At 42.7% G+C, this 272217-nt stretch overlaps 7 protein-coding genes and 1 non-coding gene across 21 annotated transcripts; 5 read left to right on the top strand and 3 right to left on the bottom strand.

Moving 5' to 3' along the window:
• Positions 1-9639: 9639 nt before the first annotated feature.
• DGCR8 (DGCR8 microprocessor complex subunit) lies at positions 9640-30505 on the top strand. Of its 2 annotated transcripts, XM_075718724.1 has the most exons (14): positions 9640-9662; positions 15261-16260; positions 16709-16871; positions 18308-18450; positions 19114-19396; positions 21044-21241; positions 22553-22654; positions 24591-24689; positions 25917-25999; positions 27163-27263; positions 27708-27814; positions 28031-28158; positions 28601-28714; positions 29028-30505. In XM_075718724.1, exons 2-14 carry the CDS (start codon positions 15538-15540, stop codon positions 29109-29111), a joined length of 2328 nt encoding a protein of 775 aa, XP_075574839.1. In that variant the 5' UTR covers positions 9640-9662; positions 15261-15537; the 3' UTR covers positions 29112-30505. The 2 variants fall into 2 exon arrangements, with proteins under 2 accessions (XP_075574839.1, XP_075574840.1); XM_075718725.1 differs by lacking the exon at positions 21044-21241.
• A 3808-nt stretch (positions 30506-34313) lies between these two features.
• TRMT2A (tRNA methyltransferase 2A) lies at positions 34314-42310 on the bottom strand. 2 transcript variants are annotated; one of them, XM_075718327.1, is made up of 12 exons: positions 41700-42310; positions 40883-40991; positions 40200-40381; positions 39184-39298; positions 38808-38923; positions 38071-38182; positions 36876-36998; positions 36183-36258; positions 35551-35667; positions 35240-35336; positions 34650-34902; positions 34314-34543 (listed from the first exon to the last, which is right to left on the bottom strand). In XM_075718327.1, exons 1-12 carry the CDS (start codon positions 42308-42310, stop codon positions 34484-34486), a joined length of 1971 nt encoding a protein of 656 aa, XP_075574442.1. In that variant the 3' UTR covers positions 34314-34483. The 2 variants fall into 2 exon arrangements, with proteins under 2 accessions (XP_075574442.1, XP_009484296.2); XM_009486021.2 differs by having other exon boundaries at positions 34505-34902.
• Positions 42311-42902: 592 nt separating this feature from the next.
• On the top strand, positions 42903-52421 carry RANBP1 (RAN binding protein 1). Of its 2 annotated transcripts, none has more exons than XM_075718329.1 (6): positions 42903-42964; positions 44771-44907; positions 46680-46837; positions 48840-48968; positions 50965-51030; positions 52015-52421. In XM_075718329.1, exons 1-6 carry the CDS (start codon positions 42950-42952, stop codon positions 52134-52136), a joined length of 627 nt encoding a protein of 208 aa, XP_075574444.1. In that variant the 5' UTR covers positions 42903-42949; the 3' UTR covers positions 52137-52421. The 2 variants fall into 2 exon arrangements, with proteins under 2 accessions (XP_075574444.1, XP_075574443.1); XM_075718328.1 differs by having other exon boundaries at positions 52012-52421.
• LOC142594632 (small nucleolar RNA SNORA77) lies at positions 51118-51250 on the top strand. The gene has a single exon (XR_012831521.1). It is a non-coding gene; the product is annotated as a small nucleolar RNA SNORA77 (small nucleolar RNA).
• An 11184-nt stretch (positions 52422-63605) lies between the features above and the next one.
• Positions 63606-175026, top strand: ZDHHC8 (zDHHC palmitoyltransferase 8). Of its 3 annotated transcripts, XM_075718841.1 has the most exons (12): positions 63606-63709; positions 152562-152683; positions 156867-157024; positions 159644-159816; positions 160491-160593; positions 164190-164281; positions 165610-165651; positions 165965-166097; positions 166978-167095; positions 167815-167924; positions 170902-171938; positions 174855-175026. In XM_075718841.1, the coding sequence occupies exons 1-12, from the start codon at positions 63606-63608 to the stop codon at positions 175024-175026; spliced, it is 2364 nt and encodes a 787-aa protein (XP_075574956.1). The 3 variants fall into 3 exon arrangements, with proteins under 3 accessions (XP_075574956.1, XP_075574958.1, XP_075574957.1); XM_075718843.1 differs by lacking the exon at positions 165610-165651; XM_075718842.1 differs by lacking the exon at positions 165610-165651 and having other exon boundaries at positions 167815-167967; positions 170942-171938.
• Positions 175027-196242: 21216 nt separating this feature from the next.
• PGAM5 (PGAM family member 5, mitochondrial serine/threonine protein phosphatase) lies at positions 196243-206537 on the top strand. Of its 2 annotated transcripts, none has more exons than XM_075718829.1 (7): positions 196243-196403; positions 196473-196514; positions 201457-201635; positions 202636-202761; positions 203969-204057; positions 204352-204482; positions 206341-206537. In XM_075718829.1, exons 1-7 carry the CDS (start codon positions 196243-196245, stop codon positions 206489-206491), a joined length of 879 nt encoding a protein of 292 aa, XP_075574944.1. In that variant the 3' UTR covers positions 206492-206537. The 2 variants fall into 2 exon arrangements, with proteins under 2 accessions (XP_075574944.1, XP_075574943.1); XM_075718828.1 differs by having other exon boundaries at positions 204349-204482.
• A 3929-nt stretch (positions 206538-210466) lies between these two features.
• On the bottom strand, positions 210467-230384 carry ANKLE2 (ankyrin repeat and LEM domain containing 2). The gene is made up of 13 exons (XM_075718297.1): positions 230114-230384; positions 225441-225929; positions 224185-224376; positions 222538-222731; positions 221363-221551; positions 220942-221064; positions 220490-220556; positions 219634-219815; positions 218070-218176; positions 216994-217187; positions 215321-216044; positions 214611-214742; positions 210467-212070 (listed from the first exon to the last, which is right to left on the bottom strand). The coding sequence occupies exons 1-13, from the start codon at positions 230367-230369 to the stop codon at positions 211833-211835; spliced, it is 3087 nt and encodes a 1028-aa protein (XP_075574412.1). The 5' UTR covers positions 230370-230384; the 3' UTR covers positions 210467-211832.
• A 1502-nt stretch (positions 230385-231886) lies between these two features.
• On the bottom strand, positions 231887-263017 carry GOLGA3 (golgin A3). 8 transcript variants are annotated; one of them, XR_012831487.1, is made up of 24 exons: positions 260700-261090; positions 256989-257270; positions 256004-256116; positions 254803-255494; positions 253415-253526; positions 251329-251635; positions 250493-250695; positions 249973-250110; positions 248823-248984; positions 247632-248000; positions 246372-246449; positions 245144-245407; positions 244540-244634; positions 243622-243838; positions 242762-242905; positions 241903-242100; positions 241235-241351; positions 240596-240735; positions 239632-239764; positions 239290-239412; positions 238722-238886; positions 237552-237715; positions 235496-236562; positions 231887-231998 (listed from the first exon to the last, which is right to left on the bottom strand). XR_012831487.1 is itself a non-coding variant. In XM_075718386.1 (24 exons), the coding sequence occupies exons 2-24, from the start codon at positions 260830-260832 to the stop codon at positions 236355-236357; spliced, it is 4557 nt and encodes a 1518-aa protein (XP_075574501.1). In that variant the 5' UTR covers positions 260833-261055; positions 262999-263017; the 3' UTR covers positions 233118-236354. The 8 variants fall into 8 exon arrangements, 5 of the variants coding, with proteins under 5 accessions (XP_075574501.1, XP_075574502.1, XP_075574500.1 ...); XR_012831485.1 differs by lacking the exon at positions 231887-231998 and adding an exon at positions 232220-233036; XR_012831486.1 differs by lacking the exon at positions 231887-231998 and adding an exon at positions 233118-233725.
• Between the last annotated feature and the right edge of the window lie 9200 nt (positions 263018-272217).

Here is a 272217-nt window from a genome sequence, read left to right as displayed (position 1 = left end):
AGCTTTACAAGCAGTGACCTTTTCAAACTGACAGTCGCTTTGAGAAGACAAGCAACTGGCATTGTCATTGTTAAGGTGGGAACCCAAGTGAAATCTAGGGGAATTCCCAAAATCTGCAAAAAGAAAAGCTTTATTAACTGACGAGCCTCTGAAGTTGTCACTGCCAGTTCTTGTCTGTGCAACAAGATAAATTTGGTCTGGATTGCTGGCCTTGAAATTAGGTGACTGCATCAAATGTTTGTGGCAAGAGAAGTTATTCATTGTCAGGGACCTTGAAAATTCACAGAATGATAAATATATGTTAAAAGTACTTCGAGGGGCTCAGGTCCCCCCCCAAAAAATGGAAATAATCACAGCAGAGATACAATAGGGATAATGCAAAGGAAAGAGCAAAACCAGCACTTCCTTAAGTGAAAAGTCAGAGCGCCACAAAATGCTACTGAACAGTAAGAATCCAGGTTCACTGTGGAAAAAGTCTGGGTCTTGGGCAGACCTGAGACTTGTTACACGAAGCTGAGACTCGTGTTCTGCCATACCTGGACATCGCGGTGGAGATGTAACTGTCTCATCTCCCTGTTATCAGTAGCTTTAATTAAATACACTCTTAACAGAACAGAGAATAAATTAGGCCTTTGGAGATCCTCAGTATGTTCAAAGCTTAACTGATGTTTATTGTTACAAATGAAATATACCAAACTAAATATTAAGACAAAATATTGATAAGACTTGGAATACTGTTTTCATATTATCATAAGGAAATAAATAATTTCAAACTGAACTGATGAAATACTAGACAGTAATAAGGCAATAATTAAAGCATCTTACATTTCAAATGTAGCTTGAAGAACTTAAATAATGCACATTTATGGCTTGGCAAGCATCCCTGTTTATATGGAATATTAGCTACCAGGAATTAGTTTTATATTGTTCAGATTCATGTAATAGACCATTGCTAATGTTCTTAATCCGATTCGTTTTCTGCAGAGAAGTCTTGTTGACAGCTACTGAGGACTTAGGAAATGGTCTTGACTTGGTGAAAATAGAATCCGTATTGTAATCAACTGGGAAGGCAATAGGATAAACTGAGAGTTACATAACCCATCACTACGGCTCATGCTGTGAAGTGTAAGCTAAGGTGAACAGCGTGAAGAAAGTGTTGAATATATAAAATTAATATATAAAGTAACTGTCTCTGGAACATCCTGTATCAAGAACTTAGAAACTGAATGAAAAAGCAGTATCAGATTAAAGTACTCTATGCTACCCTATCTTTTAAAACAGAAGTCATAAGGACTGAACTTTGGATCATAGATGAGGGAGAAAAATAATAATTAATGTAAACTTTTATTACTAAGTAGGATAGACAAGAATTACAATCTATTTAGGTCGTATGCAATATGAATGAAAAAGCAATTTCTCTGTTGAGTCACATTGAATTTTTGTGTCTTTGTATTAGAAAGATAAATGGAGAAAAACAAATACAACCTAAAACTAGATCAGAAGTTGGAGAAATGGAGGAGAAGGCCATACTTAATTTAGCAGAGAACAAATATAATGAAGAAAATGCGTTACGTTGAAAGATGTTCTGAAGATTATCTGCAAAAGCTTGAATGAAAAAGGGGTGGCTATTTCACAAGTAGATGGAGGTGGACAGTGTAGCTTTAAGATGTTCAGGCTACATCGGGAACATTTACTGGCACTCCGAGACCTTTATTCTAAACATGAAGTTTTGTGTGGGCTGATTAAGCTACTGTTTTATAGAGAGAGATATATAATAGACTTATAAATTGTATATAAAATGTAATATATATTTACATATATAAAAATACATTTACAAAGAATTTGGTGGAGAACTCAGACTCATCATCAGAATGGAATATCTGTTCTAATTTAACTTGCATTCAACTTGCCAAAAAGGTCACTCCACACAAAGAATTCTGTAATGTATTGCTAGAGAGTGTATGTTTTTAAAAGTGGTTATAACACAAAGGTAAAATAAACAGGAAGTAGGACTGCAAAGTTGAAGAATACTTGATAGTGACTTCAACGGAGGCATTAGGTTTAACAGGCGAGTAAAATAACCTCCATGTTCTGAATATCTTTGCTAAAATGCACCTTTTTCAGCACACTTTTCATTTCCATCTCATTCTGAGATTTATCGTATTTTCTTTCTTTGTGTCTTTACTAAATACCAGCTTGAACGATCACGTTACTTATTTACAGTGTAGTATTTGCATTATTAAATATTTGTCTCAACAGGCAAAACCTTGGTTTTTCCTAAAACATTATAAAAATGCATGTGAAGTCCTGATCTCTCCCCTGAAGAGTTTGAACTGGAAACAGCGTTCAGTCATGTATTCTTGTGGTCCAAAAAACCCACCCAAAGCCAAGCAAGCAAAAAATCCAACAAACCCTAAACCAGAACAACCACCCTGCGCATAGATTATAAAACTTCCACTGAAGCTATGATTGTTACACAGGTATGGGATTTGAACTTCTTTGGATTATTTTGACTATATATATAGTATAGAAATAATTGTTAGGAAAATAATTTATGCAGAATACATTTTTATCTATGAAAATTAATATGAAATTTAATGATGCTACTGCATGCTTGGTCTCCACAATTATGATTATTTAATAGTGAATACAGAAAGAATTTAAACAAATGTGTAAGCTGGCCTTTCCGTGAGCACTTAGAAGCATATTTAGTCCTCATTTAAGTTGCTCTGAATTAGTGGGATTTCAGAACATTCTTGATGACCATCATATGCTTAAATATTCTCAGGAAAATATTCTGCAACTGAGCTGGCTCATAAAACCTTATTTTCTGAGCTTGTTCTTGTGGCCTCTCAGAAACGGCCGTGCGCCCTGATGCCGTACGGCGCGTGGCGAGCTCGCCTCTGGTGCCGGCGGGAGCGTGTTCCCGGCTGTCTCGCCCGACGCCACCCGCACGGGCACAGAGCCAGCCTTGGTCCGTAACGCACCAGATTGTGCAAACACATGGATTGCTTCTGTTCAGTGGAGGAAACCACATCACTTTTCAGACATTAATTAAGATAGATTAAATAATAAACTGGAGAATATGTGGAGCCAGTAGTGTCTCTTCTTGCGGTACAACATTATAATTAGTATTCAATAATTGAGGCTTTTGCCTCTCGTTGAAAGAATGTGCTCTTCCAAGAAAAAGGTGAATAAGCAAGCTAGGGTTTCTTCTCTGCCTGTACTAGCTCTGCTGTGAATAGCTACTGGAAATAACCACAGAGCCAAGGTCTCAGGCAAATGCATTTATCCATCTCGTGTTTGTCACGTCTCGCTTGAGTGGCTGGCATTTAGAGAGGAATTAACTGTCCTTTCAGTTGCAGATGGGTCTATATTAGGACCTTAGTTTGATTAGTAGTGCCCTTAACGTGATTTTTCTGATAGTCCCTATTTACTGTGTTCTGTTCACGTTTCAGGGCAACCTCAGATCGCAGGGACTAGACTGTTTTCAGATGGAACGGAACTGGTAGATGCGCTTCAGGAATGCGCTAAGTGTACTCCAACAGGTTACAGGTTTAGCCTGAAGCAAAACTGTCTGAAATGCACATAGCATGGAGATTAAGTGCTCAGCACCAATTGTTTTGCTGCGTAAATCTGCTTATGTCGGTCTGCTTTGCTTATAGATGTCGCGTGTGATAGATGTGTGTTGTATTGGTATCCTTGCAATATGCCAGTTACAAATTTTTCTCTTTCGCGATATATTGTGCCAGTCAAGTGAGAGTACTCTCTTGGTATAATATGCGTGTGTTTAGACTGGCAAAGCAATCCCAGAATGGCAGTTACATAAAAAACAGCCATACCAGCACAAGGGTGCTTTCAGAAGCATAACTTATTTTGCCTCTGCGGAAAACAAAGGTACTGACATTTATGGTTTTGCTCATATAAGTGCAACTACACCTGGATTCTTGGCAGCCAAAGACTAAGCTCCTGATTCATGTCTGCGTGCCACCAGCAGTATATATAGCAGACCAAGCTGAGGAGCTGGAGCAATGGTTTCTTGGCTCTAGTTCACAGCAGTCCTATGGAACAGCAAAGTGCGCTTTCTTATCACGGGTTTGAATTGAAACCATCATGGTGTATAAGGACTCACAAGAAAAATTGCCACTCAACAGAAGTCACTGGCTGGAGATGTTTAGGAGAAGCCAGAATGTCTAAAGTAGTAGTTGTCAACGGAGTGCTACTATAGCTCTTGAAAAGTAACTAAGATTGACTTGCAGGGTCAGTTTAACAACTGAACAGTAGCTTACGGTAGAGATGCGTGATGTGAAAGCAGCCACAAGGCTGGCTCAGAGGATTTTGTTTTCTTTTATAATTAAGTTTATCTTTTCAAATAGCAGATAAACATTATCTATTCTAGAAAAGTGCTCTGAACTTCTTGGATGAAAGAGCCTATAGAAAGCAAAGTATGAAGACTGGTATTCTGTCCCACATGGATGTTTGTTTATTTTTTCTCTAATATTCTTATAGATAAATTGAGTGTATTTAAGAATGCAGGATTTTCAGCCCGAGGAACAAGTTTGTTCTGTGTATCAAGAACAAGCAAGGGCAGCCTCGGTCACTGTACAATAGCACCAACCCAGGTCCAATTGGTAACTGCAGAAAATGTTACTTATGAGCGACATGTGCAGTCCAGTTTCTAATGTGAAGGTCACCTAGGTACTTAAAAATAGGCATCTTTTTTTCAGCCAAACTTGGAATATCTTTAAAAAAAAAAAATTGGTCAAAATTAAACCAAATTGGTCAAGAGCAGATTATTGAATGTGGAGCTAAGTGCTCTCCTCCTGCCGCTCAGAATTGCATGGAACAGAATGCATATTCCAGGACAATGAGAGAGAAGGAGCCTTGCCATTGCACATGTCCCATATTTAAACTGCAGCTGCATCCACCTTGTAAATTTTCCACCAGAGTGGTAGTGGGTTTGATTATTAGAGTGACTTGGCAAGGTCACTCAAAGTATGTAGTGGGCAGGAATTCAGATCTCCAGTGTTGTGCCCAGATGCTTTTACCGCAAGATCGTCCCATACATAAAATGTTTGAATATAATGATAGAGTAATTTAGGTGGGAAGAAAACCTGAAACAGAAAATCACTTGTGGGCTACAACAGGGAGGAGTTGTTACTTTTTACTTGACCTCTTAGTCATCATATCCCACTTTAAGTAATAACTGTCTTTAGAAAAATGCCTTATTGGACAAAATGCTGGCAGTCTGAAACTTTAGGGTAGCAACCAGTTGGCTGACGGTTCTCCAACAGAAAAATCAGAAGTTAGATGTGCTTCTGTAGGCAACGCAGTTTAGTTTGCCTTAAATCTGTGTGGATGCTGAAGTGCAAGATTAGCAATTCCCGGGTACCATTGAGCCAAAAGATATGTCTACTTTGATTATCTTCCGTAGCAATCAACCCCCTCTTTTGACACTAGATCTGAGCTTCCTTGTGGGGTCCCTTGGACATCTTTCCATGGCTGTCAGGTGATGACTGGCAGAGCTTAGGTTGAGGAGAGCAGATTTCAGCAAAAAGTGAGACACAAAAGTATACAATGCAAGCAGATGATAGCAGTTTGCTTTTTTCCTTCCCCTCCAGTTCTGCCTTACTCAGTGTGCAATGGCAGTGCCCGCTTGGCTGTATGACACCTGCTGCCTCCACTTGAAGTTTTAATGGATTTATTGTTCTCTGGCAAATGAGACGCTGTATCTCAAAACTTGGAGAGAATCCCAACCCTACTGATGTCATGTTCTTTAAGTGTGTAACTTGGGTATCTACGTGAGGAATCTGGATTCTCTTCACGTAACCAATGGGGAGGCTTTACTGCTGCACTGAACACTTCAGAACCTGCTTCTCATTTTATGGGCAAGCTACATTAGATGCCCAAAGTTCGATGTTGTGAACCACCTGAGGATTTTTTAATAAAGGCTGCAGTATGTTTCCTTAGGGGGCTGGACACTTGATTTGATATGGACTGTATTCGGACCAGGCCCAAACTAGAAGTAAGTCATCTTTGTTAGTTTAGATGCCTCCATGTGACAAATTATTCTCAGATTCACCCTTGGGTTGTGAGAGAAATCTCACTGAGCTCAATGGAAGGAATCCTGTTGGGGGCTGATGTAATATAAATTGTGTCTGTAATACAACTAAATTTAGTAAATCTCAAATTACACTGCTTCTTGCTCCTACAAAAATAATTCTCCCATTAATTAATTCATTTGGTTTGTCAATTATATTTTTTAATTGTATTTTACTTGATTTTTTCCATGGTTGAGAGCTTCCTCAGACTTCCAATTTGCACAGCTGTATTTGGAGCGCCTCTTGGAAGCGCGGAAGGCTTGGCCATTCCCGCTCTGGTGCAGCATGGTCAGGTACCGGGGAAGCGGTCTGCACAGAAGCATTTCTCTGCTGAAGTTCAAGGGTTGGGCTTTGCAGAGCTGCAGGGATCTGTGTGGAAGTCTGGCAGCAGCCTGCCTCCCCTCGCTGTCCGAGGTGGCTGAAAGGTGGGTACTGGATACAAACTGTCCTCTGAATAGCACCTGCCTTAAAAATTTGGCTGTTTTAATAACATTACTAAGGAAGACTCTTTGTGGGTTTTTTTAATATAGTTCCAGATCTTTGAGTGCGAACAGGCACACTGTAGGCTGTAGCTAGAGCGACTCAGCTTCATTAATCTGGTCGTTGTTGTTTCTATCGGGTTAATAATACAGACTGTAAACTACACACAAATCTGTTTCATATCTGAAATCTATGCTGTGATGATGAGTGTTTAAAGTGTCTTTGGAAAGGTAACTCATACTAACTTTTTTATATTTCACATCTTCAGAAAGTAAAATACCTTTTTTTGCAAAACAACTTATTTTACTGAAATAAAAGCAATGTGTGCTGGGCAAATTTGTCTTCCAGTAGATCTCGCTGTTGGAACAGCACAGTACGTGCTGCAGTTACTGACGTTGTAACTAAGAATATGAAAAAGACACTGGCTCCACCTAATTTTCATTCCAATGAATGCAGCCTCTTAACTTTATTGGGAAGCTTGTAGCTGTTTTCCTTACAGGCTTGTTTTCTGTATTTTGTGTTGACAGCAATTGTTTCTGTCCAGCCTTCCTATATCTTGCTTATGAAAATCTCCTTGTCACTAGGAACTGATTTTTTTGCCGAGGATAGTGATAGTTCATGATACTGTTGTAAATCCTGATTGCACTATGCAGGTGGACCTGCACACTTCTAATTTAAAAGTCTGGATGGAAGATAAGGTTTTTGTGCACGTTTGGAAAGTCTGTAGTCAGAAGTCCAGGTGATCAAAGTTTTCAGGTGAATTTGCAACTTGTCAGACATAGCAGATCAGATTTAATTCTCCGAGGTCACATAGGCCTTCCAAGTTAAAAAGTTAACCATGATTTTAATGCTGTTTTGGTGAAACCATTGTTTTGCTACTGGAGTGTTATTCTTTTATGAAAAGTTAGAAGTATATTTCCCTGTAGTGTCAGTGTCTCAAAGAATCGACTGTTGCATTGTTGCTTTAAGTCGTAGTAGTATGAGTCTCCGAAAGCAGATGCACAATGGAAAAAACTTAACATACTGGGGTTTGGGTTTTTTTTTTTTTTTTTTTCACTTTTAAAGCACTGCAGGCATTTTAATTCTTCCAACTCGACACAAAAATCTGTGGTTGTGCCTTTTCTGATCCTAACTGAAATGTTGCTCTTTATGTACATGTAAAAATTTAACCTATTTTCTGCAGTGTGCATTACTCTCAGTGCAATACTTGAGTTAGGCAGTCACATAAATTGGCTGCAAATGAGTCATGTACTTGTATTTTCATATATGCTTTGAAAGGGACAATCTTCTCCTGTCACAACGCTAGCAATTTATGAGGTGACGTGACACAGCTAGTTTACAGCAAATGCCAACATCAACTCAAATTCCGTACTTAATAATTGAGATTTTTTTTTTTCCCCCACCCTCAGCTTTGAAGGTTGAAGTGTGATGTAAATGGCTGCTTTGCAAACCATGGATATTTATTAAATATGCAGTCTGAAGTGGTTTGTTTTTAAATTATGACTGCTTTTATTAATTTTAAAACCACTCTAAAATAATGGCTTGAGTGCAGAAGCCTGTTATGAGGAATTAAAAATTAAAAAATGCTTTCTGTTTTTGAGGGCAGTTTGCGAAGGTTTAAACCAATTTCAGTAACCTTATCATTATGTGTTGATACAGTACCATGACATTATGTCCATATACATTACTACCGTGTCATTAGATATGTTGTTCCAGACAAAGATGAAAGGCCTAGCAGAGGTCTTCAAAACAGTCTTTTAAAATGTTATTAAAATATTACTGTTGTCTTTCATAACTGTATTTGGGGACCTCAGAGACACGAGATTAGTGAAATACCAGAAAAAGATTCTCATGTCCTGAAACTGCATATGGAAGCAAACAAAAAAATATATCACAGTTAACTGCTATTATACTGTAGCTGATTAAACCACTGATGCATTGTGGTAATATTTCGTGTCTGATGTCGATTTCAAATCAGTATGATGGGGAAGAACGAAGGAGGCAACCCTATAATTTAAGTGCATCAATAAAAGCTACTGTAGTTCTCTATTTTGGGGGGAAGCAAATTATAAAGTATCAGAGTGAATTAGAACAGCACATGTTCATTAACCCTTTAGAAGTAACTTTACATAAACTGTGTTCTGTCGTTATTTAGGCATTGTGTCTGAGTGCCACGATCGATCTGGGCCTTGTTCTGTGAGCTGCTTGGTGCATGTGGCATGAACTATCGATCTGCTTTGGTTTGTCCCTTAAGAAAATGGGTTGTGAGGGGGTAATGCTGTAGCCGTGCCGCTCCAGGAGGTAAAGCGGCGTCTGTAGGAAAGGCCGGCATCTTTAGTTAGACATGGGGGGCAGCCGGGGGAGTCCTGCAGGCCCGAGAAAAGGCATTAACTTCCTACAACGCTTGCTTCTGCTACGGTTTTCCTCATCTTAAAACAGGCAGCTGACGTGAAAGGGCAAAGCGCACGAAGCCTCGGCCGGACCCACCGGTTCTCCAGCCTGACGCGACGGAAACGGCGCGAGTGCGGCTCGCCTCAGCCTGGCTGCCCGCCCGCCTCCCCTCGGCGGCGCCGGTACCGGCCATCCGCGGCGCCGCTGCTCGCTGCCGAGCGCTCCTCCCTCGGCCGGGCCGCCCCGGCGGCGGCAGCGGGACGGCGGTGACCGGCTCGGGGCCCCCCGGCCCGGCCTCCCCCGGCCCCAGACAAAGGCGCCCGCCCTGCGCCGGGAGCGGCTCCCGTCATGGCGGGCCGCGCCCTCCCACCGCCTCGGCCCCGCCCCCGCCGCCCTCTCATTGGCCCGCTGCTGTGAGGGCGTATGTCTTTCGCGTCTCTATTGGCAGAGCGGGTTAACATGCCGGGGAGCTCACCAATGGCGCCCGAGAGTTCAAGTTGGTGACAGAAGAGCCTGAGAAGACGATTGGCTTGGCGAGCGCGGAGTCCCGCCTGCGGAGAGCGGAGCGGCTCGGAGCAGGCGTTTAAAGATGGCGGCAGCGGCGCGGAGCGGCGGGCGGCGTTGGTGAAGCGGGCGAGCTGGCCCTCGCCCCGCCGCGGAGGTGCGGCAGGGACGCCGGGCATGGCTCAGGTGGGTGCCGGCGCCGCGGGGCGGCGGGGAGGGCGTGTGCGAGTGGGCCCCTGCGGCCCGGTCGCGGCGGCGCGGGCAGTCACCGCTCCGTCCCCACAGGCCGCGGCGCCTGCGGGGGCCGCCGGGCCCGCCGCGCTCCTGGCTGCTGCGTGGGGCCGGCGGGCGCCGCGGCGGGGGAGCCGCGAGGAGCCGTTCCCCGAGCGGCGGGGGCGAATGCACCCACGTCCTGCCGCCGGAGCGGGCGAGGGGCTGCCCTGCCGGCGGCTGCTGCCGTGAGGCGCTTCCCGCCGCCCCGGCTGGGCCGTCCTTCCCTCACAGCCAGCGCTTTGGTTTGCTTAGGGTGGGTTTTCTTGTTGTGGGGCGGTTTGGTTGTTTGTTTGTTTTGGGGGGGGGGGGGGTCCTGCCCGCCCCCAGCCCCCTCCCTGCCCGCTCCCGCCGTGCGACTGCGTTCAGGGTAGCAGGAGGGGAAGCGCCATGCCTTGTCAGCGGGGCGGCGGGGGGCATCGCTGCGGCCCGAGGCTGTGCAGCGCCCCGCGGCTCGCCGCGCCCCTGCCTGTCGTGGGGCGAGGGGCGGCTTCCACCAGACACATCCGCTGACTGGGGGGGAGAACGGGCCTCTCCTCCCCTGCAAAGTTAGGAAGGAGAGGCAGCCCTGCACCAGCGTGTGCGGGCGCCCGTCTGCTTCAGTTCTGGTACGGTGAAGATAATGCGGTGTAGCCGTCCCTAACTCTCAGGATTCTTTTTCTTGTGTTCCTTTTATTAACAGGGAAGTACAGTTATACCTTTCTCTCCGTTATCTCGTTCAGTCTCTAAAAGGTTTGTTCTCCTAACTTTCTTCACCTTTTTTGGCTGGAAAAGTAAAAGTCTCTCTTTTGCACCTCTCCCTCAGGCCCCTCTGTAAAGTCTGTTTGCCCTCCGAGAGGCTGGGCCCCCTGACATCCAGGCATCGCGCCCTCCTGAACCGGGACTGAGGGCTGGCTGAGTGAACCCGTTCGATTTCATTGCTCCCTTAGCTTGTGAGTTACAGACGTTGGAGTTAGATCTGTAATTTTTCTTTTGTAAGCGTACCTCTTCTCCCTTCTGTTTAGGTATCTAAACTTAAGGGTTCCTGTTTTTAATTCTGGATGAGGCGTTAGGTCACTGGTAGTTTTGTGCAGCTCCTTTTGATTACCAGGATTATTTTGCTTTTTTGGAGAATGAGAGGAGAATTTAGTTCCTTATGGCTGTTGCTTTTCTTTACAAGTAAGAAGCTAATTGCGATGTGAAAGGAAGAATACTTTTTTCTTCTTCCTCGGTTCTGATTTGCAGATCTTTTAAAAAACGGTTTCTTGTTTTACGTAATTGGTTGAAACCATCTAAACCCTGCTAGAAAACTGGTCAAGCTATAAAAGCAGTAATTGTTTTGCCATTTCTGAGGATGCTTTTCCAAAATAAGGTCCTCTGCTCGTTCTGAAATGGGATGAAGTCTTATGAATTGGCGAAGTTCTTCAGCCATGTCTGTGTTTGCCACTGATAATGTTATGGTTGGGCCCTGGCTGCCTTTTCTCAGACTGCCTTGGTGACTTACACAAAGTGGTTCTTTCCTTCAGAATCTTTCTATTCTAAAGCTGGTAACAGGGAGGGAAATGAGTTCCTGTGTGTAGTAGTTAATTTACAGAATATTTTTCTTTTGAGACTTCCTGTTCTGGTTTAAACAAAATAAATTCAGTCTCCTTGATTCTTGGGGTTTTTTAGCAGTTGATAATAAGTAGGATTAACTTATTTTTAGGACTGAACATATCAAAAAGATAAAATAGGTATAGGTATAATAAAAAGGTGGTAGATGATCGTGAGTGAGTAATTACTGTGATAAGGGTTAAAGCTGAGTCGATCTTCAAGCATGGTCAATGCCTCATAAATTCTGCTCTGCAGAGTTGCCATTTGGAGCCGGAGGGTGAGGAAGACTTTGTATTTGAATAGCAAATAAGGGGAGTTTGGTCAGAGCCACTCTTCCTTTTGAGGTCCACTGAATGCGAAGTAAGGAGTTTCTGACAGTTGCTTTTTAATCCAGTTGCTTTTTAAAAGTGATTTTTGGAGAGAGAATCTGTGGTACTCTGCTCCTTGTTCCCGATTGCAGCTACAGGTATTCATGAAGAAAATATGTTCTTTATTGAACTTGCTTCTAAGACTGCTGACGTGCTCTACAGTGAGTAGAGTTTGGGCAGTGCTGGTTACAAATTTTAAGCGTCTGTTTTTCTCTTGTCTGAAAAAGAGATACCCTTTTCTCTGTGTGCTTTTGATCTATCTGTTCTAATTGCAGGAACAGGCAGTGGTACTTATTAAACAAAGAAGTGGTTAGGTGTTTTTTTTGTTCTGCCTTCAAAGAGCATCTGTAAGACAACCAAGCCAAGATACTGCTTTTGTTGGGACCTGTGCAGTTTGCTACGTTATGTTTTGATGTCCACCATGTATGTTTCTTTGAGTTTACTTTGTGACATGAAATTTTCTCAAAATAAGAGCAAGCAATTAAAAATGTGAAATATCTGTGTATTGGTGATCTGTAGAACATGAGCTGTGCATTCATATTTCCAGCAGTTCACCCCGAGTCCCTTCAGTGTGTTGTACTGGCTGTCACAGCTGTCAGTGGTGTTCTGTATCTTTTTAAAGAGTCCTTATGGAAACTGTCGATGGAACTTGGTGGAGCCCTGGAGAATAAATTCTGTTCTTTCAGGGCAAGTTAATTAAGGATGACAGTAGGCAGACCAGCTTATGCTGTATTCTGATATTACATGACCTAGCGTGCTAAGTCTGTTTTTATACATGGTTGTTGGCTTCCCCTGATCTAAGGTCTGTTTGGCTGTTTTTAACCTACAGGCTCATCTAAGTCATCCTTTTAGGTTTCATCCCTTCTTTCTTTCTTTTAAAATACCTGATACCTAAGGGAAATTCCTTATTGGTTTTGATGTGTTGGTGGTTTTTTTTTCCCAGCCCCTGGTATAAAGGGCATATTGTAACATCAGTTGGCAAAAAAGTAGATGGGAATTGGACCTGTGTTACTCTACTTCTCCCTGGCTTTTTGTAGCTTATAGGAAGGTATTGTGGGCCACTGTAACTGTAGAGCTGCCAGACTCTGTTATCTTACCCTCGGGATGTGGCAGGTTTATGGCTAGAAATGCAAAAGTTAGTTTAAACTCATCTTGGTCTAGTACTTTTTTCTGGCCACAGTATGTGTACTGATTAGTAGACAATTGCTGGCAGTGATTTGGTATGTGATTCATTATTTCAAGGCCAACAAGAATTTCATTGTTAATAGTGCTTGAATATGTTAACAAGACATCTTTTCTGCAAAGAGCGGAGGTGTATTATCAGCGAACTGCCAAAGCTAGGCAGGTAAACATTCATTTATTGTGTTTTGACATTGGTGGTGTTAAAACACTCTTTAGCATAGGAACAGGACATGTATCAGGCGTGTGGAAACTGCATTGTCGATCACATCTTACAACTTGTCAAAAATAGTCCTTCTAGTTGGACCAGGTAGCTCCTTGATCATATGGGAAGGTAGCGCTCTTTCAAATTCTAGAATACCAATTTCATTATTTTGTTTTTGTGTAAATTAGTTCTGTTTGCTCTTTTAAAGAGTCTTCTACAGGCTCTAAGGGGGTAAAATTAGCTTGCTTAGGCATTTAGTTTTCAGGAGTTGCTGAACTTGTACTGTGTCTTTTGATTCTTTTGTTCAGAATTAACAATGAAGACACTAATGATTTATTGTGAAGAATGTAATAATCTGTCATTCACCATTTTTTTTTCTTTTTTAATCTGAGGATGAGGAGGGTTATTAGACAAATACATTTCTAGAGGTGTTCTGTATAACATTAGGTGTTTCAGAACCTATTGAAAGAAGAAGGAATTGATCACTGCTCAGGTGATTGTATGATCATCTTGTGGGATGGAATGGATTTAAATATGTAGAACTGCTTGTCTTACTGGTGAATGAGCTGGTTTTCATTCTGGAAGGTAATATGTTTGTATCGGAGAAGATGGGATTATTTTAGAGCTTTATCAAAATGGAGTATTTTTTCTTAGTAATTCTACAACGCATGTCAAGCTCAGCGTCTTGAATGTGTCGGTTTTGAGTAAATTTGAAAAAAAAAAAAACCCAAAAAACCACCACAAAATGCAAACTATTCTGCTACCCCAGAAAAACTTTCTTTATTGCCAAATCACTAAAATAAGAGTCTGCTCTGTTGTATATTTTGCTTTCTTCCAGCTTCCAGGTAGGTAGTTTCTGTATGCTGTTGAATTTTAATTGATCCCATTATAACTCCTGATTCCCAGCTTCCTGCCTTGCCCCAGTTGGTGTTTGGATATTGCTTTTGCTTTGTTCTGTCTGGGCTGGCGTAGAGATACATTAGAGAATTATATTTGGCTTCTCTAAGTCCCTCATGACAACCCAGACGTTCTGCCCCATTGCCTTCAAATGTGACACAGCAGTGCTAAGGACTCGGAGTTGATCTTTCTAGAATGCTTGGGTAGGCTTTCTCTGCTACCTGGAAATACTCGGAACAGAGAAGATTCAGCCAGCTGGCTGTCTTGGGCAGAGTAACACTGCTTTATTTCTAGCTGGTAGGAGGATTTAAGCCCAGTTTGGGGTGGTACGGAGGGACTTGGAGAAACCAAAATAGCAGGTAAGAAATTACGCTTCCTTTCCCCAGATGCTTGTAGTCCTGCAGAGATGACAAAAGTATAATTGAAGAAGCCATCATAGACATGGTAGAAAGAACCCACTTAATGTAAAAACCAAACAAATAACCCCAAAACACACACCTCCCCTACCTCCAGTAAAATTTCCTAGAGCAATTAAATATTTTTGCCAGGTTAGATTACCTAAAACATTGGCTTCTAAATGCCTTCCAGAATTCATTTGATGCTATGATTAATTTGATTAATGCTATTAATCTAGTCCTGAATTCCTCCCACATAACAAATATATAGTCCATAATAGTATGGAAAATAAGATCAAATGTCTAATATCTGATTATCATTTTGTGTGAGTTTTCAGTAAATTATGAGACTTCCTGTTAAAACTTCCAGTGAGATTTCAAAAATATCTAATAACTTAAACTTTCAAAAAGCTATATGTCTTAGAAGACCATAGTTGTTAAAATCTAGTTGGTTTTGCAAATTATCTTTAACTGTAAGCTAATTATCCTTTTTGCTGTGTGGGTAAGTATGGCTCGAATATCAGGTTATTTTAAATAATGTGAGAATCCCCCCAAATGCACGGTTTTTTGTATGGTCCCTACAAATGCCATGCTTAATGCCCTGCCTGCTAACCAAGCAGAGATAGTCAACAAATTATCCAGGCAACTATGCATAGGCAAATTCTTGTGCTGGTGTACAGTTCAAGCAGTAAAACCAATCTGATTTCAGCCTCATTCAAAAAGGTATCAAGGTACCCTGCTTTTTTCACTGTAAAAATGTCACTCTTACTTATACTTGAAGTTTATGCTGGAAGGAGTGACATTTTTTCTTTTTGCCTGGGATACTATTTCTGTTTGTTTGGGGTTTTTTTTCCTGTGACAAAGATTTCTTTTTTTTTTTTTCTTCTTCTTCTTGTAGGTTGAAAGAAGAAAGGGAGACCTGCTTGTCCAATGAAGATGCAGTCTTAGTCTTCAGCTATTTAAGCTGAATGCATTGTGATTTCCAATAATTGAGACAGTGATTCTGAAAGCTGTCTACATTAATGAAAAGAACAATGTAGTCAGCTTAACTGAATCATCAGTGTTGCATGTTGAATAGAACATGATAAACCAATCTTGATGGACTTACGCATGTTAGGAGTATAGATATAAACATTTATTAAAGCATTGTTTTTTTAAAAAAAGGTAGTTTAAAAATGGAGACGTATGAAAATGTACCACCCCTCCCTAAAGAACCTGCAAGAGAAATGAATGCGGAGAATCATACTTGTCCCCCACCTCTGCCGCCTAATGAACAGCCTCCACCACCTCCCCTGCAAACGTCCAGTGACGCAGAGGTAATGGACGTTGGCTCTGGTGGTGATGGACAGTCAGATACCCCTGCTGGGGACACGCACAGTATCTGCAGAACACAGCTTCTCACAAAGGGATCTGCCTGCTACAAAAGTCGTCTTATAATAGACCCTAACAGTAGTGACCAAAGCCCAAGAACTGCTCGTCATGCACCTTCAGTTCGAAAGTTCACCCCAGATCTTAAGTTACTTAAAGATGTAAAGATTAGCGTTAGCTTTACAGAAAGCTGCAAAAGCAAAGATAGGAAAGTTCTGTACACTGGAGTTGAGCAGGATTACAAGGCAGATGCAGATTTTGGTGTTAGTAATGTCAATGGGGATTTGCATGTTTGTCCTTTTGGTGGTAGTAATGGTAAAGCTGTAGGAATAGGGGGTGAAAACGATGACAAGAAGGATGATGAGAATGATATTGATCAGGAAAAGAGAGTGGAATATGCAGTTCTGGATGAGCTAGAAGATTTTACCGACAATTTGATGGAAATAGATGAAGAAGGAGGAGGGTTCACATCTAAAGCAATCGTTCAAAGAGATAAAGTGGATGAAGAAACCTTGAATTACTCGTATGAGGTAAGTAAATCCACAGGTTTTTGGTGGGTAAGAGGTTTCCAAGTGGCTAGGAAAAAAGTATGTAAAGATGTTCGCTGAAATAGTTTCTTCTACAAATGTGCAGTACTTGAGTCAAAAATGCAGAATTTTCAGAGGCAGAACTTCGGCTGAAAACTTTTGTGAAATACGTTGGTCAGACTTCCGAGTTGTGTGGCAGCTTCTATAGTCTTGTTTAGAAATAACATTCAAAAGGCTTCTTAGTGACTGCAGCTCATTTTGTCATGAAAAATAACAGTTCTCACTTACAAAAACTTATTTTCTTATTTTTCAGTCTTTTTACTAGGATCATTGGAAATTTCTAGTTTCTCTCTGTATGGAAGTACATAGAGAAAATGCATACTTTTTCTTTGCGAGGGGAAGGGGAGGTTAGTAGACCCAGAAGGGTGGTGTCTGATGAAGTCTCTTTCAGGATGACTTTGATAATGATGTGGATGCTCTGCTGGAGGAGGGTCTTCGAGCACCCAAGACAAGGAGACTAGAAAATGAGAAATATGGTGGTGAAAGTGATCACCAGTCTGATGGAGAAACAAGCGTGCAGCCAATGATGACCAAAATTAAAACTGTACTTAAAAGTAAGTTAATGTTCATTAAATATCTGTAACTTTTTTGTGTGGCTTATGTCTGTAGAACAAAAGTATATCAGCAAGCAAAGTTCAGGATAGCAGTTCTTGTGAAATGGTTAATGTGTTACAGAACTGTATTGTTTGAAGGATTCTTACTATAGGATATGATTTTTCACGTTCCTGAACAGTGAAGTTGATTTTTAGGAGTGCTTTTGATCTTCATCTGTTGTATGTAATGAGAATGTATTTTAGTGTGTGGATTTGTCAAAAGTTATGAAGAATGTTACCTCAGTGGTGAGGAGGTGAACAAGGATGATCCGTTCTTTTGTCTCCAATACTGTGAAACTGGTGACAACTGTTTGTGGTCGTTGTGAACTTCTTCCTACTTCAGTTACAGAACTTCTGTTGTTGAAATTGCTCTATGTGAAGTCTTTATGCATGTGATACTAGCTAAAAAAAATCATTAGGAAAGTCAGTGGCTTACATGTACCAAGTTTCATCGTGTAAATGTTACAAACTACCGATAAAGAAGAGCTAAGAATGTGAACCAATCCAGAAGAATGTAACTGAAAATAGTCTGAATTAGAATTAAAATTTGAACCTGCTCTAGAGGAGTATTTTACAGCTTCGCTATATTCTGAAATAAGAAACCAAATGGTTTTTCCCTCCAAAATTTTATACTAATACAGGATTACCAAGAGGCTCCTAGCTAAGATGAGTCTGGTCTCTGATTTCTGGAATAGAAAGGAGTGAGGCCATTAACTTTAGTGTGAGCATAAACATTTTACTGCAATATTGGTTTTTTTGCTATGCAATTCTTCATATTGGCATATTGTACTCTAATTTCAGTCTTGTTTTCTGGAAGAAGTAGTATTCTTGATGGCTAAGATATTTAAGTATAAAGGCTTGTAGACTTGATCCTGGTTTGTGCTTACGCTGAAAAATATAATAGGAAAGCCTTAGCTTACAGTCTAACCCGCTGCTGGCTGTTTGGGTCTGCGGGTCTAGTGGTATCTCAATGCAAATTTGTCCCTGAGTGTCAAGTGCAAAAATTTTTAATAGAAAACGCAGTTGTTTCAAAAGCAGGTATGACTTTTCAAGTAAATATAGTGGTGCTTGTGATGATACAAGTACCTAAAGAAGACTAAAGAGAAGAGAAAGTTCACTGGTGAAACAAACAAATCATTCCGTATAAAAATTAGTGCTGCTACTGCTTTTCAGTTGAAAACATAATGGAATCTGTAATTTTGCAGGATTTAATGTGCTTTGGAAGCATATGCCTTTTTATTAAAGCGAAACAGAATCTTTCTACAAAACTCTTTTAGTCTTGTTTCAGTGTCATTTTATCCTTTGAGACAGAAAAAGCAACAAAAATAAAAACCTTAATTCTTTTTCTGTTCTTCTAAGCAGTCTGTCCAAGTTTAAAGTGATTCTTTGCTTTAAAGGTCGTGGCCGCCCTCCTACAGAGCCTTTGCCAGATGGATGGATCATGACATTCCATAACTCGGGCATTCCTGTATATCTGCACAGAGAATCTAGAGTTGTTACCTGGTCTAGACCTTACTTCTTGGGAACAGGAAGCATAAGGGTGAGAGCTGTCAATTACTTAAATACTTACTGAGATTTGAAAATGAGATGTGTTCCTGCAAACAAACTCCTCTGTCTCTGAAAATATGATACGATTTTTCTTAGTGTTTTGTTTCTCCATTTTTGCAATGAGTTTGGGCAATTAAAGTGAATGAGATGGTCTTATTTGGTGCCTTCGTTGTTCTAGCATATGGCTGCAAAATGTTGGTTTTATTCCACCATTAAATATATTGAGATCATTTATTTGTAGCTATAAACTAGCCTGAGCCGTGGCTTACGGTCCACATTTACAGAAGTAAGGATGTGACGTTCGAGAACCCAAGGAATCTGCAGAAATTGGATTTAATGTTGTGGGCTTAAACCCCAAGAGAGCTCAATGGATTTTATGAAAGCATGTAGCACTTGCATGTAATTGAACAGAATATAATTTGGATCTAAAACAGCAAACACGCTTTGAAGGTTAGTATCAGTGTTACACAGTGCCAAGATACCGTAGGAGCGGATGTACTCGGATCTTGAATAGAATAAGACTGCTGACCAAAGAGAAGCTTGAGCCTAGACTAAATAAAAGTAACTTCCATCTTGATTATATCTTCTAGTTTTTGAATTTTGCTTTTGGTGACCTTGAGGTACTGAAACCTTCTGTACTGTTTTATATTTGCAGAAACATGATCCTCCCCTTAGTAGCATTCCCTGCTTGCATTACAAAAAAATGAAGGAAAATGAGGAAAGGGAACAAAACAATGACATAACCCCAAATGGGGAAGTATCACCTGTAAAGCACCTAGATAAATCTTCGGAACTGGACTGCCAAACAGAAGAACCAGATTCTACTGCTGCTGATTCTGGGCCTTTAGATGACAAAGACGCCTCAGGGGGAGATGCAGCACAAGGAGCCTTAGGACAAGTTAAGGCCAAAGTTGAAGTATGTAAAGATGAATCTGTAGGTATGTATGGAAAGTGGAGTCCTTTCTTGGCCAGAGTTGGGGTAGTGGCATTTGGGATACGTATGCTTTATTCCAGACTCGGCAACTGAATAATACCTTGCCTGAGATCAAGTGGTCAGTTGTCTTTCTGCATGGTTTTTCATACGCAGAGATCTGGAGAAATAGATCCAGTTATTAGAAATCAATTTGGATTTAAACAGGAAGAGGCGCGTACAGTGGAGATTTTTGCTGAAGACTTGATAGGTCACATGCAGAGGTTTTACACACAAAAATGTGAAAATTTTGGAAGTTTAGTCCTGTAGTCTTTATCTCAGTTTCAGAATAAATTAAGTCAATATGTACGTATGAATTGCTGTTGTCAGGTGTGTTTGTGCAACTTCTTTAAATAGACTTTTCTATACAGTCTCTATATTGGCTGAATTATATCTATTTTCAGTACGACCTCTTAAGATGAATGGTGCAGTTAAACTAGATTTGCTTATTTGCACAAGCCTAGCAGAGCAAGTTCTGCGAATATAATTGCACTCGTGCAAAGGGGTGTGATGCTTCATTATTTTATTTGTGCAAGTCTGATAGCTTTTATACAAAAAGCTGCCTAAAGAAGTCATGCCAAAAGCACTGCCAAACTTAGAGGAACTTAGAGAGAAAGCTCACGTGCCACTTACCATGACTGCGTACCCAAGAGTATTATCATCCATGTAAATTACTGCTGCTCAGAATACTGATAGGGATAAAACTTGTCCTTGTCATTACACGTCCTGTTCAGTCCAACAACCATGCCAAAAGATGTCAGAAAAAAACCATCATCAATATTTAGCAGCAAAACTGAAACCAGTAAGCACTTATTTTCTACGTGAAGTTCACCTGTCTATCTCTCTCTTTAAATAGGATCTGTTCTGTATTACTGAAAAAAATACTGAGTGATCAAGTATAAGCGTGACTTGCATTTGGAATTCCTTGTGGAAGGAAACAATGCCAGCAGCTTGCTGTTGTTTGTTTACATCTTGGGATGCTGCTCCTTATTTTTGCTGATTATATCTGCAGAAATATCCTATAAAGGAGAAGCAGCTGTACTTCAAGGGGGGTGGTCTTTTAGTACTCTGTATGTGAAAATGAATGTGTTAAGTTCTGCTTAGAGGCCAGCAGATATTCATGGAGTTCGTGGAGCATCATTATGTAGTGTTTCATGGTACACTGTTTAATAAATAGGCAGCAATAGTCAGTTTTGGCTTCAGGAAACTGAGGCCAATAGCATAACTACTGTTACTCACTGTATACCTTGTTTCAGGTAATGAGAAGGTGAATAGGTGATTAAGTAGAGCAATTACTAGTGTTTTGTTACAATTTGTGTTGGGTATTATGCTGGTTAGGGCTTAGTAGAATCTTCAAGCGACAGAACAAAATGTTTGGGGTTTGGTTTGTTTTCCAATTTGCACAAATGTTTTGCATTTGACCCAGTAACAGGAAAACTTCTAATTAGTTGTGTTAGTGTAAAATAGCATCTTAACCTTGAGTATGTGAACTAAAGCCACTACTTTTGCTCCTAGTCTAAGAAAATAATTATAACATGTTTAAAACAGTGGAAGTAGTGAACTTAATGCTTGCTCAGTGGTAAAGCAGAGAGAGTAACTTGCTTGTGTTTCTTAGATCTGGAAGATTTTAGACGCTATCTTGAAAAGCGTTTTGACTTTGAACAAGTTACTGTAAAAAAATTCAGAACCTGGGCTGAGAGACGGCAATTCAATCGTGAAATGAAGCGGAAGCAGGCAGAATCCGAGCGGCCTATTCTGCCTGCCAATCAGAAACTCATTACCTTGTCTGTGCAAGATGCACCTACAAAGAAAGGTTGGTTTGTCTACCTGGAGTTCAAATATTCTGTATCAAAGACAAATTACAGTTCTAAGCCTGACTGAAGAAGAGTTCTTCTTGTTCTAGAATACTGTGTTCTTGGATCCATCATATTACGTAGTAAAGGAAAAATACTGTCAAAATATACTTCCTATTAAAAAGAATAATTCCTAAATTAAAGGATTTTTATATAAGGTTTCAGTCCTGGTAGCTGGTTACTACCTTCAGCTGCTTGTTACTGAAAACCCTCCTGCCTAGTCACTCAGTGCTACTGCCTCTCAGTTCTGTACCAGTTCCAGTTGGTCCCAAGTTAGGGACTGGTTACAAATGCCTGACTGATCCAGATTAAAACCTACAATTAAAAGTACAAATTTAAAGCAGTTTGATGGAAACGGTTAAGAAAGAACTGTGTGTGCAGTTGTATTCTGTGGTGTGAGGAGTGGATAGCATGCCTGATGAGAAGCTGGGTGAATTAGCTGTGTTGGCTGTGTAGCCATAGTAGCATGTTTAACTGCAGTCTGGTATTTAAAATGTCCATAGACCTGTGATTTGGGTTTTGTTCTTGTTTTGTACATTGTCATGTTTCTGGGTTTCTTCTCTTTAGCAGAATTAAAGCTTATGAGCTGCATATTGACCATTCCCTGTTACAGGGAGGTGCAGTTGAATTTTTACTTAATACACTTTATCTTAAATTATAGGTTTAGAGCTACATTGAAACCATCTAAATTACGGACTTACTTGCACTTTATCTATCTAAATCGTAACATTCTGTTCCATACTGCCATAGTGCCCACTGAGGCAGGGTTTGTGCTTTTGACTAAAGATACTGTTGCAGGGTTGTATCTGTGGCTTGCTAAACAGGATTTCCTGGGAAAACAACTGAGTGACTCTGGTTTGTGCATTTGAAGTCTATGTGCCTGTTGTTAGAAGAGAGAGATATGTGTGTTTAGGAGCAAATCAGAGGATTTCTAATTGATGGTAGCTGCCAAAAATGCTGTGCTTAGAGGTCCAGAGGCCATGGGACTGCAAACATTGAACACAGAATATTTTACTTAGCTCATAATCGGTGCACTTCCAGTTGTTGACAGAAATTTCTCAGACTTATTTCTCAATACTTTTTTCAGAGAAAATGGGCTTTGAGGTCATAATTATCCATGTCTGATTCAACAGCATTGCTTTTAATTTGAGTGGGCACTTATCCCTTATAGCTTGTAATTTATTTATATATTTATTTGTAGTAGAAATTGTCTTTTAAAGACTGGAACTACTTAGCTGTCTTCCCCCTCCCCTCCCTTTCTTTTTTTGTAGAATTCGTCATTAATCCCAATGGGAAGTCTGAAGTTTGCATACTGCATGAATATATGCAACGAGTCCTAAAGGTTCGCCCTGTTTACAATTTCTTTGAATGTGGTAAGTCTGTTAAATTTTTTAATCGACCACATGCTGTTTTGAAGGGCTTATTTCACGCTTGGATAGCTTAAAAAAAAAAAAAAAATCAAATTATGGATGTTTTTCCTAGGGTATGTCTTGAAAATCTGTTGTGAGTCAAATTCTAGCTAGGAAACTTTTTCTGTATCTTAAACATGGCTTTTGAGGATAAGAGCAATCTTATATTTAAAATAACAGTATGGCTTTTCACTTGGAAAACTGTGCCTAAGTGAAAATGGATTTGAGTAACTAATTTGTGTCTAAAAGGATGCGTCAGTGAAATATGGGCAATTACAGTTTTGCTGACTGCACAGTTAATATTTGCTTAATTTTCTTGTCATTGATGTCCAGAAAATCTGATTGTAAGGCATGTGTTGTTTTAGTGAATAATCAGAATTCTAAAAAAAAAAAAGTTAAATACTAAACCCAAATAGTTTCTGAACAGAAATACATAGGCCTTCAATTATGAAGCTGTTACGAATTTGAAAGATTTCTGCAGACATCTATGTACCCTCTCTAAAGCTGCAATAATTTGAGATATTTTTGTGGTTTTGTTCTGTTCTGGTTTTCTTCCAACTAATAAAAAATACAGTAGTTTTTTTATGTATGTAGAGTTTTAAAATCCTTTAACTGTTCAAGTTATTGTGTGTTATGATTGCTGTTATGTCATGGGGGTTCGTATTTAAATCTGGTCATCCTAAGAGATTTGTGTATGTATAAATTGATGTTAAAAATTTAAATGGAAACCAGAAATGGCAATGTAGGCAGTTTGTCTTGTGTGACTATTCTCTAAGGTCCTTGATAAATTATAACTAATATTAATGGAGAAATTACTAGTTAGGTGCAGATTGCGAAAAGTTCATGTGCTGTCGGTAGGAATTGATTTGCTATAAATGTTGACTAACTTCGCTCATAGTATTAGAAGAATGGAAATAGAAGTGTCATTCTGCTGGACTAAAAGTAACTTAAAGAATTACTTGAGACTATGTTGTTCTACGATTACGGTGGGATTTATGTGAAATGCTGGATGGATATCTGTCTTTAAAGAGCTTTTAATTTTATCCTGTTTCAGTGGTGAGAAAGGTAGTTTGGTAGTTCCTGACTTAGGCTGTACTGAGACTGTGTAAGTGATGCTAGCACTCGGAAAAACAAGAACTCGAGGAGAATTTTATTTTAGATAAACATTGTGGGGGAATGTATTTGATGCCTAACCAAGAATCTAAATGTGTTGCATATGTGGCAAATACAACTGGAATCAAATTAATGTTGGATTTTTTTTCTGTAAATTCCAGCCAGATTGCCCTGTCTAGCTGTATTTGAGATTGCTTTACAAAGTGGTGTAGTGTACGTTCCTTGCATTTTTGCTTTTGCCGGGGTTTTTTTGGGGTGCCTTATGGAGAAGGAAGAAATTACACTGTTTTCAGCAGCAGGCTTGAAAGCATTAAGTCCTGCAGTCAGCATCCAAGGAATTACAAGTCAGGCGTCTTAGTTTAGTGTGGAATCTATAATTACTCAGAATTATGTTATTCCTATATATGCATTACATAATGTAACCGAATTTTCAATATCGGAATGTGTAGCTCTTGTATTTACCCTGTGTTAGTGATGCAAAAACTTTGGAATTAACATTTGAATTCTGGCAGATTACAAATGATCTCTTAAAGCTTGAAAGTTCTTCATTTGGAAGAAGGAAGTACATGGTGGTAAGTCTCTGTTAATGGAAAACTCTTACTAGTTTTTCATACACTGTAGTAAGCAATTCTTCAGTCTTTCTGAAGAGTAAACAATTTCCATCCCTCTTGAAGCTGAAACGAAGAAGGAAACAAATCTTGATAGTGGTGTTATTTCATGTTCGGGATGAGTATTTTACATCGGGAGTTTTGCAAAACTCTCCCTCTCTTTCCTCCTCCATTTCCAGAGAACCCAAGTGAACCTTTTGGAGCCTCAGTGATTATTGATGGAGTAACTTATGGGGCAGGAACTGCCAGCAGCAAAAAACTTGCCAAGAATAAAGCTGGTAACATTTTTTCTTTCCTAATACCAACTGCCAAATTGTTTATCTGTTTTCATTTCTGCTTTGAAGATGGCCTATTTGCAGTAGTAAGTAGGAATAATTTTGTTAATAGAGAAGGTACACTTGTGTCTTTTTGGTAAAAGTGATAAATACTGTTGCAGAGACTCTTCTGACAACCCTAGGTTCAACAGTGTACTGGGATAGAAAACCACGAAGAAACTTCAGATGTTAACTTAGATGTAAACTATTGCTGTGTACCGAGTAGCGGTAAGAGGGTGTTTCTCCAATGGTTGGACCAGTAAGAACGTGTTGGGGGTTTTATATTTATACAGTCACCTGCTATATAAACACCTGGTGTGTGGATTTTAGCAAAATGTAAATCTTTGCCCTTCTTTAAAAACAAACAAAAAACCCTCAAGCTTTTGGTTGTTTTGGTTCTCTTTCTGGTAATAAAACAATTGCACTGAACTATGTATGTGATTATTAATTTGCAAGTACTTGTCTTCATTAATTAGTTCTAATTGTGTCAGTCTGTAATAAATATGTAAATAATTAAGATCTAGATGAGAATGTATCTGACACATTAGAACTTCTTACTGATCTCCAAATTTAAATGTCTTTAGCATAAGGATCAAGAAAAAAATAATTTCTCAAAATGTAAAGATGCATAATGTACCGGTAGTACTTTATGCACCTGTGAAATATGTCGGTGTGCTAAATCACCAAAAGCCAGCCCAGAAGTGTTTGTGCCTGAAAAAAAAGATATTTTTCTGTGAAAATTTAGGCAAATTCCGGGTGTGCCTTTTGTACAATACTAGGGTTCTGAGAGCCCCAGTGCTAGGGCTCGGCTGTAACAGCTAAGGGGGAAGGACAGCTCTCTGATTTCAGGCCCTAAGGGCTCTACGTCACTTTTCAAATGAGACTCCATTGTAATTTTCTTTCCTTTCATAGGCATTTGCAAAAAGCGGTTTCTTCTTGGTTTAATTAGTTGTGAGACTTTCATTATCAACTTGAACAAGTAGAATTCCCTTTTTTCCTTTAAAAAGTGCAAGTGAATATACTACTTACAAAAAGAAGATGCCCGTCGTATCTGTAAAGCTGTTCTATAATATGAGTGGATATTTCTAGGGGAGATGGGGGCTTGCTTAAAGAGTGCTTCATTCTGCTGTTTTTTCTTTACAGTCATTGTTTAAAATAAATGTAATCAAGGTGTTTGATCGTTTTCTGCAGCTCGAGCTACACTGGAAATCCTTATTCCTGACTTTGTTAAACAGACCTCTGAGGAGAAGCCCAAAGACAGTGAAGAACTTGAGGTACTGAACTCTTGCTTGCTGGCTGTCATGGAGTCTATTTTTAAAAACATTACACCTTCAATGTGAGAAATTCATAAAGTTTTCTCAGTCAGATGGAAATGTGAAATTCTTCATTTATAGCAAGATCTATGGCAATGAAAGTACTTTTTTTTTTTCTATTGGAGCTGATCAGAAAATTTACGGTGATGCAGAGAACTCATCTCTTGTTGCAACATCAGGTCACTTACTGAAGGCCTGAAATGTTCCAAGACACTGGGCTGCCGGCGCTGCCCTGGCTTCCAGAGTCCTCTGGCTGATGCCTTGAAAAGTTCAGAACTAGATGCTGTCTGGTTTTGTGCAGTCGTCTTAGAAGACCAAGAAAGAACTAAAAGTGCCCGGGTGTCCGAGACATTTTCACTTAGCTGTGAAAGCTCCTTATTGCCAGATCAGACAGCTAAAACTTCAGACTTTAAGCAGTAACATTTGAGAAAATCAAAGGAAAACTTTAAGTGGAGAGCCTGTGCTATGTTTCCAGGTATTGGAAATATTAAACAGGTAGTTGTCAGTGATGTGTTCACTTCCCATTCAGCATGTATAGACCATCAGTAGGGACTAAAGGAAAAATTGGTGATCAGCCTGAAAGGAATATTTTTGTTTCAAAAGTGTAATATGCAGAATGAGTTGTTTGTACACTTGCTTCAACTTAAAACTGTACCATATGCTCTACACGATTGAAATGGTCTTTAAGAAAACACAGAGATTATTTTTTTTCACATTGTTTTAAAATAAAATACAAAATGTTCCAATAGCTATTATGTTTTCTTTTATTAAACGACAGCATTTTGGCAAGTAGAATTTCATAATTAGTTAAATAAAATAACCTTGTCCTGAGGGAGAAAGGATGATGAAGAATTTATAAGATTGTCATTTTTATGTCCATCTTGTATAATGCAAAATTGGAGTTAAAAGAGTTACTTAAATTTCTGTCTGCAAATATATGATTGGGTGTGGCAGTCTTAACGATGTTGGTAAATACCTCCATTATGGATTTAAAAATATTTTTTTAAGTATTAAGCACAGAGGAACAGAATTTGTTTAATGTTGCGAAGGAGAGCGAGGGTTAAGAACGGTATTAAGGTCATCTCTGTGCAAAAGCTCAACAACCCTTTTCCATTCCGTTGTAGTATTTTAACCATATCAGTATTGAGGACTCACGGGTATATGAACTCACCAGTAAAGCCGGACTCTTGTCTCCGTATCAGATTCTCCACGAGTGCCTTAAAAGGTAAGGCCGCAGAGCACGGAGCCCGTTCTGCCGCTCACGGGCGCTTGGGTCGGGCGCGTTGGTTGCCGGTCCCCACAGCGGTTGTCAGGCACCTGGGCGTTTCTGGGCCGAGCTTCCCCCGCTCGCCGCGGCCGCAAGGGACGTGGTTGGATTGAGCTGGGTAACGCCGTGCCCTCCTCTAATCCCTGTGCGCTGTCTGTGCCTCTTCTGAGATTAGGATTTAGTTGTGGGACATAGAAATATATTTGGTTTTCCTTTGCACAGGCTTGCCTTTGCATTCAAGTCAAGTTACTGATCTAAAAAAGAACTCTTTATTAATGAATGCCTTACAGTTTAGTATTAATGTATCCAACTCCTTTGCAATGACTGTCAAAGGTAACTACAACCACGTCAGTTGTCTGTAATTGTACTTAGTATGTGATACTGGTTTTGTTTGTGCTTAAGAAACCATGGAATGGGTGATACATCCATAAAGTTTGAAGTGATTCCTGGTAAAAATCAGAAGAGCGAGTATGTCATGACTTGTGGCAAGCACACGGTGCGAGGCTGGTGTAAGTACAGTACTTGGCGTCACCTCTGATAATAGCTGCCTCTTTTCCTGTTCTCGGTTTGTGCGTTGCGTAGGTGCTTGTTCGGCTGTCTAGCTTGTTACGTGCTTGCTCTGCTCTTCTCTGGCGTCTCGACTTTGAATAACACAAGTAAATATTGGTGTTCATCTGATTACGTCATGTGCCAGTGCTGACACATCTTCATGATTATTTTTACAGGCAAAAATAAGAGAGTGGGGAAACAATTAGCTTCTCAGAAAATCCTACAGCTACTGCATCCACATGTGAAAAACTGGGGCTCTCTGTTGCGTATGTATGGTAGAGAGAGTAGCAAGATGGTGAAACAGGTGAACATGATTTTGTTGGATTGTAACCTACCTTGTGATTGTGCTTTTGCTTTTGTATTTTTCTGATGGTTTTTCTTTTTTAATTTAGTTACAACAAAGCTTTAATGGTATCTATTTTGGCATGATAGTGGCGCTCCCCGTCATGGTAAAGGCCCTGTGCGATTGACGAGCAATTCTCAGTTCTTCTGAATTGATTCTCGTACCTTGCTATTGCCAGAGCATGAGATGAGCGCTTTCATTGACCGTAACAATTGTGTTAATCTTGCATCGTCCAGGTCGAAATTATATAATCTAGTTAATATTTAACCGACTCGCGTAAATAGGTGTTACTACTTAAGGAAGCACAAGTATCGCAGATCAAACTTCTGCTACGGGTATGTTAATTTTTCTTTTTTTAGTCAAAAAAAGCTCATCTGTTGCTGCTTGTGGTTCTGTTGAACAGGAAACCTCTGATAAAAGCGTGATAGAGCTTCAGCAGTATGCCAAAAAGAACAAGCCAAATCTGCACATCCTGAACAAGTTACAGGAAGAAATGAAAAAATTGGCCCAAGAAAGAGTGAGTATACGCTCCCTTGCATTTATAAACAGGAGGAATGCCATGGGTCAGCTTCCTAATTATTAGAGTTTTTGCAAACTCGATTTCGGGGCAGGGGGGCTACTTTTAGAGCAGTTTTCATCTTCTCTTTTAAATGGGCTTATAACTCAATTTTACCTACTCCAGTGAATTTATTTTTAACATTAGAACAAGTTAGCTTTTCACAAAGCTTGACACACAAACTTGGCTGAAATTGTTGAAAATTGTTAAATGGTGTTGTATTATTATATTCGCTTGCTGACTGTGCAGTGGGGTTTGTTTCGTATCCTTTTAGGAGGAAACACGAAAGAAACCCAAGATGACGATAGTGGAATCGGCTCAGCCTGGTAGCGAACCTCTGTGTACCGTTGACGTGTGATGAGAAAATCTACGAGTGGGGAGCAATAACACAAATGGAGGAACTAGATTTTCAACAATTATTTAAAAATTGTTTGCTGCAGAATGCAAGATAACTTTTAAAATCCAAGCTGCTTCAGTTATGCATTGTTCTTTTTGCATCATCAGGGCAATATTACTTTTTCCTACTTTCTTTTTCTTGGTTTTTTTTTGGTTTTTTTTTGTTAATACCTCTGAGATACGTACGTTTAAAGGATTGATCATAACTATCTCTACTTGGGCAAATGCACAGGGGGCAGGCATGTTCACACAGGATAAACTCAATCAAGCACTTTTTCCTGGAAAGCCATCCATGTTGTTTGAAATGGATGTGTTTCAAGGATGAAATTCAGAGTATCTATGTACAGGTTGAAGCTGATATTATATATATACACATTCATATATATGTATAGATAAAAGAATTATATGTACATCTTCTTGTATGAACATGCCTAAAACTATTTTTGTGAAAAGTTTTGTTGCATTTCAGCACATAATAATATGCACTGATAGGACACTTTGGTGACAAATACACGACAGTGATGAGCAATGTTCCTAACGCCATAGGATTAGGCCAGTAATGCTGTTCCTTTTGTTCCGTTTTGGTTTTTGTCTCCTGCCAGGCTTAGTTATTCAAGATCACAGTATGAAGATTTTTTAACTACTTGAAAAGAACAAGTATACCTGGTAGTGTTAAGAGCAACAGGCTGGATATCCAAAATTGTTGGGGTTTATCTTAATTGAAAAGAGCCTGTGTTAGTTTACAGGTCTGTTGAAAGGGGAAAATGTGGCCCTATTGATCTGATTAAAGTAAAAACTGCAATTGGAGAGGCTGTTCTCAAAGCTTGGAGCCAAGCGCAGCTGATGATGGTTGACAGTCTGAAAATGTTTTGCCAATGAGGTGTTTAAAGACCTTCCACTCCCTTCTCCCGGCGATAAAACGCTTTCTCATTTGTTTGGAGTCAGGGTACCTCTGACTTCATCAATGAAGTCTTAATTAAACTTGCACCAGAGAAGCAAAGCATTAAAAAAAAAAAGAAAAACAAACAAACAAAAACCAAAACAACACAACCCTGAGAAATCTGAAATAACTGCAGCAATTTAGGTTTTTTAAGAAGTTTTGGGTGTTACTTTTTTAATTACATTTTTAGTTTTTAAAGAAAAAGTGTAACTTCTGCAAAGAAAATTAGAATGTAGATTTGGAATATGACATAATGAGTAGAATGAGACCATAACAGGTTATACTGATAAATAAGGAAATCACAAATATGCAATTATTATAAAATACAATCTTAGATGCTGGGCAGTACTGGGATGTCACCCGAGGCTTTGTTCGTTCAGCACAGAAGCAGCGTCCGGCGGCGGGGGGTCCGTGGCGGGTGGCTGGGGCGAGCCGGCGCTCGGAGCCGTTCCTGTGCTCTTGCTTTGCTCCTGGGGAGAGCGAGAGCCAAGCTGGGGGCCCGGCTCCGGCGTTCCCGGCTGCGCCGTGCCCCGCGCCCGCAGGAGCAGGGGTGGGCGCGCGCCCGGCGTGGCTGCGCCCGCTGCCTGGGCAGCCGGCTGGGGCGGGGGGGTTGGCTGAGGCTTTTTACCGCGTTAGAGAGCGCTGCGGGATAATGAATTTAGTGCCTACTGGATTTTAACAATATTGGCATCAGTATTGTAAGACCTCCTTTTTAGTATCACCCCTTATTTTGGAAATACGTGGATTTGAATTTATATCTCAAACCAACATGTCACGTTTGAGGTTCAACAGGAGGAGTCGTGGAGTCTTACCTGTTTGTGTTTGAGTGATATGCTCAGAGGTCTCTGCAGATATGAATTCACCCTTTTTTTTTTTAATTTTTTTATTATTATTATTATATTTAGCTCTTCAGTTCCATGAGTTGTAATCCTGTTACAACAGGATACGGGTAGTTGGAAGACTAGACATAAACTATTATTTAAAGAAGTGGCCTATCTAAACAACAAAAAAACAAAAAAAACACTGCCTCTGCTTTTTTTGTATAGCTTTAATAAATCTCCATCGTTTGAAGGGTGTGTAATGTTGGTGCGGTAGCGACAAGCAGCGGTTACTGCTTGTCTCCCTTCTTGCTGGTTTGGGGGGTTTTTGTTTGGTGTTTTTCATGAAGACAGGGCTGGAATCTTCTATGCCTAAATGCATTACTCTTTTAGGTAGGTGTTCCTTCAGCTTATGTGTGTTCAGCAGAAGAGCCTGTACTTGGATGGCACTGTAAAAGACAAATCACCCGTGCAGATCTTTTCATTCCTCTGAAATCAGAATGTCGATGCATTTGCGGGTCACCTGCAGAATGGCCGCAGATGCCTCGCCTACCAGTTTGTTTCCATTATTTAAGAGGATTGCTGTATTACCTCAGTCCGCCACTATCAGAATCACGAGGTGACCGTTGCCCTTAATTAAAACACCCAGAGATTTCATTGTGAACCAAAGCCTAGGACGTGTATTATGCATTCTAAACAAAAACAAACAAGAGATGGTATTGGACCTTGCTGCAGCCTTTAACTGGAGAGCTGTCCAGAAAATAGCGCAATAACTGCTGGAACAAACAACTTAACTGCTGTTTATGTCATTGTGAAGTATTCTTGTGTTTCAATGTTTACTATTGTTTGGAGTGTAACAGTCCTGCATTTGCACATAAGCACGAGCCGCTGCGATAGAGGATAGGTCATCGCGTTAACTTCAGCTTCTGCATGAACACTTCGGTGTGATTCAAGGTGTATCCTAAACTCGTCCTGTAACCCTTGTGTGTTCTCTAGGTAACCGGCCGTAAAGGTTTAGATCTCGACTGCACGAATGCATAAAGCAACTGCTGCTTTTGTCACCGACGCTCGTTACCTGCCCCCTCTGCGCCCAGAGGAGGGGGGGTGTTTTTCTGGGGATGGAGCGCGTTCGTAAGAACCGTTCCATCCTTTGGGAATCAGCCAGTTTTTGCTTTGCATATTACGTGCTTCTCAACAGAAGTGTGGTATGTTGACTTTAAGGATTAAATGAGTGTGCATTCAAATCTTTATGGTACTGATGGAAAACTTACTGTGACTTCCAGTGAATAGTCAGATGCTACCTATTTAAACACCAGTCATCCAGCTTTTTCTTGCGTATTTATTAAACAAAACTGATGAAGTAGTTGGGTACCGAGAAGTTCGGAAAGACTATTATGCATAAACTTTAACCGCTGTATGTAAACTTCCACTTTCCTGTGACGCTATTAGGCTTTGTACAAATACATTTCTAACATCCAAGTATTTAAAAGCATCGCGATTATCTTACTAATTCTGTAGACTGTGCTTTGGTTCTGGAGTGGAACTGAGGAAGCGATAGCCTCCCAACTCTCCGCGGGAAGACATGCGAAGCGCAGGAAGCCACGCTGTCGTTAGCCAAATAAAGCGCTCAGTTCCAGGATTCTGATGTGTCTCTGAGAAAGGGAGGTGAAAACCAGCACGCCGCTCGCTCTTTTTGCCCAAGTAGGTAACCATGGGTGCTGTATGAGTTGTGTTGGGTGCAGTTGCTTGATGCCAGTGCTCAATTGGTACAACTGTAAAGCCTCATTTCCACTGAGCCTCTGCTTGCTTTTTTTCTGCACAATCATATAATCCGATGTGTTTGGTCTTTGAGTACTACATGTGTATTTTTCAGACGATTAGTTTTGAGCAATAAAGTTTGATATTATAAAATGCTCCAGTGTGATCAGTATTACAGTACCGTAAGCGTATTTAGAAAAAGCAACTTTTATTTCTTGATTCCTGTAGGTATTTTTAAATAGAAATTAAATCAGTACAGGCTCATTGGTTATGGAAGTACTTATCTTATCCCTTTTTTGGTAAGGAATTGAATGTTTACCATGGTTAGACATCGCTTGGAATGAAACAATTAAAACTTTTGCTTGAGCTGGAATTTGTTTTTTTACTTAAACGACGTCACGGTTGGAAATGACGGCACCCAAAGTTGCTGGGTTTGGTACCTGCCGTCACACGCCTGCCAGCTGGAAAGGGAAGGGGTAAGGCAAGTCTGTGTGCTGCAATAGTAGGTATTTTTGTTCAGTCCATATTAAGTGTACGTTAGAAGTATTTATTGCGATTTAAAACGGTTTTTCCTTCCAACAGTCAGTGTCACTGTCCACTGCGGCGTGGATCACAGTCCGTTAAATTGATGCTCGGTTCTGAGCATCTCTACGGGAGCCACTCGGTCACAGCCCATAATGGACACTGGAAGCGCAGCTCAAGGCGCTGGGCCTCCCGGTGCAGCGGCCTTCGCTGCCTGCGATCCATGCTTACGATGTTAAGGTTTGCATCCAATACGGCTGCCTGTTCCTCTTGCTGCACAGGGGTCCCAGTGAAACAGGCGGGAGGGTGCCGGAGGCAAGATCCTTGTGAGCCTCGGGCAGGGGCTTGGTCAGAAGACAGACCGTGTCCACAAGTACTTCTGTTACAGCCTCAAACCCTGAATAAGCTGAGGTAATGCTCCTGCAGCTTTTCTCATTCTTCAGTAATCACTGGATTAGGCATCGCTCTTCTGTAAATGTATTTTCCGTGAGGCTAAGGTTAGCCTTTTGACAGCCACTACAGGTTCAAAAAGCCTCAGTGGGGCAGAACTTCCTGGAGATCATTGTGAGGCACCTGGTGAAGGTATCCCCTGAGCACTTACTAACAGGCTGAGAGGAAAGGGAGCCTCTTCAAAAATGAAAAACTTCTTCCTTCCTGCCACGATGGATGGCCCGAGGGGTGCCTGCACGGTTATTGCTGGCTGTAAGGTTTCACTGGTGAGGGTGTGCCTAGACCGATGCCATCTCAGCTCCTAGGTCACAGGAAATGAGCTAAGCAAGCCTTTATTGTATCATTGGTGACGCTACGGTCTCAGAATAAAACTGATTTCAACTGTGGAAATGCTAGCAGTTTTATTAGAATGCGAGTTGGTTGCTTTCTAGTGAAGCTTTGGCAAGTGAACGACTTTACTGAAGGTTTAAGATTGCTAAACCTTGGCTGGCTCTGCTCTGCCCGGCCAGCAGCCGCGAGCGCGCAGTGCTGTAAGGGGCTTCCCTGCGTCAGGGCCCTCCCCGCTGCTCGCTGCCTCGGCTGGCGTGACAAACAGCAGCTGGTCACCCGCACCTCCGGCGCGGTGCCTCAGCCTCACGCTGGAAGGGACGGGGCTGCGTTCAGATCAGCCCACGTTTCGAACAGTTGTATCTGACCGTAGTTGCAGACTACTTTATTTAAAGCTATGTTTCAACTGCCTAACGAGCGAGACCACCGTCTGTATTACCTCACTCAAACTGCCCCCCCCCCGACGGCAGGAGAAAAGCGGGATTTGGCCTAACAGTACATAATGAAATTTAACTCGAATCAATATGATGAAATAACGAGGAAGCCTTGCAACTCCTTTGTTGTAGAGAGCTTTACTACCTGGATGTTACCGGAATGATGTTCAGCAGTTCACAAGCAAAAGCAGTTTCTGGAAAGCGTCTCTGGGGAGCTAAGCCAATTCCCTCTCTTGGAGTGCAGTATCTACGCCTTCGGAAGCGGCCGGGCTCACGTCGGTGTTGGATGGGTTGGTACCGTCTGAGCGCTCAGAGTCACGTCCCACCGCTGTGACGCGCGTGGCATCGGGCGCTGCTTCAGCAGAGCTCCCGCCTGCGTAGTCGACCCTTTCAAAGAGTATCAGTAGCTCACAGTGCCTGGTCTGCGGGAAGAGATCCACAGCCATCGCTTTAACGGGGCGGAAAGAGGCTCCTTTGACCCTGTTGGAAGGGGCCCGGCAAAGGCTTCATGGGAAAGGGGGAAAAAAAAAAAAAGGAAGAACCATATTAATGTTTCAGTCTGCTGGCCATCACTGCTGCTCTTGTAAGCAAGCCTTTCCCTCCCCAAGCCTCAGTTCCACGACAGGGTCATTTGCCACCCCGAGTATTTCCATTACTACTTGTGTATTGGGCAATACAGTTCCAAGCTCGCCGTGTGTCAGCTCTTTCTGGTGAAAGGTAAACCTCAATGAATATGGCTTCAAAATAAAAATCCGATGACTGTGTTCCCCCCACCCCTGCAAAAAGCACGTTTTTCTCCTTACCACATTTACTTAGTCAGCCTGATGAAAGAAATACTCACTCCACAAAGTTATTCATTGCGGCTCTGGGGTTGCAGGATACATAGATGAGCTTCTTCAGATGTTCAGCTCTTCTGATGGCAAGAATTACCTTGGAATCTAGATGAGCAAAACAAAGAGAGCTGTTAGCAGTTCTGTGTGCGGCAACACTCGCAGAAAAAACGCCAGCTTGTACTCCAGCACAAACGGAACTGTTGCAATACCCAGTTGCTCCAGGCTGTACCCAAAGCCTCCTGCTTAATTCATTCCGTTGGCGCTTTCTTAGGGTCACCACAAAACACTGACCGGGAAAACAGACTCAAGGCAGACTTACGCAGCCCCGCTCGTGGTGGATCTACGATAGTAATCAGGTTCTGAGGAGCCAATACGTTAATCAGGGAAGGAACAACATCTTCAGCCTTCCCACAATGGAATTCGATATTACTCAGCTCTATTAAAAAAAAGGAAAGATGTTATGAGAGCACGTCTCCAGTCAAAGCATCTTCTGGTACGCTCAAACTGGACATTACGTTCTGGTGCCTTAGAAGCTACAAACCGTTTAGTCTACCCTGAGAGCTGTGTAATTTAAACAACAGCCGGTACTTCCGATCATTTAAGCAACAGTAACTTGAGCATCTTCCATTATCCAAACTAAAGCAAAACCCCACAAAAAATAACTACTGTTAGTGCTTTATTTATGAGGGTAACTGTGGCTTCATCGCACTTTTACACTGAAATGTTTTATTTTTGGAGGGAAAAAAAAAAGCTAGCTGTTAGTCAACAGGAAAATTGATCTCACAGATTAACGCGGTGTTTGTTTTCAAGACAGATTAAATGTTTAAAACGGACAAGGTCACTATCAACAACATGTAATTCCAAGCTGCTTAGATAATGTAGAGAGAAACCAGCTATACGACTACTACACCTCTTACCAAACAGAGCTCTTGGCATTTTAGCTTAACTAACCGTTGAGCTGGGCATTCACTTTGGCATCCTGCACAGCTTCTTGGCAGAGTTCAATTCCAATCACTTTCTTTACATTCTATAGAATCAAGGCAAAAAAAAAGATCGGTCTGTGGTATGTAAATGTAAATTTAACCATTATTCACAGCATCAGCAATTAACTACTATACATGAACACTAACTAGTGCCTGGTCAGAGAATTACTGCCTTGCAGCCAGCAAAAGGGCTGAGAAGGGACCTGCGCAAATAAAGAGGGACTTTTTAGACTGCAGCTGTGGGATGGACACCATTTATCCCAACCTGTACGTGACAGACTCCAGTTATGCTGGCATCTGTCTTTTTTGGGGGCCAGATTTCCTTACACGGTCTAGCAAGGTCTGCTCTAAAAATGGCCTAAGGAACATTGGTTATTCATTAGTTAAGTGGATAGATTCTAGAAAATTTTGGCTATCCTACAGAACTACCGCCTCTTTTGACTGAGTGAGTTTCAAAATAATTTAGGCTGCTTGACACAAGGGTGAGTTTTCATAATGATTTTGTAAAACAGCTGCAGGCAGCTTAATCAGAAATTAATTGAAAAAATTAAGATATAATGTGTTTCAAGTACATCAAGGATTTTCTTTCACCGTAAGCACAAGAGAAGATCTCCATCTGTTAAAAGTAGATTACATCCAGGAAGAGAAGTTGCTTGCTCACCTTTGCCAAAGAAATCCCGATGGTTCCTGTACCACAGCAAATGTCGAGTACGGTGCTCTCTTGGCTCAGTTGCGCCCACTCCCTAATGGCGGTATACAAAACTTCTGCAGCTTGGGTGTTTACCTGTGGAATTACGTGTCAAATAGGTCTACATCTTCATAAAGAGTAAATGTGTTTTAATGCGTCTTAGGAAAGCATGTTTTCTTTCTCATGTTTCTAAGAAACGAGTCAACTTCACACACACGCTAAAATCGGTGTGACTGACCCAGACCAGCACGTGTTAAGAGCTCACTGTTCCATTGTCAAAGTCTCACTCAGTTCCCTCTGAGAAGCAATGTTTTGTTATCTATGTTCTAGTAAAAATGTGACTTGTTCTACAGTACCCAAAAGGTAAGTTTGGAAGCTAGAGGAGACAACAGACGAAACAATTAAGCAAAATGCTAAACAATAAAGTGAAGCCCAGACTTTCAAAACACCTCCTTTCCTTGAATAGGAAGTAGTAAAGACTCAAAACCAGGAGAATATAACCACGACAATAAACTCAGCAAGCTTTATTTTAACATTGCTTGTAATACTGCTTTAAAGTAAATGCTGTAATTACACATTACGGTTAAGGAAGTAGTGTGTAATAAGCTTTCTAAACTGGTGCCTCTAACGCAAGCGTATTCTTTGTCTTAAAGAGCAAGCAAAGCACACTATGTGGAAACAAAAAGTAGGCTCTCATCTACAGCAAATAATAGAAAATACAGTTTAGCTTCAACGTATTTATGATGCCAAGTGATAACATACTTCCTTCTTATTTCAATACTTTCCATTTCAACAATACGGGCTACCTGCTGTGGCCTCGAAGTGTTGGAAGGGAGGAAATAATTTTTGGAAAAACAAACAAAAATTAGTACTACAGACTCCTGAACTACATACTGTGTGTTCTGCACACATAAAGGCTGCTGTTCAACAAGAGGCAAATGATACTGAACTAGTAAAAAGAAAAAAAAAGTTGTCTTCAACATGTCCCCATCAAGGTTACGCTCATTTGCTGTTTTTACAGCCAAACATAACTCAAAGGTACTTGAGTATCACACCAAATATATAAAAGATTAAATCTCTAGATGTAGAATATCGTTACACAGAATTAGCCAAGCTTAAGGGCATTAACGCAAATCCAGTTAAATTAGCAACTTCGTATCATCCTTACTTGAAAAAATGCGTGAGGAGAAATTCTAAATTTTAGGCCGAGAAGTTCTTCATAGATGTACTTATCACCAGCCACGTGCTCCAAAGGCAAGTCTTCCAGATTAGGAGATTTCCTGGGGGGGGGGAAGGCATGGGGAGACAAAATAAAGGGGCGGGGGGAGACAAACGTGTTTCTTACAATTTTTACCAAATCTTAAAAACTGCAGTACTACATGCTAAGCAGTAATTTATAGCAGGCCAACATTTATCATATCCTTTTAGAGACTGTCGTCTTAGCTGTTTTTTTCTTACGGTGTACAATTGTTCCATTGACATAAACAGTAGGACCTATGTTGTCTCTAGATTAAGATGGTGTGAGCCTTGTGCTCTGTGGAAGAGGATGGGGAGATTAAAAATATCACGTAAAATAGAGAAGAAAGGAGGCAGAAATTACTGGTTGATAAGAATAAATATCCATCTACTGCAGTAAACACCTCTACAGCTTGACAGCCAGCAACGAGTAGTGGGTTCGCCCACTGAAACTCCACCTGCCTTTATCCAGCGAACACTACAGGAGAACGGGAAATTTCAGGAGTCTCTTGTGGAAAAGGTAAATAACTGTTCAACAGATTAGTAACACTGCTGCTACTTCTATGAAACAGCCAAACAACGGTGTGGAAGTGCTACCTGCTTTTCTGTTGCAAACACCAAAAATCCAGCCACCACCAAAACCCCCCAAAGTCAAGTCAACCCCCTCACCTTTGTCCTTCCTCCACAAAGTACAGAGAAGTAACGCCACTGCTCTTTCCCATCTCTTCTGTGAAGTATTTCGCCAGAGAGCTTTTCAGGCCAGCTAGCTCTTCTTTACTTAATTTCTAAAGGTTTCATTTGAAAGAAGGGAGAATAATCATCTTAGTGACTTAAAGCTATGGTTTAGTGTATGCCTTCTATAAGCATATTAATTACTTGTGCATTTGCACATATCAGACTAGTCTAAACAGAAGAGTAGTAATGCAAGGTAAACTACACCAAGCAATTATTCTACTTCTCTTTTGCATGCACTATTCATAAAATCAAATGTATGTAATTTTAAAGCTGTGTGTCTGAGCTGCACATTATAGATCAACTTAAATACCTGAGGATTAAAATAAACAATCGCCATAATGTGGCCATTCCTGCTGGTACGGACTGTGAGCTGTTTCCAGTGACCTTCGTAGGTTTCTGGGCTGTAAACTGAGTAAGGAGTTGACCTGCAATTTTCAGAAGCTCAGTTACTTAACAGAGAACTATTTTTTTGCATAACACTCAATAGTTTATTGAAACAAAAGAAGTTCAGTCATGCAAAGTGATGAAAAATGTGAAGTACAAACAGAGGCTACACTGGTTTGTCAAGGAAAGAATGACTTCCACATCTTAATTAAGAAAAGAGGAAAAGAGACTGATGAATAGATCCTATCTCCTAGTGCAAAATAATCTGTCCCTACTTCTCACAATCCTCTTACCCATTTTAACGCATCCAAAATTACAGATAGGATATAGGCAGCTTCTCACCTCATTCAGAGAACGATGCAACTTTTTATAATGCCTTCATCAGCTTCTGTGCGTCATACCAAGTTCAAACTTTCCACCTTCGTGATTCTTCTGAGGTTTCAATTTTTGAGGATTTAATTGCTTTCTAAAGAAACCACTCCTTTTTCTAAACAGTATTGTTGCTTAAACATACAACTTTTGCTTTATTCCTTGTTGTAGGATGATCCTTCTCTTCATCCAAGGAACCGACTGACCTTTGTTATTCAAATTCCTCTTTTAAAAAGCCTTTTTCTGAGTTATTTCTTTCCAGTTAGTGGAAGAAGCTCTCAAATAACAGACACTTTCTACTGTAGACTTAGACATCTCATGGCTTGCAAGAAAGCTGTGTTTGGCTGGTATCTGTCCCTCCACCTCAGAACAGCTGACCAAGAGCAAGGGAAAAAGACCCAGTGATCTAGGCACAAGATGTAAACATCAAAGAACCGCTGAAAATTGAGAATGGTATCTCTTAGGTCCTAAAGCTCAGAACAAACACTAAGCTTTTCAGAATATTTAACTTTATAAATATTTTTGAGTAAGATATCAAAACCTTTATGGATAACTCATTTTACTTATGCTCACCTTATGTAGTCTTGGAAAGCTTTTACTACTTTTTTGGCAATAGCAGGAATGTGAATAGTATCAAATGGCTCCACTACAGCACATGTACCACCCTTATATTTGCCAAGACGACAACCCACAGTTTTGTCTTCTTGATTTACACCAATCCCAATCAAGAACTCACATTTGTTGCGATATTCGGTCTAGATTTAAAATAAAGTTATGTAAGATATTTACATAGCACTTATTCGCACATGCCAAGTTTCTCCTGAAACAACCCTCATATGGTTAAATGCGTTTGCAAATGGACACATGGCATTTAGTTCATATGGAAGATATTCCTGGATTTTGATGTCTGAGAACTAACAGCATTAACGAAAAAGTATGAGTAAGTCTTGTTACTTAAAGAGCAAAATATTGCTTCTGTTGAAGAATGTTTGTATTAGCCTACAACACAAGCTTGTAGGGACAGCATATTCATTTTAAAGGTAGAATACCCAGTTAATTGTAATTATTTTTCTGCTTCCTGCAGGTATTTCCACACAATATTTACACGAAAGGCAACAATATCTAAAATTCATCATTCATTACAGAAGAAGAAGAAGTCAAATACTCGGTTTTGTCCACTGTCTCTTACAACCCAATAACTAATTTAACCCTAACCTCATTAACCCCATTCCATACTTTACCTAGGATGGCATTACCTGTAACGGTGACGCTTTCACTCCCTCTACTGGGCAACACAATTTATTATACTTCTGCTTCTGCAGGAACAACCAAGGCAATAAAGCTCTGTTGTTATTTCCTATTTCCCTGTCCAAATCAGAAACAAAAATTGTAAAGCACACATTAAGAAAAACTGAAGTTAACAGTTGTACAAGACTTTTTTTTTCTTGTTTTGTGTAAGGCATAAAAAAGTATCAGATTATCAGATGAAGAGTATTTCTTCCAGAATAATTTTTTAACAGACAAACCCCCTCCAACTTTATAAGAGCTGTAACCTGAAAAAATAAGTTAAATGTAGTTATAAAGGTATGTACTAGATTTATCAATATACCCATGTGTGAAAAGAACGCCAATTTTATCCACATAACCGAGTAATGCAAGAGATAGACGCAATACTTTGATCTACAAAAACCAGGCATGAAAATTTGAGGTGATTTTTAAAGAGCAAATCCTAATAGCAATTGATCATCTCTACAGATAGATTACCTCTTACACCATTTGACAGTGCCAGATCATTTTTTTAAGGGCACAAACATCCCTCTGCTTAGGAACAGCAGACCTTAAAAGAACGCCCCTTCATTTAGCAACCTTGAGGCTGACCGACAACAGCAAGTTTTGCCAGCTGGAACAGTTTTTGAGTCCTAATATCGCAAATTATCTTTTATTTACCTTGTCGGGGGATTTGGTTTTTGACCTACCTCTAACTTAGAGATAGCAACTTGTGCAAATTTAGCTATATCCCAACATAAGGCCAAGCCTTGTAAATATTACAGTAGCTCTACAAACAGGAATTACTTTGTCAGCTTCTGCAGCACTTGTTCGCATTCCTGCTTCTTTTGGGCCAGCTGCTCTTCGTAGGGCACGTTCCACAGCGGGGTCACCACATCCGCTATTTGCTGGCTCAGGGGCTCCTCTCCGCTGGCGCTGGAGGCAGCCGGCCGCTTCGCCTCTCCCTGCTCCGTCTCCTCTTCTTTCTTCCTTTTCTTTGCGATCGGGTCCGCTTTCGGCTTGGCCAGCCTGACGCTCAGGTGCCGGCTCTTCCACAAAACCCCGTGGAGCACTTTCATGGCCTTGTCCCTCTCCTCCTCGCTCTTAAACGTGACGAATGCAAACGTCTGCTTCCCGAAAAGTTTTATCTTGTGAGGATTGAGTCCGTATTTGGCTAGCAACTTTTTCACATCGTTAAACCCGATGTACTTGGGAAGGTTTTGTATTTCTACTTTATAGATCTCGGAGGTGAACAAGTCTCCCTTAATGTATCTGTACACGTCGGGGCAGGCTGCGGGGCTCTCCGCCCGGTCCCCCCCGCCTCCATCGGCCTTGCTCTCCCCCTCAGCCCCGTCTTCAGCCTCGGGCACCGGGGCCGCGGCGCGCTCGGGGCCGCACCGATCGCTTCCCTCCTCCATGCTCCCGCCAGCCCCGCGGATGCGGCCGCGCGCGCGGCGCCGGCCTCCCTCAGCGCGGACACCAGGTCAACCCCGGCGGGCCCGCCGCTTCCTGCCGGGGGCGGGGCTGCGGCGTCACGGACGGCCGTTGCCAAAGGGGAGGGGGGGCGCACGATAGAAATATATATTTTTTTAAATGTCTGCCCCTCACCGCTACCGTTCCTCGCGTGTGGCGTCAGCCGCGTCGCTTAAAATTAATAACAGCAGCGACTAAAACGTTACGGCCGGCCCTCACGCCCGCGGGCGCCATCTTGGGTCGGGCGGCGGGGCGGCCGCCGCCATGCCGCGAGGCCCGACGGGAAGCACTCGGGAACGGGGCAGCCCAAAAAGCTGCGGCGGCGGCGGCGGGACGCGGCTGGGCCGGGATCGGCGGCGGGGGCCGGCGCGGCGGGCTGGGGCCGGGGTCTGTCGGTGTCGGCGCGGCCGGCGCTCGGGGGGCGGCGGGGCGGGAGCGCGGGGCTGAGGGAAAGGGGGCGTTTCCCATCGGGCCTTGCGGCGGCGCGGGCCGCGGGAATGAGGTAAAGGCGGGAGGGGCGGGGGCGCGCGGCAGGAAGCTCGGCGGGCAGGCGGCGCGGAGCGCAGCGGAGCGGGCCCGGCCCCATGGCGGACACCAGGGTGAGCGGCGCCGCCTGCGAGCGGGAGGCTCCGCCGCTGAGCGGGGGGGCGGCGGCGGCCCGGCCGGGGCAGAGGGCCCGGCGCGGTGGCGGGGAGCGGAGGGCGCGGGCGGGCGGGGGGCCCGAGGTCAGGCAGGGCCCGGGGCCGGGCAGGACGAGCCGGGGCCTCGCCGGGGCCTCGCCGGAGGGCCGGGAGCGGCGGCGCGGCGGGGGATGCCCGGCCGTGGCAGGCACGCGCGTCCCCTGGGGCCCGTCCCTCGGCGGAGCCGAGCGGGGGAGGCCGAGGCGGCCCGCTCCCGCTCCGCCCGGCCTGCGCCGGCCCTGCCCGAGCCCCTCGCCGGCGGCGGGGTCCCGGCTGCGGCCCGGGCGCTGCGCGGGGCCGCTCCCGCCCGTCTCCTCCGCGCCCCCGGCGGGGGGAGCGCCTCGTGCCGCCGCCGCCCGGCGGGGGGGGGGGGGGCCGCGTGCCGAGTGTCGCGGCGGGGCGGGATCTTATCGTGATAACGGGATCTGCTCGCTCTCACGTGCGGCTCCTGCGCCTTTCTGGTGGCTTCTGTGCCGGGCCGGCGCGCTACCGCGGGGGGAGCGGCTCGCCCCAGGAGGAGGCCGTGCACAAAAGTTTGGCCGCTGTTTCTTTTCCTGTTTTCTTGAAAGCAGATGTCTCTTAATGTCTTTCTTGCTTTTTTTTTTTTTTTTTCTTACATAGGGGACATTAATGCTGGCTGCTGTGATGGTGTTGACATAACCAGAATGTATTTTGCAACAGTTCTTACCTGATTTCCCCCCCCACCTTTCCCCCTTTTTTTTTTTTTTACCAAATAGTAAAAAGCAGACTGCGTCATTTCAGTAGCTTTACGCACGTGTGGCACAGACCTGCTCTGTAAAGGATATTCTAAACAGAGCCTCTCCGTCATCTGGAAATGGAAAATAAGATTTTAGTGTCCTCTGTGTATAGATTGTTTTTTCTTTCTCTGTTACTCAACAACAAAAAAACCCCAAATCAGTTCCCTTGACCTGAGATAGCTGTTTGTGGCCTCATTAAACTTGCAGATGAATGTCGCTCGGGGCTTCTCTGCTGAATGCTTCTGAGCAGTGCATATGTATGAAGTACCAGAGATATTTATCATTACTTAGTAGTCACATACTAAAAACAATTCTTAAGCTTGATGGGTGCTAGGACAGATACCTGAATAACTAAATAAGAAGTAGGATTTTGGCCATTTACAGGTAACCTAGTTCCCCAAAGAGCGAAAAACTTAAATTATTTCATGAGTGGTGCAACTGTGCTTCAAAAATACCTTTGATTGTGGGTGATTCTCATGCATAAGACTAGAAGAATGAACTTCTGGATGTAATGTGTCCCTTAAGCTGGGGTAGGTGGTTGCTTTGGTGGTGTGGGTTTTTTCTTTTTTCCCATTAATGATGGGTCATTAGCCACTGAGAAATGGTAGTGCTTTAGTAGCATAAAACGCATTATATAGGAAAAATAGATGAAGAAATTATTTTTCTATAACCGAGAGCTGTTGCTCCAAGGCCAAGCCTCTGCACAATTAGTAAGAGTGGTAGGACTAAAATATCTGCAAGAGCACCTTCCCTCCCTTAGTTTAACTGTATGTTGACTTTAAAGCCATTTGTTCTCAGCTGTAGTAATTTTTCTTTATTGTTACAGGGTATTTCAGTTACTAAGATCTAATTGCTGCATAGTCATAAATGTTTTAATTTTAAACATAGATATAAGTACTTCAGCTTTTAAGTACATAGCAAGTTTTGTGGTTTTCTTTTTTTTTTTCTTTTTTTTTCTCCTCTTCAGGAAACACATGAGGAGCATGATACTTCTACTGAAAATGCAGATGATTCTAACCATGATCCTCAGTTTGAGCCCATCGTTTCCCTTCCTGAGCAAGAAATAAAAACTCTGGAAGAAGATGAGGAAGAACTCTTTAAGATGTAAGAATATTTCTGTCTATTATCTAAATGCTTATTAGGCTTAAACTTGAATGTGTTTATAAAAAGCTAGATAATTTGTTAGGAATCTCTGTGTATGAAGCAGTAATCCAAGTTGGTTGGTATTTACTGCAGTGGCAGATTCAGATGATTGATAATAATGCCCCAAGAAACTCTAAAGTCTGGAACAATAGAAGGGAGCTGATGTTACAAATCTGGCTTCAGTATTGTTTAGCCTAAAAGAAAGCATTAACCTGGATAATAATTAGAGGTTTGAAATTGTGTGATCACAGTATAAAGCAAGTATCTTGGGAGAAAAAAAATGAGACGTGTATAGTGTTGCTGCTGCATCCCCATTTGTAAAGGGTGATGTGTGGTATACCGAAACAATGAAAGCAATAGATGCAGTACAGTATTGGGGCATTTGTGGCAGTACCTTTCTGTTGTCTTAAACATAGTTCTGTCCTTAGATTGGGCTTATTCTCAAATCAGGATAGCTTGCTTAAGTTGTATGATCTGCCTGAAGAAACATGTAGGATAAAGGCTTAAGAAGTGTTTTGAATTTGATCCGTGATGTTTGCTTCAAATAGGTTTAAAAAATACTGCTTTTAATCGCAGAAGGGTATTGCTCATCTGGAAGAGAGATTTGGGTTCTCCTTATACAGATTCTGGTAAAAACTAAAGTGATGGACAGTTTGACAGGTAGCGTGGTGGGATCTCCGACCGTTAGGCCTCTCTGCATGCGATGTGCAGAATCGGATGGAAAGAATAATTTTTTTTTATTTAAAAAGGAGGTGGGAAATAATAGTGTAAGTTCCAGTGCTCTATGGGTTTGTGTTTATGTCTACAAAGAGGTGAAGGAGGAAAGGAATCCTTTCTTTTAATGCTGGTTGTTCTGATAGCTAAAGTTAGGGGAATCACCTGCTGAATGCCAGCTGGACTTGGAAGGAAGCTTGCTCCAACATCTGACACCTTCTCGTGAAGGACCTAGCTTATTACAAGTCCCTATCCCTTGCTCTTTTATAGAAAAGTATATTTTTATATATCTCCTGTAGTGTGAGCAGGTGCGCCCTTTTCTATAGCAGTGTCTTAAACTCCTCACTAGCAGAGCTCAGTCTGTCTCTTGGGTCAGTTTTGACTAATGTCCCAAACTGCTCCTGTTTTACTTTTGGCACATTGGCATCTTGAAGATTAAACAGGGATGTTCTGAAGCAGGTATGTTGCACTGCAGTGCAGCACTAAGCTTCCTTTACTCCTGATTTACGAGTAGCAACAACCAGGTGTTTGGAGTTAAAAGGAAATGACTGACTCCAGAGGGTGAGGCACTTTGTTAACAGTTGATCAAACATTGGGCTTGGAATTCTACAAGAGTCTTTACTTAGCCTTAAGATGCTCAGTTTCTTGAATTAATAAATACTGCTGGTTAGATGTAGCAGTTGTACATAACTCTAGCTATAACAAAACCTGTTAATGAGCTACCTTAATTTAAAAGGCTGTGTACACCAAATGTGTTTATCGTCCTCCAAAAGTGTGTCCAGAACCTGTTGAATTTTAGTACTGCTGTTGCATAATTCCTAATAGTTTGTTATTAAATTTTAATTTATTATATCAGTTTCTAAATTTGTATGCTGAAGTAGAACAGGGAACCTTACAAAAGGAATTGTTTTCTTTCTTGTGTGTGGCTCTTAAAAACAACTGTACTGTTCAGTCGAGTATGCTGTTTTGATAAATGCTTCTACATGCAGGGTAATTTCTTAAATTCTCTCTTCTTCAAGGCGAGCAAAGCTGTTCCGATTTGCATCTGAGAATGACCTTCCAGAATGGAAAGAACGAGGAACTGGTGATGTAAAACTCCTGAAACACAAGGAGAAGGGAACAATTCGCCTCCTCATGAGGAGGGATAAAACCCTAAAAATCTGTGCAAACCATTATAGTATGTTATACATTGCTATGCTTTTTTTTTTTTAAATAGCTTGTAGAGTTGTACATTGTAGATTAAGAGCTCAGTGGCTTTTTAGTAGCAGCTAAAGAATTGCTGTATGTCTTTAAACAGGCATCACATTTACATTAGACTATAAATACAGTTGTCTCTTGCTCTGCACGCAAGGCTACAAGCATCAAAGACAAAGAGTGCTTATTTTCATTAATGGAAAGAAATGAAAGAGTTTGTTTTGGTGATTGCCTGCCAGGCTGAGTCTTAAAGTTGGTTTGGTTTTTTTTTCTTCAGACTCTGATAATGTTCTAAAGACACTTCAAAATTTAGCTGGGATAGACAGACGTTATGTGATTGCTCCCAGTGTGTGTGTGCATGGTTTTTTAATGATTAATAGAGTGTAGAAAATGTAGGCCTTAATACTGTTTAGTATAAGAAATTAATGTATGCTGGCTTGTTTTCATAAAAGAATGAGAAATAAGCAATCACGTAATAATTTACTACTTTAAGCTAAATGTTTGAACTGGTAGAAGCAATTGCTTGACCATCAGAAAACAGATACTGAGGGGCTAGACTAATCTGTGGCTGCCTTTCTCTGCTTGTGAAATGAACGTGGTATATTTGGCCAACTCATTCAAAAATAATGTGTTTTGAGAGCTGATGGAGCAGGAGAGGTTTGTTCCTTTGATCCTCTTTGAATAGAAATAAACATGAAAGGGCAAAACAGACTTGAAAGGCAATATAACTAGGAACAAGTAGACTAATTTGGTAATACTTCATTACTTGCTTTGGTAATAGGTTTTTATATGAAGGGCATATAGTATTCTGTGGAGTTAAACTACATTTAGATAACTTGAAATAACTTGTTTGAAGTAGCTTAATACAAATCTGAAATCAGAAGCAATAATGCTTGTTTTCTTTGGGTAGATCTCCTCTGAAAGTCAGACTATTCAGAGGACACAGGTGTTCCTGTTTAGTAAATAAAATGGCAAATATGAAAGCAGTGTAGTCACCAACCAATAAGCATAAACCTTTTGTTTAGGAAAATAAATGTTGTGCATATGCAAAACAGAACTGATAAATTTATAGTGTTCCTGTTGAGTTTTATTTTTCCTGGAAAAACTGCTTTCAGTATAGATGTCTTTATTGAATTTATGCTGACTCATAGGTAGGCAAAAGGACTCTTCATTTTTGCAAAACATTAAATGAAACAAAATATAATTTGATCTCTAAATTTAAAAAGTGCAAGTGAGTAGACTCTTCAGACTTCTCCCAAACTAAACAAAGGACCCAAAGGTCAGGGAGGAAAAAAAAGCCCTACGTAAACTTTTTGCATGTGTGTAGTGTAAAAAGTCTTAGAGTAGTGTGAGAAGTAACCTTCCAACTTCTCCAATGAGTCAGGTGAAGTAATTACAGTGTCTTGGAGGGAGAGGGCTCCATTTACTGGGAAGGAACAAATGGGTTGAAAATATGATGTGCACATCTTTCAGCACTGCAGAATTCTATAATACCGTGTGGTAGAGTTTTAAACTGATGGGAGAGAAATAAACCTGATTTGATGACTAAATGCAGGAATAATGCTTTTTTTTTAACATAATTTTTTGTAGTATGTAGTATTTTCAATGTGCAAAAGAAGAATGAATGCTGTTTGTCTGGATGCCTTTTCTTCCCAAACCATTTGACTCTTCTTCAGAGTTACGCTTAGTGACTGCATCTCTCTCAGTATTGCAGTCATCTGCTTTAAACAAGAATTGAATCAAACTCTGTTTCTGAACAATAGGGAATCTAGCATTCTTTTATACAGTAATGGTCTTGCATCATTTTATTTGAGGACGTAAGGAAAAATATATACGGGCACCATTGTCTTCTATTTATGCAAAAGTAATTCTGTGTAAAGTGCTTTACATAACCACCGCAGTCAGTTGTCAGTAAGATTTATGGAGGCTGGTGTGGAAAACATTTACTATTGTGCTGTGTACATCTTTTAATGCTTTCTTTTCAGTCACACCCTTAATGGAGCTGAAGCCTAATGCTGGGAGCGACAGGGCATGGGTCTGGAACACACATGCTGACTTTGCAGATGAAAGCCCCAAGCCTGAACTTCTGGCAATCCGATTTTTAAATGCAGAGAGTGAGTGGACTGGCACTGAACTGACGTTGATTGTATAGTGTTATGTTACAGTACATGTCTAAATGCTGCCGTAAACCACTGTTGTAGATATGCTGTATCTTACCACTGCATACTAGTGTTAGCTAATTACTGCTTTAACTGAGAGAAGTCAGTTAATCCCTTAACCATATGTGTTGACAAACAGTGTAATAATTAGGTCTCCAGTAATATTTACAGAGCTTTCTGCCCTAGGCACTTTTTTTAACTTGAGCTGTTTCATGCAAGTGTAATGCCAATTAGAATAAAACTAAAAGCAGTAATATTCTGGGGTAGAGAGTAATACATGCAGCTTGCTTTCATTTATCTCAGGTGTTCAACTGTAGCTAAGATTACATTTTTGCATGAGAAGCCAGGAAATACTGACCTGAGATTTCTGGTCTATCTGCATTAGCAGAACATTTGATTTTTTTTTCTTTTTTTTAATGAAGTATGGACTATCTTCTTTGTTTTGATTAAATGGAACACTCAGTGAAAAGTGCTAGTCATACCCAACCATCATACTAGTTGGTGGCTTTTTCTGGAGTGACTACATTGACTACCAGAAGAGAAAGTAGGTCTGTAATTACATATGGATCAGCTAGTAGGGCTGAATGACAATGTAGCTTTCCCAACTCCTTAGGACTGAATCAAAGAAGTGGTTTTTTTTTTTCTTGAAGAAAGCAAAATGTAGGAGGAAAAATGTTGTTGTGTTTCCTGCTTTTACCATTTGCCATGCTATTTCAGTGTCCGCATTAGCCACCTCTTCTCCCTACATGCCAGATGGCTAATAAAGTGGCTCTCTAGTTTATAACTAGATGGATTTGCCTACATCTGGGAAGAACTTAGTATATCTTGTTTCCTTCCTTTTCCTCAAGTCTCCAACATCATATTGTTTAGCCAAATTTTTCTGTCCACCTGCTTAGTGCTTGCTTCTTTCTTAATCAAATGAGAAATGAAAGGCTTTTGGTAACTATTTGCTCATCTTTGAAAAGTCTTTCCCTCTTCCTGGTAGAGGTTGTTCAGCTTATTGAGTGTTTTGACTTGAGGGAGTAGTCCTGTTTGCCTGTTTACCCTTTGCAGTGCTGACTGAGCAGATGACAGGTGAACAGACATAAGTGTGCCCCTTGAGTATCTTTCCTTTTTGAGATGCTTGGAAAGGAATCCATACAAATACTTCCTGGACTAGTTTGAGTGACTTCTGAATTCCTGTGGGGCAACAGTGACCTCCTGTGGTCAGTCCAACCAAGTTGGCATACTAAATTACCTTCTTTATAGCTCTGGTGTCAGAAAGCACCTTGCCTGATCTGCTTTTGTGTCTTGTTGCTTGTATTACTTGTGCAGAAGCAGCATTGTAACTTGGATCAGCTGCTTGGAATGACTGTTAAATCAGGCAGCGGCTTAGACCAAAACATAATGAAGGTTATGCATCCTTAGCTATTGTAGTCAGGAATAGCTTGAGGCCAGGCCTTTGGGTATTGAATCTGAATGCCATACTGATGAAACGGGCTTTATCTTCCATTGTTGATGCTAAGAACCCTAAGTTATGGTAAGGATGTGGAGGCCTTTTAGGGTATAATGTAGCTGACAAGGGTAGTCGCTCAAAGCTAAGCTTCAGTCTTTTGCACACAGATAGTCGTATTGGCAGTCTGTGACTTCATGTTCTTATTCCTGTAGGCTAGGGACAGCTGGGAGTTGCAATAACAACAAAACAGCTCCTTCTGGCATTATGTTTTAAATATTTTGCAAAATAAGCTGCTTTAATAGACTTGCTAAAGAAAATAAACTGCTTCTGCATAAAGATGTGATTCAAGAATTTTGCATAGCATCTTGTATGATTTTAAACTAGATTGCTTCACAAGTGCCTACAAGTTTTGCTTACACAAAACTTCTCCTCAGGTATCTTTCCTCAAGATTGGAAGTATTCAATGTTGCAAGGAGGTAAAACTAATGAAAAAATATTCTATCTTTACTGAAACAGATGCACAGAAATTCAAGGCAAAATTTGAAGAATGCAGGAATGAGGTAGACAAGAGAGCAAAGAAAGGTAAGGTTAAACGTCTAAGTGTAGTACTATGCCCCTTTTTCTAGCTGTTTGAGTGGTGATAGCCCCCTGGGGTATCGCTGTGTTTCAGCAGACTCACTCTGTACTGAACTGCAGTCTTCAGTTCAGGTGCTTTTTCTGTCTGCGAGAGTAATAGTTCACAGGAATGACAATTGCCTTCTTTCTCGTAGAAGGCTGTTACAGTCGCTGTTGGGACATTGCTTTTTTGGAAAGGCTACTAAGGAAGCATTTCCGGTTTATAGTACGCACATGAACTGTCAACACTGCAACCACAGTCATATTTCCTCCTTCCAGTTCCCCTTCCCAAATTCCACAAATACGTAATCATGCAAGTAGAATACTTTTATAGTTGTTAACATGTACAAAGTTGTAGCATTTCTTCGCAGGTCTCTATTAAGTAAGAGATTAATGCACCACCTTGTAGAATGGCCTCTGTGACAAGATATCTCACCATGTAAACACTTCCCTTCCATCTTTCTAAAGTACAGATTACTTACTAGTGGTCTGCAGTCAACACTTCAAGATATTTAGATCGGCATTTTTCAGTCTCAAGAACTTCCTATTGCCCAGTTTCAAACGGGGGAACTTGACTTTTTGGTTAAGATAGGCAAGAAGCTAGGGACTTGAGACATTTATTTGACTGGACGCTGTATGGAGTCTGTTACTGGTAGCAGCAAAGCTGACCAAATGTTACGTGTTTCTCCAGCACTATGATTAGGCCCTTATTTAGTGATTAAAAGATGCAAGTGGTATTTCTTGAATTCTGACATCTGAGGTAATTACCTAAGGGAAAGAAATTGAATTCATCACTCCAGTGCTCAGTGGAGAATTTCTTTACTTTTGTTCTTATTCTAAATAGCAGCTAAATACCACCTCCCTTGCCCTCCACTTTGCTACTCTTTCCCCTGTAACAGGAAACTCCATTACTGCCTGTATGTAACTTTTTCCTAATCAATCTCTTAGCAGGCACAGACAAAAACGATAGTGCTGATAAAGTTGCTGAAAAACTAGAAGAGCTTTCTGTAAAGGAAGAGAGCAAAGAATCTGAGAAGAAAGAGACCAAGGAAAAAACTGAAGAAAAGCAATAAATCATCCTGGGCCTTGCAGTTTTTCCTTTACTTTTTTCTTTCTTTTCCTTTTTTTTTTTTGTTTTTCTGTGGTGTTTTTTTTTTTTTTTTAATTTTTACAAGGGACTTTATAAGGAACTGAATTCAACGTTCAGGTTGTTTTTTCTAAGCTTTTTGCCCTTTTGAAGATGTCTTCAGAAAATCCATTCCCCAGTCATGAAAATGTACTGTGCTAACTTTCTTTTCCATAGTGGAAACACTTATTTATAGTCATCCAAAAGAGTAAATAAAACAAACTTGAAAACAGCATCAGAGGACAGAACTGAGTTTTCTGTATACTTTAAAGGCTTATAATACACTTGTTTCATTGGGTGTTGAGATACGTATCATCATACCTGTGGATTAACTAGGTTAACAGACTTACCAACGGGAAGATTAAGATTACTTACCTTACTTTCTTATATGGCTTCTAAAACTAGTATAACAGACCTTTACATACTTTTTGTGCTGTGTGTTGCTGAGCAGGGAATGTGCCTGTGGTTCCTGAAATGCAGCAGACTTCTGGAATCAGACGATAGAGCATTCCTGGCACACTGTTAATGGTGTTCCATCAGACAGCGAAAATAAAGCTGGGGGAGAAAATGTATTACGTGAGACTTGAAGTATTTTGGTCTTACGAAACTCTTTGCTCCCCCCCCAAATTGTTAACATTACAAATGCTTGACTAGCACAAAGCTGTTGCTGTGGTCCCAGGTCTTCCATGGTGTGCTACTTGCTGACTGAAGGCAGCAGCAGCCTGTTATACGAAGGTGTATGCAAAGGAATCTTAACTGTTTGAGTACCTTACTGTGAGATTCCCCCTGTCAGCATATCATAAAAGTTGTACTCTAAAGCTTTTTCTCCAGGGCTTTGGAGCTTGCATTGTTTTTACAAATTGGAGGGGTTCTGAACTTTTTAAGACGCATGATGGGAGGATGTCCCTCTTGGAGAGTGGCGGTCTGACATTCACTTTGGAACAGTTTATTTTGTTGTACACACTTGAGGTGCACTCTCATTGCCAGAATGGGCAAACTGATCAAATCTCTTCCCTGCAAAGGTTTTCTGTTTATCTGGCTTCAAGTTAGTGTTAGAGAGTAGGAAAATAAACTAGAGTAAGCAATAAAATCAACACAATTTTTAAGTCTGATAGTGTTTAACAACGAATTTGATTAATCTAATACAAGGGTAGTGTTAGGATAGCGATGGAATTCTGTAATACTGTTTCCAAAATAATGATTGAAAACTTGACAACACTTGCTAAATTTTAAGACTGTATGATATTAACATTGGATAGCAAGACCTTTTTATCTTCATAAGGAGGCTTTCCAAGTAGGTCAGGCTCTGCAGTCTACCTGAGGAAAATAGATTTATAAAAAAAAAAAAAAATCTTGTCTTCTACTTAGCACTGCCTTTTGATGCTACAAGAATTAGTCTTAAATCTGGAACTGTAATGAAGGTACATCATTCAAACAAAGTGATTCCTTTGGTGTTGTGCGTGTTCCCCTTCCAAGTACAGCAGATATCAAAAGTCTGGTTATTAACAAAGACGGTTGAAAGGCAAAGTAGAATGCTCTTTAGTGTTTCTGGTTTGGAAATAAAACAAGACAAAGCTATTCTGAAGTCCTTAACGTTTGAATGTAAAAGCCAAATCTTTATCCGTGAGTCACTGTAAATTCTCTGATCTGATAATGTCAAACAGTGTGTCTAAATTGATAGAAATGACATTTAAAAATTTCAAAATAAATTTAAATTTTCATTTAAAGGATTTGCTTTTTATTTAAAGTACTCTTACTGGGAATGCATTTTTAGCCTGCAGGGGCAAAGCGATGAAGGCAGCAAATGGGTGAGTTTGATTTCACTGTCAAACATTGTACAGAAGAGGGGAGGAAACACTTGAATGACTGAATTTATCTTACTCTTAGACATTTACGATTTCTGCTTAATTCTATTACCCTCTCTTATTCCCCTCTTTACTTATTCATGCATGCTTAAATGATTTAGACGTTTCCATTCCTGTTTAGGTTAACTGATCCATGTTTACAGTTCATGGATTACCACCATCCTTAATGCAAGTCTGCAATCTCAAAGAGCCAAGTTATGAGACACCACTAAGTCAAATAATTTCTCTGGATAGCATTTGGCTGAAGAATGGCTTAGTCTTCTAAACTAGAGGATGGTTAGTCAGTGTTCTGGTCACTTTAGAAGCCATACGTGTGCTGTTCTACAAATTAAAAAGCAGTGAGTATTTTTAAAATTGATCTGGTGAAATAAGGCGCTTTTTTTGTGTAAGTCATTCTAATGATAAACTTTCCTATATGTAACATAGACTACCAAGAGATGTCTTTGAAATGTTTTTGTAGCTTACTGTATACTGAGTGTTCTAGAGTTCTAGCTGATGTAGTGTCGTCTTGTCCCCCTGCCCAGGTCACCAGCTATTCATGCTTTCCCTCCATCCTCACTCTTAACAGGGTTATTGAGATGATAGAACCTGACCTGTCTTGTCAGGCAAGAGAGACTCTTAAAATAATAACTTGGCTCAAAAATTGTAATAGTCGAAATTTGACAAAAAGGTAGGCTTGTAGTGCAAAAGTTCCTTCCTGAACTTGTGGGCAACTACTAAAATATGTCAGTTGCCTCATACTTGTTTCTGAAATGGCAATAACTTCAGTGTGATTTAAGTGTCTGAACCTGCTTTTAGGTATTGTGTCATCAGTAAAATGGATCATGCAGAAATTTTTCATTGTTCAGGCACGATACAGAAATTCACTGAATCTTTAATTTCTGCACTTTATAGGGGTGTGTTGAGACTTAATTTGTCTCTAGGATTCTAGAGACAAATTGGATTCTGGGCTACTTTAACACCTGCGGTTGAATAGTGGCTGCTTTCCCTTTTACTCACAGTGAGGCGAGGCAACTCCTAGTGTGTTTAAATGTAGACTAAAATAATGTGGAATACGGTTTTAATGCAGCTGGCTAGAGAATAAAATATTTTTAAGCGCTCCTAACTTCAGTAACAGCATTACTGAGAATGAGGCTGAATCTTACAGAAGGTACAAGTGAAGGTTTTTAAGAGGTTTTAATCCATTTTTAACAAAAATGGAAACTACAATAGGATTCGTAAAGCATTGTCAGGTGCTAAGTCTGCAGTTTGTACAAATTCTACTTGCTTCAGGTGCAGAAAGATGCTGTATAGCCAGGCTTAATGACACAGGCTTTGTTGGTACTAACAGTTTTGTGTGTGCGTAAACTGGATGGATGAGTGACTGAGGACACCTGAATAATGAATTTAAGTCAGAAATAGTTATATTTTGGCGAGCAACGAATAGTGTTGTCTTAAGAGGTAGTTAAGGTTTTAAAAAAAAAAAAACCCACACAATTTTTTAATTAGAAAAATTAATTCCAAATAGTTCTCTCTAAATCCTGTGTTAATTATTTTGAAGACTACATTAATAGTTTCTTTTTTTTCCCTCCAGGATAAGCTTGTATGAGTGATACTAAATGTCTCATTCACAAATTGCAAACACCCCAATTGCTGTATTTTAACACTGTAAATGATGATTTTTTTTTTTTGTGGAATAAGGTAGCTTGTATCAAACACAAGTTCTGTGATACCAGAAACTCAGTTAATCTTCTCAACACTATGCAGACACAAGAATGTTGTGAATCTTTATTTTTGATGCAACATGCTCAAGAAATACCAGTACATTAAGGGCAAAAATATGAGTATGAAATAGTTCTTTCAATTCTGTTACTAATGTCTTGGAACCTGTTTACTTTAAAAATTTAAATAATTTAACTGAAAATGAGGGATTGTGCATACACCTTCCTGATGGAAAGAACGGCGATAGGGCTGCGCACAGGAGGAGGAGGGGTGAGGTTTGCAGGTGTAGCACCCCTCTTCTCGCGTGGTATTCCGCGTAGATGCGTGGGGAGCGATTTGGTTCCGAGAGCATCCGCAGCCTGCGAAGGAGCACCTGCAGCCCGGAGCGCCCGTACCAGTTAGGAGCACAGATCCCCCAGCCTGGGAACGTGTCGGGTCCGGGGGTGGATGCTGTGCGTTGTGGCCAGCAGCGAGCTGCGCTGAGCTCTGACTTCCCACAGCAGAAATGCTATGTCTTACGTTGCTTCATCTCCCAATTCATTCCCTTGAATAACCCAATGGAAAAGTTTAATGTTACTAAAACTTTCATCTAAAGAAAAGACTGTCCAATCTGGAGTTTGGAAAACTCAGCTTGATACCTTACTGAATTGCAATTATTTGTGTAGAAACAGAGATTGTGGGGGAGATGACATTATAGTGTTCAAAAAACGGGCAGGACGTGGCACTTTGGGACATGGTTTAGTGGGCATGGGGGTGTTGGGTTGATGGTGGACTGATGATCTTAGAGGTCCTTTCCAACCTTTATGATTCCTAGTTTTTTACTTTCATTATAAATGATCCAGCCAGCAAGCCAGGAAACACAAAATTGCTACCCCACCCTTAATTGGTTTAGTGGTGGACTTGGTAGTGTAGGTTAATGGTTGGACTGGATGATCTTAAAGGTCTTTTCCAACCTAAATGATTCTATGATTCTATAAACCGCCTTTTTTTATCTCCCGTACAGATTGCCATCAGCTTTCAGTGCTGAGTACTTAAACAGCGGTGTGGTTATTTAAAACAAACCCAAACCTCTCTCCAGTGAAGTCTCTGTGGCCATCTTCGTTTATGCCCTCCTGTTTCCCAGCGCACCTATCTCTTCGGGCTGGTCCAGCTTGTTTCTAGCAAGCTGTATTTTCTAAGCTGTCTGTGGCAAGCTAGTGTCTTAATTTTGATTAGCGAAACTAATTTCAAAGCATTCTTAAATTGCTGAGGTCTTGTTTATGTGTAAACTTGCACTAGTTTAGTGAGGTGTGTATGAAGGACAATTTTTTAATTTTTGCTGTTATGATGGCTTATTTAGGATTTACTTTAAGGGTCTTCCTAATTAGATTTAGTTAGAATTACTCTTTAAGAGGAATTACCAGTCTTTCACTAACCTTCACTAAATCTTTGAATGTATCATTTTCAGGGTCAGGAGATAACGAAAACTAACTGCAACAGATCAGAATAATTTTGCTTGATGAAGGAAAGTTTGAACTAATCAGCTGTAGAGTGGATTGTACATGTAAGTGATTTCTCGGACTGTAGTTCATGTGAAAACAAGGTGCGCCCTCAAGTAAGCTTGTGCAATTGTATAATAAGGAAATAATTCTTCAAGTTGTGAAAACTGACAAGCACAGGAGCAAAAAAAACTTATACTTAACAGCTGAGTAGTTATTAGTAGCTACAGTTATGCATCAGATTTATGAACACTGGTGTATTTTTCCAATATGCAAATTTAAGTATGGAATATCTTTGTCCACTTGTATCACATTAGACATTAACCACTGACTTAAGACCTGTTCATATTTGAAAGACTTGTGTAACTACTTTGCTACAGTCTCCTAGTGAAAATGCAGCCTACATGAGATCCTGAAATTGCATTTGTAGAAATACTTCTTTAAGTATTAACAGCAAAGCTAGGGTTTGTGGAGTATAGCTTGTCTGTTATGCTTTTAGCCAATATAATGGCAAATGTTTTAAGTACAAACCAGGTGCTAGCACGATTGTGGATTAGATGTTATGTACGACAAACTGTTTATTTTGTGGAAGGCATCTGACTACTGCAAGTATTTCATGAACTTGATAGTCTTAAACTTATTTTCAACTTTAAAGCTGGAGAAGCTCAGCTTTTTGTTGTTTATCAGTCTTGACTCTACAAATCTACATCAGCTGATTCATTGTCTTGTAGATATTAACTGTTGTATCAAGATGTACAATTTACTTACAAGTTCACAGAGAAGCTGACGGTGTCACAAGTTCTTGCCTATTCATGTTGTGCTGGCTGTCCTCATTTCGAGTAGCTCCAAGTATATAGTTTTCTAATGCTGTTTTTCCATAAAAGCAACTATAGCTATGTAAACATCAACAAAGATGGATTGGACATTAAAATGACTATTTTGCATTCTTTGGAGGATATTTCTCAAGACTATTCTACTAGGTATAATTAAAGTTACATTGCTTCATATAAATAGTGCTTATCTGTTTTAATATCCTAATTTGCTGGTACATGAATCACTGTTGGCTTTCTGGGTTTCAGCAGCATCATTTAGAGTGATATTCCATTCTAGTGGAGAATTACACTTTATTAATGGTTTTAAACAGGATGGTTGGTGAATCTTCCAAATTATTCAGAGGCCTATGTTATTCTAATGTAAGTAGTTCCTTGGGGGGGGGGGGTGGGGGGTGGGGGTGGTTTAGGAATCTGTCTGTAAATAAAGTAATGTCTCATGATAAATGCAACTTGACATGCCCCATCACCGCAGTTTGGAGATGCATGTTAACATGAGTTCTGTTCCAAGCAAATGTTATTCCATGGAAAATATCTTTTGCAAGAATCTAGAAATTATGTGGGATGTCTGTTTAGGCTACTGAAAAGCCATTATTAGGCAATAAGTTCTTGATAGAGTGAGTAACAAGTAACTTGAACAACTAAATTAAAATTGTCATATTAAAGTTCCAGTGGGTAATTTAGTAGGCCTGGCTTGTACCCAGGACTGTCTAGCCTGGCTTGGACTTCGTGCCAGCACCGTGCTGCGCACGATGATCCAGATGTCCTCTGTACTGAGCACTGCAAGTCCGAGGGGAAAAACAGCTTTTACTGAACACCTAAGTGCTGATCCTTCGGGGTCCTGCCAGTGACCCTGAACAGTTCGCTGCGTGGACTGGCAAATGCATTTATTGTAGTAAGCAAATCCAGTAAGAAAAGTAGAATTATTTATTCTGGTCATTGTTTAATGACAACAGCTAGGAGCTAAACTGCCCAGTCACCAATAAAAGATCCCAGGGATTGTCAGTACTGCCAAGTGTGCAAAATAAAAGAATTTTCTTAACCATGCAGCTAAGATTTCCAGCTAATGTTAGTGCCATGATATGATATGAAAATTGCACGGCAATCAAGATTTCTGATGCTTGCTCTGTCATGAGTTTCCTTTCATCTTATCAGCTTTAAGAATGGTACCCTGGCATGTGGCTCCAGCACAGCTTCTGCGGTTGGCCCTTTCTCTTTTGAGGTAAAACCTCAGAGTAAAATCTGGCAAAAAGACATGCAATTACTAGCGATACTCTGCCAGATTATTTTTAGATTGTTCTTTGCAGCTGTATTAGTTCTTTGGGAAGTCGCTAAATCTTTTCCTAACTTGTCCTGCCATTGCTGTTTACCTCAGTGCTGCCAAAATCTTCTGGCAGCTAATCGGGTAGTGTGAATCCAGAAACTACAGTCCTTGAAATAAAGGTGTTCCAGGAGAGCGACTCGGAGACGTGCGCCTATTCTGCTTTAGTCAAGTCCTCTTCAGACATCCTCACCGTTTGAACGGTAGAGTCATCTCATGGCTTTAAATACACTTGCCTTTTAATAGCGAGATTGAATGTTGCTCAGCAGTGCTTTATGCTGTCTGGAAAATAGACCATTTTCAAGACTGGAGCGCCAGTGGGAAGGAAATGAGGTGAACTGTGGAATTGTTGGACACCAAATTACAGAATTGTATTGCTTTCTGATTGGCTATCTACAATGTGCAGCAGAAAAAAAAAATCTCAAAACACAATTCTGCATAATACTGTAGCCTTGTAACGTGGACTGTCTCGGCCCTCTTTTGGAAATGCTGGATCTGCATGACTGCACAGTTGCACAGCAAAAGTGTCTCGATCCACAGGATGACGGTGCAGTGCAGACCAGGCTTGCATGGTGATCTTTAAGATCCACTGAGGTTTGGAGATGCGCCTTTTCTGTTGCTATGAGCGCTACAATTCTTTCTGCCCTGATGCCACATACTCACACTGTTATCTTTAGTGTCACTCTCTGTTGCGTGACTGGAAGATTAAAAAAACCCCACAAAGTTGCTTGCTGCTGAGTCCCTCCCTTCAGAACAGGAGCGGCTTGAGAGAGCGGCCCTCTGAATGGGGCTGCTACGGTGAGACTGCGGAGAAGCATTAGTGTGTCAGTGACACAGGGAAAACCACTCTGAAGGGTGGAAGGAGCGGGAGCACTGGATCCTCCCCGCTTGCGAAGCTGCCCTTGAGAACCCAACTCTAGAGGGGTGAGAATCCTCATAGGAAAATACAATTGAAAGTAATGAGGTGCAGATAGAGTAGGAATAGTCTCCTTAAGGATAACTCCTGTGTTCGCATTAAGGAATGTTACTGTCCCAGAAAGGCTTTGTCCTTCAAAAGAATGAAATTTAGGTAAATTGCCAACTTCCAAATATGTATCTTAAAATGAACTTGTGCTTTTTGCTCCCTGACTCCTGCTAGAAACTTGACAGGATGCTTCTGTGGCTCGCCTAGAAAGGAAATTTGCATGTCCATGCTAAAAATGCAGATGTGACTGTCCCTGGGCAGATGACTTCTTTACTACTTTTCAAGCCCTAAGAAATGCATGTAAGTCTCTTACTGTCCATTACAGGATGCTAACCAAACTTCATAAATTGTCTGTAATGCTTCTTACTATAACATTTTCCAGTTTAAAATAAAAAAATATCGGTGGAAAAATAATCAGGGTTCTGTTTGCAGCTGAAATGCTTCACCAAGAATGCCCCTTGAGTGGGGAGGAGGAAAGGGCTTGAACTGAGGAAAGCGATAAAGTCTCTGCCTGCGTCATGCAAGTGGTGCTAACTCATGACCTGAGTGTATTAGGGGGGCTCCTGAAATTTGTCTTCTGGCTTAGTTTTGTTGAAAAGGAATCCAGTTGCATACTTTGAGACCACTCAGCCATGTGCATCAAACTGTGGTGATGGTGATCAAGAGGTTTGCTTCCAAAGTACACTTTTGATCCAACTTAATACGCTAGTGTAGGTGCGGCGGAAGGCTTCCGGATTGGTATGTGGAGTTTGGTTCTGTGTAAAGTTGTTGACCTTTTGATTGGTGACAAGGATTTTAAGAATAATTTATTTCAATAAGCTGGCATGACAAAGAGTAGAGAAGGATAGGAAACATTCAGTGTCCCCCAAGCATTCGAAAATAACTTAAGTAGATGTCGGCCCTCCCTTTCCTAAAAAAAAAACCCCAAGTCTGGAGTTCATTTGAAGTTGCCTTCTGGCTTTAGTCCCTTTTGGATAAAACCTGACATTTTTAAAGTTGTTCTGAGAGGGCTAGAGAATGCTTTTTTTTTGGGGGGGGGGGGGGGGGAAGCAGTTGTTAGCAAAAGCTGAGATTTCACATAACCATATGTCTTCAGGCTGGAACTTGCTGGATTTGCTTATATTAAAGCTGATGCTCACAATTTTGTTGCAAACTGCAACCTAAGGACCCTTACTTGCTTTGTTGTTCGGTTTTACTTACTCTGCTCCTAATACCTCCAGGACTATGGAGCTCATCTAGTCTCTCAAAATGGGGAATGGTATGTTTTCTCAGAACAGAACTGGAGCGTATGCCTTCCAGGCCAAGTTTACTTTTAAGAACGCCCAACAGAAGCTGCAAATGGGGCTTTTGCCGTCATACGCAGTGGTTACTTTATCTGCGTGTTGGCAGCTGTGAAGGGGGGATTAGCTGTGGGAGAAAGCAGGAGTGAGGGAGCAAGCTGCAGCTCCTGGTCTTGATTTCTCAACTTCCAAGTGGCCTTGAACCCTTCCTCCCGTCTGAGGATTTCCTTCTGAGGAAGGAGAGCTGCTGGGTAGCGCGCCCTGAGTGCGAACAGAGGGGCCATTCACACGCTGCTCTTCAGAAAGCCGGTTTTGGTGCACTTTCTGATGTTACCTTAAATTGCCTCTTATTTCTGCCTCCCGACGCTACTGGGTAGATTTAAAAAGAACAGGGTACGGTGTTAACTTCAGCTACGTTTGCGCTCATTTATTCATCAGTTTGGCGGAGGGCGCAGTTCTCTTGGTAGCGAGAACCCGGCTTTTGCAGGGTTTTACCGACGGAGGCTCCGGCTCCGGCTCGGCGGGCCCCGCGTTTGCTGCAGGCCCGGGCCCCCGGCACCTCCCCGCAGGGACCCTCCTCGGCGCGGGGGGCTGCGGCAGGGCGAACTCTTGGAATGGCTCTGGCGTCCCACGGCGAGCCTCGTCAAGCTCGATAAACGGGGCTGGGGGTTTGGTTTTGGTTCCCCCCCCCCTTGTAAGACGGATTGAACAGGACCCGCCCTGCCTGTCCCCGCTGCAGGAGGGACGATGCCAGCTCCCCGGGCGCTCCCGGCCCGCCCTGAGGAGCCGGCGCTGGTGCCCCTGGCCCGGCCCTGCCCGCCCTGAGGAGCCGGCGCTGGTGCCCCTGGCCCGGCCCTGCCCGCCCTGAGGAGCCGGCGCTGGTGCCCCTGGCCCGGCCCTGCCCGCCCTGAGGAGCCGGTGCTGCCCTGCCCGCCCTGAGGAGCCGGCGCTGGTGCCCCTGGCCCGGCCCTGCCCGCCCTGAGGAGCCGGCGCTGGTGCCCCTGGCCCGGCCCTGCCCGCCCTGAGGAGCCGGTGCTGGTGACCCAGGCCCGGCCCAGCCCGCCCTGAGGAGCCGGCGCGGCCCGGCCCGGCCCAGCCCGCCCTGAGGAGCCGGTGCTGGTGACCCAGGCCCGGCCCAGCCCGCCCTGAGGAGCCGGTGCTGGTGACCCAGGCCCGGCCCAGCCCGCCCTGAGGAGCCGGCGCGGCCCGGCCCGGCCCAGCCCGCCCTGAGGAGCCGGTGCTGGTGACCCAGGCCCGGCCCAGCCCGCCCTGAGGAGCCGGCGCGGCCCGGCCCGGCCCTGCCCGCCCTGAGGGGCCGGCGCTGCCCTGCTTGGCCCGGCCTTACCCGCCCTGAGGAGCCGGTGCTGGTGCCCCTGGCCCGGCGCTGCCTGCCCTCAGGAACCGGTGCTGGTGCCCCTGGCCCGGCGCTGCCCGCCCTCAGGAACCGGTGCTGCCCGGCCCTGCCCTGCCCTGCCCGCCCTGAGGAGCCGGCGCTCCCGGCGCTGCCCGCCCTGAGGAGCCGGCGCTGCCCGGCGCTGCCCGCCCTGAGGAGCCGGCGCTCCCGGCGCTGCCCGCCCTGAGGAGCCGGCGCTCCCGGCGCTGCCCGCCCTGAGGAGCCGGCGCTGGTGCCCCCGGCCCTGCCCGCCCTGAGGAGCCGGCGCTCCCGGCCCTGCCCGCTCCGAGGGCCCGGCGCTGGTGCCCCCGGCCCCGCCGCTCCTCCCGCAGCCGTCCGGGGCTGCCCCGGTGCCCGCCGCCGCCCGGTCCCCCCGCCGCGCTACCTTAAGGGCTGTCTGACATCAGCCGAGCGGGGCGGGCGGTGTGGGTGGGATTTCCTGTGCTGGAGGTCAGCCGCTCCCCGTCCCTCGCCCGTCCCTCCCCGCCGCCCGGCTCCCGCTCTCCCCGCGCCGGAGGGGTCCCCGCGTCCTCCCGGCTCCCTCCTCTCGGGTCGGATTTACCTAGTGATGTGTAAACTACAGGATGCCCAGCAGCACCGGGAAGAGGTTTAAACCGACTAAATACATCCCCGTCTCCACAGCGGCTGCCTTATTAGTGGGTTCGACTACTTTATTTTTTGTTTTCACGTAAGTACCGCGCTGGGCGGCCGGGCGGGGGCCGGGCTGGGGCCGCCCGGCGCGGCGGGGGGAGGCGGCCGGGCTTGACAGCTCCCGCAGGCCCCGCCGCTGCCCGCCTGCCTCCCGCTGCCCCTTCCCGGCTTCGCTGTGCCGAGGCTCGCTCGCTCCCCGCCCCGCACAAGGCGGCTGTCGCTCGGATCCACCATTTCGCGGCACCCCGCGGCTGCCGGGCTCCCGCAGCCGCCGGCCGCAGCCCCCTCGCCCCGCTCTGCCCGGGCAGGGCTGCTCCGCGCCGGCCAAGCGCAGCCCCGGCCCCCGGGGCCGCCCCCGGCCCCTCTCCGCGCTGGGCAGGGGCTCCCCTGCTCCGGAGGGCGGGTGGCCGCGTCGCCCAGCGCTCCTGGCCTCGGGGCGCCTCCGGCAGAGCCTTCGGAGGTGGAAGGAAGCCTGGTCCAAGCCTGAGGGATGCTACACATTTTTATGTAACTGTCCCTGAAAGCCTGAGGAGCTGATGAACAAATTTAGATTTACCTGAAGGCAGGAGGGGGAAACTCCCCCCCCCCTCCCCTTGCCTCTTCTCCCATTCCCGTCTCCCCTAAATGCAAAGCTGAGCTCTGGCTGGTCGGCTTGCAGGTCTCCTCCAGTTACATTAATATGTGAGCGGTGTACCGCTTTAGCTTTATGTTTCCTCTCCCTTTATATAAACTTGAGTTATGTAGACTGCTCGCCCTTCCTGCGCTGGCGGAACGGCGGCTTCCCCGCAGAGGCGTTGTTGGCATTTCGAGAGATGCTACAAAACTCTGCTCTGAAATGGGCTTTGACTAAGCTGCTCTTGGGGAAGGGGAAAAGATCACTACTGGCTGTTCAGATTTACTGTTTCGCTCATTTTGAGACCGTTTTCCTCGTTTTGCCATTGCTAATTTTTAACTGAGCTCAGCGAAGCTGTTAGAAGCAGAAGGCTGTAGAACAGCGGGAGGATGTGTCTGTGTCTTTATCCTTCTTGGTTTGGCTGTGATACGCTTCTCGATGTTTCAAAATGCTCGTTGCTGGTACGGTAATCTTAATGCAGGATTTCAGAATAAAATGCAAACGTTGTTTTGTCTAACAGTTTCTTAAACCGGAACAGATTCTGACACTGAGTTACGCTCTTGACTTAATGTGACTTGGTTTCTCGTTGCTTGTTTTTAATGCATTTGCTGTGAAGTACTGGTAAATCCTTTCAGGATATTATACCGTTTCAAGAACTGATACAAGTATAAGCCTATCGTTCATCATTTGGGCATCTAATTATAGTTTGGCGCTCGCGGGCAAACACAAGAGAGAAGTTGGCTTTTGTGATTAACTTGGTCGACGCTGGTGTTGTGAATATTTTTTAAATGGTTTCATAGTCCAAAAAAAAAAAAAGGGGTCTTAATGCCAGCGTTTATTTTTCCTGCATCTTGAGAAGTGGATGCATGCTAAGGTTGTTTTGGGAGCCGTATGTTTGTTTTCATGTGATACTTCCAATGCAGAGCTACAAATTGCTTAGTGATGTAAGACTTTCCTGGTAACACAGTTGTTGTTGAAACATCCTTTTGGCAGCAGGACATCAGCTGAGATGTTCGGTTTAGAATTTGTTACTGTATGGAAGAAGCGATTGGCTTTAGTCTATTACGGAATCTCACACTTAACTCTGCTCCCGCTGCTATCAGTGAATAATTACATGCAAAATGAAGTATTTTTAGGATCTCTCCATATTGGAACTTGGCCTGTGCATCTTGAAGTGTTAGCAAATTTTTTGAGGACTGTCCCAGACATACGTTCTCTGCTGCTGCCAAGTCTTGCGTGTAATAAAAGTAACAGATAATTGAGCAACTGTTGTCAGGCAGTATCTGAAGTCCTGTCCATTCAAAAATACTCAGATAAATTTGTATGGAATTGCTGTTACTAAAATCTATCTTTGTCTTGGAATCAAAGCAAGTAGTGCGCATGAGATTAGTGTCTTTTGTGTGGTGGGGGTGTTTTTTCCCCCTTTCCTGAGCATCTCTGTTTTTTCCTCTTTTTCCACAGGCAGCGTCTTGTGTCCTGAAGACCTTTTTGTTGTGATATGTTATTGAAGGCTGAGATAGACCTGAATTTTCAGGGGCATTGATTTGCACAACTCTGTTGACATTAGGCAGATCTCTGCTATGTAGCAGTTGAGGCACTGGCCTAAAATTGCTTTAAGCAGCGTTATTGATAAAATTCATGCTTGCTAGTCATAGCACAGCTTTATCAGATGAAGATTTACATCTGTCTTTATTAATTCCTTATTTGTGTCATTAAGCTCTAAGGCTGCTATGTCTGTTAATGAGCTTACCTGGGCATAAATACATGAAACTGATAATGGATGGGACTTGGATATCAAATTTTCGGTGCAGATCAGCTCAGTGGGGTATCAGGGACTCGAGCAACTTCAGTGCTGTGGAACTGAATAACGGAGGTTAATATATGTGGAAAAAATTAATAATAACTTTTTAAAACCACTTACTGAACAGAAAAAATAATCCTTTTGGGGCACTGCAAACATTTCTGAGTATCATGTATGAAAAACAGAGGCTCTGACTCGGCTTTCTCCCTAGGCGTGTTTGTGGGCTCAAGCCACGTGGTACGAGTGTCTTCTGCTAGATGAAAAGCTCTTTGAACTTGAAGGCCAGGGTTAGCTTTTTAGCAGCGTAGTCTTTATTTTTTAGCTTTTGTCCAAACAACTTTGCTAAACAACAGCACATAAAGAGTGAGCAGAGAATGCAGCTGAATTGTCAGTGAGCATAACGCTGTAAAGCATAATGTCACCCAAAGAACTGTTATTCTGGAGCTAACAGTTCTCTTTACCTGTTTAGATTGTGCTGCTTACGGTAGTTTTCAGTGCTGAGAACCTCTGAGCTGGTTTAGCAGCTGCAGTGCCTGTATCTGTAGATTACACAGCAAGCTAAAAGCATAAGGCTTTAAGGAAAAACTGTGGCTCACTTTAGAAAGGAGAAAAAAAGCTCTTCATTCTCTCGCTCAGTATTGTAGACTAGAAATTTCTGATAAAATACCTATTTTCAGACTGTGTTTTCTGTAGCGTGCAGGCACTTGAGCATCTTCAAAGTACGGCAGAAACATGTAATTCATAACACAGGTCCAGGTGCCACTGCTTCTTTGATACAATGGTAGTAACGCTGCTATATATTGTTCCCTTAAATGGGATAATAAAATGGGTAATTTTCTGGGTGAAGTGAAAGCACAGGTAAGGTGAAAACTCATTCATTCAATACTGAAAATGGGACATTCCACTTTGTTCTTAGAAGTCATAATGGGAGGTAATCATTAGGTATACGCACAGACATATGCAATTGGCACTGTAATGCAGTCTGTGACACCGGGGAATTTAAATATCAGTGACCCTCAGGAAACAGCCGAGGAGTGATAAATTGGTGTAAAAGAGCAACTGAAGTTGAAGTCACGGTAGGGATGGAAAGGAAATAGGGAAATACCCTTGCTATTCAGATGGTGGAAGAAGGAAGAATGGCTGGTAGACTGTACTCCATAGGAGGGCTTGTGGATTTCCCTTAGCAAGAAGGAAAGCTCAGCTTCGTTCATGAATGTTTAAAACAATTTTTGGTATTCCCCCCACATTTGTACATCATGTTACTGTATTTCATGAACTAGAAAGACTCGGCATTTCTGCAATGGCTTAAACACACAGGTTGGCAGCATATGAACTCAGATACACTTATATGATGATAAATGCACTTTAAATCATAAGCACACCCCCCCCCCCCCCCCCCAGTTACCCAGTTATATGATCCTGCATTGGAATAGCCCTAAAATAAATATGTAATAGCATTTTAAAGTTCAAAACTATAGTAACTATTCTGGATGGTAGTTAATGGAAGTATAATTATATGTGTACCTAAAATTCTTGAACTATCTGTTAGATCTCATCCTCCCATGACTTGTCTGTGTTCATAGATGAAAAAAGGGGAAAGTGTCATCTACTTTTTTGACTTGGGTCTGTTTAGTCACTAGCAAAGGTCAAGCTAATGGAAGATCATCTTTGCTTCAGCGAAGTCAATTTGTATCCAAAGATGTTTTTCTTACCTAAAGTATTTTAAGGACTTCAGTGTACTCCAGTTCCAGATGAGATGTTCACTTCTGCCAGTTCAGTGCTCTGATTTCAGTTAGAATAAATGATAAAATGTGATTTAAAATGTATATTACAGACGTTACGGAGCTTCATCTGTAACACAGGTAGATTTATCCCAGCCTAGAGGAAATAGAACTGGATGCTGATAAGTAGATGCACAAAAAAGGAAATAAAGATCACAGCTCAGACTGTTTAATCTTGAGATGCTGCTGGACAGCATGAATTCTGCCTTGGAGTGTGATCTTGCATCCCTCGTATAGTTTGGCCCCTGCCTAGTCACTTGCTGAAGGCTGCTCCTGGATTTGGGTGTAGCTCTGGTCGTTGTTGCTTGTGACTTACCATGCCAGGAGTTCAAGGCTGAGTGCGATGTGTAGGAAAGCGTGCGGAAACACCACCACTGCTCATCTGCTTCCCCCTTGCACCAACTGAACAGTCGCACCAGATATCCTTGGAATTCTGAAGCCTTTGCAACACAAAGCTCTTCTTCCTTGTCTGTTCTAGCCATCCTAGGGATTCAGTTGTACTGGTAATGCTAGTTGTGAAAAAGAACAAATACCCCCTTCTTGAATGTTCTTTCCAAACCCTACTTCACTATTTGGAGCATTAACCGATTTCTGGCTTGGGGGGGTGGTGGTGGTGGTAGTTTTGTGTGTCCCTCCCCCCGTGCCAAATGAAGAAATTGCTGGAACTGAGAGGCAGCAGCTTCACAAAGTATGCATTCACTGACAGCCATGCAGATGACACTATATAGAGGAAAAAGGGTGTGCAGAAAAAGCCTCTACCAGTTTAATTAGGTGAATTTCAAAACTGACTTCACAAACACTGATTTCAAGTAGCGCAGTTTAGCCTCCTGAGGTATTTTAACATCTTCCATCATAAGTGCATCTTTAATGGCAGGTTCTCCCTGTCCACTCTGCTTGCGATCCAGAAAAGGTAAGGCTTGCCAGGTTGACCCGAGTCATCTCAGTTGTCACGTCTGTCAGCTTCTGAAAAATACTTGTTCTTGTTATGACAAAAAAAAAAAGCATCCTTTTAAACCATGGCAATTTCATCTTGGTATATAATGTTTGTAAAAAGAATCTAGACAAACTTGTCATGCAAGATAAAAGGACGGGCAATCTCAACAGGAAAATCCATTTAGCTGAAGTGTGAAAAGTTGGGGGTTTTGGGGTTTTTTTTTTAATGCTGGAAGAGAGCTCAGTTTTACTGCTTTTAACTAGTTGATTCTATCATCTTTGCTTCCAAGGGGACCAGCAAAGTTGACAATACAGGACACTTCTGAAAGCTATTAAAATGCATTCCTTTAGAAAAAACCAATGTTTATTATCAACAGGAATATTTTTCCTTCCTGTAGGTTGGGAGAGGGAGAAGGAATCATTTTGATGGCAGTAGATAGCTAGCCATCTCCGGCTGTGGGATGCACCGCTATCTGCAGGCAGCCATGGCAGTGGCATCGCAGTGCTCGCTGCAGGTCTAGTTTTAAAGGCAGAAGAGCTAATGCAATGGAAGTTATTCCTGTGCATGGGCCATCCACAGCTGTAGTCAGTGTGTGATTTATGCTGGTAGCAACCTCCAGAGATTAGGAATGTGGGTGTATGGAAATGGGAATGAGAGAGTGTCTCAATTAGATCAGGATGGGCCTCTCAGCCTTTGTACATGAATATACAAACAACTTTTCTATTTTTGTTTAAGGTCCTTTTCAAGATGCTAATTTAAATATTGTCCATGTTTGTCCAAGTATGCCACACGTGTATCCTTTTTATAAATAGAAGCAATCCCTACAAAGTTGTTCAAACGACATGGGAAATCAATTGATTTGTCAGTAATGTAAACTAAGGGATGCGACTGTTCAAAACGCAAATAAAACTTAAACTGAGAGACAGATACATTTGGAGGTCTGATTTTTGACATTCATTACCTGGGGCGGTTGCTAATTACACACTTACATTTTTGTATAAACAACTTATTGTGTTACTAGGTGCTTCTTAGCTGAAATCAGCTGTAGGACCCTGTGGCATGGGGATCTATGTGGGACCTGTGAAAGGTGACCTGGAACAGGTTTTCTGTTCTGACTTGACTTGGTGTATAAGCTACAAGGAAACTTTTCAAGCCCTACAGAGAGCCTTGAGTTTTGTTTAGCTTGCATCAGAAGATGTCTGGAATACAGTAATAAGGTGGTATAAGCCAACATAGAGCATGAAATGCATACTGGAGTGGGGAGAAATACTTTAAAAGCTGAATCAGTGCTATGCTTGTGTAACCAGTGCGAAAGTGGAACCTTGATTTATTGTCCTTTGATTTGAGCCAGTAGATACAAGACTTTTCTCACTAATCCGAGAGTAATGTTCAATTTGGCTGCCCTGTTACAGAGCTACTAGTAGTTGATCATTTGTGAGTAGGAGCTGCTAATGAAATTGAAAGGAAGAGGCATGGGGGCTGCAGTAATGCTGCAGTTTTTTAATGGAAATTCTGTATTATTCTTTTGCAAAGAATACCACAGGTTGGAAAACGGTAGTCGCCGTAGATCTTATTTTATTGTAGGAGAGGCGGTTTTGGGGGTCCTTGCTTGGTGATTGCAATAATCGCTTCGAATTAGTACACCACAGCATAGTGTATACTACATGAATCTTCAGCCAGTAATCTGTATCCAGAAGGAGGATTTAATTTGTCAATGATTGTTCTTCTGCAATTACTAATGCAATTTAGCTAGACTTGCTTCAAAGCTGTACGAAGTGCCTAAAATTCTGAGCTCTAAACCTATTACGCAGATATTAGCGAGTACTTGACTCTTGGTTTTTCTCAGGATGGATATTATGGAATAAACCGTACAGTAACCCATACTTAGATATTGCAGTGGTTACCATGGTTTTCTGTTTGTGAAAGTGTAAACGCAGAATTTGTGGACTTTAAATGTGAAATCCTTATGAAATATCTGTACTCTGTTGCTGTGTGTTGAGATCATCCAGTAACAAAGGACGGTGAAGCCAGGTACAGAAAAAGAGACCTCTTGAATGTCAGATCTACGCACCAAAGCAGCTGTTTCCAGTGTACGTGTGCACCATTTTGTTATGTACTTTAATATTGTGTGAAGTCACATCACTAGGAAATGCTGCCCTGTGCGCAAGAGGACAACAAGCTCTGTGGAGCAAGGCAGGCACTATGAAGATGGGAATACATGAAATACAGACTTTTGTCAAGCCGCATATAAAATGATGTCATTAGTTTTTGATGAAGGGAGGTGTTCATAGAAGCTGACTACTCAGTAATTCCCATGGAAATGAGGTTTGCGTATGCCACTTTGAAATGAGTACTCTCCAGAAAAACCCTGTACGCGCTCAGACTAAACTAATCGAAGAATAGTCTTAAATGAACAAATTACTTTTTAAGTTAGAGCCTAACAAAGCAAACCTGAAACTGCTTAAATATATAAGGGCTTTCATAAATAAAGTCAGACAAAGCCTTACTCTCCCAGGATTCTTAAAACTAAATTGGCATTTACATTAGCTCTCTTTCATGTCTTCAGGGAAATAATCCAATGTAATATCTATATCAACACAACTTAAGTACAGTGCTGGGAATAAGGAAAGCTTGGACATTTCCATAAACAAGCATCATTTTAATTTAAACTTGGGTCAGTCACAGAAATGCTTCAAAATGGAAAGGTTCAGCTTAAAGCTTTTCTGCCTCCTCTGATCCCAGTCGGCCGGGAGAGGCAGGTATTTTCTTACAGAAAAACACTTCCTCTCTCCCCTTTCAGCCAGTTCAGTTTCAAAAGTTTTGGGGGATTATTTTCATTGTGTATAACCTCCCTTTCAATTTTTTCTCATGAGTGAGATCGCATTTTGCATGTTTAGCTTTCTCTGCAGATGAATGTTTGCCCCAGCAATGAGACTCTCCAGATGTGTTATGATCTAATAACGCTGAGCACCAGTGGTTAACCCTTGGCTGCTGTCAGCACCTTGCTGAACCACCTCCCGTCTTTTACCAACACCCAGCATGCCATGATGTAGTTTCTCGGCTCCAAGCGGCAGGAGCCATTAGTTGTGTAGGTGGGCGCGCTCTCCCTCCGTGGGGTTTGTGTCCAGCATTGGGCTCGGGAACCCCCGGGACCCACACTGTTAACTTGGCTTCTCCTCCAGTATCCCAAGGCAAAACGGTGGAACAGGGACTTGGGGATGCCTGTGTGATCAGCTTCCTGTCGTCAAACCTGTGACTTTGACCAGTAACTCTAGGTTCGTTTTTCTTTCTTTTTTTTTTTTTTAATCATAGTCTCATTTCTCCCTTGTATGGTGCGTAAGTCTCGCATCTGTCTTTTCTCTTTGAAGCTCTTCCTGCAACCCCTGCCTTATCACCTGGCCACAGGGAAGCAAATTATTTTTCTAACGGGTTGCTCCTTCAATGTAGATTGAGGTTTTTGGTTCGAGTTGGCAATCTAGGTTAATTTTTAGGGCTTGTACAGACATTAGCTCTCTGTGCTTTACATCTGTGGCTCACAAAGGTCTCTAGGATGGAGTTGGGATTTGGCCTGGCAGGACTCATTTTCTTTGGGTATTACATGGCATGTAGCCCTGATGTTGTCTTGGCTAAAAATTAATTAGCAAGACCCCAAAGGCATGGACTCTTTCCTGTATGTGTGCATTTCTGGATAAAGAATCTTGTCTCCTTTCTTAACTGCTATCTAGGTGACAACTGGAATTCCCCATTCTCACAAATTTATTGGATGAGAAATGTTCTGGTCCCTACCTCCAAATCACTTCTGTTTCTTGCCTGCCTTCAGTTATAACTTCTGGCCGTGAACCAGGTTAAATGCTTAAAACTGTTTGAGAAGTGTGCAGAAGCTAGCAAAAACTGCTACAGGTAGAGCCGTAACAGTGACCAGGACGTGCATGCGAACCCTGTTAGAATACAGTTATATATCAGTTATATAATGTAGTTATAATTTAGTATCCTAATTCACAGTCATTACTTCCTGTCATATTCTCTAACTCTATTTACAGTGTATGCTAATTACTCTGCAAAGAACCAAGTACAAGCTTGTGTAGTTGCAGCTCTAAAAAGAGATTGTGTACTATGTGCCTTTTAAAACAACATTGTACAAAGCAACAGTCTCTGTCTATAGTTTCTAACTTCATCAGTGCACAAATAGTGGCTTTGCATGTGTCGCATTTTGTGTAAATGGCTAACACGTCTTTGCGGCAAAAACAGTAACAGCATCAGCAGGCACTGGAATTTTTTTTTTTTTCCAAATGCCCAAGTCTTGATAATTCTGTAGGAAGAGGTATGTAAAATGGCTGCTTCCTGATACATAGTACAAGTCAAACAGAAGGAGCTATGAAACCGCTGAATCTGAGGAGGTGAATTCTAACTGATGTACGGAAGTTGTAGCATCTGCAGCAGCAAAGGGGATTAGTATTTGCCACAGAACTTTCAAAGTGCAAAGACAATGCAAGATTAAAATAACAGGACTTGCTGGGTATGGCCATTAAATCAATGTGGTTTTTTTGTTTGGTTTTTTTTTTTTTAATTGCAGAACAAAACTTCTAGTCCATGTCCAGACACAGAACTGTATCGGAAAATAAACTGCAAGGACCACCTCAGCTCCTCTCAGCAGAGCTCTGCTGAGAACGTACCCTCATCTCACATAACATACCCATTTTGAAAGTTAAATTTTGAAAGAAAAACCTGTCTATATGAGCAGTGCTCTCAAGAAGCTGGGGGAGAGTGGAGGAGGACAGGCAGACACAGTTTTGTTTGTAATAGTGAAAGGGTTGGTTTCTTGAAATGGGATGGTTTGGGTCATGTCATCTGTGTATTTTCAGAAAATGTCATTTGACAGACTGCAATAATAATGAGATACAAGGTCTTGCATGTGACGGTGAATTTGGCCCTGCTGCTGGTGATGAACAGTGTTTTCAGCAGGTTGGGAAACATCTGCTTTCCTTCTCCAATGCTTGAGCTGAAGAAGGCTAGCTGGAGCATAGCATAGTGATCTTTCGTTTCACGTTTGGGCCTTTCTGGTAGGAAGCTTTGAGCGTGGTCATAAGCCTTCATGGGAGCCTTCCTGACTTAGGTAGGACTGTGTGTGATTCCCATGTAGCAGTTGCCCAGGAGACACCATTACTCAGTCAGAGGGCAAGGCTGTAAAAGACACAGACCTGGGAAAATGCTCAGGTGTGCATATGTACATAGATGTATTTTTAAATGATTTCTGTGGTTAGGACTGTTATTAGGGCCCCCTAGTGCCTGGGCTCAGGTCTTAATCCTGCAAAAAGCTTTCTGTACTTTCTCTGGAGAGTCACTTAATCCTTCTTCTGCATTAAGTGCCAAATTTTATCTGTGGCTGTTTCTTACACCGGTAGTTAGCTGGGGCAAAACTGTGCCACTCCCTGTGTTGATGTCTCTGTCCCTTCTGGTCTCAAGCAGCGTAACTTGTGAATTATGTCATCAGTGCTATCATCCCTGTTCTGCAAAGAGGGAAACTGAGTCAGGGAGGCACCGTACAACTGGAGTATTGGTGTTTAGGAAGTTTTGCACGTGTGTCGACTGCAGGCTAATGCCCTGTCAGCCCAGGATTCAATGGAGATCATTCTTTCAGAGAGGGCTCCTGAAGATATGCTTTACTCTACAGTTTCTGCGCCATCTAAAGTCACTTTGGGCCATCCTCCAATGCAAGGGAATGTCATGCAGCAAGACTGTTTTGTTTCTTTAACACTTAAATCTGCATGAATATGGAGATACATGTACTAAAGCTTCATTGTCTGTCTTTAAAAGTTTAATGGTAAGATTGTAGTCTTTAAACTTTCATTTGTATGTCATTCCACAATGGCTAATTACTTCTGCCAAATAGTTTTTCTTGCATTTGATTATAAAGGCTAGTGGCATAGAACTAAACATGGTATCTGTGGTTTGAGAACTCAAAAATTAATGATTCCTTCTCTAGCCTGCTGTGTTTGATTTATAATTCACATCTAATAAAATAAAAATGCACTTCTGGGCCAGCTATTGTCTTTCCATTTACTATCTAGGTGGTTTGGGGTTTTTTTCCCCAAGTCTTTGCTTGGTGGATGTTAGGGGTTTGTAAATTTTAGGCTCTAGAGTGCTCCTGAAGAAGGTGGTTGCCAGACCCACGTTTTCTTCACCTGTCATTTGCTTTAGACTCTTTATCCTTTGTAGTATCTGGCCCCAGGACGTGTGTGGACCCCAAACTGCATAGCTGCTGTAGCAGACTGCTGCTGTGACCCTTGACTTTTCGCATAACCTTAATTGGTTTAGTGGTGGACTTGGTAGTGTGAGGCTAATGGTTGGACTGGATGATCTTAAAGGTGTTTTCCAACCTAAACGAATCTATGATTCTGTGATTCTATAACCTGAGTGCATGGTTTACCCTTTCAGAGGCACCTGACAGCAGAAGGAAATGGAGAAGTACAGGGTTTTTTTAAGTGTCATAAGCAACTACTTACAGCCACTCTCCATCTCAAGAAGAGACACAGGTCTGGACTACGCATTAACCCCTTTACACAATACATCCCTCGCTTCCTACATAACTTCTGAGTGGTCTTTACGGTCACTCTGGGTCTTCCTGGGCTGTCTGGCTGCCTCTCGACTGGCTCTTATGCTGAGTTTTTTTGCTGTTCGCAGTCTCTCCCTTGACAGGTGACCTCCAGATCAGTCTGTTCAGGTGGATAAGGCCTTTTGCCCAGTACACACACACAGGGTGATCCACTGCTTGTCTGCCTTCTTCTGAAAAGCCAGAGTAGAGAAAAGGCATCCAGGGTTATGAGGTACCATTCAAAATCTAATCCTATCTGTTGAGCTGGGTCGATGCAACGATTTTTCTGTATTGAAACTGTAAGTGCTGTCAGTGGGTCAGTGTCTTTGTTGTGACTCACACACATTTGGTATCCTCTCCAAAGAGGCTGACCAACATCTCTATCTCCTTCCCAGCTAAGAAGTTCTGTATTCTTATTCTGTGAATTTACTTGATCCAGAAAAGTAAGCGGAGTTGGGTCTGGCCAACAGGGAAGGAGATGTCTAGCAATTTGCCAGTTACGTTTTCTCCTTCTGAGCACAAGAGAGCCCTGTTTAGTGGAGTGATGCATTGGATCCTGCTTTTTTTGTAATGAATATTCTTTATGATTTTGTTTGCCTCTTTCAGAGTGGCGTTATTTATTCTTGCTGCTTCAACTGCTTTGGAAATGAGGAAAAGCTATTTTGAGTGTAGTATCCACTTGGCATTCAAAAAGTGTCTCCTCTTGCCAGTTTTCTTCTTGGTTCCCCTAGAAGTACTTTTCTGTTGGGCTGCTTCTGCCATTGTGTGTGTTGTGATATGTCTCCAAAACAGCATACTATGCATGCATGATGGGTGGATGCCTGCATGTCTGATGAGGGATTGACTCCCTTGGGCATGCAAGTCCTGCCAACTCTTCAGCTAGAAAACTTAAGGTTTTAATATACGTTCTGTCTTTTAGTCCCGGTTTGGCCTCTTCTTCTGGAAGACATTTCTTTGGACCAACAAATGATGTACTGTGCTGTTTGTTTTTTGGTTTTTTTTTTTTAAATAAAAAAGAGTTTACTGTTATATTGAGATAGTTAGTTAAACAGTCTGCATCTAATTCATACTTCCCTTGGTTCCCTTCTCACTTTCTTACCACACCTGCTTAAATAACTTGATGAAGCTGTATAAGAATTACACAGATGGGATGAAGCCCATCTAAAGCTAGAACCTGATTCTGATGTCCTGACATGCCAATTAAAATATCACTGCAAAGTGATTATTCCTAGGTATTCAAGTGACTGCACACTTGGTTTACATTGCTTGGAGAGCTGTTTGTTGGTCCTCCTGGCTGCTTGTCTGTCTTCAGTTGCCTCTATCGTCCTGCACGTCCTGGGCCATAGCCTTCTGAAAGAGGGCTGTCTGCTGCCCAAGAGTAGGATCCTGTTCCATAACATAGAAGAGATGAGCTTTGCAAGAGAAAAAAGAATAACATTCTTCAACCTCCTCTGGGAAATGACTAAATCATTTTGGTTAAAGCCTTAAAGTGGGACAAATATTTTGCTTGAAGGGGAGAGCTAGCAGAAAGACTGCAGTCTAACAGTCAATTTGGCAAAGTGATTTAGGATGGAAAATATCGTGCAACGTTGCTGTATACCTGTGCATTTTCAGTGACATCAACAGGTATCTGAACACGTTCCCATCAACTTTTCCAGTGGCTGCTAGTCTTCAGAGGCTTCTCTTCACTCCTCAGTTTTCAAGTTGGGCTTTCTGGTTTTCAAGAAGTACTGAGCCTACCCTCTGAAAGTCAGTCCTCTTAAATCTGCTTCTTCCATAGAGTGCCAGTCTGAAAAAGGTCCTGTTTGCTCTTTGGTTTTTTGAGTTCAGAAAACAGTGATTCAAACTAGATCATCTCTTTTAGAAGACACCTCAGACAATTTACAGTCTGCCCTCATTTAATTGGTAGGGGACAGGATGGAAAGACAGGAGAGTGTAAGATACTGCTATTGTGAATTGATCTTGCAATAGGCAAGGGTTTCTTCCATTTGCCCCCCATCTTAATGTTCAGACAGAGGAAATGTATCTATGGAAGAAGTTGCAGAGTGGTAAGAGATGTTCTGATTTCCCGTGGCAGTAACACAGAAGGGATTTAATTTTTTCTCCAAGAATATAAAGCCACTTGACTGTCACTTCCCTGACTTTACCTGTGATATTCTGAAGGCTGCTGGAGGGAAGGTACATCAAGGGAGGCCTAGACTAACTCACTGCTGATTTTTACTCTGTGCTGTAGTAGCCTTGCCTGGGTCCACGTTCAGAAAGCAGAAACCTGTCAAAAGTCAATAGATCTACACTGAATTTCCAAATTATTAGTAGTATTCTACATGCAGATTAGCTTTCTTTTTGTGCTTATTTAACTATATCTTGGAAGTGGCCTCCTAAAAATACAATCAATAAATGAACACAGGATGGCTGCTGCACTAGGCACACTTAAAGTGCAGTTGTGTATTTGAAATCTAAAATTATTTCAAACTAAAGAAAATAGAAAGAAAAAAAAAAAAAATCAGAGTCCCTAAGGGGAAAGTACTGCATGTTCAGGTCTCTTGTCATGGCCTATTTTATTTATAAATATAAAAATTGTTAAAACTGTTTGTGTTCTAGAGCTATGGCGAGTCCAGTGTTCTTTGTCATTCTCCCACAACAATCCAAAAAAGCACGCTTCCATGCGGACACTACAAGGTTTTAGGTGCATTATATTATAAATGCGTGTCTGGAAATAACCTGCCGGTCTCCATTTTTGGCTGAGCCTTAGAGGAAGATTCGGGCAGAGTAAACCAGGCTTGTTCGGCGAAGTTCAGCATCACTTGCTTGCCACGCGCGATCCCCTAGCAGCGCTGCGTCCCGCTGCCACGACGGTTTGCTGGAAACCCTCCACGGATTCATTGGAAGTTGGCTGAGCCCCAGCTCCGCAAATTAGTGGTCAGAAGAGACTGTTTGTAGGGCACAAGTCTATCCAATTTGTAGTGTTGATTTGATTATTTTTTTAATTAACACTTTAAAAAGTGTGTCAGCAGAGTGCCAACAAGACAAGAAACGAGCAGCTAAAACATTGCAGCGTGTGCTGCTGTTCCACATTATCACGGGAACATGGCACTTAGATACGGCAATATTTTTTTTCTGTTACTTTTGTTCATTTTATGGTCAACAGCAGTTTAAAATACTCTCAGTAGTCTTCAAAACAAATTCTGGGGTTTTGCCCTTTTTGCTTTTTTTTTTCTCCTCAAATCCTTCTCTCTTTTCCCTGAATTCCCTTAAAGTGCAGTGTCATAATGATTTTAAAGCCAAGAAATTGAATTTCCCCCCCCCCTCCTTTTTAAAAAAATGCTTTTCTGTAAGACCTTTCTTAAATGTGTTTTCCCAGCGGCCCCCCCAGCCTCGCTGAGGGGCTCAGCCCTGCCCTGCGCTGGGACCGGCTGGGACCGGCTGGGACCGGCTGGAACCGGCTGGAACCAGCTGTGCCCGGCGGCCGGCGCCTCGGCATGCAAACCGAACCCCCACCAAAATAAGAATTTCTACACGGGTGTTCCAACAGTTCTACGCTTATATGAATCTTTACATGCAGGAGAAGGAGACTGTGCCAAAGCAATGATAGCGACGACGACAAAAAAAGCCCTTTTGACCTTCATCTTCCCCAGCGGCACCACCAAGGTCAGTCAAGCAAGTTGGGCAGTAAATGGATTTAGTTAACTTTTTCTGCCTATGAACTACGTGTTTTTTAGCAGCTCTTAACAGACGCTCTTCAGGAAAATTACCTAATGTGCGAATGCAGCGATGGCGCTCTCTGATTTATGAAATTCCTCCGAATGTCCATTGTGATTCTGTGAGTCACGTTAACGTGGCTTCTTCAGATGTGGCTCAGGTATCTTCCCTCCGCGTGGCTTCCTTCGTAGCTTCTCCGTTGTGGCCTGGGGGCTGTCGGAGTCCGAGCTGGGAGTTTCGTTGGAGTGCAAGGCACAAACGTGCGTCGGTTCTCGCACGTCTGCAAGCTGCTGGTGAAGACGAGCTCGCTGGTGTTTTCTTTTGGTCTTAAACACCTGTTGAATGCTGGCTTTTGGTTGCAGGGCTGATAATTTTAGAACTAACTTTCCAGAGAATATCTGCCTCTCCTCGGGGGGCAAGAAAAGGTTTAAAGATGTGGAGGCTGCATACACTAGCATCCATGTAGCAGAGGGACAAAATATGAAACATTTAGCACAGTTTTCCAGGGATATGTATGTTTGGGTAACTTTGGCAGCTGCACCCTATTATTGGAGGGGAGGAATACACAGGAAGGGACAAGGAGGAATAATAATCTTCTGTCAACGTCAGTAGAAGTGACTAGGTCAAAAGCTCTGTGAAAAATGGAGTTTCCACAGCAGAAATACTAGAACTTCAGCCTGGTTCCCAGTTTTTTCTTTTCTTACCCTGAAGCACTCCATCATAATTGCCTTTGCTCATACTACACCTGTCAAGAGATGACACTGTTAGGCACTAAACTCGGTAGGTGTGACAGCAATGTGTTTCGCCCTGCCAGAATGGAGGTGGCATGTATCCATCTTCTAGTACTTGCCGTGGTCTGCTAGCTTTTTTTTTCCCCCCTAATCTAGGGATAATGCCAAACAGTAATACTTTAATTGTTTCCCCTTTGGCTAATTGTCCTGGTAACGTCATCGTAAATCATTTCTGTGTTCCTCGTACAGATGTACAAGCATGTCTTCTTGGCACTGGTTGTGCCTGATGCCAAGAGATCTGGCGGGACTGGCTGGAGCCATCTGATCCGAATGCCGCGGGCAGGGTCAGGTATCAGGACAGAAACTTGGCTGTGGAAGCTATGGTACGCATCTAGGCACAGGCTGAACGTTCACTGTGAACAGCCGATCCTGGCTTGGGGTGAGCTCACTGTGCTATCAAGAAAGACCAAGCATTGGACAGAGAAAGGAGTTGCCAGGCTCGTTCTGAACATCTGCTTAGTGATAATTATTCCGCTGTTTTTCAGTGCCGAAGGTATGCAGAGGGGAGTAGATATTACCTATTGCTCCTAACCCCCGCAGGGTTTACCTTCACTCAATAGTATGTTTTTAAACCCGACTAGTGCCTATAGACAGATGTACCTTGTGTGTATAAATACCCACTGAAAATACCTCCTTCTTCACAAACACTGTATCATTCAAGAAACCAGAGGAAGGCTGTTATGGCATTCTGGATTTTTTGGAACACTTTCACTGTTTGTAGCTTGGCTTCCTAAAGAAGTGAGGCTTTATTATGTTCTTTTGTCTGTCCATTCCTTCCATTCTGAACTTTTAAAACCATTACCCATTGCTATCAAGTTCAATAAGGGCACTGAAACCTTTAAGATGATAAAAGAAATTTGGTGCCTGAGCACAGGAAAGAAACCATGGATTATTGCCCTGTTGAGGGAATAGCTTTCATGTGAACTCAACACTTGTATCTGGACAGATCTCCAAGTTTGCCGTCCTCATTGGGAAGCTGTTCAGCGAGGTCTCAGGTGTGATTTCCCTTGTTTGCCTGCTAAGGGAACATGAAGGGAAACTGGAAGAAGAGTTTCTTCAGGGTTATAAGGTAATATTCTGAAGGAGGATGTAGAGGAGACTGATGTATATGTATACAGAGGCAATACACAAAGGAAAAAGTCGTAAGGAGCGTGAGCAGCGTTTGCTAGGGTGGGGTTGATGTTACACAAGGATGCATATCCATGGGAGGCATTTGTTCATCTGCTCATGAAATCTGTTGTTTCATCTTAATATAGAGGAGTTCTCAGATCACCTCCTTGTATAATTAGAAAAAACACATTGGGTGTAAACCCAATTGACTGTCCTTCCTGGGCCCCTTTAAAAATACTGGAGAACTGCTTTTAATGTCTCTGTTTATTTTGGTACAGTATCCAGACTCCTGGAAATATGTTTATAGCACAGCCTAATGAGCTGAGGCTCCTCTCTAAGATTCCAGTGCCTCATGGCTGGATAGAAAAAGCTGATGCTCTCTAAATACGCATTTATGTCACTCTGGCTTGCAGTAACAGTTAATGCCATGAGGAACTGCCTATTTAATGCCACCTAAGCTAAGCGCTTGAACAGCAATTGTTCCTCAGCATATGATACAGAGTGATCCTAGTTACTGCGGCATTCATCTACTTCTGTAGTAGTCAGATTTATCAACACCTGGTCTGTGTTGTGAACATCACCAATTATATTAGGTCATCTGTATTTAAGCTTGGTGACTTCATGGGAAACCATTTTAATTTGCTGCCTACTACCCGTGAAGCACTAATTCCAGGTCAACTTTGAAAGCTGGTTAATATTTTAGATGCAAGAAACCCAAGTATATGAAAATAGTATTATTTACATTGGACTGGAGTAATAGCTCTGCTGTGAGTGCCTGGAGCAAATTTAAGTGAGGTATAAGCTGCTTCTTAGCATGCTGACAGGCTTTCTACCCACTTTAATGCAGTGTTGTTAATCTCTTGCTCTTGACGCTTCTTTCTCAAAAGGAAGTGCATTTTGCCTGATGCACAATGACTTACTTCATTAACTGGAAGACAGTTTTGGAAACTGCACTTTTTGGTAGAAATATCTTCCACAGCAGGGCGAAAGATAGTGAAGCCTAAATTAAAATAGGAGTTTGTTTTCAAACACAAAAATTATGTTGCACATGGAACAGATAATCTTGATAGTGCACGATGGGAGTTGTTTAGGTCAAACTTGCTGCTTGAAGTCGCAGTCAGTTCCCAAATGGTTTAAAAAGCCGGTTTGCCACATCTGCTCCCCCTGCCCATGTGAATATCCCATTGCCTCAGTTATTCATGGCTTGCAAGGGGTCGGTGCTCACTCTCCCTTTTCTCTCCAGGCTCAGACCATTGGACTTGTCAGCTCTTTCTCCCTGAAATTGGATGATACTGAAAAGCTGGCATTCTCTTCCCTTGCTCTCCCAAATCTAAAAACCCACTGCAGAAGCTTTATTACAATTGATAGCTTGCTGTTGGCCCAGCTAGCGTAGAGTATGGAGAAGTTTGCTTCGGTGCATGCTGGAAGGAACTGAACGGCAATGTTTTCCAGTGTGCCTCTGAAAAGTCCCTGTCTTATGTTCGCTTTTAAATCTCACGCAGTCAAAAAGCTAATATTGCTAATGAATTCTTAGGGCTGGCTGGAGAAGAGAATTGATGTGGGGTATAGAACAACTTTTCTGTCAGTGTTTTGGCCAGCCCTGCTTAATATGAGTAGTAGTTAAATCCTTCTGAATTTCAACAGAATGTAGGCATTTTAAATGATTTACAGGTTTCTGAAAACAGTTATCATAACCATGGCAGCATTTTAATGAACTACTTTTTTGAATTACAACTGGAACGAGTATCTGCTGGAGTAGTAGCTCTTTCGGTACGTAGGAGAGTTGTTGCCAGGAATATATTGAATATTTGAAGCCCAGATTGGATGTAGTGAGTCTAGTTGGCTCATTCAATAACTTGTTAGCAAAGCATAAAAACCCTACTGGAGCAAATTCATCCTTTGCTTTCGAAGAACATTCCTGTTCTTTATTAACAGGTTGAAGGTTGTTTAAGCAGTTTTGTTTTGGGGGGGAGGGAACGTCCTTTTGCGTGCATGCTAGCTGCCTTTAACAGACCACTGTCTGGTTGGGGATGTGCAGTGATTAGGTGCAAAGGGCTTGTCTTCCTTGCTGTGCTCCTTACTTCCCTTTTAACATGCTGAAATTCCGTAGAGAGCAGCAGCTTCTCCGAGGCACAGCCAGATGGCCGGGCACCCTGCATCACCTGCTGAAAGGGAGGGTAGCATTGCACAGGGGTGACTCAAGGCGCCTTAAACTTACTCTGTTTTACGCAGAAGCTGCAGCTTCCTGAAGCAGCCCAATGCGACCCTTGCATACCACGTCCCGCTTCAGCCTTCTGGCCTTTCCTGAGCACCTGGCAATGCACCAGGCTCTTGTCTCATCCTGGGGTGCACTGGACTGTCCCTGCTGTTCACTCAAGTGGTTTTTGCTTAAGCAGGTGAGGCCCAAATGAATGCTTTTTTGGAAGAAGCAGCTGGGAACCATTGGGTATTTATCTGTGCTCTTTAATGAGCCGACAAGCAGCGCTATTCCTCACACCGGCTGTTTTTGCTGGCTTACAGGACACACCTGTGTAGGAGGGAGGAGGAGCAGCGAGAGGTAAGGCGAATCAGAGTGCTTTGGTCACTCTTTTGGGTCTTCGTTTGGCACTGGCAATTTCAGAAAGGTGCTCAGGGGGCTTGCAGGGAGATTTTGCTCCCCAGGAATGATGCTGAGAGACCATTCTTTGAAGTCCTTGGGCAGCAGGAGAGAGAGCCTGTCCTGTTGCATCCTGTTTTGTTTCTCGGGAGAAATGTGATCCATAGTGACCAGAGACAGGTGGACTGTGTCAGAGGTCCAAAAGAAGAGGCTAATCAAAATTCAGATCCTAAGGCTCAACCATTTTTACACGTGTGCCAAGCTATATAAAAAGCCTGTCCTGTATCAGCTATTTTAAAACACATTAAAAAAATTAAGTGACTCTCATGCATCTGTTGCTGACCAGTTCTTTCTCTATACAGGCATTTGTATTGATTTAAGGTAGTGCAAAGGAGTATTTGGAATTTTAGTGGAACTGATCTGTTTCTTTGTGTCATCCTGAAATAATTATGAAGTCTTGAATAAGCAAATAATGCAAAGGACTGAAGTCATCACGATATGTAATACAAAGAAGAGATCTAGTTACAGTATGGGGTTTTTTGCATACCTGGTTTGTCACTGAACAGCACATGTGTACAGAACAAATTAATTTTTTTAATATTTGTCCAATTTTCTTCTGTAGTGCAACAAAGAAAACTTAAGTGATAAACTGCACTACAATGATTATCAGTCTCATTCCTCTGGCTGTGTGAACAACTAATCTTGTTAAGTGGGTGCTAGTATGGATGGAGACCAGGACCGGGCATTTCTGTGTTGTAATTTGCAGCTTCTTCAATCACTAGTGTGTACTGCATGATTTTTATATTCTAATTACAAAAATTGACAATGCACATCCTCAGAAAGTTATGTTCTTAATGAAAAATGCAATTTACTTGGCTGGAAGTTTGTCTGTTCTTGTATCTGCTTTGTGGTGAAAGGGAGTAAGTACTTGACCTTGATAAGGTCTTGTGCCAAGCGTTCTTTTGAAAACAACAACAAAAAAATATTATGGCCCAGAGTTATTTTCAGCAGGGCCTTGTTTGGAAAGCAAATAGGACTTCAGATTAAATAATTGCTCTCCATGGATGGAAAACGTGGTTTTTCTTCTCCCGTGTATACTGTCTTGCTTGCTTCAGTGTTACACTAAAATCTTAAGAACCATGATGCTGTTGGGTTAATCAATGAAAATGGTTTTCATTGATTGCTGTGGAAAGGAAAGAACCAACTGGTTTAATTAAACCAATGCCATGTATATCTAGAAGAGTGGCTATTGATCTGCATGTCTTTAAATAAAATAAAGTGCTTGCAATTTTTGTAAATCCTTGCCTCCTCACTCGCTGGTTTGGGTAGGAGTTCACCGATTGCCAGTGTGCCTGCAGAGCAGCTTCCTTTGGCAGGCCCCCAAACTGCGACGCCTGGGACCGGCACGCAGGCACGGGGGAGCAGAACACAGAGCTCCAGCTGGGGCGCAGAGAACAGCAGCGGCATGAGGCGACACTTCAATTTTCTGCTGTTCATTCCTCCATTTGAGTAGCAAGCTTGTCTGGAAATCAGATGACTGAAGCTGTAGGAAGCCACTATTTGTTCTGCATACTACTTTTTAAATAGATGCTTTCAGAGGGGGAACCCTTCCCTCTGACATTCCTAACTCATGAGAAGCCTGGGAGACAGGAGCTCCCAGGTATGATTTAACATCTCATTCTGTGTTTTTAGCTTCTCTATTTATTTTGCTCTGTCAAAGTAGAGCAGATCACCTGTCCGAATTGGAGCTTTCTATGTTGACACCGAGGCTTGTGTTAGAAGTAGAAAGCTGCTCAGCTTTGGACTGCTGGAATAAAGAAAATAGTTGTAATGTAGTCCTGTTAAAAGCAAGTACTTTCAGATGCTTCTCAAGCCCTCAGTCTTCCCTGTCTCTTAAACTGATTTCCTCACTTCTGTGTGAAAAGCTTCCAAAAGTAGGGAAATCAAACAAATAAAATATAGACTATTCTTCTTCTCATCTTTCCCGGCCACTTTGGATACTATGTGAATAGGAGGAAAACCATGGCAAAGCAAGACTTGAAGCAGTAAAATGGATACCAACCTGAGTGTGTTGGAGACAGAAGCAAGGACTGACATTACGAAAAACTGTAACGGTTGTCGGACGTTGTTCAATGATTGGCAGAAGCTGGCTTACCCTGTGCTGCTTCCGAAAAACGTACCATACCTTGTCGCCTGTTGTGGCCCTTTACTCCTTTTGCGCAGCAGCGCTAGTCTTCCTGTGGCAAAGTGGTCCTGGTTTTCATCCAGATGTGTTTCCCCAATTCGGTTTGCTATGGAACCAGTAGTAAAGAGGGTTGGACTACTCTCTCTGCGGTTGCCACTGGTGTTGGCATAAAGTTTTTGTGAAACTATGCCTGGAGCCTCCCTTGTGCATGGAATCACTGTTTTGTCACGTAAATTACACGTCGTAGTGACAAGGAACCTTAATCACAATTATCCCCAACGCTTCCATTGTAAGACCTTAGTTTTTAATTCTGTGAAACTAGCCATTTGGGTCAAGAAAGATGCTTCACGCTGAGGGATTTTGTGTGTGCTTAGGCTAAACCAGAATGATGTTAAAAATATTTTGCCTGTTGGAAACTTCAGGGAGAGTAAACCTTAGGGACGTGAAATGGGACAACAGGTTGGCTTTTGCACTAGGGTTTTTTCTGTCCTCGTGAAGATCTTCCTAAACTTGGCCAAGTTTTGAAATCTCTACAGAGAGCGGTGGGGTTGGTGTTCAGTGGCTGACCGCTACTGTCTCTTAATGCTTCACCCTCACGGAGCATGGTGTGCTGCCCGGGGAGCCCTGCTACCTGCAGCGGGACTGCCCTGTCCCGAGGAGGCAGCTCTGCGCGCTGCGGGGAGGCATGGGGCAGGGATTCTGGGCATACTTCTCATATGGAGCTCCGCACCCAGGCTTTGGATCTTGCTACCGTCAGAAGTGAGAGCAGAAACATTTCCTCTTGTGTTTTCTCAATGCTTCTATGGTGGGCAATGAGGGAGCAAGGCAAGGGCGGGGGGAAGGCGAAGAGCTGTTTTCAGATCGACTTGCAGTGATTGCACTCTTGGTTTTTTGAAGAGAAAAGTCGTATACTTCAGACTTTTAGCTCTGAGCGCTATCAGCTTCGTGTTATGTTTGCATTGCAGCTTTCACTGACTGCAAAATGCTAAGGTCCCTGAAAAGTCAGGTTCTGGGGGACACACAACATTTTGGCTTCCCATCTGCAAAATCAGACTAAGATGGAGAGATTATAACAACTCCTAGGGTGTTACAATGATCAATGCTAATGTTAGCAAAACCTTCATATGAAGTTAATTATAACAGCACATCCCAGAAGGAGAACAATTCTATACTGAGTACAGAATGTGCATAGCATGCAGCAAATATGGCCCGAGGCCACACGTTGACTGGGTACAACGAAGAGAAAATACTTAACAGCTACCTGCTCAGCGAGCATGCTTAAAGTACCAGCAGCCCTTTAGGGAATGCAGGCAATAAAGAGATTAAATTTGTCCCTCTTGTTACATGCAAGTGACTAAAGATTCATGGACAGTTTTATTCCAGCAGTCCAATTTTCTGAGCACTTGCCTTTATGCCAGGGTTGTCACTTGAATACATTTTAAAAATATGATGATGAATATGAACTTTCAGTTTGAAGTTGCAAAAAGAAGAGCTGCTCTTGGGGCTGTTTTTTTCTCAGTCAATTATTAGTTTGGGGAAGGTGAGAAAGCCAATATTATATCTATAAAGTGGAAAAACTTAGAGGTTATTAAGCAATTCGGGTTGGATTGATCTGGGTTGTTGCGGTGCATTTTTCCTCTATTGATGAAATCACAGCTGATCTCAGAGCGACTAAGAGACGTTACCGTATGCAGAAATATTAGGAAAAATGCTTGCTTCCCCAGGAATTATGGTAAAGTCTATTAATCTTAGCACACAGCCTATTTTTACAAATAGAATTATGGGTTTCAGTTTGTTGTGGTCACATTTCTGCAAGAGTAACTTGGATGGTTCCATCTCTCACTTCTAAAAAAGGGGATTGTATGATGTATTAAGCAGTATCATAAATTTAAGTCTTATATTTTAAGAACAAAACCTTAGGCCTCCTTGCATTCTCCATGAATGTTTAATATTTCACAAGTTTAACTCTTTTGCAATCCTTTATGACTTTATAAGTTGTGGTTTTATGGATTTGTGTTCAAAAACCGATTTTTTTTTTTTTAACAGCTTCAAATGGATTGGGTGAAAGTAATTATTATTCTTTGAAATAATTACAAGCATATAGCAACTATTTGAGACAGAAATAACTGGGATTTCAAATCCTTGCATGCAAAGCTATTCATCAACTAAATAAATCAGTCCCTGATGGAAGGGGGGGAAGAAGTAATCACCATGCTTTTGTGGCACAATAAAACAAGGAGGATATTATGTCCTAAAAGTCCTACTGCACAGATTTAAGATATCTTTTTTTCCCTCTACTATTTTTAACTAAGGATTAGCAAAAAAAAAAAAAAAAAGAAAAAGCCCAAACTGTATGTGTATCTCACTGGCTGTGAGATAAGGATAAATAATTTCTTGCCTAATTCCCCATGTTTTATAAAGAACTTCAGAAAGGTTTTTAGAATAAAAAAGGTAGTGTGTTGTGAGAAGGCTAGATGGGTTAAAAAATCAGTAACATTTTGGTTTTGACAAAATTCTGATTTTTAAAAATGACTAGGAAAGGTACTTTCTTCCTGCAGGAATGAAATAGGGGTCGGTGGCAGCAGTGGGAAGGGTGGACAGGAGTAGAATGGCAGGACATGCTGCTGGGAAAGTGGTTACTGTTCCAGTCTGGAACAGTATAATCAAAATTTCTTTATTCTATTGCAAGAAAGAGCTTGGGAAGACAAGAAATTAAATTGCTTGATATTTAGACTTCTGTATATCTTAACGTTTGTTGGTTTGCATTACCAGAACTGTGGGGTTTTGTCTGTATTGACGGCTGTTGCCTCTATGTCTCCTAGTTGCATGAGCAACAAACCGTGTGCTTAAATCTTGTTAACTCCCCAAAGGACAGAATAAAATGTTTGGACCATTTATTTTGAAAGAGAATTATTGCTCTAAGCTACCCCTCAAAGTTGACTCTTAAAACTGATTCTATGACATTGATTTGAATGTAAACATATGAAAAATTTTATGATATTGAAAAAGAACATTTAGACTAGGAATGTCTGTTGTGAAACAGTCACGAGTTCTAAATCATGCTTGCTCTTGTAGGAGTCGTGTTTCTTTTCTCTGTATAAATATGGGTAAAGAGTTAAAATTTTGATTATTTGATCTCTAGCTAGATGAACAGTCAGGGAAGGACAGTTCTACTGTGGGACAACTTTGAAGGTTTCAAAATTTGCTTTTCTTTTCTTGGAAAGAAAACTATCAGAATGAGGCACAATATTCTGTAAGATGTCAAGCCACACTTTTGATATTGAAGTCTGGAGCTTGGTCTTAATATAAATTTCATACAAACGTAAAACATGTTCTTGCTTCAGCAAAAAAACCAGAACTAGATTTGGTCAATGTCATGATGATCTCCAATACCAAACTGAACTAATTATTGCCTTGACCTCAGGAGGGCTTATAATAGTTTCTCATGTTTATTGCTTGCTCTCCTCCCTCTCATGTAATTTATTTGTTGAAACGTAAAAGCCCAGTAAGTGTTGAATCATCTCATTAAAGAAAAGTTATTCTAATCTCTTTTGACAGGGGAAGAGGAGGAAAAGGGAAGAAAAAGTCTGCGTATTCCACGCTTAGGAGAGGATCTTTTGCGAAACTTTTTACATTCTCAAGCAAATGCAAGCATGCAGATGGATCCCTCTGTCTGCTTCCTTGTCCTTCCATGTGTACTGTACATGTGGAGTTGTTTTAAAGTTCAGCACTGCTTAACCCTCCCCACCCCCCTTTATGCTTTTTTTATTAAGTAATAATTCACAACAGGATATGATGATGTTGTCCAATCTGGACACACCTAATCTGTGCTGGGACACACTGACTTCATTCATTTGTAGGTGTGGTGATTATTAGACAGTTTGTCACCGCACCCTGGAGTGTTTTATTGCAATCATAAAGTGGTTCAGCTAAAGGAAACATCACTTTTCTAGAGGAAAAAATTGTAACTTTCTACTTCTAAAAGAACTCATTCCAGGAATGTGTAGTGTAAAAATTTCACCTCCTGGAATAATCATCGAGCTTGTACCAAATATACAAACAATTGCATGGCTTTTTCCATTGAGTAACAGTGTACCCCAATATTTTAAAATAATTATCTTGGTTTGTATGGTTCTGAATTTTCATCAAATCTCGTGTAGAATGGCTGAAGGGAGGGCTCACATTTCTCTTCTTCCTGTGGCATACGGAAAGGCTCATTTTATTGTGTGAAGTTCTTTGTGGGGAATCCAGAAGGGAAACTGCTGAGCTTTGGAAGTGGAAATATTTTACTTTTTGGCTGGGAGGTTGTTCATGGCACAGAGCAACACTGGTGGGTAAGAATGAATAGAGTTTATGTGTATTTCTGCTGAATATCGATATTAATTGGGTCTTGAACATCAGTTCAATTTACAAAACTTTTTTGCCTGCTGTTAAAAGAAGTCTCTAACTTAATCAGAAATGATAAAAAAAGCTGTTGTGCCTTGCAGAGCACTAGAAGTACAGCTGATGAATGACCTTACTGAGGTATTTTTAAATTCAGGCTTGCTGGAGGGAGCTGGGCTTAGAGTCACTTCCAAGTAATTAAGTTAGGAGGAAGGACCTTTTTAGAATAATACAAGGGATGAACCGTATTAAGACGTGCTCGTTTCTTATTGTGAAGGCAGCTATGCTACTGAAATTATTTCCCTTGGTTATAACTAGGGAAATTGGTTAATACTAACCAGCTGGAGGTGTGTATTTCCTGTGTAAGTAAAATTCACTTTAAAGCTGGCTTGTGAACTTGAGGAAAACAAGATGAGACAAATCATAGGATTTCAAGAAGTGACGAGATGCTCATGTCACTTGTGCAGCCACCCACAAAGGATATTTTCCTGTATCTTTTACTCTAGGCTTCATCCCTTCTTACTCATGAGCCAATGCTGAGATTCCTGAAGAGTGGAGGTAGCTGGGCAGCAAGAGGCTGAATCTCCCTAAAGAAAACTTAATAGATCTCTACCTTAACTGAGTTTAAAATGTGGTAGTCAGGTAGTCGGGGATAGAGGCACATCTAATAGAATTCAGTCAACTTGATAGTCCTGTGTTTGTAGAAGAGGAATGAGAAGGGAATGATGCTGTCTCATGAAACTGAGCTGTGATGCTGGTCGTCCTGTGAAATTTTCTGTATCTTTGTAATAATTTTCTTTTTCAGAAGGGGCTGACAGCTTTGATGATGGGGAGATCTTTAATTTCATTTATTGCTGTTTATTGTTGTTGTCAAAAACCTGCTTCTGTTGACACTATGCTGAATATCCTTTCCCAAGTCCTTACATCTATAGTTTCCTTTTCTGAAAAAATTTACACAGGAGGGAGAGCATGCTAACGTGGACTGGCTTGCCGTTTGTCACAGATCAATCCCATTTCCTCATTTTTTCCTTATAAAATGAAATGTAGAAGCCAAATATGTTTGCCATGCACATTTGGCATATTTAAAAGGCTGTTTTTGTTACGAGTGGAGGAGCATTAAGAAATCATGGTTAAAAATAGAGAGAGGCAGCAACAGTGGAACTGCTTTGAGGCTAAGTAGTAGCATTGGTACGGTGTTGATTTCTCTCCGTTTAGAGTATACCTACATCATGATCGAGGGAGTGGCCACCACCGTAACGTCTCCCTTTTCCTTGCAACCAGTTGTTCCCAGCTGCCAAGCTGTTTCATGCGTCCCTATCCATGGGAAATCCCTTTTCCTACGAAGAGAATGTAAAAGAAGCCAAGATCTCCTCCCCTTTCTTCCAGCCATAAGGCGATGTCCAGCTCCTCTGCTGTGCTCCTTCCATCAGAAGGCTCTTTCTCCATGTGTGAGTCTGCCAGGCAGAGTCTGCGGTGGAGCGCAGCGGAGGATCCTGACCGGCGTTCCCCCCAGCCAGTTTTCTTTTCAGGAATCTTGAGTAGCCGCAGCAATTAAGCAAAAGATGCTTGCATACATCTGGAAGATAAGATCTGTTGGGTGCTGTGTAGTATTTTGGATGACTGCCACTTTTTTAATGCTGCAGGTCCTGTAATGCCTAAGCTTCAGGCAGTTTGATTATAAAATTAACTCTTGGCAAAGCTGGCTCTCTTCATATTAAGTGTTTGTGCTACCTAACTGTAAATCATAGACATTTCCTGAACTACCGGCATTTAGGATAATTTATAACTTTCAGTTCTCTTATTTTTTCTTTTCTTTTCTTTTTTTAATCATCTTGTACATCTTATTTCTCCATCAGTGTAAAAATATTGTCTGGAGAACAATAAAAAAAATCAGGAGCCTCACTGTGCTTGTATACAGTCAGGCAGGAAATGGACCTCCTAAATGTGTGTGCAGGTGTGACCATAAAAATGCTAGAATGCTATTCTTCATTTGAAATGAGTTATTCTAGTGAAAACCCTGGAGACCTGGAATATTTTGGAACCAAGAAAAAGCTAAACTTGGCAGGGTTATGCTTTACAGACCCTAAAGTCCCCTGCCCTTTCTCTAGCTTGTTTCTCCTCTGTAGGTTAACTCATGCAACTTTTTTTCCCCTTAAGTTGCTGAAAGCGTTGTGGACCAAAGAGAGCTCATCTTTTCTCTCCGCTTGTGAATTTGCTTTATTAGGAGGCAATCGGACGATTTTATACAATTGCGTGGCTGACTTTGGACCTGGTTTTGTAACCCTTTTGTCTATGGAAACAACAAAAGTATTCCTTAGTCACAAAAAAAAGGAATGCCATGCTGTTTTCTTTATTTCTTTCTAGTGTATCCCAAATAAAGGGCTTGATCAAAGGCCAGGGAGCGATCTGTCTTATTTTGCATTGCTATTCAAATAGCGTAAGTGTGGAAGGGGTTTGAATCTGGTTTTAGTAAAATGATCCCCCTCAAAAGCTGGCAAACATAGGCTGGCACAATCTCCCATTAGGGCTTGAGGATCCTTTTGAAGATGCTTTCTTCTACTGCACATTCTTCATATAGATGACAAATCAAGTTGCCAGTCTGCTTCACCTTGGATCTGTCTGTGGAAGAGCTGGTTTTAACAGCTGCACAAACTGTGCAGGTGAGAAGCTCTCCCTCTTTTTGAGGCTAAGCCTGAATATTTTGTTCACGGGAACAAGAGCTGTGTAGCAAGAGCTGTTTCTCTTGCAGAGCTGTAGAAATAACACAGCTTAACAGCACATTTTTTTAAAAAAGTATACTTAAAACATTTTCTGGAGGGAAACCTCACAGAAACATTTATCTTCCTCTAGGGGAAGGACTAGAGGTGGTGCAATATTTTGCTGTTTAATATCCAGTGTAATAAATAGCTTCACTTTCATACTAAAGATGTTGTGTTAGTATCACTGCGACCATACACCTCCGTGCCAGCCAGTCCACTGTGCAAAGCTCACTGTGCGTTCTTATGGAAGCCAAACAGTATTTTCTTTTTTTGGGAGCATATTATGTCTAGTCTTTGGCACTTCACTTTGTGTTGGAAATGTAACAGTTTCTTCCTAGGGCATGCATGATTTACAGTAATACCCTATTATTTAGATACGGGAACACAAAGAATGTGTTTGCGGAAAAAGGCCCTGCTTTAGTGGGACTGTAAATTGAGTGAATAGGTGCATTATGGGGAGGCTGTTTTTTCAAGATCTCTAACAGACCGTGGTTGTAAAGCTTTCTAAACAAATAAAAAGAAACCCACTATATATAATTGGAGCCTTTTGTCCAAGTTACTACTTGGAGAAATGTTTCATTGGGATAATCTAAATCTGTTAGTAATTAAAAAGGATTTTTACAATTTCAGGTTTATCAGAAATTTTATTTGTATTAATAAGTTCTTATTTGTTGGTTCCATTTAATGACGATGGTACAATAAATACCCTGAAATGAAAGATACACAAAGATTTTGGGTTTTGTCTGTTCTCAAGCTATAGTTAGGGGACACCAGTGAATCAGCCAACAATATGCTTTAGTTGTTGCTTTTTCAGTAGGAACTCCGAAGAGATTTAGAAATTGTCTGTCCTTACCAAGAAAAGTACGTATTTTGAAACCTCTTGGTGAGCTTTGGTTTTGATCAACAAATGGTGAGCTTGCTTTTGGCCCAATTAAAGATCTGATCCAAAGGCTATTGAATTTAACTGGAGTGATTCCAGTCATTTTAAGAGAGTTCTGGATGTGGCCCATATTTTCAGCAAATAGATGATGAAGGGCGGTAGTTAAGCATCTGTCTGCTCTTTCTAGTGAGGCCACATCTGGATTCTCTTGTAGCTTGCTGCTTCTTTTTTTTAGACTTCAGTCCCGCTCCTTGTGGGCCAGGCTTCTATTGTTTTTCATACTCCTTCCCCTCTTCTTGAACAACCATCATTAAGCAAGCATGACGAAGTACGGGTGTATAAAACACCAGTTTTATATCTGCCAGACTTTGCATGTTTTGGATTTCTTCGTGTGTTTTTCTTAAATTTGTTTTTGCCAACATCTGCCTCCTGTGTCTCTCACATATTTGCTGTTTTCAGAGATACTGGAGGAGCGTTCCTAACAAAGAACAGCACAGATGTAGCTACAAAACTGGCAATTCACTCCCTTGCTGGAAAAAAGCTATGAAACAGGCTGCCCAGTTAGGACGTTAAGGGAATGATTTATCCTTTTCCTTCCTATCATATTGTTTTGCAAGTATGTTGTAAATGGGAGTATGTTTTTAGGACACATGTTTTAGGAAAGTGTTTTCTTATCTGCGTAGGCCTGATTAACCCGGCCAGTTTCCTACTCTTAATAGTTTCTTTGCAACCAAGTAGGTTTGGGTCTGAGTTAGTGCATGTCTTCAAAGTGCATCTGAAAATTAGAATTTCATAAGGTTTGAGTTGTATCAGAGGTGGTGCTGGAACACAGTGTATGTTGTCACACGTGTCATAACTCTTGATTTAAACAGTCTTGGGTGTAAAATTAGTGCATAGATGTGTTGGACTGGGGAGTCAAGAGCCGCTGATGCCTCCTCACTGTTCTGACAGGCACTGAAAGCAGAGGGCTTGTGAACACTGTGTTTGTATAATGCTCTTAGAGGAGGAAACTGTTGCATAAACACCACTGCTTTACATGGCTGAAGGTTATTGCTTTTGAGCCACTTGTTCTTAGTAACTTGCATGAGAGTCTACTAGGTAGGTTTAAGATGGATGTGGCTTTGTGAGGCAATTGCTGTTCAGCTGCTGGGATGTTCGGAGGAGGCAGGTGGGAAGGAAGGGAAAGGAATGCAGAAAATATCAGAAAATACTGCAGGGAAAAATTACTGCAAAATTCATAACTGTCAAAACCTTTAAATAGCTTGCTGTGCCAATAAAACATCAGTTGAAATACACTGCTGCAGAGCTCAATTCCAGGCGGCCTCAATATTACTAAGAAATGAGGAGCAATCCTGTCTCTCGTTGTGGCACTTGTCATTTAAGAGTTTGCCAGATCCGTTGGTTGAGGTTTACATGGGCTATGAGTGGGACCCAGTTTCTTGCATTAACATTTCTGGAATCAGAACACTTAAGACAACATCATTTTGGGTGCCTTTTGGTTTCCTGGGTCTTGTAGGACACTTCAGTAAGGGTTTAAGGTGACTGGGTAGGGAAGCAGGAAAATCAACTTCTCTAGTGTTTTCAATGGTTTATGCAGCACTATCATACATATATACACACACCCCCCAAACATACATACATATATATATGCATGTGTGTATATACAGACAACCCAGGAAACCCACAACAGAAGTAGGACAATTATACTTTGTTCAGAAGAGTCAACAGTTTAATTTTTTCCTCATCTCATGTGCAGTTATAAACCCGTCTAGCATGGACCTGCATTTCTCTCTACTTTCTGTCTGTTTCTCCATTACTGTAGTTGAGCCGGCACAGCTTATTGTTCCTTCCTCCTGCTGCACCTAAATGGTCTTTTAAATAATTTGCGTATGAGGGATGTGTGAGTGAAAGCCATGTCCACACAGGAGATAGTGTTTTGAACTTTTCAGGTGTTTGACTAGTGTATTGAAACTACTCCAGATATTTTTTTTATTATTATTTGGAAAAGGAAACTGTATTTTTTTTTTTCTTAGTAATAAAATCTCTAGGGTGAATTTTGATGGCTGGGGTCTGTTTTTCCGAATTTAAGCATCAAGCATATGTACCTGAGATTTATGCCAAGGCAACTGGAACTACTGCGATTGATTCTATGGAAAATAATTTAAGTGAGGCCATGCCAGAGTGTTACAGCTGTGTTCAGCGGCTCATGCTTTGTACCGTACCATTTGACTTTGGTCCAAAGGAGTACAAGAAGATGTGGGTGTCTGAACAATACGCAGGACAGGAAACGCAGCTAAGAAAGCTCGAACACGGTCATGATGTTACTGGCCATAGCCAGTAATTGTTTTTTAATATTTTTATTTTGGATCGTGCTGCAAATTACTCATTCTTTAAGAGCTGAGCTAACTGGATCATAGAATGAGAAGGATACAGGGAGGAAGGAGGCATAAACAGCAGTACACAAGTTGGCATGTGCTGTGAACTTGCTGTCTGGCTGAGGAAAGGATCGAGGGATGTACGTGCACAAAGCTGTCTGCCAGTGGCTGGGAGCTGGTTAACTGCTGATCCAGGAGCCGCACGCTGCTGGCTCTGAAGCGGCAGGCTTTACTTGGCAACAGGATTTTGAAGCATTTGGAAAAGAATGGGACTCGCTCTTGTGTCCTTGAGGAGTGACACATGCTGTTTATCATGGCTGTGCTGTACAAAGACTGAGAAATCACTTCTGAAGGAGGAGAAAGAAATTGCAGCAGACATGAACATGTAGTAGAAGTGTAGGAACCCTTTATATATGTAAAAGAAAGAGGAAAGTGTGCACCTGGAACACATCTTAGTGGTATTCTTTGTCAGGTAACTCTTCATACTCTCCATCAGCGTGTGCAATGGCCTTGTGATTTAATTGTGCACTACTTGGTGAAAAGACAGGGCTTCAGCCAGTCAGCAGAATCATAGGAAGAGGCAATGGTCTGGGCTGTGCTGCTAGGGGAAATCTTCCTGCTGCAATGAAGAATTTGCCCAGCTCTACTCTCAGATGGAAGGGCGTGTTTTGCGGCTGCTAGTAGGTGTGGAGGGAATATTTCATAGCGAGATGGGGATCTGGGAACAAGATAGTTTATAAACTCCTAAGCAATTCTTGCCCTATCCATGAGAAAGTGATACTCAAGCTTCTGCAAGAATTGAAATTACCTACAAATAATGGGATAGGGTGGCTTAAATCAGAACATGTATTTCTGTGCTGACAATGTACGGCATCTGCTTCTGCTTTAAGCAGGGACTGAAGAGACTCGGCAAAAAAACAGCCTTTGGCATCACACACACAGGGAGCTAATAAAAGGCTATAAATCGAGCAAATATAAGGGCCTCTTCACATTGACATTTCCCTTTGAGAAAATAGTTAGGGATGGGGATGAAATTTTAAAGAAAACACATGCACTGGGAGACTTTGAGTGGATCTCAAACAACAAAAGAGCAAAGCATGTATCAGTACTTTCTTGTGGAGTATAAAATGTCTAGTCTTCAAAAATTGAACTGGAAGTCAGAAATTTTGCCCCCAACTCTGCTGCCTACTTGACAGATGGCTTAGCCTATGGTATGTCTTCCATTTCTGATGAATCTTTGAAGGGTACCGTGTTGCTGGATGAAACACATGGTATTTATGTTTTGACAGCAAAACAAATACCATGTATTCGTATGCTTGGACACTAATCTTTTGACGAGGAAAAAAAATCCCCAAACTCAGCCATGATAAAATCTTGGCAGCAAAGTAGACCCAGATGAACTGCATTTTGTATGCAGTACAAAAAAGCTTCAGTTTCTTCTTCCCCTTCTCGGGCTAACTAGCCATAACACTTCCCAGCGGATAGCTTGCTGTTGCTTTCAGGCTGTTTCACAGGCTGTAGTTGGCTTTGTGCTTACATTCAATATTCTTTTGGTGATAAAATTCCCCTGATGGTTGAAAGGGGAGTCCTTGCATGCGAGATGCTACAGGACAAGTAAGCAGTGGGATTTTTAAAAGAATCACTCTTGGCTATGATTCAAATTGTTTGCAATGAGTCCTAAAACACTTCAAGACTGTATATGCTTGTAAAGTGCCTTTCTCAAAAGGGTATCGCTTCACGAGTGGTAATTTTAGGTGGGACTGCAATGAAAATGGTTATACTACGCAAAGTTACAGCTAGAGAAAAATCTTCTGCAAGATTGATTTATCCTTTCTGCTTTGGCAAGAGCGGTTTTCGTCAAGCAATATCTGAAATAGTGTTGAGCAAATTTGAACTTCTCAGGATCTGTTGGGAGAAAAGGCTGATAGAGTGGGAAATGGCTCAAAAACTCCATGTATTCTTTCCTGTATATCCCTCATGTAGTCAAGGCTTTGAACTGAAGTCTCGATTTCCGGAGGTGTGAGTTGTTTTAGAGGTCTTGTTCTGTAGTCAGCTTTTTAGATTGCCCTGGAAGGCTGATGACTTCTTGAGAAAAAAACTGCATTAAAGAAAGGCCTCTGCAATACTTGTGCTTCTTGTAAACTCAGGCTTCAGTTTGCTTAACTCTTTGGCATGCCTTAGACCCATAATTTTAGTGGGATTTAAGCAGGCTCTTCACTGTAACAGGGCAGGCTTGCTGGCCTTTGGTTAGCAAAAAAGCAGGAGTTGAATTAATACCTTTTCCGACAGTGTGCAAAGTACACAGGGAGTTTGTATAGGCATTAGCAGTAAATGACTGGTAATTACTCTGGCGTCCTCACCTAGCAGAGCCCCTGCATGCTATATTAATCTTCTGATTGCGGCATGAAACAGAGGAAAGTGTTAGGCTGTGGAGGCTGCAGGGTGCGAAGCTTGAAGCGAATCTCAGTCAATAGATCGTCATAACCAGCTGCTGCCTTTTGATGAAATGCAAGACTTAACTGACTCAATAGCAGGAAATACATGTTCTGATTAAGTACCAAATAATGTTATTTCTTCAGCGGATTTCTGTAGAAGTTTGCAGTTTACACTGCGTAGTACTGAAGGACTAGCTCAAGGGAGAGTTAGGACTCCTGTATTTTCAGAGCGCTCTATCCTGGGGGTTAGTGCTGCAGAGGATGTGTTTAAAAAGGAGCTGTTTTGAAAGTGTGTCTTCATTCTGGTGACAAAAGTTCTGCAGAAGAGCACAGGAAGGTGTATTAGTGGGAAGGGTTTGGTTTTGGGCTGCTGATCAGCTTTCTAATGTTTCAGACCTTAGTGTTCAGGAGATCGAATGTATGCCTCACGATTTGGCTCAATAGAAGTTGTATATTCATTTTATAATATACTATGTAATAGAGGAATGGGAGGTTTTATCTACAGGGAGTGCTATACCTAAAATAAGGGCTTTTAGTGGAATTTAGTACTTTGAAACATACCTGTGGATACTTTTTAAATCTGCAAGCTTCATGCTAACATCCAGTTTTACTATGCAGATTACTTGCTGGCCAGGGTTTTTTTAGCTAACACATTCAAGATGGTTATTTGGCAACGTTTAGTTTTAACTGCCTGGATGGCTGAAAAGCCGAGTGCTTTATTATACATCTCATACTGGGACTGGTCTCAATGCTACCAGAGGCGTGTCAGTTTTTCTGCTGTTAAAGTTGCTAGTAAAAGTCTTGGAGCATGTTTTGGCCAACTAGAAAGCATTTGAAAATCTCATCCAAGAAACAGTATAGTGCGATCTGTTATTTTTGTGGGATGGTGGGTGGATTTACAATGCAGTTGAACAAAATAAGATCTTGCATAGGCTTCTGAGTCTCTGTAGTAATTCTGCTTCCTTGAGAGCTCAGCTATTATTTTGTCTTTTTGTTAAACAATCTCAAACAGTTGAGATTTAAACCTGTTCCTTGAATGGAAATTATCAATTTAGGTCTGGGAAAAGCTGATCAGACAGTAAATTGCTCTCAGCCACAGCCAATGTGTTCAGACCAAAGGCTCTGACTTTGCTGTTTGAGTGCAGAGAGGTAGACCATAGGGTAAGAGATCCCAGGTGTTGCAGAGCTGAGTGGGTGATACATTTGGAGTCATAACTCCAAAACTATTGCTTATTTAGCTAGCTGTATGTGTAAATAAAGAGATTTAAACTTTGAAAGCAGATCAGAGTGAATTTTTAAGCCATTTTCCAGTGATACTTATCAGGATGGCTGGGCAAGATTCTACAGAATATCATATGTGCATTTGGGTGAAGATGACAAATGAAAAACATGTGTTTTCTTATTTTCTCCCCCTCTCTCCCTACTCATTGGACTTGAAATCTGGAAAAGGGCTAAATAAATCCTCTTTAACTTCTCAGATGCTCTGAAACTTAGTCCCAAACACCGTGCTTCAGTCTTGTGGAGTACTTGGATGGAGCATTCACCAGTTTCTCCAGAGAGGATCTGTATCTCTGTACTTCATTCCTAAAAGACTGTAAATCTGTTTCTAAAACCCACAAAATACCCAATGGGCTTTCCTTGACACTAAATATCGATCATATGCATAATTGAATATTCTACTTTTGGAGTTTATACCTGAACCAATATAGAACAGAGTACCTTAATTTAGCATTCAAGTATTGAAAACTTGGCCTACATTTTGAAACTGCAGGCCTTATTTCCCTAATCACAAAATAATGCAATAATTTGGGTTTTGAGGAACATCTAATATAAGCTGAGGTTAGATTCAGTCTGCCTAGCTTCTGCTTACCCCAGCTGTTTTCTTTCAGGGACAGCATGGTGAGGACAATGGTGGACCTAATTCCTCATCTCTCTTCCCAAGAAGTATGCCTGCAAAGTACAAAACTTTCAGCCTTAGGTGATCTGTACCAAGTCTCCTCCCGTAACAGCAATGTCTAAATGTGAAGGTAAAAGTTGGAAATTTAGTGAGTCTTTAGAAACCAAGATTCTAAAAATAGTAATTCCTTTGCTTACTAGCTGAAAGCTAAAGTTCATCATTCAATTAATACAGCAGGGTATGCTCAACATAAAATTAGGTGTTATTAGTGTGCCACTTTTGAAGGAAATGCTTCAACTGTTGATGTTCGGAAACATTCTTCTGCTTTTACCCCTCTTAAAGCACAGGAGTGAAAGGTCTGGAAAGGGTGGCAGTGTTCAGTCAGGTGGACAGAATTTACAGGATAGGTGCTGTAAATTGAGGCAAACATGAGAACCAAACACCTGAAAGCACTTCAGATGATTTACATGGGTCACCTTGTCACCTGGGTTTTGGGTTTTTTCTTCCCTTCCTCCCTCCACTACAGGAAAAAACCCAAGCTTTTATTGGTGACAGTATAGCAAATAGGAAGCACTATTACCCTGGCTTTCCAGGAGGTGATTTACTCATGAGCAAAAAAACCCCAAAACTGTCTGGACAGAAGATTTACCCAGATCCCAGGGTTCAGTTCAGTCCTCATTTTGATTTGTAAAGAAAAGCAGTCTCTCGTGGGGAGGTTTGGAGACACCCTGCCTTGCATGGTCTTTCATAAGAATTGAGATGCATTTTAAATACAAAACTTTCTATCTTCCAAGTATCTTTTCAGCTACGGATAAAAGTCAGAGCTGCTGGGGTGGATTAGCTTTACGTAGGGTGAGGTTCACTTTTCAGCTTGAATACTACTGTTCCTCTCCTCTGGATTTCCTGGGCTTCAGACTGATCCCAGAAGCAGGAAGATTCTGTATAGGTGGCTGGTGATTTATTTTACCTCCTCTTTAGAGCAAAGTGGTGCCCTGCAAATTTAAATGGATAGGAAGTGCATGGTGAATTGATTGTAACGGGGTGTTTTTCTGCTCTGTAATCTTTCCTTGATGCCCATGCAATGCAACCAGGCATGCAGGTGGTTCGTAGCGTGTAACTTCCTAGATGGCACAGGGCAGCCAAGTGAATAGTGCTTAAACCTACCAGTGATTTGTGTTCCCGCTTAAGCTGAAGTTCTCAGTGTCAAGCCTTTTAGCTGGAGGGGGATCAGAAACACCTTTATTTTAGTGTCAAGTTACAGTTTCAGTCTCATGGTAAGCATTTTCCCCCCTAAAATGCAGATGCTATGTATATTGACTTACATTTGAGTTAATGACTTATTTGTCATATATTGGCTATATAAGTCGATCAAAAAAGCTAAAAGGACCTGTCCAGAGTCTTTAGGGAGCTTGTTTAATGTCTCATATAAATACTGACTTGCAGAAGGGCTTGTCTTCTACATTAAAGGGTGACTATAAAATCACTAATAAATAGATTTCTATGTTTGTGATCCAGTGGCCAGCTAAAAGAACATAAGATTTTCGAAGAGCTTAAATTGCTGCATCACAGGAGGTAGGGATCCCAGTGGATGGCATACAGGAGAGAGTGTTTAACGTGTGAGCGTATGCTTGGTGCAATTGGATATTGAGAGGGTAAATCAGTGAAAGAATGCAAAAGAAGTATCAGTAGCCCATGAAAATTTAAAAATGGACTAAACTTTTGGGAACCTGAATTTTACCATGTCCCTTTTTAAATGTAAGCATTATTTATCCTGTGCTTTACAAGAGGTAAAATATGCTAAGCAATACATAATCCTTGCCCCGAAGAATTGTCCAGTGCTCAATGGATGTAAAGCACCAAGGAAAGCCCTGAGAATGGCTGTCCCTGGAAAGCTAGCATAGAGGCTGCAGGGTACTGGTGACACTGACACAGAGGCTACCAATATTTCAAGGTTCAGGTTACAAGAGGAATGGAAGAAAGAAACCCCTTCTTTGTAGGAAGAGTAAAAGTAGCTTAATAAACAGAGCAGCTGCCAAAACAAGAGTCGTGATCGTCTCCTGCATGCTTGACTGCAGGTAAAAGGCAGCTCTGAGATTGTTTCAGAGAACAGTAAGATCTTTGTATATTTTTAGCTGCCATCAATGGTCTTCAACTGAAGGGGAAGGAGCTGAAACGAGGGGATGTTACAGATGATTTTGAGCAATATGTAGATGGTTAAGACTGTGGGACAGAGGCCTAGAGAGGCTGTAAGAAACGAAGAGTTTTTCGTGGCTTGGGTGCTTTAAAACCTAGGGGGGAAAGAAGCAGTTGTGTAGACCTGTTGTAATTATTTAAGTAGAAACTGACTGTTTGCAATTATTAGTACCCCTCAGTTGTACTCTGCTTCCCAAAGACCTAAAAACTGTGTACCTTGGAGCACGTGTCCTTCCGGGACGTGGGAGCATCAGAGAGCAGCTGGAAGAGAGTTTTGTGGGGGAGCCTGGGAGAAGGAGAAGGAGGTCAGACTTCTGTAGGTCCCTCTCAGTGTGACACAGATGCAGTTGCTGTCTCCGCTGCACTTTTCAAATGGATCCCATCCCTGGGCCGTGTGGCCCAGGGTTGTGCACACAGTGCTTCTTCATTTGTGATTCCGGGAGCAGCACTCTTTCTAAAGCTGAAGGCAGAGATGAGTGAATGCTGCTCCAGATGGGAACTGACAAGTTTGAAAACATGTCAGCATGCGTATATTTTTAATTTCAAAGGCGTCACGCTAGCGTTAGAGAGTTGCTTTAATTCTAGAAGCAGCTCTGTAGAACTAGACAATCCCTGAATATCTCTACCGTAGCATAAGCCCATTGGCAAAAGCACAAGCCCCTTTTGGCCACTTAATTTGTAATCGAGGTAAAATATTCTTATTCCTGTCTTTTGGACTGATCAACTACTTAATGAGGATGTTGTTCTTCGGACTAATTCAGACATTATATATACCAACTGCAGAACACTAAGGAGGAAAAATCTGTTACGGATAGTGATGTAGTACTGGCTTTTGAAGTTCAGTCCGTAGAGTTCGGTGAGGTTGAAACTGAAGATTATACTAAATGGATTCTATTAATAGTGATGCTGCTAGGAGACAGCCTGAATTCTCTGTACAACAGCTGATGTGTGTTCTGAAATATGTTTGGTGTTGGTGCTTGAGATGTAGATTTGGAGGTGGGAAAGATTCTTAATGCAAAGTTTCGTCACATGGTGATTATTTTATTTCCTAGTTGACTCTACAAAATGACGTTGTCCTCCAAGGCCATTGTTTGTCAGTAGGGATGCTCAAAGGGGATGGGGGTTGTGCCTCCACTTTTGGTAATGGGAGTTAAAATATGGAACTATTTACAGCTGCTTCTCGCTTCCACTGTGCAAAACTGATACGATAAACAGCAGCTCTGGAGGTCGTATCTGGTATGCCTGGTGTGTTGGCAGGAAGGCAGTGAAAGGCAAGATGGAGTGCTCACTGTCTGTGGGTGTTTGAGACCTCTGAGAATTCTTTAAGAATGCCAAAATGTAGAGTACAGTGAGGTATCTAAACAAACATCTGGGTTCAAACTTCTCTCCATATATCTACCCAACTTGCTGAGCTGTAAGCTAAAGTAGAATCTGAGTGCCTGATACCCTCCTACATTAATTCTCTCCTGAGCATGCATCTTTGTGAAATAAGAAGGTGGAAATATTCGGTATTGTTAAACAGTATCCTAATTCATGGCTGTCATGGTTTAGCCAAACCAGGACAATGGCAAAACCCAAGCTTTATTTTTTTTAATTGGCATTCCTGGATAAGTGATTGGTGCTGCTTCTTCATGGGCTTCACTAAGAACGATTTCTGTTTCTTTGATATAGCTTGTTGAGGTGTCTGTATTATTGCTTATGTGCCATAAATCTTAGAACGACAACCTGGGATAGTAACTGTGCAGTACAAAATGTTTCTAGGCTTAATCAGTGACTCCATCAATCGCTTTCATCTCAGGGAACAGAATAGAAATAGCATCTGCTGAAGTGATAAACCGAGGTCCTGCAGCAGCCGTCAGTTTGTAGCTCCTTGCTCAGTTTCCTCCATGAGGGCCATTTCCGGAGAGCGCTGTGCGTTGTTTCGGGTGCGGGGAGAGCGGCCGAGGTGCTTGCCTACCGGCCTCTAGCAATTGACACTGGAAGGCTTTGCCTTGTCTGCTAGGATCTTTTTATTGCCTTCCTGCCTGAGAATAATGAGCTTTGAGTTCTGACGCTTAGTGAGATTAGACCTTATATAAATGGCCCTTACGTAAAACGCAATAGAATAATAAAGTTGCCTAATTAGTAACATACAAAGCAGACTACAGAATTGTGTAAGAAGTGAAAACTACAGATGCGAATACCTGGGCATGCTGTGTGGTGTTATTTTAGAAAGCCTAGTTTTGTTTTATGTTTTTTCATGTGTTTAATGTGAATAAGCCTAAGAAACCTGCAAAATGTTTCTTGAGCAAGTCTGCGGAAGAGATTGAACCAAAGTTCATCTTAAAAGAAGAGCAAAACTGGTATTGTGTTAGCCTGGGTTTGAAATGGCTTCCTAGGTTAGGACCAGCTGTGTCCAGTTAGATACCATTTGATGATAAGGACTAGCCTGCCAGAGGTCTAACAGTGCAAAACACTAAATGTTATGGTTAGAGCTTGGATGCTGCTTGAATGATTCAGCTGTTAGTATTTCCCAACTTCCCAGATATTTGCAAATGTTAAACTCCTAGTTGTTGCTTTTTAAAAGACATTTATATTGGGCAACTTCTTATCTGTCTTTACTATTTTCGGTATTCAAGCCGAAGATGCCCAGATTGAATCTGAATACTATATAAGGCTGTTTACTCTTTTTAGACTGCTTCCTAAGGAAATGCCAGGCTTCTGCGATTGCCCTGTCAGCTGAATAACTTCTGAATCCATTGGTCAGCTTTAACCACATTGAAAAGAGAGCTAGAAGCCTGGAAAAGCATTGCTCGCTCTGAAATAGAAGAGTGGCACAAATTCCTGTCTCTGCTCAGCAGAAAGCAGCATGCGGGCAGCATCCAGCTGTTGCACGTCCTTTGACAGCGGCTGAGCAGTGAATTGGCCAGCGTGGACCAGGGGTCAGTCCGCATCCGCGGAGCTCCTGCCTGCTTGTGGCATGTACTGTCTTCTGCCTGCTGGAATTACCGTAGAGACGTGTGGGGTTATTGGAAGGAAGGGGTGAATTGGTGAGAGGATAAAGGATGCAAATAGGAAATTAAGCTTCTTCACTTCTGTGCCTGTGAAATAGTCTGTGGGTTTTGTAATAGTAGTAAATAATCATAAAAATAATAATAGGAAATAATTCAGTTTTGTTCTGTGCGTGATTATGAAATGAGGTTGCTAACAGAACCCGCTTATTTTCCCTTCTCATGCATGTGGAAAGATTTTTCATTTTTTTCATCTACACGTAATTTTTGAGTCAGAAGTTGTTTCATACTTCTTTCAACATCAGCTTTTAGGAAACTTGCTTCTATCCACCCATGAACAGACTAATGTCTACAAGCACGATTGATTATTGGTTCATTAGCAGTATCTTTTTCTAGTTCATACAACCTTAGCACACTATAGGGCATACAGTATCTTTTCCCTTTAATGCTTGGTCTTTACTTATATTTCCTCTTTATATATGAACTATATGCACATATATTTCTAAAACAATGTATGGGAAGAGCTGTAAGAAATACCTGAGAATGTCAAATGGGGCTGAATGACAGAGAGAAGAGACTACCTCAAACCTGAAACAAATTTCCTCTGAAATATAGCTATGATCCTTGGGTTGTTTTTCTGTGGGGCTCGTCTGATTGCTTGGAGTCAAAGAAAACGAAGTGCTGTGTGATTTGATATTATTGCAGGGAGGAACTTCACGGGTCATCAAATCCAGCCCTATGAAAAAAGCGCATTCAACCAAAAGCACAGTTGATAGATGTACCTGCCCTTCATCTTGTGTCTTGAACTGCTTCAAATTTCTGATAGTTTAGATGTCTTGCTTTGAATGTGAATGGAAGATTTTATTGTTCGTGCTAAATTATGGTCTTGCTAGCTCTGTCTGCGCTGAGCTTTACCATCAGTGACACAAGAACACTAGAATAGATAAGATGTGATGAATGAATAGTTCTTATGGTTTTCTTTCCTAAGCATCTGCTGTTGGCCACTGTCAGAGACAGGAGGCTGAGCCTGCTGAACTTGTGCTCTGATATCATACAAATGTTATTTTCTTAAGAACTTTGAAAATCCTTTCCCTTTGAAGCAGAGGAGACGAAGAAGGGGGGTCCTGCATGACTGGGCTGCTGTAATGCGTCCTACGTGGGCCAAGGAGGATTGCGGTTTCTAAGCGAAGCATTCATGCTGCCTCCTTTACCAAAGGACTGATGGTTGCACATCGTTCTGCTCTGCCACACACCACTTACCCTTGTACTTGTTCAGGCAAGCAGCTTTGGCAAATGTTTTCTTCCTCTGTCATGCTCCCGTCTCGAAGAATGTCTGTGGAAGTGAGAGGCTAATCGATCACGCGCATGTTTTGCATAAGAACTGGAAACTGCACAGAAGTTGGTTTCACACCTTTGAAACAAAATGTTTGTTCTTATCTTTAACTTTGCAAAACAATCCATGTCTTAGCCAGAGATTCTGGTTTTTATTTGAAAGGCATTACTGGATATGAAAAGGGCTGGATCGGGACTTACCTATACAAAGTTTGGGATTGTAAATTATTAAATCTACCATCTGTCTAATATCTAAGTTTCTAAGGGGGTCTCTAGATTTCACTTGTGCAAGTGTGACCATTTTGAATATCTGAAATTGCAAATAAAGAAGTTAAGCTTGGTGCTATGAATAATAATGTTTTCGCCAGTAAATTGTTTCTGAGTTGCTGTTTTATGGGTTCACTGCCCCCCCGCCTTGATTAATTTGAATTTCTAAAGTTTCCTGACTTTAACATCTATGAATTTAAAAAAACTTCATCTTACAAATGCTTGCACAGACATACATACAGGGTCACTTCAGCTTTTGACATTAAACCTTTGTGAGCAGTAAAAAAATTGGAATAATCTTAGTGCATCTGTTTTTAACTGGATTATGAGTCCACTTCTGATTTAATAAGGAAATGGAGGGAATCAGTGTTTTGCATCTGAATATCCAGGGCAGATATGAGTGGAATAATTTCTCGATTAAACTTTTAATTTCTTTTCCTTTGTAAGTGTTCCAATTTAGTAGGCTTGAGCCTTAAACTTTTCCATTACTCCTTAAGGGATCATATTGGATGGGCCTTGCACAAGGAACATAGGATGATCTCTGATACTGACAGGTCTTGAAAGCTCCTGAAGAGAATAAACGTCTTTTTGCCCTTCTCAGAGATGGCCTTTTCTTAGAGTTTGGATCCAATCCAAGAAAAGGCTTGGAATTAGCTCATCCATGAACAAAACCTGACTACTTGTGTTGGCTCCTGAATTATTAATTGAAACTTCATAATGGAAATCTGAGGCCAAGTAATCTAAACATAAAAGTTGCCTTGCTGTGTTTTTTGAATGAGTGCAGGTAGTTCTGCTGGTTTTCTTCTGTGTGGATTTTGCATCCCTTCCTGTTTCATTCTTACTTGTTTTAGTACCTAATTGTAGGCATACAATGAATAGAGCAAAATCATAATGAAGAGGCTATGGTACAGGAAGCTTTCCAAATGCGTGTAAAATTTGGAAAACATGTAGCTATTTAACTTCATGTTTAAATGTCCAGTGTGATAAAGGTTTAAGGGAATGACTGCATGATTATGTAAAAATGTACATAATACTGAACTAGCTTTTATCCCTTTTTTTTTCAGGGGAGATTGTAATATTGATTCAGTGATTTCCAAGTGCTAATTTTGGCTAGAAAATGTCAACATTTAAATTAATTACTTAATGTTTGTCCTGTCCATCTCATCATCTTAGCCTTGATTGACTCTCTTTTTTCTTTCCACTCTCAACTTTTAATATTAAAGTAACTCAACTTAGTGTTTACATGGTCTCCATACCTTTAGTAGAATGATAGAGGCGTGCATGCCCATAAGTATACCTGAAAGTTTTTGTAGGATAGGGCTCAGATGCAAAAAAGTTACAGCTAGAAGGAACCAGTGATCATCTTGTCTCACTACCTGTAACCCATGGGCATTACCCTTATCCTTGCAAGGAACTCAGTATCTTGTTGATTAAAGTACGTTTTTCTGAAAAGCTTATAGTTTTGATCTAATGACACCAAGTGAAGGATTTGCTGTCTCACTTTTTCAGTTTTGTTCCAGTAACTAGTTGGTCTCACCGCTAAACTTGTACGATAGTTTTAATTTGTCTTGCTTAAACTGTGCAACGGCTTCTGGGACTGATCCCCATTGTGCCTTCCCTACTAGGTAGAGTCCTTTAGGATCTTCGTAGGGATTACTTTTTGGTGTTTATAATATCTCTTCTCAATGGATAGTGTTTAGGATCTCTCATAGAAACTTTTTTTTTTTTTAACCCTCAAACTCTTTTCATGGTGGCTTCTTTTCTGACACCTTCAACTTTCCAAAACAAATCAAAAGATTTGGATACCCAGATTTGAATTTAATACAGCAGTGGTGCCACAGAACCACTTGCTGACTTCCCGCTCCCTTGTTTCAAATAGCTGAAGGCTGTGTTATTCATGCATTTTGTTGTGGCAGTGACAAAGCAAGCTACGCTTGAGTCACCTACCTGCCGGGATGCTGAAGTTCAGGACTGGCCCTCTATCCTGTAGCGATTGCCTGTGCTCTGTGTTATCAGAGGTGTAGCTCTGCCTCTGGCTTCGCCTGCTTTAACTGATGTCAGCTGAATGTAGGCACACTTTTGGTCATCTTCGTCTTTTTATTTTTTATATTATTCTGCCAATCTATGTGTTCGCAGAATGTTTTTTTTAAGGAATTTGTTATATCTAGATTTCAGCATTTTTATGGATCTGGATGAGCATCTGGATAGCTCTGATTAATGCAAAACCAAACTAAAGCAATTCCATTCCCCAGTGACTTTATGCTGTCAGCTACTTTGAGATCTGTCAGTTGGCCAACCCTTAATTCATTTAACATGTGCTTTATTGACACATGAGCCAAATTTGTAGTTAGAATATCATGTGGTATCAGTCATATGCCTTGAAAATCTGAACTACTCAACTAACTCTACCACCCAAACCAGTGATTTCAAATTCTGAAATAAGGTTTGTTTGAATATCAGTATCATAAACCCCTTGAGATCGCCATTAGTTGCATTCCTGTCCTTTAATAGAAACCTATGCAAATTTTTCAGTTTCAGTCCGGCATTGATCTTGGACAAACAAGGCTGCAGTTGCCAAGGCTGTTCTACTTTAAGTATTAACGTGAGGTTAGCAGTCATTTCTTCTGGGTGCCATGGAGGACTGCATCCAGTTTATCCTGCACCATGAGATTTACATTTAAAAATGAACTCATTACAGGCTGAGTATCTGTTGATGCTGTTCGGAACTGTAAACAGACTGGAAAATACGGAGACGATACAATATGTGTTGTGTGAGGAAAGTGTTTCAAATAGATCACAGACTGCTGGCTTCCATCAAGACACTGGTGACTCTTGTAATGTGCTTGTGTCTTCCAAGTGCTGGTCAGAGGTCAGCATCTCTGGTAGAGACAGTGTTTGTACTTGATGTCATTGTTTATACTTTGATTCACAAGTCTAGTTTCTTCTTGTGTTTTCTTCAGGGGAAAGAGATGCTAATAAATGTTTCCAGATAGGAATGCCCGTCACAGCTTAGCTAAAGTTAACATGCATTTCTTAAATCTTTGAACGCCTTGACAAGTGGAGAAACTGGCCTGGCCTCCTAGTCAAAAATTAAACTGGGGCTACTGCAGCTTTCAGCTTGATCTCTTGCTTTAGGTTCTCAAGTTCAGCAGCTGTTGCAGCAGCTTCCCAGGACCCAGTATCTTGGGAAGGGGACCTCACTGTTAACGTCACGCACTTTGAGGGTTTGGGAGAAGCGGAATTGATTAGGTGAGGTGGATTTTTCTGCTTGGAAGAGAGTACTGAAGAGGCTCCAGAATATGCAAGGGTTTGCCTCTGCAAATTTGTATCATCAAATCGTAATTTCAAAAGAAGAATCTGTTACACTGAGGGAAGATCTGCATGGAGTTTAAAATCAGGTCTATTTTAGTTTTGCATAAATCCATCTTTACTAATCTTAATCTGTCTTTACTAATCTGGCTAGCCTTCAGCAGAATTGGAAAAGGCTGTTCTGAAATCAGAATAGTGCAAACTCATGTTGAAAATCGCTTCCTGAAGCCAGCTGGTACGCAGTCAACACCCTTTACGTGCTTCTGACAGAGCTTCTGGTAACTTGTATTACCCATTACTGATGTCTTTATCGAAGTAGCCATGCTGTAAGGGTGTGGAAGAGCCATCTGCTCGCAGCGGTGTTAATCCAATTGATGGCCCATGAGCATGCTGCTGCTTCATGTGAGTGCCTCTGTGAGTGATGGGAGAGGCAGTTGCTGTCCTATCACTGCAGAGATAGGTGTGTGGCCCACCACACTTGGAAAAAATTCCCCCAGGATGCCCAAGCTTTGCTTTTCTACACCAGCAACAAAAGAAACACTTGTTCAGGGTTTTCACCTACAGCTTGTACTGCTAGAAGAGGAGAATGGAACTAAAATCCATAGTATGCTCAATATTATCTCAAAAGTGAACCATGTATTAAGTCTCCTTTTGCTTAAGGAGTGTAATAAATATTTATTTGGGGGAAATGGGAATGTCAGCAGAACAGATAAATACAAAAAATAGTTTGAGATTTCTTTTTCTTCCTTTTAGTTCCTTTGAGGTTTTCCTGTAGGGTTTCATTATTAACAATGAAATAGCAAACTTGCTGAAGGGCAGAATTGTGCTCTGAGAATCGTAAGTGTGGTTATAAAAACAATTTTTTCCTCCGTGGTATGCCAGATAGCTTAAATTTTAACCCTGTAAAGCAGGATCCATCAATTGGGCCATATGAATTTTTGCTGATAAGGTTTTGAATTAATCCCATTTTGTACAGACCTGTGCTTGCAGAAGCTTAAGGAAATTCATCACAGTTGCAGATTGTTTTCCAAGTAATATCCTCATGGACTATGAAGCCTATCCTTTTATGATAAATGCATAAAGGTTTTGCTTAACTTCATTCTTGAGCCACCCCATCCCTAATCTCTGTTGCTCAGTTTTTGAGTAGGCTTTGGCAGTCTGGCTGAACTACAATAGTGCTGACATTGAAATCTCACAGCGCGGCGCGGGGGGAGGGACGCTAGAGGAGGTTCACTGTAGGCACAGCTTGGATTTTTCCTCCCCTTTGATACAGCTGAAACTCTTACTTCCTGCACAGACAAGCAGTCAGTGTGATTTCTGAGTATTTGGGTGAGGATAATATACAGCAAAGTAATTCAACTGTAATCCCTAAGGATGGGATCACAAATAACATCCCTGCTGAACAGGCAGCTGGAATTACTTAGAAGGTGTAAAGGGGCTAATGTTCTGAGGAGCTGCCTTTATAGCGTGCTTTTGACTAGGCACATCTGTAACTTTGCAAATGAAATCTCTTGCCGGCAGGGACGTGGCTGCTGCTCTGTTTGCTCGGCGAGGCTGTGACTAAGCATCTGCAGCCCGCTAGCAGGTGCGCTGAGAGCTGCAGGTGTGGTTTCCAAGGCCACTCTTGGAAAACAGGCATTTGCTTGCAGTGGTCAATGCATTGTCGTTACTTGTCTTTCCAGAACAATCATTGCTGAGAAGATTACAGCATTAAGTAAATAGTTTTCTTTAGATCAGCGTTACTGTTTTTTAACCTGACTGGGTAAAGGGGAGCAACAGTAGCTCTAGGAAGAGCTTCAGTAGAGGACTTTCTCTTGAGTATTAGGCACGCAGCCGTTCCGCTCTGTGCGGGCATGCCAGGGCTTACTCTCCAGGGCTGACACGGGGGCAGCAGGGGGGCATTTGGGCCAGCATTTGTACTGCCACCTCCAAAATCTGGGCCAAAGCATGAATGGTTTTGAAAATCAGCATTTCCATTTTCGACATGGTTCCCTCGTACTTATTATAGCAGCAGATACGAAAGTTTGAATTTCTCCAGATTCAACAACTGTCTTGAGATAACTGCAAAGGGGAAGGATTGTGTGGAGTGATACTGACAAACTGTTCTTGTTAGTGAGTACACCTGAACAGAGAACTATCCAGACATTTTTCGTGTTACATATCTGTCTCTCAGGCTGTTGTATCCAGATGAGAAGCTTTTACTTAAAAAAACCCACACTTAAAACTCACCTATGTAACTGCATCCAAGCTGTTTGTTAAAAGCGACTGTTTGTTGTAAAGGAGTGTGTTGGCCCGTTCCTTGTTTCATAGTTTGGCTTTTACAACCTGTGATGCAGTGTTAACCCGCGGCAGAAGGGGAGGCGTGGGAAGCGTGCACACAGCGTGTTGGCAGGTAGCGGCTGCAGGCGTGAGCTCAGCTTCCAATCCATTCAGAATCATATGGCCCAAACCCACCCCAGGTTTAGTCATATTTCTTCAGGTTTCTGTTTAGTTCCTTACTTCTTGCTGTTGTCTAAGTGAATGTGATCACAGAATGGAGGTTTATATGCCAAATAGCAATGAAATGAAGTCATACGCAAGTGGGTGCTGTTAATTTCAGATATAGTCATTGAAAGGCTTTGGAGAAATTAAAAGGTTTGGGGTTTGTTTTGGGTTGTTTTGGTTTTTTTTTTTCCCCTAAGAAGGTATAAATGAAAAGTGCACCTTTTAAACAGATGGATGCGTGAATGGTGAGGAGGTGATCTGATCTATAAATATAAACGGAACTTTGTCTACTTATGGCTTCAAGCCAAAAAACATTAGGTTTAAAAATAAGTTTCAATTAAAAAACCCTGCTTTAACTTGAAAATAGCTTTACTTCTGAACAGAATATTTCATACTGAATGACCAGACAGAAACCTGTAGCCTCCTGAGGGTCTTGATGAGAATTACTTTTCAACTGAGCAGCTGTCAGGCATGCAGATCTGAAAGTCACAGCATGCTCCACCTCTACCCTTGTTGCCAAAGTTCTGCAGGACAAATTATTCCCAGTATGACACCTAAAAGAATTAATCTGTGTTGATTTGTACTTCCTCTTACAGTGCTTTTCTTGCAACTATTACTTCAGCTGTACTGGGTCCATCTAGCCCTATATCCTGTCTCTGACTATAGCCCATAGCAGTTGCCTGAAGTGTTGGAACAAGCCAGATGAGATGCTTGGCCAAAATACTCTCCCTGCTTCCTACGACTGTGTCCAGAGTGCTCTTAAATCAGCAGTGGTGTCTTTTTTTGTGCAGTATCAACCAAGGATGATGGAGCGCGTTGCAGAGAGTTCCCCGGCAGCATGGCTGCTGGCAGGGCTGGGTCTGCTGGCGTTTGGCTTCTTGTGCGGAGGAGCCAGGAGATCCAGCCCCAGATGTCTCCATGGAGAAGCTGTGCTGGTTACCAGCTTGGGATGGATAGTGTGGCTCCTTCATCAGCAGCAGGTCCTGGGCAGCAGTCCCACACCAGAGCCAGCTACTCTGAGAAAAGAATTTGCTTTTCTGAGCTCAAGCAATAATATGTTTTGGGCATAACTGAAGGAGAATGGACTCTAATGTAAATAATTATTGTAATAAGGCTAAATAAGTTAACAACACCTTCTGTAGCCAAAAACTATTCAGCTGAAGTGGAGAGTTGAAATATGCAGAGGAGAGGCCTCCTCCAGAAAAGCAAAGGGGCACCAGGCGTTATTAGGAGCTGCTTTGCTATCACGGGAGTGCTGATCCCCTCTCTCCATTGCATTTTTAGGCTGTTGCTTTTCATCTGAAGATCGTTGTTCCTGAGGAGGGTGCGGGGGGGTCATATGAACTGTGCTTCCCACTAACAGCCCTACTGCTGGAAACTTAGAGAGCTTTTCAGTTTGCCAGACTTCTGGTGAAAGCCTCTGATCTGCGTTACACAATCGAGCCTCAGTTCATGCCTGTCGTGGAGGCCAGTAGCTGGTAACGTGTGGGCAGGCTTCAGTCTGCCTCTGAAAAGGTTCTGTTCAGCGTGTGCCTCTGCTCAGCTCGTCGGGCCCTTGCATTTTTCAAAATGTTAAGTATTCAGCTCTGCTCCACTACATTATCTCACAAATCTTCTATTGTTTGGCCCTTTTCTGAAGAGCACATTGTGTGCGGTCGGCAGGAACGGCAGCCAAGCCTTACTCGCAGTGCACGCAAAGGTGCTCTGGTCGTGAGCTGGTGCCACCGACCCTTGGGTGGCGTAGGACTGCCTGAGTCGGGGGTGCTTTGGACTTGTTCTTCTTGGCTTAAACTTGTGAATGAAAGCATAAAATTACTGCAGCTTTTGTTCAACGGGGACAGGCGGTGATAGGTACATAATGCTCCTGGTCTTGGAGTTGTCAGATGGAAGGGAGCTAATATGATAACCCATAATACTTTGTCTTCTGTGATCGTGAGAGATAGCTGTGCTTAAGCATCTAATTTCCAATGGAGAGAGTTGGAGGGGGGGGGGGGCGGGGAAATCCCTGTTCAGGCTCAAATCCAGTCTAGCCAAGCTGCTGAGTTTTCATCAAAAGCAGGAAACAGATGGACGGGCACAGCTGCAGAAGGTGCTGCGACTTCTCTGGAAAAGCTACCCAGGCATGTGCTGCAAGCAGGGACGCCAGCACAGCGCTGCTGTTCTGCGCGGGGCCGCCGCTGGGTGCTAGCCGCTGGACGGCCTCACAGCCCATGCTGCTCATGGAGATGCCATTTTGGAGAGGAACCTGCCTGGCGTTACTCCCAGCTCTCAGTGATGCATGCTTGCCTGTTCCCAGGATCTGCTCACCGTAGCAGAAGAAGAACGCGTCAAAGACTTTATGTTCCCGAGTCTTTCATTTCTGAAGGATGCTGTGGGCCCTGTCCTGGTGAGCTTACCCTTATATCCTTTCCAGAAGCACCTCATTGCTCTGTCTCCCTGCAGAATTCTCCATTTCAGACTGGACAGTTGCATGATGAAGAGGTCTTGTGACTTGGTGGGCTCTCAGAGGCAGCCAGAGAAACCTCTGGGACGCTCTGGGATAGTGTTTCTTATGTTCTTCTTGAGACAGAAAAAAAAAAGAGGGTCCAGCAGCCGAGCAGTGTCCCAGGTCTCTGCACAGCCACTCATGCAGAGCCAGGCTGATGTTCAGTCATTGCTCAAGTGCTAGGCTTTAAAAATTAGTCGGTGCATATTGGTTATCTGGCACCTACTTGACCTTGACTCCTCCTATTTACTTGAAAGGTGCAAATATTTAGATCTCTTCCAGAACAGATCTGTGTGATAGTTAGTTAGGAGGTTTCTTTTCTTAAGCAGTTTAGTAATCTTTCTTCTTTTGCGTAGTTTTTGCAGAAACTGAAGATTTTCCACGCAAGAAGCCTATGTAAGCACAACTGTGTAGCAGGGAGAACATGTTTCTCTGCTTGCTTTCCCTTTTCTAAAGACAAAAGAGCCTTATTGAAATGTGCTTCCCTTCTGACTACTAATGGGTTTTCCTTCCTTCCTCCTCGCAATGAGCTTAACATTCTCCCATCCTGTTGGGTATAAATTTCAGCCTGGACTGTTTTCTCTGTTGAGGTGTTGAGTCACTGGCCTTGAATGGGAACCTGTAATGAGACAGGGAGAAGTCGGGGCTTGGGAAGGAAGAGGTTTTCCAGCAGTTTAGTGGTAAATGGGGTGAATTTTAAAAAACAAGGATAAGGTGCTATTCATTTTTGCCTGGGGCTGCTCATATTCTCTTTTCCTAGTTTTATTTTTGGATGCTTTCTTATGTTAGATCTGGGTAAATTCCAGGACATTATACACAAAGTACCTAGAGGAAGAGCTGGTTCCTGCTTAATAACAATGTTCCTTTTTAAGCTGTCTCAGGTTAAAGGGGGAAAAAAAAATGATGCCACGTAACCAGAATTTATTTGTCTCCTGCACGGAAGATGCTGAAAGTCTTGCTTCAAAGGCTCTGTGTGGGAATTATGTCCTGAAGCCTGGGTATTCTCCAGGGCTTAATTGTGCTTATTCATAGAAACACTAAACTTTATGAACTGGGCAGCAGACCTCTATATTTGGCTCTAACTGCGGAGAGGGTGTTGTTTTGTGCGCACTCCGATTAGCATCACTGAGCACAGACATACACTTTGGAACAATTAGTAAAATGGACGGGAATTAAAGCAAGACTTGCTCTGAACAAAAACCAAATTAACTAAAGAAGTCTTCTTTCTGTCTGAATTTCCCACTTAAGTAAGGTTTCATTTTGTGTGGTGTTGGGTTGTGTCGTGTTGTGTCTCTCCCCCATAGAACTGCTTTCTGGTCTAAAGTCTACCGTAGCAGACTGTGAGATATAAATCTGTGTCTCTTCCCATAGCATCTTGCTCTGCAAGATGAAGAAAACAAGACTGAGCAATGTAGTTAAACCAGCAGGAGTGAGATTAGGTTACTGCCTCACATACGCTTTTGCCAATCTCAGAGAAATCTGAATCCAAATATCTTTGCTGCTAATATTATCTATGTTTTGGGGGTTTCTTTTGCCTTTTTTTAGTGGGCTTAAGCAAAAAGGGGTGCTTTTTTGTTTGGTAGAAAAGCAGTTAAGACTTCAAAACCAGTTGAAACCAATGTGTACTGCTGCCTTCATGGACGTCCTTAGTTTGCAGTCCTACCTATGGAGAACCAGCAGTGCAAGAGGGTCACAAAAAATGTTTTAGAGGGCTTTTTTACTGGTGTTTTTTTTATTGTTCTGCTTTAATTGCAGATAAATTTATAAGGGATAAGATTCTTTAGTAATGTTTCCTTTTTGAAAGTTCCTGTATGAGTGAAATTGAAAGGGTGGCTTTGGGGTTTTTTTAAGAGCTCTACCTTGAAGGAATGTTTTCTTGTTTCTGGTATTACTTAGGATTTATTTATTAGGAGATTTTTTTTCTATACAGGTTTAATCACAGCATCTTAAATAGGTATCCAAAAAAGCGGAAAAGAATCACCATTTGGACAAAGCAAGTAGTATGCTTTGCTGTTGTCAGGGTTTTGTCAGCATTGGGGCAAATTGGGAAATGTTTTGTGTTCAGTCCACCCAAAATTGCACTGCAATTTGAAACTTGCTGCTGAAGGGAAATTAACAAAAAATATCCACCGTGAAAATTAAAATTTTTTTTGATAGCGTTAACAGATTGAGTGACTTATTTTTTTAATGGAAGTCATAATATTTGGACGTGTAAGAATATAACTGCCTTTTAAAATGTAAAACAGCTCCTTGAGACTACTTAACTATCTGTACATGACATCCTCTAGGCTCCTTAACTAACGTTTGCTTTGGTAGTGAGAAGAAACAAGGATTCGTGGTTTGGAAGAGTGAACTTTTTTATCAGTGAACGTTGTTTCCTGGAAAAGTAAGACCACAGAGCTGATAACTTCCATTTTGAAGTATTGAAGCCTATGTTTCAGGCAGACATGCAGGTCGTATTTGGAAGGATTTTGATGATCAAGGATCACCATGTATTTCAGTGAGCTATCTCAATTTCCATCCTACTTGAAAGTGTGCACCTTACTCCTGTCTGTGCTTGAAAAATCATGAAAGAACCACAGGCTGGAAAGCAGGTGAACTAATCCAGATTAAAGAGGCTGCAGTCTGGGATAGCTGGGGGTCTCCTTACTATGGCAATTGCCTACCCAAGTGTAGAGGCCAAGTAAAGTATCATTACAGTATTCACAAGTCTTGTGGTTGCTGACACAATATTGGAAGATTTTAATCTAACATAGAACAAATACCATCATCATCTTTCATATCTCTGAAAGCAGCAATGTGCTCAGTATCTTTTGTGTTTGATTCTTGCAGGCACTTTGAATGCGTATCTTATACCCTGTGTCCTGCTTTTGAATTTGCAGTGCAATATCGTAACACTTCATCTTTCAGTGGAAGAGCCAACTTTAGGATGAAACCTACTAAAAAACTCAGGGTTATACTCTGTATCTAAACTGCTTTAGAGACCAGCCCAGCTGAATTCTAATTTATGGAAGAAAGTTTCCCACACTGCACTTGCACTGTACACATTTAGGGAGATTTGGAAGAGTTGATCTTGAAGTGTCATTTAGGCTGATTGTTCTGTTTTCATGAAAAATTTTCCTGTGAGAGCCCTTGAACACACACTAATGAGGAAAGAGGTGACTAGAAGTAGAGCGCAGAATTCCGTATCCACATTGTGTCCGAGACTAATCATAGCACGTATCACATACCCACATATCACGAGACTAAACTTCGCAATTCAATATACTGAACAACTCTATCCAAGCCTCTTCACAGTTCAAATTTGAAGTTCAATATTGTGGTGCTAGCCCATCTTGAATCGTGTGTCCATCAGAAAATTCAAGGTCAAGAGGGCCCAAAGCTACCAATCGCTTCCTTTTCTGTTGGGAATGCTTGTAAGATGGCTCTTATTTTTAGTACCTGACGTTGGAGATGGGAACTGGAGTGGGTGAAGGGACGGATGTCCTTGCAAAAAATACCGGACCAAGTGAGAGTGTAGTTCCACCCCTGCATCAGGACACAGTGGTATATAGCTGCCACAGAGGCCCGTACGGCCGCTAGATGAGCAGTCTCTGGGTCAAGATCTATGCTGTGGTATTCCCCTCCTGTACCTTTTTATTAAGCACAATTCTTTGGGCAGAAGTCATTTTAGCACATCTAGGAGGATCTGAGAACTTCCCCCGTCCCTGCCCCTTGGCTTAAGGCTCTAGGTCATGTGAAAACTGAAAATACCATTTAAAAAAAGAAAATCGCAAGCCTTTGTGACAGATCACCAATCTGTCCTTAAGGAAATGGCAGTGAGCGAGAGGGGCAAGTCTGTCATCTGGGCAGGCAGCGGGGAGAGGACTGTGAAATCTCTTCAACTTCTGGGTTAATGGCAGCATACTGAACTGTCAGGCAGGCTCATTAGGGACATGCTGCTAATTTGGTCAGGCAAGCGCTGCCAGGCTGCATTGTGTAGAGTTGAGCAGTGTGAATAAAGCCCGTAAGCAAAGCTGCTGGAATCTGCTTTTGTGTTCCCTTTGGACGGCTGTCCTCCGGTTTTGGCTTCTTTTCCAGTTCAAAGTGGCCGCGTGGAGTTGGCACTGTTCGTGTTGCCCGAAGATTAGTTACAGATTGCAGAAGTAATCTAACTTGTGCCGAGATGAGTTACCCTGCTTCTCTTCTCAGCTGTTCTTGCGTACATACGTTTAGTTGTAGTGTCAGAGCCAGAGTATCAATTCACTACTTCTAGGGACTTAATTAGAAAAGGATTAAACCCTTTCTCTTTAAAACCCAATTTGAAATGCTGTAGGTATTTTCCTTATCTTCACTGCTCACATCTGCTAGGCGCTAGCTATATGGCAATTACAGCTTGCATTTCTTTTCTACTGTCAAAAGATAACCTTTTTTCCCCTCCGCTTCCCACAAGTCAGAGTCCTGCAGGTGGTTTTGGAGGTGCGACAGTATGTGCCTTATAAATCCACTGCAGTCCCTAAAAGAGCGCGGCAGTGAGCTGTGATGTTACGGACTGACCCTTTGGGGCAGAGAAGAGGGAGACCAGCTGCCGCGTGTAACCTAGCTGGGCAGCTGTCCTGAGCCCTTGGGTGATGGACTGGAGTGATTCCCCATGTGATGATTACTGTGAAAGGTTCAGCAGGGGTAAGAGGTTGTTTCCATCTCATGAAGGGAACAACCAGATTGTCTCAGTGCTGCCTCCCCCCAGCGTGCGTCAGAATATACTGTTAATTTAGGAGTTGGAACCCAACGGAGGATTTTCTGATTCTCTACCATGTGTTTGCCTTTATGACTCCAGTTCCTCTCTCATCCTTTGGGGATGTTTTTCCCTGACATCTTCAGTCTTATTAAAACTTATTTTTGTTTCTGCCTAGTCTTCTGCCGGAGGCAAAGCTGAAACTAATAAGTTTCTGGTAACTGTTTTCTACATTTTCACCTGATTTATCTGATTACGTTAAGGCTGGGTCAAATACTCCATCGAGAGTTTGAGCTGCTGTCCGAACCCAAGCAGAAGAAGGGTTCCCAGGAGATCGACTGTGTGTGCCTGCGTGGAACAGGCTCACCAGGGAACGGGCCTGCACAACTACCTTGCGGAGTGCTGCGCAGCTCCAGCACTTCTCTCGCTGAATACCTGGGGCAGTCATTAGTGGTGAACAGACGGCGTTCGCCGCCCGCTGTGTCAGGCTCTCTCATCAGGCCAGGAGGCTGCCCTCCTCCCCAGGAGCAAGAGGAGCTCGTGCCTCTGCCTGCTCAGACGGAGGGATACCTATTTAATGCAGTGCCCCATTCAGGGAAGTAAAATAGTGGTTTTCCAAGGGTGGAAAAACACTTGCTGTGTGGGAGGGAAAACTTCTTACAAATAAGCACTGAGTTTCCTCATTTTCCTTTACCAGGGGTTTCTATTAGAATAAGGCTGGAGGAGGGAAATTTGGAATGATTCTGGGAAGCTTTGACTCAGGAAGGGGAGAATGATTCATAGATTTTTATTATTGTTACTTATTAAGGAGAACAGACCGTTGGACCTGATCTTTTACTTATCTTTCTCTTTGAAAACTTAAAGCACTTACGCAATGACCCCGAAAGAGTTTGTGGGTTTGAACCAAGGTCTGTCAGCGTAAAAGCATAAATCCCAGCGATGGGAGCTAGCCTACAGCCGCTTTCAGGTAGATTTATTCCTATTACCTTCATACTTGATAAGTACTTTTAAAATGAATTCTCAGTGCCTCCCTTCCCTGTTTGTGAACTGGGGTGGTAAATAAGTTGTTCATGGGAAATGGGGGCAGCAGAGGCACTTTACAAAACTGAGATCCGACAAGGCTTGAGGCTTGCCGCTTTCTGTGTTCTGACAGTGGTCAGATTATCTCTGGTTATTGCTGGAGTCTCGACGTAAGAGTTTGTTCATTTGAGAGTCGTTTTTTAGTTTTGATGGGGAAAATTTGATTACTGAGAAGAGCAGCTTGGTTATAGTACCCTTTTTCTTCTCCTTAATTTGTCAGTGAACATTTACTTCTCCAAAAATAACTTTGCTGTTAATAATCAAAATATAAGATTGGTCACAAGATGCACATTAGGAAGAAGTTTTTAAGCTCCAGCCTAACATCATTTTAAGGACAATGAGGTGATTTACATTTATTTTTGTATTCTGCTACTATGAAAAAAAATTAGTGCAACCTACACTTGTTTTCATTAAAATTTGGCAAGAGAATTTAAATGAGGGAAAAATAAAAAAACTTGACACAGTCTGTGTCACAACTGTAATTTCGTTCTTGTACTTGAGAAGATAATTAACTAGACGGGATAAAGCAAATATAACTTAGTCTTTTAGCTAAATTCCTTAGGTCAATTCTTTAAAGAATCAACCAAACTAGATTCTGTCCAGTTCATGAAAATGGGAAGGCCCTTGACTGTGGCCACATAGCCTTATCTTTTCCACTCGTGGTATCATACTGTAAAGGCCCATACACCCCAAATACTCTGTCAGCGGCTGAGAGTCAGGGAAACCTTCCAAGCTTTTAACTTACTTTTAACTGGTGGAGACTGGAACAAACATCTTCATTATCCTTTTGAAAAATCTTCTTAGCAAGGCAGTCTCATCATATCTGTGCTACTGGTTTGACTTTTGCTCGTGGTGTTGTCTGTTAAGCTGGGTGGCAGCTTAATCTGGGCAGAGATAGAGAACACATGCAAAGACTCCTTTAGCGAGAAAAATTATATGGAAAGGACAAACTACCATTGTTACAGCAAGTGTAGAAATTTGAACTTAGATCTGTATTTTACTGCACTGGGAAAAACAGAGGTCCTCAGCTTCCAGAACTGCAAAGCAATCACTTCTGACTACCTCAACACCTGTCCCAGAAGGATTTCCGTATGTGAAATAGGCTCAAGAAAACTGATTTATGTCAGTAGCCATAATAAACACCTTGTGCAAAGTCAAGAATTCTCCAAGGCTTTGGATAATCAACAGAAATCTTAATAAAGTTCAACCTCTGGTAAGAATTTATCAGCAGTTACAGACACTTAGTTGGTGTGTAAGCAATCCTCTAAGGCCACCAAAAATAATTTCTTGGTTCACACTTACTAATGCAGTTGAAACCTTTTTTTGCTTAAAGGTCCAAAGTAATGCCCACCACATAGCAGTGGATGAGATGTGATAAGGCATCAGAAATCCATCGACAGGTTCTTAGCAAAGCTGCAAAATAAACTGTTTGAACTTTCCTGTAGTCAGCATTTATGCCTGGAATGAACTTGTCCTGTGTCCTGTCAGAGAATCTGGATAACTGTTTTGACAGAAATGAGATATCCTCTGTCAGGATTGTTAGTACCTTCCAAAACTGAACTCAAAAAGTGAGCCGTACAGTCAACACCAGAGTGTATGTTTAAAATTACAAGCAGAGGCTGTGTAGGAGCAAACATACGTCAAAGATAGGGTATTGGCTTCCTCCTGATGGGCTTGGACTTTGTAGCCCACTTAAGTTGCCAGAATTGAACACGATACACAATTTGTGGCTTTTGTGTCTTATTTCTTAATGCAATGCATGATGTACAAATCATACAGTACAGCAAAATATGGGGATCCGTAGTTACCCTACCGAGTGGCCTGTCTCCTGTCCTTGATTTGACCCTCTGGTGTTCTCCTCAGCTGCTCTGATCTCCCTCTCCAAATCGGCAATCTCTGCATAAAGAAAATGAGCATCGAGATCAATCCTAGCAAGAAGGATCCTCATAATGAGACTAAAGGCTCAAATTCATGGAAAGATTTTGTCAGTCAGCAACATGCTAACATCCACAATCCGGGCAGTACATCCCAGAGATCGTTATTAAGGAGTGTGGTTAAAAACTATTTCCCTGGGACTGATTTTGCTGCTCGGTCAAATTTCTCACAGGTGCAATCTATTAGGAAGGCCAGACTGCTTCTTAGAAACAAGCAAGTAAGGATGATCCAAAGAATAGGCAATGATGTGTTGCCTTGCCAGCAGGAAAAGTCCAAGAGAAGACTGCAAATTTTAGTGGAAGTAGAATTGGGGGGGGGAGGAATCCATAGTCTATAATGGGATTTTTGAAAGGAACTATTTATTCTGTACAAAATTTTCCAGTCTACAGAACTGGTAGTTTAAGAAACAGACAGAAATACCCAAAGAAAAACTCAAGCAACCTAACCTGGTTATTGAATGAATATTGCCCTGGCTTTGCATAGTATAGGTGGGACTGACAATAGATTTAAGTCATCTGCTGTGCAACATGATTTGCTCTGCCATAGCCAATTTCAACTGCAACAGCCAACGTGGATTGTTCAAGTTGGGTGACACCAGCATTTGCGATCTGAGATGCAGCTCCCTTTTTTCTTTTTTTTTTTTTCTTTTTCTTGTTTTTGTTTTTTTGAAGGTGATTGAAAGAATCAAAATTATAGGGACCTTCCTCACCTGAGAGGCACAGAGTTAGGTAAGTAGATATTTTTGCAGATTCTCTTAACAACACCCCCCCAGCTTTAGCCTGACAATGCAACACTGATATGTTCCTCTTCTCTCCTAGGAATGAGAATTCAAGATCCAGCAAGAAGGTAAGCTACGTAGTTAGTTATAACAAATTCCACATCCATTCCAAAATGATTTTTCCTAGAAATCCTTTCAGTCTGAAATTCAAATATTCTTTGAAGTCAGTTCTCTTGCAAAATTTTCTGGTTCCTTTTTTTTTTTTTTCTGTAATACCTTAAAGTACATGTAGAATGTGATAGTTTATTCTTTTGTTTCCTTGGCAAAGGAGAATTCAGTGTCTATTTTTGCTTTACCCCACTATTTCGAGTGACTCATCTTGCCTTTCAAAATGATTACATGTCCATCGATCCAACCACAAACCCTTTTTGAGAACTCCTTGCCACTGTTATATATACTGAATAAATCAAAGCCAAACTATCTCAAATACATGTTTCTGTGACACAGTGAAATGATTGCTAGGATTATAGCTGTCTGTAGCTGGAACTGAGAGCTATTTCAGCATTGAGCAAGTAAATCAACCAACCTTCCTGTTCCCCACCCCCCTCACTAACACCACTGAAAAGCGTGTGTAACCAGTATTTGATCTTTTTCTGCAGCATCCAGAGGAGCCTGCGGAAGCAACCACCTGAAACAGACCTCTCAGTACTTTCCACCTGTCGCCTCATGTGCCTTATCTCCAAATCACCGCGTTGGGCTTCCTCCTGGCACTGAGTCACTCTGCTTGTTGTTAAACATTTTCTCATCTGTTTCTGGCTCCACACTGGATTTCTCCTGGATCCTGAAAGCAGTGAATAGTTTTGAAGGGAAATGACCCGGCTGAAGCAGAATACAGTTTGAAGAGCCCTCCCTCCACACGTTATTGCTAAATCCTGGAAGCGTCCCTTCAGGATTACTGGTTCCTTAGTTGCTGCGATGGCCAGGGCTAGCCGTGCTCTGGTAGGCAGAGCAGGTCTCAGGTGGCCTCTTTGGCTCTGGTTTTGCCTCAGGTTTTTTTCACTCCTCTTTCCTCAGAGCTATCTTTCCTCCTCAGCTACTCTTCTTCCTCTCTTACTCATGCCATGTTGCTCTTCTGTGCAAATACACATAACTTAAATCACGGTTGCTCTGGTTCCACCTTCCACTCTTTGAGTATTAAATTTCACTTTATTTTTAATCAAATCACACCACATTTCTTTTGGGGGTCACGGAAGCATGTTTGGCATGTTTAAGTTGCCACTGTGAGGTTCTTCTCCAAACAGAATTCAAACCATTATGTTACAATCTGTACCAGACCCTTCCTAGCAGCTGTGTTTATACAGCTCCTAGTAAAATGGGTCCCTGATTAGGATTTTTGAATAGCTCATTCACTGAAAAAATGGTGTTTTGAACCAGCTAAAGCTATTTTAAAAATTGGGATAATATATGATTAAAAGTTTTGGTTTGAAGAAATGTCAGTGGCAACACCCTGCCAAATTTTAGGCCCAAAACATCATCACCATTAGTATCACAAAGATTAAGTTACAGGAATTTAATTGGGCAAGAAGTGTTTTTCTTTTGCTTGTTTAAAAAAAAAGCTGAAAAATTCATTTGACAGAGATTGAAAATTTTATGCTCAGAGTAGTCACACAAAATGGTTAAAGTTTGGTAAATTTTATGAAACTGAGTACAAGTTCTTCATCTTGGAATTGTCAAGCAACAGTAATTTGGGGGCAGCTTGATCCAGAATAAGAAACTGAACATTAGGGCAGTTCTGGGGTTGCTTCACACCTATCAAGACAAGCTGTATGCAAAACCAAAACCTGTCCTCTATTCTGAGCGACACTGATACATGCTACAGACCCTGCGTGCTGGACATTCTGCTCCTGCCATGCCAAGCATCTCTCTATGAGGTTGGAGAAGCGATAGTTGATGTGCCAGCAGCAATGCCTTCTGGTGTTCAGGGAGCCCTGCCAGCCTGAAAAGTGTTAAGGCTGGGAGGAAAAGGTACCTCGCCTGGGCTAGTCCCCACTGTGGAGTTAGCAGCTGCATTTCCAATGTTCTGCAAGTTTGGTTGCATTGCTTTCTTGCTGCAGATACTGGCACTGAGCAAAAACAGTAAGCGTACATTAAGGAGCACAAGTGCTGCTTCTGCTCCATTAAACTGGAACACATGATTAAAGGACCAAAAGCTACTTCGGCTGACAAACTCCGCGCTTAAATGTTTTTTAAATTGTAAACTAAAAGCAAAGATTTATAAGTTTGTGTCATGTTCCATAAATCTAGATCTCCTCTTGTCCTTTTACTCTAGACAAATGGCTTGTGGAGGAAATTGTAGTGGTTTGGATAAGTCTAGGTTTCAGCAGTCAGCCCTCTTAGGTCAGACATGTAAGAAACATCTGTAATTGTTTGAGGAATTTGGCAGACGATCTTGTACTTAAATCACATTTTCCCCTTTGAAAGTTGGAAATGTCCGTGTATGAATTAGGCACACAAGCCACATACCTCTGCACTTGTGGAATTAGACAAGGTATTAACTTGCTGTTACCTTGTAAGAGCAAGTTGATACCTTGCTATAGTAAACGAGACCAGCTTAAGCTTTTTTTAAAACTGTGTACCCTTTTTGTGCCCCAGAGTAACATCTAATAGTTTTAAGGAGAGTTGCCATTAAGTGGCAGGCTACTTCAGTGTTCAGAATTTGCCACTTGATTTGGATTTTGACTAAGACTAAAATCAAAAGGTTCTTCGAGTAAAATTATACAAACCCTCCTTCCCAGGCAGAATTGCTAAGTTGTGTGCATAGTTGTTACATACTGGGCCTGTGAGTACATCTAGCGTACAGTTGTGCACAGTCTGTCTAGAATCATCTCATCCTGTAATGAGATCATGTGAATTCAAAGCATATTAGATTTAATCCTGGTTTTCAGGATTGTACCCTGCAAATTTAAAACTGCAGAGTTTAAGAAAGGCATAATGTTCCTGACTGCTCATTACAAAAATGAGGCCCCACTCATTGTGAAGTAAGTCTTTGGTTCTGCCACCGAAAGCAGAATTCGGTAAATGGACTTCAGTGGGCGATTCAAGCTGATGTCTGGTGACCTTTGTCAAGCAGAACAAATGATTGCTATGTTTTCTAGAATCGTATTAGTGCTGGATGCTTCTGCTACAGCCTGAGCAAGTGAGGTATAAAAGTCTGGCCATCTATCAGCAAACTTTGCCTTTTGATGGAGTCTACAAATGCTGTAGCATAAACCCTCTACGTAGGAATTTGAGGCTCTGCTTTATTTGATGCCAGGTCCTTTAATAATTTCAGAAAGTGATTTTGCTTGTAATAGAAAAGCATGATGAAAGCAGGCAAAATCCTGAATAATGTGTTAAAATCAGTTCCCGTGTGCCAGCTTCCTGCATAGCGTGTCCTTCGGTGGACACGGTAGTTGTCTGAACAACCCGAGGAAGAGGCTTTCACGCAGATGCTGCGTACAGGCTGTATCTCTCTGTGTTCCAGCTCAGGAATGACAAAGAATAGCTATCAACTACTTAAGCTTAGCCCAGCCCTTAGTTGACAAAGAGCCAAAACCAGGCAAGAAACGCCCCCCCCCAAAAAAGAAAAGCCAAAATTTGCAACTACTCATTATCTTTTTTTTTTGTATGAATAACCTATAAGAGCTAAAGACTGTATTGATGATTTGGAGACTCATCTGTGATTCTGACCTTGACCACTGAAATGCTGGTAAGTTTACTGTGGAAGTGCCCTTGGTAGCTTTGCGCTCAAGGATGTACTAGATTTCTTCCTAGCAGCATTCGGTGACCAGTCTTGTGTGATGCCAAGCTTTTCCATGTTCAGCACCCAGCTGTATTCTAAGGACAAGCTTAGCTGGTTGTCAGTAGTCCTTCTGAGGCAGGGATTCCTACTGTGGACTGATTGAGAATCACACTAGAGGGAATGAAGGTGGAAGAATTGTCTCCCTTGAAGCCATTCCTAGAACAAAAAAATAATCCCTGCTGTCCTCAGTATGTAGCACCGTGGAAAACAGACTTCCTGTCTTCTTGCAACACTTTCTGCCACCTCCTTTACTCTCGTTTTTCTTTCTGTCCTCTGTACTTTTTCCTTGCTGCTCTCTCTTCTACATTCAGTATCTCCCTCCGTTTCCACTCATTATTCCTTTACACACTTAATCCGAGGCAGTCAGTTCTACCTGCCTGTTTTTGCCTTTACTCCCTGGGAAACATCCACATCCTTTCTGTTCCCTTCCCAGGGCTTTTTTGCATGCCAGCACTGGCACGTCTTACCCAGCTTCAAGCCTCCCTGCTTCTCCAGCCGGGCAAGTAGTTGATAGCAACAGACTGGGCGCCTGACCGGACTCCGCTGAACATCTCCGCTGTGGGACGTTCTTGGTGGCTACTGCCGTGCTTGATGCAGCACGGCCCCGTTTCTCTCCGTGTGGTGTGGGTGGCAGGCAGGGCTGGCATAGAGAGCGCAAAGCAATCTGGCATCATCCACGACTGCAATCTTTTTTCCCCATGAAGAATATAGGTTTCCTTTTCGGGAAGATTAACCTGTTTGGAAGGTATTTTTCACATCTTCAGGGGAATACAGTAGTAGTACAATAGTATTTCTCTTGCGAGCCTGTCTGAACCACTTCAAGAAGTTGCAGTGAGTATGTTAGAGCTGACTGGCAGTTGTCAGTCACTGGTTATGCATCTTCGGTGTTTTTCTTAGGCAGGCTGAATTGCCTGATATAGCTCTCCGGAATGTAGCAGGAAGCAGTGCAGCATTTTCATTTAATTGCTTGTGGAGATAGCTGCAGGATTGTGGTGTCAGAAAATATTGCTAAATTTCAGGGGATTTCTTGGCATTTTGTTGCCACAATAAGGTCATAGTTGTCACAGTGGCTTAGTACAGCCACAGAATGTATGTACAAATATTTATGCAGCCTGAAAATGTAGTGCAATAATAAAATACTGTATTTACGTATCTGTCACTTGCATTTGAGTCTTCTAATACTACTTCTGTCCTTTGCTGTATTGTTTAAATGTGTACTTCTCATATTTGAGATTTATAAAGATGTTAAGAAGAGTTGTATGCTGTCAGTCTGGTCACATTTTGCAACCAGTCTTAACTGTGATCCTATTTGTGGGTTTGTGTCTCTCAGCTGTCTTTATTACCTAGGCATTTCAGTTTTGTAAATCCATATTTATAAGGAATTATTTCCACAGTAGAACTGCTGTTGCGTTGTTAATACCAAGATGACAGGTGGCCTGAAAATGAGGTGTCAAGCAAACACAAGCAGTTTCCACTTGAGTTTTCTTGACTGTCCTGAAGCCCAGCCGGTCCATGTTGTGGATCATTTGCAAAGTAAGATTAATGCAGCGGAGAGCTGCTGATGAATTACAGGAAAGCAGTCACTTGCGACAAAAATGGGGCTGCTGTGTCTCCACCCCTCCCCTAGCAGGTCAAAAGCTAGCTTTGTTTGAGAACGTAAAGGTCTCTCTTTTCTGTGTGTCGTAGTTGAGATCGTTCAGGGTTATGTTCACTGTATGCAAAATATTAGCCTACAGCAGGAGTGGATTTTTCCAGTAGAAATTATCTTAGTTGCACAAGTGTGAAAAATGCTTTCTCTGTATTGTCCTTTTGAAGATCCTTTTCTCACACTATAATCTTGGTGTCTATTCTTGTCTCCTGTGAGATGTTTCAGTTCAAGCATTATGATTAAGTCAGAAGAGCATTCACCCTGTGAACAGCATGAAGAATGCTCCAGTTACCCTCTTACCTGTATCTGTGGGATTAGACCATGAACTCTTCAGCTGAAAACATCCCTGGCAGGTTGCTCATATGCAGTCCTTCTGGCCCAAGCAGAACTGCTTACATAAGTGAAAACCTCAATGGGATCTTGCAGTGCTACTTAGCAAAGTCATAGGCGCATTGGTCATGGTAGCGTATTACTGGAGGAGCTTTCCTGATGCTTCTTTGTGCTTTTAGTGTCTCCATTTGTCGTGGCCTTGGTGCCTCTCACTTCTGGGTTTGTTTTTAGCAGGAGCTTTGTTTCTCTGTTATGATACATTTGAGAATTCACTGCTTTTTCTCCCAGAACTTAAACCGGAGAGAGATTTTTAGTATGTCTTGCAGAACAGATGTGAAATCTGAGCTAATCAGACTAATCTGATAAAATAGGGTTTAGAATTAATCTAACACCAATCTGCTGCTCTGTAAAAAGCATACATAAGCAGTATTTATTGTTTGTAGCCACAAGAGGTGGGGGAAAAAAGCCCACATGTAGGATGGCTGCATTCAGCTACTGTGGCAGCAAAGAATTACCTAAGAACACTGCACATGATAATCACAGTCCAGTGTGTTAGCCTAAACTTGCTAGTGTTTGTGCACAAACCCGGCCTCTCTGAGAAAGGAGAGATTGAGCTGAAAATCATCCTTGGAAACCTGGAGGACTTTTAAGGTGAATGGGGAGAAGAGGAGGAAAAACGTGATTTTCAGGCTGCAATGAAAGATGGCTTTGGAGGACACGTGCATGTGCAAGGAGCCTGAGGGAGGAAGTGGAAGACAGAAAATTCTACGTCTTTGAACACTGACAAATCGCCTGGCTGTGCTTAATGATCTGACAGCATCTTCTCACTGGCTGCATCAACATTAGGGCTATTCATCACTTTTATAGATTCATAGCATTAGGTAACACAACTTCTCTATCAACACATGTTTTTTCCTGCCTGGTGAGCTGAAGAACAGCTTCTTACAGTTACTTCGGCAGGGGAAACACAAACGAGCAGGTTGTACTCTATTTCAGATTATGTGATTTATGTCTCAGAACCATTTTTGTCTGCCACAACCATTTTAAGCTTGAGACGTTGATTCCAGAAACTGTTCTTTTGCTATTCAGCATCAAAGTTTTGGTCAAAGGTTTCTTCTGATCAAAATATTTGTGTCTTCACAGCCCTCTTAGTGAGATGTCCCAGTGTTCCCTTTGATGCAGTTTAGGAATGGCTGAAAGTAATAAGACATACAAATGGAGAAGTTTTCATAAAGAGAGCATTTGTTTTGGGAAGCAGTGGTATCTTTACCATTTATTACTGGGAAGCAGCTTTGTCATCACACTTGTTGGGAGACAGCCATATAGAGGTGCTGGACGGAACTGATTTTTAGAAAGCTATTTTATAAGAAGCATCGTTCATCACCCTGATCCAGTGAGAGGCCTCGATGCTGGCAAAACTAATGGGTATACTGTAACATCAGCAACCATTTTGAAAGAAGAAATTAGTGTCTTTTGGGTTTGGATTTCTTCATATTTAAAATGGTTTTGTGTGAAGGTCTTGTTGCTGGTTTTGGTGGTGATGGTAGTTATATTGGTCTTTCACATGATTTGCCATAGATGATAGCTTTTTGGACCAGGAAGGACTGTCCAGTGCTTATGCTGTTAAACTTGAAGAAAATTCTTCATGTATAAAGTGATGAGATTTTGTGGTCGACTAAAGAATGTGTGGAAAGAGGGAGAGCAGGACTGGAAGAGGGGTTATTCCATTTGCAAGTAACATAGAGACCAGACCCTGCTGTTTATGGTCTGGAGTTTCTGTCGTGTTCCTCTTAACACAATGATGAGAAGTCATTCAGAAGTGCGTTCTGATTTGACCGTGCTTATGAGCTTTCTTGTTTTCACTAAGAGTGTTTGCATATCTGAATTTCCCTAAGGGAGACCTTCTAAGCGGAGCTTAAATTAAACTTTAACTTTTGCCAGAATAAAAACGAACATTGTGTAACTGATCACAAAAACTAGAGTTTATGCTCGAGTGCAAGTATCAGAGGGGACTTTGGCATAACTAACACAGTATCCTATGCAAATATTCATAGTTGAAAATGAATTAATCCCTTTCCAAAGGACCAGCACAAATCTTTCAATGGCACATAAGCCTGCTTTTGAGGGAGCAGGCGCTTAGCAAGCCCTGAGGATTCAGATTTCAAAACAATCTGTACTCTGCATTGACACATGCAAATATCTTAAATTTTCAACCTCTTATTCTCTTATAAATTTGCTATAAATACTATGTAGTGTGAATTTAGCTGTAACTTACGTGGCATGCAGAAATTCTGTAAGAACAGGACTTTGGCCATCTCAGTCTGGAACTGGATAATATCAGCTTTAAGTTGGGATAGAACAAAGCTGTAATTGATGATTGGCCAGGTCTCTTTGCCAAGCTGCTCATTTTGATCATTCATGGCAAGAGACCCTTATTTTGTAAAAATCCTTTTGTTGGTGAAGACAGCAGACAGGTTCTATTCTGTCCTCGGACAGGGTGGCATGGTGCCAGTGTCAGCAGCCAGCAATCCAAAGTGTTGTGTTTAATCACAAGATTAATTTTTCCTTTTATTGGCTTTTCCTTTCAATATTACCAAGCATGACATGTTGTAAAACAGTAACACTAGTTGAACAAGGGTTGGCTAGCATCTCTAAGCCCCCTGGCTATGTTGATAGCAAAATGAACATTTGGCTTGATGTGCAGCCAATAGAGACTCCCAGGAAACCAAACCGGGAAAACACACTTGTCAATGAATGGGCCATGTGCCTGGCGAAGAATTCGGGAAGAGGAAGCAAGACACACCTGCGTATGAGACCTATGCTGGGGCTCACGTTCTTTTTTTTTCTTACACATTTCAAGCATCTGCAGTTCCAATAGTATGTCAAATACCCGAGTTTTCAAGCTAAGGATCCAATCCATTAACAGTCTGTGGTTACATTAGGATTTATTCATTTTAGCCTTAGACTGGCCATGTGCAAGTTAGCTTCTAAAAGGAGACGGTAGTAGATCCAGATCAAGTTAAAGATTTCTTCTCATCCTGCTGAATACAATGACTACAAGAGGTTGTGCTTTGCATTGAATTGTATAGGAAAAAATGACTATTTTTTTCAGAGGGATGATGCTAGGATTCAAAACTTTTTTATCCTCAGAGCCTGCAGCAGTCAGCAGTGACTGGGTGAGCATCCCTAGTGTACTATGCCATCACGCAGAAATCTGGTCATAGGTAGGAGTGCTGGTGGTGGAGAAACAGGCAGGCTTAGTCTGTCAGCTCCTGTATCTGCAACCAGCCATGTTCATTCATCTTCATTCAGGGGACTTCTCAGGTCTTGGAATGGAAAGTTTAGCAGAGTTTGGTGAGAGTGCAAGAATGGGTAACTCTCTGCTTGGCAAAGTAGGTTATGTGAGCTTCCAGAAGCCTGCATTTTGAGGGTTATTAAATATTTTAAAACTTAAGTGAATATACTCCCATCTTTCTACAGTCTATATTGTAACCTATGAATATTATGCTCCTAATGGTCTGTGCTGCCAAAGACAGATGATAGAACTTTACTGTACGTACAGGAAGATAAGTGTACCTTCAGGGTAATGTCCCTTTAAATGAAGATTCCTGTTTGTGGATTTGAATCGTGTTACTTATATCTTCAGTGTAAAGGCACAGATTTGCATGTACCATTTTCAGCCAAAGCTGCATTTTATTAGCTTTTCACAATCAATAGGTAGGGCAAACAATAATCAGTTAATCTACTGTATGAATAATATAGCTGCTAAAAGATCAAGGACCATTGCATGGTACAGCCAGATGCTGGTGCTAGTTTTGTCAAGGCTGGGTTCCCTCGAAAGCAAAGGTTTCAGATTGCTGCCTTGACTTGCGGTTGTTCTTAATGCCCATCAGGAGCTGCTTCAGTCAGTTCTTTCTTCTGCTAGAGATCCTTCTGCAATGAAACTGTTCCATGATTGATCATGTTGTGAAAAGATTTCAATAACTCGAAAGTAAAAATCCACAAATGGATCTCATGGGCTACGGTGCCCCTACTGAATGTCACTTTTTTCAAATAGACACCATGTGGCAGCTCTCAAGGAAGTGGCCTAATTTTTTGTTTCAAGGATTAAACTTTTAAACCTCTATTTCCAACCTCGTGCCTGCTCTCTCAAGGAGCTGAGACCTGAGGGTGGTAGGATTAGGTATGGTTATGCACTTATGCAAATATGAAGTATTGACTGGAAATTGCAGGGGGAGACTGCAACCAAACAGCTGTCTTTGCAAATTTAGTATTTATTGCAGAGTTAAACAAAATGCCTTATTGTTTAGAGCATTATTTGCCTTGGGCATTGGCTTAGACAGTCGCGTTGGCTGGAAAGAATTTCCTAACTCCCTTTTCCACACAACAGGAGATTAAGTAGATAACAGCAACAATTGGCTGTTTTGATCCGGCCTTGACATATGTTCCAAGCATCTACTTCATGATCCAACTAAATTTATCTTTCTCTTTCGTGGCTGCAGCACTCTGCTCCTACTTTACCATCACTGCCACTTATGCTCCATCAGGGGCTTCTTTCTGAGCTTTCTTTCTGGTCAAAAGCGAATAATTTTAAAAGATTCCTGCTGCACAGTGTGTAAATTCTTTATGCACAGGGAGCGTTCCTGACTTAATAGTATGCAAAGTCTTCTGGAGTTACAAAATAGCTCCATTGGAGGAAACAAGTTCAAAGCAGAAGTTAGATGAATTGCATGAGAAAGCTTTAGTATTCTTGGTAGACAAGAGCCCCAAAAAGTCGTGATGCTACATGGTGATGGTAATGAAAGTTGGAGACACTGAACTACAGAATATTTCTGTGGAGAGCGTTCCCCTGAAATTTCACTGGCTGCTCTCATGCGCCATCCCACCAGCTGCTGGGAAAAGGCTTTTGATCAGCAATATAAGTGGGTCACATAAGTTTCCTGCATCTTGCCAGGCCCCCAGGCAGCTCTAATGAAACATTTTTCAAAATGCTTACTTTATTTCTGAATAGAATTTATCAGCTGGCATGGAGCAGTGGTTTAACTAGTTCAGTCCTTGATGCGACTGGATGTTGTAGGAAAAGCTGTAGAAGTCCTCTTCCTTGCCCACGTGCTGCTCTGTAGGAAGGGCCATCTGGTACAGCGAGGCGTTGCTGACGGGGTTGCTGGCCACCTTCTCTGGAAGGCAAAGATGAGGCTGCTGCCTCCCCTTTTGACCAGGGTGAAGGCTGGCTCCAGCTGGTGCTCAGTTCTAGCTGTGCCGGCAGGTCCTTTTTTGGTTCCCTGCGCTTGGTACTACAGTCCTGTTCGTGTCAGATCTTTGTTCGAGGAAGGGATGCACTAATACGCAGGAGAATGTCATCCTGTGTGCTTAGGTGGAGGTGTTGGTCTCTTAGTCTGTTTTGTATTAGTCCACATTGTAAGTGTTGCGATTTGGCTTAAATCTAAATACGGAATGGACCTGGAGCCTGACACCGTGGAGCTGCAGCTACTAGTTGCAAAAGCTTTGAAGGGCTGGAGTGTGCAGCCACATTAATATAGAGCATAACTGGGCGGATCTGGAAGCTGAGCACATATCTTTATTTGAACCATTTTCTTCTCACATAGCTGCAATGGCAGGAGATGAGGTAGCACTAAATGATTATTATACCGACAGCGCTGTGTTTCTTTATGCTTCTTTAGTTCCCGTGTGGTGAGTATCTCAGCAGTCTGCAAACACTGCAGGCATGACCGTGTTCGTTGTTTCAAACGACGGTGTTTCAACATGCAGAGCACCCGCTGACCCAGAGTTACGGTAGATTATGAAGAATCTTCCACAGTGCAGGAGGTGCTGAGCAGCTAACTAGCAGAGTTGCTTCAGTTATTGAACTTAAAATACTGAAGTGAACTGGCTAAATAGGCTTCTGCATCTGCATTGCAGATTTGCACTCATCTAGTAGATTGATGTTAGGCTTGGCTATGCTAATGCAATTTTTCCACTGGACTGCAGTTAATTAGCCAGTGCTGGCTGGCAGCATCCACCTGTAAGGTTCTGCCCGCTCTGCAGAAAGGGGATGCTTCAGGAGCAAAACATTTCAAGGTGACTCTCACAGTCTGGCCTCCGCTTGTGAGCTGTCTGATCCAGGAAAGTTCATATAGCACTGGAGACAAGTTAGCAATAACTGATTGACTAAAATGTGACAGTATGGAAACTGAAAATCGAGGGGAAGGTAAAGTAACACAGTATTATGGTGCTGTATGGTTGCCTTTCACTGAATATATGGAAAATGCCATCATAAAAGACAAATGTAAAACATGTCTTTCCTGTTTGCCGGAAAAAGGACTTTGTGCCTACTGAAAAATCCAGAAATTTCCAAAATTCACAAGTTGCCGGAGAAATAATAAGCAAACGAATGTGTCCGTCCTGAAAACCAGAGGATGCAGTTCTTATTTTGCCTGTTTGCCTTCAGTAACTTGTGTGGAGCCATGCTGCAGTTCGACGAGATGTCAGGCCGAACACGACTGCTTGTAATACTGTTTGTACACAGAGCAAGGTGTGGCGTAAGGAGTAGCTTTCAACACAAAAGCAAACGACAAACGATAGATTTCACTAATAGAAAAAAAATGTTGTGTTGGTTTGTTCAGCCAACAACTTTACGAGTCAAAAAAACCCATAATGCCTGACCAAACCACGTCCTTTATGAACTTGACACGGTCACTGAGTCCTAAAATTTTAGATCAGGTGGTAAGTGCTGGACTCAAACTCATGTAGGACCCGCTAGCACAGCCTCGTGGGATTGGCACTTCCACCATTTAACACGGCTCTGTGGGGCAGCTGCACATCATTAACTCTGTCTCCTGAGTCACACTTTAGGAACCCTTAATCCAAACCGAATGCTGTAAATCGTCCCCTGTGGACCCGGCGGAGTCATCCGAGCTGCAGACGGATGGGAAATTACAACAATTTGCAAGAGAGATGTTTCAGAGAGGTTCTGCTTTTCGTGATTTGTACTCCGAACTCAGGGCGGGGGAGCTGGAGGTTTAACTCTCTTGCGGACGACTGCTCAGAGCCTGTGTGCGGAGTTTCGCTGGAGTTTCCTGAACTTAGCGTGGTACGTGTGCATCATGGGGTGGTGGAAAAACAAGTCATGCATTCTCTAGCCTGTCACCATGGGCTTTCTTCCTGTTTGAAGGGAGCTGAGCACTTCTAAGTTCTTCTCTTTGTCTCTGCTTGTGCTGTCATAAATGAGCAACATAAGAGTATATGTGAGTTGAACAATTCAATGCCGGCGTGTTTGTGAAGGCGAGCGTTCGGAGTAGAGTCAAACGCTTAGGAAACAAAATCCCGCTAGAAAGTGAATCTGTTTCTCCTTGCCTGCTCCTCCCCTCTGCTGCCCAGGCAGCCTTTCTGCCAGAAGTGCACACCCAGATTGACTTTTAAGAAGGGCGCAGCTTTGCTGAAATGGTTTAACTGCACAGATGCCGTGCTGTCCCTCACCCCGTAGGGAGGGGTGGTGCAGGGGCTCGGTGGGAGCGCAGTCTCTGGACAGGCTCTTGGCTTTTTCTAGCTCTATTAAGATGTTCTGGAGTCACTTTAACTCCTTCCTTGTCTTGCTGGCACAAATTGTGAAGAATTTAAAACATTGCCAGCTCAAGGCTGGGTTCTGCTGTCTTGGCATCTGTTACTATTCAGAATGAGGATACTTGCATTTTCTTGCTGGCTGTGTTCACTGTATCTTTAGCATAACCATATCATTATCTCTAGCCTTTTTTTCCCCCCAACAATCACAAAAAGTCCCTGGGGAACTAAAGCCCTGGTTATGTGAATTCGAGAGAAGCAAGGAATAGTAGAGGAGCTGCTGCGTATCAGTTACTACGGACACAAGACGGATGCACTTTCTCATCCTGTACAGTTAAGACAACTAGTATGGAGCTTTTGCTTTTCTTTTCAGTAACCTTTTGAAGGAGGGCTGTTTTCTGTATAGCCTTTGCAAGCATGGCGTTTTGCAATTCAGAAATACTAACAAGTTCTAAGTATTTATTAATTCGGCAAAGATGGTTGTTTTTGTTCGTGGCTGGAAGGGACTCATTGAAACCACAACCTCCAGATGTCCCAGGGACTGTGGTTTGCCTTGAGCTGTCATGGGGAGGGGGAGGAGAGAATACGATGCTTTAGAAAGTAAATACGGAGTTAAAGCGCCTGTATGGGCAGTGCGCCATTTTGAGGGAAAAGGCAGGATCCAAACAGTCTTTTGTTTAATTACAAAAAATCAAAGCAAAGCACCATGAAAAGCAAACAGATTTGTTAACTTGTCAGTTGTTTGATTGATCCGGTATCGCAAAAAAAAATAAAACCCTGCAGATATCTATGTTTAATATTGAACAGCAAATGTTGAAGAGTTGGTGAAATGAGTGTGTCAGTCATGCCTGAGCAGCGAACAATGTAGAAGGCGCTTTTCCTAACTGTGGTGTGTGGGAACAGGCCTGCAAGCGTGCCAGAAAATCAGGTATAAACAGCACAAGTGAGAAGCTTTGGGAGGGCTGCTGCAATAGGAGGTGAGGAAGAGGATGGGCCCCGCACCCATCTGCATCTCCATGCCTGCCCTGCAGCAGTCTAAATCTCTTAATTGAAGGACTTAGTCTGCTGCTGACAATCACTGATTTCAGCCATTCTTTCGGTGCATCTGTGCCTGTCCCTAGCTGGTGAACTTCTCTTGAGACTGGCTATGACACTTTCCAATTAATTTTTATTGCCATATCTTTGTATTCTTTTAAAAGGAAAACTTCCCAGCACTGCTGAGGAAGGACAGTTAGTGTTAAAGGTGAGGTGTTCCCAGAGTAAAAAATGTGCTGAATTGTGGAATATATAGGCAAACCGGTGAAAAAAATAACCCTCAACAAGGTCGCTTGCTCTTAACTACTTGACTGTACTTTCTCAGGTGAATAAAAAAGAACCTTTTTTTAGTGCAGTGGGTGAGTGAAAAAATATTTTTTGTAGGATTCAAATTTGCATCCTGGAATTAAGACATGAAAAGGGGACTTTTTTTGGCTCTGAAAAAGAAACTGCTTTTCATATTCACTAAAGGGTACTTCAGGGCTTTAGCTTCCCAGAACATGGTTCATTTTTACTGCGCTCTTGCCCTTTGGAGTCAGGTATAGCCTACTAAATTTTGAGAAGATAGGAGTTTCCTTCGAAGTCTTCTTCAGAATATGAATTGTAGCTCTGTGCTTGGATTTTCCAGTAGTCATGTTTAAAAAAAAAAAAAAAAAAAGTACCAAAAATTTTGATGGTGACATATGAGACCAGGAAGATTGAAGCTGTTTGTGTTATAGAATAAATTTATAAAACAGCTTCAGAAAAGGACTGTAGTGACTGGGATACTCTGACTTTATGTATTTATTCTTTCCCCCCCCTCAAATCAAAGGAGGCGAAAGCACCGTTCTAACTTTGCTGTGGCTGTTCTGCTGTGATGTGCAGCTCCGCGCTTCCCCTAACCATTATGGTAGACTCTGTCTGCTGTCGAAGAGGAATGGAAAGGAAAGTAAGGTATCCCTGAGTTTAAGACGTTTCCTAGTATAAGCCAAAACTAGTTTGCTTGTGGCATATGATTTTCAGGAAATACTGAGGGAGGAAGGGCAGGAAGGATAAAGGGTTCATTCAGAAAAACTGAACAGTAAATTATTTTCATTACACTGTGACAGCTGTTCAGCAAGAAGTAAACGTTCATATTTTTCTGAAAAGCAAAATGATGGTCCCCACTTTAAATTAAATCAAGGGGGGAAAAGCATGAATTATGAACTTCAGCAAAGTTCAGGAGCAACTGGGTATTTAAAAAGTACGCATACTAATGCTAACTATTGCTGTTGGAAGCAATGGTAGAACTCCACAGACAAAACATCCCACAGTTCAGATCTGTATCCAAACCTCTTGCTTGAAAGTTTGGCCTGGAAATTTCTCAACTAAATCATAAGATGCTTGACGCTTCTCATTCTGGTCCCAGCTGGGAATCTGGAAAGTGTAATGCTTAAACTGAATATTCACTTTGATTCTTGGAATTGGGAGTAAGTTTTGTCAAGAAACACTTTCTTTTTTTTTCCCCCCCCGAATTGGTTTACCTATTGCATATCGTTAGCAGATGGTGACGCATGTCTTCTGTTTTGGTACAGAAGCTGCTAATTGTCCCATTTTGACTCGGGAGTGTATTAAGCTTTGTTAATGCATCTCAGGTAATTGTAATTCTGGCTTATGTTCCTGAATTACGGCAACAGAGTTGGAAGATTTTTAGTTCATCAGGCCCAGAGCATAACTGAACCTTTTCTGATAATTCTGCTGTTCTTCAAAAAAAAAACACCCCTAAAATTGCAAACCCATAGGCTTTTAGTGAATACTGGCGTATTAGTGGGGAATGTGACAAACCAGCTACCCTGTGTCCACTGCGGTACGTGAGCAAGCTGCTCCTCTGTCTTTAAAAATGGTGGGGTTTGGGGTAGAGCAAATAAAACACGAGTAACGCAATGACAGTCCCCCTGCCATCAGGGCTGCCGGCGAGATCCCCGCCTTGCTGCGCTTTAGAGTGGAGTTGGCAAGAAACAAATGTAGATACCAGGTTGCATCCCATTTCCCTGTCTCTGTAATTAAGATGCTATAGTCTCTTAGGATGTTTTCTAAGCAAAGTAATTTTGTTTTCTGTCAACCTGAATTGAATACCTGCGCACCAAAACAAATACTGGAAGAGTCCCTTTATATTCTGCCCAAGCTGACAGAAACATTTAGGCTTAAGATGGTGATGCCATGTTTAATCATTTAAATTAAAAAAAATGACTGTTAATGTGACAGTCACTATGGATTGGTTTAGGTTTTTATTGCTTCCCAAAAGCATTTTTGGTTTTGATAGGTGCTGTAATAAGGTTTTGCCTGCAGGAGAAGCTGCCTCCAGAAGCCTGCCCTAATCCTGTTAGATGGCGAGCGGAGCTGTGCAGTCGTTGAGGTGCAGGCAGAGGAGGCGCGGGACTTGGGCTTGGTTTGTGCTGTTAAAATCGGAAACGCTTAATCTAAGCCAGGGAGCCGCAGTCACTTAATAGTTTGAGAAGACTGTGGCCGTGCTTCAACCTTAGTGGCTCTTTTTGTTATCCGTTGAGAGAGCGCACGGGAACAGCCGTGAATCCCCTGCATGTCGCCTTTGCCTCCGAGCCCGGGACACCCGTCTGCAGACCTGCCCACGGGCTGCCCCGAGGATGCCTTTGCGTTGCCACACACCCAGATTGAAGCAGCGAGAGCAGCCTGTTCCTCTGCTGCATGAGGACGTGTTTGTTGCTGCTCAGTCGTTCAGTTTAGCAACTGGACAATGGGAGGGAGAAAAGAGGAAACGGAGCCTGAAAGTTGTTCAGTGGTTTCTCTGGGAGACTCGAGGAAAGGAGAATAGCTCCACAGAGGGCTAGAGAAGACAGATTCCTAGTAGAGATCTTCAGAAAAAGGCTGTTCTGACCCTGCTGCTGCCTGGGGTGTCCCTTCCCAAAACTAGAAAGGGGAATGAAGATGCTGATGTTACTGAGGGAGGGTGAGGTGATGAGAACAAGCTATAGTTCGATGTGTTTCTTTGATGAATGCAAATGGAGGAATGCATTTAGTTTGGTAACATTTCCACTGAGATTAGCAATCTCCTTTTGTTTTATTATTGTTATTGCACCCTTGGTTTCATTTTGAACTGCACGCATCTCTTGCTTGCAATATAATCTTACACGTTTGCTCGCTGGCTTGTGTGTCCCACTACCCTCTGCTGGAAGAAATGAGGATTTCTCAGCTGTGTCCTGCCCCGAAGCAGTCCCAGTCCTCCAGCAGAAGCAGGCTGTGAACTGGTTTGGGCGGACCCCGATTCTGCCCTCCTGTTGCTGGCATCCATCCTGCAGAGAAAGGACCTGGTGTATAAAACGTTGCTTGGTTTCCGAACAGCGCATGGCTGGGCGAGGTGCTACGCATGGCGTCCGCGACAGCAGGGTGCTGAATTGGGTGACGTGTCCTCTTCTGTTTTGTTACCTTGGCCATAGTTGTTAGGTCTGTTCCAGTTTATAATTAAAGGTGTTGCCAGAATAGACTAAATCACTGATGATTCTCCTCTGATGTCCTGTCGTGAGAGGTGGCTGGTACCAGCTAGTGGCTTGGGAAGGGGTAAAACGTCCCAAAGCAGGTGGCCATAGGGACATGTTCTTCCCAAATGCAAAGTTTGCTTTGTGGGTTGAAATATGAAGGTCTCTTGCATATTTCTTTTCTTAAATCTCAGCTAAAGCAATTTTGATTTTTTTTTTCCCTCCCGCTTAAAATCTTAACATATTAAGGGTGTCTTACAGCAGCTATGCAAATGTTCTTTGTCAGTGTAGTGAGAATAAGGTATATAAACGTCATGCTCCCAGTTCAGGTTTTCATAAAACCCCTTCGGGAGGATATTCCAGAGGGAAATTAAAGATGGGATTCTCAGAGAGGTTTTTGGTTTATTATTATATATTTGCTCCAGTACTTGATATGTGAGAATGTTTGCACCTTCTACACTATCTTCTATCTATTTGCAATAGAGGTACCTCTATCTCTTTGTTTTGTTCATCTCCTCTGTAAATATGAAATCCCTAATCTTTCTGGTTCATACAGGGAAACCTTTCAATAACTGCAGTAATTTTGCTGCATATGTGTCTAGAAATCTTCAAACAAGAGAGTTGAGGTTAGGACCGGCTTCCTCTCCCTGCATAAGCAAGCTATTGCATAGATAAAAGCACTTGCGTAGCAGCTCTGAAGCGTGTTATTCGGGCCATGGACAGGTATTGTTTCCAGATTTCAAAGGCAGTACATAATCCAGACAAGTCTGCAAGAACCTCTGGTCTTAATTAGCTGTAAATTTCCTGAACAGCTCTCTGGAGTCATGGAAGAAATTGAACTGCTATTACCAGCCTCCCAGGATTTTCCTTCCCCTCCTTTGTAGAAGGCTCTCTAGCTGCCCCAGCACTGCAAAGAGCAGCTGGCAGACTGGTCAGAGCCGGCGGGGTATGGGGGTGCATGCCCTACCCAAGCACCTGAATTGGGGCGGCAGGGTCAGACCTTGCCTGCAGCTGCCTGGCCCTTCCCGTCCGCCCAGCTCAGGCCACCAACACCCTGAGAGGGCCAGCGGGCACCTCGCTGCCGGTTCACGGGGCGAGTGGCGCACGTGGGAGCGAGGTAAGGTCCTGCAGTAAGATATTCCCTGCTAGCGTCTGCTACCCCAAGCAGCCCCTGCAGCTCTTTTCAACGCAGAGTTTTAACAAGGCAGCTTGCTCTCCGATGCAGACCCGTGACGGGCGTCCTGACACCCAGGCTGTCCGGGATTAAGCTCAGACACCGGGGCTGTCTCTGCTGATGTCCTCTGCTTTTCTTCTTTTTCCCCGCACCTTGGAAAGCACATTATGTTACCTGATTCTCTGCTAATCCGCTGAGGATGTGATCACAGAATTCAGAGCTCATATTCAACGTTTCGTAGGCATATTGGCTCATTGTTAATTTAAGTGGCACATACTTTAATCTGATAGATGCTGTCTTTTAGTTAAGTAATTTCTCCAGTAGCTGTAAAGGGATGGTATCTTATGAAATTTAATTTCTTTCTTCTGAAGCTTGTGTGGAAAAGGAATATCTAAAAAGTCAAATTAGCTGTTCAACAAGGGTAATAGAGACTGTATCTTTTCACTGATGTCACCATCCCCCTCCTTACCTCATAATATTTCCTTACCCGTTTGTCATCACAGCATACTTACAATGAGCTACCTTGCTTCCGCTACACCACTATCTCATTAATTCAAGCGCTGAATGCGTACTAGATGTGTTCTGCCAGTATGTGGTTGGGGAATACAGCGAGCAAAGTCTACAAATCCTTCTGTGCCTGTAGCTGGGATCACCTTAAGCGTGTCTGAATTAGGCTGCTGGTAATTTGAACTTATTTTAAAAAGCAACTCTGTAGGAGCAGCCCACCTCACCTTTCTGCATTGCTGGTGGATTCATGCATGTATTGGCAAGGACGAGGACAACAGGGAAAACACTGGAGAGCAGCCTTCAGTCGGGGAGGAGCTATCCTGTGCACTTTTTCCATCAGAGAGGCATGGGATCTGGCAAGTGCAATTCCATCTATCCAACAAAAACTTGGGTTACAGATTGCTGAGAGGTCTGGAAGGTCACAATTAAACTGTGTTCAGCATTACTCAAGGAAATAGGACTCTGGTGGACTCAAGATGAGGGACTGTCTCTTTTTAGTGCTGCTATAGTAGATATGGCATTAATTTAATAATTCTGATGTTTACAAATTAGAAGCACAAGTTTGCATTCCACATGGCGTCTTCAAAAATGCTGAGAAAAACTCGGCTTGTGTAGCATGTGTATCCCTTTCAGGCACCATGAAGTATCTTTTGACCTCCCTGGACACCGTGCTGGGCAGCTGGACTGTGATTATTGCTGGAAATGGTGCACACGGGAGCATGGACTGAGGGCAGTGCAGCCACATGCATTGAGAACTCGGCGGTGTTATGAGTTATTGGTTCATAAAGCATCTTTTGGAGGTAATTCTCCAATTTCCCATTTAGTAAGGTTTCTGCGGCTTGATAATTCCCTTATGTGAATTTTGGAACAGGCTGGAAGTCATTCAGCTGTTGCAGTACAGAGACGCTGGTGGCCAGCCATATGCAGACAGAACTGCAAAGGAATGTTGCTGGGCAGCAGTTCCTTATTTTTGTAACCAAATGGATTTAAAACTTTCACTGTGACAGGGCAACTCTCCTGCTGTGGTTATTTTGCAGTGACTCCTTACTGTCCTCCTCTTCTGTCGTGACCCAAAGACCACCCATACGCTCAGCTCTCTGTTAGCTGCTGGAAAAAGTGGGGGTTGGTTCCAGCAGCTCAGCGTGGTACTGACAAAAGGTTGGTGCATGTTTGAGAAGCCCTGGATTACAATCGTCCTTGCCTCTTCCAGCTTGTGCGGCATTTTAGGCTTTGCAAAGTCCAGGGCTGAGAAAGCAAGCCCAGGAGCTTCACGTAAGGGGGTCTGTCTCTGGGTCCGTGCGCTCGCCCTGTAACCCGCGCTCAGTCAGCTCTGACTTGCCTGTGCACTGGCAATTGGCTCCTTTCCCTGGGGCACCAGAGGGTTTGCTGCTGCTCAGGGTGACGCTGCCTGCAGCCCATTAGGTGCTTGAAGTGCCATGAAGACCCACTGTCTCACTTGGATGTGAGCATTATCCTTCTAATATAAAAACGTGATTGTGTACGCTGAAATCCAGCCTATATACCTAGAATCCATGCGCAATGGATGCCTTCAGTTGGAGGTGCAAATAAAAAGCTGGGCATTTTCAAGGGATGCTACGCTATTATAGCATATTCTTTTACAAGTACCTCAAACCAAAAACTCTGCCCTGGGCTTTCATATATGTCAGTCAGTAAGTGCTAACCGGCTCTGTGGAGGTCCTTAATTCACTGCAGGGCAACGCAAATTTCAAAGTGTAGAGAAGGATTTTGCTGGTTTGATCTGTATTTGCAAATGAGCCCAGCCCCTGCCTGCCCAAACCCTGCAGCTGTGAGCAGCTGAACGCAGCTCCCGGCAGTAACCTACGTCTTTGCCACTTTTAGGGGTGCTCTCCCAGGTTTCTGGGCTCCCAGCAGCTCCTGAGCCTGCAGAGAGCATCTCTGCAAAGCACGTGCGTTGAGTCCAGCGCAGCCCGGTCCTGTCTGCTCGCCGTGCACATGATGCCAAGCCACGTGGTGCGCGTAGCTCGTAGGAGTGCGTCCTGCCCGTTGGCTGCGGGGTCAGTCTGGGCCTGTGCAATAGGTCTGGGATGGCCGGGTGGCTTCTGAACGTCAGCGTGATGATGGATATGTTTGCCCCTGTGGCTGTCGCACTCGGAATCGGTTGTTGGTATTCTTACTCCTTCTCTATACTTCTCCCACATCAGTTCACATGACAATAGCGTCTTTTCTCAGTCCTGGAGACTTTGAAAAGGGAGGAAGGGAACATGCTCCAGGGCTTTCAAGCAGCGTTATGAAAAGGGTAGAGTGTATTTTACTTAGGGGGTGATGTATAGCCCAGATAAGACTTTTCACCAAGGACCCTTATATCTCAAGTTGACTTTTTAATTGATTTAGCTCCTCTGATCTGTACGTTGCCAGACATGAACCACTAGCCTTTGGACGGAATCCAGGGTGTAATGGAAAGTTCACTGAAACGCCATCAGCTCTTGTTAGACCTGAGTGAATTTCAGCCCAGCATATTCCTTGTGAATAATTAAACACTGTTAAGCAGGTGATGGATTTGAACCTCTGTCTCTAGTGTTCGGCTATATTTCAATTAGGAAGGGGCTCGTGAAATTCTTGGGGGTTTTGGTGGTGGGTTTTGGGGGATTTTTTGCCTCTCGTGGTGGATAGCTGCACCTGGACACCTAGGGTAGGTGTTCTGGTATCTCCCACTTATCACCAGCACGAGCTGCTCCATGTGGCACTCGGCTCTTACCAGTTTCTGGTTTTCAGTCATAAATTCTCCAGTATTTACTTCTCCTTTTCCCATTTTTATGTAACATTTGGAGTTGTTATCCTTTACTTTGATATCACTTTCTATCAGTACAACGGCTGTACTCACAGTGAGGGTGTAGTGCTATGGCAACAATGTATTATCTGCAATCTTGCCAATGAGTAAGATATGGTGCAGAAATTAGTTCATTTATCAAAATCTGATGTGGCAGAGCTGAGCAAAGGACCTGGCTATCCTGAACCTCCTGCTATTTTCACAAGACCTGACATTCTGTTTCACGTTGGTTATGACACTCGGATACGTTCTCTCCTGACTGTTTCCAGTGATGCCTTGTTAAAACTACAGATGTCTTAGCACCTTGGAAAATATTTTTAGATGTACAATAATCTCCAAGCTATCTTTGGTAGTGACAAAAAATGGAAAATGAGCACTTTTTTTCTTCTGTTACTATTCCAGAAAGGTACTTTTCTGTGTTTTCAGGGTAGGAGAGAGCATATAAATGGAAAAATCTTGCCCAGACTGGGACATGTGAGAAATGTGTTAGATTTCCACTGCTGAAGACTAAGAGAGCTCTCCCTTCTCTGCTCTGTGGTGCAGACTGGGCGGTGTACAGCCTTCAGGGTGCTGTCTTGCACCTTCCCTGTCCTACATACACGCTGGTGGAATGAGCTTTGAGGTACAATGTTTGCCTCTAATGCCAAATTCTTCTAAAATGTGGGTGTTCAGCATCAGTCGGCTGATGGCCCTTTCGTTTATGGTCCAGTTGGTACAGTGCTGGATTAGGAGGACTTTCACCCCTGCGTACCTGCCTCTGCTCTGATGTGTCATCTCAGCCGTCCAGGCTGTTGTGCCTTTCGGGGTAGGGCAACTCTCAGGCATCCCAGGACTCTGGGCCCAGCTCCCAGGGTTGCTGGATATCAGGGTAATGTTAGAAATGTTAAATTTTGGTCGGATCTGGTGATGATTAGAAATTGTTTACATGGATTTTACGGTACAAAAATTGGTACGTATTCTTCACAGTCAGGGCTTGGCTAGAAACTCTTGGAGAAGAATCAAACCAGGACAGGCTGCTGCAGACTTGTGGACACAGTTTGAAAGTTTTCAGTGAAATTAGTACCAGTGCTTAGTCAAATTATGTTTGCGTGCTGACCCCTCTTATCTAATTAGTCCCTACTTGACTGAGCTGCTTCTACTTGCATGCACTGAATCAGCTATTTCATATTGCTGTTTTACTCTAATGGTGGAAGAAATTGATTCAAGTTAAGAGGTGCTTTCTTTTCCGTGTTATAAACCCATGCCTTCTGATTTGTGCAGAAATAAATTGTTTTGTTGCGTATCAGCCATCTGTTTGAGACTGAGGGGAAGGATGTGTGGTAATGTCAGATCAAATATTAGGTGCAGCTGAGCAGCCAAATAGACAATCCCCAGGGTCTTCTTATTAGGTGTGGGTAAGTATCCAAAGTATGGGTGCCTGTCTGTACTCTCGAGGTTCCCATATCTTCTCTGTGCACTACACAAGCAGATTTCACTGTCCTTCTGTTAGAAGGAGAAGGGTTGTAGCCTCCTGCTCTGTGTTCTGCTCCTCATCTCTGGCCTCCAGGCACCCAGCACCTGGAGGGAGCCTGTGTGCACATGTGCTTGTTGTGCTCCAAGCAGAGTGTAGAATGAACCGCTGGCCTTGTTTACTAGGTAAATCACAGACACATCCTCACGCAACAGCCCGTCAGCCGGAGTGGTGTGCCTCACGCCTGCCCAGTTCAGGAGAGGGTGGTGGGTGCCCGGCGCTGGGCTCCAGGGAGGCGAACACCAGGGCTGCCAGCCTGGCCTAACAGATTGCAAAGTCAGAGGTGATCCCCTCTCTGTCCTGCGGTGGGGAAGATGGTCTGTCAGTAGTTCATGTCTCATTTGCAAAAGGCCTAACTGTGCCGGAGGGGAGAAGCAGGTGGCTTTCAGTCACTCTGCAAGCCAATGTCAGAGACAAGACTAAAACCCGGTTCTTGAAATCCCAGGCTCTGTCCTCTATGGCCTACTGCCTAAGCATGTATCAGGTTTTAATAAAAACCACCAAATCTTAATTTAGAGCAGGATTCAAGAAAACTGTCCTATTCAATTACTTAATTGTAGGTGAACTATAATCATAAGACACAGACGCGTCTTGCTACAAAGCACCAAGCAAAAAAGCAGAAAGGATTATTTGTTGTTTAATTTAGCAGAGGAAGGCAGCTGATGATGCATAAGTCTGACACCTAGCAAGTTGTGTGATCCTATTTGTTAATCTTTTTAACTTTCCATTTTATTAGGATAGGGTTTCAAGAGCAAATAGAATAAATGAGATTAAATCTGTCACCCTGAATTACTCTCCTCTGACTTATGAGCAGAATCACTCTATGTTGGAGAAGTATAATTACGAGGAAAATGCTCCCTGTGTAATTGTGTGCTTCGTTCAGAAGAATTTGAGATCCATAATTATCTCTAGTATGCCGCTGTGGCGTGGGCTGGCTCTTAATTTCTACAGTAAACAAAACCATTGAAGGTTTCTCTCCTGAGCAGTTCTTGATGTAGCATGGCCGGTACCAGCAAGAGTAGCAAAATTATCCTTCAGGTCTCCTGGTTCAAGAGAGGGATCCAAACTAACTTTTAACAGAGCGCCCATCATGCATTTATTTTCACATCTACCCTGAACTTAAACGTTTGATTGTGCAGTGAGGAATAATGGTCATGGGGAACAGAGAGTCTTCTGAGCTGTAGATATGCCAGGTGAAGCATGTCTAGCTGCTTATGCAAAAAGCAAGTCGTAGCACATCTGGTGCTGTGTTCCATCACTTAACTTTTTGGTGGTCCAAGGATATTGCCTTTGACCTCTGCAATGACCGTGATTCTGCAGGTGCTCCTGCAAGCACAAAGGGTGCAGCTTTCTTTGACAATAATGAAGCTCTAATAGAAAAGCTCTGGGTTAGGACTTGGTGCTTTCGCTCCTAGATGTCAGTGCACATCAGAAATCTTGGGGTTTAGTTTTTCTCTCAGAAAAATCTGGCGTTGCTCCTCCATTAGGGAACTATACACTGCTCTTGGCTCTGCTTAATTTATATGGCCCTATAAAATTTGTGGTAACCTTCATGCTACATAATTCCACTGTGACGTGAGTTGAAGACACAAAGACTGTAGCCTCTTGAAATTTGGGGTTCACCAAGCAAAGCAAGCTTTGAATCCATGTGTTGTTCATCTAGATTCATAACAGCTTCTGTTAGAAAAAGCAACTGCAAAGTTCAGCTAGATTTGTGCCGTAGATTGGTGTTATTGCTGCTGCTGGAAGCCGATCTCCTGGATAGAGAATATGCAGAAAGTAAAGAGAAGCACACCTCGGGTCCTGCTCAGACATTTCTGCAGCTTCCTTCTCGAGGCAGAGAGCGCAGAGGGTCAGAAGCCAGACTTTTGCATGATGGATTAGTGATAAAACAGCCTACCAGACGTGGATTAGAATTTCTATTACTTTGCCTAAAATTATGGGTGCATTAGGGGAGAGGGACAGGGAGGATGCATCATTTTTTGGGAATCCTAGTAGCAATTTTATTTTCTTTTTCAGACCTTTTGACAGTTATGAGCCAGTACTTGATCTCCACATCTGTTTTTATCGGTCAGTCTAGTTTACAAATGAGGCTCCTTTTGTCCCGTCTAATTTTATGTAATCTGTAATGCTGCATAAAGACTCTGGGAAGAAAAAATAGAAGGATTGTGAACAGACCTTCTGGCTAATATGTACAATGACTCACTCTATCCTTTATTTCAACTTCCGTGAAGTATTTTCAGATACACTATTTACCCATTAAATGAGCTGTTTAGTTTAGCTTATGGCTAAAGCTTTTCCTAGTATTTTGATGTATTTGTTGGGAACATGACAAAATAAATCACAAATGCGAACATTAACAAATGCTTACATTTATCGTCTGAGACAGTCTCTCTCATTATAATCTTGTTCTGAGTAACTAGTTATCTGTAAGAAAGAGTTTCCTGTCCCTTGATTTGCCAGCTTACTTGACTTCACTGCCAAGGAAATCTCTTCTCCATGATTGACACGCAATGGGTAACTTCATAATCTTTCTCTGTGTAGGCAATTGCTTCATGGGAAGAAATTAAGTCAGTCATGCCCACTGCTGAATCTAATTTTACTATAATTCGGAGGGAAGAGCCCTTCCCTCGGTAGAATTCATTCTATAACTGCTTATTTCAGGATTTCTTTTGCTTTCCTCCAAAGGATCTGGCAGAAACTGTTGTTAGTGACAGGCCTGCAGCTTGCTTGGCAAGGTCACTGTGGCACATTTCACGGCAAGCAAGAAACTTCTGCCTTGCCTTGGTTTTCAGTCACCAGCAGCTGCTTTGAGGAAAACTGAGCATGGCAGCCAGTCAGTATGACCTCGCTGCATGTTGAAATTCCACCTCTTGGGGAAGGTAAGGGTCTCGGGGTACCTCATGGAGTCAAGCTGTCTTCAGCTGGGTCTGTCGGAGCTAATTCATCTCCATCAGCTTTCTCTTCTACAAGACCTGCTCCTTTACCCAAGCTCCACAACCACCTGGACAAGATCCCAAATGCAAGAGAAACACAGAGAAATTCAGCTCTCGTCCACTGAGCTCTCAGCTCTTTCCTGTTCTCTTAATAGGTGCTAATTTCCTGGGCCTTTCCCTGCTTAAGACCAGTCCTGAGAGAAACCCCATGCTTCTGCTCCCCCTCTGTGGGTTGCGGGCTGTAGCAAAGCATCCTTACTCAAGTGAGAAGATGTATTGTTTCCTTCTCCCTGACTCAGCCTGGAGGTTTGGCCCCAGCCACAGGCATATCTTGCTCTCGGCTTTACAGTTCATTCACCCTGGGTAGGATTTGTCCATCTTTTTCTCGCTCCAGGCCAGGCCGATTGAAGCGTGCACAAGGAAAGGTCCTTTTAAAAGCAGTTTGCAGCAGTGCAATGTTAAAAGCCTGGCTGTGAAGAGGAGGGAAGCGCAAAACAATCTCTTCCTGCCTGCTCACAAAGAAATGGGAGGAGAAAACATGGTGCCCTTCTAATGCTGGCCACAAGAGCATGTTTAGCAGTGTCTCTTCAAGGTCAGTAACACCGTTCTCAGCTGCTCAAAACAGCGTATCGGTAGCAAAACCAGTGCAAATTAGATTTGGGAGAAGGCTGGTTGTTTGCTGTTGTTTTTTGTTTCTCTCCGCAGGCTTCAGCCTGGCAGAGAATCAGATTGAACCGTAGATGTAATTGAGGCAAAATGCAATCCAGAATATGCGGGCTGATGTATGATTTCTGCTGATGGTGGCAAGCTGTTGCTGCTGAATGGCTGGCTGCTCTGCAGCCTGGCAGGAGTCCCCACCCGCCAAGGCAGGTGGAAACCTAAGGAGCCACTCTAAGTTGCCTGTAGACAGGCTGTTTTCTGCCCTGGTCCTGCCCTCCTCGGCTGGTGGGAAGTGTTCTTCTTTCCAGCTAGAACAATTTTCTACAAGTAACAGGCATTTCTCCATCTTCTTTCCAAAGTCTCCTACTTTTTCTCCTTTACCCATTATCTTCAGTTCCTCTCAGTTACCTTCGCCGGGTAGGCAGCAAGGCTTTCCGGTGTTTCTGAAAAGTGCTCACGTGGCAGATGCCATCCACTTTCTCTTCGATATTGCATTCTTACATGCTGGTGACACCTGCAGAGCCCATCCTCGGTCTGACTAAACTTTCCCCCAAGGAGAGGTTTTGTAGTGTTGGTTCTGAGCGTTACTTGGAATTGAAAACCACCCAGGGAAGCATAGTGAGAAGTGAATGTGCTTCTCTTTGTACCTGCTGTGGAGATCAGTGGTTTAAGAATCCCATTCTGCTTTACACCAGTGAAAATTGAAAGTAATGCCAACTGCAACAAGGCTATATAGACGGTAAAGAGAAGTGCAACAATGGGATGAAGGTTTTAGAGAAGCAAAATGCCAGGTTGCAAATGAGGCAATAGGGTTGCAAAGCCCTACCAGCCATGTGAACAATTGGTGCTTTCTGTGCTGTGGAACAAAGCAGCTTTACAAAGGGTGTCTGCAGCGTACTTTAGATCACTGAAACTGGCTCTGTGGAAATTTCTGTTGTTAAATTGCAAATCCAGCCTTGCTGCATGGCTGGTGGGGAGGGGACGAGACAGCCTCTCTGTGTGATGATGGGGAATGGGAAGAAACTACGTGTTACAGCCGAAAGAGCCCTTACCTATAACTTTTCTTCTGCACAGGTGCCCCTGGTTGACAAAAGCCATCTCCCCGGCCATCCCACTGTACAATGGGCTCGTGTTCTTGTTTGTACTGGCAAACTTCAGCATGGCAACTTTCATGGACCCTGGAGTTTTCCCACGAGGTAACAGAGAATGGGACTGTTGCGGGGGGGATTTGAAATCCCAATCCAAAAGAGGTGTCAGGTATCCAAATACGCTGTTTGCTGACTAATCCCCTTTTTTTCTGGTATTCTTTCTTGTAGACTTTATTTATTTCACTCAGCTGGCAGTAGAGGTGGGATGGTAGTGAAATGCTGGACGCCCTCCATCTCTCTTCTGAGCTGGGAGGTGTCAGTGGTCCTCGCACTTGCTCAGGCCGGCAGTCGAGGGCACAGGGTTGCAGAGTATGGTTCTCCTTGAGTAGCTCTCCTGACTGATGTGATTGCGATTGCCGTCCCCTGTGTCATGCTGGCACATTGGATTTCAGTCACTCTCTTCACAAGAGGTGGCAGGGCATGGTGGAGGGGAGAGACTGAACTTTCTGAAACAGCAGAAAGCAGGTCAAAGCAGACCTTCCAAAAAGCCTTAAAACAAATGCAAAAGCATTGAACGCTAAAAAAGATAATGATTAAGGCTTGCCTTAGAGTGTCTAAAAATGTATACATTTAAAAAGATATCTCTGCTTAAATTAGTACTGATTCACAGCTGATTAAATAGGATAAAGATCGCTCAGCTTTTGTAATGGGAACCACAGTGCAGCTATCGCTTTTAACACATCCTAATGGGAGAATTGTCACCTCATTTTATCAGTCTTCCAATAATTATTCACATGCAGTTTGCAGCAGAGACTGCTCTAGGCAGTCTTGCTAAAGCAATGGATGTGCGCTCTCTGCAAGCTGTGCTTTCTCACCTCTATTCACTGAATTCAATATCTATTTTGAATTGCTACCTGACAAGAAGGTGGCACCTGTCCTGCTGGCTTCCCCGAATAGCAAGTGCCAGGTTTCTCCAGGTGGCAGGGTCTAATGAAGAGCATCTGTCTGCCATTCCTTTCAGCCGAAGCTTTTGAACCCCTGATTAAGTCTTGCCACACTCCAGTTAAGGAAATAATTGTGTGTAAAGGTGAACTAAGGCAAAGGCAAGATTCAGTCATTTGTGCAAGATGAAGTGATGCAGTGTTTAGGTGCTTAAAGGTACAAATAGGTGCTAGTGAGATTTTCAAAAGAGCTTAAGCACTTAGAGCTTTTAATGAGTTTCCTGGACTTTTTAGTTCCTCCATCTCAGCAGAGATCGCAGCGGTTAAATATGCTTTGGCTGTGAGGTTATCAAAAGCATCCATGCTCTTTGCCTTCAGCAGGAGGAGAGCTGGAATAAAGTTGTTCAGACCGGAGCCTGCAGCCGGCCGCTCACCGTGCCCTATGAGTGATCAGTACTGAGTGTATTGTAAATTCATACCTTCCTTTGCACCTCTCTAACTTCCTTCTGCAAACAAGTTCTTTATTTTGGACTTGCATTTAAAGGCAAAACACACAGGGAGATCGAATAGAAACTTGGAAACTTTCTCATCACCTTTACTCCCTTCCCATCTCCCTTAAAACAAGGAAGTGAGGAGCAATGTGGGAAGAGGAGGAGATTCCTGCAGCTCGCCTTTCTTCTGTCTCTTCATTTGTGGCCTTGGCCTTATATCCCTATGCTGTGCATGTGCTTGGTCTGGAAGAGGCTGGGAGCAAGGGGAGTGGGGAAAGGACGAGAAAAGGGATGGAAGTCATCCTGGAAGAAAGTGATGGAGTAGGAGTTTAGATGTGTGAAGGAAGCAAACTGATAAGGAAAAGGAAAGATGAAAAAGACCATAAATACCAGTGCTGGGAGGAAAGAGGAGCAGATGTTATTTCAGATCACAAGTGTGCATGTGAAAAAAAGCTATCACCACCCCACGCCACCCACAGAGCTGCCAGTGCAAGGAGTTCAAAAATTGTAGGAGTGATTTAAAATTAATATACAATAGAGATCTATTTGCTTTCTGTTATTGAAATTAGGTTTAGTCTTCTTGGTTTTCAAGCTTCTTAGGACATTTCTGACAGTTACAAATTTACTTCAAAACCAAAACAAAAAATAAGCAATACAAAAGCTTAGATTCTAAAGAAATCACATGATTCCTCTAAGGAAACCACCAAAAATCACAAGATATGTTATAAAAACATGAGACTTGGCTGCCCTGTGTCAGTGGATCAGAGTATGAGAGTCTGTGCAGTAAGGTACATTCCTCTGCCAATGGGTTCTTCTGCTCAGATCACTGAAAGCCGGAAATAAATACATTTCTAGCTATATCATATGAGCTTACAGTTTCTCTGGCAGATAAAACTTGGGCTAAGGGGGGAAGTAGATTCAGCTCACTCTAGTATTGTTGAAGAGGGCCTGAATCAAACTCCCGGATCCATTACTCATTTCTGAATATTTTTTTAATTTGTTGGCTCTCTGAATGTTTCTGGTATGAATCAGGATTGGCTCTGTGTGAGTGAGTTGCCAGTAATACACCAAAACGAATGAGAAAGAAAGGAAGTATTAAGTCACTGAAATTGGGGCTACCCTGAAAAATCTGATTTACAGTCTGGGTTGAGACTGGCAATGTTCATTGCTGGCTAATTATAGATACCAACTACAAACTGGCTTCCAGTATTTTTGATGTGAATGTATTTTATACAAACTCTTCAAGTGTGTGTCCATTCTGCAAGACTAATGTGTTTATATGCATGTAGGTATAGACAATGTACAGGCTTTTTGTCTGCATAGTCAGTTTTTTTACAAGAGCTTAAACGGTTCAACCATTCTAGTGTCTTGTTTTCATATGCCCACATGTATTATACAGCATGGGCTAGTTTATAATAGTATTGAAGAACCTACAGATTGTGTTTCTAGAAGTGTCTAAGGGAGTCTAGCTCTCACTAAGAGTCCCACTGACTAGTTATGAAGGAAAATTATAGAGAATGGGTAAATACTGTAGCTGAGCCAGATCCCAAGCTCATCTAAGTGAAGGGAGAAGCTCCCTCTGAAGTCAGTGGAAATTGGATCATGATAACACATCTAGAGAAGATTTAATATAGAACTAAATGACAGTGATTGATGCCCCGCTGGGACAATATTATCAAATTCCACCTAATTTGGAGCCAGTCAACCAATGCCAGCTGCACTATAATGTTTAACCAGGTGTTAAATAGATGTGAACTTCTTAGATTTTCTCTGTCAAAAGGAAACAAATGAAGATCACAGGAATCTAGAATAAAAGATGAACTTTCATGAACGTCATTCTCGCTTTTTTCCTTTTCTTCCCTATATATGTTTGTCCATTATAGACTGGCTTTTATTTTGTGCATTTATTTTTAAACGGCCTCTTTTCTTAAACAGGGCAGCACTTAGCTGAGATGATAAACCATCTGCCCTCCACGTTGTCCCTAATAAGGTGACTGCGATATTGTCATCCTCATCTTACTAATGGCAAAGAAAGGCTAAATGACTAGCTTAAGGCCACAGAGTGAGAAAATTAGAATACAGGACCTCCTGACTCCCAGTCCTGTGCTCAGATCAGTAGACCATGCTGCCTTTGAGAGAGGTGAGATCTTCCCAGTTGTGTACTGTTACTAAAGCAAGAGCGTTCTGGGTGTGCCATGAAGGGGTGAGCACGGGATATGCTATAAAGAAGTAAGCACTGATGCAAGGACTTCTCACGGGCACACAGATTGCTTCAGAATGGTATATCTCACTGTGGCATCAGGCTCCCTGGAGCAACAGGTCTTTGGATGATTGTGGGCTGACACTAGGGTGCTGAGCAAATCATCATCACTTGGGGTCATCTGGGTTGATTTCCGGGGTTTGAGCTAGCACAACCTTCTTCTAATATTTGTCAGTGTAATTTCTTTCACTTTACGTGCTGGTAGGCTAGCATTGAATTAATCCCAAATGCATGCAGCAGAACTTCTCACAACAAGGGCTTGGGTGATCTCCATCCCCTATTTGACTCTAGTCTGCAGCTCATCTTACTCATCTGGGTTGTAAATGCTGGCTAAGCTAAGACTCAAACACCTCTCTTTGTCCAGGGGCTGGCAAGTAAGGCTGCACAGCACTCCTATGGGAGGTGCTAAAATGAGCCCTGCTAAGTGTTCTGCCTCCCGGACAACCTGTTCGGACGGACCATCGCTTCCACCTCTCTCTTACTTCTCTGACAAGCCCAAGAGCACGTGCAGTGCCCCTGTATCCAAGGCACTGAGTGGATTAGCTCCTTTATCTTTACTGTCTGTTATTTCCACTAACTTTTAGTTTTGCATTGAGCAGCAGATGAAGATGAAGACAAAGACGACGACTTCCGAGCTCCACTCTACAAGAATGTGGAGATTAAAGGAATCCAAGTACGGATGAAATGGTGTGCCACCTGCCACTTCTATCGTCCTCCACGCTGCTCTCACTGCAGCGTCTGTGACAACTGTGTTGAGGTAACAGTTCTGTTGATTATATGATCTGCTGGCTTTGCCTCGGTGATGGGGTTGCAGATACTACTGGAAACGTGCAGTTGGGTGCTTCGCCCAGTATTTCAGTTCTTGGAAGTTCCCAACCATAGCCTTGTTGAGGAACTCCTACTAATTAGTACCATTTGAAACATAGCCCTCAGTTATGATGTATGTTACATATGCAATAATGTTTGGTGTCAGCTTTGTTGCCAGTGATAATTAGAATAAAAATTTATAGTGCTGGCTGTGTCTTCCTTGAAGTAGCTAAGGGATCTTGAGTGTAAAAAAGGGGTGAATGGAAGAGTTCATGCAGAGGCAGAGTTCAGGAGAGTAGGAAATTAAGGGTAAACCATTGTAGCTTGTCATGTGTGAGCTTAAGGCTCATCATTTAATCTGGAAGAAACCGGTGCCTACATTAGTGGACAAGCAGAGAGGCTACAATGGTGGGTGAGCTTTAGGAAAACCAAGCTTGGAATTCAGCAAGTGGTTGTGCAGTCAATGGAAGGACCCCATGTTTGTTTCCACACCCCAGCTGAGAGCATGAACTCGTTCATGTTTCTAATGTTGGTCACTCTGAATTATGGGACTTTCATGTTTCTTGACAGCCCATGGGTCTTGGTGAGGTACACAGGATTTTAAAAAAATAACCCCCAAACAGTAAGATGTGCTTTTGGGCTATAAACATCTCCCAAACCTGTAAGTACAGAGTGCTGTATCCACAGCAGTGTATTGCCAGGAGGGATTTTTTTATTGCTGAGCTAAAAATTCCACTTCTTAAGGATCATTTCTGCTGCAAGGTCTGTTTTTTTCCCAATAGAAAGATGAAATCTTTAATATGTCTAAAATATATTCAGCTGTGCCATTAAAATGAAAGGAATTACTAATCAGAAAGGGAAAAAATACCAGTCAGCTGGAATGCTGTATACACCATCTTTGTCCTAATCCTCTTTGCCATAAGGAAGGGAATAGTCCCAAAGAAAGCAGCACAGTTATGTGTGAGAGAAAGGCTGCCTGGGTTTATCTTGTGTCAGTCATTTTCTCCTTCAGGGCAATATATATCTAAGTTATAATTATCTGGAAGCAGTGCTGTGCCTAGTAACCATCAATAAAAAGGACAAGGCTGTCCTGTTGTGGAAGGCCTTAGAAGGATGCAGGATTTGAGAAGATGAAGAGTAAGGAGCTGCCAAGGTCCCTGGGTAGAGGGGAGTAGACATAGCTATTCATAAGTTGTGTCACACAATTTCTTTAGACTGCTGTGAATTGTTGAATAGAGCTGGATTTTTTGTAGAAAGTCTGAGTCGTATATTCCTAGTTTTAAAACATAAATGTTTTTACTAATTCTAGATCCTGAGGCTTGTTTAGATGACGGTAAATTCTCAGTTGTCCCATGGAATTTCTTTCTTCTGCCCTCCCCAGTGAGTCAGCATGAAAATTCATTTTCAACAAATGAAGTTTCCTCAGAAAAAGATTGCTCAAAACTCACTGGTATAAACACTTGCAATTTCATGCTGCCATAAGGCTTCTGTTGGAGTCAGTTCTGCAGCAGAAATGAAAATGGGAGAAAATCCAGAAGTAACCTAAATAAAATAGCAGAGTGCAAGGTGACTCTGCCTAGCTCTCCAGAAGTTGCATTGATGGTTGATCAGTTGAATGTTCCTTACTATTGTGGTGAGCAAGTAAGAAGCTCTGCTTGTATAATTAAGTTATGGCTACTCTGGAGGAATATAGGCAAAAAGCATTAATGACTTCTGAATCAATAAATCATGGTCTTAAACAGCATGCTTTATTGATTCTTACGATGCTTATTTCCCACTCACCTGTCTGTTCTAGAAGAGCTTGAAGACAGTGATAGGAGCAATTCTGCTGGCTTTTCCATGTGGAACCCATTCAGAGTTTTAATTCACGTCTTTCCACTTTCAGTCTAGAATGTGCAATAAAAATTCTTTTCCCAAATATAAAACTTCTGAGCTAATTTGATAAAAATGAACAAACAACAAAAGCCAACAACGCTTGCAGAAATAAAATCAGTTAAAACCTAAAGCCTGCTGTGACCAGAGGGACACAAAAATGAATCTGTGACAAAAGTAGTCAGATTTTTGTTTTCTTTACTGAAGTGTTTAGAGTGGCTACTTACATAGTTTCATAATCTATAGATATTTTGGGCTGCATACAACCAGATTTGCATAATAGACATATGCTATGTCAGGATTTCAGATAGAGCCTGAAATGTCCTTTATTAAATTGCCCCTGTCATTTCCTAATGTGCTTTGAGAAAACTCTAATCCATTTTCTTGTATTTTGTAAGTTTTTGGTAAATACATTGTGCAAAACTTAAAAATACAAAAACCCCTTTGTCATCACTGAGGAATGTTTAAAAATAGTGTTACCACAAAAGAAAAAATAAACAATTAATTTGTTGGTGTAATAAGTGTGCAATATCTGTTCTGAAGAACACAGAAATAAGAAGGGTTTATTTCTTGCACCTGATCTTGTCTTTACGTCAAGAATAATCCCATTGAAGACAGTGGATTTACATGCTTATAAAACTGTGTATTTCCTTTCACCGTTTGGATATTGTTCCCTATCTCTCCCTTTCTTTGCAAGGATTTTGACCATCACTGCCCATGGGTCAACAACTGCATAGGACGGAGGAACTACCGCTATTTTTTTCTCTTCTTGCTGTCCTTAAGTACGCACATGGTTGGAGTATTCACCTTTGGGCTCATCTTCATACTAAACCATATCGAAAAGCTGGGAGCAGCTCATACTACCATTACGTATCCTTCTTTTTGGTCTTTCAAGACTCAAGGTGGTGGCCTTGAGGAAAATGTGAAAGACTGAATCTGAAGATTTGTCTTCCTGGAACTGGTGGACATCTACTCTTCTCCTGATCCCCCGTTGCTCTTCCTCTGTAAATGCTTCGTGCAGGTTTTCCTCTGTACCCATCTTACCTGTGAAACCATCGATGACCCCCAAAACTCTAGCTGACCTTTTGTCTATCTCAATCTTTGCCATGACAGCCCAGCAGAGAGATATGCCACCTTCCCAAATTTTACTTCCAATTGGGTGTGACTCTAAACTGCTGGGTACTGTTTACTGTATTTAAAACTCTGTTACTGTATTTTAAAGCAGGGTTTCTCCTGGAAGCAGTCCCCCTGCGTGCTAGTGTAATACACGAACGGCTGGCTCTCAGGGGTGCTACCCCTCTTGATAGACGAGTGCAGAATGGTCTTTACAATGAGTTCTCATTCTTTTTTAACCATCTCAAGGCTAAGGACCCAGGCTAGGAGCAGATGGACTTTGAGATAAAATTTAGTTAGACCTAATTAAAGGTGAGGGACACCCTCCCTATTTCCAAGGGTGGGGTTTTTTTTTTCTGCTTTTCCTCCCCTCTCCTTCATAGCCTCTTCTTCCCTTCACTCATCCCAGTTTCTTTAACTCCCGGATACAGAATGGCCGTCATGTGCGTGGCTGGGTTATTCTTTATTCCAGTCATTGGTCTCACTGGCTTCCATATTGTGCTAGTGGCCCGAGGGCGCACAACGAATGAACAGGTAAGAAGCAATCCTTTTTCTGTGTTTGTGGCTAAGATGTTGAGTTGGGAAGGAAAGTAAGCAAGTCAGCTTGAGTAAGGCAAAAAAATTATCCTAATCTTAACAGTAAGAGCTACTGCTCGAGCTACTGCTTCGGCTACTGGAGCTTTTGTGAAGATCTAGGAAGATTGCCTAGTTTTTTATTTTCAGACTTTTTTCTTGAATGCACTACAAGCAAAGATTTCCCCCTTCTAACCGCAAAGGATTATCTCAGGCTTATTTAGCATTTAAAATCTACTCATGGCCTTGAAATAGGTTTTATGTGGTAAGTATCGTCAACACCAGAAGTTCAAATTTATGAGTCAGACTGAACAGACCATGAGATTGAATGGAAGAAAGAAAGGAAAAGATTAAATCATGCTTTTGCCCTGTCTCCTGATATTTTGAACTCCCCCAGCTAGCCCACACTGCACATAATAAGGGCTGAGCTAGCTCTTTGTGTCTCTCTCTTTGTCTCTCTCTTGTTCTCATGCGTATGTGCACATGCACACGGAGAGGCTATTGGACCTAACTTGTTTGGCTTCTACCCAAACCAAGTGCCAACATGACGTCTTGTGCCAAAAAACATGTAAAACTTCAGTTTCCCTGCAGTCACTTGAACATATGTGATCCACAGCCCCTGTGTGGGTGATCCAGATATGCACGTGCATATCAGTAGCATGATGTGGGGGACAGAGGTCTAGCCATGGGACCGATAGCGTGCCCCTGCCATTCGTAAGGGGTAGCTCAGTTAGAAAGCTTGGCACTGGGTCACGCAGCGTGCCAGGCAGCTGCAGACGGCGTTTTCAGCTTTCTTCCCAAGGCTGATTAATTGTGTGCACTCCAGTGCTTCATCGTTTCACAGCTCCAGCTCCAAAGCGCCCCTCACACATCTGGGGGTTTTTTTCGCTTTTTTTCCCACATCACACCTTTTTTTCACTTTTTTTTTTTTTTTCAAATGCATTTTTACTGTTTTTGTGTCTATGGGTGCTCTCTAGCTCATGCTGAGCAGTGTGCTGTTCTGGCTGTCCTGCAGGCTGAGGCTTCATGCTTATGTAGCTTGTATGGCTGCTGTGCAGTCTGAGTGTTGAAAACATCTGTCTGAGGCCAGGCCTTCGTAAACTGGGACGGGATTGTCTCCTGTCCCACAAGAGACAATAAAAACTTTTTTCCAGAGTAGTGTGGGAGGTTAACATAAGCGAAGACTATGAAGTCATCCCGAATTGTTGCCTAACGTGGCCTTTGAACAAAGCAGGCTTACCATGGCTGTAAATCTTTTAAATGCTTTTCTCTGTCCTGCTTGGAATCAGCTGCTCTTCATTTTAAGATTGATTTTGGCCACTTATTATGTTTGATAGTGCTAACAATAGTAGCATGAAACCCAGGGCATTTCGGTCTCATAACCCAAATCATGGTCTGCCTTAGGCTTGTCTTTATGCAGTGATGAAAACTGTCATTAAAATTTTAGGCTGGGGAGAAAGGAAAAATTTAAATTTAAAAAAAAAAAAGTAAAATTTAACTTCTTGTGTTTGTGGCTACACTAACATTTAGGAAGGTTGAATTTTGTATTTAACTTGATTGAAATTGTTTACAATGAGGGTGATGAGGCACTGGCACAGGTTGCCCAGAGAGGTGGGAGATGCCCCATCCCTGGGAACATCCCAGGCCAGGTTGGACGGGGCTCTGAGCCCCCTGCTCTGGTTAAAGCTGTCCCTGGCACTGCAGGAGTTGGGATGGATGGGCTCTAAAGGGCCCTTCCCACCCAAAGTGTTCTATGATTCTATGAAATAGCTATTGGAAAATGCATCCTAGCTTGGTTTGGTTTCCTGAGCTACCAAACCACTTGAGATTAATTCATCTTCCCATGCCATTTTCTGAAAATTAAATATAATCTGGTCTTAATTTCTGTTTAGTCATATGTACTGCCTATCTGTAACTGGAGGATGGGTGTTGCCAGCCTTCAGGTCCCTTTCAAGGGAAGCATGTCTAAGTAATTAGAGCACCATACCAGGAGTGATGGATATGAGATCTGCTCCTGGCTTTGCCACTGTTTTAAAACATTCACTTTTCTCATGCAGTCTCAGTATTGATTCTTTTTTCTCACACTGTTAGTTATCTGCTGTCAGCTTTCCAGTTACAATATGCTCAGCTACACTTGTCCTCTTTTCCCAGGACATTTTATAGGCCAGTGGTACAGACATTTTTGGTGTTTTACTGCAAATTTTTGGTTATTTGTTCATTCTGGAGTCCATAGCTTTAGAGCATTCATGGTAGGCAGACTGTGATTTAGGAGTACATAGTGGCTGAGTTTAGATGTTTGTGAGCTTTCTGAATGCCTCTGGAAGTCTTTTTTGGAATCAAAATAACCCATAACCCAACATCTGCTCATATCCTGGTATTTTTAGTTTCTGAATAGAGTAAATAAATATCCTTCCTTCTGAGACTGCTTTCTATCAGTGGATTTCAACTACTTTGGAAACCAAATTGATATAATTAGTAATGTAATCTGTGAGTTAGAGAAATTTTATTTTCATATTGTGTTTGAGAAAATGGGCACGGAGATATGAAGTGCTTTGCCAGCATCTGGCACAAGTCAGCTTAAGCCCAGGATTGAATGCAGCTGTGCCAAATGTCCCAGGCCCATGTTTTAGTCATCAGGTTACTCTTCCAAGACTCAGAACTTCCAACATTTCTCTCTTGGCCTTTTAAAGAGTTTTATGTTATATCAAAGAGGCCAGCATAATATATTGCAAAATCATTTAATCGTTGTTATTTTATGTGCAAGTAATTAAAGTGTTTCTGGTACTCTGTAAACTTGTTGCTAGATCAGAACTATGAGTTGATTAAAATGCATTACTTGTGAACAGCAACAGTAATGCTTTTAATGGCAACCACTATTAATCTCTCTGGCTTTATTGGTATTTATCCCCATATGGTTACTTTCAAGTATCTGCCTGTGGAGTACAAACCCTTTATAATGCTTATGAAGCTTTGAATGGATCCCGCCAGTCTAATGACGCTTGGCTTTTATTAAACTAGCTCATTTCCAAGCGAACATCATAATCACCAGGGAGTTCCTGGCACCCTCCCGCATAAGGCAGTGGTTTGTACCGCTTGCCACTAGGGATGGGAGGCTGATAGAGAGGAAACGTTGATCTCATCCAACATTATGAATGTTGAATTGACATTCCTGTTTGTTTGGAGGGGACTTGCCAAGGCAGAGGAGTGGAAGCGACAGGAGAATGGAAGGGACCAAAGCAGGATGTCTGGCTGACAGCAGGCATGAATCTAATGCAGGAGCAGCATGGAGAGATGAACCTGGCCACTTTAAAACCCAGTCATGTTGAGCTCACTGCCCTTTTGGGAAGGGAACTGTAGTTGGTGTGCCTCCTAGGTAAAAGTATCTGATGGAGGTTGTGTGTTAGAGCCGGAGAGAGGAAGGGCAGCATTCAAAAAAAACTATCTGTTTGGGAAGGGCAGTAGGGTCAGAGCAAGGCATACTTGTTCTTGGCTTTCTGAGGGTTGGATGATGGCTTTCATATAACCAGAGGTTTGAGCACTGTCCTGAATGTTTCCAGGTGACAGGTAAATTCCGTGGGGGAGTGAATCCTTTTACCCGGGGATGCTGCGGAAACGTGGAACATGTGCTCTGCAGCCCCTTGGCTCCCAGGTAAGAGAAACGCTCTCAGCTGGGAATGAGGGAGGTAGAGTAGTTGTTGGGACAGAGGAAGAAAGTGTGTTTGGTTGGGCTCACAAGTGAAAGACCATTGATGAAATAACAGGGAAGTAAAGCAAAACACTCCTGAAGGCAGGGTTCTGTCATAGCTGCTTCACTGTTGCATGGCTGTAACCTGTCCAAGCAGTTGCTTTCTTAATGTAATTCATAACCCTCATCCCAGAAATGTTTATTTGGAATGAGCATGTCAAATTATATCAAGAGCTGATACCTTTGTCTTCACCAACTTGTTTATCCAGTGGATTTCGGTAACGAGGTAAGTTTCTGTATATTATCATATTCCCAACACGACTTTTTGCACTGTATAGTCAATGTCCAGGTATTCTGGTCTGCTGGAGAAAAGGAAGGAATCAAAAATCAGCCTTTCTCCTTAAGACATAAATCTAATTCAAGGCTGCTGTGGTTTTCAATCTCACTGGCACTTTCATTATCATAAAACAGATTTTCAATGAGGTCTACATCATGGAACTTGGGATTTTATTTATGGCTTTCTATTTTGGGGGAAATGGATTTATCGTTTCACATTTTGCAATCAGGTTTTTAATGCAATAGATGGAGTATAAATATCCTAGGTGCTGAGCTGTCCAGCCTGCAAACATGTTAATAATCATACTACAAGAAGACTTATTTGAGCCTTTTCAGGGTGTTGAGCAATTCCAGACCCTGACACTATTATCTGCCTTTTTTTTTTCCTTTGCTATGCAACAAATAAATCCTAAAAGACTGTTTAAGTGAAGACACTGGAATAGCTGCTTCTCAGACTTAAACAAAATGTGAAAATCAGGTCAAGAAACTTTGAGAGAGCCAGTTATTAGAAGTTGGGAGACACTCCTGTTGAGAGGGGTGTCAGTAATAGCATCATGGCTATTCTCAGACTTTCAGCAAGCAGAATGTTTGTGTTTTGTGAAGACCTGTTCAAATTGTCCTGTATGTTGAAAGTCACTGAGCCGTCACTACTAGAATGTCCTATTCACTAGATGAAACAGAGAAGGCTTGTGTGTGTGTTGATATTTATGCATTGTACAGCCACTGCCCAATTGCACTTACAGAATTCCAGTCCACTGCAAATAAATGAGATATCTCAAGTCAGCCATTTCCCTTTAGATTTGTTGCTTCCTATAGACCTGTGTGTTTCTTTCCCCTCCATTTATTTGAACACTCTAAACATGCTACAGAAACAAGTCACCATGTGGCAAGCTAGAACAGACAGCACATCATCTTCGCCATGTTAACTCCCCACGTGCTGGGTCTTATTCCCCCAGTCACCATCTTCCACTGCAGGGAAGCTGTTTCATGTTAACTAGGCAAGATCTAGTAAATAGCTTCCACTGGTGGTAGGCCTCTCTTTCTCTCTTCATGTGAACTGTGCTCTTGTCCATCAGTGCTTCAAAAATTGCTTGGGTTTTTTAATGCATCCTCTCCTTTTGGTCGCTAAAAAACCCATTGATCTTTTTATTGCTTTTTAATTATTACATCCATTGAAATAAACGGAGTGTGCTTACCTAGATTCTGACATGTTCTTAAATCATAACCTGGAAGCAGGAAGATTTCCTTGTCTTTATGCCTCGTTCTTAGGTTACTGTTTATTTTAATGATGACTGTTGAACAATTAATCAGGTACATAGTTGAGCCCAAGAAAAAGCAAGCTGTGAGTGTGAAGCCTCCTTTCTTCAGACCTGATTTATCTGAGCGACAGATCACAGTGAAGATCAGTGACAACGGGATCCAAGCCAACCTCAACCGGAGCAAGGTAAGGTAACCTTCAAGTGCTGCTTTTGAAGAGCATGGATTGAGCATTACCAAGCCTGGGAATGAGTTTGTCATTGAAAATCGCTTTGAGATGATGCATTTTTTTGAGAAAATGATAGAGGTTGAGTCCTTGTCGTATACTTCATCCTCTGAAAGTAACGCAGGTTCAGTAACAGCAGCTCGTGATCCAGTAACAGCCCTTTTTGCAGCTCTATAATAGAATGCCTCTGGGCATCTTTTGGAAGAGGTGGCTGTTCTTTGCAATACTTTCTGTCCCAAGAGTTGCCACCTCTTGGTCTTCAAATTAATTTTTAACGAACCTAACACTGTGTGGGAACCCTTGTAACACCAGGTCAGCTGTTCTACTTCAAAGAAGGTTTTGAGCTGCAGGAAGGTTTGCGGTCCCCTGAAAGGAATATTGGCTCAGAAGCTGAGTTCTCTTCTCACCTCTTCTTTTTTAGTTTCTCCTGGCATGAAATAGAAGGATTAATCATATAAAAAGTGGATTCAAAAGAAGCCACCTTGCAAGATTTTTGTGGATAATTACTTGTTACACTCTTTGTGTAGTTACTTGCTGAGAGCTGCTTGGAAAGTTGCTGAAAAATGCTAGAAAACACCATTGTCTGCTGCCACATATTAGCTAGCGTGATGATAATGTTATTTAGCATGCCAAGTAGGCTAGGATAGTGCATTTAAAATTATACTGGCGTGTTACGACAATGCTAGTTTTATACATGACAGTCCTTGTCTGCAGTGGATGCTAAATCATGTTTGTCATTATAGGTATAGGTAGTTCTTGCTCTGTGGTACATCCGGCACTCTGACACATGCTGTTATTTCACCAAGTTGCAGGGAGTGATTGATTCTTTGGTCATTTTCAGTCTAAAATTAGCCTGGAAGGTCTGGAGGATAAAAGCATGGATGTACAACCACCTCTCCCGCCCAAAGGAGATCCAAGCAAGTACTCTGAGCTAAAAGGGCAGCTGGGGACCAGTGAAGGTATAGTTGCATGATCAGTGTTTTATTTTTACTAATAAGAAAATATTTCAGTCTCTTTAAAAGGCTTCTGGTATTCTTTCAAAACAGTAATGGGATCTGGATGAAGGGTTTTTTCCTATTTATAGGGGTTCTGAGCTAGGGGAATAAGCAGCAGGAAAGGGAGGAAAAAGGCAGCTTGAAGTGGTTCATTCAAGCCTAGGTTGGATATTTCATATCAGTTTCGCAGAGTTTTTAAACACCTTCTTAAATTTTTTATCAATTTTAAAATGAAAAATGTCATTTTGAACTAAGGAGTCAGAAATATGAGCATGAAATGCTTAGGCATTACAAACAATCATTTATGAAAATGTGAAATTAAGGCTTTGATACTATTAAAAAAACTTTTTTTTTTTTAAAGACAAAACTAGTAGCTGAATTCAACCCAAATATCTAGTATTTCAAATTATGGCAAAATTACTACTCATCAAAATATGTCACCCCACTTAATATATTATACCTTGTTTCTTTTCTTTAGATTGCTGATCTGGCAGCAATGTACTGTTACTTCCACAGGGGACCCATTGATTTTGGTGGAATTCTGCACAAAAGTGCTGCAAGTTTTAGTCTTTCCAGAACAGGTCCGTTTGCAGAGGACCATGGATAGCAAGGAATTAGGGATGATAGTTTTCTGTCCACACATTTTAATAGAAAGTCTTTTTTTTTTTTTTTTTCTTTTACAGAAGGTGGCCTTTCACCCAAACTTATCAGCCCTCCTACACCTGCCATGTACAAGTATCGACCGGCTTTCAGCAACAATCCCAAAGTCCACTACCATGCTACAGCTGAGCAGGTGAGCCAGCCTGGGAGAATCTGCTCCCAGCCAACACCAGGCAGCATGGAGCTGAGGATAAATTCACCGCAGGGCTCTAGTGAATGTCAGAGTGTAAAAGTAAATAACAACACTTGGCATTGTTGTGCGATAGTGTGCATTCTCACTGTGCTCCTTATGAAAACATGTCTGCTTTCGCAGCTTTCCTCTGTTGAGCTTGACACGTCTGTCCTGCTGACAGGCGTGCGCTGCTGCTTTACCAGTGTCTTGGCCTGATCCTGAGATGCTGAGAAGTGTCACCTCCCATTGGCTTCTCCTGACATAGGTGCCAACGCACGTTCACTTCAGAGGGAGCTGGGCATGCTTAGCGCTTTTCTGGATCAGACCCTTTAGCCAACAGACAACAAGCTCAGTGGTTCATTAAGATGTCAGCTTGCAAAACAGAAAGAACTTTGAAAGCATCCCAAGAGATATTTTAGTTAAAATTAATGGAAGATGCCTCAGTCTGACCTTCCTTAGCACCTTCTCAGTGCATTTGGGTTATATGGGGGGGAAAAAAAAACTTCCTAACACTTGGCACCATTTCCTCCTATCAAAAAAACTGAGGTCCAAACAATTAGAGAGAGTTGCTCTGGAATTTTGACTGTTTTCTCTTTTGCTTAGGAGTTTTGAAACAGTTTACACTGCTTCCTTTGAAAGCAGAGTGCAAAACTAAGCCCACTGCTAATAGGCTTGTTTTTCTCACTTATTTCTGGTGGTTTTGTCGCAACTATTCCTTGGTCCCCCAGGACCTGAGAACAGCAGTTTGAAAATCACCGGTCTAACTTGTATATTTGCAATATGCATCCAAGTCTTCGCACACCAGTGGAGATACCCTTAAAACACACATACCACACACAATGCAGTTGTCTTACAATTTATTTCATCAGGTCCTCCGATGTCACCCCTGCAATAACAAGAAGGGGGTGATATAAGTAAGGAAAGGAAAATATGGTAGAGAGATATAACTGACTGCAGCAACACTGGAATAAGACAGAATGTTCCTTAAATGGTGAAGAAAACTTTTCTAGTATCATCCTTGTTTTGAAAAGAAAGATGGTGATAGATGGTGGAATTCCAGCTACTACCAAGTTTGGGTTTTAGTCTTACTGTAATAATTGTCAATCTTATTCTCTGGATTTGTCCACTTAATGAAGAAAAGATTGGCTTATGAAAGGGAACATAAGAACAACAGTGTGGTCACTGTATCCAAAAAGTTTAATATCCTATCATCTGCACTTTATTACATGAAAAATGGCTTGACATCCAATTCAAAATATTCTGTTTACAGGCATCAGCTAGCAATTTTGAGCTGTGTAAGCAACAGTATTTTGGGTCATGAGGCCAAAAGTCAGAGAGCCGTGGAAGGCAAGCTTGTTTTATTCATTCAGTAACTAGCCATAGATGCAATGTAGATACAGGAGAGATTTTAAGTAGGCCAGGAGACTGGGCAGCGCTGTGAAATCGTAACAGCGTACAGCATCTTCATTCTGAGGGTTGCTGTTTCAATACGAACCTAAAAAGGTGTTGTTACTGTAGGCTGACTAGTGTGCATACAATCAGCTTTGTGGACTTGTTCAATTTTATAGTAGTCACAATTTTCTAGTAGTCAAGTGGGAATATTATGAAAATGAGTTCACTTGGCAAGCTGGTAGGATAGCATGTCTTTGTCTGCCAAGCCGTATCTAAGTGTAAGGTACAGGGGGAAAGAGACTAGCGGGGGTGAGGAGTATCATGTTGTCTCTTCTGTATCAGTTCTTCAGCCTGTCAATGTAATTCTGCTTCTGAGCAGTGAAAGCTGTTAGGAAGGAAGGATCAGGGCACAAGGATAAGTAGCACAAATACAAGCTATGTCATTGCTCTCTCCTCCGCCTTTACAGGCTGTCACTTGGTCTCCTTTTTCCATGGGAGGCCAAATTCAGCACCATGCTTTAGAAGATAGTGAGCTGTTTTGCGTATTTCCCTATCTTCTAGCTCAAAGAAAAAAACTTGAAGAAAAAATCAGAATAAAACAGATTTTTGCCAGTTAGGCTTTTTTGGATAGTTGTCCTCTAAAAGAAATTAGATGAAGAACAAACTGCATTGACTGCATTTCTGATTAAATATGTGGCTGATAATAATTCTTCATTTGCAGAGCCAATGTAGCTAATTTATTGTGCATTATGGCAGACTCTCTCTTAAAAATATCAGCAAAAATTATTTGCTTGGCACAGAATGGCATTTTAAGTGAACAGAACTGTAAGGAATCTTTCATAGAGTAAACCAAAGTGAAGTCCTATCTGTTTTCAGTGCACATAAATAAATTATGGCCTACGTTTCCTTCTCTGATGTGGCCGCTCTCTCCGACACAGGCAATAAAAAAGAGAAAATTGCTTCATTTTGTTGTCTAAATGGTGGGAAGGAGCCTCTCTGCTTTAATTAAGCTTAGGTGCTTAATTTTGAAGACCTATGACCAGAAATTCAGAATTACTGAATATTCATAGCTCTGAGTAAAGAGGATAAGAGTGTGCTGGTCCCCAGTGTGTTGAAATGAAGCCTAAAGTATTTCTGACTCAGCATGCAAAACCAGACATCCCTCAACTCAAGAGCTATTTGTAGAAAAGTTGAAGTGCTTTTTCCAAGGGCAGTATTATCAGATTGCAATCTGATTTACCCTGACTGAGACTTGAGTCTCAGTTTAGAAGGTCTCTCATTTTGTGTTTTCGGTGCCCATGTATTGACATATCTATTACTGTCAAGATTATTTAGCACTTATTGTGAATAACTCCTCCTTGCTTCTAAGGTGCTTATCCGTATGCTGAACAGGAGTTAGGAGATTCCTTGTAATGAACCTGTGTCATAGCTGGGCTGAGAGTCTGAGAAGACCTCCAGCTCTTTTCTTCCCGTGCACTCACCATGGAGAGCAAACCTCTACCGTCGTATCATTGGCTTCTGTTTCTCATATTCACCTCTGTTTTAGATCACCATGCAGGAGGGACACAGTCAAGGGGCTCTGATAGAAGAGGATGGCAGGAGCCTTGATTACCAGTCCGAACCCAGCCTGGACATCCCCAGCTACCGGAAGAGCTCCCTCCACAAGACCTATCAGTCTTCCCCGCTCCAGATAGATTCCTTTGCCATCAATTCACGATCCCTGAGCCTGAAATCTGCTGGTAGGAAGGGGACAGACAAGGTGGCCCTTCATCCAATGAAGTCTGAAGGGGCGGCTTCCACCCCTTACAAAAGCATCTTTTCTCCCAATTCCCTGTCTAACAGAAATGGGAGTCTTTCATATGACAGTTTGCTAAACCCCATGTCGCCCTCGGGGAGGAAGTGCATCGCCCATTCTGCGGTCAGCTCCATTGGGTACCACTCCCCATATTTATCAGCCAAAATGTGCCATCTACGGGGGAGCGAGCTGCAACGCCAACCACCGCAGAGCTTCAGCCCAGTGCTGGGGGGTCCAGCTCCACATCAGCGAGACCCCTCCCCAGTCCGCTATGATAACCTTTCCAAAACCATTATGGCATCCATCCAGGAGAGGAAAGAGATGGAAGAGAGGGAGAAGCTCCTCCACTCGCACCCCGATTCAGTGTTTGCAGACTCGGGTGTCTATGACACCCCTAGCTCTTACAGCCTTCAGCAAGTCAGCACGCTCTCTGAAGACCCACGCAGCATGGCAATGAGATACGGATCTAGAGACAATCTGATGGCTGCTACCAGTTTTAGCACAAGGAACCCTATACTGCAGTCCTCAGTGTCTTCACTCTCAAGTGCAATGACAAGAGCACCAAGGACTTCCACAACCTCTCTGCAAGCTGATTTAGCCAATAATAACGTCCAGTCCCATCAAGCACTACAGGGCAGGGTGAGCAATGGCTCCTACAAATCCCCAGGCCACCAGGTCCCGTCATCCCCCACAGGGATGCCTAGGTCACCCTCTTACGGAGGCCCGAAGGCTGTCTCATTTGTAAACACTGTGGAAATTACAGAGGTGCAATCAGTGGGAGCACAAAGGTATGTACTGCTTTAGGTGCTGCTTAGCAGTGTGAGTCTGTTCACAAGCAAGTGCAGGGCGCTGCGCTGGAGGCACGGCCCAGATTACGTGTTCACTGTAGGCCAGCGAGGGTGGGAGGTTTGTGGGTGCTCTTCAATTCTGTGACACCATTATTGCAACCTCATTGTGACAAAATGTTTGCACATTTGCTGTAACTTGAACTGCAGGTGGTCAATTAAGTTGTGAAAGTTGCAGCTATTTAGTGTCTTAGCTGAATTGGATAATTATTTGCAAGATAGGAGGCAGATTATCCCTCCCGTTACACGTAAAAATGCGGAGCTGTTTTAGTTTGCAGCCTAAAGGGAGGCTGGACCCAGCCATTGCTTGGACACAGAGGCAAAGCTGGGATCACAGCACGTGCAAGCATCCCCTGCACTAAGGGAACAGGGGCTGAGACCCGTCCTGGCAATGGTGCTTGGCATAGAGCTGTGTATTTAGCTGTATTGAGCATCCCAAAGTACAGAACTGGTGATAAAAGCACAGACGATCTTGGCATTACCTCAGGGCGACAGTGTGGGGAGAGAGAGGATTTGTTGTGCTGAAAGCCTGAGTAAGTGGTATCTGAGCAAGATCCTCAGCTGCAGCTTCTGCATGCACTTACCTTTCTTTCTCTTCCTTCTGGAGACTATAAGGCTTGAAAGTTTGAGAAGAGCTACATTATCCTGCCGAGGATGCAGTATTTCAACCAAGCTGGGGCCTGGACAGCTCATCAGAAATAACTAGGTTTTCTTTGCATCTGGCACTTCCTGCACTATGCTCTCCTGTGGTTAAGGTCCCAGGTTTCTCACTCCGATATTATCCAACATTTTGGGGAAAGTTACTGAAATATGGGAGAACCATTATTGTAGGTCTGCTGAAGTTTAGTGCCAGCAAGTTTTTCCTCAACGTTTTCCAGTGAATTGTAGTTGTTAAGATGATTTGTCTACTGGTGGAAGATCTAACTTTCAGGAGGTAGACAGCCCTTTTTTCCTCTTCATACGTAGTAAAGAAATGATTCTGTTTCAGTGAAAGAAGACCTGTGGACTTTCTTTTGCCTCTCTGCCCTCTGTTTGAGACCTGGACATGTCAGCTGCTGCTGTAGAAAGATGCTAATATCAAAAGCTGTTTGCTTTTTCTTAGTCTCTGGTTCTTGGTTATGCTGTCAGTCTGTTGGTCCCACTGCTTTTACACTGTGCTTGTTTGAAATGTAGAGCCTGTAAATTCACTTCAGTCCAGCTCTTTGAAGTACTGAAAAATACAGTGTCTGGCAAAAGTGGTCTAGCTATTAAAATAGCTACAGATGCCATCGGATGTTAAAGAAAGTTGCAGACATGATACCATTGCAGAGGATCTTTTTTACTGAAGTCCCTAAAGTCAAGTCAAGTAGCTAGATTAATAAATAGCTAAATAAACTGGGAAGTTTTTTACCTAGTGAAGTAAACCTCCCACAGGCACTCTGTGCTTTGTAAACCTAGCACATTTTCTGTCAGTAACACTCCAAATGACATTCCCTTCTCCCTTTTCCCCCAGTGCTCCCCAGCTCCTTTCTGCCTTGTTTCAGGAGGCAGACTGTGTTCTTCAGGAGAATTTCAGCACTGAATTAGGGCTGTTATAATACTTCAATGAGATAAATGTAGAATTTGGTCCCTGCACATTTCGGCCATTTGGCGATACAGCAGCGTTTTACGAAACCACGTAATTTTTTTTTTTTTTTAATTTATGTATGTGTGTTTTGCTGGTTCAGATACCTGCAGCTCCATTCTCTAGTGCAAACAGAGCTAAAATGCGTAGCAGAAGCCGGGCTGGTGTGAGCTGGACCTGCTGCTCCAGCTCCCGGGTACAGCTGCCAGACCAGGTTGCCCCATAAAAAGCATTTTTAGTTTAGGAGCTATTCTGAGCCTGTCAAAAGCCATGTAAAAGTCCGGGGTACTTTGTTTACAGATGTAAAGGAAGAAATTGCCTTTTGAATACAGTTAATCCGTCAAACCCTCTGGCCTCCAGAAGAAGTTAGGGTGGTCCAAAATAGCTCAGGCTGCCTCGGTTTGCAGGCAGACAGAAAGTGTCCCGGCCCCATGTCACTGCTGCTGGCACGAGCCAGCCTTAAACTCCAGACGGAGGCAGACCCAAGCAGACACCACGGTGCAGGAGTGAGATGTGAGAGCACAGCAGACCCCGGCTGGGCTGGCGCTTCCAGAACGTACACAAGTTCTTTGGTAGGCTTTTATCTAATTACTTCGTGAGTCCTGGGGACGAGACATATTAAGCTTTAGTGTGTAGTGGCCTAGATTTAAAAGATCTTTTGAGGAAAGCCTGTTGTCCATGCTCCCCGGCGGTAGGTCATAAGAAAGGAAATTATTTTAAAGAGTCCGTCCGGAATATGGTCTTTAATTACAGACATCTTAGAGTGCTTCCTGACTTGATTCAGTTTGTGTCTTCTGTCATAAAGCAGTCTTACGCTTCACCTCTCTCATGTCTTTCAGAGATGAGCAACAGAATTTTGTTTAACTGGATATTTAACGGGGAAGTGTTTTTTCTGAGTATTTTATTTCTGATTGCAAGACACAATTTGGCATAAGGTCAACAGTGGTAAAAGTGAAACCCTCCTGCGTCCTACAAATGCTTATGCAATTAGTTTGGTTCAAGAAAGCATTTAAGCAAGTAGCTGAATGAACAAATATTAGCGGGGTCTGATCCACCAACCTAATGGCCAAATGAATTCTCTCATTTCAGTGGCTTTTCATCAAGTGTATTGGCTTCAGCCAGGTTGCTCCCATGCTTGAATATTTTGCAACACTGGGACTCAGGGTAACAGGGGTAATTGTTTATCCTGAATGAAGCCATTCTGCTATCACGCTTTGGTTCTAACATTGCTTCTTTTGATGTTTCTTTTGGTGCAGGGATGACATGCAGTTGAAGACACCTCACAGTAAAATAAATGGACAGCCAAAAGGAATATCCAGGTTGGGTTCAACATCAAGTTCCCAGGGGACGCCTGTCAGCCCTGCTAGACACTCAAATGTTAAGAAGGTGTCTGGAGTTGGTGGAACAACCTATGAAATTTCAGTGTAAAATAAAATTAATTAAAGAGCCATCCACTCAGCCAGCCATGAAGCTAGGAGCACTGTGAAGACTCAAATAACAACCAAGAAGGAGCAGCAGCAGCCGGCCACTCTCCTTTTCTTGTTTTGGGTTTGTTCTGTTTTCATCTTTCTCTTTTGGCCAAAAACCAGCTGCAGCCTTATTCTTGAGGGAGTAAAATTGTACAGTCCATCAGACTCTTCCTGAACCGACGGGCAGGAACTGGCTACAACCTAACACCACAACCACAGAGAGGATTTCTTTCATGCAAGAGAGCGCTAAAGCCATTGTGCGTGCGTCTGTCCAACAAACCTGTCGCATACCAGTTGTGCTGTGAAAAAGTACGGTCAGTCCAGGATCATTCAGTTTTTCCCATGCCCCTTCCCAGTTCTTCTGGCCAGCGACGTGTCCGGCAGGAGTCAGAGGCCCAACTGCTGTTTTCCTAGCGACATGGAAAGCAGGCTGCCTGTGCTGGGCAGTCCGCGTGTGCGAGAACTCCTCTGTGTCCCCCAGGCGTTGCAGGTCCGGCTCCTCCTCCTGGGAAGGAGCAAGGCAAGGGCCACGAACGCCGTGTCGTCTTTAAAAGCCTCCCTGCTCCCAGATGGGAGCAGGAGAAAGGATAGCAACAGCTTCTCACTGTCTGCCGTTCGCCTCCCTGTGTGTGAAATCGTGTGTGTGTGCGCGTGCGCGTGTGTTTGTCTCTCGTGGAAAAGGACCGCAGCACCAGTAAGGATCTTCCACTCTGACCTCTCGCTCCCTCTGGTTTTCAAAGGCTTCTCTGACTCGGAAACAAAACCAAGCAGATAAAAAAGGAAATGTTTGGATGGGAACAAATTTTAAACAGCCGTCAGCTGCTTTCCCTGCACACTCCTTATTACCTGTTGGATTTAGGCAATAACATGGTTTACTGCCTTGCCCTGGTGCCATCTGTGTAATCCTGCAGCAAGGTTCTCATGATCTGTTGAATTTACAGTGTGTGTAACTGAGCCAAGCATACATCTAAAGGATAGAAATTTTCTGTCTGCCTAATTACTAGCACATTCCCTCTGGTCTTCAATAATGTTAGACAAAGGATTTTCCGTTTGGTATTTTTTTTCCCCTGGGGAACAACTTTTTAAAATAATATCAATCAAATCTATTTAACAGTCTGAGGTTTCCTTTTCCTGTCTCCAGAAAACTACATTTAGTTTGTTGGATTTAAAGACAACTTTACTCTAAAAAACAAGAAAGGGATGCATTGCTTTTGTCACAAATATGAGGACTCTGGCAAAGCTAATTTTGCGACAAAAGGATTTTTTTTTCTTTTCTCCATTCCTTATCTCCTTTCCCTTCCCATTCATTTACCACCTCAGAAGTCAAAAGTACTGAGATCTGGTCCAGTGCTAATTAGCCAGATCACCTGTGCAATTAAGAATATCCTGAGCAACTGTTGCCAAAGTCACTAAAAATCTATCACTGAGCCAGTCAGCATAAGAAACCTCGACTTCCCACCTGGTTCTCCTGGTGAATAGTTTTGACTAGAGAGCTAAATTCATCATTTTTCAGGATATTTGTTTCAAGGGGTTGAATCCTTTTCAGTCCTCGACTATAATGGAGAGCTCTCCAGATATTTGGTAGCAATTCAGAATGTGTTGATAACATTTTACTTGTTTTCATGTATGTTGAGATTAATTATTTCAGAAGGCAAATATTGACCTCAGTTTTGCCTGGTTAAAATTTATCTTTTGATTTGATAAATCTTGACATCTGCTGCAATACATGCTTATTATTTCCCTTGTGTATCACATCATTTTTTGGAGAGGAAGGTTGAAGAGAACATAAGAAAGTTAATCATCTCTCTGTGTAATGCTCTGGGTTGGCTGAAGGGAGAAACCTGGAAAGCAATGCAGCTGCAATAGGCCAAAGTTATGAGAAATCAGTGTGCATTTTATTGCCTTGATGATATTTTGAATGCCTACTGTAGGGACATTGGAGAGCAGAGAAGCAATAGTCTTTCTATGCAGATTTGCTCACTGGCATGTAGAATATTGTCTTTAGTTGAAGGCACCGCGGTACCAGAAGGATGCTGGCAAACTGGATCAGGTGCAGACGGAGCAATATATATTAAAAGACTGGACAGGCTGGCTGATGAGAAGATTTAAAGGGCTAAAAACATGTCCCTGGCTAAGCAATGAAGTGAAATTGAGTATCATAATTTTGCAAACACGTTAGTTAAAAGATGTAAAACCAAAGGTAAATCAAAGGGTTGTCACTGGTAACCAACGGTCTACATTTAGGGGCAGAAAAGATGGAGGGGAAGGGGCAGTGGAATAGTCTTCCAAGGCAGAGTATTGGAGACTAACTGTTTAGGAGAGTCAAACTGTATTTGGACAAGTCATCAGAAAAATTTCTGTAAGAGGTGAGCCTGCAGGGGCAAGGGGCTAGACCAGATGGCCTTATAGATTTCTTCCACCTTTAACTGTTATTAATCTGCAACTCTACCCTGATGTTAACTCCTCAGGAAGATGCAGTACTTCCTCAAGGACTGGAATTCACTCTGGTGCATAGAGTATCACAAGACTTACTTGTTTTTAAAGTATCACGTATGCCATATGTAAGCCCTGAAGAAGAGGGGATATGTGACACACTGAATTTGGGCTAGGGAGCTAGACAAGGGCACATTTTATCATGTATCTTTGAATACGTACATGAAATTCATGCATGCAAGGCTGAAAATTTGCACCAGTGTAATATTTGAGATTTGCATCCCAGTGATGCTCCACTTTGATCGTTCTTTCTCCTGCATTTATAAATGAAAAAGCTACTGAGGAACTTGAAGGGCCAAAGAGCCTTTGAAGTTAACTACATTAGTTCATGAGAGAATTTCTCAGTAAGACTAAACACAGTATTGTGTGTATAAAGCACTAATATCCAGGGTTATTTTGACATAGTTCACAAGGGGTAGGGGAAGAAAGAATGAATGCACTGTGTCATTACAGGTTCAGATGTAAGGATTATTATATATTTTGTGAGTAGTTTTGCCCACAGTTGAGAGACATTCGACTTGTTAATAGGTTTACAATGGTACCAAAGTCTTTTTTTTTTTTTTTTTCCTTTTGAGGTTTGCATATAATTCAGTGCACGTAGCCTGGAGTAAATTATTCAAATCTTCCGAAAGAATAATCTAAGCAGAACTGTTAACAGGAGATTGCATGCAGCAAATCCAGCCTCATTTTCCATCCAAGGCACTGAACCTGCAGCTGTTTTCCCATCAATGTAAGTGTCCGTTTGCATAGCTCCTGTTGCGGGACTGGGGACCTATTTATTAAGTCTAATTTTGGAGCGGAATCCAGCCCATGTTAAAGTATAGTTCTTCAAGCAGTTTACAGATCAGCAGCAAGGTTCTTCTGCCCAGATAGTCTCAGTTTTTACAGACACTGCAGGCCAAATCTTCAGCTGGTGTAAATTGCTGTGGCTCCATCAAAGCTCATTTAAGTGATGCTAATTTACAGTAGGTGGGGATCAGCCATGAAAATCCAGCACAAGTTAACACATCTTGTAAAGTAGCTTCTTTATTTTTGTCATGTTTATTTCATGTTTCAGAAGTCTTAAACCTTTTCAACATGTTTTTATTTTTAGCTGTGGATTGTATTACTTATTTAAAAAACAGCAATAGTTTTTGTTTAGTTTATGCATCAATTTTCATTGCATATTGCATTTTATTAGCTGTTCGTTCCTTGTTCGTACACTCCCATTTAGCCTCCAGGTTTTCATTGTAGTACAATCTGCCTTGAAAAGTTGGATCTCTGTATCTTTAATTGTATAATATATTGAGTATTATGAAATTAAATGTACCTTACTACATGGGTGGGAGAGAGAGGAAATATTTTTACTTGAAGCCTTAATATTTTCTTTTTTTACTACTTTGTTTGTTGACCTCATCAGAAAGTCTGAATAGCAAAGACTTTGAAACTCTGGGCCAAATACTGCACTGATATACAACCAGCATTTGGTCCCCTATGTCAAAACTGGATGCAGACATAACCTGAAGCGAACAAGGGAAAAAGCCTCAGGGTGGCATATTTTCCTGAAGATCATTAATACAGTCTCAAAATATGTCTGTAAGCAAGTATGTTAAAGAAGTCTTCAAGTCTGGAATTTTTAAGAAAGGCGATAGCAGGAACTGCCCTAATATCTTACATTTGCATTTTCTTTTTAACTTAAAGAAAACAACACAAATGTAATTACTTAAAGTCAGCTCTAAGGGTTGCACAGAGCTATGTGTTAGTAGCCGTGTGCAGCAAATGAACTGTGTTGCGCTGCTGTTCCAAAATTGCTACCAAGCGTAACGTTACGTCACCTTGGCCTAAGATGATCACCTCATGGGCGTTACAGCGGACGTTCCTCAGATGATGCCGATTCTCCTATAAGCCTAATGTGGAAATTGCAATGTGGTTTTCTTTGGACTATATCTGTGGTCCAGACTAGAGATAGAGATATATATATATATATTCAATATTTTTTTTTGTGTGGGAAAGATGGGGTCAAGGTTGCTGTCTCTGACAGTCTGGAAAGTTAATGTCGAACCGTTTTTATGGTCTGTATTTCACCTGTTCCGCCACCTTGAATTGTTGGAATGTATCCGTGCAGGCTTTGTGGAGCTCTGTCTGTAACCTTTTTTGTGGCTCTCGTAATACATATATATTTTTTAAACCTTTGAGTCACTTCAGTATTTTAAAGTGTCTGGTTTTCCCCGATGAGTTACGCCTCAGATGCATTCGTTTGCCGAGATGGTTCATGGCGTGCTGCCCTTTTTCACTTCCACTTGTGCAAAGAGTGAACTGAAATGGTAGAGCTGGAAAGGCCAGTTCCAGTGCAAAATCTGCAGGTGACAAAATATTAAAAGAAGCGACTGCAGGTTAAGTCTCATTTTCAAGGTGCTCATGGTAGAGTAGAAAATATGCTGAGTCTTTAAAAGCGTGTCTCCTAATTGTGACCAATGGATCATGCTTGTGAGGGCGTAGTTAAGTGGTCCATGCAACAACACTAAATTAAGTTTTCTATACTGTTTTTTTATTAAAGTTGTGGGGTTAATAGGGATCCTGTGGTCCAGCACAATTGTGAGTCGTTGCTACAGAGTAACTGTGGAAAAAATGTTATATTGATATTTGTTGAAATGTTCTATCCAGGATATCTGGATTTATACATCCCAAAGATGTACAATTTTTAATCTATCTTCATCTATCTATCTGTTTCTAGTCTTTGAAAACATGTCTGTCTGATCCGTAAGACTGGCTTGTAACACACCCAGTTGCCAAGCCCTCCTAACAGCAGCTGCTGCAGGATTTCTGATGCCGTAATTTGCATATATAGGCTAATTACATTAAGCAAGGATCCATTCAAGTGTGCTCATTATAAATGCCAGTCATCGTTGTGTGCTGTCGTGTCTTCACACGGCAGAGATTACCTTATATATAAAATGGCCAAAAGCCTAATCACCAGGCTCCGCTGATGTTGGCTACATCAAACAGAATTACATAAGCTCGTGATCAGTTTTAGTACATTTTATTTAAAGACATCTTGGCTTACAGTGATCTTGGCTTTTCTCTCTCTAAGTAACGGATAAATTATCCAAGTTTATATTCATTTCTCCATTATTGTTATTTTTTATTCTGCAGGACAAGTTTCAGTTCACATTTTGGAACATAATAAGGAGACACAAAGGAAACTATTTATACAGGTGAATATATCTTTTAAGAGAGGAGCAGTTACATAATAAATCGATTAGAATTACTGTCAAAATAGGTTTTGTTCATCTTGTCACAATAACTTGAATTTTAAAGTGAGGCTTATTTCACAGCTGTTATCTCTGTAACCCTGAAACATTTTAAAAATGTCTTGGTTAGACATTTCAAATTATATGAAGAAATATGATCTACTTTTACAGATTAAAAACAGTCCTAGAGAAGTGATGGTACATTTTACAGTGCCTTATATATATGTGTATATATATATGTATATATATAATGCCTATATGTATATAATGTATACATAACTGTGTACATATATTCAAGTAAAACTAGTTACAGGTGTCCCTATCTGATGTATTTCAAATGGAACTGATCTGTGTTGATAGAAAAAAAAATGGTTGTATCAGCAGCGAAATACAAAACCAAAAATACTTACTAAAACATAAGCAAATAAAATAGACTGGAAACAGTGTTTCTGCCAGTGGTTATGTTCCAGGCCGTGGAAGACTGGTAGGTAGACCCCCCGTTTTAAGGGCTATTCAGAGAGAAGGGAAGCAGTGATGGAAGCTTGGGAGAAAGTGGAGAATATATCAGAGCATGAAGGATGCCTGAGAGCACCCCTGTGCTCAGACCTGTGAAGGAGAGGTGCAGGAGGAGGGGATGGGCTCAGACCTTAGACACGCCATCAGAACTGGCCTCAAACGGGCGGCCTTGAGAAGACTGGCTCTTGGCCATGACAACAAGAATCCTTCAGGCTCACTGGCACTGACGGTATTTCACCAATGCTTTCAAACAGGCAAAGTGATTCCTTCCCCCCAGAGTGTTGGTTTTTCTTTTTCTGCCAACAGGGATGCAATACTCATGACTAGCTAGGTACGGAACAGGGACTTTTGCAAAGCTTCAGACAGTGGATCTTATCTAGAGAGAGAAAAGTGGCTTCTGTGGAAGAGACTCTCATCTCATGACTGTAAGGAAGATTATTCATGTTTCCTTTCCCTTTCAAATTATTTCATGCTGTATTGCCATCCTATTCACCTTTTACCCATGTATCCCTTGTGTGGACTTTTCAGGCAGTAATTTTGCTATTTGTTTGCAAGGAATGTAAAGCACTGACATAGCCTATCCATATGGTATTAGATCTAGAATATATCTGGCCTCAGATGGACAGCATACGAAGCTATGTGAGCACTGTGGGCAATGCTGAGGTTTACCAGTATTTCTAGACTGTGTTAAGATACTCTGTCTATCCAGTCCTCATTAATCAAAGTAATTTCTACATTCGTGGGCATGGGCCAGTTTGATCAGATTATATGGCAGAAGTGCATAACATAACTTATGCAGCAGATTCTGCCAGTTCATGAGCTTTTCTAGTTGTTTAGTTGCATTTTAGAATAATAGGGGTACCACAGGTAAGTCTTGTATTTTAAAAAATATCCCTTTTCTGAAATAAACAATTTTACAAATACAAGTAATTCAAAAACCTTCCGTTCAGCAGACTTCGTGAAGTATCTGCCGTGTAAAATCCATGAGGGCCATATACTACCTCCTAAAATTTATTTCACACCTTTAAACTCCTAGCCTCCACGTGGGGCTACACATCTATTTCTTCAACATGCGGTCAGAACAGGGTTTTCAAGGATGTATTTGAGCATTGTGTGTGTGAAGCCCTCCCACTGAACTCAGTGGTAGCTGAAAGAATGGGGAGGATACGTCTGATTAGCTGGAGAAAGAGCAATGCCTGGAACTCTTAAGGGAAAAAGTAGCCTTCCATACAAATGAAGCACCGTTGTTTAGTTAGCACCGTTGTTTTGGAACCAACGCCCATGAGTTTGGGTTCAATAAATCATGTCATTGCACACAGTCAGCAATGGGGACTCAGTGTAGGGCTTTCAACACCAAATTCACAAGCCTTGAATACTTGAGATGAACACCTAATATGAGAATTCCTGTTTTCAGAGTGGCACAATAACACGCTAAGCTCATGAATGCCATGCCTAGCTCACAATGAAATCTTAGCTCCCCTCAAATCAGTGGTAGTTTTGCCTTTAATATTAATGGCACCTCGTTACACTCAACATGCCATTGGGAGTGGCACCCGCAGGAGTTAGCTCATTGCAATAGTTCATTGATATTAGGACTTCTTCAAGCCTCTAACCTGAAGCAAATCAAATACTTGTCATCTTTTTTCCCACAACAGGGGGCAAAGGGGACAAATTTCATAAATGCATCCCATTTTTGGGGCCAACTCTATTTTTAATGGAGCTTCTGTCCCTACTACAGAGAACTTAGATAAATAGTCTTCATGTAGGCATTTCTGAGTGGCAGGCAGCAAGGGGGAATTTGGGTTTGCTAGTGAAGGAGCAACGTGGTGCTCTTCTGCCTTCTGGCTTGTCCTTTCATGCGGTGTGCAGGTAAGTGGCTCCTGGGCAGTGGCTTCTTCCTGCATTCGCTGCTTCAGCAGGTGTGAGGTGGATGGCTGCTGCGTGCACCACACCTCCCTGCCACGGAGCATACGTGCTGAAAGCCTCTTTCAGTTATGTAGGTGCAGAGCACATGGGGACCTTCGGATCAAAGATGACTGTGGAAGCTCATAAAATGGCATTATAATCTGGTTCTAGTCCTGGGCACAGGTGGTTTAGTGGAATACAGCTTTACTGTCGGCTTTTTCTCTTGTACAGTCATTTGAACAGATGGTAAAAGGGGTTTTGTTGGGGTTTTTTTTTAGATAAATACAAATCAATGCTGCTTTTTCTTAAGAAAAATTAACCTTGTAGAAACTGCAGTGTCTGAGTAAATTCAGTGCGTAACAGCATCATCCTGTTTTTGCAGCCTGAATATTATGAATCCTTCTGGCCTTGGGATCAGCCCTTATTGTCTCATTGACAGATAGCTAAAATAACAGACTTAAAACCAGAGAAGTAAGTAGTTATAAATAGGTGGTACTTGGTTATGACTAATTTTTCAGACACACTATGACATAATGCAGACAAACCGCTCTGTTGTTGGCCACAATCTTCTATATCAAAATGCCCGTGCTTTGCGCTGCTATCCTCTTGGCAGTTTCCCAGCGTTAAGCTATGATTCGCAGTAAGGGCTGTACCAGTTAGACGTTCAGCTGGAAACACGGTCTGCACTTAAGGCACAGGAATGGGCTTCAGGCATTCTGGCACGAGTTCCTGGCTCCGCTACAAATTACTGCTGACTCATACGTCTTTCCATGCCTCTTCGCTCCATGTCAGATGGGGATGCGACTTCCTGACCTCACAAATGTGTTGTGTTTGCAAGAGGCTCAAACCCTGTCACTCTGCGATCAGCTCTGTAGCTGGAGCCAAGCAGATGCCTCCCATAGGTATCCAGGAGCAACAGGGCAGATTTGGGGCATATTTAACCTCAAATGAAAGCATCACTCCAGGTCATGTTCGTGGGGAGGAAGTTTTTGGGTGTTTGTGTGATGGGTGTTGCTGACAGTAGTCTTGGTCTTTCACACTGACTTTGGAAAGCTGTTTTAGTAAATACATGAAAGACAATTCTGCCTTCATCCTTCCCTTGACCTCCTGCATTATTTCCTTATATCCAAACCCTCTGCATAATACCCACCCAGCACAGTTCTCATTCCAAGAGACCATTTGCTTCATTGCCTTAAGCAATTCTGCTCTTCCCTGCCTGCTTACTCGAATAGTTGTGTCTATATAAAATAACAACTAAAATAACTGAGCAGAAATACAGTAAAAGAAACAGCTGTAGGTTGGGAGTGACCTCAAAAAGTGGGCGGGGGGGGGGGGACACTGCAATGTGCTGTTGTGGCACAGAACACAGTGAGCTGAGTTTCACAGCCATTGACATGTGGGCTGCTGAGGAAATGAAGCCTTTTACATTTTTTCTTGAGAGCAAGGACTAAGCTGCTATGTTGCCATGAGAAAACTGTTATTAATTCCTGTCTTCTTTGTGTCTGTTTTAATGTTGTACAGAAATACGTGTCTATTTATCTACAATACCGTATTCACAGCACATTAATATTATCAAAGAAAGAATAATGTTGTCTATTAGTGCACAAAATAATTCCTTTGCTAGTATGGTCTTTTAATAAATACTCCCTTTCTAATAAAGGGTCAGGAAAGAGTGAGGAATTATTAATCACTGGGATTTTTAACCCAGGAAAGCACATCCTGCTTTAAGGGGTAGGAAGATTAGGTGTGTGCATGTGTAAACAGAAGTTGCATGAGTTTATTTAACTGTAAAGGCAAAATAAATATTTTTTTTCCCACTTGTATTGAAGCACAGAATAGCTACATTTTTCAAAACCTGTAAAACCCTCATAAGAAAACATACCATAGTAATTTACTGTATTTGTCCCTCATTTTTTTACAGAATTTATAATATCATTCTCTATGAGTATTTTCATCTGGTTTTGAAAATAATTTTTTCTTAAATTACATCTGCACAAATTCTAGAGATATCTATACAGACTCTCTTCATATCTGTCTAGAGCCCTGGATGCTGCAGACTTGCACTTCAGCACTGTGTCACAAATGATGCAGAGAGTCCTTTTTGGGTACAAGAGACTTGGGCTGTGCTGTCCTTGGTTTTGGTTTATTTGTATATATTTCCAGAGATTGATCACCAGAAGGCACCCGAGCATCCTGCTGTTGGACGGGGTGATTACACAGCCCGTGCACCCAGAAATGCTTTGCCTGCCTGAAGCAGAGACCTGGGAAGTGTCTTGCTAGGTACAGTGCGTCCATGTTCCCTCCTAGCTCAAACACTGGGCGGTTTTAAGCAGTGAGCTCTTCTGTGGTCCTTCTCTTCGGCGATGGGGATGTGTTACCTGCCACCCAGTGGGGGTGAGGCACAGACCTGGGAAACGGTGACACCGTTTGTGATTGCCACCATGTCACCGACTTCCTCTGTGACCTTGGGAAATCCACAGCACCGTTGGCAGCTGTTATTCCAGTATGACACAGAAGCTGAGATCCTCTGGATTTAAATTGCTGAGTGACTTGAAGTGCTGGGCCATGTGGCCGTTCCTTGGGGCCAGATCTGAAATCTGTTGGCAGCAGGGCATTGCTTGGTAGAGGCTGTATAATGACCATATGGACACTATGCCTTGTGGCAGAGGTGTAGGACCTCAGAGGGCATTCTTACAGTCCCTAGCTCAGGTCAAAGCAAAAACAGAGATAATGACAAAGGGAAAAGAAGTATTTTGGGCTGCCATGAAAGGGAACAGGCAGCGTCAAAAGAGAGCAAAGGGCACCTGGGTTTATTGCTGGCAAGAAAAATTTCCTCTGGTTTCTGTGAGTATAAAGGATTGATTGGCTGGGTCAGGCAGCACACTGTTAAGTATATAGAAAACCTCTTATTCCCGCTCCAGATGGACTTCCTTCATTATTTTGCAGAAAGACAGAAGGTTATAATGTAGGCAGGGCCTTGACGAGGGCAGGGGTATACGGCAGAGTAATAATGTAAATCTTCAGAGCCTTATGACAGGCCTGGCTGGAGACTGAAAGCAGGCTGGCAGGGAAAAGTTCAAATGGATCTCTGTCCTCACAGGATAGCCATTAGTTTTTGGCAATTCCACATTCCTCTGCACTTATCTTGGAGGGACACTTTTAGCATAAAATGCATTTTTTCATTTTAAGCAGCATCCAGTCTTTCAGTGCCATGTATCTGTCAAATGCACTGTAAAAAAGCCAGAGTGAAGCATTTTAAAAGTAATTCCCCTCCCCAAATTGTTGAAGTTGGCAAGAAGAAAACATTTGTAATCTTTTTTCCAGGCGAGCTTGCAGTTCAAAGTTATGTTTTATATGACATATTAAATTAATTACAAAACATAAATTCAATCAGGAGCAACAGTAAATTGCTTATTACTCTTCATTTTGCAGATATGAAATGTTTTAGAAGATCTGAAACGCAGATTCAAAAAACTTTCCTGAAATGTATACTGTGTATTTCAGCTATTGCTACAGCAATGGCTGCTGAATGTGGATTTTGCTAATATTTTAAAAAGAATTCTGCATAAATTCCTACTAATAGCAACAATTATTTTAGCTAATGAACCTGTAGTTCATTTCAGCTAAGTAATTTTCATACATTCCTGGTTTTTGAAGCAAAGTCACTGGTAAATCACACCAGCTTATAACAACAAAGTGCTAGTGGCAAATCAGTTAGGATAGAGCATCTCCCATCAAGAAACTCTCCCAGCTGGTTTAAAGCTGATAAATGACGTAATTAATGCCATGGAGGAAGCAAACAAGGAATGAGTGTCTCTGTTTCCCACAGTACAAGAAACAGTGAGCACTAAATGAAATTACCAAAAAGCAGAAAGAAAACACAAGGCAGAAACCTTTTCAAGAAAGCAGATGAAATTGCCACAGGATGTTGTGCAAACCCTACCGAGAAAAGCGACAAAGGTACGCTTCAGCACAGCGCTGACACTGCTCCCGTTACCAGCAATCCCCGCCGTGGGATGTGAAAGCAATGCTCCCTTTCCTCCGAGTCGACATTAGCTGATTTTTGAAGCCTAGTTCCTTGGATGCTCCATGACTGCCTAATTCTATGCTCAAGAATAGATTTGTCACTTGAGTCCTACAACTGGTGACTTTGATAGCTTAAACTAACGCGGTGGTCAGACTAGCTCGATGCGGAGGGCTGATTTTCACTTGAGGATCCTTCAAATTTCCCTAGGAAATGCATGAATACATTAGCAGAAACTTGATTGAATGAGCTCAGTAACATCATTTGGAAGAGAGAAAAAGCCACTGTGCCATTTTGCCTGATCTATATGTACAGCAATTTCCAAGTTGCTATACGCACACACGTACATATATATACACACACATATATTTACATATCTATGTATGTGTGCAGATATTTATAACAGCAACCACAGCCTTTCAATTGTGTGTGCTATGATTCATCGGCAGCAATAGTTTTTGGCAAGGATGTAATTTAAAATCTTCTGCTGAGGATGCCTACCAAAACGTTGTCAGAGAGAGATAGGATGAAGAAAGTTATATATAAATGGGGATAATTAGGTCCTGTTCCTATTCGTGTTGGGAATGAGACAGAAAGATGACGTGTAGTAATGAGTATTGTAATATGAGAAGATGCTCTCCATGATTTTCTACTTGTTGATCAAAAAAAAAAAAAAAACCTTAGGTGAAATAACATCATGACGTGCTGCTCCCAGCTAGGAGATGCAGATTGGGGCGGGGGGTGTTATGCTGTAGGACAGGTCTCAGCTACACTAATGCAAGTTTGGAGTACTTCCACAGGATCCAAGTGCTGATCCAGTGTTGTAACTGAGATTATACTCTGTTTCCTCAGTCCTGAACATTGCATTTTGTGTTCAGGCAAAAAAAAAACCCTGCACAGACAGAGGAACTGTACCAACTCCTCTTATTTGGAGGCAGTGGCTCTCGACCACGCTGTCAGGAGGCAGCACTGCTCAGTCTGATGCTGGGCTCATCGTTTCTGTCAGCAGAGACAAGGCTATTTCTGTGTCTCATCAGTCATGTAGATGTGCGTTACATCCCCTTTTTCTTGAGCAATCCTGTCACTGGGACAAATGCAGCTTTCCACTGGCATTCTCCCTAGAGGTGTAAACCCAGCGAACGCAATGTGCATTCATCCACGCAGGGTCTGAAAGGAGCCCGTGCTCAGCCGGTCTCTGCAGAGCACCCAGCACAACGCGCTCGGGCCATTTCTTACCCAAGTGTTTGTCACCCAGTAAGTCAAGAGAATAGCAATTAATATTCAAGAATGCTTAGCTCCTGGCCTTATACCAAGCTTACTAGATAGTGCAACTAATCTGTAGTAAGACACTTAAGCACACATCTGTGTTTAAACAGTTGAATATCCCATTAACTTTTCTTACTTCTCAAGGTATTTGGACTGATCTCACAATGCTTGGGATTTTTAAGGCCCCAGGCTCCTGAAGTCTCAAGTAAACACTTGCTTATGGGGGTTTCTGAGTTTTTCACCAGAGGTGGGGAAAAAAAATGACATCAGCATTGCAGAGAAAAGCTTGAAATACAAAAATGCTACCTCTCCGAAACCCCCCAAACCTGGGAAAAGTAAGTGTCAAGCTCATTTCTCCTGAAAAGTGTGGGGTTTTTAAACACTGGCTCAATACTGACAAGGTGCACTGACTTCAGAAAGATTATTCTTTCTGAATTTTATGAATTTATGAATTTAAAGGTAGTGCTTTACAGTCTAAGCAAGTGCTTTGCTTGGTCTGGGCCTTAGTCTCTCTGAAACGGGGGTGGTGTTCAGAAAGCTCATCTAGCTAAATCTGAGCTGCAGCTGCTATTTCTGACATGTCGCCAGCAGAGAATGTCACGTATGTGGCTGGCTATCTTGCAGGTTCTCCAGACCCATAGTTAGTGTCACTTCCCCAAAACCTGTTTCATCCCAGGGTTTTGCCTACACAGCCTCCATGCAGCTTGTATGTGAAAACACTGCATTTAAATGCTTGTTTCCAAAAAAGGAACAGCAGCGTTCAGACAGCCTGTGCCAAGCTCATCCCTAGGGTGATTTTTCTGAAGTAAAGCAGGGAATGTCTGAAATAGCTCCTGACAGAGAGATAGGAAAGGATATCCATTTTGGGGGAGCTAGAATTTTGCCGTTATATTTCTTGTAAGGCATTAATGGATCATTAAAACTAGAAATCTCCTGAACTGTGTACATCACAGTACCTCAAATGATTTTGCAAGCAGAGTGCTCTTCTTCCTGCTAAGTGAATTTTGCAGATCGGGTCCTTTAATGGTTTGCCAGTGCACCTAAAAGCAGAGGTGGGTTTAGGGCATAGACTGTAGTGCCGAAATATTAAGCGCTTAGTAGTGACTGTTACTGTCAAATGCAACAGAAGCCAACACTGTCAAATCTGTAACAACCACAAATTTATTTTCTTTTCTAAAAGAGAAAAAAAAGAAAATGGTGTGAAGAGAGATCAGCTGAACTTTGCTAAAGCAGCAAATGCTGTTGCAAAAGCGAATTCTCACTTGCTAATCAGGATTAAGAAAAATGCCCGAGTTCTGTTTCATTGTGAGCTATCAGCAGCACCTGTGCTTCGTTAGCAAAATAAAAGTTTACTGTTATCTAAGACAAAAACGCTGGGGGGGAAGGCAGTCCTTCAGGCAGTAATTTTAAATCTCCTTTTGTTTCCTGGATAGTGATTACAGTAAAATACTTGCTTATGTTTCCATTCCTTAGACCATCTGTTTCAAATTAAACCCTTCTGGCATGATACATCATTATTTATTAGAGCATTACATTAGATAATGCAGTGTTAGTACTGCTGTTATAAACCCTTAGTTTCATGAGTATGACTTCAGGGGCAGAACTGGGTCTGTTTACTTTATGAAAGGGCTAGAGACTGTATTGATAAAACTAGTTTACCAGATCAGAAATTACTTTTTTTTTTTTTTTAGGTCCTTCTTTTCACAAATATATTTGTGGTGTGTCTTTTGATTTGTAACTCTGAATGTTTGTGTTTGGTAGAGTGAAACATTCTGGTTTTAAATGACTGAAAGCTAGGATACTGAGAAAGACTCGTTGATAATAAACCGTTAGACACCTAAAGCTGAAAACACAACACCCTATACGTGATGGGGTGACATCCATTGTCACAAATCTGCAGTGCCCTGTGGCATTCAAGGCACGCACCCGTGTGACTCTAGAGCAACTGATGACCTGGCAGGTAACACCCCCACCCCTGAAGGAGCTTTCTAGAAGTTTTTATTCTTGCCCTCTGTAGCAACTCTTTTCTCATGCTGTCCATCAGAGGCAAGGCTTCATAACACCCGTATGCAGAAGACAGACTTTTGTCCTGGAGCTATCCTGCCATTGCAGTCTCAACCATTTTGGGACAATTCAAGAAGTCCAAGGAGAATTTTTTTAAATTCTCAGTGTTAATGGGACTTTAGTCACAGTGTACTAAAGCGGCTTACTCCTTATTAAAGGAGTAAGGAAAGAGACTCAGTCCCAGGAGAGAAGAGCGGTTCCTTACAGCTGTGTTTGAGATACATCAGTTTACCAGTGATAACCAGTGCTATTAAAGAAATTTTTTTTCAATCTACTTCAGTTAGAAAGATGGTGACTGTGAGCGTAAAATTAAGAAATGGATTAATCTTGCGTGGTATAAAGACTTTCTGTGCTCTAGATAAGGTGAAGCCTAGTTTTAAATATGCTTATAGGGAGTGTGTCTGGGGAAGAGGACAAGTCTTTCATCCTAAATGAGCTTCTCTTTTTTTTTTTTCTGGCCAAAAGAGATCTGAAGGATCCTCTAGTGGGTGATTCACAACACCTAGATTAAATTCAAGATCTTAATCACTGCTAACATATATATATATATATGTAGACTTTCTTTCATGCCAAAATCTCCCCACATTTTGTGCTGTATTTAACCAACACAGTACTTGCGTGGTTGTGCTTACCCTTCAGTGATGCGGTCAGATGTGGTCAGGAGGCCAGTATCTGCTTCAAAATCTTTTATTTTTTTTAACTGGTCAAGTTACACAAACCACTTAAAAGCAGTATTCTCTCTTGCTCTATAAAAAAAAAGTATTAAGTGAGCTTAAATAGCATCATTTTATAACCCAAAATCTTAAACTAGTGTGTCATTTAAATTTTGCTGGGTCTGAAGCAGGCCAGGATGACATCAATATTTCCTTTAAGAAGTCCAGCAGTAAGTCCACAGTATATGTCTGAATACATTTGGATCAAATGACATAATACTTCCTTTTCCTCTCTCTCTCTCTTTTGAGAATAAATTTACGGATTTTTTTTTTTACATTGGGAAGGTGATACCTGGTGAGTAAATGCTCTTGGAGTCATGGAAAAGGCTTTTCAAAACCACATTTTCCTCGTTACAAATGTCCTTTTATTACTCTAATTGTTTTGTTTAAAAAAATGCCTGAAAGTTCATAAATTTTGCTTGCCAACTGTAGGCTAGAGACCTGCCCTTGCTCTCCCCGAGCTAATGGTAACACATCCAAACTCTGACTCACCCCTGTAGTGATCCAGGTCCCGCACAGCAGCTCTTCGTATTCCCCGTGTAGCGAGGCCGACCCCGAGGGCCGCCGTTGCTCCTCCTGTTGCCACAGGGGTTTTCTGCCTGCCAGGGGAAAGCAACACCGTTTGTCAGGCCACATCTGTACTGACCTTTCTGCCAACCGTGCTGGCGTTGTGACTTCTGTTTTGCTTTGTTCTGGTCCCAACATAGTTGGGACCCTCAGTAAGTTTGCAGATGGCACCAAGTTGGGTGGGAGTGTCGATCTGCTGGAGGGTAGGATGGCCCTGCAGAGGGACCTGGCCAGGCTGGACCCATGGGCCGAGGCCAGCTGTGTGAGGTTGAACAAGGCCAAGTGCCGGGTCCTGCACTTGGGTCACAACAACCCCATGCAACGCTGCAGGCTTGGGGAGGAGTGGCTGGAAAGCTGCCTGGCCGAAAAGGACCTGCGGGTGTTGGTCGGCAGCGGCTGAACATGAGCCAGCAGTGTGCCCAGGTGGCCAAGAAGGCCAACAGCATCCTGGCTTGTGTCAGGAATGGTGTGGCCAGCAGGAGCAGGGAGGTGATTGTGCCCCTGTGCTCGGCGCTGGTGAGGCCGCACCTGGAATGCTGTGTCCAGTTTTGGGCCCCTCAGCACAAGGAGGACATTGGGGTGCTGGAGCGTGTCCAGAGAAGGGCAGCGGAGCTGGGGAAGGGTCTGGAGCACAGGGCTGGTGGGGAGCGGCTGAGGGAGCTGGGGGTGTTCAGCCTGGAGAAGAGGAGGCTGAGGGGAGACCTCATCGCTCTCTGCAACTGCCTGACAGGAGGGGGCAGGGAGGGGGTGTTGGGCTCTGCTCCCACGTAGTTAGCGATAGGACGAGAGGAAATGGGCTCAAGCTGCGTCAGGGGAGGTTTAGGTTGGAAATTAGGAAAAATTTCTTCACGGAAAGGGTGGTCAAGCATTGGAACAGGCTGCCCAGAGAGGTGGTGGAGTCCCCATCCCTGGAAGTGTTCAAAAAACGGGCAGAGGTGGCACTTGGGGACATGGTTCAGTCTGGTCTACCCTTGGTTGGTTTAGAGTGGACTTGCTAGTGTCAGGTTACTGGTTGGACTGGATGATCTTAAAGGTCTTTTCCAACCTAAATGATTCTATGATTCTATAAGAGGCCGCCCTCACCTTGGGCACCTCACTTGAAGGTGTCTCTGCATTGAGCCGCAGAAATGGGTTAACCCCCTGGGAATCATCCCTGAGCATCGGACCTCTGGCACCAGGAGCACAAGCATTACTGTTTTAGCTAACAGAATAATTCCATTAGTGGGTACCATCAGTAAGTTGTTATCCTCTTAGATGGATTTTGTGCTCACAGATGAAATACAACACAATAAAACTGGATTAGAATAGTAGCAATATAAATATATATTAAAAAAAGAGCAAGGAATTAAGTAGTGATTGATGTAATGCAGGACTGTATTCAAGCTAGTGGTAACTTTCAACCAATTATTTTTAGAGATATTTTTTAACCTAATTGAATTGCAAGTTTTACAAAACAGTAAACATAATCTAATTAAAAATAACTTTTTTTGACTTACTGATTAAAATCTAAGAAAATCTCAAAAGACATTTGCACATAAATTGTGTAAGTGCATTAGTACCTAAACCAAGCAAAAATAAACTGCAGAATGCAAGCACATGCACAGGAGATTTCTGATGGCGAGTGTTATTGCAGAAGAATGACATCCAAAATGCAGCACTGAGGCAAGCAATCAATATTTCCCATTTTCGTTTTCTAGCACAATGAGATTGCCAAGATGTTCAGCAATACATTTTTGCTGAGGAAACAATTTTGATTATTGCTTAACAACAGTCTCAACCTTTGCTGGCGGTGAGCTGGGTTCAGCCCTGGTGTAAACTGGTGCCACTGTCACGCACGCAGGAAACTTGCCCGTGTCTATACCGGGATTTTGACCTCAAGTGTCAGATTATTCGTGCAATCAACGAGCCTTTAACAGCACTGAAATTTCAAACTGAACCATATGATTTCAGAATTTTGCTCAAGCAATTGAGAGATTTATCAGGAATTGTAGTATTTGTCCCACCCACCTTCAGCCTGTCCCTGTCCCCAAGTGAGTGACGGTATCTGGTGCAGATTTTTCCTTCTTCTGTGAGTTGTTGGAGGTCAAATACGGCAACTGGGGTTCAGGTTAGAAGGCAGGCTGCAGGGGAAGAGGTGGGATACAAGTGGAACTGTTAATGGAGAATGAGTGTTATGAGGAATAAAAGAGAAAAGGCATTATGGGGGGAAAAGATGTAGAAGTCATTTGCAGGAAGCTAGGAGACTGATAACGGGGAAAAAGAACTGTGCGATTTATGAGGAACTGGATGTGACGTTTTGAAGATAAACTTTTTCCTTCTGGGCTCTTAGTAAGAAAGAACATACACAGTGTAAATACAGTACAAGTACACAGGCCTGCCTCTATCATAAGGGCTAACACTTCCAAGATAAACTAAAGAAAAAGAATCAAATCAAAATTTTAAAGCTGAGAAGAAACAGGAAGCCAAGCACCTTAAATATAGAGAATGAGGCAGGCAAGAAGGATAAAGGAGGGGGACAAACCATCTGGTCTGTAGCAAATTTTCGTCAGGGTCTCCGATTCAGTTCTCCGACCCCTGGGAGGGCTGCTGATCCGCAAAACGTCCCGGAGCCGGAGGACCTGTCCCAGTCGGACCCACTGCCCCGTCTGCAGCGTGTGCGTGTGAGAGAGGCACAAAGCAGAGGACAGGGGAAAGGCACCCAGCTGGGAAAGCTGGAAAGGGGTTTAACTTCCTCAGCAGAAAGACCATTTTCTTTTGGGCAGGCACAGCGTCTCTGTAGTGCTGCCGTAAGTCCCGCGGAACGAAGGAGCCCGCGGGCACCGCGGCCAAGCGGCACAGGTCTCTGCGTGCTGGGCGAGGGAAGAGACTCTGCTTTCGGGTTTTTTGGAGACGCTCACACTGGTTGAAATCTGGCTGTTGGAAGCTGGCATATTAGTGGAGTAAGAGGAGTAGTGCGATTTGTAGCGCTGGGGGTGTGGGTAGGGAGGCGAAGCCTAACAGGTGGATGGGAAGGATAAGAATGTGTAATTAAATATACAAAGGCCGAATAATGGCACCTACAATCTGCCAGCATCCTGAGACTCGGGTTCAATATAATTTCTGTCACCATTTGCAAACTGAATTTAACAGGTAGAAATCAGTGCTGAATTTTGGATGTCAGCTCAGAAAAAAGGGGCTCTCTCCTGCTGCTCTTTCCCCGAGGCTTCTGCTGGGAGGTTATTGAGACAGCACCACTGCTGATCTACGGGTAATTAACGTTCCAGTTGGACCACATAGTTTCTTCTGCACAACACAATGCTTGTGGAGCTGCACTGCGCTCGTGCTTCCAGAAGCAGCCTCCCTGTGAGGCGAGGAGCAGTGCTGAGGAGAGGTCTGCACTGCTCCTTCGTACGCGGTGGGGACGGGAATGCCCAGCCCCGGCGTGAGCCCGCTCAGCTCTGCTGAGACCGCTTGTTATTGCCCGAAAAACCAGGTTCATGGTTTGCAATGCCAGGAAGCCAGTGCTGGCTGGAGATCGATTTATATGTAAGCTCAGGGCTGGTAACTAAGTATGATAGTGTCTGGAGCACAGGGCTGGTGGGGAGCGGCTGAGGGAGCTGGGGGTGTTCAGCCTGGAGAAGAGGAGGCTGAGGGGAGACCTCATCGCTCTCTACAGCTGCCTGAAGGGAGGGTGTAGTGAGGTGGGTGTTGGGCTCTTCTCCCACGTAGTTAGCGATAGGACGAGAGGAAATGGGCTCAAGCTGCGTCAGGGGAGGTTTAGGATGGATATTAGGAAAAATTTCTTCACGGAAAGGGCGGTCAAGCATTGGACCAGGCTGCCCAGAGAGGTGGTGGAGTCCCCATCCCTGGAAGTGTTCAAAAACGGGCAGAGGTGGCACTTGGGGACATGGTTCAGTCTGGTCTGCCCTTGGTTGGTTTAGTGTGGGCTTGGTAGTGTAGGTTACTGGTTGGACTGGGTGATCTTAAAGGGCTTTCCCAACCTGAACGATTCCGTGATTCTACGATACATATCGCTACCCGTCAGGGCTGCAGCCTCCCGCGCACCGTGAGGCGGCTGGCAGCAGGCCGGGCTGCAGGGACCCTCCCCGCCCGGCTCCGGTGAGGCGGCTGGGGCGGGAGCCGGCTCTCCACCAGCCAGGCAGGGCCAGCGCCCCCGGCCCGCCGCCCAGGCCTCCGGCGCGGCCGGGCTGAGGGGGGCTGAGCGCGGGCTGGGCCCGCGGCACCCCCAGCGCCTCAGCCAGAGCCCCCGGGCCCGGCCCGGGCCGAGCCGGCTCCGAGCGGCGGCGGGCGGCGCGGCCCCGCGCGGAGGAATCTTGCCCCACGGCGCGCTCCGTCCGGGGCGGGGCGCGGGGGGGCGGTGCTGCGGCTGCAGGGGCACGCGGCCCGCCGCCCGCGACATGTCGTTCCGCCGCGCCTTGGCGCTGGCCGCCTGCGGGCTGGCCGGCGGCTCCGTCCTCTTCTCCGCCGTCGCCGTGGGCAAGCAGCCGGCCCGCGGAGGCGACGCCGAGCCCCGGCCGGGGGGCTCCGCCGCCGCCGCCGCTCCCCCCGCTGCCGCCGCGCCGCCGGGTTTGCTGCTGCTGCCGCCCGCCGCCGCCTCCTGCCCGCCGGCCCCCGGCTGGATCGAGAGGCCCGCCGGTACCGGCGGCTACTGGGACAGCAACTGGGACAGGTGGGCGCGGCGGGGTCCGCTCCCCGGCCGGGGACCCGGCTCCGGGCGGCCGTGAGGGGCCCGGGGGGGCGGCGGGAGCGGCCCTCGGCCCCCCCCCCCGCCGAGGCGGGCGCGGGGAAGCGGTGCCCGAGGGCTGGGGCCGGCAGCGGGGGGGCCGCGGGAGGAGCCCCGGCCCCGGCCGCCCGCGGGAGGAGCCCCCAGGTGACATTGTGGGTGGTAGGCTGCTGGAGCTGAATGGGGTTGGAACTTCAGGTGACATAGCCGCTGAACATGAGCCAGCAGTGTGCCCAGGTGGCCAAGGAGGCCAACAGCATCCTGGCCTGTATCAGGAATGGCGTGGCCAGCAGGAGCAGGGCAGGAATCGTCCCCGTGCACTCGGCGCTGGTGAGGCCGCACCTGGAATGCTGTGCCCAGTTTTGGGCCCCTCAGCACAAGGAGGACATTGGGGTGCTGGAGCGTGTCCAGAGAAGGGCAGCGGAGCTGGGGCAGGGTCTGGAGCACAGGGCTGGTGGGGAGCGGCTGAGGGAGCTGGGGGTGTTCAGCCTGGAGAAGAGGAGGCTGAGGGGAGACCTCATCGCTCTGCAGCTCCTGGCAGGAGGGGGCAGGGAGGGGGTGTTGGGCTCTTCTCCCACGTAGTTAGCGATAGGACAAGAGGAAATGGGCTCAAGCTGCGCCAGGGGAGGTTTAGGTTGGAAATTAGGAAAAATTTCTTCACGGAAAGGGTGGTCAAGCATTGGACCAGGCTGCCCAGAGAAGTGGGGGAGTCCCCATCCCTGGAGGTGTTCAAAAAACGGGCAGAGGTGGCACTTGGGGACATGGTTCAGTCTGGTCTGCCCTTGGTTGGTTTAGTGTGGACTTGGTAGTGTAGGTTAATGGTTGGACTGGGTGATCTTAAAGGGCTTTTCCAACCTAAACGATTCTATGGTTCTGTGACATTTTGGGTGGTAGGCTGCTCTGAGCAGAATATGGTTGGAACTTCCAGGTGACACTTTGGGTGGTAGGCTGCTCCAAGCAGAATATGGTTGGAATTCCTGGTGATTCTGGACATCGCGGAGCGGCCGGGTGCTCCCGAGGGACGCCTTGGCTGTGAGGCGTTTCGGCCCCTTCGTTGCCATGCTTCCATCCCGGTAGGTCGCGAAGCCTCCGGTTTGTGCTAAATCTCAGCGCCCTGTAGAAGACGTGCCTGGTTTTGGTTTGGTGGGTTTATTTTTTGTAAACACGGCGTTAACCATACCTCAGTGTTGCTTTATGCCCGCACCCAGATTTTCCTGTTCCATAACAGCACCCTTGCAGACGAACAACGTTGGCACATGCTAGGCGTGAGTTAGGCCTGCTGCTGGCGTTGACCATGAAACCGCAAGTTAGCGTTCTTAAATCCTTGCGAAGGTGATGTCGCTTTGGACCTAACTCAGCTGTGCTCTTCATAGTGCTGAAATACATCCACCCAAGGGTTAACTCCATTTTTTCTGATTCTTTAATTAGAATGTGCAAATATCTATATGGAGCTTTGGCTGACTTGGCTTCTGTCTGGTAGAATTACCTGGTAGGGTTATCTCCCTGGGGAAATGTATGTCAGGCTCCAGTTTGATCATAGTAAATCCAAACTTGAGCGCTAACAGATTTTTACTGTATAATGCTTCCTGGTTTGATTTTTTTGAGCTGCTGCAGAATCAAATATTTGTATAAATATGGACACCCTAACTATAAAAATAAGACTATCATTAAGTACGGTTATACCTGGTTACACAGTTATGTTGAGGGAGGGACTAAAGCAACTTGTTTAACTGCAGATCCAGGCCTTTCTGGTTCTGCTAAGTGGTTGATCTTCTTCAGGGATTCTAAAGTACTTTCAGACTTGTCTAACTTTTTTTTTTTTTTAACCACTGCGGGAAGTAGAGGTTGTGCTATGAGTGGTGTAGCTGGCACCATTGCCTGAACAAATAGAGCTAGATAACACTTAATAGTAAAGGACAGCGTACTGTATCACCATTCATCACGGTGTGCGAACAGGGGAAGTGTATTATGTCAATGTATTATCACAGATCAGTTTTGGTTTTCTACTGCTTGGTGTCTACCAATTGGTGTGGTATGGCTTTGGCTATACCTGGCTGAAGTCTTAATTTTGGTTTTTGGATGGCGTTGGCAGAAACACGTAACGTGTAAAGTTGTTAAATGGCTTATAAGTACCCAGAGCATCTGACCGCTTCTCTTTGGGGGCGGGGAATGATTTACAAAGTCAAGTCATGAGCAAATGACCAGATATTCCAATATTCTCAACGACTGATGGCTTTTCAGGTTTGAAACAAAAGAATGCAAGTATCTTGTTTTCAAAGTTCCTATCGATCCGATATGATGCTACACCTGGGATGTTGCGTTGGTCCATGCCACTTGCACAGGGATTGTACAGCTCAGTTCTTGGAGAAGACTGGATATAGTTTCATTCATGTAAAATACTTTATCTGAAAGCTGTTCTAATTAAGCTTCTGTTAACTGGAAAGCTTGGTGTGGGAGGGGAAAAAAAAGCTTTGAATTATTGTCTAAATTTCTGGGCTTTGGGTACCTTCCTATATTTTCTGAGTGGTTCTTGCAAATATTTTTTTTAGAAATGAAACTAGAAATATCTGGATTTCCAAGTACGTTACAAGAATTAAAACGTTTCTCAGGCTGACTGATAGGTTTCAGTGACATGCAGGGCTTCCTGGGAGAAAGGTGAAAAGGGCACTGTCATGGATTAAGTGATGCTTTTGTTTTAGTCGGGCTTAAAGATGGTCCCTGACATTGCCATTGCTTTTTAGCGAAGTTCTGTATGGGACAATTCTGTTTTTTATAGGGGAATGCAGAAAACTGCATTTGTCAGCTTTGGAGAGTCAGTGGCCTAGAAGAACCTACTTAAGTCTTAGCAGTATTAAAAGTTTTCCTGCTCATAAACTTTCTAAAACTAGCTTATGCTAAAAATATTATTAAGCTTGGTTATCTTCTCATGCCTTGTTGAAGCGTCTGTTGCTTTTCAAAGCGCGTGTTGCCGTCGAGTCACCTCAGAGGTGCTGGGGGAGAAGGCAGGACTTTCAGTCGGGCGTTTCTTCTTATGCATTTCTGCCGTGGGATGAATTAATCGCTACATTACTTTACAAATGTGCTTGAATTGTTCAGACATTTTTTCTATTTTCCTAATGTATCTTTCCAGCAATATGGCTTCTACTGAATCAAAAGAAGTATCCTGTGAAATAGCAATGGAACTTCTTGTTATTGGGCTATTCTTTCATTTTTAACGCCTTGCTGAACTTTGTTAACAGCTTAAGGAACGTTTTGAGCCTCGTTGTTTGATAGAAACCATGTCTTTACTCAAGCAAAATGGATGCAGGGCTTTTTAGAGCCAGTCTTGCTATGAACTATAGAAGTAGGTACGCGAAGCAGCAATTTTCTATGACCAAATTACTTTGTCTCAAATGGAATTAAAAATTACATTCCTGATTAAAAACCTATAAACAAATAAATAAGTTTAATTATGATAATGGAAGAAGTGAGGTCTGGTACGAATTAAATAAATTAACTGTTCTTAAGGTACGGGATCAAGGGAAAGGAGTTATGCTCCGAGGTGGAGAGGCGTAGCAGAAGGACTTGTGCTGGCGCGGCAGAGGATCGGTGCAGGGGGACCAGCAGACAGGTCTGCGGGAGGTGCGGCAGGGCTGGTGGGGCCGGCGCAGCGCTGGGGCCGGCGGTGGGAGATCCGTGGTGCTGGCGGAGGGACGGGGAGACCCCCTGTGCCCCGTGTCCTCTTGAGGAACCCGCCCAGCTTCGGGGTGATGTGCAAGGGGGAAGGCTGCGGTACGCGGGGAGGGAGGCTAGCGTGCCCTGTGGCAGAGTGGAAGAAGGATGGAAGTGGCGTGAGAGGAGTGTGATGAAAAAGATGAAAGGATAAATAAACACTCCAGGCTGAAAAAAAAAAAAAGCGTTATGGGAGAGACCTGATGTGGCCTAGTGTAAAGCACAAAATAATTCATAGACTCACAGAATGCTTTGGGCTGGAAAGGCCCTTTAGAGCCCACCCAGCCCAGCCCCTGCAGTGCCAGGGACAGCTTTAACCAGAGCAGGGTGCTCAGAGCCCCGTCCAGCCTGGCCTGGGATGGTGCCAGGGATGGGGCATCTCCCACCTCTGGGCAACCTGTGCCAGTGCCTCACCACCATCACCGTAAAAGATTTCCTCCTTATGTCCAGTCTAAACCTATTCTTCTTTAGTTTAAAATTCTCAATCTGTACTGCAGAAAGTTGGAGTCTTCCTACGATATTGTTGGGGGTGTGGTTTTTTTTTAGTCATTTCACATAAATGTGATTGATAAAGCGCAAATTTTGTAGGTGTTATCACAGGGCCTTTTAGATATGGAACATGTTCTTTCCTTTATGGTTAGTCAACACCTCTTCCTCTTTTCCTGGGTATCATTCATGGTTAGTTTTTCTTGCCAAAAAGCCTACTGTTATACCTGGGACTGAAAATCAGTGAAAATCCCAAAAACAACTATTGAGTCAACAGGAATTCAAATATAAAGTCTCTGCTAGCGTGTATAATCTTCTTGTCCAGACAGACTGTAGCTTTCATGTATTTTAGTGTACACCATCTGTTTGCGTTAGGAATTAACTTTTTCTGTTGCACTTGTTGCTTTTTTTACCCAAGAATTAGTTGAGAGGTGGCTGTCACTAAACAGCACATTTATCTGTGTCAGTTACACCTTTTAACCTACGGCATTTACTTCGGGGTTTTGAACGCAGGCTTTTATTTACGGCTCTCGCACAATGGTTTGAATCAGTTTTGCGATATATATGGCTAAATAGTCAATTTTAGTACTTCAGCTATATCTAGAACTAAGGCAAGACTACCCGTCTGTAAAATTCCTCTGCCTTTTAGTCTCCCCTATCTAAAAATGGCATTTTAAATGTGTTTGTTTAGACGTGAACCACTGGCTCTTATCAACCTCAAAAAGAAAAATGAAGAAACTGGGGAAGAGGAACTTGCCTCACGCTTAGATCACTGCAAAGCAAAAGCCACCAGGCACATATTCCTTATCCGTCATTCCCAATATAATTTGGATGGCCGGGCTGATAAAGACAGAACGCTGACCCCGCTTGGTACGTATTACTTTGCATTTTGAGAGAATTGTTTTCTACGTGCTGCTGGCCTGATGAGTACAGCTCAGTAGCTCCGCTCTGTTCTGGGTCTCGCTGCCAAACCTTAATCCACTTTCTGGATCCTTTGTGGCAGAAAGATGTCAGGGATAAGTTTGTTTTTTCCGGGTTTGATCCTCTAAATCCAAACATTAAAACATGCTTTACAGAGTTCTAATCACACTCAGTTGTAAAGAAACTTCACAAAGGAAATTCCCAATTATCTTAAGGTTGCTTGAGCAAATTTTCATGCTAGCTGACATAATTCCCCAAGGCTAAGCTTTTAAACTTGGCTTCACGACTAACTTTGGGATAAGATTTCTCTTAAAAGGCTGCTTGTGTTTCCATCAGTTAATTTGCTGATTTATTTGAAAAAAAAATACCCTGTGCCTTGGGCAAGTTACTTGAACTGTCTGTTGTCTTCACCTACCCACCTGAAAGATGTTACAAAGCCTGCCCTGGGATGTCCAAGTGCTGTGGTTCCGAACTCTTCCAGGATGATGTTGCCTTTATGAAGAGCGCACTGTCAGGTCTGAGCGGATCTGTTTGACGCAGTCTCCTCTCCCCTGCTCCCCGAATGTGGGGACGGCAGATGGCTTGGGTCAGCACTGTCTTTTATTGGAAGTGGCCCCCCTGGGGATGGGGCTAGCGGGGATACTGAATACTTTAGTGAAAGTCTCTGAATGAGTTTTGATTTTTTTTTTTTTTTTTTTTTTTCAATTAAAAAAAACCCACCCCAACTAATTTTTCCTGCTGATGGAAATATGACTTGAAATTGTCCGGCCAATAAGCTTGATCTGAGCAAGTAGTGACTCTGGTAAAAATGTTTTCCAAATACTTTTTGAAAGGAAAAAAACCTGACACTGATAGAGACCTTTTATGTCTACAGGACAGTTTTTTTGGTAGTCTGTGTGAGGCGCTTGCATGAGTGTCACCAATTTATATAATGAATATAATTTTTAAGGTCGAGAGCAGGCTGAACTGACTGGACACAGGCTGGCAAGCTTGGGATTAAAATTTGATCAGATTATCCACTCCTCCATGACTAGAGCAACTGAAACAACTGAAATTATAAGCAAACATCTCCCAGGTAAGTGGCTTCCCTTAATTTTTCATTGTCCTCTGATCCTTAAAACTGCTTCCAGTAGAATTCTAAGCTTGTCCTTAAGGCTGAGATGTTATTTAGCCAACTTCCAGCCCTGTGTGAATATGTCTGTATTTATAAAGAATCTAACAACCCTAATTCTGCTTGGTTCCAGTTCATCTGTAAAGACACAAGAGGGATCTGCCCCTCTGAGTGACTAGCTGTTACCTGTATGTACTGCTGCATAGGAGAACTCTGCTGGGTGCTCTTCACTTAGGCGTTTTGTAAAGCAAAGGCTGTCACGGGTCATGAGGCTTGGCTCGGTCCTCAGTCACAGGGGCCAATAGCGCAGGAGAGAAGAGGATCGTAAACCCCCGGTCTTGCAGTGATGCTCGCTGGGTTAGGTAACAGGCCCTTCTTGTGTGCCGTGCTATCCTGTGAGCAGGGGAAGATGTGGCACACTCGCAGAGGTGTAGGGATTTTTTAATGCGGGTGCTTCATTTTTACTGGTTTTTGGGTGGTTGTGGGTTTTTTGGTGGTTTTGTTTTGTTTTGTTTGGGTTGGGTGTTTCAGTTTTTTGGGTGGTTTTTCCCTTCCTCCTGCTTTTTAGACATACCAGAATCTAAACTAAAGATACTTGACTATACATAATTCTGTCTGGTATTTTAGCAGATACTCAGGTATGACTAGCTGAATGTGTTCTCTTAACCATTCTGTTTGTTTTCTTAAATGTGCTGCTTCAAAAAAACACCCAAACCAACAAAACAAAAAACCCCAAACCCCCCCACCTCAAGCGCCCAAACAACCCCCTCCATCTTTCCTTTCTCAGAGTAAGAGATCAAAGTATTAATATACGTATTAAATATCAAAAGCGTAGCATTGTCATTAATTAGCAGTAAGTATTAACATACAGCTTTGGATTGACATCCTTGCAAGTGCATTTCTTCAAAGTGGGAAGATTCAACTTTCTGTGCCAAGCTGGTCTGCCTGTTCTCAGTTGGAATGAGCTTTGTCTTGCTGACGACAAAACCGTCATGTTGGAGAGATTCACACCCCTTGACCGGGAGTCTGTAGACTAAAATGGTCCTTAGGAAGGAGGGGAAGACTCCTTAAAGAAAGAACATGAAAAATGTATTGATTGTAGAGTTGTGGGCCTGTTTGCAGTGGCAGGTGAAGTAACAACTCCTTTCTGAATGTGTATTTAATATTTCAGGAGTCAAAAAAATCAGTACTGATCTGCTGAGAGAGGGAGCACCTATAGAACCAGACCCTCCAGTCTCTCACTGGAAACCAGAAGCTGTGGTAACTGTTTGCTTATTTGTTTTTTTAATATACTTTATATTGACTGTAGTGATAACTAGCAGTGTCCGAGCTGATGCTTTTCATCATAGCCCTTAGATAATTGCATACTTTTCTCCTCCCCAATAAGTGTACAGAACAGTTAAAGTAACTTAACAATCCTTAAGTATTAGTTCAGCCTCAAGTGTGCATCCCATAAAGAAGAACTCTTTAGAAGACGCAGCCCATCTGCAAATGCAGACAGTGGCACGCGCTGCTCTGAGCTGTGTCTGATTCTGAACTCTGTGCCATTAGCAGTATTACGAAGATGGAGCTCGAATTGAGGCTGCTTTTCGAAACTTCATTCATAGAGCTGATGCAAAGCAGGAGGAAGACAGCTACGAGATCTTTGTCTGCCATGCCAACGTGATCCGCTATATCGTGTGCAGGTATGTGTTGGATTGCACGTTCATCTGTGTTCTTTAAAAGGTCATAGTTTTACTGAAATAGCGTTGGTGTATGGCACCGCTGAGCGAGGAGATGTGTTCATTTGGCTTCTTTGAAGTGGTTGGAGATCAGCACCTGCATTGTGAGCAGCTGCTTCTGCGATTTCATCACGGGGTTAATTTGCAGACAGAGGACAAATTTGAAAATTAGAACACTTTTGTTCTAATTCTAAAGTGCAAATGGCTACATCGGTGCGACTCAGAACTTTTTCATGCATCTGAACAGTCTCCTTAGTACCATATGCTTCTGCTTCCCGTAAACCTGAGGACAGTGCCTGTGCGGACTGTTGGAAAAGACAACAAATAGAGCATCTGACTGGATGTGTCTTTTTGAGGCGATGTGAATTCAATCTTACATAATGAAAGGTCGATTTAGTTTTGGGAATTCTTTACTAATGGAAACTTTTGTATTGTGTTCAAGTTGTATTAGTGCGTTTTTGCAATAATATCCAGTATTGGATTAGAGGGGAGAGTGGATCTTTCTGCTAACATCAAGGTTGTTCATGAAGGAGAAAATGGTTCTGGATCTTTGCCTGTCTCTGTATCCAGGCAGCTGAGTCTGTTTTATTCTTCTTCCCTATCAACAAAACCCTGTCTGTAAGATAATTTGTCTTGAGCAAGACAGATGTGATTAAACTTTAATCTGATCAATACCTACAACAATTTCAGTTAGCTTTATTTAGCTGAGCTAGTTAAATGCTAGCCTGTCTGCTCTGTGACTCCTTTAGAGCTCTTCAGGATCGCTATACTTAAAATTATTGATCGGGTAAACAGAATATTCTTTCCTGTGCCAAAAGAGATCATCTTGCTGCTACCTAGGGTTTTCCTGAAATAGCTGTATACTTTTTCTCTTCCCTCTTCTTTTTAACTTCTCTTCTGTGCCTTCCATTCCAGGTTATCTGATACCACAGTCAAACACAATCCCTGTAGCGTTCCCTGTGAATCTAGCTTGACTGTAGCTGTTACTTAATTTCTTAGCCTTTCTAAAAGACTCTCATAGAGCCAAAACCCAGTTATTCCTCAATATCTGAGGCAAAGTTTGAGACGACTTCGCATTTCCTCCAGCTGTTTACTACAATTGATTGAAATCCTGAGGCTCTTCAGTTAGGAATTTTAGAATAGCTGGAGGCTAGCTGTGATACTGTGTTTCTACAAAAAGCACGAGGTGCTTTTTCTTCTGGGGAACAATATAGCTGATGGAAAGTAGCTCTGGTGAATTTATTCCACAGGCACATACAGGCAGGTAGAATGAATCCTGCCTCACTACTTCTGCTCTGCTGTTGTTACACACCTACCCGTGTTGATAAGGCTAAAGTGCACGGAAGCGTGGTCTGCGGAGGCGGCTGTCGGGGTGGTGAGCCACCTCGTCTGCCTGTCCTGCACTGCGCAGGGTTTTGTGGTACTGCAGCTGGCTCAGCGACCAACCTGGACCTACGCCGTCTGTCCTCCTGTTTGCGACAAGGCTGCTCGGAGCACTCCCAGCAACCTGACTGCGTTAGAGCTTCTGCCTTCTGACGACGTGAATTAATCCTGTCTACGATCGTCGTACCCATCTGCTGGACTCTGCTTATGCAAGTGCATTGTTGACACTGGTCCAGTTATCAATGCTGCATTTTCATATCAATTGCACAAGAAAAATATTTTTTCCCCAGGGCTGGCTGGGAGCATTTGCATGCAAGCTGCAGAATGACCAACAATTTTCTTTTTTTTTCCTTATCCAGAACAGAAGGTGATGCTGTGAGCAATGTGTTACTATAACTGTTTATGAATGACTAATTTTTTTTTTTTTCTCTTATAATAGAGCATTGCAGTTCCCCCCAGAAGGCTGGCTGCGAATGTCTCTCAACAACGGCAGTATAACTCACTTGGTGATACGTCCGAATGGAAGAGTGGCACTGCGAACGCTGGGTGACACAGGTTTCATGCCTCCAGATAAAATCACGCGCACCTGAGTGAGCAAAACTGATGGCTGTCCAGGAGCTGCCTCTAGTCTCTTTGCACTAGCACATTCAGCTACAGTACCACTAGATTTTTATCTGTTATGTTGGGGTGTGATGCTGTCTTAAAAATGTCCTTTAGCCTCTTGCCTCCTTCATGCATAGTCATATCTGCCTTTCAGTCCAGAAAAGAAGAAATCTTTGTAAGCCTGAAGCTGTCCATTCCTCAAGTATTCCCCAAAACTCAAACCTGAGCCGTGGAATACAAAGAGGTTGAATGTCTGTGTGAACTTCTCTAACCAAAGCTTGCTCCTGTGGATATTTTTCTTGTTCAGGAAGGCAGTTTGGGTGGAAACGGGAAGGCACAGCCTTGTATCGCACTGCAGCTAACACTGAAGATGAGCCAGCTTGTTTCAGCTCTTGCAGAAGACATGCTAAACAGGGTATTCTGCTGTTCCAAGGGATAAGGCTTCAGTTTTTGTAAGCCATTGAGTATGTATGTTTATGTTGTGTCATTGTTCCCCTCTGCCCCCAAAAAAGCTCATGTAAACTGTGCCTGGAGGGTGTAAGCATAAAGCAAAGAGAGGGTTTAAAAACAAAAAAAATTGCCTCAGAGCGGTGGTGCTAGAAGTAACTGCTGCTTGTATTACATGTTCCTCCATCCTCAGGAAGTACTTCAAGCTATTCTGAACAACGTTTTTCAGTCTTATAAAGCCTTTAACTAAAACTTGGTCTCTACAAGGATGTAGGGGTGAGTCTGTAGCAGTAAGATGAACGGAAAGCAGCAATCTTGAGCAAGTGTGTCCAGTTACGGGCTCTTACATTTCTGAGGTGTAGTCTTTCATTTCTGCTTTCTCCCACTGAGTTGTGCATGTGGATACCTTGCTTTCAGAGCAGAGAAATAACCCCGCTGAGTTCAGTGTAGTGACACATCAGGTCAGAGGTTCTGCAGTATTGGAGCAAACTGCTGCTTAAAACTGTGGTTGCCTGAATGGTGACATCTGGGGAACGGGGACGGCTTTGCTAGGCCAAGCGCGTAGCACAGGCGGCGGGCAGAATGCTGTCAGTGGCTCCTTTGTACAGCTCTGACACTGCTGGGCTTGTCCTAGCACTGGGTTTCATTTTTGAGGGGAGTGCTGGGCAGCATTTCATCTTGAGGCTGTTTGCCAGGCAGCCGAACCAGTGTTGTAACTTAGCTCAATACCCGGAGCGTTGAAAAATATCACCCTGTGCAGTCTGCTGTGGTGCTAGGGCACGTACCGCAGGCCAGCAATCGTGACTTGTGCGACAGGTTCTCCTGCCACCAAGGCTGCTCACCCTGTCAGAGCTGTATGAAGCATAATCAATCACCACACACAACTGAGCGAGACAAGGTTTAATGGCATGTTTGCTCCAGGACTGCTACATCAGGATGATTTCAAGGAAAATGGGGCTCGTAGGGAACAAAACGTGATTGTTGTGTAGTGCAAGTTGTGGGGGGGCAAGAGAAAACCATCATGACTTATCTCTCATTGATGCAATGAGAATAATTTATCAGGTTGGGTGTTCGGGGGTTGTTTTGGTTTTTTGGTTTTTTTTTTTTTTGTTGTTGTTGTTGTTGGGTTTTGGGGTTTTTTTTGGTCTATTAACTTTTTAAAAGTTTTGAATAAAATAACTGGTCTGTCTTTCCTTCTTGTCTCATCAGTTGACTAGCTGTACGACCAGCTGCTGCAGAAGGTACGGCTGAGGTGCTGTGCAGTGACCTGTGTGTGTTTCTGCCAGCTGAGCAGCTTTTGTAGCCCACGTTGCCTGGGGCAACAACTCACTTACCAACTTTGCCCTTTTAACGCCAAATATCTGAGGTGTAAACTTGAGAGAGCAGCTAGCTCAGGGCTAATTACCATCATCTGCAGACACACGTGTGCGAGCACTGTAGTGTAGAAGGGGGGTGCTGCCATACTCTAGTTTTAGTCTTCTGCATCTCGGTGTTTTGGGAGTTCAGGGACCGGGTCCCTGACCACCACGTGGAACAGGAGCACCAGAACGGGTAAGATGAAAATTTTGTGCGTGTTTATTTGTGATTGTGCGTACATGTGCCCTTTCACATACAGACATATGTGCCCTTCTACACCCCCCACGCCAATAAACAGGTTCGTGGTGGGCAGCCAGAGAATGCACATGGACAGAAATCAACCTTTTCAGCCGCATGTAAGTTACACATGGGGGGGGAAGTATGACATCTGAAATCAATTAATTAATTTTCACAGTACTCAGACTGCCCATCTCAAACAGTTTGAGCCTGTTCTTCAAGGCCTCAGTGGCATAATCCAATGTCACTGTGCACACTCACACTAAAGATGGGTGTAGTTGCATCAGTGAGGCCTGGACAAATCCCCAGTTTGCCACCTCACGGTTATCAACCCAGCTACTTGCCACCACGCCCCATAAACTTAAACACAGTGTGACACACTTAGCTACTCATTTATTTTTTTAATAGAAAGCGGGGTAACTCTGTATTTTTAACATGACACTTGGCTAATTAAAAAAAAACCCCACACTAATCTTTTGCACCTTTAAAAGTGAACTTTTGGCCAAGAAAATAGAATTCAAGCAATGTCAGTCTGAGTTAAAGTGTCTCCACAGGCTCGGTGTGGAAGAGCTTTCTTCACAATCATGAATGATCAAATCGCTACATAAAGAGCTATTTTAACAGCTGAAGTAAATGTATTGTTAGAAAAATGACTTCTTAAGATGCAGTACAACTGGACTAATGCACGTTATATAGCACAGTTAAAAATATTCTCTTCACTGAAACGAAACAAAATTACAAAGTGAAAGGCAAGGGTTTGGTGGTGGTAGTGGGGTGGGGGTGTCTGTCTACATGTACATACCAGTAATATACATTTAAATATTAAAAAAAAAGAAAGCAAAGCATAACAAGGTAAAAAAAGGACAAAAAGGAAGGAGGAGAGCATTAGTGTCTGTCTCTGGGCTCTACAACCAACTCTTCTCCCATGGGCGCTGCCGCCATGGGGCAGCTCAGGAGGGGCTGGGGGGGGGGGGGGGGGGGGGGGGGAGCAGCTGCATGCACGGCCCCTTCCCACCCGAATTTGGCTGTGACATGGCATTAGGCAATTACTCATCAGCTGAGTCATTTCTCCAGAATGACAAACACATTTACATTAAATTATTAAACAAAACAAAACCCCCAAGCCAAACAAAAACACCCCAAACCCTTCAAAGTAGAACTGCAGGAATTTGGGACCTAAAAAAGTTGTTTAAGACCATCAAGACTGCTGCATCAAAAACCAGACTGAGGGGGGGCAAAAAAAAAAAAAACCACCCACCTTATGAAAAACTCAGTTCATGTGCTTGGTAACAGCAGGTTATGTTTGGTTTTAAATGTCTCAAAGAATCCTAGCCTCCCCCCCCCACACCTGCTGTCTGCAGTATCACCAAGTGACCGTCACTTGTGTCACGGAGCTCTTTCTAATGTCTAGCTCACTGGAAATAGGTTTAATTATAAAGAAAGAGCTAAATAAGCCTTTTTTTTTTAAAAAATCATTTCTAAAATCGGAATGCTCTCCCCCAGCGGAGAGCTATCGCACCAAATGATCAAACTTAGTGAGAGAGACATTAAAATACGTTCCATTCAGAAAGCCCAGAAGAAAAACTATTTTATGTGCCCATAGTAAGTGGATGCCACTTTTTTTTTTTTTTTTTAAACTTCTAAAAGAACAAGAATTTAATTAAAAAAAAAAAATGTTACAAAAGGCACTATTAAGCTTGCAAAAGCATTAAGTGCAGGTTTTTAGGTCTGTACCAAATCACGAACCTACTGCAGGGTGTACAGCTTGCGCATGGAGCCGTCGCGCTGCAGCATGCGACAGCCGTCAAACCGGCAAGTGCTGGACTCCTGAAGCCAGAGCGAGCTACGGGAGGCACGCAGCCCGACCGTCCTGCCTACCACCAGCGCTGCCGCGGCCGCACGCCCAGCTTACAGCCCGCCGCGGAGGCTCCACGCGTCCTCACTTACTGTGTGGCACCAGTGACCAAATCCATCCCTCTTCCCCAGCACAGCCTCGGCAGATCTTAATTTTCTGATCAGATTTACATTGTAACGATAGGTTTTTTTTCCAACTAACGAGCTATCAAGGCTAAAGAACGCTGTTTCTGGAAGCCGCCTTTCAAGCAACATCACAACCACTAAGCTTGATAGGGAAAACTGGCCTTTTGACAAGCATTCTTCAGTCTCGGCGTCCTGCTGCTGAAACAAGTCATTCTTACAGAAGGCTAAAGAATAAAATTATTGGCTGCTGTAACAAAAACTCATTACCACGTCAAGACTACAGACATAGTAAAAGCTTACATTTCAATAAAAATATTTCTAGTCCTTATTCCTCTCTCTTTACAGTTGGGAAACAAGGAGCCACACCATGGGTCACTGGCTACCACTCTAATACAGTACAAACTAGACCGTTAAGGTATCTTGCTGGTAAATTTGCTGAAATTATTGCTGATGTGCTTTTGTGTAATAGCTATTCAAATCTGCTAATGTTAAAAGCTTCTGTGGGGAAAAAAAAAATCAGCTAATTTTTATATAATTTTTTTTTTAAATCTTCAAACTAACATTTAAAGGAATACCAGAAATCTCTATAGTGCCTTTACTAAAACACTCAGTGTATCACGGTGTCTTTAACAGCCTCAGAACAAGCACAGACCGAAGGTTTTCAGTGTAAATACGTGCATACATACACACATATGTAGAGGGGCGTGTGCGCACGCGTGTGTATTCAACCGTCTAGACCATGCTGCTGGCTATCAACGCTTACTTCCCCTTTACGCGCGGGGTTGCGCGTTCATTCACACTGGCTACGGGAACGCTGTCGATACCCGGGCTTTGATTCGGGCTTTGCACTTTGAGCGTCCCCTCCACGAGGGGAAGGACGTTTTACTTCCCGCCATCGATCTCCTCCTGTAAGAATTCCGTTCACCGATGACGTGCTTCCGCCAGACTACCCAAGCAAAAGAAATGCAGCTGAGGGCTAACGGGTTCATTACAACAACGACAACCGGTGATAGTGAGATACCACCGGTTCTAAGTACAGCTTCAGCTCGCTGCTTACTGGCACCAAGGGTTAAGTCATAGCTACTGGACAACTGCACGGACTGTCACTAACTTCTTGCATATCACCAGTAATCTATCTCGTATCTGGCATAAAGACATATATTCAATTTTTAACATACGGTTGTCCTCAATTGAGGAAAAATAAATAGCCAAGTACAAACCTCATGTCACTTCAGTAACATTGTCCTTTTTTCCCTCCACTCTTAACAATGAAAATATAATTGAAGTCCCAGGAAGATGAACCGTATTTTAGTGGGCAGGAGGCTCTGAAAAATAACGCAGTTTTAACAGGGCATGGTTGACACAAGCCGGACTGTAGCGCCCGGGACTCCCGGGGTCTGGGGAGAACGAGGCGGCGTTGCCGTATTTTCCTGGACTTCCTGTTACGGGACTGCTTCTTCCTGAATTAGAATACACTGAAGCATTTGGGAGGCCAGCAGCGACCGTCTGGGACCTGAATCTTGCCTTCAGCGCTGGACTTGGCCAACTGAAAGAAATGAAAAGTCATTTTGCATTTTGTTAAGAAAACTGCAGTAAGGAGAGCAGCGCTTTTACTCGGTATCACTTGTAGCTCTTAGAAATAATGCACCAGCAGAAAAAAAACGTAACTGGTACGAGACAGGTCTGAGAAGAAACAGCGACAGCACAACGGATGATACGTAGCCGTGCTGCCTCATCAGTGTCATTTGCTCCCAAAAGGCCATTTAAAAGCAACGGGTGCTTGTGCAGCACCTGCACAATTTCAGCCCAACACCCCGACCCTGGTTAGTGCCGCAGCTCCGGCTGTGGCTCAGAGTGATTTCCCTCCCCCTCCTTTTTAAAAATAACCTTGGGGTTTGGATGCCACAAATGTAGTTTGTGCCATTTTTCCATATAGTAATTGTCAGATTTTTTCTTAAATTAGTGAGATCTAGGATCTAAAATTTCTTTGAAAGCAGAGCACAGTATTTCCTTTGTCAAATTAAAAAACCTTTTCTGCAAAACCCTTTTTTCTCTGTTTTATCTTAAGCAAGGCAGAATGACCAAAGGTTGATTCTAGCGTATGTGAATCATTCCTGTTCCTGCTTTTGCATGTGAAGCAATTTCTTAAGATGAGCCACTACAGAAAACATGCTGTAAGCTAAAGATATTTTAGAAAGTTTTTAAAAACAAATAAAAAACACCACCACCACGCCCGAAAGATACACATGCACACAGCTTATTTAAAACCTTTTGACCATAATTTTCTTCTGACAGACCTACTGGTATCTGTATCATTAGGTCTGATTTCTGCAGTCAGAATCCTACATACCTAACACAAAGTGCCTAGTGTGTCATTTCTTCGCTTTTGGCAGAGGTAGCACTGCAAAATTAAGGAAGCTGACAGAGCAAGCCCTGGCATTGTCAAATAATTACAGTAATCGTTTTTACTTATGCGATAGAACAGTGATTACACCTAAAAACCTTGTGTTCAATTTTAGCACTTTAGAATAACACTCTGGACCTTTCAGACAGTGGAATAAGAATGAAAAAAGCCTAATAATTAGCCTATTTCTTTCCACAAAATTAATCACAAAAATCAGGGGATGAGAGACTTTGACTTTGCGCAAAGTGAATTGGTCCAAGGACACTGTATCAACCAGGCATACGAAGATACTTGCCTGTTGCTACTCCACTTTACACCACAGAAAAATCTCAGTGATCATCACGGTTTTTTTTCTAAAACTACACTCGACAGCCCTACTTCAGTGCGCTGGTTGAGACGGAGACAAAAGCAAGCTCTCCCCTTCCCGGCGCTTAGCCCTGGGCAGCATCTCCGTCCACTTTAACCCTCTGCCCTTCTTCCAGCCCTGCCACGTGGCCTTTCAACCCTTCCCACAACATGCCTCCCGCTGCAGTCTCTGCTAACTTAACACAGCTGCGCTGCTCCGCTGCTGCTTCCCAGCTCCTGCTCTGAATCCTGTGGCCAATAAAGCCAGTCTGTTATATTGTGCAAATTCTCACAAGCTCTGACAGAGCTTTAAAGGTTCTGTCTTTAAAGCATGTTTTGAAAAATTAATGTTTAATACCGAGAACTTCTTAGTGGAAACAGTTCTCATAAGTGGAATTTCATGCATGTAAGAAAGCTAGAAGAAACAAAAAACCCAGAAGTCAGTACAGGTCATCTGATGGCTTTCCATTCCTGCTCCCTTCCCAATCTGTTGTGTGGCACCGGGCCATCTGTTTCTTTTCTGAGAACTTTATCGTGACCATACCCAAACTGCAGGCTGTCTAAGCAAGGGACTCTTCAGCGTTCTGGCCAATGTCTGTCGCAATGGAAATAAATCCTCATGTCAATGCAAGTACCAGAAGCAGCCACTTGTACGAAAACTGTCGCTGTGGGTCCCCCAAAGCAACAGCATTCAAAATAAAACGTATGAACGGCGTAACGCGTATTCAGGTGTCCCAACAAATGCAGTCTGCTTCCACTACTTGTGCAGCAAATCATAACATACTCTAAAAACTTAACACGCCCCATCGCTGATGCTGACAATTCCTTGGGAGTGGGTAACAGAGGGTAAAAATAAATTCACTTTAACATGGCTCTGCACAACCTAAGTACCTCAAAGCAATACGACGTCCTCGCACCGCACCCACAGCAGGGGTGAATTACCAACTGGCATCACAACCACCAGTAAGACCAATGAAGGATCCAAGTACGAAGCAATGCATCAGCAAACCGAGACATCTGCCAACTGGGAAACACACACGCTCTCGAGACCTTCATTTTCTGTCCGATTTGTCTGCACAGGTATGCTGAAGTTACCTGGAACTGCGGCGTAATGGAAGGAATTTGACTGCAGCACCAGTAACTTTCTTTACTAACAGACACCAGCCAGAAAGACTTGGCCATTAATTTCAAAAACACACTAATAGTTAATAGAGTTGAGTATTTAAAACAAGGTTTTTGTGAGCAACAAGGCCTGAAATTCTACCTGTTCAAGCTGTTCTGCTGCTGACCTGCTAAAAATTTTATTTGAACTCATTTGACTGAATTTGCAGAAATACCTTTGCCTGTCAGACGAAGCGTACGACTGCACCGCATGTTTCCATTTGTAAATCATCGGGTATTTCTGTGGATCAATCTCTACTGCTTCTATAGCTGCTAAGACATCGCTATCCAGCTTCGAGGGCTGCTCCCTAGAATATAAGCAGAAGTAGATGAAAAGAGAACAATGTGTTTGTTCAGGCAAGAAAACATCCCAATTCCAAACCGTTTATATTTGATGTAAGCAAACAAATTGCCCACGCTCCTCTAGAAACATACTTTCTCTATGCACTTCTTCCAGCAGGCCCCCGCACAAATGGCTGTCCATTATTACACAGGAGCCTCATAAACAGAAGTTCTGAAAATTGAACCTGAGGACATCCCAAGAGTGTAGTAAACACTTTGTTAACGTAAGTCAGGCTCATCGTGAAGCCACAAGCCGGTCAGATGAATGGTAAACAGCAAAGTTAATGGAAACGGATTTGGATACAGAGGAGGCTGCTCCCTCCTCCCGTTTCAGATACGGTGTTCAGGTAATTAGTTGCGAGGGAACTGCATGGCTACTGTACAGGCACTGAAGCACTTTCAGATGATCACACAGGGCTGACTGCAACTAGTGTTGCTTACTATCACATAATCTCAACCTTGCCGTCAGTGGTATTATAAAAAGCATCTTGTTTTGCATACATAAACCACAGGACAAGTGAGTGTTAACAAAGACAATTCTTACCCGAGCAGGAATAACTTCTTAGAATTGTCATTTCCAGGTGAAGCCTTCAAAACAAATTTCTGGGAGCAAAGTTCTTGATGTTGTTGTGCCTCGTTAGTCTGAATTCCGGACTCCAGGGACAGCCTCTCCTTTTCTGATGGTATTTTGTGTTCTGTCCTTAACCTGGTCTCTCCAGGTTTCCCTGTCACACTTGGCTCAGAACTTGCCAGTGAAACTGCACAGCAGGTCTTATCCAGATGGTCCTTGGATATTCTCACCTGACTTGTTCCTTCAGCCAGAATTCTCTCTCTCTCAGTTCTTTCAGTGATTCTATTTGGTTCTCCTGCAACCTCTTGTTCTTGGAACGACAGGCTTTCAAATTCTGACATTAAATTGGAAACGGGCAATACAGGGCATTCTTCTCCATCATGCAAGTGCTTTCTGTCGCTAATTATCCTTTCACTGGACACGGGATTACAAAATCCATTTTTGCTGGAAGAAACCGCCTTTTCGTAGTGCCTGGGGTGATCCGATGTCTCTATGATGTCTGCTGTACGCTCCATTGACAAGATATCACACTCGGCATCTCCGATAGCATCAATGCTAGGTTCTCTGGACGCCACAGGTTGGCTGATATTCCGTGCTGCATTTTGTCTGTTTTTAATTTCTTCTAAGCTCATGTCATCATCATCCTCATCCAAAAATGCTCCAACAGAAATAGAATTGCAGCACTTTTTACTCTTGCCTGTAAACAATTTTAAGAAAAGCAACACATAAAAAGACTTTCAACAGAACGCCAATCAAATAAACTAGGAACAAATACACGATCTTTATGCCTTGTTCTATTTATTGAAAGCCCTCCCTAATTTTATTTACGCAACAGCATGAACAGGCCTAACTAAAGCCACAAATGCAAAATGACAACATTACGGCTCTGTCTTTTTTGCAGATAACCTTTTATATCCTACGCTTTTGAAAACTATTTCCTACACTCCTCACTTCATCATTAACCAACAACGAAGGATAAAGTCAGGATAAAGCAGAACAGGGTAGGAAGATGTTACTAATATAGAATAGCTTAAGTTTTCATCTCTTCCAAAGCACGAAGGCTTACTAGTCCCACGGCTACCCTTCAGGGTCTTGTCAGCCCCGTTTCTCCCCGCACCAGAGCCCCTTCAGATCTGCCGTCACACAGGAAGGAAGGAGCACAAAGATTTGGGACCAGCGTGTGCCTTCCATAAACACACGGCAAGCAGCGGTCTAAGAAGGTATAAAAGCTTTCCTGGGTTTTGTTCAGTGTGTCTTTCACCCTCAGCGGTAAAGAATTATTCCTTTATTTTGAGAAGTTATTTATCTGTATCTGTGGGTTACAAAATTCTCTAAGATGAATTCCCAAATGCTCTGAGTAAAAACATACTGAAGGTAGAGGTCGTCTTATAGGAATTTCATTTGGGGGCTACAACCAAATAAAGTACTTCACATGAAAGGTAACGCACATCTAACGAGGTCTGTTCCAGTCCGCCCACATTGGCAGTGTTGTTAGCTACTCTTTCAATACTATGACCAGACTGTTTGGACAGCAGATTAGTAATAGCAGCCGCAGGAGGTGAATACTACTTCCCCTGGGCACCAAGCTGCTTCTCTCCTTCTCCCTAGGTAGAACCTGTTGTTTGTAGCGTTTGCCCTTTTCTTACCAGAAGGGTGTAGAGTTTTGTATCTGTTGCAGGTTTCATTTTCCCCTGTTTCTTGCTGAGCCTTTTCGCTCATTTCCCGATGACTCAGGTACTCTTCTAATTTTCGCAACCCCTCCTGGGAAGACAGATCAACAAAACAGCCCAGAAATTCCCAGTATTCAACCCACGGGAACCCCAGCTCATGAGCTAACTCCCTGCAATAAATAAAATAAAACGAATCATTTGTGAAGACATAAATATTAGTTTGACAATAACTTTTCTGAACACATTTTATGAGCTATTAATAGGAGTACAAACGCACAACTAGGCAACACAACTCTGCAACAATCAACAGTCTGCAAAAGCGATACACACATCCTTAGCAAACACAGTATCAGCTAATTTCTTCTATAATGCTTTTCAAGTTTAATCTACTATTCTTAAAGTCAGCACCATAAATATTGCAATTTTTAAACTGACTGTATGAGACATCAGATAGAGACGAATCCCCACTGATACAGGCATAATTTGAACACCGCTCCATTCAACAGCTTTTTCTATTTGGGAATGGGAGCGGGTAGGAGGAAGCAAGGGGTTATGTTAAAGAAAGAAATCTAATCAGCTTTTAACAAAGGATGTTTTTTCCACATATTGCTGATACAAGGTATTTTAACAGCAAGGACACATACCACAACACACAGCTTTTATAAAGCAGGACATTTGTATTAGGATCTTTTCATTCTGCTACCTGTTTAACAATCCCTCAATTTTACAGAAAAAGTAGGCTATGCGTAATTTTAGGTCTTCTGACAAATTAGGCAAGTAAATGTTTGAGAAAAGAGTTTTTTACGTATCATCCGTAATAATTAGAATACCTTTTTCTTTATTTCCAAAGCTAAGAAAGCAAGCTCTCACATTTTTAGCTGTTTACACAAAAATACAGTAAAAATCCAACTACAATATACTTCATAAATATTTCTGCCGGTAACTTTTGCCCTAAGATATTGTTCAGTAAGTAATAACCGTACTCCCAGCACAAGTCTTTTGCTTTTAATTGCTCTATTGCTAATTTTTTACACAGATACTCTTTTAGATACCTTCCAACTCTTTCAACACCTCTCTCCAGATCAGATTTCCTGACATTGTGAAAGAAGCCAGCCCTCTCTCGAGGTGGAGTCTTCCAAAGCCTGCGAAATTCTTCAGCCTTTAAAAAAAGGAAATAATTTTTAAAAAATACCCCGCCAATGCAAAGCTAACTCAGTGCTGGCTGAATGCCTGCCTATCGGTCTGGAAGACACGCACCTGTTTGCTGCCTGCATGTGAACAACTCAAGTTCTGCCACAAGTATTGCTCAACTCTAGCTAGGAAGAATCTCATACTGGACCTGAAGTTACTCCTCCCAGTATTACTGGTTACTTTGATCTCATAACTGCTTATTAAAACAGTAAGGACCATAATGTATAACCACCTTAAAGTAAACTGCATCAATACTAAGTCTGGTTTCAATTTCTTGTAATTATGCCTTGTCACTTTCCCACGCCATTATGACTTTATTTAGTGATAAATGCTCTCTTGGTCACTGGTTTCTAGGATGCAAAGGTGATCTTTTTATATGGATATATTTAATTCCACAGACTTGCTACAATTTTTAGAATACATTTTGCTGTTTATGTTGAAGTTTGAATTTGAACTACTAAAGGGAATAAACGAATGGATTTTTGTAAAATCCCAAACTTTAAGCCTTTATATGACAAAGATCAGCAACAATGATGAAGAATTACATTCAGACATTAACAGTATCTGTCAGTAATCAAAATAATGCATTGTTTACACACTAGGTAAAATTTTTCAGAGCATTTCTGTCAGGTGAACAGAAAATTGACCAATTTAGAAGGAAAAGCATTAAGCGCTTTGGTAAAACTCAGTCCTGGAAGAATTCAAGCATTAGATGACAGAAAGTCCTCATTTATTCACTATTTCTAAAGCCATCATACTTCCAGCATGTTCATATTAAACAGATGAGTGAAAGAAATGCCTGCAAGTTTATAATACATTTAACTGGTATCTAAGTATTCCTCCTGAAAACTAAAGACTTTGCTTTTCTACTATACAACCAATACTTTTTCCAAAACTATCCCAACATCTACTACCTGGTCGTCACTTTTTCCATTTAGAAAGAAAATATTAATGTTAATTCAACAAGCAGAGGTGATAAACTGCTTTTAACATCCAGTGCCAATTTCTAGAAATGAGATAAAGATATAGTTAAGATTTTTTTAAACCGATTCACAGTCGCATTGAAAGGCTTTATTTCAGATTAGAAAGTTCGAGCAATTATCTGTAAGACAATGAAAGGTTTGTCAAAGAGTGCTCTTTGAATAATTTCAATAGGGAAAAGAAAAGAACAACTTTCTTTTGACTGAACTTCCACTCGCCTTATTTACACCACATGTTTCTATGTTTCCAGCCACAAAAAATACGTAGAAGTCTCTGTGCTGCTCCTTCTCCATGGAGGAACATCCATCTCTCCAAGAGAGCGCCACAATCTGCAACGGGAGCAAGCTACGCCACACAACGAACTGTGGGTGGAACTTCTAATGGTTCTTTATTTAAAAAAAGGAAAAAAATAGGCTTTAGAGTCATATGAAGTTCTGTCCTTACCTTTGAGGGGCTCATTGGGCCTGCGAAAGCCCTTATCGACAGCACTGGGTCTTTGGGGCTGCCAGTGTATTTAGATAAAGTTCTCTGGGGGCTATCGTCTGTCTGATCGGGTGACCATGGTGCACCAATGACAGGAGCTGAGGAATTGTCTTCTGCTCTCAAGAGTGGTACATAGTATCGACCTAAAATAAATAATACAAAGGTTTCTCACGAAGTTTATGTCACGCTATCCTGCTGCTTCTTCCCAGAATATCAGTACACCCATATACTTAACCATCTGACTTTATTTCATTAGTAAAAATACCTGTAATTCAAACTCACTGTTTCAATATTTATTGCCTGCTTACAGATTGGATTTTAGCACAGGCTCCCTTCTCTCTCAAATGCAGAACCACCTGCACTGATATACATCCCTTCCCTAAGGATCTTCAACACATTTCAAAACCTCCTTTTGCAAATGCCTAAACCCACACGTGACAAAACAGTGACAAGTTCTATGTTGAAGCAATTACATGACTCCCCAGCGTGACAAATAAATCTCTTGCTCTGTAAAGGTCTTTTGTTTGCTTTTCGATTAAACTTTCTGCTTCAGGCTCGCTGAATAAAATAAGGGCCATGCCTATGTTACAGAGCTATGAGGACAACCTTGTGATCCACACAGTAAAAGTTCTGACCATGTCATTTATAAGACAAAAAGCTTTCTGTTCCTTGTCAGCTTTAGAGTTTCTCTTTGGTTTTCATAGCACTGTACAGCAGCATCGTTTATGAACAGGAACGCTACAGAAAGCAAACAGAATAGAAGGCAGCAAAGGGCCAAAATACATGCCTGATATAGTCTAAAACTCTGAATACAGACCTTTCAAGTACTCTCTCAGTTTTTCTTTCAATTCTGCAGATTTATTCTTGCTTCTTTCACAAACCACCTGTTAATGTAATTTTGGTTGGTTGTTAGTAAAGGGTAAGACTTCAATCTCGGACCAATTGCAACGTGTGCTCTTTTTGAATAGCCACATTAATGGCCTCTACCCATCTCATCCAGTACTTTCAATTCATAGTAGAACTAACCACTAAAACACATCCACATCCATCAAATGGATGCTGTAAGGAAAAGGCATTGAATCATAAAATCTAGAACTTTTCCCCGGATACAATCAACACTAAGTAATTTTAATGTTATCAAAGATTTATGCTCTAATCATGACACTACTATCTTACTACAAGCCTTCTATCTACAGTAAAAGTTTGAACTTGAAGACTATTGATTAGGCGTAACGTTTTCAGTTTTGTTGTGGACATGGAGAGACTTACTTCTGCTGGAGTTTGATCATATTTGTTTCTTGGATTTTTTACAATAGCTGGGTGTGAGGTAAGCACATTAACAACGTCCAAATTCCCAAATTTGCAGGCAAAATGCAATGGAGTATCAAATCCCTGCAGTGGGGAAAAAGGGAAAAATCACGTGCATTTGGAGACATGATAAAGTCAATCCCATGTATTTTATCTTGAGACTAGGAAAAGCAAATAAACGTCATAACTAATTGTCAGGGCTCTTCATAGATCTTTTCCCACCACCCTGTAAAATAATGATTATTAAACCCCACAAAACTCATGAATAGCTCATTTTGCTAGAAGCGTCCTCTTCTATTCTCTTTCCTTCTCCCTGACACATCCTTAACACCTTCCAGTTGTTTCCATAATAATAAGAAACCGGCAAACATTCCAATCTTACCATTTTATCTGGTGTATTAAGGTAAAGGTCAACAATATATTGGATGCGATTCTTCAACATTGCATCATTATCATCTGGATACATAAGCCGCATAAATTCAGGATTTTCCAAAGTGTCCAATAATAATTGGCAGATACCAGGTTGATTCTCCTTGGCAGCAACATGCATGACATTGTACCTGCACCCCTCCTGAAAAAAAAAAAGGACACACATTAGAATGAACTGAAATCTAAACAGCTTGCTTAGGCCCATAGGCTTAACTGACTTAACTCTGCAAATACAAAGGTTCCCACACTGAGTCTTACGTTTAGATTTTTGTTTCTTAAAATTTTATTAGGAAAAGATGTTTACAAAACAGTATGTAAACATTCAGAACCACAGTAAATTATATGATATTGTAAAGACCGATGCATCTTTATACCCACATTATTCTTACAATTAACAAAATTATTCTTATACTCTAGTCTTTTTTTTACATGTAAGGCAAAAATGTGGCAAAGAAGGTATATTAAGATATCACATAATAAAAGGAGATAGTGTATAGTGTTCAGTGTATAAAAAGCAGGAAAATGGGGGTGTGTGTATATATATGTAAAATTCAGTTTGCTGTAATGTATTACATACAAAAATTCAACAGCTTCACAAAGCTGGTCTGATAGAAGCCATTTGTTAAAGTAAGATTGTCAGCATCTGCTGAGCAGTACCTCATACGTGGATTTTAGATGCAGAGCACACTTTGAAATGTAATGATGGTGCCTAGGTGTAGGCAGGCACCCCCAGCTACAGCCTAGGCACGACCCCGTTCCTTAAAATCATTCTGTTTAAAAAAGACTGGAATTATTTGGAGGAGATAAATACTATATGATGACAAGACTGTTCTTTCACTACTGGATAAAACTAATCTTCCCCTAAAGAACAGCATACTCCGTTTCTTTGCTCTAGCTCTTCTGGAGCACAGCGAACTCCCAGTTACAACGGGCGACTTAGGCAAGACAGGCAACTGCCGTGTTTCTCCTCGCTTTCAGCTATCAATAAACAGTGAGAAACTGCACTGGGGGAACAAGATACCTTCAGGGAAGAGCAGGAAACAACATTCCTTCCAGTTCTGCTTACCAAGCCTCAAAGCTAAATCACTAAACCAGAACTTGGATTTTAACTTTTTTTTTTTTTTTTACCTGTACAATTGTTGGATTGTCTCCCGACCCAATCAGATAGCGAGGGTTGCTCCAAATAAGTTCGGAAAATGTTGCTGTATCTCCTTTCTCGACAGCTTTCCGAAGTTTAGCGGTAAGATCTTGAGTACGTGGACTTTTGTAACTGTTGGCTCTCTCCTTATTAGCAGTTTCGGTCTCAGGGGAGCATAAGCCATCTATCCAAACACAAGCAACATAGATTTCTAGATACATTAGTATCATAGAATCATAGAATCATTTAGGTTGGAAAAGACCTTTAAGATCATCCAGTCCAACCAGTAACCTACACTACCAAGTCTACTCTAATCCAATCAAGGGTAGACTAGACTAAACCATGTCCCCAAGTGCCACATCTACCCGTTTTCTTTTCCGTGATCACTGTTTGCACACCCAGACCGTGAAAAGGAGCTTTTCATCTAAAATATGTATTAACTTTGCATCTTTAATGTACAGGAGTAAAAAAATTGAGGTCAATGACAAGACATTTAAAAATACTGGTAGTCAGTAACAGGGAGGGAGGAGAATATGACTTAATCATCTTGTAAAACTGTTTCAGACTTTAATAGGGACTGGTAAATTTTGTAATTACCAATCTGCTTCCATCCAAACTTAAAAGCAAAAGTCAACAAGAAATCAGAATTTTCTGAATGTTAAAATTGCTTTTGCAGTTCTGTGACCACTGAGTCCCTTTAACCTAGCAACTGGGAATACTGTGAAATGTGATCACTGTTTACCATTTTATTTCTGAACTTACAAACTCACTTAACAGTTAAGTACAGTTTTAACATGTTGTGCAATTTTATCAGCGTCTTATTAAACCTGAAAATCCTGAAGTCCATGGGTAAAATCAAATCCTACCAAATATAACCACAGACCACTAAGCAACACACCTATGCAAGCCATTACCAACATTTCAGCTTTAGAAGAATAGCAACATTTTTTAGTGTAAAATTCATGCGAAGCAGAACGACAATTGCTTTTAGAAGTGACCGGTTTACTTTATCCTAACATAGACCATAGGAACCATACATTGAAGGCCAAACCTTATGCTTTAAGACACAAAAAGCGTCTTTCCACAGATTCCTGGGGCTCTAATTTACTTCTGTGATAGTTCTTTACAAAAGAAATGGCAGGATTTACTCCTGTGGTAGTTCTTTACAAAAGAAATGGCAGGTTTCCCACATACTTTACTACTTCTTTTTATTTCCGTAAATAAACTTTGGTGGTCCTTTCTTGGGAAAGCAACAATTAACTTTAAGAATGACTTTTCCAGCGACAGTATCATTTTATACAGAATTAAAACCAGATTTGAATTAAAAAATTAAAATATGCTTTTTATTGCCTGCTACTAATTTATTTCACAGAAAAAATGTAATTCAATACTGGCTGTCCTATCTATTTATACAGTAATTTTATTTGTTGAGTAAGCTCTGGAGCTGTGATCTAACACTTGTTTACAGCTCATCTTAAACACCAGGGACTAAAGGGACTTCAATTTATTAAGATGCTTCAGCCTTTGAAATTTTTTCTGTTATTAGTATATTGGTTATGAAGCTGTTGCTTCTTCTCTCGTAAAAAATTAAGACTGTATATTGCCTCTGCTGTACACAGATGAACACCCTCACTTACCTCTATTAAATGATCCCGTTTTCACTGGAGACAAACATAAAGAGGACTTGCTTGGAGATGGGAAATAATCACAGATTCCTTTTGCGAACTTCTCAGCATCCTCTCTGTTTGAAAAAGCTTTAAAACGGGACCCCTTGATCATCTTAACGGCTTGGAGAGCTTCCTTTTTATCTTCATAAACATGTATTCTCTCTGCAAATAAGTACAATCAAAGTTAAATTATTTCAATAATCTCAGATTTGAGATTCCTAGATCTCAGATTACAAAATTCCCAGACTATCCTTCCAGCACTGGTCTCAAACTGTTTCTCTACCAAACATGGTGTAAGAATCAAAAGTCCTTTTAAATTTTCTCTCTCAGAAACCGTAGAATTTTACACTCTCCAGCTAGCATCAGGTGGTACGCGTACAGCGTTTGGCCATACACGTCCATCAATCTCGGAACACCTTTTTTAATAGATGGGCCAAGCTCAACAAGCGAGTATTTCACACCCAGATTGAAAGGCAAACTCAGAGCTTATTCACCCTGCCTTACTTTCCACATTCTCTTGTTCAGAAGGATCAGCTATGTAAGTGACCCACTGTCACATCTACCTCTACATAGAACCTTAGGTATGAATCAAATCCTTCTCCTTCCTCTCCTTTTGCATTAACGTTAACTTGCTCAAATTACGATATCCGAATATCCTTTTTATGAGAAAGAATACTTAACTACTGTCTCAGAGTAAACAATCCTTTATGCACTACTGTAATCCTGCGACTAGGAAATTTAGTAATTCCTTACTGCAGTATTCATCAACAAAATGTGAAAAATGACTGATGCTTCTAGATACCATTTGGCATTAAGACAGAAAGGAAAATATGAAATCTGTTAGGAGAGATCATTTAAGCTTCAGCTGATGACAGTATAGTTTTTTGATTATTTGTAGGATTACTTTTTATTCTTGAGAGGGAGTAAAGGCACTGGATGGGTATGAGAGTAGCAGTGGGAAATCATTTTCTTCATCTGAGCTACATATAGTAGAGGATCCTCATGTGTCCCAGCTATTACGGCAGAACACCTGGGATGCCTTATAACTGCGATTCTATGCCTCAGAAGATCCAATAAATGCTATTTTACAGAAACAGAAAAATACTTCCACCAACGCATAAAATACTAATACAGTGGTGTTTGTATCACCTGCTATCTAGAAAAAGGTCTATTTAGACATGCTGGCAAAATGCTTATCACTGGAAATAAAGGAAATGAGTATTTACCATTCCTTGCCAGTATGTCATCATAAACTGGACAAACACCATAGAACAGTGGAGGATCTCTGGACGGTGTCTGAGTACTAATCCGTGAATCGACGCATCCCGCTCCACAGACCGGAGTGGAACAGTTCACGTGCATCACAGCATCTTCTTCTGGAGGGTTGAGACCTACACAGTACCCAAAGTCTGCCTCTTCAGAAACACTTCCATGACCGTTGTGATTCACTCCCGTAGTTTTCAAAGCCTTTTGCGCTTCTGCCCGGCTGCTGCCGGATGGGATGTTTCGAGCAGCCTCCTCTGACAGGGCAGATCCTTTTTCCTCCAACGCTCCTTGCTGCTCCAGCAATGCCTGAGCCAATTTTTTTTCAAAAATAAACCTAGTAGTCGAGGTAATAGGCCCACATTTCAGTCCTGCTCTTACAATTTCTTCTCTAAGCTCATCAGGGGTGAGCTGCTTCAGTCGGGATAATATTGCATCCATCGTTATTTCACCTACAGGAAAGGCAAAAAAGAGAGGAGATAAAGAACAACGCAACTTTTTTTTCTGCTATTTAAATGCTGTATTAAAACCAAGGGAAAAAGTGTCTCATAACAGTTTCTCTGATTCTGAAGAGATTATCGCAGTCGCAGAGGAGACAAAGTATTTTTCAACTCAACACATTAAAAGCATTAAGCTATCAGACTTACACCAAGAGTTTATTTCCTCCTCTCACAACTGCTTGAAAGAGTATTTACAGCTTACATTTTATTCTTGTTTGTCCTTTTCAAATTTCTTTTGGTGTGAAAATTCAATCCAGAATATTTATGCATGAAAATTCATGACAGGCTGAGAAATATTTCATTCCTGCCAAGACAGGAACAATCCACGTACGTAACGGAATACAAGAACACGATGACTGGTTAGCCCCAGTAAGAGATTCTGGCCAGGCAGCACCTACAGCACTATTTCTGTTATTTCCGTAAGAATTTCTAGCTGACAGAAGTATAAGGCAGAAGCGTGATGCAGCAACCAGGGGAGTCTGGCCAGGAGGCAAGGCTGGAAGTGTTTACGCAACACGTTGTTTCCCAGCCCCTGTTTGGAGAGCAAACAGCCAGAAGACCAGAACAGCTGATCTTTTCACATTTCCCTCTCTGACAAAGAGCAGGAGCTGGAAGAATTTCTCCATTTCCAAAGGAAAATTCTTCTCTCTGGTACGATACTACAAGTCCCCCAGCTCCCCTCCCTCCATGTAATCCACACGCTTACAGCTTCTGCACGGTCAGCGAGAAGATACTAAAACCAACGTGGTGCCAATGCAAATTTCTTGCTGTGAAAAACACAACAGAAAAATACAAGATTTGCGCAGCTCAAGCACTTAAGAAGCTTTAAAGTTATTTCATCGGCTGCTGCATCCATGCGCCTCCACAAAGGCTGTGACTTTTTCCTGCTGTACGCTCTTGAGAAAGGACAGCTTTAGGACAGAAATGATTAGCCAGTCGTATTCCTTCAGCTTGCTTTCACTCCCTCCTTAAATTGACCCTTCCTTCACCGCCTAGCCATTCTATGGGTTATGCTGCTTTGGACAGGTCCTATGGCATTTTTAGTACTTTATTTTCAATTCCAGCTTTCATCCTCAGTTTATGAAACTTAAAAACACTCATTTGCAGCTTCTCCACATGAACTGATTTCTATTTTTTAAAGCGTGCTATTTTTTGGAATAACACAACTCCTAATCTTACTCCACTAGAGACAAAGCAATCTCCCAGGCACGCAGTCAGCATCACCTGCAATTTCAAGTTAAATAGCCTCAAAAGAGCATTTGTGGATGCACGTGGCAGCGTGAGAAATGTCCACAATTTAGGAGCTCTCCTGCTTTACGAACGGGGCGCACAAGCAGTCCTTAACACGAGCTCTGAGGGGCAAGAGCCTTTGTCTGGGGAACTAACGTGAGGTTTGAACGCTGAAAGGCTGCACCCTCGCGCGGCAGGGACGTGGCGCTCTGAAGACTGGATCCTAGTAAGGCAATAATTCATTGTGTCGGAGTGCACAAACTCAGAAGTAATTCCAAAATTGCATCTTCATCCCAGGCTCGCAGTAGAGTCAAACTTCCTTATTTTTCCACGTGCGTTGCCAATAGTAGCATCGCAAAACACACCAACAAAACAGACATGACAATCTTGCTTTTTAAATTACCCAAGGATTAAGCTGGTAAAGAACAAAACTTTTCATATATTAAAAAAACCCCCACAAATGCACACAGCTGTTTTCATAACTTTTACAACAGTCGATACAGCCAAGTAAAATTCTCACTGGAATCTAACTTCGAAACTATTACATTTCTAATAATAGGAAATACTATGGAAAAAGATGTTAATGCTAAACCTTAAGTAGGTTTTCACATATTATTACAACTTGACAGTTACGCGAGTTTGAGAGTTGTTTCCTTTGCAAGCCATTTCTCTTTTTTTTTTAATGTCCAATCTTAAACATCTTGTGGTTAGAGAGCATACCTCACTCCCTGAATATTTCACAAATGCTAACTGGAACCTCACTGAAATGATGGGAAATGAGAGCATTTCAGCTTTAAAAAAAAAACAAAACCAAAAAAACTGAAAAAAGCCCACACCAAACTGTGGCAAAGCCACAGGTGATGCTGCTGAGCTGTCTCCCCAAAGTATTCCAGTTCCCTTAGGGTTCCCAAACCTCCAAGCAACTCATTGTTACGATTGTCTGCCTTGCCCACAAGACTGCAAAGACAGATGTGAAAGACCTTCTCACTTATTTTTATTCTTAATCACCTACTTTTTAATAAATTTGATGCCATTATGTTTTAATCAAGGGATAAAACGTGGCCCTGAGGTCAATTATAAGAGTATCAAACCTTGCTATACTAAGGATTTTCTTTTTGAGACTGTGTAACTAAGCAAACACAATAAAGATGAAAACTCAAGAGGGAAGCAAGTTTATTGCAGAAACGACTCAATGAAAACACTTTAGAGTCAACATAATATAATGCCTTAAAGAATTAACTCAGGAAATACTCTTATTTTTAGGGTTCAGGACTAGCACAATCGTTCTGCGGAAGAGCAGACCTTACATATGTATGATTCATGTATGTGGAGTATGCAGGCACACGCAAAAATTCTTTCTTCTTGGCTTGTGGTTAAGTAAAAAAATGTCGGCAAGGAGTAATTTCTCTGGTATCTCATGTTTTTATACAACTTGGCGCCTAAGATTTTCTTTCTCAACTATGTAAGAAAAAGTATTTATTTCATGCGTCCATTACAACTCAGGCACAACTAAATCAGAGGGTGAAATGACGAAGCAGACCAACAGTGAAGAAATTAATCTTTGGTTTAAGATCTACTGTTAGCACAAAGAGTTTTCTACAATAAACTTGCTGTGGAAACAAGAAAAACATTGTTGGAATGACAACACAGAGCTCTCATGAAATACGTTTGTGTTGCTAAGGTGGATAAGCGTTTATTGATTTTTAACCCCATCACTTATTTTGAGCAACAAAACAAATGGTGTGACTCGCAGACCTGAGAAATAGCGACTGCCTGGTTTAAGATAGTCCTCGGATCATTTGCTACATGCAGGTGCAAAAGGTGATTATTTGAACCTTAAAATGCATTTCATGTAATTTCAAACGATGCAGAGTACCGCCAGCACGGGTGCAGCTACCTTTTGCAGTTGGGCACGCCAGGTCTTGCAAGTTACCCTTAGTGGCGTTGCCAGTATGAATAACTACTGTAACAACCGCACGCTCGGGGCTTTTTTCCAAATCACCCAAAATCTGGAAGGATGAGTAAGAGTTGCATCTTCCCTTGTCTTACTGCATCAGTATGAAACAGCAGAATCGGTTTCAAAAATAATTAAGGCTAGTACTTAAGACTATTAAGAGGGAACGAATGACTGGCTTTTAAGGATGGCAGTATTACTTTATTCCAGTACTTATTAAACCGTTTTGTAAATAAGCAATGTAAGAATGCTGATTTTTTTTTGTTTTCTCCTTTTTGAGGCAGGAGTTAAAGCAGAGGCACACGCCGTCTGCGGCTGGATTTTGCCTGCTAGGATTTGCAGGTGGCGGGAATAATCGTGGCTGTGCAATCGGGCATTTAGGCGATGCCGCCCGTTGCCAAATTAGCCAACAGCTACCAAATACGTGGCAGAAACAGAACTGCAAAACAAACTTGCAATAAGCCGCGGGGGAGCCGGGGCGAACAGAAAGGCGGGGAGGGGGGCGGGAAGGGATTTGTGAGGAGGGAGGGCGGGCGGCGTCTCTGGAGGCAGGCGGGGAGGCGGGCTGGGCGCGGCGGCCCTGGCTGCCAGGGAGCGGGACGGGAGCGGGAGCAGGAGGAGGGCGGAGCAGGCAGCGGCCGGGCGTGCGGCCGCCAGCCCGGCACAGCCGTGCGGCGGGGAAGGAGGGAAGGGGGAAAGGATGGAGGGAGGGAGGGAGGAAAGAGGGCAGCGCCGGGCACCGCCCGCGACGCCGAGGGATCGGGGAGCGGGCGCGGCAAGCCCCCGGCGGCCAGGCCCCGAGCTCCGCCGGCGGGAGAAGCCCCCCCCCCGCCCCAGGGCCGCGGCGGCAAGGCGGGGCGGGAGGCCGAGCGGCCGCAGGCCTTCCCCGGGCGGTGCCCGCCGCCCCCTCCCGCAGGGCGAGGGGCAGCGCCGCCGCCCCCGCGTCTCTCACCTGCGCGGCTCCCGCTGCAGCGCCGGCTCCCCGCGGAGAGCGGCGCCGGGGAGGAGGAGGAGGAGGAGGAGGAGGAGGAGATGGCGGCCGCCGCCGGCGCCCCGCGGCCGCCCGGCCTCCTCTCCAGCAGCCGCAGCAGCCAGCCCACCGCGCCGATGACCGCGCAGGCGGCCAGGAGCTCCCAGCCCGGCCAGCGGCCCCAGCCGGTCCCCCACAGGGAGCCCCAGCCCCCGGCGGCCCCGACCCACCGCTCCATGCCCCGGCCCGCGCCCCGCCCGCCGGGACGGTACCTCCGCGGCCTCCCGGCTTCCGCCTCTCCTCCTCCGCCCCGCCCCGCCAGGCCCCCGCCCGCCAGCCGCCGGGCCTGCCCGCCCCGCTGCCTGAGCCGAGCGCCCGGGCCGCCCGCCGCGCCTGCTCGCCAGCCCCTCCTGCTTGCCAGCCCCCCCTGCTCGCCAGTCCCCCCTCCTGCTCGCCGGCCCGGCTGAGGGCGCGGGGGTCCGCCTGCTCGCCTCAGCGAGGCCTCTACGCCTGACAGGAGGGTGCAGGGTGCGGCGAGGCGGGCGTTGGCTCTTCTCCCAGAGAACAAGCGATAGGCGAGAGGAAATGGCCTCGAGCCGCGTCAGGGGAGGGTTAGGTGGGATACTGGGAGAAATTTCTCCACAGAAAGAGCGGTCAGGCATTGGGACAGGCTGCCCAGAGAGGTGGGCGAGTCCCCATCCCTGGAGCTGTTCAAAAACGGGCAGAGGTGGCACTTGGGGACATGGTTTAGTGGGCATGGGGGTGTTGGGTTGATCATAGAATCATTGAGGTTGGAAAAGCCCTTTAAGATCACCCAGTCCAACCATTAACCTACACTACCAAGTCCACACTAAACCAATCAAGGGTAGACCAGACTGAACCATGGTTGGGCCGATGATCTTAATGAACCTTAATGATTCCTAGTTTTGCTTTCACTAAAAACTAATCCAGCCACCAGGCCAGGAAACATGAAATTAATTATTACTCTACCCTTGATTGGTTTAGTGGTGGACGTGGTAGTGTTAGGTTAATCATAGAATCATTTATTTTGGAAAAGACCTTTAAGATCAAGTCCAACTGTTCACCTAACACTACCAAGTCCACCGCTAAACCATGTCCCCAAGCACCACATCTACACGCCTTTTAAATGGTTGGACTTGGTGATCTTAAAGGTCTTTTCCAACCTGAACAGTTCTGTTCTCTTGCTGATGTGGGCTGCCCTCCACAAAACAAGCAGCTTCCTATCAGCCCCGGGCAGGCACAGGCTGGGAGTGCCGACTGACGGCACGCAGGGAGGTGCTTTAAAGAACGCAGGACTCGGCAGCTTTGCGGTAACCCCCAAAGCACCTATATTTACAACTGGCAGTGTTTATCGAGATTCGAAACTTCTGTCTACAGGGCAGAAAAACACTAGGTACTGCGAGCGCGACTCCAGAAAGCTCAAAATGCTGCAGTGGCCTTGGATAAGCTAGGAGATAGGGTAAACCATGAAGAAGGAAAACCCTAGCACATTAGGAGGAAACAAGGCCATTCACAGACCGAAACTAGCCATCCCGTTAGGTACAACAACATCGCTGCCTTACCGGTACCACTACTCATACTCCAAGCGGGTCAGTTGTGGGTTTACATGACAAGACAAAAAGGCAGGCCTTCAAAAAGATGTTGACAACATCCCTTTAACTCACAGTGTTTAATATTACAGGCAAGGTACAGTAGTTTCTCTCTTCATCGCTGTAACTGGCCGATTGAGAAGCAAGACGACATTTCTGCATTGCTCCATTTTGTACACTCAAACTTCAGATGTTGGCAAATTCAGGCCAAGGGAGATAATGCTCATTGTGTTTCTTCTCCCGACACGGTCAGCAAACTGAGGAAAAGTAAATGTAATGGAAATACAAGCACAATCTATTTTACATGTGTGAAAAATCAATACGCAATAACGTAGTCTTTCAAAATAAGTTTTTTTTTTTCCTTAAAGGTGGCTGTACAGCACATTCAGAATCCTAAACATCAAAATTACCATCCAAAACCAAAGAGAAGATGATACCCATTTCTCTTCAAAGGTAGAAACAACATGGAGCCCTTTACCAAAAATAGTTTATTGCACAAAACTTTTAAAGGAATTCCTATGCACATTATTTTTATAATCAACATGCTTTGTATGATCATAAACATTAATTGTACATAGTGTAACTCCTCCATCCCCTGGGTTATCCACTCAAGAACACAAAATGATTAACTTCGATCTTTACAAATACAGCCAAAGCAGACATTACCGAGTGTCAAGTGTCATGTATAAAACATAACAATATTTCATTTACAATATCCAGAACATCTTTCCCTCCTCTAGAAATCTGTGCATCTGTATTGGAAATTAGGCTGCCCTACTGCCCACAACAGAAGTGTTACACATTAGTAGGAGACAAGAGTGATCAGATGACAGCTGATGAGCATTAGTAATTACTTTGGACTGTAATTGCTTTCACATGAAAATATTTAAAGGCTCTGGTCACAGCAAGTCACATGCAACTATTCACACTTCCCCTGCAAAGTTAATAAAACATATGTCACAAGCTTTTGCATCACCAGTAGTGAATTTGTCATCTTTAAATTTATATTGATGACACTGTCTGTCCCCAGTCCACCTTTGATGTTGTCATAGCTGACATTAAAACACCCATGCCACTGCAGTTCACTCCCCTAAGGAGGAACAGGTGATCCATGAAAACATGAGCACTAGAACTTTCATTCTGGATATTACTCTACTCTTGACATAGGTGAAATCCTCACAGATTCCAGCTAGGATATTGCCTGAATAAACAGTATGGGATCAGACTCTCCCACTGCATGAGTGGATAAGGGGCTCAGCTGATCCCAGTACAGCGCACAAATATTTCCAAGAAATCTGGAAGACAATAGAATGGAGCATTATGCAGTGTTCAGCAACACCAGAGACTTAGTTTACCATTGTAGGGTTTGCTGGTTTTTTTGTTGGTGTTTTTTTTTTTTTTTTTAAATGTGCAATTATTCAAGAGTCCTCAAAAACCCAACAGCATCTGAAAAAGTAACACTGCAGCATTTATCAACTTTCATCACTTGGGAAACACTCTCACATTACAGTGACATTTCTCCTTCATCAAAAAGACTTAGTCGGTAGCAACCACTGAAGAAACAGACACAGAAAACACATTCTATTGCAGTGCTTGAAAAAGCGAAAGAAAAAAATCTTTACGAGATTATTCTTCAGGTTTTCCTCTGATGTATTTGGCAGTGCTGTGACAGGCAGAAGGGAGGCAGTTTTCATTCCTACAACTAGTTTGTTTTATTGCCTAGACAGCAGAGACCTGAAGCTTTGTAGAGCGACCATGCTCAGCCTCAGGGTGAGGCTTTCTAATAGAGCAACTACTTCTCTGGATAATTAAGAAACATAGCTGATGAGCTTCAAAGAAAAGGCCTTGCTTTTATCACATGCTGCGTGCTCCGTCTAGGCGGCTTCCCAGTGACTTCCGTAACTTAATTGACTTAGTACCTCACCAGATTTAGACCCTCAAGTCTCACCGTCTGTTCTTCATTTAAGTAAATGGCATGGTGCTTCTGTTTATAAAAAAAACGTGAATATAAAATGAGAATACCTAGCGTCCAGGTACTTTCAGGGAGACACAGGTGGGTCAGTGCGGAAATCTGATCTGAGCACTTCACAACAGCTCCCTCATCTTTAAAAGGAAAAAACATGCATCTAAGACTACTTGATTGTGTAAGCTCAGATGTCTTTATAAGGAGCTAGTGAGAAAATGCAGCACCGCACTGAAAACAGAATGCAGTGTGATTACTGATACAAAAAGGAGAGCAGACATTCTGAAGAACTGTGAAGGTTTCTAACAGTTCTGGCTTCTTTGATACCAGACAAAACCTTCATCCATACAACTGTTGCCAAACTTAAGAGATTAAACATAATGGATTCTTAACTGTAGGCAATGCATTTACTAAAATGAACAGCAACAGTAACGCTGCACAAGTGTTATTTTATTTAAAATCCTGAACGTTTGATAACTTTTTTGTACTAAATATGTTATTCATTACATAGTTTTAATTTTGTCCTTTAGTAATACTGCGGGGTTTTTTTTCTTCTTTCAGCTTAATATACAGGCAACTTCAAGAACATGACAACAGCGGCTAATCAGTACCATTTACTCTGCAAAGTAGACTGCAGCAGTATGCAGACGTTAACGTGTCTAAACTACTCTGTAAAGCTTTTCACTTATCTTTGAATTGTTTGGTAATTCTGTATGATGGGCACCTAATGCCATGCTAATGCCTTACTTCCTTCAACAATTTCAAAACCTTGACTTTTAGCATCCCTTGACTTTGATCCCAAGAAAACTTAAGTTAAAATCCAGTAGCTGAGGGGCATGAAATCAGTCAGCATACACTCTTTAAGTGCAAAGTGTTCAACTGGACTAGAGCTGGAACTGGTGATTATGAGAAATCAGACTTTGGATAAATATGGGTGGGTTTGAGCTTTTTGTGTGTGTGTTTGCTTATTTTTTGCCCTACTGCTAAGCAAACTGCAGTCATTCCCCCCTCAACCAACCAAACCTATCCAAAAGCAGCAACAGTCTCTTTGGAAAAACACATGAACTAGAATTCTTGTTTTTTTCCCCAGCCACTTAATCTACTTGTACTTGTTAGATTTTTTTTTTTTTTTAACCACCAAACTATAGTGGATATAATTGACCTGTTTTCTTTATGTTTCAAATACAAAAACATGCTAGTACACGAGTTGCCACTAAACCTTCCAACTAATCCATCACGTATATTTTGATTTGTGCTTTAGCACTTAGCACATTAGGCAAAGCAGTACCTCCACACTGAATTTTTGAATGAGGAGAGCGCGGGCTTATCGCTGCACTACGCGCCACATGGAACAACAGGACCAAAGGTGAAGGAATCCAAAGTGGGCTGCTTTAATAACAACCTAGTCAAGGTGCTCTACAGAGCGGCTGCCACAGTACCAACATTTCCATCCACGGTGGACACCTTGTAATAGAGGGTGCAAAAAGTAGGGGAAGTGTGTGGGAGAAGATAAAGCTAATAAAAATAATAATTTTATAGGAATTATAATTTTGTCTTTTAAAGTAAAAATAATTACATTTCTAAAAGCTCTGGCTTTAGGGGCTAATTTCCCTAAGCCATTTGTACATTATGTCAAAAAACAGCGAACATAAATGTAACATTAAAACAATGACAGTAACAAAAAACCCTCATGTCAGCCTTAACTTACAGTATATAAGCATATTAAACCAGATATTCAAAGTCAGAAAATTATGATTTTTTCTTTTATATATATATATATTACACGCATACCTTTTTCAAGGGTGTCTACTTCAAAAGTTGAACTAAAAAGGTGCAAGAAGTGTTTGTGCAGTGAAGCAAAGCTCCCTACTGGCCTGCGACTGTAAGAGAAAAACTTATACTTCAGAAAACATCCCAGGCAAATCTGCCAAAGATACGTACTGGTCTGCATTGCTTGTCTTTACAGTCTTGTTTCTTTTGCTATAGGTCAGAGGTCATCTTCATAACTAGAAATGGCTTCAAATGAAAACTTTTTTCTTTAAATACAGGTATCTGTAATCTGAATTTCAAGAATAAGAGATTACAGGAGGGAAGAGAGAGGATGCTCAGGATACCCAGTTCTCAACCACTGCTAATGGCTAAACATGAGCAGAACTTATTTTTCCCTGTGATTTGGATACAACCCAAGATGGGGGAAAACAACACACTCCCCTCCCAAATTAAAACAAACAAACAAAAAACCCACAAAAACCCAAAACCCACACACCCAAAACCCAGATGTTACATAATTAACAGTCATTCCTTAACAAACTCACCCAGATTGAACAAATACAGACCTGGAACCAGATGCTCCTCTTAACCTCATTTTAAACCTTCATCCGAATCTCTTACTAGACTCCCAAATAAGCTAGATTTACCACTTGGCAGTCCCCAACATGACAGAAGTATTATGGTAAGGTTTCAAACAAACCCTTGGAATAGCACGTTCTGCATTTAATATTACACCAGTTTCTCAAAACCATGCCCTTTGCTTCTACAGGCAAAAGCACAACTCTGAACACCATTTTTAAAAATGAAATAAATAAATAATTTTGATAAAGATTTGTTTACATACTTAAAGCAACAGGAAGAAAGACAACTGATAAGGAGGTTATAGTGTCAAAGCTTCCTTGTCACTAACACTACAATTCTGTTTCTTTTCATCTACAGTAGGAATCTCCTGCTGGTCTGATGCAGTTGCAGGACTGGTAGAGGTAAGGTCCATTAGCTGCCCCTCAATCTGAGTCCACGAAGACATTGATTCATGTACTGTAATGGTGTGTTCCTCCATCTGACGCTGAAGGCTGTCCATTTCTTGCCTTTTGAAAGTATTGAGAACAAAAAAGCAAAAATTAACAGGCAGAAAGCTAACTGCTAGATGCAAGATCAGAAAATTACTTTTCTGATTCTTGATACCTACTCCAAGACTATCTAAACTGTATCATTATACAAGTGAAAGTCATCTACAGGAAGCTTAGGAATTGTCTTTAAAAGTAAAATGAATATGCAATACGCTTAATTCAAAAACAAGGGCCAACAACGCAGCAGCTCCTTTGCTGCACAGCCTCGTTGCCAGGGATGATGCAGCACCGTTCCTCAGTAAAGGCACTTAGCGACTGCGACCTGGTGAATGCGGTACTCTTGCAGGTACAAAAGACAACATGGGAGGTAGAGGGAGGAAAGCAGCACAGAAAAATAACTAGATCAACACATTATGACTTTAGTCAGGCACCAATGTAGCAAAGTCACCAGCCTGGTAGTACAGGATCATAGAACGTTATCACAGGCTCACTCCCCTCAAACATCAACTGAGGTGGTAATAGCAGCTCAGTTCTAACAACCTGAACTCCCCGTCTTCCTGAAGCTGTACCCTTCCTGCTCAGCATCTCATGTGCAACCTTGTAAGGGAAGATCTGAAAACATATTTTTGGCAGAATGAACTTCCTCTCTAGTGATTTCTTATTAACACACTGCCTGGGTTCCTATCATGAGCAGCCTTTCTGATGCTGTGAAGAGAGAGAAGCACCAGCTTTTCCACCAGCAAGAACAACCAGAAATAGCTGTTTCTGGTTTGTTCTGCTGCGTACGATTTAGGATGGACATTTTGTATAGTTTATTGTAAAGGCTTCTTTCCCTATTTCATTACCATATAAGCAAGCACTTACAGTGAACATCCTACTGTCCTAAATATAGTCCAAATAAGAGGAAAAGACTTCATTTTACAAATCCTTTTTTCCGTAAGCTGGCAGCTGGTTTCTTGGAAACATTTTTAAAATTATTTAATATGGTTGAAAATAACAGGACATACTTTAATTGCCGGAGACAGCTGTTCAGATTTTTTAAAGGCTCCTTGCTCACAGCTGTTGATGGTTTCAACAGCTCTTCTAGCAAGGCAGCAGGCACTGGACAATCAGGAATCTTGACTGGAGTCACAGGATTTGAAGAGTTATTCTCTCCTTTCAGTTCCTTCCTCTGGTTAAAGGAAAAAAAGAAGAGCCAGAAATACAATTCAGTTATTTCATCAGCGTAATTTTTACCACATAGAAGGAGTCTCACGTAACACTACCAGTACATATCTGCACTACAGAGCAGGAATCAGAAGCTCATTCATGTTAAGTCTCATGGGTCACAAGCAAAAGTTCCTAAGCTAACGTCATCTGCTAGCCATGCTCATCAGCAAACAAACATCTGGGAAGACCTACTCAAGAACTCACCCTACTAAAGAAATAAGACAGGAAGGATTTAAAGTAAATGCCTTGGATCTTCACAACACATTTTAACATTCTTTCAGTATAGTTAAGAGAACGATTCGGGGGGAAAAAAAAAAGCTATCAGTGAAGTACAAACAAATAAGTCCTTTTGGAAATTCTGGAACCTGCAGGATGAGGTATCAGGACCAATGTCTAAGAATGAAATGGAGGCTTCCATAAGACATTCTGTCTCACTAAGCAAGAGAATTACTTCAGGGAGGGAAAGAGCAAGATATCTACAATTACTGCATTTTCTGTGGACTAATAGCAAATCAGAAAACTCAAGGAAACCACTAATAGCTACCTTTTGAAATTGTGGAAGGATGAAAAACTAGACAGTATGGAGAGGACAGACACATGAACATTAAGAAGGTACTAACTATATGAAGATATTAACTCCGTATTTGCCCATAATTCATTATTTAAGTACTACCTTTTTTGCTTTATTATTATAAGTCAAAATGTAAATGTAAGAAAATACGCTAAACACAAAGATTTCTGAAGTAAAAGGTGGGAAGTCAAGATCAGTAGTTACTTTTGTCTGAAAATCTTCCTGGATTTATCATTTAAACATCAAAACATCAGTAAGTCTGTATCACAGGCAGGCACTTCACTTCAGAGTTTTCACCAGGTTTCCTGCAGCTGAGTATTTTCCGGTACTTAAATTTAAGAGCATTACCAGAGTATTTTCTGGTACCCTACAACATGTATTCTTCCTATTTAAATACCTTCTTCATCTTGCCATGCTTCAGGTCCAACTTCAGTTGTTGGTTCTGCTGCAGCAGCGACTTCATGCTGTTCTTCAGTTCAGTCACTTTAGCCTGCAGCATAAACTTATCCTTCTGAGTCACTGACAGGTCTTCCCGTACCATTTCCAACTCAGTCTTGATATTCTAAATGGGAAAAGAAGAGAAATAACGTGATACAGGGAAATGGTATAAAAATTCCAGCCAACTAATGTTTTTATCGTTTTTTTCAATTTCCAGAGAAAACCAGAAAAAGAAATGCCACATAACACTGCTATTTGAAACCAATTTGCCCTGGCAGAACACCAGATATTAGATTTAAAAAGTCAGTAGCCTATTCTATTGGCACAAGCTCAAGGGAATAAGAGGCTAAGAGCACAAAGTAAAAATATAGTGAATACATTTTTATGAATAAAAATAAGTATCAGGAAAAAAGTATCAGAAAAGTATCAGTGTAAGTATGCTTTTAAACAATAAAAATATTGTTTTAATTAGCCCCCTACAGCAATACCAGTTATTCATCAGAATCTCCACCGGCTAGATTAAATACCTGCAAGACAACTTGTACGCCTTCTAACTCCTTGTGGCTGCGCTGTTCGCTCATATCCAGCTGCTGCTTAAGTGTTTCAATTTCTCTTTCTTTTCGTTCTACTTCCCACTTGAGGTCTTCCACCTACCGGGGAGGGAAAAAAAAAACAAGAAAGAAGTAGATTTAGAATTATCTCTAAGTGCAATCAACCACAAAATCTGAAATGTATTATTATGTCTCACGAACCCTTCCTGGTTCTAAGAAAACCTAGCAAAGCTTCATTAAAAATGCTTAATTAAAGACAAATGAAGTCATACAATGCATCATAAAAAAGGATAAACACAGTAAATGTGCAGTTTTTACCTCTTGGCTTACTACAGGCTGCTCACTAAGCTTGTCATCCAGCTTTTTCTGCAGAAGTTGGAGCTGAGACCTGGCTTCTGCCAGCTCTTGCTGAAACTGCGATACCTCCTGGGAATGTTTTTCATCCTCTACCCTGCACAGCAGGATTAACAGATTAACAGATATAGCAGTTACTCATTCTGTCCTTTAAAACAAGTACTTCACTGGGTTAGCTATGTAACCATAAATGACATGACAGCGCGTGGAACCTGGTTAGTTATAGCTTTGACTGAAGGCTTTGCCAACACATTCACAGAAAGAGCTAAATCGCAAAAAGATTTTATATGAGACAGATGCATGAATATATCATTAAATATTGGGGAAAAAAGAAAAATCTTGGAGCACTGGTAATAGTCCAGTTACAAACAACACATTATGCAGTTAAAAAAAAAAAAAAACCCACAACACAAACAAAAAAACCTGTCAGCAATTTTGCTTTTGTTTTAGGAGGAATAGGGTTAACATTATATCCATTCTCATGTAGGTCTGATAATTTCTTATGATTTAAGAAAATATCTTCTATACAAGAAAACAAATTGAATTTGAATATATTTTGGAATATATTCAACAATCAAATTCATCCTCTATGTAGTTCCTCAGGGATGTGAAAGAGAGAAGAATAATACGGTATATATGAAGCGTTAATACTTACTAGTAACATGAAATAGTAGAAAACTGTGTTGAAACTAAAAAAAGTAGATGGTGAAGCCTAAATACAGTGCACTTCAGGTCTAACTGAATTATGAAGAGACAGAAAAACACAAGTATTTGCCTGGAGTCCAAACATGCATCTTATGGTCAGGCTCAGCTGGGGTACATTTCAACATAATCCACTCCGGAGTGGCAAAACCAAGGAGTCATTAATGTGTGGCTTTTTCAGAGCCGTTTCATTTGCTATTCTCTAGGAACTTGGACATTTACTTACTGCAGTTTGTCCACTTCAACCTGAAGGGCTTGGACAAGCAGTTCTTTGGCATGTAGCTCTTTCTTGATTTCACTGAGCTCGAGCACAGCAGCTCTGTAATGACGGCGGTTGTGTGCTGCATCCGCTTTGGCTGCTGCTTCCTACAAGAAAAAAAAAGATGCAATTTTTCCTCTGTTTTATCACTGTAGGTGAATCAAAGGGAGCTAGACTAAAGGGGTACCAAACAAATCAAGAAGGAAGTTGTGCAGCTGTTAACACTTCTCTTTTTGTCTGAAAACCTTATTATTAGTGGAGTTATCCTTATTAACGCCAATGGCGGTTAATAACTATATATAATGGAAGAAGCACATTTGCCAGACTGCTTCTTCATTGTGAATTTCTGGATGAAGTACCATCACTTCAGGATATGTCCCACGCATTACAAGTCATAATAGAACTTTCCTGGTAGTCAGTGAGTATGCTTAACACAGGGCACAACAGAAAAGACATCAACTGATCTTTCAGCCACTGGCCATCATGACAAGAGACCCTGCAGGAAGCAGTATGTTATAAAGCATAGATTTTGTTTCAAGCTACTTTTCAAATACTTTACATTTAAATCACCTTTTAAGTAAGTAAAACAAAAAGATGAGCCATTACCTGCTTCTTAAGGTCTTTAACTTTTGACTTTTCTTTCTCTAAGGAAGCCTGTAAAGCTTGAATAAGTTGTTGCATTTGTTGATCCTCTTCCTCCTTCCGCTTTAGGACTGCCTGAACCTATATCACGGCACAAAAAAAAAAAAAAATGTACGTTTTGTGTGGGCTTGCTGGAAGACTGGAAATGCCAGCAGAGGAAATGTAAACACAAACCAATGCAGGCATTGCAGAACTTCTCTCTGCTGTTCACCGATAGAACTCTTTCCTCATGGGACCCTTCAACCTTAAAAGTAGTTATGGTTAAATGGTAGCTCATTGCCTATGTTCTCATTTATTTATACCCCACAAATATATTACTATTGGCATAAAAATCATTCACCCTCAACGAATCCATAACACAATTTGTATGTTCCAAATAACTTAAGCGAGCCACACTTTCTTTTGGAAAAAATCAAACCACGCTAAATAGCGAAACACCGCTGTTTAGTGCAAAGTCTCATTTCTGATCTCGTTTAGCCCCCTATGTTACTGCTGTTATGCAAAACAAGGGAGACCCAGATCTGGAGAAAATGCACCAACTTTGTATCATATGAGTGAAGATGTCTACATCCTGTTGTCAGAAATAATGAGCTAATTCCTTTCTGAAGGTATTACATCAAAAGGTCAAATACCTGCAGATTCAGTTGTACCAAGTCTGCCTCTCTCTTTGCTAATGCTGTTTCTAGGATATTGTTGTGCTCCCGCAAAGCAGCGTTGGACTGACTAAGACCTGTAAGTTTTCCACGTTCGTGCTCCAGTTCAAGGGCCAGCTTCTTATTAATTTCTTCTAAACGTTTTATCTTCCTCCTGAAGCCTCTAGATTCCTGAAGCTATAGCCAAAGGAGAAAAAAAAAAAAAAAAACACAACCCCAAACAAATCAAACAAAACCAAAACAACTCCAGATTACTACCACAAAAAAGTTGTGAGCTAAACTCATTAAACTTCTTGCTTTCCCAGAGCGGCATTTCTTTTTTTTCTTTTCTTTTCAAAATGAAAACTTAAAAATAAGTTCAGTTAGGTTTTTTTTTTTTCTTTTGGAAGACTAAAATGCTTGCCAGAAAGCAGAATCCAGGAGCACTGTTCAGGTACAGATTAAGAATAGTTGATATATGCAATTTTTTTTGTGCAACTCTACCACTGAACACCACCACCGTGCCCTCAAAATCACTGAGCATCCATGACTCCAAATAGTTTCAAAAGATAATGATTCATGCATCCCCACTGTCTCATGACCAGACACAGCTGGTATCTAATACAGGAACTACTTTTCTCTCTCATATTCTTTTCCCCTATACGACAATGATTCATGAAACAACAAAGAACCAGTACAGGGCAGCAAAATTAGCAAGTGTCACTGACACGATGTTTCCTATGTCAGATTCTAATTTCCTGCACTGTTGGAATAAAATTATGGTACTAAAATTTCTCCCTGCCTCTCATGGACTTTTTGCTGTCACCTTCCCATCTACCATGCAAATTCAAGCAATCACCTCATCCTCAAGTTCCAGTACTTTCTCTCTGTATTCTTCAAGCTCCTGGCTGGTAAGTGAAATCACTTCTTGCAACTCTTTTTCCAGCATCAACTTACTGCTGCTAACAGCTTGCAATTCTGTCTCCAGAGCTTGAATCCTTTCCTAAAGACAAAGGGATCACAAGCGTGATTAATGCATCACCCATCTACAGGAGTAGTATTGTTTTTGTTAAAAAAACTACTTCTCTAGCAAATATTGAATGAGGTGCTAGTGCTTAATGTAAAGGTCTCGCTCAGAGCTTTCAACCCTTGCATCCAGCTACTGCTGTTAGTGTATTTGGTATCTCGCTCCATTGGTCCAAGGAATTGGAGCTTCCCCCAGTAAATTAATTTTCTTATCACAGGCATAACATATATGAGTAAGTTATGGCTACCCTGAAGAACTTTTAACTGTCAATGAGAAAAAAGCAGTAAGAGTTACAATTTTGGGAAATCTTCAGATGCTGAGCCTTTCAAAACAACAACAACAACAAAAACCCCACCAAAAAAACACCAACCAAAAAATAAACCAACAATAAAAGTTAATCAGGAAATTTAGCACTAATGCTGATCATCCTCCTGAGCTTGGATTACAACTGGTAACCTAAAAGATACAAGTAAAGTAAAGAAAAAAACCCCACCAAACCAAACTCTGCCAAATCACCTCTCTCAAATGTATAGTTAAGGAAATTCTCAGTGCTCAGAACACTGATACCATGTTCATATCTAGCTTTATATTCCAAATATTTCCATCACTTCAGTGTAAATATTTCAAGACTCATATTTAATAACAAGACAGCTCTATGTTTTTACTAACAATGTTAAAAGACATCTGCATACTTGAGCAATCTGGTTGTTTCCACCATCAGCGATTTGTGCTTTTAGTTTGCTCAACTCTGCTTCAGCAGATTCCTTTGCAGTGAGAGATTCCTGTAGCCGGCGACTAAGAATGCTGACTGCATTCTCATAGGCTTTATGTTTTGCTTTCATCTCTTTCTGAGCACTCGTCAGATCTGACCCTAGACGCTTCATTTTCTGTTTCTGCTCAGTAATGGCCCTGGAGTGAAAGAAAAACCAAAACATCAGGTAAAAACAAAAACTGCCTGAAGAGAACAACCAAAATATTCATTTTTCACATAGCCAAATAAAAAACAACATCCACTTCTCCTCCCTCATCCCAGAGTCACCAACCTCATGAGAGAAAGCCATCAGGTTGGTAAGGTACAATTTGGCCCTTTGCAAGGAAACACCTTTAAGACTCTTGATAACATTCTAAGAAAATACGGTAATTAAGAGGTCTTTGTCAGAATCATTAAATGGATATGAAGGAATATATACTACTCTCTCTAAAAATAACACAGAATTTAGAGTAAGAATCCAATCTAATCTGAGATCCTTGGTGGATGTGTCAGGTATCCTAAAAACCCTATGATTACCAGTAGGGGAAAAAAAAAAGTTTTCATTAATGCCAACATTCTAGCCAGTCAAGGCTAAAATTCAGTGAATGGTAATTAGGATGAGCTCCAATATGTATGTTGTATGGCAGAGACTGTTGGTTAAAAGCATAAGTGAATCAGAGCAGAAGCTGCAACTCCTGCATAGCATGCAACCACCACTTTTCCATGGATATGACTCTGTGACTGACTATTTAAATTTCCCAAAGGAAAGACTAGGGAATAGGAAAAGAGTGATTGCTAAAATGGTAAATATGAAAAACAAATGCTGTCATTCTTTTGTCTCTGCTAAAAGAACACTTACTTTTTTGCTTCTTCTTGCATTTGTTCTACTTGTTGTTTTAATGCCTGATTTGCCTCAGCAAGAGATGCCATTTGTTCCTTATCGAACTGCAAAGACTTAATAGGAAGGAAAAAAGCACCATGAGAGTAAGAACAAAAGCATGTTTGCTGTATGTTGGATTATAAAAGAATAAACATGAAACTTCAAAATTTCTTCCATCTCTAAATATAAACTGTTCCAAGGTTCTCCACCTCCTTTCTCTTTCCCTTTTATTTCTTCTTTAATTCTTCCCTCTGTGGCCACCACCATAAGATGTATGAACGGAGTTCTAGTTTGGTCTTTGCTCTCAGACAGAGTTCACTTTGGGACCAAGGAAACTGCTTCTACATCACACCTCTACCACTCCTATAATGTGCTTCTCCCCATTTACTTACATGAGATGTTAATAAGCAGTCATGTATTTACAGAATGTTGGTGGTAGGTATATGCTCAAATGCATAGACACTATTAAATATGTAAGCAAGAACCTTAACTTGCAGGTGGTCATTCTGTGTATTTTGAAAGTTAATAGCAACGTATCCTGGATGTAACACACTCAAAGTCCAAAGCGTAACACCTTCCATACCTGTAGGCGTGTTTCCATATCGTCTCTTTCTTTCTGCACTGCCTGAAGATGATTTTCCATTTCCAGCATCTGCTGGTGAACCTGCGATACTTCCTTCTGTAGTTTTGCATGTTCAGAGTCAAGTGACTGTTTTTCAACTTGAATTTTCAGTAGCTCTCGTTTTAGCTCTTTCACTTCTGAGTCCAGCCGCTTCTTTGTAGCTTTCAGTTCGCTAATCAGCTGGTCCTTAGAACTTGCATCTCTTCGATAAGCTTCCACCATTACCTTGGACACAAGAGTTTCAAGAGGACAATGTCACCTCTGTTACAGCTTTACAAATTTAAAGAGTAATTTACTCTAAAGTATTTACTGATATTCTTTTAGGTTTTTTGGGGGCGTGTCAAAGAATACAAACTAGCATCATCTTCTGCAATATTTACTCTGGTTCAAAGACTTTTATATAAGCTCATATATCAAATACCACTATGTATCAGCAGTTCATAAAAAAACCTCCAAGAAGAGCATTTATAGCAGTATGGGATACTCTTCCTCACGTTCTTTATGGAAGTGCACTAATTACGTGCCATTTTTTAAACTAAACTAATTGTAAAAAATTAACCATCCCATGCACACAATAACTTTTGCCATGAGAAGAGGGCTTAACTGCTACTGACAGTTTAAAGAGCATTCCCAAACTTAAATCTAACAAGCTAAAACAGCCTTTGGCATTAGGTTAATAAGCAATCAAGCAGTAAATTAATGGTGCAAGACACATATATGTGCAACACTAATGGCATCACAATTTCAAATTAATGTTTCAAAACTGTGTAAATTCAGAATAAAATTTGCAGTAAAGCACTTATTTTCAATCAAATTACCAAAGCAACTATCATTTTTCAAAGCTGCAGGAAAACACTTGAAGATTTTCATAAGTGGTTTTGCAAGAGCAAACCTAGTGTCAAGAAACCAGAGAGAGATTTGATATGGTGGATCATTTGACAAACTCCCTGAAGACCAATGAAAGCATGAATTGGTTGATGGATCTGCTTTTTACGTTAGTTACAGATAAAAATTCAACTGTAGGAAATGCAGAAACTGAATAATTATGTCACAAAGTTCTTTGATACAGAAAATTGATTCAAGTGTCCTCAATAAACCCCTCAGAAGTACATGCCTTCACTGGAAAAAAAAAAAAAAAAAGAGTATATTCCTTGGTTTTATTTCTTTGAAATAGTTTGGTTTTGCTTACCTTCTGCTGCAGGAACTGTTCTTTCACTTTTTGAACCTGTTTTTTAAGGCTGGCATTTTCTTGTTGCAGATTTTCTACCTGCCAGAGGGGAAAAAAGCAAACACGTTGCTTTACATGCCAGATGTCATATTCTACGTTATTTCAAGCAGCGACAGTATCTTTTGCTATGCTTGTACCAACTGCCTAATCTAATGAGGCATCTCAATGGCACTGTTAGCTAACACAACGTTTTATACAGAAATACATTCACACAGGTCGCCACATAGTGAGCCTTGTCAACCCGCAGGAATGCGTGAAGTCCCCTTATCCTGCCATTAAAGCTTTAGTATGCATCATTAGTGTACATGTTGTATCCGGATGGCACCCGTTCACACATACATGATCAAATTAAGAAACCAGCTGGTTCTCTGAAGGAAAAAAACAACCCAATCTTTATGTTAAATATATTTCCATAGTTCTTCAATACTTCTATTGGTAATACCATCAAGTCCCATTATTATCTTCAAAAGAAATCTCTAAAGATTACCAGGAACTCATCATTACCAGGATTCAGTAAGAAAGCTCTTGCTATGGAGCTTGGAGGCTCTAAAAGATACAGAGCATACATGACTATCAAACTAAGGTGTGAAAGGAAGAGTCACCATAATTTGAAACAGCCACAAAGAGAATAAGGATATGCATTAGGCTTGATCTTGTAAAATAGTTCAGTGACTACAAAAAAGCCTCAGTTGGTATACAGCAATACGCAAAAGCAAACCCTGATATATTGTTTCAAGAGAAAAGGCACAATTAAACATGACCAAATTACTGCAGAAGGAAGATGTGTGTCCCACAGCATGACAGAAAAGGAGCACACCAAAAACCTACTTCTAAAACTGTGGTCTGTACTCAAAGTTATTATGTTTTAAACCTGGAAGATTTTAGAAAGATGGTGGCTCTTGGAAACAGAGAGAACAAGATCGATTAACCTCATCTTCCCATCCCGTGCCACACAAACACATAAATGCATATAGATACCAAGGGATATTAAACTGTAAGCTCACCAACGACGTAACAGGATGTAAAGTGTCAAATAGTCTACCAACAGGGAAAAATGAGAGAACTGATTAAAATATTCCCACTAGCTGAATCTCGCAACTACACACATATACAAACTCGCATGTACCAATCTCCTCTCACGTAACTGGCTCTGTCATCTGCCTGTGGCAACACTTCCCTGCAACAGCTACTTTAAATAAGATACTTTTAGGGATTCCTTACCTGGGTTGACTTGATTGCCATTTCTTGCCTCAGTTGTTCCAAGATTTGTGATGTTACTTCTGTATCTTCTCCAAGGCGCACTGCTCCTTCGTCAAGTTGCTCTTTGCTTGCTTTTGCTGCCTGCAGAGCTACTTCCAAGACAATCTTCTCATTCTGCAAATACTGGATCATGTCATCTTTAGAAGTAGCGTCACTTTGGAACTCTTCTAATCTGGCCTTCAGTTCATCATACTGTGTTTGCAGGTCATCCAGGGACTGCTCTTTGGTGTGCAGTGTCTCTTGGGTCAAAGTGAATTGCTTCATTAGGTCTAGGTGTTCTTGCTGTAAAGATTCAAGCTGCAGATCTCGCTGGTGCAAAGTCAACTTGACCTGAGAAGAAGTATTTTAAGATTAAATTCATACAAAACGACTGTTATCTTTGAAAATGCACTCCAATTAAAATAAAATATTTTAACTAATAATTTAGCTTCTAGGAGAAAACAGCAGAAGGTGAAAATGTTTTTGAACTTTCCTAGTCCACTTCTTCTATTTGCTCTATTAATCGCGTTGATTGCCTTCTGCAGCATCTGTAATCTTACAGGCTAAGCAATGACCAGAATGACAAACCTAAAATATTCTTAAGTAAGATTCACAGTATTCTAAATTTTTATTTGAAAAATGTCTCCACAGTAGAGCTACTGGTTAAATTCAGTGTTATTAATGATAATACCATATAATTACATGGAATATAATACTGAGCTATCACATACTTTATCTCATTCCAGCCCCTGACATGCTGCCTTTGTAATGTTACAAGGTTAAAGCGGCACTCAGTAGCAAAGTGCAGATTTATTACGCTGTAAGTGTACATAATGATATCCTGACTGCCTAACAACTTTGAATGTGGATCTATGCTTCTTATCTATATGTAGAATGATCACATACTGTATTCACTAAAAAAAACCCCAACATCTACAAGATAGTAGTTCTGAAATTTAAGAAAAAAAAAAAAGCACTGTTACTGAGATGGTTAAAAAAAAAAAAAAAAAAAAGGGAGCCATTTCACCTGGGACAGAGTGATATGGACTTCATTTTTGCAGCAATCTTTTAGGTTTAAAAAAAGTTTAGAGCTCAGGACCTATTTACTGTTGCCTTATCAGCCAAGTAAGTATTTCCCTTGAAACCCTTGGAAGTTGCCTAACAACAGTCTACCTGTTCCAATTCTTGCTCCAATGTTGCTGCAGAATCAGCCATTTTCTGAAGCTGTTCTTTCTCATCCTCAAACTCTTCTAATTTTCTCTGCAAGTCTTCTTCCACCATGGTTTTAGCCTCCTGGATCTGCATGAAGGCAGCTTCTTGATCTAACATGTCAGCCTGCACAGAAAAAGTAAGGAATCAACTTTTATAATTTCCATGGAGGCGGCAGAGAAAAAGGGAAGGAAAAAAAAACCAACCCAAAAAACAACGCCTGAAAAGAAAAAGGTAAATGATCAAGAAAATTTCTAGAGAAAAGACACAAGCAAAAATAATTCTGTCTGCCTTACACACCTGTATGTCTTCACTGAAGTCACACATTCATGTACTTAAGACACCTCAGAATAACAGTGCATGTCTTGTATACTTGTGATAATCAGAATTCCTTTTAAGTAACACCATATCCTTTCTAAATTGATGAAACTGATGTAAAGAAAAGGAATCTTTATTAAAATCAAGCTGCTTGGAAAAATTCTGAAACAAAAGAGATTCCTTGGATGCTGTAGGTAGTCGGTGAAATAGCAGTTCCTGTCATTTATGCAACCGCTATTAGTACCACCAGAGATAGGGTGCTTCCATTGACCTGCTGCTTTACTGTCCTTTGAGACTTAGAAGCAGGAATGTCACTGAAATTCAGTGGGTTTAAGGTTCTAAGTGCTTTGAAAGCAAGTGTAAGGCACTTCAGATTTTACCCACCTTTCCTTACTGGAGGGCAGGAAGGACAAACCTGAGTACTGAGCAACTTCACACACTTAAGAAGCACTTCACTGACTTAGTTTAACTTCCAATTAAGTTTTCTGTTGAAAAAGTTCATGAATGGGCAAAGGAGAACATTTACATCCACCTTTAAAATTCAGTTAAAACCAAATACCAGAGCTGAAAACGCAAGTTATCACTTTGGAATGTGAAACATATGGCCTTGCTCCCTCCTACTGTTCATAATGTCATGCAAATTTATTTGCTCTGAAATGTTTGCTGGTTTTATAATGCAGCATTTGAATCAATTCATGTTTATGTATGTTACTTTGCTGGAAGAGGCTTGAGTTTGCAAAACCTGAATACACAACCTAGGCAGAACGTAATTCACGAAGACCACGTACAACTATACCTCAATATTTTGCAGCTGTGCTGCAATCCGTTCCTTTTCTTTGATGGATCTGTGCTGGGTTTCAGTCAGCTGCTGAGACAGTGCCACATTCTCTAGTTTGAGATGTTCCAACATACCTGCTTGAGTCATTTGCCCAGCCTAAAGGAAGGTGAAGGGAGGGGAAATCACAGATTAATACAAGCAGTCAAAATTTGTCCAATAAATTTAAGAGTTTCAGAGGGGAGAAAAAAAAAAAATCACGTTGAATCTATCTGTGCCTTATCTCAGCTACCACTTTCCTGGCACTGCAGATTTTCATCCACAGAAGGCAAGTGCTTTGGTTAAATTTATGCCTCAGCATTAATGTGAACTAACACCTCATGATGAAAACCAAAACACCATCCCACCCTGCTCTCCACCTGAAGAATACACAAGTGAGACCGGCTCGCTCGTCCGAGCTCATAAACAACATCCTCTGGATAAAACTAACTTAAAAAAGAACAGATCCTCAGTCCTCCCATATGCAAGTAAGTCACAGTACCTGTATATTGGCCATCTCACTCTGCAGCCTGACACGGGCCTCCTGTGCTAGTACAAGCTGCTGCTGGTACCACTGCCGCACGTTTTGGAGCGATGTGATTTCCGTTTCAGATGCCTTTAGCTTATTGGTCAGTGTGGTCCGTTCCAGCTGCACCTTCTGAAGCTGGTTCTGTAAGGAAGCCAACTGCTGTCGCAGATCATGAACTAGAAAAAGAAAAATAAAGAACTTAGACTAGCGCACTCCATTGTTCTATTTTTATGCACACATTCTCAAGGATTATTGCTATAATTGTAGCTTTTTCTCCCCCTCCCCCCTTTTTCTTTTTTTCTTACTTTTTGAACAAAAACATATATGCCTAATTACATAAAGATTGGCTTTCCCTGCAAAAGTGAGGGGAAGTGCCAGAATTCAAATATCAGGTCATAAGCAGAATAAAATTAAAATAAATGAATCACTTCTATAAGCATTCATAGTTCCTTAGAGGCAGAAAATACAAACTAATTAAAAATCAGGAAGCAGGTATCCTGACATGTAGAGTAATCGTTACAAACCAATATTTGTACAAATTTCTAAAAACCATTAGTCCACTGTCAAACAGTTACTACACTAAATACTTATGCCTCTCTCTCCAAGCTGGCAGTGGCAGCTTGCAAACTGTGGCACTTCTATGACACAAAATAAAACCCAATCATGTTAAAATTCAGACCATTTTATTAGTATGACATCAATGAAACACAAATTAAAATTCCTTCTTCTTCCTGGACTTCAGAATTATGTTGAAATAAAATGATTTACAAAATAACAAATTTTAAAGATTGACATTTACATCATCCCACCTGTGCTGTCTCTGGTGAGAACATTTTTTTGCATATCTTCAACCTTCAGCAGGAGTCTTTGGTACTGCTCCTCTGCTAACTGCAAATCATTATTTGAAGAAGCCAAACTAGCATTCTTTGCTTCCAAGGTATTTTGCAGGTCAGCCATTGCTCGTTCCAGATCCCAGCAAGACTGCTTTAATGTGGCCACTTCTGAGCTCAGAGATTCCTGCTTCTGCTGGCTGGTTTGGCTGTGCTCCATCTGCGCTTGAAGCTTCATGTTCAAAGCTGCAAGTTGGGCTTGTAGCTCAGTCTTCTCTTTGAGAGCCTGAATGTGTCCAGAAAAATCAGAATACTGAAGCCTTAAGAGAAAATACATCAATGGCTGACTAAAGAAGATGCCCAGCAAAATGGCTTTGCTAAGGCAAAGACCACTTGCTTGTAAAAAATTCTTTTTTTCAAGTGACATCTCACCTAGCAGGCATTTCGAATAGTCAAAGAATACAGAGGAAAGCACAGACAAGACACATAGCATTATGTGTCAGTAACCATGTCAGGATTTTTAATAAGACACGTGTTTCCACGCTTCAAGGAAGAATGCTTTCTATTATATGTGTTATACCATCAATCAATACAAAGAGAAAATACAGCTATATAGCTATTGCTAGCATTACTCTGGATTTATCATCTCTCTCTTAATTTGACTTTCAAAAAAAAAAAAAAAAAGCCCCACAACTTCTTTTTAAAGCTTTTGAAGACTTTACTAATTTTATATTTATCCTCTTAAGCATCTGCATGGCAAGGTTTTGGTAGCAGGGAGGCTACAGGGGTGGTTTCTGTGAGAAGCTGCTAGAAGCTTCCCCTATGTCTGACAGAGCCAACGCCAGCTGGCTCCAAGACGGACCCACCGCTGGCCAACGCTGAGCCCATCAGCAACAGTGGTAGCGCCTCTGGGATAACGTAGTTAAGAAGGGGGACAAAAAAAACTGCAAAGAACAACAGCGGAGAGAGGAGTAAGAATATGTGAGAGGAACAGCCTTGCAGACACCAAGGTCAGTGCAAGAGGAGGAGGAGGAGGAGGAGGAGCTGCAGGCGCGGAGCAGAGATTCCTCTGCAGCCCGTGGCGAGGCAGCTGTGCCCTGCACCCATGGGGGCCCACGGGGAGCAGAGATCCCCCTGCACCCGGGGAGGAGCCCAACTGGAGCAGGGGATGGGCCTGGAGGAGGCTGGGACCCCGGGGGAAGCCCACGCCGGAGCAGGCTCCTGGCAGGAGCTGTGGCCCCGTGGGGAGAGGAGCCCAGGCTGGAGCAGGTTTGCTGGCAGGAATTGGGACCCCGCGGGGGACCCACGCTGGAGCAGGCTGCTCCTGAGGGGATGCACCCCATAGAAGGGACCCACGCTGGAGCAGGCTGCTCCTGAGGGGCTGCACCCCATAGAAGGGACCCACGCTGGAGCAGGCTGCTCCTGAGGGGATGCACCCCATAGAAGGGACCCACGCTGGAGCAGCTCATGAAGAACTACAGCCCGGGGGAAGGACCCCACGCTGGAGCAGGGGAGGAGTGTGAGGAGTCCTCCCCTGAGGAGGAAGGAGCGGCAGAGACAACATGTGATGAACTGACCACAAGCCCCATTCCCCATCCCCCTGCGCTGCTTGCGGGGGGGAGGAGGGAGAGAAAATTGGGAGTGAAGTTGAGCCTGGGAAGAAGGGAGGGGTGGAGGGAAGGGGTTTTGAGATTTGGGTTTCATTTCTCATTATCCTACTCGGATTTGATTGGTAATAAATTAAACTAATTTCCCCAAGTCAAGTCTGTTTTGCCCGTGATGGTAATTGGTGAGTGATCTCTCCCTGTCCTTATCTCGACCCGTGAGCCTTTCATTATATTTTCTCTCCCCTGCCCTGCTGAGGAGGGGAGTGATGGAGCAGCTTTGGTGGGCACCTTGCGTCCAGCCAGGGTCAGCCCACCACAGCATCCTTGTAAAGTACCTTATTCAACATTTAATTTTTTACAACACACAATTCCCACAAGTAATGAGTAGGAGGCTCTTGAAAATTAACTAACACATTAATATAATTTGCTAAATACAGAAATTCAAATTCATTTTCTACCTGATTAGCTTCTAGTGAGAGTGCTTCTAGTTGCCCTTCAAGTCTCATCTTCTCCTTCAGAACCTGCAACATTTCGTCATGAGTTCCTGCGATAGAGCTTTCCATAGAAACACTGGAGACAGAGACAGCACATACACAGTTAAGGGGTCAGAATAAAACACTCATGTAGTTGAAGAAAAGTGAAGCTGCAATGAAGAGATACTCAGACTCCACACGTGACCTAGGATTTACGACATTTTTTCTGGCTTTACAATGGATCCAGAACACAGTGAAACAACTTTTGTTACCATCCAAAGAGATAAACAAATTATATTCACGATAAGGTTTTATACATTAGCTTCCTATATTTGCAGCAACTAGAATCTAGTGTGGCACCCATGTATTTGTTATTTTACAGAAGTGCAATGGTTGACTTCATTATATTCTGTAGCTGCACATCCCATTATAAGCAGACAAATGGACATAATGGGAGCACAAAACCTCCACAACTATTGTCCGCAATTGTCTGCTTTAATGTGAAGGTGCCTAAGAAATACCAACAGCTGCTGCAAAAGAAGGAAGAACAGGTATTTGGTATAAGGGATTCCTTATGCTCCTTCCCTGATGTACCGCCAAGGAGTCTAGAGAAAAAGATCTTCTCTCTGTCATTACTGGAAGAATTAAGTCTAAGCTGGAATAATTATCAACAACTGATTTTACCTTACCATCTCGGGGCACTACACTTTACTCCAACAAAGAAAAAAAAAAAACCAAAAACTTAATTTCAAAATTACCACGTATAAAACATGGACCTGCAGCCAACTGATAAAAAAATACAACTGCATTGTTAACGGTTTCACCAGTCATTCACTTGCTTGCTGAATCACAGTTTAATACCTACCGTATACACATAAGCTTGTGAGACTAAGTAAATCTCATTCTAAAGGGCTGAAGAAGATAAGAGTATCTAGGACAAGACTCTTGGCATTTCATATCTATTTGAGGTCTGAAAGGTACGTGCATAGATCAGGAAAAGGATGATAATAAATATCACTGAGTCACTTAAGTCTACACCTTCAGACTTTGAAGACCAAGGCCACATCAGTGATTCAGTGAATGAATGACTGCTTCACAAGTAAATACAGATAGATGCAACTGCTAGCAGTACGTTTAAAACACGCAATCAGTGGCAAAAATATCTTCCTCTACAGATATACATAGTAAATAGGTACTCAAGTGAAGTGGCATTTCAGTTTCTTTTAGAATCTGTAAATTAACAACAGATTTGATCACAATGAATGTAAATTAAAACTGGATCCAAAGCTAGTAGAAGGTAAGAGTAATAGGCTGCCTATTCCAAGAAAGTATAATGCCTAATAATGGCCTCACTGTACGGTGATCTTTCTTACCTGCTAGAAATGCTGTCTCTCCTACTCCGTACTTCCCCATTAACTTCTTGCTCTTGGGCTTGATGCTCCACTGCCGCAGCCTGCAGCACCTCACTGATGGAAGGAAATTGCCCCATTGCATCAGGATGTATCTTCTGACCGTTTATTGTATACGGAATACCCTGTTTGCCTTCTGCATTCTGTAAACTGTTATACAGCCCTTTTCCCGACACGCTGCTGTAGGTAGAGCTGTCACTCTCGTTTCCATCCAGCCTCATTCCCACTTCACTCCCATCAATCTCTGAAACGCTATCTCCTGCCAAGGAGGAATTCTCTATTCGATCATCCGTGTCAGAGGGTAGACTAATCTCAGAAACAACTGAAGTTGGACCGCTTCTGCTTTGCTTCAGAGTCCCAGCAGAAAAATCAGCAGCCACAAAATTCCCAGTAGTGTTTCTAGAGCCTGAATCTTCAGTTCTGTAGTCAGCCAAGGACCGGATCTTACTGGGCTTAGATTTTGAACTTCTTCTCTCTTTTGAGGATGATGGAAGTCCCAAGCTACCCAGTTTTGGCCCCCTGGGGACACTGGTCCGCAAAAAGGAGTATTCTTTTGTCATTGCTACAGTGCTAGCTCTTGGCAAGATTTCTGGATTTAACATCAGCTCAGGATCTAGGGTGCTGGAGGGCCGGTTTTTGGATGTAGACTGATTCGACTAAAAGAAGCAAAGAGTCAATGATAAATTCCAGAATGTTACATATGAACTAGCACCAAAGACTTATTTTGCTGTAGAACTTAATACGTAAAGCTCTACACTTTTACATTAATATTTAAATATATGCATCATTTCATAAACAAGGTAAATTACATCAGCAATCAACCCTATCAAGGCTCAGTGTAGGCATGTTGAAAATGATCAAGGTAGACTCCAAAAGCTAACTGAAAAATATAGGAAAAGTTGAACATTTAGGTGACTTAAGTTTTGGGTTTGGTTTTTTTCCCCATTTTAAGTAGCACAAAACGGTATGTTACTGATGAGGTAACAGTGAATCAAATTTTGCATCTCCAGAAGAAAAAAAAAAAAAAAAAAAAGCTTTCTCACATTTGAGAAAACTACTGAACATTTAAAGCAGAGAAAACAGTAATTCAGAGCACAGAAAGGATAAAGTTTTCAAGCTTCTCAACAACACGCTGAATCTAGAAGATCTGTTGTGTGGTACTCACTCTTTCTTGATGTCTCTTTACCCTGTATTGTTTGAGCTGTTCTTCCAGCCGTCGTCTTGCTTGAAGTCTTATTTGTTCTTCTTTCTCCAGTGGGAGTGGAGACTCTGCTGAGCCTGTAAGTGAAAGGTATCTTTACAGCCAAACAGAAAACTCCAACACAGGCAAATCTGATGCAAAAGGAAAAAGCCCCTTCTACCATCAGCAGCATGCTTCATGCTTAAGCAAGGAACGCAAGGAAAGCCCATTGGCATGCACCTCCTCTAATATATCCTTGTGTAAGCACTGATAAAGCCTCTGTATTTCCATTGCTCAGTTTGCAAATGATGTAGTTCCTCCATGTATATATGACAAGAGAATATACAGCAAGAACAAAACTATTGCTGTCATTTAATCTCACCTGCCCTGCACTTCTGACAGTACTAAAATTATAAAACTAAGCAGGACCTACGCAGTCCACTCATTCCCTATGGGTCAGGGAAAGATGTTCCCTAGATGCATTTTCTTATTTTTGTTAACTCACATTAAATCTTTCCTGTAGTAAGGCTTTTTAAAAAATATTATTTCAGAAAAGTCCTGCAGCATTAGATACCTTAATATAAGGGCTTCCTCCTTCTCTCCCATTTATTGCTGTTCTCTTCCCCCCTCTATTACTTAGCTTAAAATCACCTGGTTCTGCTGTTCTTTTTTTTTTTTAAATGTCACCTGTTACTCCTAATAATCAAGAAGATTAGAATAGCTTCAGCCCCAGAAAGCATAAATTCCCCTCCAGCGTAAGAACAATTTTTAAGTGGTAAGGCACGTGCCTCAGCTGCAGCAGAGGGTGGTTTACTGAAAGAAATCAATTGTAGTTCAAAGTAAAAGCTTACTGCAAAAACAAAGTTTAGTCCAAGCTTAAATGATGTTACAGGATTCTAGAGCCAGGCTCAGAGTAAAAAGCTTTATGCAGCAAGAGAAAGCAGGGGCACCACCGTAAATAGATGCTTACACAATTCAGTTTCTTGCATGGGAAGACTTAGTTTGAGAGACTGCAAAGCTTCTTTTCTAAGAACTATGCCCTCAGCACTAGTTCCCTGAGACTTCTTTAGGCTGTCATGGAAACCAGTCACACCTGGGGATGACTCTTGACCCTGCGCACTGCTGGTGGGGTCAAAAGACACAGGAGAGTCGGGGAAGAGCGACTCTGGCCCATTCTGGCAGGCGTCCACTTTGCTGTTTATCTCCAGACTTCCCTCTTCATTTGGCACTTCATTGATGTTAGTATCAGTAGCTGGAAAAAGAAAGTTTCACTCAGCCACACTGTAAGCCACCCCGTTTATATTCACACCTCCACCCAAATACAGCGCTACCGCTATTGCCTTTAGGTTGTAAGAATAGGGAAATTGCTAATGACAGCAACTGGCAGGAGGAATTTTGTAAAGGACTTTTGAGTCTTCATTTAAAAAGACCAGAACAAGTACCTTTCATTTGCTTTACTACGTTGCCTTCAAGCAGGACCTCAAAAGTGATCATAAAACACCTGCAAAACCTCACACGGGTTTTTAAATCTTGTCAGGTTTAGGAGCATGAGATGTCAAGTGTGAGTAACGTGATCTGTGTCATGCCGCGTGGCAACCTACTACAAATAAGACTCAGCAACTGCAGGCCCGTGCCGAATGATTCAGCTACTTGGTATGCTGCTGGGCACTTCGGAGAAAGCATCCATCACCCCGACTTCCAGCCTGGGCCAAGCAGAGTTTCTCAATTTTAAACCGAGTTTAAATTTTTTCAAATTGGACGTCTTCATCAAAAGTACACTAGCAAAGCTCACATGTATCTAAATAATAAATCTACCAATTAAAAGGCAATTCAAGAACCACGTTAATACCGATTTTATCCCCGCTTACTAATACCGGATTTTTCTTCTCCATCAGGAAAAATGCGTCTTCAAAACGAGTTCAACACTTCACAGGTTTATGTTTTGGATTTCTCACACATTTCTACTACACTTGCTGGGTACTACTTACATTTACGAAACTGCTGTTGCAACAAAACTGTGTATCTAACTTTAAATGCACCATTATAGATCTCAAATGAGGAGGGTACTGAAATAGTCACTGGCTTTCTCTTCATTCCCACACCATGTATCGCTGGAGTAACTGGAACTTATTGGAATAATATGGAAGATTTCATTATTTTTTCATAAATATGTTTGAAAATATTTAACATTTAAGACCACAAAGTATTTGCAAGTGGAAAAATCAAGTTTCCTCTTTCTATTTTTTCTTCCTCTCAGAGCTACAGGCTTGAGTAAGCAGTTTGGGGATTTTTTTTTAAAGTCTGCTCAAAGAAGATGTGGGGGGGAAAGAAAAAACCAAACAAACCAGAACTGAGAAACAGATCCTCCCAAAACTAAGTGTTTCTACGATTCATATGCAGAAATATTCTGGAGCCAGGCAGTTGATTACAATGATTCAATAAAACTTTAATTATTGGTTTAGACCAGCCCATTAACATATTGCTATTAAACTTCCCACCCCCATATAATGAACACTACAAACTTCTGAAAGCAAAACAATTCAGAAAAAGCTATTCTCCTTCATATATGTGAAGAACATTAAAGTGGACCCTGACATTAAATAAGCCGTATGGGGAAAAGTTACAGGTAGGAAGGTAGGACTTTTAAACTGTTTTCCCTTTTATTATTGAGGAAAGCAAAATGCTTCCTTTTAAGCGCAGTCAAATTTCACTTCAGAGTAATTTAAAGAAGAAAAGATAAAATTTCCACCCCTAACCACTTGTTCCCACCTCTGCGGTGCATCCTCCCATAAGCCAGCACAGATGTTTGCGCAGTGAACCCGCTCAGAGGAAACTGAATGAGGAAACTGAACGTGGGTAAAAATAAAAAGTTTTCAGCCTTAGGTTGACAAAACCCATCGGCTCTCTAAGATTTGTATCAAAACACTTTTGAGCATCTTATTTGTCACGCAAAGAACATTTCCAGGCTATTTTAGCCTGAATCATTCTGATTTAGTTTACCATGTGGTCACAAAAACACTTGCAGGCACGACGGAAGGGATGGGTGCAACAAGGATGCAAAGCAGGACAGAGGACAGGACTGCCTTGTTAATGACTAACCAAAGTCAGCGTTTAAGGCGTTTTAAAACAAAAAGATTATCAAACCCAAATTTAAAATAGATGTCAGTGCTAAGAATAGCCACAAGAAGCCAAAAATAAGATACCTCACACATTCAAAAATATTGTTTCTGCACATCTTTCAGAAACTGCAGCTATTACTGCAGCAGGTTTATACTTTATTTACGTTTTTATCTTCACAACTGTGAGTGCTATACATACACAAAAGAGATGCTGGAGCAAAATTTTGAGGAATGGTTTCCTGGCAACTTCCTGAGGCCATGAGATGCTCAGAATCTAAACGCTGCCTTGAACTAAAGTAATTTAATTGCAGTAGTGTCGATACAACTGTGGTCTTTTTAGAACAGTGGGGGAGGAGATGCAATTAGATTGAAAACAGTAGAAAGACAGACTACCTATTTGTGAGCCACAATTCAATTGTTTGGACGACGTCCAACACAGGGGAAGACAGGATCTCCAACTTCATAAAAGATGAATGAATCATCATATAAGTACACTCTGCCAGTCCGATAATGGGCAGCGTAAGAAATGCAAATAAAGTCTCAGGCCTCCACTTTCTTGCCTGGGACAAGATGACAAATCTGCGGTACGAGAGGAGGGCGGAAGGCTAACAACTTCATCACACGATTACTTCCTTTTACGTAAGGAACCTCTGTGCTTTTGTGTATCTACACAGCCACAACACATACGCCCCCTCAACCCATCTACCACCATATCCCTGTATGCCAACACATCCTCAGATACCTGTCCTGGAAACATGGAGATTTCAATTCAATACAAGGAAAAGATTTTCACAATGAAAGCAGTTAAATACTGGAACAGGTAGGGAGGCTGTTGAACCTCCCTCTCTGGAGATTTTCAGAATTCAACACGACAAGGCCCTGAGCAACCTGATCTAGCTTTAGAACTAGGTCTGCTCTGTGCATGAGGGTGGACTAGACGACCCACAGAGGTCCCTTCCAACCTAACTTTGATTCTACAGTCTACTCAGGTCAGTACTCTCAAGCTTCTTGTAAACAGCTGCATGATTATTTTATTATAGAGCTTGTCTATATATAAAAGTTATTTTGAGATAATTTGGGGAGTACATGCCAGCATCTCTCTTCCGTAAGTGGAAGTTTAGAGAGACTTTTTAAGTACGTTTCGCTTTTTGCCTAATCAATTTGATTTATCAGGAAAATTTCTTTTGCCAGAATAAAGTACTCCAGTCATGAACTTACTCCGTAACAATCATTTCAGAACTGGTAGTTCTAGAGAATTTCAGGTATACACTCCTGGAAACACTATCAGAAGAGAGTAACACCCTGAACAACACATACTCAACCAACAGCCAGTAGCACTTAAGTTAATAGTTTGGTTTTGTTTTGAAAGAATAAGTTTTAAAACAAAAGATAGTTTTCCCACATGCAGAGCCATAGCCTTCAAACTTGCTTAAAACCACTGTACAAGAAATTCCTGGCCTCAAGGAAAGAAGTCCTTCAGCATCACCTGAACAACAAAATAGATAGTTGTAGAGAAGCCTGGGTAAGACCAGGAAATTATTTGGTGCATGTAAGTAACTTACTGTTAACTTCATCTGTTGCAACTGGCAAATCTGACTTGGCTTTACGATCCAAAAGTTCTTCAGAGCTGCTCGGGGCCCCATTACCGCTTCTGTTCTCCAAGTGAACGTCCTGCTGGACAGACGAGGAGTCCATGGTAAAAACGATCCAGATGCCTGGAAAGTTTTTCTTCCGAATAATCTGCTGCCAAGCGAACTACCAAGTCCTGTTTCTCTCCATCAGCAACAACAGCATCAAGACGTTACACGGGAGCGCAGTTCTGAGCTTTACAGCTGTTGGTGTGCAGCAGGCAGACGACAATTCCAGATCATGGAAACAGCTTGCAGCCAAAGTTGTAACCACCAAGGAGCTGCATCCTCTAGAAACAAAAGGTAGTAAGTTTACAAACATTTCTTAGAGCTTTGAAAATACGAGTTAAAATTAAAGTAGCGTTCACAGATTACCCACCAGCCCCACTTCAACACACAGAACCAGGACACGGGGTAATAATAACAATGAAATACAACCAAGTATCCGGCTTTTGTGAATAAGAAGTGATCTGTTTAACAGCTTTTTTATTATCACTTTTTTTTTTTTTAGTAGCATTGATACACCAGCATAATGATGCAACAAGATAATACTCAGCAAGACAACTGATTTAAGATCACTGTCCCTTTTAACGGCAATGCCTCTTTGGCCTCTGCTTTAATAAGCGAGCCAGATTCAGAGTAGCATTCTGCTCTGTAAATTACAGTCTGGACTTTTATACCATATATTTCTTTTCAAGGGCCTACCCCCGCTTTAAGTTTCAATAATTTTAGTCAGAACGCAGTATGGAATTCAGATTTAATTTTTTAAAATTATATTACATCATTACTGTTTACTTGTCTGCAGAGCAACGAGTACGTATCACTGTACAGAGCCCAAACTACTAATTACAGCACACGCTGGCAGTCGGAACATGGCCTGGGCTGCAGTTCAACTCTGCCTTCTCCCATGGTGAGTCAAGAGGAGAATTTCCAAACACAGTTTCAGAGAATTTGCAAATGATTCTCCAGGCATTCAGATCTTACCTTTGGGTATAGACCCAGCCAGCTCACACAATCTGAGAGAGGCTATGGTACACAGTCACTTCAAGTATTTAAATTTTGTTCAAATAGTTACTGACAGCTGAATTCAGATTACAAAATGTTATGGCTCCTATTTAATGGAGAAACATAAGAAAACCCCAGTTAAAAAAAAAAAGGGGGGTATTGTGGGGAGAGTATCAAGCCAGGAATAGTTCAATTGCGTTTCTACATGAACACAAACATTCTGAGCAACATTCCTTCCATATCTCCAGAGAGCACTTGTGCAACCGCTACTGTACCAAGCTGCCCTGGTGACCCAGCAGCACCCACCACTCATCTCCAAAACGCTACTGAAGCTGCCAACAGCTCGGGACATGCCGCACTAGACGATTACGTAGCTGACCCTGACGTAGGTGAGCTGCAAAGGGGCCAGAAACCCGGAGCACCTTTCTAAAAGGGAAACCTCCACCGAGCAGAAAGATGAATTCCTTCACTGCGATTTGTTATTGACGTCAAAAGCTTTTCTGTGTCGTAAAGCTTATAATAGACGTTCTGGAAGAAGAGCTGTTCTACAGCAGACACTACATGCCAGGTCACGAAGAGGAATCACAGACAAAAGGCAAGCACGGTTCAGGCTGCTCACACCTGGGCAAAATCCAGCCACCATTAGGTGGTTTGCTATCCTCGTCATAAAACACCCTTTAAACAGTCATCAAACACCTTTAAATAGTCATGAAGAGCGGCTTCCTCCTGTACAACCCCTTCCCAAATATTAAAGGTTGGAGCATTTCAGCTTCTAAAGCCCTTTTGTGTCCCTGAGCACAGACACCCACACAGATGTACGCCCACCACGGGAACCCAGCAGCAACCTCCCAGGCAACGGCGCTGTACGAAAACCACCGATTTTGACTAAAACCCCAGAAAGCAGGAGGCCAGGGGAGCCCTGCCCCGGGCTGGGGCCGCCGCCCGCCGAGACGCGCCCGAGGGCTCCCGGGGCCGGGGCAGGGACCGGGGCCGGGGCAGGGGCCGGGGCAGGCACCCGCAGGCCCGGAGCCGCAGCCCACGGAGCCGGGGCGGGCCGGGCGGCTGCCCGCACCCCGGCAGGCCGCGGGGAGGGAAGGAGGGAGGGAAGGAGGGGGGGAGGACGGCAGCCCCCGGCCTGAAGCAGCGCCCGGCCGCCCCCGCCGCGCCTCAGCGTCCCGCCGCCACCCTTCCCGGCGAGACCCCCGCGGCCCAGGGCCCGCACACCGACCTGGGGCCGCCCGGCTCCGGCCCGAGACGTGGCGCTGCCTGCGGCGGGAAGGGGCGGGCGCGGCGGTGCAACGCGGTTCTCCCTCCGCCCGCCGCCCGCCGCCGCCGCCGCCGCCGAGGGCCGGAGCCGGCCCGGCGCGGCCCCCTCCGCCCCGCCGCCCCCGCACGGCCGGGCCCGCGCCCCTCGGGGGGAGCCGCCGCGGGCTGGCGCAGGCGGGGAGCGGCCGGAGCCGCCGGGCCCGCTGGGGAGGCGGCGGCTTTTCCAGACGGACTCTTCCGGCAGCGGAGGGAGGGGGAGCGGCGCTCCCCGCCCGGCCCCGGCTCCCCTCAGCGCCCGCCCGGCGCCCGGCCGCAGCGGCGGGGCCTTGTCCCCCCCTGAGGGGACCCCGCGGCGGGGCAGGGCCGGGCCGGCCGAGGGGGGACTTACGGGCGCCCTCGGGCCTCCGCGCAGGACCCCCAGGCCGGCAGCCCGCTTGCATAAACTGAAATTAAATCCCTGCACCGATTAAAAATGACGTCCGTGTGTAAAAGCGATGCGCCCCTCGCAGCCTTCACTGCCTGGTGAACACCTTCCTGCATCAGCGTTTGCCGGCTTAGAGTGGGGGGCTGGAGCGACACGTCCTGTGAATGCCGTGCTCCTGGGGGCCCTTTCCTCAGAAAGCCATCCTTGGAACTTTCCAGCATCTGCCTGGCGTTGGGCATCCCAAAAGTGCTCCGGGGTACTGGGAACTGGTGCATCCGAGTGGCATTCCTCACAGCTGCTTCCTCCTACGCGCAGCTTTCCTGCTGCACTTATGTTGGTGTTTCCTCCTACACTTATGTTGGTGTTTCTCCCTACACTTACCTTGGTGTTTCCTGCTACACTCACCTTGGTGTTTCTCCCTACACTCACCTTGGTATTTCTCCCTACACTTACCTTGGTGTCTCCTCCTACACTCACGTTGGTGTTTCCTTCTACACTCACGTTGGTGTTTCCTTCTACACTCACGTTGGTGTCTCCTCCTACACTCATGTTGGTGTTTCTCCCTACACTTACCTTGGTGTTTCCTTCTACACTCACGTTGGTGTCTCCTCCTACACTCACGTTGGTGTCTTCTCCTACACTCACGTTGGTGTTTCTCCCTACACTCACCTTGGTATTTCTCCCTACACTTACGTTGGTGTCTCCTCCTACACTCACGTTGGTGTCTTCTCCTACACTCACGTTGGTGTTTCTCCCTACACTCACCTTGGTATTTCTCCCTACACTTACCTTGGTGTCTCCTCCTACACTCACGTTGGTGTCTCCTCCTACACTCACGTTGGTGTCTCCTCCTACACTCACGTTGGTGTTTCCTCCTACACTTACATTGGTGTTTCCTTCTACACTTACCTTGGTGTTTCCTTCTACACTAACGTTGGTGTCTCCTCCTACACTCACGTTGGTGTCTCCTCTTACACTTATGTTGGTGTTTCCTCCTACACTTACCTTGGTGTTTCCTTCTACACTTACGTTGGTGTTTCCTCCTACACTTAGTTTTTGCTCATCTAGACTTTTGCCATTAGTACAGTAGCTTATCTTGTTACCCTGGGATTATTTGGGGGTTGCTGGAGAGTTTATTGGTTGGGTCAATTTTACTCCTAACCTTGCTAGAGTCTCCATACGGACCAGAATATTGTTTAGTAAATGGGTATGGAAAACCATATGCCTCTGTGAAGGGCCACGTCACAGCCCTCACCCCCCCTCGCCGTTCAGAAAACTCTGAACAGTTTTTTTTTCAGAATATTGTTGCCCTAAACATAATTGCCAAGTAAACATACTTAGTCCACTTTTCCTGGTATGCCTCTTTTATCAGCCTGTCCAAATTATCCTTAATATGAACGTGAACCCACTGAGCTGTCTCTCTGGGAAGACGTGAGGCTGTTTTGCAAGTCGGGAAGGTCGTTAAACCCAAACCATCAGCAAGCCTTAAATTGTTTAAATTGCAAACCTGTTAACCGGGCTCCTGGCACACTGCTGGTGACAGCAACTGGGCGTTTTCCTGCGCATGTTACCTAGAGGTAGCCCTCGAGGCATGATTTGGCAGAGAGCATTACTTTACAAACTAATTCGGGAAGAGGACTGTTTTCAAGTGCAAATGCATGGATTTGAGAGAGGCTGGCAAGCCGGATGATCAGAGATGGGGACTAAATGAGCTTGAGCAAGAAGGACCGCGTAGCGTACGCCTCAGCGCGATCTTCTTACAGACCCTACTGCACGGAGCACCTTTCACTGTGGACAAATTCGCAAGCACAGCCTCAGTCGGGGTTCTGCACAAGTATCTGGAGAAAGTTGCTTTGGATGCAGAGAGCAGCAGCCTCTTGCTGCTCGGCTGCCTGAGCCAGGGGCCGGTGCAAGCGGGCAATCCCAGGCCGTGGCTCGGGCCCAGCGCCAGCTGACGTTTGACCTTCTTGGCTGGACGCGCGTGTTCGGCGTCGAGCTGGTCAACCTCGTGTGGGATCTGTATGGGTGAAGGAGAGCTGAGTGAAGGGGACAGAGTGAGCCTCTGCGGGGATTTGAGAGGAGTCCCCGAGAACTCGCGCGTACGAACACTTCCAAATTCTTTAGTGGTGCCCTTTGCTGGATACTCTTCCGCAGAAGATGTCAAGGACAATATGGTGAGGAAGACTTGAATGCCTAATCTTCGTTCAATCTGCTGCTTTGATTTTCTTTTAAGAATGTAAAAAGTTGGGAGTTTGGCCTCCTGCAGAGAACTGTTGAGTCGCTAACGTAGCTGTTCAGCTGGAGTATTTGTCTATGTTTGCTTCTTGACTTTGATCCCATCTCCCTAGGACAGTTGATTGCTTGGGTAAAGCTCCCAAGTATCTCTTTTCTATTTCTTAGCCTGCCACATGGCACCAAGCCCCCCAGCTACAGGAATAACCGCTTGCTCAGAGACTACCGCCCAGGCGCGGCACAAAGCCGCAGCAGGCTTGAACAGGCTGCCTGCACGAGAAAGAGAATCCTTCATCCTGGAAGATACCTATCATCAGTACCGTAACTCTTAGCACAACAGGGGAGTGTCATGGTAGCTGTTTAAAAAGCTAGAAAAATTGTCACACGCTAACAGAAATGAGGCCTTTAGGTGCAGGGATTCCTGTAAATTTGCAGGAGACTTGTTTGTGGAAACTGCAGTCTCTGTCTCCAGCAGAGAAACAGCCCGTGGCTTATCCCAAAGGCTAGTCAAGTTCCTCTTGCAGAGCACTCTCTTATTCTTCGAATATAAAAATCAGAAGGTACCACAACGAGTCCTTTAACCACAGCCAGCCGCAGCATGCTTTCCCCCTGCAATTCGGCTGCGCACAGGAGTGGTCGCGCTGCCTTCCCTCCCAGTAGGCTCTCTCAGACCTTCGCAGGAATTGCCTTTTTCAGGAACCCACAGGGCCTTGCCCCTAAGAGGGGAAGGCAGATTTACTCATCTTTGCTTTGACCAAAAAAAAAAAAAAAAAAAAAAAAAGGCATATAATGCCAGATTAAAGAGCCAAGCTAACAATTAACAGGGGATGACAGACCATTTGCAGAGTTAGCTACCCAGCGGGGTATTTTTGTAACTCGCTCTGTGTGTGTGAGAATTGCACTAGTGAAAGAGGAAAAGTCAGGCAAGAGAAAGGCTCCGTACTCTGCAGAAGCAGAGGGTGGCACTCTCTGCACAGCACAAAGCCCATGCGTGGTGCTTTCCAGTTACAGCTATTACAGCTACAAACGTGTTTTTCTAAACATTTCCGTAGCAGAGATCTTGTTCTCTAACCACTGACAACACCATGTTCCAATTCCCTGTGCTTATTGCATGTTTTTCTGCTTACATATTTCTATTATTTGGTGTCACTCAGTCTGCAAAAACGTCATTAAAAAAGAAACCTGTGCTAACCACATATAAATAGCTCTGTTACTGGCAGACCGCAATCAGGCTGAGGTATCCAGCTCGCCTCTCACAGCCGCTGAGGAAAAAAATAATTTTGTATTAAATACAGACTATGGAACTAGAACGGAGGTCTTCAGAAATGTGCTTTATTAAAGACTGCCTTAATATTTTATTTATATATTTTATCCACTTATAAGTTTTATTTATATACATGAAACATTTATAAAGCATTCTACCTAAGTAATTTTTAGTGTGTCTGTTCTGTCATGGGTAAGTATTTAAAGTGTTGCTTTCCTGACTCATTTCTATGAACAGGGAAGACGCTCAGATGTAACTGTGGCGTGTCTGATACAAGAACGTAGCTCAGAATGGATTCAATCAACCTCTACTCTGCATAAGAGAAGGCTGGGAAAGCACAAAAAGCCGCGTTGTGTAACCAGAAGGTTTGCAGATGAGAACTCTTGCATACAGAGAATAAGATTTAAGGCCTTGTTACTGGAAGTATCCTGCCAATGCCCTCCTCCTGCTTAAAGCTGGATTCAGTTTGGTCACACCAGCTGTTTTGAAAAACAGAAACTGCCAAGAGCTGCATTCATTTCTGTGGGACATTCAACTATAGTCTCCCTGGGTGAGGAAGGTTACTTTTTGGTACCAGGATGCCTTAGATATTTAAGGAAATTAATTCAGAAAGTTCTCTTTCCATGTATCTGTGTGTGTGTGAGAGTGGATGGAAATTACTGGGTTTTAGTGGTTTTAGCTTAGATTTCCCACAATAAATGATTTTTGCTGCCAGCCTGGAAGCAGTAAGTTTCTACTTCTTTTTTTTTCCTGGAAATTACTTTCTCAGCCTGGCGATACTGGTTAAGAAAGTGCTGCCATTACACACACAAGTCCTATCCACTAACTTCATAAATATCACCGCTCCACTGAAATGCAGTGCTTGCTTCAGCATTTCAAGAGCCCTCAAAATGGTACAGTACAGTAGGTAACATCGGCCAGTCCTTGGAAGGACTTGCTAAAAGAGCATGAAAACCTTGAATTTTTCAACAGGGAGCCCAACACAGAGAACAGGACGTCTACTTAGAATCATAGAACTGTTTAGGTTGGAAAAGACCTTTAAGATCATCCAGTCCAACCATTAACCTAACACTGCCAAGTCCACCACTAAACCAGTTAAGGGTAGAGTAATAATTAATTCCATGTTTCCTGGCTTGGTGGCTGGATTAGTTTTTAATGAAAGTAAAAACTAGGCTTCATTAAGGTTGGAAAGGATCTCTAAGATCATCAGCCCAACCATCAACCCAACACCCCCATGCCCACTAAACCATGTCCCAAAGTGCCACGTCTGCCCGTTTTTTGAACCCCTCCAGAGATGGGGACTCCCCCACCTCTCTGGGCAGCCTGGTCCAATGCTTGACCGCTCTTTCTGTGAAGAAATTTACTTTCTTAAAGATATCTCAACAACTGTGGGAGAGGCTTAGCCCTGTCTGTTCAGGGATGTGCACAGCTGCACCTGCATCTCCCCTTCCTGGCGCACAGCGGGAATGGGGTACAACTCTGATCTGGGCCATCGGGCAACCGTGTGAGAGGTGGAGCTGTAGAGGGTGTGGGATAGGAAATAAAGAGTAGGCAGGAAGCAAAGTCCCTTTTACCCTTCTGTCCTTTCTTGTTCCTTCTGGTAAATCTAAGGCTGGCCTACCTCCTTGCATGGCTGTCTAATGGGCAGCTGGGCCAGACACCGTGGGGAGGCAGCTCAGCAGCTCCATGTTCCCTGGAAGGGGCATTAGCAGCCCTGCGTGCAGGCTCAGCGCACCACCTGCAAGCCTGGCTTCGCGGCCGGTACCCTCAGCGGGCGGTCAGACACCTTTTGGACCCAGTCTTCCACGCTGCCTAGCGTGGGAAGCTGCCCGTGCCCGTACAAAGTCCCATCGCCCGCTCACAGAGGGAGCTCATGAATATAAAACACAGTCTTCATAAAAACTACGGCTTGAAAGGGTCACCAATCCGAGCTGAAAATACTTACAAGCAGACTGCTATAAGTTTGATCCTTAATTCTAGATTCTAAGTCATTTCTAAGCCAGAGTGATGAAGCGTTGCGTGGACGGGTCCTGCTAGCAGAGGGATGCCCGGATCAGGGAACAAAGACGTACTGACAGAATTTGCTAGGCCGAGAACAGAGTAAACACAAACATGAGAAATCAGCATACATTTTTGTCGGAGCTCCACGCTCAAGGTCTACAGCGTGGAACAGCAGCGTAGCCCACACAGCAGCCTCTCTGCCTCGACAGGATTACGGGTGCCTGCACTCAGATGACCCCTGGAAAGGAATCCAAATAACAGGGATGTAAGATCCTTAAAAAGAGAGCTGCATTGCTAGACTTGGCCATGTTCTCTCCCTTTCATTTAGATATTTTTATATTATTATTCCAGCCCTGTCCATGAAGAAAAAAAAAAAAACCACCACTTTTTTAATACCCTTTTCTGCCAGCTAGTCCTTGACTTACATCCTCAACAACCATGCATTAACGTAAGGAAACAGCAGATGGAATCTCTGCATTTACTTCTGTCACACTGATCCTCATGTGGAAAAGAAGTTGATTTCAGGGATTTTTCCAAAGCTTAACATACATTTATGGTGACATCGCCCTGAGATTTAACTGCGAGTGTTAAGAAAAGCAATGCACCACAGCGCTATGCTACACAGACCAGACTGCCCTTCAGGCACAACTGTTCTGCTCGGAAAAATCCCTTCCCTCTCAAAAAACCCTCCTGCCAGAGATGCCAAGTGTCCTGGGTTATGTGTTTATTCAGAATAGACCTAATGTAGTTATATATGCTTTTTCAGATGACAGGTAACTCAAAGACATATTACCCAGGAGGAGCAAAATGTAAATTTGAACATGAGCAATCACAGAAAATAACTGACAAGGTCATAGCCTAGGAACACTATTTACACAGAATTTGCCCTGCAAAGAAAAGGGTGAAATAAGAATTGGCCACACGAAGAATTATTTGCATCTTCTGCCTTCAGTGCAAGACGGATAAACAACCCAATTAAGCTATCAAGATGCTCCCTGGGTGCCCTTCCACCCAAGGGCTACTTCTACATTAGCAAATGCAAATTTCCCAGGGAGGCAGCGTGGTCCAAGAGGGCAGCGGGAGCCCTCTCCCTGATTCCCTCTCAGCCTTGGGCTAATCCTGCCGTAACTTTGTCCAGGTGTCCCCGGTTTGTACAATGAAGGATAACAGGCAGCTTCGTCTCACAAGCACCGCAAGCATCGCGTGGATACCTGTTTCATCTCTTTGGGAGTCAAGCACTGCTTTCTACAGCCAGGACATCAGACCCACGGGGCAGGTAAGCAGCCCTGGATTGCAAGAGCTCAGCGTCAGCGTGCGTTCAACGCGAGAACGCTGCTGCCGTGCCTGTGCCCAGCCTACCGCTGCCATTCAGAAATGCGAGATGTAACTGCTGACTGGCACAACGAAATGGCAATATGGAAAGTCAGATACAAAGCACATTCATGCATTTATGAGAAAAAAAATAAAAAAGGTCTTTTTTGATACCAGTCCTCCAACTTCAGGCTTATTATATGCACCCGCTTGGACACCAACTGGGGGTATTACCCAGTCTTTTTCCACTGTACATTGTCCTCTGAAAACCAGGTTAATCTCTGCTCTTTGGGAAAGAGGAATTCAGGAACTGGGATGCCAGCGCAGCCCAGCAGCCTGGCTAGTCCGTTGTCCCTTTTCTGGCAGTGGCTGGCACAAGAATTTTTTGGGAAAGGTGTAAGCAAGCCCGTACCAACCTGCCGCTTGGCAGAGTCCCCTCCGGTGCCAGTTACACCTGGATCTGCGCGGGCTCCTTGTGCTGCGTACTGTCAGGGGGTGACCGAGCTACAAAAAAGCAGCTCCAAGCGTAAACCCACAGGGTTTTGTCAAACGCTTTTACTTTTAAACTAGATTATGGCAACTCGACTAGAACTACCTGCAGCTAGCAAGGTGCGTTCGCTGCCACTTGCAAGGACGGAGGCACCTGTGGTTGCGGGGGCCGTGGGGCTGCCCCACGCTCGCTGTGGCGTGGCTGGCCGGGGCGCGGGAGAGCTTCTCGCTCGGAAAACCAAAAAACTGCCCCAGAAACGAGGAGCGGCCCCTGCCCTGCAGCCCGGCGAGGCGGCTGCTGCACCCTTTCCGCAGCTCCTTCCCTCCGGGCTCCCGGGGTGCCCGCCGGGGCTCCCTCCCTGCCCTTCGCTCCGCGTTCGGATGAAGCTGCGGTGATTTTGGGGTTTTTTTTTTTTCCCCCTCCTTGGAAAGCCCTGAGCGCTTTTCCTGTTTCCCACTGCCTCCCCTGACCGGGCTCCGGCCGGGTGCGCTGCCGGGGGCAGCTGCCAGTGCGGGGGGGCCCCTCCGCTCCCGCAGCGCTTTGCTCCGCAGGACCCCGCTCGGCCGCGCTGGGAGGGCTTGGGCCGCCCCGTCCCCAGAGCCCGGAGCGGGGGCAGCCCCGGGCACCGCGCTCTGCCCCTGCCCGCGGCGGGGGGGCTCGGCCCGGACCCCCCGCTCCCCGCCCCCCCCGCCCGCGCTGCCCCGCGGCCCCCGCTCCCGCCCGCTCCGCGCCGCAGGTGACCCCCGGGGAGCGCAGGGGCCGGCGGCGGCCGCGGGAGGGGGCGAGGGGCGGGGAGGCCGGGCCCGGGGGGTCGCCGGCAGCGGGGCTCGGCGCGGCGCGGCGGCGCGAAGCGAAGCTCGGAGCGGAGCGGCTCGGCTCGGCTCGGTTCGGAGCGGCTCGGCTCGGTTCGGAGCGGCTCGGCTCGGCTCGGCTGGGCTCGGCACGGCTCGGCTCGGTTCGGAGCGGCTCGGCTCGGTTCGGTTCGGCTCGGAGCGGCTCGGCTCGGCTCGGCTCGGCTCGGCTCGGCACGGCTCGGCTCGGCTCGGCTCGGCCCGGCTCCCCCCGCCATGGTCCCCGGCGCGGGGCTCGTCCTGGCCGCGGCCGCGGCGCTGTGCCTCGGCGGGGCGGGAGGCAAGGTAACCCCGCGGCTACCGGTCCGGCGGGGAGGGGGCGGCCCGGGGCTCGGCGGGCGGCGGGGAGCGAGGGCCGGCGGGACCGGGCGGGCACCAGCAGTGCGGGACCGGGGATGCAGCGGAGCCGCCGGGAGTCCCGGGATCCGGGATGCGGCGGAGCCGCCGGGAGTCCCGGGACAAGGGATGCAGGGGAGCCGCCGGGAGTCCCGGGACAAGGGATGCAGGGGAGCCGCCGGGAGTCCCGGGACAAGGGATGCAGGGGAGCCGCCGGGAGTCCCGGGACAAGGGATGCGGCGGAGCCGCCGGGAGTCCCGGGACAAGGGATG

The sequence above is a fragment of the Pelecanus crispus genome, chromosome 11 (genome assembly GCF_030463565.1).
Source record: "Pelecanus crispus isolate bPelCri1 chromosome 11, bPelCri1.pri, whole genome shotgun sequence".
NCBI classification, from domain to species: Eukaryota; Metazoa; Chordata; class Aves; order Pelecaniformes; family Pelecanidae; genus Pelecanus; species Pelecanus crispus.
This window is presented reverse-complemented; position numbering and strand designations above follow the sequence as displayed.

Bases quoted from the DNA above. Each gene is read 5' to 3' on its own strand.
- RANBP1 (XM_075718328.1), top strand. The intron at 44,908-46,679 runs GTAAGAATATTT...CTCTTCTTCAAG, and splicing joins GAGGAAGAACTCTTTAAGAT to GCGAGCAAAGCTGTTCCGAT. The intron at 48,969-50,964 runs GTGAGTGGACTG...TTACTGAAACAG, and splicing joins CCGATTTTTAAATGCAGAGA to ATGCACAGAAATTCAAGGCA.
- DGCR8 (XM_075718724.1), top strand. From the start codon at position 15,538: ATGGAGACGTATGAAAATGTACCACCCCTCCCTAAAGAACCTGCAAGA. The intron at 27,815-28,030 runs GTAAGTACAGTA...TTATTTTTACAG, and splicing joins GCACACGGTGCGAGGCTGGT to GCAAAAATAAGAGAGTGGGG. The intron at 28,715-29,027 runs GTGAGTATACGC...GTATCCTTTTAG, and splicing joins AAAAATTGGCCCAAGAAAGA to GAGGAAACACGAAAGAAACC.
- ZDHHC8 (XM_075718841.1), top strand. From the start codon at position 63,606: ATGCCCAGCAGCACCGGGAAGAGGTTTAAACCGACTAAATACATCCCC. The intron at 152,684-156,866 runs GTAACAGAGAAT...TGCATTGAGCAG, and splicing joins CCCTGGAGTTTTCCCACGAG to CAGATGAAGATGAAGACAAA. The intron at 167,925-170,901 runs GTGAGCCAGCCT...CCTCTGTTTTAG, and splicing joins ACCATGCTACAGCTGAGCAG to ATCACCATGCAGGAGGGACA.
- GOLGA3 (XM_075718386.1), bottom strand. From the start codon at position 260,832: ATGGACTCCTCGTCTGTCCAGCAGGACGTTCACTTGGAGAACAGAAGC. The intron at 256,117-256,988 runs GTAAGCATCTAT...TTTCACTTACAG, and splicing joins CATGCAAGAAACTGAATTGT to GCTCAGCAGAGTCTCCACTC. The intron at 239,765-240,595 runs GTAAGTAAATGT...CCTGCTGTGCAG, and splicing joins GTTGAAGTGGACAAACTGCA to GGTAGAGGATGAAAAACATT.
- PGAM5 (XM_075718828.1), top strand. From the start codon at position 196,243: ATGTCGTTCCGCCGCGCCTTGGCGCTGGCCGCCTGCGGGCTGGCCGGC. The intron at 196,515-201,456 runs GTGGGCGCGGCG...GTGTTTGTTTAG, and splicing joins TGGGACAGCAACTGGGACAG to ACGTGAACCACTGGCTCTTA. The intron at 201,636-202,635 runs GTACGTATTACT...ATAATTTTTAAG, and splicing joins CAGAACGCTGACCCCGCTTG to GTCGAGAGCAGGCTGAACTG.
- TRMT2A (XM_075718327.1), bottom strand. From the start codon at position 42,310: ATGGAGGAGGGAAGCGATCGGTGCGGCCCCGAGCGCGCCGCGGCCCCG. The intron at 36,999-38,070 runs GTAAGGATGATA...GTAATTCCACAG, and splicing joins CTCCTCACGCATTTTTTCAA to GTAAACACCCAAGCTGCAGA. The intron at 35,668-36,182 runs GTTAGTTAAGCT...TTTTTTTAATAG, and splicing joins AGTGAATGCCCAGCTCAACG to AGCTGAGTAATATCGAATTC.
- ANKLE2 (XM_075718297.1), bottom strand. From the start codon at position 230,369: ATGGAGCGGTGGGTCGGGGCCGCCGGGGGCTGGGGCTCCCTGTGGGGG. The intron at 225,930-230,113 runs GTGAGAGACGCG...CCTTTCCTGTAG, and splicing joins CTGCAGCGGGAGCCGCGCAG to GTGAAATAACGATGGATGCA. The intron at 220,557-220,941 runs GTAAGTCTCTCC...TTACATTAACAG, and splicing joins ATGATCAAACTCCAGCAGAA to GTGGTTTGTGAAAGAAGCAA.